We start from the raw sequence: 288,358 nt of genomic DNA on the forward strand, positions 1-288,358 counted from the left end.
CAGGCGTTGCATTAAGCAAGCCTTGATCTTTTTTTATCGTATTAAATTCTCCCAACGACCTCCGAGGTGGGTACTATCACATACTCCACTTTACAGATGAGGAAATAGAGGTAGGAGTTTAAGTAACTTGACCAGGCTCCCATAGCTCATAAAAGTAACAGAACTGAGTTTTTTCCCTTTGTACTGAAATTGTGCGTTCATCCTAAAATATCAGCAATTTGCCCACATGATCAGCTATCCTGGAAATTGTTATTTTCAAATCTAACAATGAACCACAGAATGATAGAAGTGGAAGAGCTTTTGAGAAAAATTAGCCCAGGCCAGAGAAGAGGAGAAAGGAGGAGGGAGGCTGAGCATACAGGCTGCAAATCCTACCCCTCCCTGCTCCTTCTGCTCCTAAAATAGAAAAACAGAAAAGAAGATTGGACAGTCACTGGATCAGAGAATTCAGCATCTCCTTCCTAACTGCCTGTGATTTTATTACCCAAGATAGCAAGAAGGATCTATTTCCTGGAGCAAATAGAAGCTAAGATCCCTCTGCCAGTAGATGTGATTTTGAAAGTAGGAAAGGACAGGGAGTGTCCAGGTTCCTTTCTACAGCTGCGGGCCTCCTCCGAGAGCCCTCCTTCCAGACGCTGTGAGGCTGAGGGCTGCAAACCCTGCGCTTGATCGCTTCTGGATTGGCTCCCCAGTAAGACAGCCCTGTCCTTCAACAAACCCTCGCCTCCAGTCTGCGTTCCTAATTGGCATCTTCTGGTGACTTCATTTTTCACTCTTGGCTAAATGTGGGCCTCTGATGATTTATTCTCTCCTGAGTGTTGACAGGCTCAAGAAGTTGTGTGGGGCGCCTGCCAGGAACTCGGGGTAGCAAAGCATGACTCACCACTCTGAGGTCAGTTTGGGGTGGGAGGAAAGGGAACCAGCTGACAATACTCAGCCTTCTACCTTCTTCTGTAAGGCAGCTACACTCCTGGAGATGCAAGGACCCCCACAGCATACTGGGACAGAGACAGGACAGGCAGCCCACAGGTCTGTCACATCTCAAGGCTTCTTCTCTGTTTTGTTTCCCACCCCCAGTGCCAAATGCTAAGCTGCCTTTCAGAGAGAGCTCCAAAAGAGAGATACGAACCAGCCCTCCTTGAATCCACCCAATCATATGTTCACAAAATATTAGTACTGAAAAAGAAAAGGGGGAGGGGGTTAGAGATCATTTAACTCAATTTTCTTATTTTACGGTAAAGAATTAGAGACCCAGAGAGGTTGAGCAACTTGACTAAAGTCACAAAGTGAGTTAGAGATACAGCCGGGACTAGAACCTGGGTCTTTTGTCTGTCAAGCCTGTGTGCTATCTACTTACCATTATATCATGGAAATTAAACTCAGATCCTGAATAAGTGGAGGCTGACTCCTTTTTCCGTGAACAAGGGCAAGAAGCACTAAGCTTTAAGCAGGGATGACTTTGCTGGAATTTCGGTCTTGCCCTTGGTTCCTCTCTCACACGGGGCTCTCTCTTTGGCAGACTACCTTTTCCTGGAGTCCTCGAGGTGCCCAACTGAGTATTTCATCTCCCAGGAATGATGTATCATTTGCAGGAAGGTGCAAACTGAGGGTGATCTGCAGACTCTTTCTTGGCTTAGCCAAGGGCAAGTTGCCCTTATAGGAGTTTATTGCATTTCATCTGGCAGCTAAATGAAGGCTTTTCTCTTTCTCTCTATTAACCTTCTGGGTAAATAAGTGGTTAGCTCAGAGGAGACTTGAACTAACTCATGGAATCAGTAAATGAAAAGGGGCCACAGAATTCCTCTAGTCTGTACCTGCTATACTCAGTCCAGGAACACCCTTCATAGCACCCAGATGAACACCACCCTCAGGTTGAACAGTTCTTCCTCCCTCACTCACAACCCCTCTGCTACTGGTCAGACCCAAGGAGTAGAGATGACCTTCTAGTACTGACTGGTGCCAGCCGCTCCGAGATGCCATTTTTGCCCTTTCTGTTGATACAGAACAAGCATTTTATTTTCTCTAGACAGTGGCTGTGTCTTTGCTCATGACTTTAGGGACAAGCCACGAGAGACACAATCATTCTTGAGCCCCCCAAAATTAAGTTTCCATTTGGTGAGCTAGGTAAGGTTCTTATTCAATTTTCTTTTCCCATTCAATTTCCATGAGTTAAGAAGGGGGGAGGGGGCTTGCCCACCTATCCTAGAGAAATCGAGTAAGAAGAAAAGATAAGTGCCAATCCTGTTCATTTGCTTCTTGCTATGATTCTGATGAAAGGTCTCCGAGGAGAGGTTGGACTTGTCCAAGAGGTACAGCGGCACCCGTGCTCTGCGATCATCCTCGTCCTCGTCCCCTTACCATTAGAGTAGACCAGGATATTCATAAAAAAAAAAAAATATCGTGGTTCTTCTAAACTCATCATTTGCCACTTGCTTCCTCTTGGAAACCACATGTGAATTTCATCCAATCCCCCCCCCCCAAAAAAAAATAATCACTCGCTATATGCCAGGCGTAATTCCAGGGACTGTAATGGTGAATGAAACAAAGTTCCTGACCCCATGAAGCATTTATGTTCTAGAAAAAAAGGCGACCATAAACTCATAGTTAAACATTATACGATACCCTCAGGCACTGTCATACACTAGGAAGAAAAACAGAGCAGTGTAAGGGACAAAAAGCGGCAGAGTGGCTACTTTGGGGAAGGGGATGAGAGAAGAAGGCCTGGGAGGTGACATTCAAGCAGAGACAGCAGTGGAGGAACGGGTCCCTCCCTGACAATATCTGAGTGAAATGTTCTACGACGAAAGAATTGCAAGAAATTCCTGCTCCGTGTGCAACTGGGATCAGTTGGAATGAGTTACAATGACTTCTCATAAATGAAACAATTTTTCCCAATTATAGTCAATATGCAATATTACATCATTTTCAGGTGTACAACATAGTGATTAGACATTTATATAACTTACAAAGTGGTCACCCTGATAGGTCTAATACTTAAAAGAAAATATTTTCAAGCCAAATTTTGCCAATAACTGAAAAAAAAATTCAATGACTTGGAAAATTTAATATCATGACATTACTTGCATATAGAAGTGTTCAGCATTCATAACCTGGTTTCCAGTAGGTGGGACCACTGGTGGATGAATGAAGTGATCGAACAATCTTACCTTTGTGAAGAACTCGCTCAAATGTTACCCTTTTCAATGACCACAGCCCCACAGGGTAGATATCATAATTCACAACAATGTTACAGATGGGAAAGGGAGGCTGCAAGAAGGGAAGTATCTAGAGTATGGCAGAGCCAAGACTAATGGAATCCGGTGTCCTGACTCTGGTCCTGACCCAGGATGTTGGCATGCAGAAGTGCCCTGTTTCTAAAGGAAGGTGTCAGGACGTTTTTCACTGAAACACATGGTATGGAGAAAAGCACGAGAACACTTGGATTTGTAAATTTAACTTCACATCAGCACAATAGCTGATATCAAGGATTGATATCTCTGTGGCAGTGTGGCAGCGAATTACTCAACTCCCCTTCAAGAGGACCTGCCAAGGGGAGCAGAGTTCCACTAACAGCCTCAGTTAGTGCCCTGTGGACGCACTTCTCTGTTGATGTCAAGGCCACACTCCCCCCAGGCTGAGCACAGTGGTTGGGGTCCAGTGCTGACCCAACCTGCTCGACACAAACTGCCTCCAATAGGCAGCCTCTGAGCTCCGGCACTCCTGCTGTCTTTTTCTACCCAATTCTTCCTTCCCTCTCTGTTGTCACAGGTGTCAGACCTGCATTATCGTCCGAAGACATTCCCTACCATCTCCTGCCACCTCCTCCTTTCTCCTTCACAGACATCGCTCCCAATAAATCTCTTGTGTGTTCAAGCTCAATTTGGCATCTGCTTCCCAAAGGGTCCACACTGACATAATTTCTAATCTAAATAGTTTTATTTTCTTCTTTATTGAAGGACTACATTATTGGTTTATTATTTATTTATTGTTCTGGACTTGAAAAACCAAAAGGAAAAGAACGTTTTTCTCTCAGCTACTTGTGTTAGACTTTTAGCCTCATTACCGGTCCACTTAAACGAAACCATATAGGAAAATTCTAGAATTTTACTGGAATTAACTGAGGTGAGGTTTTGGTCGGAGTTCTGGCAACAGCCTTTTATCTTAGCAGTCTGAAATTTGTTTTCACAGGTCCTTGGCTGCTTTGTTGCCGAGTGTTTTTGCCAAGCTCAGAACTAATCAGAGATGTCAGTGCATATTCAAAAGTATCTAAGTGGTTAGGGACGTTCGCTGGGAGTGCTGAAGGCAGGTACAGGGGTCTGAATCAGCGCTGTCCAACAGCAACATGTGAGCCACATACGTAAAGTAAAAATTTTTAGCAGTGACATTTAAAAAAGGGGAAAAGAGTAAAATTAACTTTAATAATATGTTTTATTTAACTTAATACATACAAAATATTATCATATCAACATGTAATCATACATAAACATTATTGATGAACTAGTTGACACTTTTTTTTTCACACTGTGTTTAGACAACTCACATTTCAAAAGCTCAATAGCCACATATGGCTAGTGGCTAGCATATTGGACAGTGCAGGTCTAGGAACTCCACAGTCTGAGAAATAATATTTGGATATGGAGCAGCTGACAAGCTGTTTTTCTTAGAGGTTATCTAAACTGTTTATAGATCCTCACCCCGCCCGCCATTGTGGAATTTGTCAAATCATCTCCCAGGGGGATTCTTATTCAGGACTTTGTTTGTTTGTTTGTTTGTTTGCTAGGAAATAAAAAATACTCATTTTGAAACAAAATATTCCTGGGATTGAGTTCTCAGGCATGTATGAGATGCTAGCTCCCACAATTATTTTAAATAAATCTTTGTAGCTAGAAAATCAAGTACACAAAAAATGAGGTTATTTTATTCCCCAAACATGTCTGATTTTAGCAGCTGTTCTTGTTATGTGACTGATTTCTTTCTGCCCCCGAAAGTCCCCAAAGTAACCATCTCCCATCTCACCTTGCAATTTACACCCCCAGCAGAGACCACCATTCATGTCGTTTACTACTATAAGAATGCACTATCATACTCTAATTTTTTAAAACTATAATTATAATTAGGAATTATAATTTAATACCTACTTTACAGGAGGCAAATATTATGTAAATATTTGCCTATGCATTCACTCACTTTATTTTCAGCCTTATATTATTATCTCCATTTTACAGTTTAAAGAAATTAAGTTTCAGAAAGCTAAGCAACTTGCTCAATGCCACATTGCTAATTATTCTACATCCCTTTAAAAGTTGGCATTGTAAATTGGTTCAATCTTTTCTGAGATTAACTTGGCAACATTTAAAAAGTTATAAAATATTATAACTTACCCTTTTATATATGTCCATGCCCTTTTATACAATTTATTACTAATTATAATTTCACAAGTATCACTGTAATTCATGTTGTCTGCATAAAATATTCAAATAAACACAAGCCAAGGTATATTAGATACAAATTTAAAAAATTGAACTGACACCAACTAGATGCATAAAGTGTTTATGTATTGACTACAGTAAGATCTTACGTGATTTAATGAAATGTCCTACCAAACAATAAAGTGCATTTAACAGAAAAATATTTTACACAGCTAAAGCTTTTAATTTAGATTAGATGAATTTAAATTGGATTAATAATTCTGTTCCTCAGTCACCCTAGCCACATTTCAAGAGTTGGGTAGCTACATGCGACTAGTATTAGACATTGATGCCCTAGTGGAAGGTAGGGAGAGGGTCCAGATAGCTGGACTTCTTCGGAGCTGCCTCGTGTTTCTTTGAGTTCATGACTCTGGAGAGGAGGAAAAGCGTTAGGGGTGAGGCTCCTGGCTGCCCCTTAACTTCGACCAAGGTGGCTCCACTTTTATCCGCTTTACTTATTGAATCTTCATATAAGATTTGGTTGGAAGAAAGTGTTCTTGTGTTTGTTTTTCTTTAAGGCATTTGGTCTTCTATTCTTTTGCTTCTCCAAGTGGTGGATCTAGCATTAGCATCATGAGAGCTGGTGGGAAATTCAGGTTCTCAAGCCCCACTCCAGGTGATTCACGTGCACAGTAAAATTAAGAAACAGTGGGCAGCATGAATTTGTCAGCCCCATGAAACCCTTTCCCTGTGAATCACACACACACACACACACACACACACACACACACACACGCACACTCGGTGTGTTTAAATGAGAAATTAGTCCAACGTGGAACCACAGCCAAACTCTGGCATTTAAGAAATAAGCGCCAGTCAGGGGATGCAGCCCTTAGTGTTTCCTTTTAGCAGGTTCAACCCTTGCAAAGCTCCTGTGCTCTGAGTGACAGCCCCAGAACATCCCTCCCACTCCCGTGTGGCTGTGCCTGCTGGAGCCCCAGGAGTCTGTCACTGGAGGAGCCTCTTCCTTGACATGAGAGGCATGCTTTCTAGTTAACAAAATGAGCCCCGGAGCCAAAATGAGTGAATTTTCTCCACATCCACCACTTTCCGCTCTGTGACTTTGAGAAAGCTTCTTAATTTCTTAGTGCCTCAGTTGCCTCATACAAAAAATGGGGATAATAATAGAACAAACAGCAAGGGCTGTTTTATTTTATTTATTTATTTATCTATCTATTTATTTATTTATTTATTTATTTATTTATTTATTTATTTATTTTAGGCGAGGCAACCCTTGGTTGACCTCACAGATTGCAAGGACTTGTCAGCTTACAATCCCTTATTGTTTGTTGTTTATGCCTACAGCACCTGCCTTCCTAGGTGGTCTCCCATCCAAGCACTAACCAGGCCCAACCCTGCTTAGCTTCCGAGATCAGATGGGACAAATGCTGTTTTAATGCTTAAATTGATTACTATGGGTAAAACATTTAGAATACTGTGCGGCACATTGTAAGTGCTCTATACAAGCAATATAAAATCAATCAACCTCTTCATGTTTTTTTTTTTTCATTTTTTAATATAAAGAGAGTGAAAATAAACCATTTTCCTTAAACAATTTTCTATCTCTGGGCAAGTGGAGGTTTTATCTGCTATATGAAGTCTATAAGAGGTGTTCAAAATATGTTTGTTGAATGTCTAAGTGCATGAATAAACAGATAATGGATTGGAATAAGAGGTCGGAATGTCCACCTGAGCTCAGAATTCCCGCATTCTCCTCCAGGTACCGGAATCCGCAGTCGTTCCTATGAACCACAGCTTCATTTCCTTATCTGTCTTCCCCTCCTGGATGTTCACCCCAGAGCATTCCAAGAATCATTTGAGTGTAACCTCTCAGTAAATGCTTTTCATAATTAGATTCAAAACCTACAGTCAGCAAAACTGTTAGCATGAGTAAAAAAAAAAAATCTTATTTGTATTTAGTATTTATATAAAGACAGGATTTGGAATACAGAGAGAGTCGAAAATACAAATTTTAAAAAATGTAAAATATAAGGCTGTAGATGTTTTGCTGGAGACTTACTTCCACTTTATTAAAAGAGCATTCATTATTCCTTTTCTTTATTCTTCTGTCAGTGGCTCTGGTCGAATTAGCTTTCAGTTTCCTCTCATGGATCCGTGATGGCCAAGAGGAGGGGACTCCCTCTTCCATATAATGTCTCAGTTCTCTAAAAGCATGCACCTCGCCTCGTCCCAGGAATTTGATGTCAGATGTGATTTGGAGCAGGGATGGGGGGGAATGTTCTCTATCTCATATATACAATCCATTCTGAACCACACTCTGGGACAAATTCTCCATAGAAAGAAGGTAGTGGTCCCTGACCCTTCTCTCCATATTTCCTAAGAAAAATGCAAAGTAGGTGTTCTCTCACAGATGAGGTGGGGGCATAGCTGAGAACAATGGAGAGACTGAACAAGAGAGACCGAGAAGGGCTAGAACTTTGTAATTCTGTTTGCTGGAAGCACGACCACCTCTAACAGAATAAAAGGTGCCCACGGCCATGTCTGTGGTCCACCTAGGAAGAGTGGAAAGGCTTCCTAGAGCTAACATCTGAGAACAGGTACCATCTATCTAGACTGGAGTGGCCACTGGCAGAGAGCTAGGCTCACGCCAGGAAGAGTCTTGGAGCTTCCAGAGAATGTGACATGAGATACACTGGCCCTAGAGCAAGGATGACTTCCCAATCCATCTTTTTGACTGTGACCTACTGGGCAGTAAGCAACTGTGAGACACAAGTGCCAGAAAAAGTGCTTTTCTCATCTCAAGGTCCTCTGGTACAAGTCACAAAGTAGGTGCCCTGAATGCTTTTGAGTAAATTAATTCATTGGTGTGTGAAAATCCTCAAAGCAGGAATCCAAGCGCTTGAAGAACTTGAACGCCCAAGTAAACCTGGGGTCTCAGGAGCAAAAGCCGGTCACAGGAGAAGGTGGGCTGACCCTTGAAGTGAGATTTAAAGGAAAGGCACCCAGAAACTGTGTCTTCTACAAAGGGTCACAGCAGAAACATAGAGGGAAATGAAGGAGGGTTAAGGACAACCCCAAGGCCATTGTGTGAGGAGGGAGCCTTCCTGCAGTGTGTAAGATGAGCCAGAGGGCAAGGAAGGAGCAGTGAGAGGAGAGGGGCTGGGCCATAAGTCCTTGCAAAGCTGCTGGTGCCGTGTTTCCTGTTAACTAAAATGCTGCGGCAGAAGAGATCTGGGCTGTCCCCTGGGAGGTATAGTGCAAAATTAACCCACAAGACAATTGAGGGTCCTGCTCGACCTGCCCCACTGGGTAGACAAGATCCTTCACACTCATGGGCTTCCTCTCACTCTAGGGTTGTATTCTTGAGATTTCTACATTGTGGTTTCCCCACGTGCCCAGGTTCTCATCCAGGCCTCCTACACTCTGTAAATTCACTTTTCTTGCTGCACCTTACTGACTACTACTGCTAGCTGCCTCCTTCCCCCATTCCCTGAGCTATGTCCTCGGTGGAGAAAGGAAGCCAGAAGATTAGCCATATCACCGCCCCCCCCCGCCCCCCACCCCCGGGTGGAGGAGTTTCCTGGCTCTGCCCCTCACCACCGATAACAGAAAACAGTGACAATTCAACATATTCCTGAGGAAAAGAATCAGGAAGACAGTTATCTTCTATATTAAACTCTGTGATGATACCATGAACTCTATGATAAACCTAATGCTGGTGAACATGGCCAAGAAAAGGCCAGAGAAATGCTAGGTGCAGCTTCAGTAAATTCTATATATATATAATGGTAGGAAAAATACTTCGTGCTGACAGGAGACAGTTCCTATTGGAATCAATGACAAGCTCTGTGTCATCCACTCTTTAAATCAAGCCAAGGTCTGCCGTCTGTTGGAGGCTCTAAAACACAAGTGACATAATGGACCATGATGAGTCAAGAAGAGGATGGCTGAGTTGTTTTCAAACAAGATCAACTTTGCTAGATGATTCAGGCTCAAGAAGCAGGTGTTAAAAGGAAAGCAACTGACATTGTCAAAGGAGAGTATAACTCCCAGCATTTTTTCTTTTCTTTAAACATTTTCCTGTTTTTATTTTGTGTAAAAATGGTATCCCTACAGTCAGGGATACTCCTCCCCACCCCAATTTTTTCCTGGGTATGTATTTAATTCTTCATAAAAAGTATACTTTTTAAAGATTACTTTCGATCTTATTTTTAAATTCAGTGATATTTCTGTTTTTTAATAAAATTTATTAGGGGTGGCATTGATTAATAAAACTATATAGGTTTCAAGTATACAATTCTGTATATTGCATTGTGTGTTCACCACTCAAAGTCAAATCTCCTTTTGTCACTATATATTTGACCCCCTTTACCCTTATCTAACTTTCTCCCATCCACTCTTTCCCTCTGGTAACCACTAAATCGTTGTTTGTCTGAGTTTTTTTTTTGTTTGTCTTGTTTGTTGCTTTCAGTTTTATACCCCACATGAGTGAAATCAAATGGTTCTCAACATTTTCCATCTGACTTACTTCACTTAGCATGATATTCTCCAGATCAATCCATGTTGTAGAAAATGGCAGTATTTTATCTTTTCTTATGGCTGAGTAATATTGCATTCTATATACATACCACATCTTCTTTATCCAATCATCTATTGAAGGACACTTTGTTTGTTTCTGTCGTGGCTACAATGAATAATGCTGCAATAAACATCAGGGTACATGTATCTTTGCAGGTAAATGTTCCCAAAATTTTCAGATACATGCCCAGAAAAGAGATTGCTAGGTCCTAATGGTAATTCTATTCTTAATTTTTTGAGCAAACTCCATATATAGTGACTGCTCCAATTTACATTCCCAACAGCGATGCATGAAGGTTCCTTTTCCCCCACACCCTCACCACTGGTTATTGCTTGTCTTGTTGATAACGGCCATTCGAACATGTATGAGTTGGTATTTCACTGTGGCTTTGATTGCATTGGGTTACCTTTCTAATGCTGATGAGTTGGGCTTTTTGAAAGAATGAGAACTTTCTCACAAAGGGGAAGAGAAGTCAACGTCATGTGTCCATGCCAGGCTCTACTCCTAACAAAACCCCCAACTGCTGCTGATCTACCAGAACTCCAGGGCCAAAGTTTGAAGTGATGGATCCTTTTGTTTTGGTGAAGAGAATAAAATGTTTTCACTTTTTCTTTTTAATTTTTCCATATTAATTTGTAATCAATAAGTGCTATGCTCTTTGGAATAACTGAAGCAAGTGTTGATACACATCCTTCTTTAAACATATATGGTAAGTGGGTTTGTTTCCTTAAAAAATAAGATTATCTACGCATATTACTTTGTATCTTACATTTTTCATTTACCAATATATCATGAACACTCTCCAACTCAATGCATACAGATTGAATTCATTTAAATAGCTGCATAATGTGTCCATGATAGTTCACAGTGTGAACGGGCATACTTTGTTTCCAATTAAATGAATCTTAAATTTTTCTTTTGTTTGTTTGACTTTTGTTTTGTCCACAACACACATTACTGTATTGGACATCTTTGTAGATATATCCTTACAAATGGATCTTTTATTTCTGAAGAAAACATGTACAAAATGGGATGTGTTATTTTAAAAATAAATATTACTAAATTACTTTCCAAAATTAGAAATCTACCTGTCCAAAGGCAAAATATGAAAATGTCGGTCTTCTCACATCTTCACCAGTTATCTCTTTTATTGTAACTTTTGCTCTTTTCTAAAGAATACACATTCAGGGAAAAATAAGAGGGCAGGTTACCTCTTGACCTCATTCCCCATCACATCAGATTCCCATGTCATTATGCATTTGTCCAAACCTATAGAATGTACGGCACCAAGAGTGAACCCTAATGTAAACTATGGACATTGGGTGATTATGATGTGTCAGTATAAGAAATGTACCATTCTAGTGGGGGATGTTGATAACGGAAGAGGCTATACATGTGTTGGGGTGCTAGAAGTACATGGGAAACCTCTATATCTCCCCTTTGATCTTGCTGTGAACCTAAAACTACTCTAAAAAAAAAAAAAAGAGTCTTTTAAAAAGAGCAATTTGTGTGTATATTTTTGGTGGATACTGCGATACAGCCCCCAGATCGTTCTTTAGAAATAAAGGACCGCTTCCTTCAGCGGCTGGAAGTAGCACAGAAGACAGATGTCAGCGGTCAAATGATCAGGAATTGCCTCAGCTGAATGAAGAGTCACTTCTCCAAGGTCATGTCATATTTCTTACTGATATAGAGGTATAAATACCCAGCTCTCTTGTCTCCACTGGAGACGGTTTTGAAGGATCATTCATCTTAGAACTGCCTGAAGGGTCACTGTTGCTTGCTTCCCCTGAGGCTCCATCACAGCTGGACTTCTCCCTCTGCTGAATCCTGCTTCCTTCCAAGGGCATTCCTAGTAAATTTCCTCCGTGCTGGTCTCTGTCTCAGAGTTTGTTTCCCAGAGAACCCAGACAGGACCAACCATTTTAAAAGAAAGAAATTCACACACAATATTCATTCAGAGTTTCTCATGGAATTCAAAACATAATTTTTTTTTTATTCTAGCATACTGATTTCCCTATTTGATGCCTCCCACAGATGAGGAACCCACATATTTGTTAAACATTAATTATATCTTCCCTAGGATTGTGTCGCTTATTATTACTGTAAAAGAAAGTTGGAAGAAGTAGTTAATTCACCAGAGCTCTTTGCAGTTCTTGCCCATCATAAATTAAAAATTGGTTATCATTTTGTTCTTTTCATTGGCATTTCATCAACTTGTGAGATTGAGAATGTTCTCAGGTGTTTATTAGCCAGGTTGTTTCTACTTCTATGAGTTGTCTATTCATATACTTTTGCCCAGTTTTTTTTGTTTGTTTGTTTCTCCTGTATTTTTCATAATAATTTGTAATACATTTCTGAATATATGTTAGTTCGGCTTGTTTTATGGTGACTTTGATCACTTTTAAAGGTAACACTTTAAGTGTTGGTTTTGAAGGGGTTATTTTAGTTTTGATTTTTAAAACTCCATATACACAAAAGCATATAAGGAATGCTGTCTTAGTCCATTTGGGCTGCTGTAACAAACATACTACTGACTAGGTGGCTTATAAGCAACAGAAATTTATTTATCACAGTTCTGGAAGGGAAGTCCAAGATCAAGGGGCCAGCAGATTCGGTGTCTGGTGAGGGCCTGCTTCCTGCTTCCTGCTTCCTGCTTCCTAGACACCTGTTTTTTGCTATATCCTAATATGGCCATAGAGGCAAGGGATCTCTCTGGGGTCCCTTCTATAAGGGCACTAATCCCATTCATGCATCATCCCAAAGGCCTCATCTCCAAAACCTGTCATCTTGAGGATTAGTTTGGAACATATGAATCAGGCGGGGCAGTGGGTAGACACAGTCAGCCTAGAGCAGTAATAATCACTTAAAATTTTTTCACTTAGAAATATAAATTTGAAAATTTTCACTTTCCCTTGCATTTTTTATGCCAAATTTTCATAATTGAGATAATCTTACATCAAAATTCATATATAGCTTTGAATTCTTATTTTTTCATGTAATGTTATATCCTAAACATTTCCCAGGTCTTTAAAAGCCTTAACAAACATCATTTCAATGGCTGCCTCATACTTTATCAAATGGATAAGCCATTATTTAATGTAATGCTTTCAAAAGTGTTAGACATGTGGATCATTTCCAATTTCTCACTATTACAAATAATACTATGATAAGCTTTCCATGCAGAAATATCTGTTTGGATTTCAGATTATTTTCTAAATACATTCTCAAGAGTGGAATTGACTTAAAGGTAAAAATGTTTAAAGGCTCTTGTTGTATATCTCAGTTTGTTTTTGAGGGGTCATTTGCAAAGCAATGTTTTACATCTGAAGAGAAACACAGCAGTCCCCTCTTATCTGTGGGGGATATGTCCCAAGACCCCTAGAGGATGCCTGAAACCATAGATAGTACCAAGCCCCATGAATACTATGTTTTCTTCTATACATACACACCTAGGATAAAGTTTAATTTATAAATTAGGAACAGTAAGAGATTAACAACAATAACTAATAATAAAATAGGACAGTTATAACAATATACTGTAATACAAGTTGTATGAATGTGGTCTCTCTCAAAATATCTTATTGCACTGTACTCACCTTTTTACTGAAAGGAAGCATTTTATGGTTTCTCTTTGGCATATCCAAATTGCTAGCATCACTACTGTTGCGATTTGGGGCCATTGTAATAAAATAAGAGTTAGTTGAACACAGGCACTGCGATAACCCAGATAGCTACTAAGTGACTAACGAGGGGGGAAGGGAGAAACTGTATACAGCATCAATATGCCAGACAAAGGGATGATTCACGGCCCAGGTGGGAGGAAGCAGGATAGTGAGAAATTTCATCATGCTAATCAGAATGGTGCACAATTTAAAACTTACGAATTGCTTATTTCTGGAATTTTCCATTTAATATTTTCAGACCTAACTGAAACTGCAGAAAGCGAAACTGGGAATGAGGAAAGAGTGACTACGGTACTGCAGTGAAAACATCACACTCAAACTTAGCTCAACCATTAACAGTTCCAGACAATTCTCAGGGTATAGCATTCAATTAAGCAAACATTTATTACACCTACTGCTTACAAGTGACTCTTTCAGGCACTAGAGGGATGTGGATAACATTGACCAGGATCCTGCTGTCAAACAGCAAAGGACCTGGGAGAAAGATGGATAATAATTGATTAACTATAACACAAGAAGAAGTGAAACAAATCTTCAACAAATTGGAAGTCAGCACGTGTGGGGGAGTGGTAAAACAATGCTGTGGGTAAGATAAATTGTTGTATTTGGATGTTTATGGTCTCATAAACATCTTAGAGGGCATGGGGGCCTTTTGTCTAATCAATACTGAAAGTATGTCAATGCCCAGTCTAGGATTTGGAATGTGGTTTTAGGATTTTACACAACGACATAGGTTTATAGTTTTTACAGCTTTGCTTTTATGATCTGCTGTTGGCCGTCACTACTGCTTCCTTGATTCGAGGTCCCCGGCATGCAGCCTCCATATTTTTCCTGCAGAATTTCATCGCATAGTAGTAGCCTACTCTGCACAATGGGATTAAAGACTGTGCTGCATCTTCAAGGGAAAGACTGTATCACTCAATGCTGCAGGTTATGTCCTGCTCACCTCAGGAGGCTCTGGCAGGTGGAGAGAGACCCACAAGGCTGGCTTCCACCAGAGCGTGCTTTTTCTGCTGCTCAAACCGAAGGGACCCCAGACACCACAACCCACCCCAAATCACCTAAACGGTACGGTGAGATGGCCCTGGAGTCAGAATTTCTGAATCCAAACTTTGCTTTTCCACTTAGCAGCCATCGAAACTAAACAACCTGTGTAAACCTCTCATCTTTCTTTCCTCAACCAGAAAACAGAGCCAAGAATGATCACGAGGTGAAAAAAAGATAATGGATATGAAAGCACTTAAAAAGAGGTAATTGTCTTTGAAACATCAGCATTTATTATGTTTTTAAAGTTCTGAATGAAAGCTTTTGTAGTCCCTGCTCTCTGAACAAATATTGATGTCTATTGGAATGGGGAGCAAGGGGTAGTAGTACATTGATTTAGTCGTTGTTAATTTTAAAGTGCATGCCTTAAAGTGATGTGACAGAAGAGCTCTCTTTCTGGCTTTGTTACATCACTAGAGAGGCGACTTTGGCTGGTTAAGAACACATCTGTGTGTGGCTCGCGTTTTGAAAGTTAAGAGGGGACTCTCAGAGAAGGCTGAGTGAGAAAGATTCTTCAGGGTTTACAAGTGACCCCATAACCATGCAGACATCTGAGCCCTCAGGAATTACCTTGCCCTTCATCATCTACAGAAGGGGCCCTTGGGAAGCAGACTCAAATACAACGAGGAGAAGTTCAGTCGGGCTCCTGCACAAATGAAGCTCAAGATATTCTAGCAGAGATTTTCAGAGAAGTGCTTCTCCTTTATGAGCCTATGAAGAAACCTGCAGAACTGGTGTTTATCCCACTTCTGTTGGATGGAGAAGATATACTACTCCTTGAAAGCCTACTGGCAAAGTGAAGGAAGCCTTACCCTGGGTGTTCAGTTAGGCACACCTACAGGCCAACTCATCTTCATTCAGAGATGTTCAGGGAAGAGAGAGAACTGACTAGACCAAGCTCTCCAACATATCTCTTTGGCCCTGGCCAGCCAGCCATGTAACAGCCCCTGGAGAGCAAGACTGAGGCAGCCTTCCCCATCCACCCCCAAATTTGCATACTCACTGGTGCCCCGTATGGATAGGCAGTCCCTGTGCCAGGCTGGCAAGGGGCTGCATGAAGCTGTTTTCTGTGCATACCTGCAAGGACCCTCTCCTGCCCTCAGCAGTGTCCCAAGGCACCCGCTTCTTCAGGAGCGAAGCCCAGCTCCTCATGCCTGAGGTCTTGCACGAACCCTCACCAGCCACTGGGCAGCGTCACCCCAGCTCGCTGTCTCCTCAGGTTTCCATCTCATTGCTCTTCTCTAAGGATCCTCTTTCTGCACTCTGCTCTGAGATCACTGTGCCTGCCTCTGCTTGAAAGATGGTCCAGGAAATTCCCAGGACACCCTAAATATAGTTCAGTTCCTGTTCTGTGAATCTTCAACCCCCGTCAAAAACATGTGTAGCCTTGCCTGTACTCCTCGCCCAGGAGCAATGGTATTTTCAGAGGGACTGCAGAATGGGGAGGGTCAATGCAAGCCGAAAGGACAGGCCTGCTGAAAGAAATGCTTGCTAGGTGGAAAATAATAATCATAAGAATAAAAGCTATCATTTTCTGAGTCATTTTCCTATTTACTTGTGTGTCCATGTCCATCATCTCTTCGATTCCTCAATATTACTCAGTGAAGAAGATAAGCAAGTGCGTTGGCTCCACTTTACAGACAAGAAATGAAAAGCTGAGAGCAGTTGAGTAAGCAGCCACAGCAGAACCCCAAGTTCGGGTGTGGTTGATATTTGAGGCCTCTTCAGCTTTAGCAATGAAGAGCGAATGCTGGTGGGAGCAGGGGGATCTCATTAGTATTGATATTCATATCTGCATTCGTATTAGTTTCCACACTCATGTTGGAGTCCGTATTGGTACTGGTGTCAGACCCACGGGGACACATGGTGGGTGCAACTAACAGCTAGAAATTCTGGGGCTTTCATGTCTTGCCTTCTATTCTTCAAAAAGACTGGAGATTATCTTGGACAGTAATGGTAAGTATAAAGGTTCTTGAGTTCTGTTTAACCTGGGACAGGAATGAGATGACAATACACCCTCCCAGGGTTCGTGAGAGGAGAAATTACACAAGTAAAGTTTTAAGCACAGTCCCCAGATCCTACACATGAGGTAAGGGCTACAGCTAGGAAATTATGCTGGAAATGAGGACAGAAGGTCAAATTCTGATTGACCTTACAGTTATAATAAGGGATTCACCTAAAAAATGAGTCGCCACTGAGGTTCCGGGGGCTCTTTTAAGTCCCAGGACCAAGAGCCAGGATTCTTTCTCTTGCCTGATACATCACACATCACACACACACACCACATACACACACACCACACACACTCTGCACAAAGCCTCTGACAGTCGTCCATACATGGCTCTGTTGCTTTGAGCACTCTCACAGAGCAGAACCAAGCTTGTTAACTTTGTGAATCTGAGGGTTGTTCCACAGACGTCAGCCTCAGGATAACTGATATAGTTATGTTATTGACGGAGATTCTACACCACCTCAACACTTCTTTGTGACAGGAAACCGAAGCCTCGGGCTTTCCAAAGCATCAACGAGCTTGCTGTTTATGGCACCTTGGGCCCTGTTACCCACAAAAGGCTTCTGCACCTTAGGCTGTGACCACAAGCCTTTTGTGGGTAACAGGGCCCAAGGTGCCTGAGTCACCTTCAGAATCAAATACCCTTCAAAGAAGGGCCAGCACCTCATGCCCAATCCTTTAATCTCACAGCAGAGTCACACGGTGGGCGACGCAGTATGGGATTTCACCTCTCTGGAAATTTCCACCACAGGAGGCAATACAAAGCCACAGGGTTTCCTCTTTTCATGTTATTTCATGAGATAAAAGAAAGCACCCAGCCTGGCAGCCAGAGTCTGAAAAAATGCACATTCCCCTACATTCGCATTCCTTTGATCTATAAAGACAGCAGAGAAAGGCATGCTGAACTAGACAGTGGGAACCACGTCCTTTCCAGTTCATCATCTTCCTTCCTGCTGTGGGGGCAGCGATTCTCACACCTGCCTGGAAACCAGGTAAACCTCTGGGCCAGTGAAATGTACAGTGAAATGTTTGAAGGATCAAGGTCAGGTATCAGAGCTAAACCTTTAATATCAGAAATGCAAGCTTCTTGTGCTTGTAGTTCACACCATGGGAAAGAATGCTAGACCTTTCCAACTGAAAGATACCTGAGAGCTCATCTACCTTCATCACTCCACAGATGAGGAAATTTAGGGATCCGTTTCTCCAAGCCTGATCCTCTGAGCAACTACAGCACAATCACCTGTAAGCAGATTCCTCAGGTCCTTCCCTAGATTTGCTGATTCAACATTTGCAGTGGAAAAGCCTAGGCACTTGCATTTTAAACAAACTCTCCAGGAGATCATATACCCGATAATGTTCTAGAAGTACAACTGATTCATACTGCTCTGAGATCATAACAATAATTAATAATAATAATAATGACAACTACTACAACACTGAGGAGAGGTAAATCTGGGTAGCCCCAGAGACTCATTTCTTCCTCACTTAGGAGCTTAGTAAGAGCTGGCTCAGCAGGTCTAAGCGAAAGAAGAGGGAACTCTCTGTCCCTAGCCACAGTGCCCCCGAGGTTCCCCCTTCCTAACAAGGCCATTCACTCAACCAGGAAGCCCACTGACCCACAGATGTCCCCTGCTCTTCTCTCCCTATAATGAGGCAAGGTCATTCTATTGGAGATCTTTGCACAGTATGAACAGTCCTGCTAGGTCCAGCTCAGACATGCCTCTTGTTTTATTGATTCCACAAACATTTTTTGAAGAGCTCTGTGCCAGGCACTGTGCTAGGTACCAGTGTTACAATGATGAAAAAAGTAGGCATGGCACCCAAATGTGGGTCTCCACATAGGAGTCTGAGAATTGCTCCTCTCTCCCGAAGATTAAGGATTGAGAAAAGCCTTTGGATTTGGCCAGAAGAATTCCTTCTCCCAGACAGAAGGTGAAAAAGGAAAGAGCTTCTCTCCAGAGCGGCCTTGAAGAGGACACCAGAGACTGTGTCCTTAAGACAGCCCTCCAAGTGCGTCTCTTGACCTTCTGTGTCATGTCAGCTTCACATGGGAAATTGCACACGGAATGGCTGATGCTTTGGATGTTCATACGTGCTCACTTTCCTGCCGACCTGCCAGCCACAGAGCAGCCATCTTGAGACACAGACCATTTCTTGTCTCACATCTTCTCCAGAGTTTAGGGCAGGTCCACCCGGAACTGCACACCTGTATCAAGCCCATAACAAAGTACCGCTAACTGGATGACTTAAACAATGGAAAGTTATTGTCTCACAGTTCTGGAAGTCAGAGACGCAAGATCAAGAGGTCGGTAGGGTTGGTTCCTGCTGAGGGCTCTTTCATGCCTCGCCCCTCAGCTTCTGGTGGTTTGTTGACTATATTGTTTCTTGCCTTATAGATGCATCACCCCAATCTCTGCCTCAATCTTCACATGGCATTCCTTCTGTGTGTGTGTGTGTGTGTGTGTGTGTGTGTGTGTGTGTGTGTCTGTCTGTCTGTCTGCCTGTCTATCTGCCTCTGTGTCCAAATTTTTGCTATGTATAAGAACACCAGTCATTTTGGATTGGGGACCACCCTAATGATGTCATTTTAGCTTGATTACCTCTATAAAGACTCTATTTCCAGATAAAGCCATATTCTGAGGTACTGGAGGTTAGGACTTCAACACATTCTGGGGCGGGGCGTGGGGGGTGGGAGGACACGATTCAATCCATAACAGTACCACTTTCCATCCAATCACTCAGCCTCATTTGATTTCTAAGTCTAATTCATTCTACACAGGCTTCCTGTCAATCCAGTGTAATCTAGAACTAGGTGTACCCAGCACTTTCAGTGCTCTTAAAGGTTTTATCTCCAAGAGCCCTCTCTGTCTCTCTCCTCTCTAACCTCAAGAAGGTAAATGACCTTGACATTGACCTTCCCCTGTCTCAAAATAGGGACTGTTTTGAGACAGGTCATAGCCCTAGCTCCCTTTCCCAGGTCTCTGATTCAGGCCATCTGTCCAAAGAACACGGTGCCTGATACAAGCACTCTTGCCACATGCCTTAGGCAGAAGCTTCCACACCTGGCCCTTCCATTTCCTCTTTTACACATCATCATCTCATAAATGGAGAAAGTATCTCTTTGTGAAATTGCCTCTCTCCTGCAGTTTAAGTTGGAAGAGCGTTTACTGATTTCACCCTGGAGAATCATAAACATGTCGGAGCGTATGTTAACAGTTACTCCATAACACCATTCATTTTTAGTATCTGAAATTACAAAGTGTTCCCCCCAGAATTCACCTCCAGTGGTTAACAGACCAATGGGCTCAGTTCTCCTTGTCTCAGGCCTCAGAGGGACAATGTGATTGGTTCTGGTTTGTCCCCTTCAAAAAAACAGCATCTCTTGATGTGAAAAGCAAAGGAAACAGGCACCAGGAATAAGCTATGTTGCAAAACTTCTATACATGTCCAAAAGGTGGAATAGTCAATGACTATAAAAGAATGACAATCATTAGATTCAGTTTAAACCAACAGTTCCTAAATATGAGCCTGAGATGCATTTAAAACAGATACCCGAAGCTCCATCCACTGCCCCCACCCCTTCCACAGCTGGGTTTGGGAAGATCTTATTATGGAACCAGGACGAATACTGCCATATTCCACATGTGTTTCTGAGGCCTCCCTGCCTAACTCCCAACTCTGACGCTCTCCAATGGTCCCACTGGATGGTGCAATCACCCCCAGACTCTGGAGTAAAAGGAAAGGAAGGAAGGGCAGGGAAGAGGTAAGACTCCTCACCTTGGCCAGCCAGGCCAGCTGAAGGTACTGAAGTCAAAAGCCAATCACGCTCAGGTAGGGGGTCTCAATCATGTCAAGGGATTGCCATCACCAAAGCTATAGCCCAGTGGCCCTTCTGTCTATGTTGGCTGGAGCAGGCAAGTCATCCTCCAGAAGCCAGACCTGAGTCCACCACACCTCTGCCCAGGTCAATAAACTTGCCATAAATGAAGGAGCCTACAGTGCAGGCCCACACCCAGCCCTCCTGGCCCCAAGGTATTGAGACGTTTCATAAATCTGGGCCCACATCATACATAGCAGGAGGGTGTTAATTGTTTTAAGGAGAGGAGGCTGACCCAGTAGAAACCATTGCTTGTCAGTTACTGGGAACAGATACTCTGAGATGAACCAACTCTGCCCAAACTGCAGAGTGGAGGCTGACATTTCTCTCTTGGGAAATAAGACTGTATGAAGGAAGCTCCCTGAGGTGTCCCTACTAGGACCTTGTCAGGATCCTTGGGAGGACACCTCTGTCCACCTCACCTCCCCTGCCCAGGATCAAACAGGTGAGTGCACTGGGGGTTTTGCAAAGCATCCATACCCACAAGCCCCTCTCTAGATATGTGCGATATTAATTGCTGCTACTACTGCCCTTATTCTTTTTCCACTTACGTGTGAATAGTGGAAGAAAAGTTGACGTCAGTGTTGGCAAAAGTTGACACCAGTGCTGGCTGCCTATTTGCTGTGATTTCACTCAATTGTCCAGCAAATACCAACGGTCATACATAGGCTGGGCCAGCCTCCATACCTATCAAACCCACCGACCCCTCCCTTGTCCCCAGGACTTGTGAATTTCACAATTAGAAGAGACCCTGTGTTATGATGTCAATATTGTATCTCTGGAAGAGAAGGCACAGGGTGTCTATTAGTCACTTACACACAAAGTTCAAGTGTGTCGTTGCCAGGTTAGCTTTCTCCTGGCATAAAAGCAACACCTTTAACTTTTCAGAGCTTGTTTATATTGTCCAAACAATTTCTTGTGTTGTCTTCATAACAGCCCTAACTTAAGCATGGAAAACAAATATCATTTCCATTCTCAACAACAACGACAACAACAAAAACTTAAAGCGTTTCTCATGTTTAAGAGAATCTGACACTTTTTATTTTGATTTTTAGCTGAAAAGGCTAAGAGAATTTTAAGTTAATAAAGGGCTGTGGTATATTCAAGGGAACTTGATTTACTATAATTACACATTTATTGGACACAAGAGTAATCTAAATACTTTAGAGGGTTTTGCTTATTAATGTTGTAAGGATACCGTGCCAGGCATTTGAAGCGTTCAAAAAGTAAACATATTAAGTTTATAAATGCAGTTAAAGATGTTTAAGAGAGTATAATTAAGTTTGTAAATGGGACTAATTTTAATTTGTGGCCATGAGTTAAATAAAAATCAATGAACAAGTGAAAGTGTGCGTTTTTATTTTTTTTACAAGAATTATTAGATGTATAAATAAAAAGATTTGAAAGTTGACTTTACTGGCATAAAGAAAACTAGCCTTTTACATTTGAACTTGGATGTCTAACTAGGCATCTCACACTAGTCCCAAATGAAGCTGCTTATCTCTGTAGTCTCCCCATTTCAATAAATGTCAACTCTATTTTTCCAGTTACATCAGCCAAAAAAAAAAAAAAAACTCAAAAAACAAAAAATCTTAATCACCTTTAATGCTTCTCTTTCACTCATACTAATCCAAGAGAAAATCATAATGCCTTTACCTTTGAAAGACATTCAGAGTCCAACCATGTCTTAGGGCCTCCCCTGCTATACCCTGGCCCGAACCATTATCCTCTCTGTCCTAAATTATTGCAAACACTCCAACCTGTCACCTCACCCTCCTCTAATCTATTCTCAACTCAGCAGCCAGGGAGGTTCTGTTAAAAGTCAGGTCATGTCACTCCTCTCGAAACCCTCAGAGCAAAAACCAGTCTTCACAGCAGTCTACAGGACCCAGTACAGACAGGCTTCCTGTCTCCAACTTAACTTCGCCTCACCGTAGCTTCTTCTCGCCCACTCAGCTCCACCCTCGCCCACCTCTTGGCCTTGGTTGAATAGTTTAACTTGAATAGAGTAAATATTCATTTAAGACATAACAACCCTTCTCCCCTACCCTCCCCCCAAAAAATGTACAATTTTGTAGCGATTGTCTCAATACATTTTTAGAATCAAACAGAGTCTGATCCACCCATAATGACAGTTAAACAGGAAGGGGCATCAGAAATAATCATAAAAAGAACCAACCGCATTAATAAAACTGGGAAGAAGGTATGGAGGGAGAGATCTAAGAAGTGAAATATGGGGCAGCTGTGCCCCTACCAAAGCCTGAGCCTCAGCTCCACTCAGCTGTATCTTGTGCTTGGAGAATAGCAATCTTTAGAAATATCAGCCAGTTCCCTAGAACAGTCATGTGCATCTCTCTAGGGAAAGAATCCATTGGTTTTACCAGCTTCTCAAAAGGGTAAACATTTGAGGATCCTCATTCTAGAACCAGCCATTTATAAATACTTTTACCTGGATCTTGCTCAGGATTGGTGAGCATTTGTCAGACACAAAAGAAACTCATTTCCTGGTCCAGAGGAAGAGAGTAACTAATAAACGTTAAGGGGAAAAGACAGCTCTCCCCCAGCCCTATCCCTTGGCATTTGCCCTTAGTTTCTTAACAAACAGGACTGTAAGACCAAATACCTGGTGTATCAGGAAATGAGCTGTTTCTTCCTAGCCTATCTCATTCTGCTGACTCTGAAACTCAAGGGGAACATCCCTGGTTGCTCACAAAGATTTTTCACTCAGTCACATCATACATGACAGGGGCTTGTTGTTATTTATTATTTTTATAAACCTGTGTAACAACAAGTATCAAATATTAAACCTTTAGATCTCTATTTTCCTGGCATTGTCACTGCTGCTGCTGTTTCTAAGTGCCAAATACACAGATCTCCAAACATCTAAATGCTGTTCCTCCAGGTATAACCACCCTTCATGTTTAAATAAGGCTTCCATCTAGAATTGTCTTTTGTTCTTGAGATGCCAAGTCTGAGAGATCTGAGAGCAAGTGAAATAAAGATATTGAGTTCTTTGCAAAGACCATAAAGAAGATAAAGAATCAGGATGTGGCTGAAAGTGGCTGCTCATCTCTGCCTCCTCCACTCAGGAGAGAGGGGCCCTGGCTACCCCAGGAAACAGCCTGCTCCACCATTTTCTGCTGCAAATCTCTGCAAACATTTTTACTCAAATTTATCAGCTCTTCCTCTGGTTCTCCTCCTTCTTATAAGTAGTTTTAAAAACAAACCAAAATAAACAAGCAACAAAATTCACACATACTAAAGATCTACACAGTCCAAGGAAGGGGAAGGGACATCTATCCCCCAGTCCCATGCTGAGCTCTGGTGTCAGAGCAGTCTACCACACCACTGTTTCTCGCCACTATTTGGTGAACATGGTCCTTGGAGCCTGGAGGAGGAGCCCACGGTCCCACCAAGATGGGCTTAGCCAGGAAGGAGGCTCAGGTTCCCAGGTCACAGCACTGAGTGAATGCTCAGCAATTTCAACCCCAGGCACACTGATGTTCCAAGGAATCAGTTGCCTTGTCCACAATAGCAGAGATTCTTGCTGCTTTCCTAACTCACTTCCTGCTTTTTCCCCCCTAGGAATCACACTTCTTTGCAATCTGGGAATCTCAAAGGATCTTATCACAACCTTTCTCCCCAAATAGGTTTTCTCCGAATAGTACCACCAGCCCACCTCTTAAAAATGGATTGTAACAATAGCCTCAGGGGGCGGGGGGTCTATCTTAACTCAGACTGCCATAACAAAATGCCATAGACTGGATGCCTTAAATAACAGACATTTATTTCTCACAGTTCTGGAGGCTGAGAAGTCCAAGATCAAGGTGCCAGATGATTCGAGTCTTGATGAAGGCCCTCTTTTGGCTTGCAGATGACCACATTCTTGCTATGTGCTCATATACACACCCACAGAGAGAGAGAGAGAGAGAGAGAGAGAGAGAGAGAGCACTATTCTCTCTTCCTCTTTTTATAAGGGCACTAATTCCATCAGGGGAGCCCCACCCCCATGACTTCATATGAACTTAATCACTTCCCAAAGGCCCCACCTCCAAATAACTTCACAATAGGGGACACAAGCACTCAGTGCATAACAGGGTCTGAGATGAAAAAAGTCCGATTATCTCCCCTTACAGAAGGAGCTTCTTCAAAACTAAAGATTTATTTTCCTCTAAATCTGACATGATTGATTTGCAGGAACTTCTCTCCGTGGAGCAAATAAATGGTAAACATACACACAACATGAGTTAAATTTTCAACAGGATGAACTACTTGCTGCACATCTTGATAAGCTACATAGTGATCTGGCCCAGGGGCCTAGTTTTTCTCATTATCTCAGATGACTCTCTCCAGCCATGGTAGAGATGTGTGGTAGAGGATTCTACACAAAGGGAAATATGTGCAAACTCTGCTTGTGTTTTTACAAAGGTTGAATTCCAGTGTTGAAAGGGATTTTAATATCCCTGTATCCACCATCCCCCACAATGCTCTACTGTCCTCTATAGCTCTGCCAATGGATATTCAGCTTATTGTAAACACCTCCAGTCCCAGACTCCTCACTGCTTCCTAGATAGGATCTCGCTTGCTTGTTTATTTGCTTGCTTGTTTCTGAAAATACACACATATTTTTAGAAGGTTATAAGAATAGAGTAATAGACAAAGCCTGGGCTTTGGTGTTAAACAGACCTAAAAATCCCAGCTCTGCCATTTTCTGTCTGAATCAAGGGAAATGTTTTAACATCTTTGAGCTTTAATGTTGTGATATATTAAAAAGAAGGGAAGGGCAATAATACCTACTTCATAGGTTCTGCTGTGAATGTATTAGATAACAAAGTGCCTGGTATAAAGTCGGGATCAATTAATGTTAGTTCCTCTCTCACTTCCTCTCACCTTCCCTTGTAGTCTTTCATTCATTTCCTGGAATAGGAATATCTCGAAGGATGATTTGAGTTAATACAGAAGCACTGTAGCCAACATACCATTGATAAAAGCATCGCAAAATGCCATAAAGGAGTCATTGTATTGAAAAGAGAGATCCTTGGTTGGCAAGTAGACTCATAAATTCATGATACTAATTAAAGTCCTCACTTGATTGCAAATTCTTCAAGGGCATGACTCTTGTCTTATGTCCCCCCCAAAGAATCTACCATAGGTCCTTGAGTATGGTAGAAACTCAAGAATATTTCTGAATTGAATCATGTTGTCTTTTTATAAATTTTGTTTCAGAAATTTACATAGATCATGGCAAAAATACAAATATTTAGCTGTCTGTTATTTTTTTGATTATCTATTCCTACGTGGGGATGTAAAGACTCATTCTTGCATTTAAAGAGTCAAAAATAAAATTTATGTTCTCCAAGATTGGCCATTACCCTGAGGGCAATTGCATTAATAACTAAGCATTAAATACTAATCAAACTTCTGTGAAATTTAGTTATTTTCATTGTATGCATGATTGAACTACCTTTCTATTTTTAGGAGACTGGAGTATTTGAAAAGTTTACTCTTAGTTACCCTTATATTCCTAGTGCCTAACACAGTGACTCACAATATTTCATTGGTGAACAGACAGATAGAGGGAACTATTCATTCCTGAGTTTCTATTCTACTTCAAGTATGTTTTCTGAAAAACATAATAAATGCAGAATTTATTATTATACTTAACGATCTAGTATATCCATTATTTATTTAAAATAATTTAAATATCTAATTAATTTAGGTTTAATTACTGAATTCTGTATGGTTCATTGAATTATTATGTAAGGTGTGGTCGGAACATGAGTTACTCTAAAGTCATAGAGATAAGTCACCTTTTGTGAATGAATTAGTACAAATCAACAGATAGCGATGAGCTTAATCACTGGAGAAAAAAAAAACTCTTCCCAAAAGATAGTTTGTAAATGTGCTGCTGTTTCAAACTTAGTTATAAATCCAATAAAAGTAATTAAATTGTGATCTTAGTTAATTCGAAAGAAAGGACGTGTTAGAAGAGAGGTGGTCAGAAAGCAGTCTTCTTGTACAGCTGTCGGCACTCTGTATTATCTTCATATCTGTGCATGCTGCCCCCTCCCCATTAAACTTTAAGCTCCAAGAGAGCAGGGACCTTTGTTTCACACTATGGCATCCCCAGCCCCTAGCATAGAGCCTGGCACACTGTGCTCATTAGAGTTGCCAACAGCACCTAGATGTTCCCCTCTGGTCCCCTCTAGATTCCAAACCACTGGGGAATAGCCCACTTAGGAATCATCTTTCTTAATGATAGAGCTGAAAATTCAAAACAATACTCCTGCGATAAAATCCTGGAATAGGGAGAGTTTGGTCTCCAGGACAGAATTTCATTGCATGGAGGAGGCAGTGAGGCTAAGAATGTGAAATAAATACCTGTTGCTTGCAGGGAATCAAGGCCTCTTCTGTCAAAAACAATGGAAAGTCTGAGCTTTTACCCTACTCACAAGCTAAGGAGCTCTCTTGTAACTGTTTCTTGGATGCTAGCAAGAAGATATGAGTCTCCTGGATCAGAAACAAAGGACTTTATTACTCACAGCAAATGCAATAGTCAGAGTGTCAGCATGATTTTCACACCAGTTTCCATGTCCTTCCCCCAGGTCCCACAAGGGCAGTGCATATGGCTGTAGATGGGCCCTGCACATGCAGAGGGCTGTGTTACAGGAAATAAAGTTTGAGCTGAGGTGATTCACCACTTTTATCACAAGCAGAGGCAAGCCAGGGAGAGATGCTAGCTCCTTTCTCAAGGCCGCTCACTGCAAATGCAGCCCTGAGTAATGACCTGGATGAAGAGCAGCCAGAGTCTTGCATTCATGGCACACCTTAAAAAAACATGGAGAGATGCTCAAGGCCCACAGCAGATTGCCTTTCCCAACACCAATAAAACCAGGTCCCCATTCCCATGGAAGGGGAAGAGGAGGGTGAGGAGAATAGAGATGTTATTCCAACACGTCTTTCTCCTGGGGAATAGAACAGTTGGTCCCCTTATGTGAACACTACTCACCTTTTGCTTACTTAACCCACTGGTTTAACAAGAAGGTCAACAGTTTTGCCTTGTGGCTGCCCCTCGGGGGAGAGGAGAGCAGCAGTTTATCAGATAATCCTGCTCCCACATTTACCAGGTTGTGTCCCAATCCACAATTGTTCCTTTGTATTACCCCCTTTTAGAACAAATTGTGGGCAGTTCAGATTGTTCCCACTATGATGGCTAGTTTTACGTCATCTCGACAAGGCTACGACACCCACTTATTTAATCAAACACTAATCTAGGTGTTGCTGCAAAGATATTTTGTAGATGTAGTTAGCAACCACAGTCAGTTGACTTTAAGTAAAGGAGATTGCCCCCATAATGTGTGTGTGTTGGGTTTCAATGTCCAATCAGTTGAAAGGCCTAAAAAAGCAAAACTGAGGTTTCCCTGAGGAATGAGAATTCTCTCTTAAGCCGGAAATGTTAACTCTTGCTTGAGAGTTTTCAGCCTCCTACTTTACAAGTTTCAGACTTGCCAGCCCTCACAATTGTGTGAGCAAATTCCTTGAGATATATCCAACTGGTTCTATTTCTCTAGAGAACCCCGACTGATATACCAACATACCAGAAATAGGTCAGAAAAACATAATAATTAAATAAACCTGTAGCGCTGCTGCATCTTTGCTCAACAAACGACGTTGACATTGCCTGCTTAGGGCCTCAAGTTTCTGGACACCTGGGAGAACACAGCCCTCAGCAGTCCAGGCACTATGAGGTAATAGGCTGGCATCTTTGCTGTATGGTCCATATTTTCTAAACGAAAATATTAGAGCACATGGCCTGACAGATATAAGTGTACTTATAGAAAGAAATGGAGAGACTATTTGAAACTAGGTCTGTTTCCAAAAATCTGGGACATACAATTGCTGTAGTTATATATCATACAGGTTTGCTTCACCCCAAACAGTTCCTCTGTTCCAGATAAAGTCTAAATATACCCCCACAAAGCCCAAATTTTGGACACTGCAAGGTTGTGGATCTCTCAATTATTCAACAAGTATTCACTGAATACGTAGCAGGCCAGCCCCTATCTTGGCATTTCAGACAAAAGAGAGAGGACGCCAGCACCATTCCTACTCTCTAATAGCTCACGGCCTGCTGGGACAGATGGGCAAGTAAGGAGGTGATTACAAAACCTGACACTCGCATCTGGCAACGCCAGACCTCAGGTACCCCCAAGGCTGCACGACCCCACCCCAGAGGCCCACGCAAGAGGGACCTCCTTCTGTGCCTTTCACCCCTTTTTCTTAAATTCAACAAAGGCTGTCTAAGGGGTCCCAAGTAACTAAATTGTTCTCTCTGCAGCCCAGAGTCATCTCAGCTGCTCACATCCGTAGCTCTCAGTCACCTGAGGAGAAATCATGGGCCAAGCCCCACCCCAGTAATAGTTTCACGGTCAACCTAGTGGCAGGCCTCATAGTCACCAGTGGTTGTCCGGGCCTCTGGATTCAGGATCCCCTTTCTCACACGCTGCTTTTGAGAAAGACTGTACTAAGAAACATTACTCCCATATTCAGCTCTCCTAACTGGCTTCTCCCAACTGGCTAATGGCTCTGGAATGTAGGCTGCTGCTTTCTCAAACCCCGGGACAGTGCCTGGTTCAGCCTAAATGCCCAGTGCCCTGTGTTGAAGGGAGGAGGGGAAGAAGGGAAAAAATGAGTGAAAGAAGACTTTACAGATGAGAAAATCCAGTGGCAAAGTAAAAGAAAGCATCAGCCTGCTGAAGGAGGAATCCTAGTTTTGAATACAATCACCTCTGAACTTTTAGTGTGACCTTGGGCAAATGACTAAACCTTACTGACCTTCAGTTTCCTCATCTGTAACAATTAGATCATAACCGTGTTTACCTGATAGAGGTAACATGAGATGTCACAGAGCACTCAGCAGAGTATCTGGCAGACAATTAACATTCCACCTCTATTAATTTTACAGTTATTATAATTACTATATCACCTCACTTGACCTTTGAAATGAAGGGTTAAACCACATGACCCCTAACTCCCTTCAAGTCCAACAGTTCTATGATGGAGTAAGGCAGAAATCAACTCACATTGTCTCCTCTTCACAAGTGACAAGGGAAGAGGAGAGCAGAGGTGCTGGAGCCCAGCTCTGAATTGTGTCTCAGGCACCCAGGTCAGCTCCAGCATCCTATTTGATGCTATCACTAAACCCAGCTGAAAGGCTTCCATTCCTGGTTCTGCCCTCCCCAATTTGACTTGCATCTGGCCTCTTGTTGCAAGATTATTAAATCTTACTGCTCAGCGCACACTGTATTGCTATTGATTGTCACACCGTATCTCAGATTAGCTTTCATGCATTATATATGCAACCATGTACAGCTTGCTAAAACAATCATACACAGTCACCTCTCGACTCTCTGCAGGCTTTCGAATATTTTCAAAACTGTGAATTTCTTAGAGAATTAAACAAAATTTTCCTGAACAATCAGCAACTTTCATTGGACAACTGACATTGAATAACTAAGGAAAGGAACCTCAAATTTCTGTCTGCAAAGAATATAAATTACTAATGATCTATTTCAGTGACTCCCAATGTGTGAATCACTTCAGTAATACAACTATTTGGGGAAAGATTGAAAGATTGTGTCTCTTAATCTTACTCTCCCGGAATTCTGTTATTAAATATGTCCAGGGCAATAATGAATTATGGATTCATTTGAAGAATCATTTAATTTCTCAAAACTATCAGGACTCAAATAGAATTTATAAGTGGAATTGGACAGATTTGTTGCTCACTAGTTAGTCAGTAGAGCTGAGGCATACGGCTGGGTGATTTTTCTCTCATTAAAGAATCTTTCAGTACTTGAAAAGTAATAATTTCTTAAGAATTGCACTTATCTGGGACAAGCAGGATAGAACACTATGATTTTTCTTATTTCATATCCGTATGCTTCTTATTTTCCAATGAAAAAAATCTTCCACCCTTTCTAATAAAGGTTTTTTCAATTTCTCCCTGCCCCTCCCCAAAGAATAAAATCACAAGTTTAGCTAAAAATTAGATTGCCATATAGTTCACAAGTTAGTACTTAATTGTCCCCATATTACTCCTGACTGTTAGTCCTGACTCCTAAGTAGACTGAGAGATCCTTAGTACCAGAAACACCAGCAGAAGCTTTTCCAGCAGAGTTCTCCCACATGCCTAGAACAGTGGTTTTCAATCGGCAATTTTGCCTTCCAGGGTACACTTGGCAATGTCTGGTCACATTTTGATTGTCACAACTAGGCTTTGGCAGATGCTACTGACATCAATACAGGTGAGAATTATCTCACCTGTTTTAGTCAGTGTTCTCCAGAGAAAGAGACCCATAAATACATAACATATATTTTACTATTATTTTATAATATTTATAATAATATAGTATATTAAAACTATATAATAATTATTATATATAAAGAGTTGTTTCTTACTCTTGGGAGGCTGGCAAGTCCAAAATCTTCAGAGTCAATGTCCTAGGGGAAGTCCGAAGGCCGGGGGGTTGCTACACAACCAGGAAGAGCTGATTAGGTCCCCTCGCACAAGAGAATCCTCTCTTACTCAGGGAAGGGTAAGCCTTTTGTGCTAGGCCAGGCCTTCAACTAATTGAATAAGGCCCAACCATATTAGAGAGAAGAATCTGCTTTACTCAAAGTTCACCAGTTTAAATAGTAATCTCATCCAAAAACACTCTCACAGAAATACCCAGAAACATGTTTGACCAAATTATCTACGCACTCTGTGGCTCGATCAAGTTGACACGTAAAATTAACCATCATACCAGAATGCCAGTAGTGACGTGGTTGAGAAATTCTGATCTATAATTATTCCAGACACATAATGAATACTCAAAATTGTTTGCTGGTGGAATGAATACAACTGGCTTGTGTTCACATTAAGACACAGGAGAGCTCAAAGTAGAGTGTAGTGGTCAGGGAAATCATGGAGGAGATGGGCTAGGTAGAAAAGTACAAGTATAGATGATACTTAAGTGGGCAGAGAGGAGAACAGGAGACATTCTAGAATGGGAGAAGCCACATGAGAGCGGTCTGAGAGGACTAAAACCCTAAATAAACACTTGAGATCATGGGGATCTTCATAAAACATATCCTAATATCGAACTTGAGTGAACGATGTGGTTGTGGTTTTAAAACAATTGAAATTATGCGTTTTGAGGAAGAAGAGTAGGGAAAAAAATTATCTTTAGCACCATTTATATTTACATAAATAGCACCACTAAGTTATATTAACACATTTTACAGATGAAAGAACTGAGACATGGAGACATTAACCATAAAGTTTGGGAATTTTTGCTTAATGATATGGTAAAATTGCTTACTTATGTCTTTTGACAGGAGTTGGGTGTTATTAGAAGACAGCACCATTAATGTGTGGAGTCACGCGGTATTTATAACATGGAGCCAAAGCGTGTGGGCTCAGACTGGCTTCACCACTTTTAGTAGCGCGTGACCTTGGGCAAGGGGCTGAACTTGTGAATATTAAATTAGCTCAGCTCATAAATGTAAAGCAGCCAGAACAGGGCCAGTCACGTAGAATGTGCTAAGTCATGCTGGCTGTTCTTATTATCATTGTTCTTTTTAATGACAGCTCCTTAACCCCAGCCTACAAGGTTCTGCTGGATTTTCAGCCTAACAAGAAGCCTCAAGTCATCTGATAGTAGCAAAACTGAGGAGGCATTAGTAAGTCCTTTTCGGGACTTTCCCAATTCTTTTCAACAGGATACTTTCACAAATCTTTCAAAACTAAGTGATTTGAATGGCACTATTTGAGTCAAAAACATTTCCTTCTACGGCCTTCTTTTTAAGCCTGTACTTTGGACAACCAAGCAGTAGAACAAGCATGCACAGCCTGCTCCTTTGAGTAGCCAGCTGAGAAATTATTCCCCTAGAAGTAGGTGTGCGGGGAGGGGATTAAAGGCAAGTGCACCAAGACAAACTGGAGTTTCTGAGAGCACAGCCTCCGGCTGCGGGCAGCAGGGTTGCCCACCCATCCCCAGTGGTCAACACCTTTCCATGCAACTTTTGTGTCGTTTTCAAAAGGGGGAGAGAGGCTTTATCTATTAAAGTTATCTCCCTGGCTTTTAATGGCTCCTCAAGATAGAAGAGAGTCACTGAGCCGGTGAGGAGGTTGGAGTCTGTGCCCATGAAAAGGACTGGGCAGACTGAATCTAGAGAAGAGACATTAACGGGGACCATGGTAGCTGCTGCCTTCAAAGAGCCAAAGGGCCAACAGCATGAACGGTAATGAAATATATTATGTGTAGGAGCCAATTGTAAGGAGCATGTTTCAGTGCAATGTACTGAATATCTTTCTACTACTTAGAATAGTCTAAAGATGCAATTCACTGTCAATGGGTAGTGAGCTCCCTATCAACAGTTATGCAAGCAGAGGCTGAATAATCATTTTGTGTGAGTGCAGTAATGACATCATACTTTCAAGTGATTTCCAATTATATAGTTCCTAAATTTAAAACTTACTTTGCTTATTTGGATGTGAAGTTTAGATCTTGCTTATTTTCTTTACCTTCCTCAAGCTTGATTCTATACCGATGATAGAAAAGGGTTTCTATCTCCAAGGCCAGTTCTAGTTCCTTGTTCCTGGCTGCCTAGAACACTGTGTTAAGGGGATTTCCAAGGCTGTGCAGTATGATAGATTGGTAACATCTTGTTAGGGACAAAGAAAAGAAACAAAGGAGTCCATTTTTCATTCCTGTTGTTATCTCAGCAGTTACATAATAAGGGTAATATTTTTTCAGTATTTTAAACATAACTTTCCTCCTCAAGAAGCACAAACTTTCCCTTCCCACATTTCATTTCCATCACGGTGGTTAGGACATGAGGTACTTCGCCTGAGGGAAGGGGTAGTAGGATGAATGAAACTTTGACATCGCTATTGCTCTACTATGTCATATTTTTCTTCTTTTCTATGACATGGATGAGCAAAGAGTCGATGTAGTAAAAAAAAAAAAAAAAGAAGAAAGATATGACGCAGAGCAATTTCTGACAGACAGGAAGGAAAATAGAGGCCTTCCGGGAAGGAGGTGGTGAGTTGCGGAAAGGATGAAGCTGAGAACAAGCACATTCCTGAGACCCCTGTACCTGTGAGCTTTAGCTCAGGGCAGGAGTAGAACAGAGAGAAACTGTGGGGAGTAGAAGAGGGAGGAGCTGAATTCGGAGCAGAACCCACCTCACTTCCTATTTGGAATTCCGGGGGAAACCACCTCATGCTACATCTATGCCACCATGGGGCAGCCACAGCAGGTAGAAATGACATGTGGGGTGTTTAGGAAGAGAGAGATCCAGACTCAGTGTCCCTGAACAGCTCTGCTCACACATGGTGTAGGCAGAAGTTCCCACCTGCACTTGTCAAGGGATGGAGAAGCACTCAGCGCCAGGAGCAAGGGGCCCATCTTGGGCGACCACTGCAAGAGGTCAAATGGCCAAAAGGAGGATATGGCTGATACTTAGGGTATCTAGAGAACCAGTAAGGTCTGAGATGGGGCCAAGTCAGCAAGGGAGGATCCCACACCCCGAAGGTGCCAAGAGAGCAATCCCCAAGTTACACCATCATAGAGGTGTCAGCAGCAGATGCACAAGAACCAAGGCAGGGGCTAGAAAGAGTCCAGCTGGAGGTCTGAGGGAGCTGGTAGAGAAGCACAGCGCTCAGACGAGGAGCTTCTCCCTGCCCGCTGTGAGGATGGGGAAGCTTCCCTGGCTCAAAGGCATTGGGGAATGGGGAAGGGAGGGAACTTCTCTCCTGGTTTGCTTCTGGGCCCATTTGAGTCGATGCATGCCTTGAATGTTTGGAATGGTTTGTGGAGATATAGCAGTGACCATATTTCCTTTTCCAATATGTTTTCCAAAGTAAAACACCAGATATTCATGATTCAATCCATGTCCAGCATTCTGAGTGATCAAGAGCCCCTGGTATTTTAAGCTTTGGGGCAATTCATAGCTATCATGTCTAAATTGTTCTGCTTGTTCTAAATTTGCCCTGCATGTGTACATTTTAAGAACAGTTCTTTTGCTGATAAACCCCCATTTTCAAATGCAAATGTGTTTTGAAATGTATCTGTTCAATCACTTCTCCCTCAAAATCATACCATAGCTGAATTACTCCAAAGGAATCTATAGTGAAGTAAGGAACATTTTCGAGCATAATCCTGTGGTGCTTTTCATCTAAAAAGGTGACTAACAGCTTGCATAAGCTTATAACCAGACTTAAAGCTTAAAATCCCTGTTGAGTTTGCAAAGGGCATTGAGACAGTGAGCCAAACCTGGGAAACATAAATGTCTCTGCATGCTGACTTCCTACCAGTGACAAAACTAGTCTGATTTAAAATTGCTGTTACTCATTTCAGCTCCACAACCTCTATTTTCCTGACAGTGATTTGAAAACACACTCTTTCCTCCGTTAAGAAAAATAGAAATGGCTCCTATCTAACAAATGTTAATTAGGTCATGCAATGTGGCAAAAAGAGATTTGAAGTGAGATGAAACCCATGGACCACCACCTGAGATCAAATGGGTAATTACAAACACACATTTGGAAAAATAAATGAAATCTAGTCTCAGGGCCTGGAGCTCACTGGCAATGTGACCTTTGGGGAAGCCACTCTCCTCTCCAGGTTCATTTTCATTGGCCTCAATGATTTCCTAAGACTCCTTCTAGCTCCACAGTCTCATATTTTAAATCAGACACTAATTACGTGCTCAGTAAAGTGTAATATACTTAACCTGAAGGATGGCATACTGACAAAGATAGTTAAGAAGATGACAAGGCAGCATAGAAACTACTCATTACATAATATGGAATACAAATGTTGTTTATACTATCTAAAATTATGTAAGGTTCTGTGCACATTTGAACAGAAGCTGGGAAGTAAGGGGGAACAAAAAAAACAGAATGAGATCATGGGTATGTGAAGTTTCCTTATATTTTGATTTCCATCAGTTTGCTGTTTGATGTTTTAAAACCATAACCTTTAGGGAAGCACTGTTTCGTGTTCTATGGAAGGACTGTTTGCCTGGTAGTTTGCTGTCATTTATTTTCTCAGCTTCCAAGGTGATGGTAGCCAGGTTGACTTCTTTTCTATTTATGGACTGCATCGCCATAGCTCAATATTGTTTCCAAAGCGGTCGCACACCTGTGGAGCTGGGCCCCACCCTCTCAGCCCAAACCTACACCCACAGACTCTGCTTGCACTTTTCCCTCCATGCTGGCTGAGCGAGAGCAGGTATTGGATGTCAGGTCCAATCAGAGCACCTTAGGCAGACAGAGACCTTGGAGTTGGCTCCATCCTTCCAGTGAATCTACTTGGGGTGTCGACCTAGCCTTTCACGGCCTACCCTTGATCCACAACCAAAGGCCCCAGCAGCCACCTTGGACAATATTCTCTGCTCCCGTCATGGCAACATTTGATTGAACCAGTGCTGAGCACCTGATCCAAGATGGCTAATCAGAAGCTCTTTCTCAAAAATTTGAAATCGGGACTAAGAAAGAGTCAGTCTCTCTGGAGATGGTTAAATCCGGAACACATCAGTTTGGGTGCTGGGGAATAGACATTTCTGATCACCCATGTGAACTGTAAAAGCAGAGAAAGCTCATATCAGATGTGGGATATCAATGAGGAGAGAATGAGTTTGGATGTCTTCTTGCTTTCTGTTTCAGGCCCTTCCTCAGGGAGGCTGCAGCCTGCCCTGGGTTCTGTGAAACAGCTTGAATCCTTAAATGAAGTTCCCTTTCAGCTTAAGCTAAGGCAGGTTGATTTCTGTTAATTGCAATAAAAAATGTCCTAATACAGTCCGCCTCCCTCAGTTTATCAATGGGAACTTCTAAGCATGTCATGTAAGTCCCCATGTGACCTGGCATTGCCAAGGGTCCCGGCTTGTCACCCACTGGCATCCCAGCCATGCTGAATCTCAAGCTATTAGTGCCCACACACCTTCCTGTCTCTCGTCTCTCTGGGCTTTGCTGGCTGCTCTGCCTGAAATGCCAATTAGCCCATTGAGCTCCCACTCCAACATGAAAAACATAGGCAGGTAAAAGAACCTGACTGCAGGGATCTGCTTACTTCCTGCCTTTACTTTCAGCCTTGAATATGATTAAAGCTCTCAGACACAGTGCCGCCTGGGATTCTGGGAACTGCTCTTTCTAACCCATGCTAGCCAGAACAGACTCTGAGCTTTCAGAGAGCAGCCCCTCACAGGGAAGCCAAGGGAGATGAGTTTCACTGCTGCAGCCGGGGATGATGATGTTCTCATTAGGTTTTGCCACATTCTTTATTTATAAGGATTTTCTGGGCATCCAGGTTAAAGGCTGGTAGTGTCTTACATCCCCGTGCTTAATGAGGAATCAACACCATGGCGAAAAAAGTAGATCTGGGGAGTTTTTTGTATTAAAGGGCAAAGAAAGTGAAAGAAAAGAGTTTATCTGAATATGCCTGGGGAGAGGAATCTCTCTCCCAAAAGATTTTCTGAATAGCAACAAATGTGCCCATGTCCATTCTAGCAAGTAGAAAGGAATGGCAAACAATGATTGTTAACGTTTTATAGTGTATACACAGTATCTTCCAAAAGTTATCTAGGGTAGGTAGTATTATTGTCCCTGATTTACAGATCAGCAAACTGAGGTACAGAGGTTAAACAAACTTGCTGAAGTGACACAGGGACGAAGTGAGCCTCTAGATACAAAGCTAGTTGCCTGGCTCCAGTGACTGTCCTCTAAGTCAGAGGTTCTCAGAATGTGCTCCCTGGATCAGCAGCACCAGCATCACTTAGTAAGAGCTGGTCGGCTTGGATCCCAGTCCAGACCTACTAAATCAGACCCTGGTGTCAGGGCCCAGCGCTCTGAGTGTTAACAAACCCTCCAGAAGGTTCCAGTTCAAACCCTCACTATTTAACGTGTCTCAGTCCAGCTGTGGTCACCAGCAGCACCCACGAGCTGATAAGAGAAGCAAACTCTCAGGCCCCACCCAAGATCTAGTGAATCTGCATTTTAACATCTCCAGGTGATTTGTTCGAACATTAACGTTTAAGAATTAAAAAGCACAACTCTTCACTGTGAGGGGCATTCGGCATTTAATAAAGCATCATTTTAATCTTGTTTGAAGTCCAGAAAATGAGTGTGCAGTTGGGGAAGACTACCCAAGGAGGAAAGACACTGAGTTTGTTAAAAATTTCTTTGTGAGTGGGCGATACTTTTCCTTTTTCCTCTTCCACTTCATCTTGTGAGGAGATAATTTAGTGTGAGAGCTTTTTTGTTGTTTGTTCTTTATATTTACATGAAAAGCCCTTTCTTAAGTTATTTAAATTGATCTTATTTTGAAGCACTCTTTTTATTAAGCTGAGGCAGTATCTACACGGATGCATACACAAGCACTCCTCTAAAGCCCAACGGGACCTGTAGTGCGTTTTCACTGAGGGTGAGTTGCGCAACTCTGAGCTGAGGAGGTAAACTACCAAGGCTTTCACTGACCTTCAAGGGAAGTCAGAGGTGACAGTCATTCAATTCCCGCTTCTTCCTAACAGCACCTGCAATTTATCATGCTTGAGAAGACTTGACCCGCTCCCAGCCTCAGGGCACACACTGCTTGGTCTAATACATTAGTCATGGTTCCATTTTCCTAACCTGTGACTGGTTTAGAAATAGGCATGCGAACATAATTCTAACCACTGAGATAGAAGAAATGAGGGTAAATATTTCCTCAGTCTTAACAAAAAAAACACAAGGACTACTTACTTCACACCCATTAAAATAATGACTATCAAAAGAGAGAGAGAGAGAGAAAAAAAACAAGTGTTGCCAAGGATATGGAGAAACCAGAACCTTTGTACACTGCCAATGAGAATGTCACTGTGGAAAACTGTTTGGTAGTTCCTCAAAAACTTAAAAGTAGAATTAAAATATAATCCAGCAATTCCACTTCTAGACACAGAGCTAAAAGAATTGAAAGCAGAATCTCAGAGATATTTGCATGGCCATGTTTATAGCAACATTATTCACAACAAACAAAAGATGGGAGCAGTCCAAATGCCCATTGTTGGATGAACAAAATGTATATACAATGGAATATTATTCAGCCTTAAAAAAGGAAGGAAATTCTGACATATGCTATGACATGGGTGAATCTTAAGGACATTATGCTAAATGAAATATGCCAGTCACAAAAAGACAAATACTGTGTAATTCCACTTACATAGAGGTACATGAAGTAATCAAATTTATAGAGATAAAAAGTAGAAAGGTGGCCGCCAGGGGCTGGGGTGATGGGGAAATGAGAGTTGTTATTTAATGAATATGAAGTTTCATTTGTACAAGACGAAAATAATTCTAGAGACCCGTTTGTACTACAATATGAATATCCTTAACACTACTGAATTGTATGCTTAAAATGATTAGTATGGTAAATTTTATGTGATTTGTGTTTTATTACAATTAAAAATTATTTTTAAAAAAGAGAGAGACACACACACAAAGAAGAGACCATCTCCTATTCTGCCTCTGGATATTATCAGGTCTTCCTATGGTACCTAGAATAACAGCCAAAATTTTGGGACCCTATGAGAGAAAAAAGATGGGAAGAATACAAATCTTTGGTGATGACTCTGAGTCACTGCATTAAGAAGTCCTGATCAGCCTTATCTCCTGAATTCTTATAATGTGAAATAATGTTTCTTATTATTTAAGCTACATCGAGTTGGATTTTCTGTTACTTACAGCCAAAAGCATCCTAACAGAGACAGGGTTCCAAGTACCTGACAAGATTCAAGCAGCTAGTGTGACTCAAGAAAACAAAAAGACTTGGCTTTGAAGGCTTCAATTATGCTACCACAGCAGTGAAATTGTCTGGTGATGGTTAGACAGGATGTCTCCATGCCCTAATTGCTCGTAATAATCACAGTTGTTTTTTTTTATTTTCCAGATATTTTCATACAATATATGTTTTTATAAATAATTACTACATTATCATAACCCTTGGATGGTTATCTCATATTAGACTACAATGCAATCCTTAAAATGATGCTGGAGGGTTTATTATTATCATGAAAAGTTTCTTACCTGTGTATTAAGTGGGGGTATGCACAAGTTACAAAGTGGCGTGATTCAATTTCTTATGTATTAACTCCAACTAGTTATAGGCAGACAGATAAGAGATAGCTGAACGAATATAAATGTACAAATATATGTGAAGCAAGAACAGGAGAGCAAACAAAATATTAACTGATTATATCTTGGAGGTGGGGGCTATAGCTATGTTTTATTTTCTTCTTTTTCTTACATATTTTTCTAAATTTTCTTCAATGAACCCACTGTATTCTATTATAATGAAAACATGTCTTTTTAAAACCCCTTATGTAGTATTTTAATTCACTTTACTCATGGGTATATAATTTTTCTCAAAGAGTTGAGAGTTTAATTCCATGTCTAGCTTTTTTATTTTAACCATTTAGAGGGATGTCTCCACAATGTATGACAGAGGCTCCTGCCCCTAAAATGGTATCTACTGATAATAATTAACAATGTTGATGACATGAGTTTATTATTCCAGACTCCATTATTGTCCTGTGGTATCCTTCAGTAATAATAGTCAAGGGCTGTAGCGCACTTCGCCCCTCACTAAATGACCCTGTTTTTCTGTGTTTTGAGTTCTTGGACCTACTTTGAATAGCTTCAGGGTCTTCGGGCATTCCTCCTCATCCGTCGGTGTCTGTCTGTTACATGCCCACTCCTCCCTTCTAATATGCAGCTTCCAACATACTGAATTCTTGGAGATCAGATGGACTCTATGGTTATTACTGGGTGAAAAGTAGGAGTCAGTATTTTCTGAGTGAAGGCTCAAGGAAGTTTTCTGATGAGAGAGGCCCAGAGCTTTCATGCCCAGGTTTCCTTGCATCTCATGGGCGCACAGCCTTTTTTGGCGTGCCTCCTGGTTTCTGTGTGTATTCTAAATTGGTGAAGATGCTAGAGAGCTGCATAAGTGAAGTGGGAGTGTTTCTGATAACGAATAGGTACTCAATTAAGAAATAGCATGACTGATTCTCTGGACATCTCGCTCCAAAAGAAGGAGGCTACAGATGGCCAGGACAGAGCCAGCTGGGGTCCCGTCTACCCCCACCAAAGTGAGGTTATTTAGGTTCACCACCTGGTTATTAGATTCGCCAGATGGCAAGCCTGGGTAACTGCTCAGAAAAAGAGTCACTAGCCAATCCATTACCCCAGCACAGTCGCCACCGTGAACTTAACATAGGATGCACATACTAATACATAATATGGGTAATGAGGCATCACAGAGCCATCACAAAGGCAACCATCTGCACTTGTGTGGGGCGGCCATGGGCACAGTGGCCATGGGAAAAACCCAACTGAGTTTTGTGCTTCAGGGATGAGAACAAGGCGTAAGATGGGGGTGGGAGAGGCAGGAAGCAGGGTGTGTGCCTACACGTGCTGCTGTCCATAATATTAAAATATTGTGCTTCCATCTCTGGGACATTTCTGACTTCTGCTCAGCCTCATCTAGTTCTCAGGTTTTCTTTGTTATTGTTTTCAATTTTGATGAAAAAGCCATAATATTTACACCAATGCGAGAAAAATAGAATGGTGACTACAGGTGGATTTCAATACTTTGACAGTTCTAGTCCAACTCTGCCGGTGACAGAGATGGCTTTCCTTGAGGAAATGCTATGTCTGGGTGGATGGGGTTGGGGGAGGGTTCATGCCCTCTAGGTCTCCTCTAGAACAGGCTCGTGACAGAAAATGCCAACTCGTTCCACTGGGGCTGACACACATAAGACCTGGTTGCCACAGACAGGGAGGCCCAGAAAGAAGAGCTGGTGGACTGTGCCACGGCTGGAGTCAGGCATTGTAAGTTCCGCAGGGATAGGGCCGGTTTTTGTCACAGGTAGTAAATTTTTCCCTTTGCTTTTTTCTCATTATCCTCAGGGCCTACCTAGCATGGTGCTGCCCAAATCAAGCAGTCAGTTTTAGGCTTGTGGGAGTCAATTAACTAATTCTGTAAATATTTACTAGCTGCAGGCACTAGGGGAAACTGGGTAAATAGCACATGGAATTTCTGTCATTCCTTACAACGGCATATGACTGTACAATTATCTCAAAATAAAAAGTTTAATAAAAGATTAATTCAGAAAAACTTAAATATGTCTAAAAGAGAATGATTAAACAGGAACAAAGTAAGAGGTCCAGAAATGTTTAAAAAAAAAAAAAGGCAAATATTCGACAGATTGTCATGCGGAAAAGGGCATAAGCGTGCTGCAGGGTCCAAGGACAGACTTAGTATGGGTAAATAGAAGTTAAGACTGAGGATGAGACTTCACGGTAGGGTGGATGAGGTGAGAAACCAGAGGCATCCAGCAAAACTGCTGCGTCCTGAGGCAGGGAACTCCCAAACTGGTAGGATTCAGATCCCGATGGCCATCCTTAGGCATCTTCTGGGTTTCTTTCCAACTCTAGGAATGTCTGAGATGTTGACCTATTCTCAAAGCCAGTTTCTGTATGGCTCATTTTTTCTTCCAAACTGGCCTGGGACTGTAAATCGAGACTATCTATATCTTTAATCCATCTCTTCAGAAGCTCAGTACTTTTCTTGACTAAATTTCTGAGCCATCAGTTGGGGAAGGGCGAGGCCCTTGCGACCCACTCAGAGAGCTGTCATCACTCCTGCTGCTGTCTAAAGAATGTCCTCCTCAAGTCCATGCCCATAACTTTCATCATTGCCACAGGAAGGAGAGGTGGCAGCTTTAGAGTGACAACAGAGAGCCTAGAAAACTCCCCATCCATGCTTCGCACCAAACACGCAGAAATAAACCAAAAATGCAAAGGGAAATTCAGTGTACATTACATGTTTATAGTATCGTCTATATTATTGTCATGTTCATTTTAGATCATCAAAGATGAACAACAATCCCGTGAGGCCAGAAGCACCAGGTCTCCCTTGACAAGATGAGGATACCAAGGCACAAAGGGTTCCTGTGTCACAGAAAGAGTAAGAGATAGAGCAGGTCTTAACTCTCATCTCGTGACTCTAGTGCCCATTCTTTATACTCAACTTCACCGCTTCCAACTCATGATTTGCTTCCTTAGCATCCAGATGTTCTTCTTTGCCTCTCCTCACCTTGGCTGCACCCTCTCATCATTGACCTCACACGCTCCCATCCTACATTCATCCGTGTTACCATCTACCTCTTGATACTTAAATATTATGTTCAACTTCTCCATTATTCATTAAGTCATCCAACTTCAGTGTCTTCAGGCTCACTAGTCTGACACTTTTTAGCTCCTGGGCACCTGATCTTCTCTTCTGTCCTACTCCAATATAATTCCTTCTGGAGAGTAACCTGAAACAAGTCTTTTTCAGATGCCAACCAGGCCTCAGTGGTGTTCCTGCATGTTCCACATATTTTATGGCATGGGACACAGCAAGACCAAAACTAGGGAGAGCTTAGTGTCAGAGAATTAGTGGCAGGCAACAGTCCCAGGGGTCTAGCTGGGAGAGGCCAAAAGTCAATGAGATCCCAGAGTGGATGCATGAAACGTGAACGATGGATGAGGACTTGGGGAAGTAGACGATATTACAGGGGGCAAGCCTGAAGGAAGCAAATAGTTTCCTGGTTCGTCTGGCATAGAGAAGTTTTTGAATAATCAGGTGAGACTGTACGCTTTTGCTCTACAGTGACTTAAAGGCACCACCTGTCACCTGCCGGATGACTGATTCAGCAGCCTGGGAGTTCACAGGGGGCCAGCCTGCCTTGGACACAGCCCTGTTGATTGGAGCCAAAGCATCTCACACAACAGTAATAGGTTAAAGCCACCAGATGTCTTCATACCCTAAATCATAGAAAAGTCGGATCAGACAGGAATAATTGACAGTGGTCCTGATCAAAACAGACACCTTATCTCAGCATATTTAGTGGAAAATACATGGAAAACAAAAGCTGAATTTCCTAGCCAGGCTGCAGTACCCAATACATCACTGCCAAGAAGAAAGTATTCAATAAAATCCTCCTTAAAGTTGTGTCTGGAGTGGGTGCTCTATGGAACAATTAGTCAGACAGCAGCCCAACCCCTAAGCTCATGGTACATTGCCAACAAACCTGATGTGGACAACAAGCACAACACATTAACCAAACAAATATTTATTGTGCATACTTACTATGTATCAGACACCAAGCTAGGCTCTGACATTACACCAGAGCTGCCCTTTAAAATTTCTAAAGGAAGTTTACATGCATAATCAGATCTGATCTTCATAAAACCAAGTAACATGAGGTATTATCACCACTTTGAAGATGAGTAAACTGAGGCTTACCAAGGTTAGATGAATGGTCCAAGGTCATACTACTAGTACTTAGTACATAGCATTGATTCATGACCATGTAAACTTTTCTCCCCTGGGAAAGAATTTCAAGAAATACTAGTCTTTCATGTTCCTAACACCTAAGACCCTTTCCTACCCCTGCTAAAAGGCTGGTTCTCAATCTCTACACTCATTTAAACTCAGATGTCTCTAAATTTTTTCTTTAGGAAGGGTAATGTATCAGTAAGGATATGTTTGGCTTCGAGCAACAGAAAACCCAACTAAGAGTGAGTTAATCAATAAAGACACTTAATTGACAAAGGTAAAGGGAAATATAGTCAATAATATTGTGATAAGTTTGCACGGTGACAGTTGATTGCTAGACTTAGCATGGTGGTCACATGGTAAGGTATATAAATCTCAAATCACTATATTGTACACGTGAAACCAATATAATACAGTATACCAACTATACTTAATTTTTTTTAAGTATTTAATATAGCTAGATTTCTCATGCCAACTTTTTAACTGGTTTGTTCTATCATGCCAAAGGAAAGGACAAGTATTTAGGGGAAGAGGAGGCCCATCTTTCAAAGTTTACACAGAGCAGGTACTAACACTGTCCATGGTATTTAAATGAGCCTTTGCAAGGCTTTTCATGTCTTTCTAAAGAGAAATCACAAGCCCTCTCCTATACAGAGATGCCTCATTACCAGCTCTTTCAATGCATTGTTTTCTGTTCCACTGCCTTAAAGCCAACTCGGACTGCCTGTGTTTTTTTATTATTATTATTATTTCAATTAGATTTCTCTGCTTTATGACATATTTTTGGATTTAACATCTTTTTTCCACTCCACCAAGAAGTCCAAAATCCCAAATCAGATGTCTCCAAGGAGCTTATATATGTTTGCACAAACACAGAAGAGCCTTAGGAACTACAAATTATCAACCAAGAATGGCTCAAAGCCTTTCAGAATTCTGTACTTTTATTGAGGCTTGTGTTTGTTTACCTTTTACTTTAAGTGCTTTCAAGCCCATTCTCTTGAAGTACCTTGCCTTACCAGGAGCCCTGCCAGTTTGTTCTTCTTGCCTCCTTCATTCAGAAGAACCATCAATCATTTTCTGAAACAAAGCATCTTCTGTGCAGAATCAAAACCACCACATCACAGCAATGGCAAAAGAATGCAGTGAGCATTGTTGTTTGTACACTGGCCTTCATCTCTTTGAGAAGTTCCTCTCTTTGAAATGAATGAGGCAGACAAGAGTGGTGGCTTCAAAAGCAACTATCCTTTGGGCTTTTCTTGTCGGAAGTTCTGTGCAGCGCTATTACTAGAAAGTAAAGAGAAGAAAAAGGCAAAGCTGAAGCAGACTGCAGGTTTTCTATACAAGAGACTCACATCTGGACACTGGACACTTGCCTTTACTTTGTAGATTTGGGTTTGCAAGGTTAACGTGAAAGAGGCTGTTTATTTTCATCCGGCATAAAAGTACATAAACTTCTATTGCCAAGAGCCCAGGCCAGAAGTATGCTGTTTCCTCTTAAGAATGTTATTGCTGGTAGGAGTAGAGCCGCCATCACTACTGTCGCCATGGTTATGGCTTCTGGACCAGGAGGCTGGCTGAACCTTGGCCCAGCTCTTCCACCCGGCTACCATCTCCTCTGCAGCAAGAGGCCTCCTTATTCCCTGAACCATCTTGTGTTTGGCTAAAATGTTGGAGAGCATGTTGTTTTCCATGGTACTTCACGTCTCTTCTGCAGATTCTTAATGACCCTACTGTTGATTAGGGCCTAAGTCTTGGACTAGTGGAAAAATTAAAACAACGTTCAGGACTCATAGAGATGCTCAGCCTAGTAATTGGCTTGAGGATCGTTATCTTCACCTTTTGTCTGCAGAGGATTTGCAATGATGGCTTGAGAGTTCAGAGCCAAATATCTGGCCCATGACTGGGGAGTGAAAATCAAAGTACAATATGTAGTTGATGTGTTACCTCATTCATAAATTCATCTTTTTTTCCACCCTATCTTCCCTACTTACATTTCTCTCTAATATGTCTTGTATATTTTAATATGTCTTTGCATATGTTTGTATCTTTAAAAAGTGCTTTAAATCTTTTTGAAGCAAGGATGAATAGAAAGTATAAGTGTGTTCCTTAGAAATCCATTGCATTTTTGTTATTAGGATGGAAGGAAAAAGCACAAAGGCCTTTCGGTCTAGGAAGGAAAAACTACATAATGCAAAGCACCTAGAACACACTCTGTGTAAAAATCAAATGGAAAAATGTAAATGTATGTTTGCTGTTGAAAAAAAAATATGTAAATGGTGCTCACTTCAGCAGCACATATATTAAAACTGGAGCTAGACAGAGATTAGCATGGTCCCTGTTAAAAGATGACACACATTCATAGAGCATTCCGTATTTTTAGATCTTGGTCAAAGGGTACAGATTCCCAGCTATAAGATAAGTAGGATTTGGGGATCTAACATATGGCACAGTAACCATAATTGGCAATACTGTATTATGTACATGAAAGTTTTAAGAGAGTAGATCATAAATGTTATCACCACACATGCACGTGCGCGCGCGCGCACACACGCACACACACACACACACAAATGTTTATGTGAAGGGATGAAGATGTTAACTAATCTTATTGTGGTAATCATTTTGTAATATATACGTGTATCTAAATCATCACATTGTACGCCTTAAACTTACTTCCATTATATGTCAATAATATCTCAATAATACGGAAGGAAATTGCCTCAGCTACAGAGAAACATATGTACGTATGATTGGATTCAAGAAAACTTAACCTATGGCACAAGAGAGGAATAAGAACATGGCACTCCTAAACTCAGGGGCCTGCTACATGAAATCACTCACACAGGACATCTGGGCAGTTCCTTCAGAAGCCTGGGGTGAGTGATGTGGACATGCCACACCATAAGGTCAGTGCTTGAAATTCCAGTTTCTTGCACGCAGTAAAAGTTCTACAAATACATGCTGAATAAATGGAAAGGATAAGTTTTTAAAAATTGTACCTATGTGCTAAATAAATTCACAGATAATCTTCAAATTAACCCAGGTAGAAATGATTTAACAGCACCCAGAAAAGTGGATGCCATAGAGGGCTTTAGTCCTTTTCACCCTTTTGACAGCACTGCAGAGTAGATGTTTTAATCTACCTTTTTTTCAGATGACTTTAAGAAAGGTTAAGTAATTGGTGCAAGACTGCATAAGTAGACAGTGAAAGATCCAGGATTTAAGCCCAGAGCTGTCTGATTCTAAAACAGACTATTTCCTTTTTCTCCTCCAATATTTCCCAAGCTTTTCTAATGTTAAGAACTCATATCTCAAGTCCCATCCCAGAACCACTGTATCTGAGTCTCCAAGGGAGGAACTTAGAAGCATATGTTTAACAAGAGACAAAATGATAATTATTATTAGAGAAGTTTAAGAAAACTGTTTTATTGCATTAGGTAGTAAAAGGACTCATATCTCCCTCTGAGTGATCATACAGTAGCCATCAGAAATTTGAAGCCATCAATTAAAAATAAATCATAGCATTATAGAATTTGTCAGATTATAATATTACCAAATATTTATTGTTCAGATCGGTAATATAGCATTCTCTGGATCCTAAATACAAAGACCATTTTGGAAAATTAAATATGGGCTCTAGTGCAAATCTCAGACTTTTTAGCTTTCCTCCCTGTCTCTCCTTGGTCCTCTGGAGCAGAAGTGATTAAGAATTCCTTTTCAATTCCTAGCAGCTTTAACTGAGCAGAGGTTCCAGGTGTGCAAGGGCTGGAGAACTGCTGGAGGGAGACCCACAGGCTGAGAATCAGTCCTCATGTCCGGCTGCCCACCAGATGGCTTTCCTTAGATGAGCAAGTTACACGACCCAGGAAGTAGAAAATCCATCATTGCTTGGTTTGTTTTTCTTAGTTTCAGCCTTTAAACGCCTGCTGAGAAAAGCCGAGGCCAACTAGCCTGCAGCTTCAATACCCATCATGAGAGCAAACAACTTATTTGTACAACCTCAACACTTAATTAACGAAATGGGAAGCAAGGCAGTGATTCCTGACATGGCTGAATTTAAGTCAAGCTGTGAAACTCCACAGTGCAGCCAGAAGTAGAGACGGATCAGTTGAACTGAAACCTGAGAGGCGTTGGACCACTGCTTCTCAGTAATTTTGTTGTAAATTATTCCCATTATATCAGAAAGAAATATGAGATACGGTTAGAGAATAGAGCTGATTACCCCCATTTGGAGCATAGATCTTCATTTTAAGAAATTTGCTTCATCTACTATTGCCAAGAAACTTTCTTTGAATTAATGTATCTGGGCATGATGTCTAGAATAGCAAAAAATGAGTTATATTTTACAAATAATACCTTAATATGCTTCTATTCTCAAGTGTTCTTGATCTCATTTAATCTTTGCAACAACTCAGTGAGGTTGGTACTCTTATTAACACAATTTTACAGATGAGAAAACTGATAACTTTCTCACAGAGAGTCCACAACTGAGAGCTCATCTCATATCACTACGCTGTCAGCATCCTAAAGGAGTCCATATTTTTGGCCATTCATTTCTCAAAAGGCAGATTCTCATATTGGATTAAAACATAAGATCCCACAATATATTTGTTGCTTAAAAATAGGCACCTATAATTAAAAAAAATGCAGAAATGCTAAAAATAGGAAAGCTTTATTAAGGAAACTCATACAAAATCAGTTGGTAAATTGGTAAAGTTAATATCATATAAAGAGATTTTGAAGCCAAACAAGGTGGAGGGAGGGTGCAAAGGGACTCTTGATTATAATGGAAGACATAAAATCGACAGTGAAGACATGGATTACCAAAGTTAGAAATGCAAACAGAAATAGAATAAATTTGAAAACAAACAATTGTTATGGGAGATGTTAACCCATTATCAGGCTAAGACAAAAATTAGACAATCTTAAAAATGAAATAGACAAATTTTAAAAGATGAAAATTTAGAAGGCACTGAAGAAATGACAAAAATAGATATAAATTTGAAAAATAACATACAGGTTATGAAAACTACACAATTAAGACATTCTAACCAGTAGATACATATTGAACTCAGTAATAACACAGATTACATATTTTTTTCAATTTATAGGGCATTGGTGCATATATATTGGCTCTCAAATTCGGCCCCAAAAATGAAACAAGAGGAAAATTATATAAATATATTTTCTCACCACAAGGCAATGAAACCAAATGTTAATGATATAAGGAAAAACAATGAAAGGAGCTTTGAACAAAACAGTGATCTAATCTACAGGCTCGGAGGCAGACAGTCCAGGGTTTGGATTATAATTCCATTCTTTACTGCTCTGTGACTTCAGCTATTTATGGAACCTCTCTGAACCTTGGATTCTTCATCTAAAAATGTAACTGTACTTTGCAAAGTTGTTATGAATATAAGCTATAAAGCATGTAAGATAACACAATACCAAGATTTAAAAGAAGGTTAAAACCAAACATCATACAATATGATGCCATATTTTTAAGGTATTCTAGTTCTATTTAACTAGAAAAAAAAGTCCAGATTTTTGTTGATTGAAATCAAAAGTCTAGAAAATATACATCCAAATACTAGCAGTGGTTATCTCTATGTCCTGAGCTTTCTGGTGATTTTCATTATTCCCCTTTATTTTTCTACTATACATATATAATAAGTATACAATTAAACAATAATAAATATGAAAATAAATATGAATTTCTTTAGAACATAGTACAAGAAGAAAATAAATATTAATTTATTTAGAGCTGTATAGGTGGTGGTTTCTGTAAACAAGTAGCCATTTCGGTTGTTGCCACTGTCATCATCGTTATTGTAAATTCTAAAATACTCTCAATATCACTCTGTATATATATATACACACACATATATAGACAGTATATATACCATATATTTAAAGTAAAATATACAATTAAATTAATTTTAAATTTAAACATAAATTAATTCTACATTTAAATGTATATTATATAAATTCATTTATCTAAATAGAAATAAATACATATTGAGATAACTGACATTTTGATTATGGATTATAGATTAGACAATCATATGGTATCCATATGAAATCTCCAATTTCCTTACCTATTAAATAAATGTCCTGGGTTTTGTAACAGAAATTGTTTATCTCAGGAAAAAGACATTGAAATATTTAGGTAGGTAAGTAGGTATGTACATCTGCAACTTATTCTCAAGTAGTTCAGAAAAAAATCACATGTATAGCAAAATGAATAATAAAGTAATCAAGAGAAAATATGAACAAATAGTGAACCTGGGAAAAGGGTGTATAGGAGTTCTTCATACTAATCTTTTAATATTTTTGTAAGATTAAAATCATATAAAAATAAACATGTACAACAACAAGAAACAAATAAATGGGTGATACTTTCTAACGATAGCAACAAAAATTCTCCTAAGAACAGGGCTAAGAAGGAAATTAAGAACATGATAATAATTTTGGGTATTATAAAATTGAAAACATCACCTATCAAAAGTGAGGGGGATGTGAACAAATCAAGGCTGAAAGCAAAACTGTAGATGCATTTTAGAAATACGAAATAAGTGAACTAAGCACTTGATTTAAAATCTTATAAAAAGAAGACTCGACATAAGGGAAAATAGAAAGAAAATAATAAAATGATGGGCAGAAATAAATAAACTAGAAAACATAAAATCAGTGGACATATGTAAACATAAATACTCATTCTCTGAAAAGATTATAAACTAGATTAAACCCCTTGGGTATACAATAAAAATTTTTTTAAGTAAAAATCAACAAAATTTAAAATGAGACTGGTGACTTAAGAATTGACAGAAAGAATTTTAAAATATAAATGATTGCAATGCACAATTTATGATAATCAATTCAAAATATCTAGCCAAATGGACAATGCAAAATATAAAATATAAAACTGGCAAAACAAGATGTAGAAACCATGAAAATAATAATGAAGGAAAAGGAAATTGAGAAAGTGTTAAAGAACTACTTTCACATCCACCAAAAGAAATATGGCTTAAACAACTTTACAATATTTCTACATATTCAAGAATTAAATTTTTCCATATTATGTAATCAATTCCAAATCATGGAAAAACAAGACCTGATACGCAATTTATTCTAGGAAATAAGTATCATACTCATCCACAAATTTGTGAAAAATACCACACATATACAAACACAAACACACACAGAGACACACATAAACACATGTCACAGGATGAGAATTCTAAGATAAGTGCCAATTCCAGTAAAACTGGTTTGAAAAGATTACAACCAGGCTCAGGCACATAGTAGATTTTCCGAAAATAGTTGTTGGATAAGTGGATAAATGAATATACGGGTATGTGAATGAAGAAAGTAATGCAGTCAATTAGCAATGTCTACTAAAGGCATGAGAGGCAGGAACGGCTTATGCGTACTATCTATTTGCTGACTTTTATTAATCACTCCATTCATGTGAGGTCCAATAAACATAGAAAAATTATTCAAAACTAAGAAAAGTTATTTAAAACTAAGTTATTTCTTTGGGTCTTCATTTCCTCATGAGGGCTCCTGTGTCATGTAAAACATACCAGTTTGTATGTTTTTCTCCTCTTAGCCTGAGTTATATCAGATTAATTCTCAGGCCCAGCCAAAAGGGCCCTAAGAGGGTAAAAGTAAAATTTTGCCTTCTCTACAGGATTGTTCCTGACTAAAAAGTGATGAACCTGACTGCATGAAAATTTAAAACTCTGTTCAACAGAAAGCACCGAAGGCAATGTGAAAAGACAAAATGTAAACCAGAAGGGATATTGGCAACACATATAACCACAGGGAATTAAATTAGTAAGAAAACACTAATGAAGTAGTAGAAAGATGGACAAAAGATATGAACAGGCAATTCATAGCAGAGAAAATTTGAATGATCAATGGCACATATAAAAAGACGCTCGACCTGACCAGTAATTAGAGAAACGAAAATTAACACAATGTGATACCATTTTACATTCATCAAACAGGTGAGCATGAAATAATCTGACATTATCAAGTGTTGGTAATGATGCAGAAGAATTAGGGAAACAGTCACATTTTGATAATGATGTGTTCATTGGTGTAGCCATTTTGAAGAATAAATTGTCAACATCATGCAACGCTGAAGAGACCTGTACCTTTCAATTCAGCAATTTTACTTCTAAGAGTAAATTCTCGAAGCTCTCATTTGTGGACAATGTAAGTCCATTGTGACATTGTTTGTCTTAGCAAAAAACAAACAAACAAAAATAAACCACACATATATCCATCAACAGGACAAATTGTGCTACGTTCACACAAAGGGACCATGGATAGTAGTTTTATCAACAGAGATATATCTCAAAAATACAAGTCTGAGTCAAAAAATAATTTGCAGATAATAAGTAGAGTCAAAATTTGCAAATATACAATATAATGCTATATATATTATAGCTACATACATATAACGCAAACATATACCTAGGTACCAAACTCAGGATGGGGTTACCTCTGAGGAGGGAAAAAATGAGATTAAATTGGGGAAAAGTACACAGGCATACAGATATTTTATTTAAAAAAAATAGGAAGCATATAAGGCAAAATGTTAGGATTTGATGAATCTGAGTAGCAGTGTGGTTTTCATAAGCATTCATTATGCTGTGTGTTTGAAATAATTTAATAATTTTTAAATGAGACTCTCAGTTTTAAAATATATAAAAAATACAAAAATACATAAACTAGTACATAAAATATATAACTATCATTCATAGGTAATTCATAAAGAAAATATCCAATAAAAATGGGAGAGGTAAATTCAACTTCAACTCACCAGGAAAAAATAAAATAAAACATACATACACCATTTTGACTTATCAATTGAACATGAAATTGCAAAAATGTTAATAGTTAATGTTAACAAGAAGGAAGGGTAGGGTGAGAGGGTAGGGTACATCCATCCACTGTTGATGGGAGCTTAAAATGATATTAATTTACTTAATTTGGCAGTGTATGTGAAAAGGCAGAATGTATTTTTGAATATATTTATAACCTTTGCCTCAGCAATTCTGCTTTAAGAAATTTAAGCAAAGGAAGTGATCAGAAATATAGGCCAAGATTTATGCTTATTTATGTTTATAGCAGCATTATTCATAATAGTGATATCTTAGATCCATCAAAGTTAATAGAAAAACAATAATGAATTAAGTCAATGATGGTATACCTATAAATGTAATACTGTATTGTCATTTCAAATAACATTTTAAAATAATGTTTAATGCCACTGAAATATGTTATTAATGTGTCGTTAAGATGAATTTGTAAAAAGTTTGTACGATATGCTTGCAGTGAATTTTTTAAAATAAATAATATATAGACAAGAAAAATAATTTGGAGGTATCCACATCAAAATATCAATAGTGGTTATCTCTGGATGGTGAAGTGATAGACCTTCTTCATCATATTTTTAAAATTTTAATTAAATTTATTGGTGTAATGTTGGTTAATAATGTGAGGATTTTTCTCTATTTTTATTTTTCAATAATAAAGTTATTGATTTTGTAATGGAAAAAGTTATTAAAAATAAAACATTCACCAAAATAAGCTTTGGTTGATTAAAGATTTAAATATAAAATTTAATTATGGAAGAACTTGCAGAAAATTGAAGACAATGTTTATCGTTTCTCTGGGGGGAATTTTAACTCTTTCAGTTTTGAAGCAATTTAAATGATTGCACAATAAAAATTAGCATTACTAAAGATTTTTTTAAAGCAGGAGAATAATTATATCAAACATTACAAAGGATTAAGATCTATCATAAATAGCTAATTCAAATTTGTAAAATAAGTATCAAGATTCTAAAAGATAAATAAGTAAAAGATAGGACCTTTCCCATAAGGGAAATACAATTAGTAGACAAACAGTAGGAAATGTTGATTCTCTCTAGATATCAAAGAAATGTAAATGAAAGCTGTCTAAAGATGACAATTTACATACTCTAAAAGAACAAAAAAAAATGTTGACTGCTAATATTGGATGCTGGTAATGCTGCCCAGAAATTGATTTATACATTCATTTACAACCACATCATATCACCCCTTAAAAATGTTACCATTAAGAATTTATTCTTAAAAAATAATTTGACACAAAAGCAGAATGGTTCCTCCTCATTTCCTTGACTTCTAAATGTTGGAACTCCCAGAGCACAGCCCTTTGGCACCTTCTCTTTTCCATGCAGATGCACTGTTTGGAAGATCTCACCTGTACACCCGACCACTCTCCTCATGAGTCTCCAGCGAGAAAGCAGACCACAGCAGAGATTTTTCTGTGGTCAGGGGTGAGGATGGAGGTGAGGTGGATCTTGAGGGCAATTCAATAGCTCTGTACTCAGTCGAAGGGACAATGAAGACAAGAGGGGACAGCATGGAAGGTCAGAGAGGTGACTAAAGTGAACTTCATCATAAAATGAATCGCTTAGTAACATCTCAGAATTTATGTACCAGGGAGTACCGGTGAGGACCCCAGGAATTCCCGAATTGCAGTAGCCCTCAGCTCACCGGCAGGACACCAGAACTCAGCTGCCTTCGACCCCCACCTCCAAATCTAATGAATTATTTTCGCAAGGCTGTCCTCTCATGTTTCAGCCCCCTCCTTGAATCCTGTAAACTACTTACCTCCCTCCATGCCCTGCAGAAAGCCAGACCTTCCCCTCTGCCGGTGGTCACCCAGAACCCTGTAGTGACAAGGCACATCTTGCTCTGAGGTAAGTGAGCAAAATTGCTAGGACCCCCAAATCTCACAGACTTCTTTGTTCCACATTCATCTGCATGATGTCCCAGTCTGGGGCCTCTACTTCATGTGTGTCCTTTTAGTGCTTAAAGATGTTTATGTATTGACCATACTTCATTCTCATTCACATTCTCATCCTTCATTCTCTCTTCAACCTCATGAGGTGGGTTTCATTATTCGCCAAAGCAGAGCTACGCTCAAAGCCATTACCTTCTGCCCTCAAATCCGTGTTTTTCTTCCATGTGGCTCCAAGTCTGGCCAAGATGGGGTCTCACTACACACGTGAACAGCCGAACATTCCTTCCTTGTTTATATATTGTCTGTGAAAAACAGACAAGAGAAGTTATTTTTTTATCAACAGCTAAGACAAACAGCTTTGCTCTAGAGCTGATATGATAGCAGAAAGAGTCCCGGGAGGCAGGGAGCCCTCTGTAAATCTGATTGTGTTCTCTTCCCAGTTCCAAAATCCCAATTACACACCAGCTGACCTCTGCGATCTAATCACTGCTGTCTCCTTAGGCATTAAAAAGACGATTCACTCTCCCAAGAGTCCTCCATGTAGCCTGACAGTCAGATTAGGTGATTGGAGTGGAATTGTGGAGTGAAAAATGTCTCTCTCCAGGGTATCACTCCAGTGGCCATAAATTTAAAGGAAGCCTAGACATGGCGGTATTTTCATCCTCCACTCCCTGAACTTTGCCCAGAGATAAATAAAGCTCCTTCCCTAGCCTGGCTCAAGCAGAGCAAACACTTGTACCTTCCCTGTAGAATGCACACAGGCTACTAAAGGAAAGGAAAGAGAACCTGTGGGATCCACCTGAATAATCTGAGCTTTTCAGGGCTGAGACATGGGGAATGATGGGGTCAAATCCATGCAGGCCTCCTGACCATGGGACAGGCAGGAGTTCTTCTTTGGGGCTGAAGGGAGATCTCCCCACCCCTCCTCCACCAGTCCCAAAGGGAAAAAACAAAGTTCTCAAAGGCAGGTTTGCACCAACTACCCTGGACAGGGTTGTGTGGACAGTTTCTTCTGGTGCTCAGTACACACTGACCACCCCCTACAGGGGCATACAGACTCTCTGGCCCTTGGATATGGCCCCCAGGGTCTGCGGAGTGTCAGACTGAGGACAGACTCAGCACCAAGTTCACAGTCCTGACACTAGCGATCACTTCTCCAGGCCATCCCCCCATAAGGACCTTCTCTGAGAGCCTTTCCCACCCTAGACCCTGACCATTAACCTGATAAAAAGAACCAAGTTTTAAATTTCAATTCAGGGTGAGCTGGCTCAGGACGGGTTATGGGAATTACTCAGAAAGCAAGGAAGTAAATATTGAAGGGGGGGGGGTATTTTTTAAATAGAAAAGAATATATAACAATTTATATAGTTAATTGCAGAATCAAGAACAGGAAACATAGATCCTATCTATACTTTTAAAATTTTTCCGAAACCTTATCGTAGGAGAGGAAAACTTTTACTTTTCTCCTTTCCAGTTTTTTTGGCTGGACAAATAATTAAATTGACAAAAGACAGATTAACAGGAGAAAAACGAATTTAATTTTGTATGTACAGGAACCCCACAAAGAAGACATGAGAGGTTTCAAGACGGTTAGGCAACTGAGGCTCACATGCCATCCTGAATAAGGAGAAGTGGGTAGGTGTCTGGGATTTCAGAGGGCGAGAAAAACAATTCACAGGAAGATGAGAAGAGCAAATGTTTGGTAAACAAATGTTTGCCATGCATGTAGATAAGTCTTTTTGATGTAAAAAGTCATCTCTGGTAATAACTCTCTACCTTGTACAGGTGTTCTATCTAAATTCTTTTAGGCCATTAAGGGGGAGATAAAAGACTCTTCTTGAGTCCATTGGGCCTTGATTGTCTTCAGCTCCAAATCATCCACATGCCAAGTGGCACATGCTGGTGCAGCCTGCCCTGAACCCCAGCACTATGAATAGCTCTCCTATTCTTTAATATAGTCAGTTAAATGGGTAGCGAAAGGGAAAGAAAAGGAATGTATAAGAATAGGAGAAATAAAAAGCACAACAAAAGACTACAATCAATAAAAATAATGATGGCTGACATGTATTATGCTGGGCACTATGCACAGTTCATGGATTTTCTCATTTAGTCTTTCCTCAAACCCTATGGGGGTATTCACATCTGTTTCAGAGTAGGGAAACTGAGGCACAAAGATTTTAAATAGTTTGTCCACTAATAGGGCCAAGAGAGAAGCCAGCCTGGAAATCCAGTTCTCTCTTATCACAAAGCCTCCACTTAGGAGACAAAGATACAAAAAGAGACAGCCCTTCTTGAGAAGGAACTTTATCCTGTTATCTTCTAAATTCTGTAGCTAAGTACTTTTCTTTATCATTTCTTAACAATAGGAATTACAGGGAAAAATTTTGTACTTCAATGGAAAACTAGCATTGTCTACACACAGCACAGCCTCCCGGGTAATCTGATTCTAGTGTCTGATTCTAGTGTCCGTTGCCCTTGAGGTATTTTACAACTCTATACACTGTGGGGAACAATAGCAAGGCAAAATGCAAATTCTATTCTGTCCTGTCCTGTAGGTTTGATTGACTTCCCTCCCACACTGTGAAAGTATTTTTGCTTCCATTTACACATTCTTTTCTACATTTCTTTATTCATATAATTTGGGGAGGTTTTTGGCTTCTCCTTGGAACTGATTATAATGCCCTTAACAGCTTCCTCATTATTGAGTTAAATAAAATACCATTTTTATATGAGAACGAAGTCACGATTTTACCTTTTTAGATAAATTATCTCCTGACAGAATTATCAAAGCATATGAAAGCATCTCATGGTTGCTTTCTGGGGACCTTAGGTATGACCTAACCCAAAGGGTTTCAAGAGTAACTAGATGACTGATTACGGTGTGTAAATTAGGTCTTTCACGGCATAGTTTCGCCCTGACAATTTCCTGTCAAATACTCCATTTGGTTCATGACAAAGCTTCATGGTCTAAGGCTCCAGTTCCCTTATCTTGGCTGGTCTTTTTTACTGTTGACTGGGGGGAGATTACTCTGTATATAAGTGATATAATTCTATCCCATCCTGACATCTCCATGACATCTATCTCCTGCTCTGTCTTACAGACTATTTCAGGCTATCTTCATTAAATAGCTAAGAAAGGGCTTAAGAATATTTGTTTTGAAAATAATCATCATCATCACATGATCCATGTTGTTATCTGCGGTGCAAGAGCACAATACAATTGCTTTTTTTTTAACCTTAAACAATGAAGATCTCACCGCCTCCGTTGGCACAGCTACTTTTCTTTGGGTGGACTTGGGAATTAGTCAAACATAATTCAAATCCCATTCTGCTACTTACTGGAATGTAGATTTGTGTGACTCGGTAACCTCTCTAAGCCTCAGTTTTCTTCTTTGTACACAGGGAATAATCATATCTGACTCAGAGGATCGTTCCTGAGGTTTGATGAAATCACATAGAGTCTGGCATTTGGGGAGCTGGCCCCTGAACTGTTAACTCCTGACTTCTAGGCTTGCCTAGCAATCAACCAGTAACCATGTCAGCAAGACATCCTGTCGTTGGAAAAACAGTGAGCCATCAGCAGCACTTGAAGCAGATCTTTGGGGACTGTTCCTGATTTCTTGCAGCCAAGGACTTCATTTGCTCACCCCAGAAAGCTTTTGTGAGATGAGGGTGTGATATAGTGCAAATACCAGCTGCTGCAGAGAGACTTGGGCCATTTTGATCTTAGCAATGCCACAGCCTTGACAGATACCCAGGATTTGTTAAAACAAAAAAATCAAATGAGCTCTGATTGTGCCAAGAGTTCTTATAGGTGCATTCCATGTGACAATTTTTAACCTCACGATTTCATTTTACAGATGAGGAAACTGAGGTAGAGAAAGGTTACACAATTCACCCAAGTTCATACAGTGGGTCAGAGGCAGAGCGATACAAAGGTCAATCTGCAAAAGTTAATCAATGAGGAGTGATGATCTAAGATGAATAAATATCTGCTTGAAATACTTGAAACACTTCATTCTTTTAGTCTAAAACACCATCTGCAAATCTCGTTTTCACCTTTCATTTGTTTACTGTTTCAAAAAAAAAAAAAAACTAGGTAGGGAAAGGGTTAAATTCCAGGCTAACTCATTTCCAAATGAGGACTTGTTCCAAGTCAACTCACATCAAGGAAGTGTCCCCACTTGTTTAGCCATACTCCCATATGGTACAAGAATGTCCACACAGATTGATCTGTGACTCAACCCAAAGCTTGGTCATTCTCCCAATGGCACCCTGCCCCGAGCAGGAATAATAGAAGGTCATCGTTTTCTAATGACATGATCCTGAAAACTTCAAAAATTTCATCTTGGTGGTGGAAGAGGGTTGAGGTGTAGGAAAGAAAGTCCAGCGCAGCCCCAGGAAAGCCAGATGTGCAGAGATGAAGGGCTCGGGGCTAGAAAAACTGAGTCTAGGTATGGCCCTGATTTCCCCTCTCACAACCCTTTGTGCTTTTTGGTTTTTGGTTTTCGTTTTTGTCTCAGTTATTTATTTCTGAAATCTCAGCTATAAAATTACAAAACTAAGAATACCAATCCAAAAGTTATTGTTTAGATCACTCTTAGAACTCCAGCCTGAGGCTGCCATTCTCAAGTAACCTCAGTTTCTGAAGTCGAAAGCAAACCAATCTGATTCTGAATGTAAAACCTTGTTTCTCTCATCAGTGAACTTCACCTCGATCCCCTGGCTCCTGTCTTCCTGGGACTTGCTCTCTTTATCTCTGTAAAATATGTATTTCTTTTCTCCTGATTAACTTTCTTATCACCATTACATTTAAGGAAAAGGTCACATTCAGGTCTTCCAGTCCCAGTCTCATGAAGCTTCTATTTCTTCGAGAAGCTCTTCAAATTAAAAGAGAACAAAAACTGGACAATTTTTAAGACTCTAATTATAAAACCATTATTATCGTAGACCGAGGATTGTAGGCAGGAGAAACCACTGGGCTGTACTGCCATGGGCAGTGCTGATAACTACTGGTGGCTCCAGGTTACGCGGGGATCAGACCTGCCTCCTTTTCAGCTCTACCATTAGAATATATATATATATATATATATATTTTCACACACACACACGTATATATATACATATATACACATATATATGTAAATATATGTGTGTGTGTGTGTGTGTGTGTGTGTATCAAGTTCAGACCACGAATGTCTGGACTATTGAACTTCTGCTACAAACCAGCCACTTGGCTGGGCATCTACATACAAATCTCTAATACTCAGACATACCTGTGTTTATAGAAGTGTGACTCTCAGTCCATAAGCTCTGCCATGCAAGAAATATCTTTATATTCTGTAATCCACTTGAGTTACAACTCCAAACTCTTAGTTTTCAGGACCTTCTCGATTCCTTCCCTCTATCCCACACCCCCAGTTACGCCATAGTTCCGGATCAAACACAATACCCAGGCCTAGGGTTGGGGTAAGCCTCGGTCCTCTGTCATCAGTCCACATAGGTGGCCACTGAAAAGCTTGTCCTCCCCATCTACATGACCTGTCGGCACTGGCGTCTCACTGCTGCTCCTACCCCATGCCAGGCAGGGGGGCATCATTTGTCTACCTGTTGACACACACGCAGCCGTTTCCTCTGTGGGTTCTCACCGCCTTCTCGCAGAGTTCCTGGGAAGCAAGAGACTGCTCCCTCTGTCGTCATGGACAAGCCTGCCCTTCCCTCACCCACTTGCAAAGCCCAAGAGACTCTTCGTAGTGATGGGAAGGTGTGAGTGCTCCTTTTCCCTTCACATCCCCTTAAAGCATTTTTAGCCCTTTGCTTGCCTTTGTTGGTTAAATTCACTTGCTCTAGGTTCTAAGTTTTGAAAAGAAAAAAAATTGTAGACCTTCCTCTACTTTACCCTTCTCAAGTGGGAGGGAGAGATGTTAGGGGGGAAAATAATATTAAGTTGATATCTTGAAATATTGTTTCTGACTCATGTTATCCCATTTTACAGGTGAAGAGATGGACCTCATTAAAGTTAAGTAACGTTTTGCACAGCTAGCAGATAGCAGACCCAAGATCCTGGAGGCACTCGGATGCACTAGTGTCTTGGCGAGTTGACCTGAAGAACGAAGTGAGGAATGGGAGTGTTTCCTTACAGTACCCAGAAAACAAGAGATGAGGTGGGCCCAGGGCACAGGAGCCCAAGGTGCACAGTTAACTGATTTTAGTTTCCGGATTTCTGGAAAATAAATAAAGTTGAAGCTCCAGAGATCCTGCTTAACTGTGCAGGGTAGGACAGAGCCAGTCAGGGAGTCAGGGCAGAAGCCTCTGCTCAGAAACCGTGCATCTCAGTGAATGGCCCCCAAGCTGCAGCCATAGGACAGCACAGTGTCAGGCTTTGACCTAGGATCAATTTGTTCAAAACTGTTTGTGGCTTCAGAAGATCCTATCTATCAGTTTCATCTGAGCAATGACCACGAAGTTATCTAACTGCCTGCTCAGAATGGTTCTCCATGTCTCAGAGCATAAAAGCCAAAGTCCTTATAATGACGTCTCCCTAATCGCTGGTATCCTTGCTATTCTTGGAACACACCGCACATGTTCCTACCTCAGAGCCTTTGCACTGGCCACACTCACCATTCTGGCTGCCTGAGCTCTCCTTCCCAAGAAATCCACAGGGGCAGCTCACTCAAAGCTTTGCTCAAAGTTCAACTTTCCAACAAGGCTCACCTTGATCATTCTATTTAAAATCACTACCTCCTCCCCTCTTTAACTCTGCTCTACTTTTCTTTTTCCACAGTTCTCATGGCATACTACCAATCTACATATATCTCTTATTTATTATGTCTGTTGTCTATTACCTGACTTCCTCACCCTCAATGGAACATAAACGTCACAAGAACTAGAATCTTGATCTAGTTTTATTCACTTATATATCCCAAATGCCTAGAACAGTATCTGGCATAAAGCAGGTATAAAAAAAAAAAAGTTGAACAAATGAATAAAGTTTAAATAAAACTAGAGACTCGAGGATTATTATAAGAGTTATACATAGTGGCATTTCCCCTGCCAGATCTTGCCAAGCGGCCTTCTCAGTCCTCTACACACTTGGAGCATTAATTAACACAGAGGAGTAAAATTATATTTATTCTAGGATCATCTCTCCATGGGGTCCTAGCAAAGGCATGCAGTTTTGCATCTTCACTCTTTCTTACAGTGAAGTTAGAAGTTTTCTGCCCCTTTCAGTTTTAGAAACATTGCCCCACCACGCTGACCACAGGCACCAGCAATTTTGCTAAACTCGACAGAAAACAGATCCTCCGGGAGCTCTCCACATAGCAGAGCCCTTTGCTTTTTCTTTGGGCTTAAGCTGCAATTTAAAATATCACTGCCGTGAACCTGCAGCCCCTCTGCAGCGCTGTCAAAGGGGAACTTAAGCAACCGTGTGGAAGTCACCTACCCTGACCTTTGACAGAATTTTCAAACACAACACATTAACTTTAAATTGATTAATTTGGAACTATGACCTTGGCCTAAGAAGGTAAGAGTACATGACAAGATGTTTTACTTTCAAAATGTATCAGGATAAAAAACACTTTTGTAAATCAACCTTTTTTGTATTAGATATACTTAGATTTGGCATTGGGGGTAGTAAGGAAAGTCTGAACACTAGATAACATGTTTAAAGGTTAATTATTAATGGGCAGGCTTTCCTAACATAGTATCAATAAGCAATCCGGTCTCTCTGGCTTCAGAAATTAGCAAGAAGACCTCGGACCTTTGGGTGAGACTTGAGAAATGGGAAGTCCCCTGCGTGTCTCCATTTTCTTGGTTTTGAGCATCTTTATCCAATCAAGTGCCCATGGACAAAGCCTGGGACTAGGTAAGAGCCTGCTTTTTCTCCAGGGTTGGGTATGGATTTTTTCCTTCTTTAAATGTATGTCACAAAGAGTCCGAGTGTTCTTAACTGTGTGGGTCAGAGCTTGCTTCGCAGTGTACTGGGTGCTCTGTTAGTGGCATCTCAGGTCACAGGGACATGTAGACATTTATAACAGGAAACCAGTTTGCAAGTCTTCTAAAAGCACTTGTAGCTGGTGTTGAAGTCTCTCATATATCTCGTTCAGAAATAGTTGTGCTAAGACTTCTTCAGTGGAGAATAATCTGAAAGCGTTTCCAATCTTTCTGAGCGTTAATTTGGCAACTAATTTGCATCAGCTTGCAATGAAATGCTCCGTCTCGCTGAAGTTGTCTAATTGCTTGCTCTCTCAGAAGAGACAGGAATGTGTAGAGTCCTGTTCCCAGTCGGGTCTAAAGCAGAGACATCATTGCACGTTCCCTAGACTTTATCGTTTCTGCCAGAGTTTTACTCTGAATCTGAGAAATCTGACAGCGGTGATGCTTTTTCAGTCTGTAAATTCACAAACTAGATTGATGGCCAAAGAGATCCAAATGCTTGACCAGGTAGATGGATTCCAGGCTCCTGGCTAAACAGTGCACAGGATCAATAATTGATGGATATGAAGTGAACTGAACGATTTGATCAAATAAGACTGCCATATGGGACTTTCTTTTTATGCTGGTTACTGATCAGAAGCTAGTAATTCTAAGATAGAGGCTCAGATTTTTCTTTCCTCAAAGGCTATGCTTGGAAGGAGCTCCAAAAACTTTGAGAATCAGGAATTTACTAACCAGGATGTAACCTGAAAATTCCAGAACCCTTTTTTCTCCTGAAGAAAAAGGGCCATCCTTTGCATATAATTATTATTTTGTATCCTAGGTCAGTTAATAACTTATTGGTAGTATTAATTATTACCATCCACCGAGTATTTCATGTGCCAACCACTATTCTAATTATTTTGCAAAATTACATCAACTCATTTACAAAGTCATACCCCAAAATGATCATAACTTAGAGCCATACAGGCAAAATTGCAGACGATTTGTATTCGTTGGGTTCACAATACAGTCATTTTGCTGAAGGGCCTGCCCTGAACTGTGGTTCAAAATGTTGTTTTGTTTGTTTATTTTTTATCGAAGTATAACATATATATGGGAAGGTGCCTGTATAATAAGTGCTTAATCAATTTTTGCCATCTTAACCTGCATCCTAGAAGCCTCCATTGTGCACCCCTGGAGACTTAACATCAATTCTTTTGCTGTCTTGGAACTTCTTGTTAATGGAAGCATACAGTATGTACTCTTTTGCTTCTGGCTTCTTTCACCATCTTTTGTCAGCGACATTTGTCCCTGTGTCCACATTTGCTGGTGACTCATTTACTCTGGCTGCTGTTGCATTCCTTGTGTGAAAAATCTATCGTCCGTTTATGCATTTTGCTGTTCATTGGCCCAGACTGGTTTTCAGTGGAGTCTTAGGGGCTGGAAATCATTAGCTGGGGCAGAGGTCAAAGGGTGAGACAGCACCTCTTGCCCCCACTGTGGCTGCTGGGTACCATCCTGGTGTCTCTCAACAAACCCCGTGCTGGTCAGCCACTGCCTTCCCAGGTCCTGGTTTTTCCAAAAGCTGAGGGAAATGGCCACAGTTAGCAGGAGGATTCCTCAGTAAAAAGGATCAGGGTCAGGAGGCCTCTTGTTCCTTTAAGAGCAAAATCTCTTAGCAGAATTCTTTCTGCCAGAAATGAGTCCGATCTGTGTGCATGAGGCTGTGCAAATCCTCCCGGGCACTGCCAGGAAGCAAGCATCCCTCGTGGAGACCTTGTCTGATGAGGATCTATATTGGTGGTTCTCCACTGGGGACAAAACTGCTCCCCACCCCCACCCATCGCCCCCAGAGACTTTGGGCAACGTCCAGAGATATTTTTGGTTGTCACAGCTGTGGGGAGAGCGCTATTGGCATGTAGTGGTTAGAGGCCAGGGATGCCGCTGAGCATCCTGCCATGTACGCAACAACCTCCACAACAATGCATTATCCAGGGCAAAACATCTACAGTGCTGTGGTTGAGAAACTCTGGTCCGTAGCATGCTTCAGCCACCCCTAGTCAAGGGCCAGGAAGAATTCCCTCAAGGACCCTTCCTCCTTAACCCCACCCCGCCCAGCCCACATCTCTTCGTCGTTATTGATGACACTACTAACGGACCTGCTGATGGACTGTGCACCCAGTATGTGGCAGAGCTGCACAGACTTTCTCTCCCACCCTTACCCTGTGACTGAGTAAGCTAGCAGTTAAGCGACTTGCGGAGGTGCCATGGCTGTTCAGGGAAGAGCGGGGAGAGACACCTCGAGGGTAATGTGACTGAGGCTACAGGCCTCTCTCCGCTGTGCTCACTCCTAGTGATGTGACACCCAGCGGTCCCTAGAATAACATTCCAATCAGTTCCTCTCTCGGGAGGCAGATTCAGGCCATGGTTCCTGCCTGTCAGCACCGAGAAGAACAGGATATGGTGAGCCTCCTGAAGCCCCAGGACACAGAGCAACCATCACCCTCATCCCCAGACCTCGCTGTACAGGCCCCTCCCCACCCCCCCCAAACACTGGTGTTGCCATCAGGACCAATACTGCTTCTAATGGAAGCTGCTGCTCAGACCCCAGCAGCTCCCACCCTGTAGGTATCCACCACCTCCACAGCCTACAAGTGCCTGTGCCTTCCCCCCAATTCCAGTCAGAGCTTCCGAATCCTAGAAGCAGCTGAATCCCATTCATTCGGTCACTCATTTGTTTAACGACTGTGCACAAACATCTGCCATATAGACGGCAGTGCAAGTAGGACCGTGGTCCTCAAACTCTCTGGTCTCAGGACACCATTACACTCAAAATTATTTAGAATCCCCCACCCCAATTTTTTTTTGTATGGAATACAGCTATCAATATTTACCATATTAGAGACTAAAACTGACAGATTTTAGTGCTTTTTAAAAATAACGAATTCATCACATGTTAACATGTGGAACATGATATGAAGAATAACATATTTTCCAAAAAACAACAACAAAAGTGAGATATTATTTTACGAAGAAACTTTGCTAATTTCTTTAATGTCTGGCTTAATGGAAGAAAGCTGGATTCTTTCACCTGTTTCTGTATTCAATCTGTTGCGATACGTTGCTTTGTTTGAAGAAAGTCAGCCTCACATGTAGGAAAAGAGAAGACATCCTCAGAGATGCCTCTGGGGCCGCGGTCCACGCTCAGGACCGCTGAGTCCCTGCAGGAGACACTGCACGTCAGTGGACTGCAGAGCTGGGCCCTGCCCTCCTAAGGGCTCAGTGTCAAATCAAGGGTTGAGAGGTGAAAGCCATCTGCCCTGAAAGCTGGCAATAAGGCGGCCGTCATCTGTAGAGAATGTAAATACAAGAATATCCCTACTACAAGATGGCCTTCCTTTCCTTATCACATTCTAAATAATGTTAGTGATAAAAAAAAATAAGTAAATAAAGCTCTTTTCTCAAGAAATAGGTTTTTGGTCAGTATTGTAAACAACTGGTGTGGTTACTATCAAGCTTTATTAAAACATATATAAACTTCAAATAATCATATTTTTATTATTCTTTAATAAATATTATGTTTTATTATTCTTTAATAAATATTACATTAATTTAGAGAACTCCCAGTTATGCAGTCGGCCCCTGACTCTCACAGGTTCATTGACATTTGCTCACTGCAAGGGGCGGGGGCGGGGCGGTTTGTAATGATTCAGAGTCCTTTCAACTCGCTTTGGTCATTTCATGTCTCCAACTCTAGGGTCCTTAACGCATGTTCCTACATTTAAACGAATTCAAAGTAAAAAAAATGATACATAGTGATTGTAAAGGCAAAGAAACAGAACCTGAGAACTTCAATTCTGTTGTCCTATGTGACCACTTAGAGTTTTTGTGTTTAAAATTTTCAATGGTAAAACGTATTTTACAATGAAATGTAAGGTATAATATTTTGTTTGGTAAGTAAAAATTTTGGTCCTTAAGGAAGTACTTTTAATGCCTTTGAGTATCTTTAATGTTGAAATGTATTCTCTTTAAAATTGTTTATTTCTCTAAAACTGAAGAACAAATCAAGAAAATAGTGATTATTACTGATTTTGCATGAATATTACTGAAAATAATTTTGTCTTACAGAACAGAGGGGTATTAAAGTGATCCATTCTGGATTGCAAATACATGAAGCACACCACTGAGTCTAATAAAGGGAATGAGACATGTGTATAAAAATTCTCAAATGGAACATGGAATGTGATGAGCAGTCCAGTGGACTGAGAGTGTGTGTCCCCCCAAACCAAAGTCCATGTTGAACTTCTAAGTCCAGTATAATGGTGTTAGGAGGTGGCACCTCTGGGAGGTGAACTCAGTCGTGAGGATGGAGCCCTCGTGAATGGGATTAGCACCCTCATAAGAGGAACCCCAGAGAGCTTGCTCTCCTTCCACCATGAAAGGAAGCAAAAAAGAGTTTACTTCCACATGTGGCTACAGGGATGGCTTTTGGGAGAAAGCAGCATTTGAGCAGGGTCTTACAGGATGCAATCTAGACAAAAGAGAATGAGGCTTTTCTCATGCATGAGCAAGGGTATGGAGCCGATAAGGTGCACATGTTTTTCAAGCCAAAACACTTTCCAAAAATAGGCCTTCTGGGAAGAAGAAATTAAAAAGAAAAAAAAAATCCACAGGATAGTGTTAACAGCAACATGGGTCACAACTGCAACAAGCTGAAAACACTTTGAATGCCCAACAATAAGCCATCAAGGATGGAGAGTCCAGTTATTACTAAGTCTGTCTTTAAACAAATATTGTTTCAAATACCCACTACTAAAACTTCCAAGAATTTTGGGGGGCGATAATGATGGGATTCAGAAGTAAAAGCCTTAATTCTGGTGTTTCGACACTCATAGTTAAATGCTGGAGATCTTAACCCAGCACAGGGATGGGTTTCAGAGAGTCTGGATGCCTCCTTGATGACACCCAAGGCTGTGTGTTATGTGCAATTTGAGTGAGAGGGAGGTGAAAAATTTTAGCAAATTCTCTGAGGGACCCGTGACCTTTAAAAAGTTAAATAACAACTGGGCTTGTAGCTTTAGAAATAAGTATGAGGAAATTTTACATGTGATAAGGTGGGGAAAAAACAGTACTAAATAACTTGCATATTGAATCATGACTGAACTATATACCTGTATATTGCTAGGAATGCGAAGTATATTTAAAGATACATAAAGAGCTTTAAGGCCACGGACTATGCTTTTTGTTAAATATTTAAATGTGAAACAGTGGTGGTTCCACGGAATAGTGGTTAGCACGTCTGCTTTATACGCAGAAGGTCCTGGGTTCTTGCCCTAGTGGAGCCAAGGTTCATACCTTGGATGTGCCAGGCCCCAGGTGCACCAGGCCCCGGGTGCACTAGGCCCTGGGTGTGCGCCAGGCCCTAGGTGTGCACCGTGAGTGCATGGGAGGAGACACCCCGCCTTCGGAGATCCAGTTCCTAAGGGGAGATGGCAACATCAGCAGGTCAGAGGTGGAAGTGTGTGTGTGTGGGGGGGGGCAGTTAAATAAACAAACAAACAAATAAAAGTAAAACAAAAAAATTAAATTTAAATTTAAAAAGGCCCTGATTATCTGCAATTAGGTTGGTCCTAGATTTGCTTTCCCTTGGGGATCACTAAGAAAGGGACCTTGCACCGTCCCTTAAGACCTGCCACCTCCACCCATCCACATAGACTCAGCCAGGCCTAGAATTACTCCCCCAATAGGGCGGGCAAATTCCTGACAGGTCTCCACCTTTTCAGGGAACATCATTCATGAGTAATATTGGAGGTGGCATCCAGATATAGAACTCTTTTACCTGGGAGTGTCCATGAAACTGGACTCAGCAGAAAGCCAACTCCAGTGAAGTTTTATCTGCCCTCTGCTAGACTTCCTGGTCCTAGGGCTGAGATGGCCTAAAGCCCTCCTGAAGGTCTTGTACCTGGAGAGGACAAGCCTGAAGTGAGAGACAGCAGCCCGACTTTCTACCTGCTTGCCTTTCACAAGGGATCCAGGACTTGAATCCTTACTGTTTAATTCTAGTCCAGGTCAATAGTCGATTTTTCAGAGCAATTGAGATGGCTGCTTGTTGAAAGAACTGACCCGAACACATGAATCATGGAGTGACCCAGCCAAAAGTCAACTGTCCAATACCAAATTCCCCACTAACACCTTCTCTCTGCCCTGTTTTCCATACCAGCTGCCACAATGCTGCAAAGCATGCTGGGTCCTCACACTGGGAGATGGGGAGGAGAGGAAGGGTTGGGTCAGAGGCTGGCCTGGCTTTAGGCCTGGTTCACAGGACAGGGAAGAGCAGTCTGTTACAGTCTCCAAGGGAATGTAACTACCCTGACGGCACCCGGTGGTGCCCCTGACATCCGTGGGGTCCAGGCAAGGCAGGAGGCACAACAATTATCATAACCAGAAAGGTGGGAGTATGCTAGTTCCAAGGAGGGTATCCCTTTTAGAGTGGGGCATGGCCCAGCTGAGGTTTAGGGTTTACCTTAATAAGGGAAGAGGCTGTCCAGATTGGCAGGCAGGACATCTGGACCCCTGCCAGATTTCAGCTCCAGTATGAAAACTGGAACAATGGGTCAAAGCCCAGCTAGTCATGCGGGGAGTGGGGTTGCCATGGTAAAGTGGTGAGCAGGTGCCTAGGGCTCACACTCAGGCACCCAGCTTAGGGCAAAGAGACAAACTCCAGTTATTTCCGCACTAGAGGATTTAGGGTGTCCTGTCATGCTTCTGAAGCGAAGGTGTAATTCTTAGACATAGCCACAAGGTAGCGCACTGATGTCCTAGCTGCTTCAGAGTTTCAGGAAAGGATTTCAGGTTTGGAGAATTAGGGTTTCCGGATGACTCTGGAAAATTCAAAGTTCTTGGCTAACCTCCCTTTTCTCTCTATTCATGACTGTATTTCCAGAAACCCCCATAGTTTCCACAGTGGTATCGAGGGTGTGGGGGAAGGGGAGAAATAAAGAAAAGATGATCAAATGCATCGAAGGAGAGACCTCCTTGTCTGTCCATAGCATTTTCACCTCCACATATACAAGTTCACATTCAGGGGCCTGGTGGAATGCTGTGGGGCCATTAAAAATAGTTCTTATGAAGATTTAAAGGTGGCAACAATGAATAGTGTTTATGTTCCAGTGCCCAGTGGGACGAAAGCTGTGTACCTAATCATGTGGGTCCTGTGATTACAATTCTGAAAATATGTATATTTGAAAGGAAAATACTAGAAGAAAATGTACAAAAATGTTGATATTTCAGTTGAGTTTATATCTAAATTTTTATCTCCTCCAAATTTTATGTAGTATTATAGAATGTATAGAGTATATTTATTCTAATGATTTAAATCATTAAAAAATTGATTTACTAAAAAATGATAAAGCGAAGGGATTTGACTAGATCAGAGGTTCTCGAACTTTAGTGTGCCTCAGAAGCTTGTAAAATAAGATTTTATTAAGTCTTATTTACTTCTAAAATAAATAAATTTTAATGAACTTATTAAATAAATAAATACATCTTATTAAAATAAGACTTCTGGGCCGGGTCTGCAGAGTTTTTAATTCAGTGGGCCTGGGGCGGATCCAGGAATTTGCATTTCTAATAAGTTCACAAGTGCTGCTGGAGACCTGAGGACTACACCTTGAGAAGGACTAGAGAAACAAAACTAGACAGTTAATGACAAAACCTTAACTGGACTTGAACCCAGGTCTCCTGACTTCCAGGCTTAAGGCTCTGTGCATAGAAACAATGCTGGCCTCCAGGTAAAACCTGCCTTCATTACTAAATCCTCTGGTTGGGGAGGGGGAGGAATATTTACATTTTTGGTCCTGGGTGTTGACTTTCCTCAGGGGTAGCTACATCCCAAATAATATAAAATCCCAAGATATTTGTGACACTTTATTTCTCCAAAACAAAATACCTTCATTCTGAAAAGAAAGTGATTCTCGAAATGAAAAAAGATTCCCAAACTGAGACTTACTTGTAATTGGAGAAAAAATACTTGTTGCAATAACTAATTAACCATGCGCACTGAACCACTCCCTGGCAGGCCTGAAAATAGGATCAAGAAAATTCTTTTCATATGAGCTGGGCATTACCAAAAGCTGGGCAGAGCCTGATTCTCAGTTGACGAGGATTGGCCTTTCTACGATTGCAAAAAACTTTCCAGTGACATGTGTTTCCACTTCCTTGTCCCAAGAGAAACCAAGAGTGCAAATAATATCCTGCTTTATATCAAAACATAACAAGATCAGCAGCAGCAAATTACAGCATTTATTAACCACCTACTGTGTACTAGGCCCCATGATCAGTACACAAATGTATCCCTAATTATACAAAAATGAAAAAGCGTGCCACCATTTATCAAGAAGCTTCCTAACTGACAGGATCTCTGGCCCCCTACAGCCGTGTGTGTGTGTGTGTGTGTGTGTGTGTGTGTGTGTGTGTGTGTGTGTATTACAGATTAGGAGAGGCATAATTTCAACCCAGTGTGGTAAATGCACGATTAGGTGCAAAATATCTCAAGGAGAGAGGTTAGCTGAGAAGCTCCTATAAGGGGGAATAATATTTGAGTTGAGTCTTGAAGGAAAAGAAGTGGAAGGATATCTCAAGCAGGAGGAAAAGCATGAACCCATCTTGGAGGCTTGAAAAACAGATCATGAAATTGGGAACCCCCGAGATATTTGTTGTGGTCCAGGGTGGGGCACAAAAAAAGGAGTAGCTGGAAGTGAGGACCACAAAGGCTAATGATGAGTTTGGCCCTTACTGTGGAGCAGTGTGGCCACCATTGAAGTTGGCTGCCTCTTCTGCTGGGTGGATGGCTTTATCTTCCATCCTGGCTGAAACCCCAGCCTCTCCCTGATCGAAAGCAATGTTATCAACAGCAAAAGGCAGAGGTGGGGCTCAGAAGTCACCAGCTCTGCAGCCTAACCCAGCCACCGCCCACAAACACTCAGATCTTCTTCCCAGACAGGCCCCGGGCATGAGCAAGTCTCTTTGAAGTTTTCTTGTTAATTGCTATTCCTAACACTAAGTCATAAGAGGGATTTACGCAAAAGGAAACTGAGGCATGAACACATAATAGATACTTGAGTAGGAACCTTCCATTTACAAAATACCTTGTTCTAAGTCTGAAAAGAGCTATTTGGACATTTTCATCATACTAGCTTATAGACTTATAGCAATTTCAACTTTAAAAATGCCTTCCTACTTGCATGACATGCTCGCTTCTTATAATAATTGTGGAAAGAATACCGGGCAGGTATTATTATGACCATTTTACAGATATGAAAGCTTACCAACCAAAGACCACTAGGAACACACTTGAAGTCAAATGAAAGTAAGGTTTATTTGGCTCACTGCAGCAAGGAGAACGAACTCTAGAGAAATCCAGGGGCATCCCAGTGCCAAGAGTCGAGAGGGGCTCCTGTCACTCAGGTTTGTGATCAGGCAGGAAGATAAAACTAGGACCAGAGCCAGCCCTGGGACAGGCACAACAGTCACTCCTGTTAGCCCAAAGATGGGACAGTTTAGTCATGTTTTCGGTTTCAGAGAGGCCTCCTCTCTGTCTGGTTGCAAACACGGATGTGGAGAGTCCTCGTGGCACATTATTTCTGCTCCGTGGGGTCTGTTTTGGGTACATCATAGTCTGACTGTTGGCAGGACTGGTTTGTGTTATACTTTGTTTTCATTTTCTCATGCACCAAGAAATTCAGGTAACATCTTTGAAGTCTCCATATCTTGGCATTGGCTGCACAGCCTTGGGTAGCTGCCTTCACTCACTGCGCCTCTGATTTCCCACAACTAGTATGCAGGAGTCCCTTTCAGCACGGACATCCTGGGTGTTGACAGGGCTCATCGAGAGGTCACAGTGCCCTGAGACCTTCAACAGCTGCCTCATATAGTATCAGCTGTTTAAACGTTAACAGGGGAGAGAAATATGAAAGCAAAGTTCTGCCCACTTTAAACCTGAGAGGCTAGCAACACTCAGTTGCCTTGAGCAATTTAAAGGTTCCCAGGCACTAGGACAAAGGCACAAATCTGTTCCTGATTCTGTAAGAATAATACAAGCAGTAAATGACCATTAAACCGTTTCTTTCCCACTGCTGCTTTATACAGGGCCATACACATCAGTTTTTGATTAAGTACTAACAATGAAAACATATATGTGATGCTTTTTGGAAAGGAATGTTTACATTGCTTTGAGTAGAACCATGATCTACGAAATAATGGCAACTGTTCTTTTTAAAAACTTTTAAATGTATCAAATTTTTTGCCTATTTATTTCGCTTGATCCATGCAACCACCTTGTGAGATAAGTATCATTATCCCCATTTTATAAATGGGGAAATTATGGTCCAGAGAGATGAAGTAACTTGCCCGGCTAGTGAGTGACAAGGCGAGATCCACACTCAGGCCTCTCTGACTCCAGGCCTGCCACTCTCTGGCAAGCCGGAGAGTGGGTACCTTGGCCTTCAGAGGTGCCCCACTATAAATGTCCATGCCAGGGGAACCTGGGCCTAGCTACTTCTATCTAGAAGTTTGCACTCACCTTACCCACCATGCGCGATGGCCACCTCCTCGCTGGCCCAGGAGGAAATCCATCCCTGGACAAATTCCTGGTCCCCTCACATCTCAGCCGCATCACATTTTCTGCTTCCAGAAGGTCAAGCTCAGAAACGAAGGGTGAATACAAACCCAGGCAGCCCAGCCCAAAGAAAGGAGCAGCCCCAAGATGTCGAGTTTGAAAATTCTGGGCCAAGCTGAGGAAACCAAGGATACTTCGAAAAGGCTAAAATGTTTTTCTTCACCAAGAATATTCCAAGTACTGGTTGTTTTCACACACTGAACTGAGCTAGATCCTCCATGGCTTCTCTATGGCTTAATGACACCATCAAGACAACACCAAGAAGTCTCCCTTCATGAGACTCTCTCCCACCTGTCACACAGGTCTTGCAGTTATCCCATAACTAGTTCCCCTTGGCGTGTCGTTTGTGCCCAGGCCACCACTTTCATGCCACAGAGAGAGAGGCTCCCGTCACTGAGGTTCGTGATCAGGCCAGGTGACGCTGCAGCAGGAAGACTGGAGACAGGACTCAGAGGGCGGGTGGGGGTCAGGCTACCCACTCACAAGGGACACGTCCACATGGCTGACTCAGGTGGGGAAGTCCACACTGGGAGGAAGGATTTACTCACAGACGTAGCCACACATCAGCTCTGTGCCAGATCTTGTGGTCTGACTCCAACATTATTCAACATTCACCCACCGTATTGGTTTGCTAGGGCTGCCATTAACGAAGGGCCGAGGAGTGGCTCAAACAATAGAAATTTATTTCCTCACAATTCTGGAGGTTGGAAGTCCAAGATGAAGGTGTTGGCAGGGTTGATTTCTTCTGACGTTTCTTTCCCTGGCTTGTAGATGGCCACATTCTCCTCTTCATTTTCATATAATCTTCTTTCTGTGATCGTCTGTGTCCTAACCTTCTCTTCTTATAAGGACACCAGCCATATGGGATTAAGGCTCACCCCAATGACTTCATTTAATTGTAAGTACCTCTTTAAAGACCCTGTCTTCAAAGACAGTCACATTCTGATGTACTGAGGGTTAGGACTCAATACATGAATGGAGGTTGGGGGAAGAGAGGACACAATTCAGCCCAAAATATCTAGCAAAGACTTTCAACACCTGCTCTGACCTGGATCCTGAGCCAGGCACTGGGGACACTATAAACACGAAAGGTATATCATTGTTCTATTTGGGTTTCAACATCTTCCTGGGGGCTTCAGAGTTAGAAAAAGAGACTTATAAATACACACGAGATTAGAAAATGAGTTGTAAGTCTCCATGTCCTGAACCAAGCCCAAACAGGGGGCCTTTGCTGTGGGGGCGCAGGAAACTGTGGACCAACCAAGGGGCACAGGAGCCAGCTGGCAGCTGGAGGGGGAGGGGACTCAGACCCTTTCAACAGCACGATTAAGATTTTCTGGCAGCACAAGCAATGACTGGCAGGACACCAAGAAGGAGCCATTTATTTGGCTCATGTTGCGGGTGAGTGATAAAACGCCCTCTGGCAGGGCGCCCGAAGGAATGATCCTCCTTCCAGGCGGGTGCTCCCTGTGAACCCACACTGCTCTCTCTGGCCTGGAGAAGCGACCTTCCCACATAGGCAGTCATCAGCTAGGCCACTGCCTAGACTCACCCTGGCCTCAGGCAAGGAGAAAGAGCCCAAGGTCAGCTGCCATCCTGTCCTGGGGGCCCTCCCTTCACCTCTCACAGAGCCCTAAAGGAGGAGGGGATAATGACCTGTGACTAAGAATGAGTAGGACCAGACAGGGAAGCAAGGAGGCTCCTCTGTGCATCTGGGTTCTCAGTTCCTGGCACAGGCAGGAAGTACACCACAGACTCCTGCGGGAGGCTCTGGGTGACACAAGAGAACTGGATTTGGAGTCTAAAAACCTGGGTCTCGGTCTCAGCTGTACCACTTACCAGCAGGTGGCCTTGGGCAAATCACTGAGGCCTCTGGACAAATGCCAGTGGATGGAATGACTATTAGAGACCCCATAGGGTTGTCTGAGGCTGGAAGGGGTCATATATGGGGAAGTATTTTGCAATTGTGTGCTGCTGTCCATAAAACAAACTTTTGTAAGCATCTACTATTTACCAAGTCATCCTACTATTATAATACTCACTTGATTCATTGTAAGACTCCTAACATTTTCCCCACTTCTTATTACAAAGTGTTCAAGTATAAAAAAATTGAAAAGATAGTACAATGAATTATCGTATTCCCTCCAGGTAGATTTAATACTTGTTAACATTTTAGTATATTTGCTTTTGCTTTCTCTCTCTCTCTCTCTCTCTCTCTCTCTCTCTCTCTTTCTGCCCACATACACACACACACACACACACACACACACACACACACGCATGTCTATATGTGTACAGAACCATTTGATTTCTCTGTCTCTGTCTCTCTCTATGATATATGAATATATGAATACAGTCATGCACTGCTTAACAATGGGGATGAGTTCTGAGAAATATATCATTAGGCAGTTTTGTCACTGTGGGAACATCACAGAGTGCACTTACACAACCTAGATGATATAGCCTATTACACACCTAGGCTATCTGGTTTAGCCTATTGCTCCTAGGCTTCAAGCCTGTACATGTCACTGCACAAAAAAAAAAAAAAAAAAAAAAAAAAAAAATTAGATTAAATCAAGCACAAAAGAAAATGATGCAATCAAGAGATACAGTAAACAAAGATATATGAGGCTGCTGCTGTTGTAATACAACAAACTGTTAAGCAAACTTTTTTTATAAGTAGAAAGTGTACACTCCAAAAGTATAGTATAGTCATATAGTATAGCATAGTCATTTCTTATCATTGTTAAGTATTATGTACTGTATATAATTGTATGTGCTATCCTTTCATAGGACTGGCAGCTCAGTAGGTCCGTTTACGCCAGCATGACCGCAAACACATGAGTTAACGCATTGCACGGCAAGGTCATGACCGCCGTTGGCTGAAATGTCAATAGGTGGCCCATGACAGTATATGTATCTCATATCTGTCTCTCTTGCTCTCATATATTTATCAGCCCACTGTACCATGCCTTGGAGACCTCTTGTCCATAGTGCTTGCCTCATTGCTCTTTAATTACCAGCCAGCACACTCCCCACTGAACTGTGTGCACCTCAAGGGCAGAGGCCAGTCTCAGTCATCATTTTATCCCCAGGACACGCATAGGCCTGGTATGAAATAGGCACAGGGCAAGTGACTATAGAGTATATGCTTCCTCACCAAAGGGTTAGGCGATTTACACTTTTTGTTAAGTAAACGAGTTTTAAGTCATTTCATCTAGCGGATTCAACATCTTTCCTGGAAATAATGGAATATATCCCAGAGGAATTGGCTCAGGTACTGCCTGAACTCCCCAGCTAAAAACACGGGGACTCTGAGGTCCTTTGGGGCTCCAGATTAGAGGCTATACTCGACATATGTGATGCAGCTACGATCTGCAAGGGAGAAATGCTCTCCAGACCACAGTCTCCTCTGGAAAACAGACACACATATAGCTGCACATAGGAGCTGGAGTCCTAACCCTAACCCTAACCCTAACCCTAACCCTAACCCTAACCCTAACCCTAACCCTAACCCTAATCCGATCCCTAACCCTAACCCTAATCCTATCCCTAACCCTAACCCATGGAACCAGGAAATTACGTCCAGACCAGTGAGAATAGAAGAGGAGATGCATATCACACTTCCGTAGTTTTCTCGCCCATAAATTCCCCATAATGCTCACTACCTTAGGAGTTTTAAGCTTCCTCAGCTTCACAATGCTTCTCAAACTTTAATGTGCATATGCATCACCCAGGGAACTTGGTAAAGTAAATGTTCTGTTTCCGTACATCTGGGACAGGCTCCAAGATCTTGCATTTCTAACAAGCATCCAGGTCATGCCAATGCAGCTGGTCCTCAAACCACTCTTTGAGAAGCAAAGTTCTAAAGAATCCAAAATAACTTCTCATTTACTCAATAAACTAGTAATGAGCACCTACTACTAGACATAAGGCAGCGTGCTAGCACTGGAGGAACAGGGAAATGGGAAGAAATACACAGACGAATGAGACACAATCCTTTGCTTCAAATCCAGCTGGCTATGCCTAATTACTATGTCTAGCATTTTGCTTAAGTAGGCTTAATTCTTACAACAACCTATAACCTATAAAGTGTATACTGCTAATCTTGTTTTACATGTGAGGAAACTGGGGCGTGTACAGCCTAATTATCTTGTCTAAACTAGTAGAAGGATGCGATGAGAACTGAACTGAGGTCTATTTGACTCCGAGGCCTGTGTTTTTCCTCCACAGACTTTTCTAACACTTGGTCTTGATGCACTTCTCATCAAGTCCTCAGACAGGAAGAGCCCTGGAGGCAGACCTAGCGATGGCGGTGGGAGAAGGCAGTGAAGTGGTACCAGGCGGGAGGTTCTAAATACGCACCACAGAGAGGAATTAGGACCTAGCCGGTTGCTCCAGGCTGCCTTCCCTAGGGTCTTCTGTCTGTTTCAGGAAATATATTTTTCTAACATGGTGGCTCATGGTTTGCTGCCCAGGGCTAGCAAACTTCAGCCATGAATTATGGCCCAAACTTTGTCACCAAATGCCTGTGTGACTTTGGATAAATCACTGCCCTCTCCTGAACTCAGAGTTGCAAGCTCTTTAAGACCTTTCCTTTCTAATAAAATATTTCTAAGCTCTCTCCCAGGTTTCCCTGTAAGCCAGAATGAAAGGCTCATAGTTATGTCCCCACTTGGGGGTCCTTCAGTCCCAACTTTTTAACTCAGGGCCAGGAGTGTCTGGAGCTCACCCTGCAGTCTTCCTCCTTTCTGTCCTCACTTCACAGATGTTTACTGGGCACATACTCTGCCCTGGATCCTGTGCTGGGGCTGCAAGGGCAACAAGATGCATCCCCTCCCTCAGGGGGAAGACCCAATGTAGACAGAAGGTGTCGAGCAGAATGGCCCCAGCTCAGGCCCCAGGAATGTGGTGGCGAGCACCTCACTCAGCATGGGAGGGACAGGCAGAGCCACGGGGCAGCTTCCACGAACGCCAGGGCTTCCCAGGAATGTTCCACTTCATTCCCCAACAACCCTAGGAGGTGAGTGCTATTATTGTCTCATTTTAAAGATGAGGAAACTGAGGCTCACAGAGGTCAAGTGACTGGTCCAATGCCACATGGTTAATAAGGGTTAAATGAGACAATGTCTGTAAAAACACTTACAGACATTTATTTATTGCTTGGCCAGCAAGCGATAAATAAATGGTAACTAAAATGCTTTTTAAAATAGGAGTAGGAGCCAGTTATGCTCACTCTCAGATACAACAAATTGATGAGTTGGAGAAAGGCCTCTTGTCTCCCCTGGAGGGCAAAGCCCAGGCTTGGGACTGGCCGCGCGTGATGAGAAGACTGCTGAGGAGAGAAGCAAAAGAACCTTCCTTGAAATGGCTTCACAGGCTCCAAAGTGCCCAGAGCCCATGTGAAGGGCAGTGCACGCTCTGACGGAGGTGGCAGCAGTTAGTCATGGTGGGGGAGGCTCGGGGTGGTGATGACAGCCCCAGGGCCCTTTGTCCTTCCTAGATGACCGCTCACCCCAGGCCTGGCTGCTCTGTGTTTTAGCTGCCACGCTCTCCGTCTGGGTAATGGAGTGTTATAAGTGTGTTGGAGGCCATCAATTAGTGTTTAGCTTCATGTTCATTGGGTTGTATTTCTAAGGATGCTCCACTCGGATCCATGGCAGAGGTAAATCTCACTCCTTTTCATTTGATGGCTTGGAATTAAAATGCTGCCCAACATTTTCTCCCAAAGAAATTGAGATTTATGGATCACTGTCAATATCAACACATGTTGGCCATTATTTGAAAGTCTCGCTCCTCAGAACTGATTGTTATTTACTTCGAAAGATAAATGTGGCTTTATAATCCATGTGGGTTGCTGGGAGGAATGGATTTTTAAGTTCATTTGTTTCTTCCCTTGGAGACTTTTTTATTCCACTTTATTGTTTTCTCTGGTGGTGTCAGCCCTACCCTGCTCCTCTTAGACACTCTCATGCCTCTGAGGCTCCGGGACAGAGACAAGAGGAGCAAGTGTGTCCTCAGTCCAGGTGCCAGTGTCACAATACAAAGAGACTTAGCACCTTAGTAGCAAAATTGCCCCAGCTTATGGGCTAAATCCACTAATACATAATCTGGGGTGACAAGTGGGCACTGTTCTGAACACTTCTGCCTTTTCTGTTGCTGGGCAGGGTGTGGAAACTGAGGCAGGAGCTGAACCATTTAGATCAGCGGTTTCGACAGTGGTTCTCAAACTTGAGCCTGCATCAAAATCGTCACGTTGAGTTCGTTAAAACAGATTTCTGGGCCCCACTCCAGACTTCTTGACTCAGTAGCCCTAAGGTAGAGCCCAGGAATTTGCATTTCTAATTAGATCCCAGGTAATGTTAATACTAATGGCCACCTGAAGAATCTCCTTAGAACGAGAGTAGGAAGTAGTGGCAATGCAGGCTGTGAGTGGGAAGTACTAGAGGCCGTGAGTGGCAGAGACGGGGCTGCTGGCAGTGTTTGGCACTCTAGGAAAAGAATAGCAACATCTAAAGGGGAATTTTTATTAAGTTTTGCTTGGCAGTGTATGATTTAAGTCTTTTTTTTTTTATGAACTCTTTAGTTAGAGGTCGATTTCCATTAATAAGCTGTAAATCTGGATCTGTTTTGGAAATGTACTGAAGTGCTAATGGGTCTGTGACCACCCAGGCCACCCATCCACTAGTGGTCTGCTATATCTAGATTACTAGGAAAGTCATGGTCTAGTTACTGGGATGTTTTGATAACTTTATTGGGTAATAGTTGTAAGAAATTCTGGTTTCGATAACAGTGCCCATGGTGCTGATTCACACACCATTATCCCTAAGAGACTTTCCCTACAGTAGTAGATTTACAGGTGTAACTTGGCCTAGGGTCATGAGGAGGCACAGACTAAAGATCTTGGAACTTTACACTGAACACCAGAAGTTCATTGGAGGCAGATAACGGCTTTTCCTCTGCATTGGGACCTTACATTATAAGTCATAAGGCTGTGATTGCCCCAGGAAATATGCTAGAAAGAGTCATTATGTACCAAAGCTAGGCTGCCCCAAGACCTCCCCATCAAAGTTCCAGCCAGTGCACTGGGCAAGGCATCACTTGGGATTCATTAGTTGGAGGTGAGCATCCCCAAAGCAATCAAAGGCTCTGATTCTCACTGGCCTGGGAAACTGTTATTAAGACAGGTAGTGCAGTGTGGGGATGGAGGAAAATCAACGTATTTGGAGATGTGAAAAAGGTAGATAAGAATATCCAATGATTTTATTAGTTGGGACTTTGGGTCATAAGGACAAAAAAAAAATCCAACTGATATTAACGTAAGCAAAAAGGGGAGTTTATTTACTCAAATAACAGCGATGTCCAAAATAGAGGTGTCAGTTACAGTTGGGTCTATGCCTCTAACAAAGTCATTATGTCTCTCAATTCTCTCTCTCCTTTTTCTCCTCACATTTTCTCTTCCTCTCTCTCCCTCCCTTCATGGTGGCACTTGGGAGTCTCAGATTTCTTTGGTCCTTAGAGCTTAAAATTCCAGAGAAATTATAACACCTTATCACATACCTCTAGCAAACAATCCAGAAAAGACTCTGCTTGGCCAGGTGCTCAGCCCTAAATAGATGGCAATGACTGGGAGGATGGAATCTCCAACTGGCCCAGTTTGGGAATCTTGAGTAGAATCAGCTCTACCCAAACCTGACCAAGCAAGGTCCACATGAAAAGCACATTTCCTCTGAGGAGGAGTTGCAGTCCAGACCACAGAGTCTATGAGGGATGAGGGTGACGAGGGAGGCAAGGATGGCTCCTGCTTCCATAGGGGAAAGCAGAGTGCTTTTTCTGTCCCGGCGCACACATCCTTAACTACACATTGGGCCCCTGCTCAAAGGTGAGCTCGCAGCTACTCTACTTGGGCAGAGCTGGCCTCATGAGCATGAGATAAATCCTGAGTGACCTTATAGACTCAGGACAACGCATTTTCAATTAGTTCTTTAGCATATAGGAACACCAATGCAACTTTCAAGCATTGCTCCCTCCAGAGAAAAAAGATGGGTAAAATAAATAAAATCAGCATTTTTATTGGATTCCTAGGAAGTTTAGGGGCTTATTTATAAGCCTGTGTTAAAGACACACTTCATTGATGCTCTAATTTATATCACAGTGATTCTCAAATTATAGTTTCAAGACTAGCAGCATTAACATCACCTGGGATCTTGCTAGAAATGCAAATTCTCTATCCTACTCCAGACCTACTGAATCAGACACTGGGTGTGGTGCTAAGTGTTTGCTTTAATAGGACCGCTGGGTGCTTCTGATGCAAGCTAAAGTTTGAGAACTAATGTTCTATACATGTACTTGATTCAATTCACCAAGTTCAAACAAACCACCTACTATAAAAACTACGACTTATGGGTTTATCGATCAGTCTGAATGTAGATGCGTATAAATATGAAATGATTTTATGATCATTACTACTTTCAACCATGTACTATCAAGTCACACTTTTCCATCCCTTAATAACATCTTGGGCATATTCCTTAACTTTTGATCAGTTCTATTATTAAAAGTCTTTTTATATTATCTAAATCTAAAGCTGCATCTTGACATCTGATTTGACATACTTCCTTTTCTCCTTCATGAGTAGATTCTGGGAGGAGGTGGGATTTGTGGTATCGAGGAGAGAATCCTCCCTATCACTCCCCTTCTCACTACTGTGGAGTGGGTGGGAGAGCAGGTCTGGTTCTGGAATTGCTCCCCTATGGGAGCTGGTAATGGGGTGCGGATGGGAGACATAGAGATCCTAACTGCTTATCCGCTGTCTGGTCTCACTCTAGGCCCATCTGCCGCTGGTGGCCCTGGCTGCATGCCGGTGCTTTGCACAGGCTTTCTGAATGCTTCTCAATGTGAGACCAGCTCCTCTCTCACTGAGAAAGACAGAGGTAGTAGCCCCCTTTTGGCTTCTCCATGTCTCTCCTTTACAGAGCCTCCGAAACCACTGAGGTCTTTCCCAACCCTGTGAGGGCTGAAGGGAACTGAGGTAAAAGAGGATCCCGCCCCCTTAGACACACTTCCCCCAAGTCCTTTCTACCTCTTGGCTGAGTCTCCGGTCTTCACATTCACACAAACTCCTATGAACACAGGTCACACTCTTCCCAAAACTCCATCACCATATCCCCACCACCAGATGGGGACAAGAGTCTCAACATCTCAGCAAGCTTCCAGCCTAGAGCAACAAGACAATTGCTGCCTCCTGTAGGCACCCACACCCTGCAATCTCCATCAGTGATTTTGATAGATGTCCCCAACTTGACTTCAAAACGAGAGTCACAGTGGGAGAGACAGAGTAAATTTTCCCACGTACTCCCACCTCCTTCCTCCTGCTTGCTCCCCTACGTAACGCAGGGTAGGGTGGTGGCGGTAACTGGGCCTGCTTCCTTGGGACCCCCCTGGGATTGGAGGATTCTGGCCCCATTTGCTTACAACTCTCTTTAGAGAATATGAGCTACTCAACACCTGGTGTTTCCAGCAGAGTCTCTGGTGCCAGTCCTGTTCACTTGTCCTCTTGCACGTGCTTTCCGCAACATGTTTTCACATAGATTATCTCAGTTTACCTCACGATGAAGAATTTAATCTACAAGAAAACAGGCTCAGAGGGGTTAAGTGACAAGCCCAAGGTTACACAGCCTAGTAGTAATGGTGGGAGAGGAACCCGGCCCTGCAGCTCCTGGGCACCTGTTCTCTCCCTGCTGTTTCATGCAGATGCCTCAGGAACTCTTGTCTTACAGAAGCTCAAGGCAACTTAGAGCAACTAGCCAGAAAAGTACCTTGTTTCCAAGGCTACCGAGTAGCTGATAGTGGAGAGTTTAGGGCACAGGATTTCCTTAGAGAACACCCGAACTGGTTCAGATCATGGGTTCTGACCACCGTCTTCTCATGCCAAGGCCACATGATCTCAGAGAACCTTAAGTTGGCATTAGTCAGCCAGCCCCCTTCTGGGAGATGGGGAAGATATGAGTTGGTACTTTCAAAGCAGAAAGCTGGGCATGGAGCTGACAGGGTTGGCTGGCTGACAGACCTTGTGCTCTAGCCCCATAGAATACCCGGCTCAGGTCATATGGGGTCATGGCACCACCATCTGGGCTGCGTACACGGCTCTGCCCAGAATGACTCATTTCTGCACATGATGGGTGGAGGTTCACAGTTACACTCCCCACAGTGGCCAGAGTGCATGGCAATTTTCTAATCAACAGATGGGTTTGCACTCCTGCTGTACACAACAGGCTTCTTTCTTTAAGTTTAAGTAAAGACTTATGACAAGCATGAGACTCTCCCAAGACCTCATTCTGGGCAGAATTTCCCTGAGGGCTGGGGTTCAGTGGGAGACAACCAGATGGGCTGGGATCATATATCCCCACCAAAGATCAAAGCCCTCACCCTTGACAGAGCCAGTTGTTAAATTCAGAAATTTTGCAAATGAATAGTTTACAGCCATTATTTAAAAATTAAATTGTAAAAACTTAACAATTAAATAAAATAATTATGTTAAAACATGGTAGTAAATATTCAAAATTCTTCCATTTTTAATTATTTTACTACATTTTACTATTTTCTGTTTTTAAAGTTATTGACATTATTGGCATTTATGGTGGAAATACTCTATAATGATGAGCTAAAGTACATCTTTTCCCAACTCCCGTTAGTAACATCATTCTGGTAGCTTAATAGCAGCCATGATGATTGTATTTACACATGGAAATAGGTATTTACAAATATATTTTACATAAATATAAAAATAAATAGATAGATAAAATTAATCAGGGTTTAATTTATTGTTTTGTTGACTGCGTGGAGCAAAGATCAGCAGACTTTTTCTATAAAGAGCCAGAAAGTAAATAATTTTCCTTTTGTAGGTCATATAGTCTCTGCTGCAACAACTCAACCCTGCCATTGTAACACAAAAGCAGCTATAGGCAATAGATAAACCAATAGACATGGCCATGTTCCAATAAAACTTTATTTACAGAAGCAGACGGTTTCTTCCAGGATTATTCTTCCAGGATTCAAATATATTATCTAATACAGCAAAGAAGTAGCTCATGACTGAAGTTCCAATATACATATTCATTGTTTCAGTTTTGTCTTACTCATTGATGTAAATGAAAATTTCAACCAACATTCACATCAGAATTATATATGTTTCGTCATTTGCATCTATGGGTTGGCTAAAAATACAAAAGTTCAGCAAAAATTACTGACTGCATTTAGAAGGGTCGTTTGGCTATATAGTTCTTATAATAAAGAGTACTGTATCTTTTATTATAATTTGTAAATTGTGTAATATACATTTTGATATTAATAAAATATATAATACACGCACGCACATTTTTTTCCAGGGAGCCAGTTGTTAAATATTTCCCATCACACCACTAGCTGCCCAGAGGGACATCTACATAGAGACCTAACTGTCCAGAGCAGCACACATTAAGGAGCAGAGGCACAGTCCAGAGCACGGAGCCAGGGATGGAGGGACAATCAGGAGAGCCCTCCAAGGTGTCCTGGAAGGCTTCATGGAGGGCATAGGGCCCTAAAATATCATAGGACTAAAAAGGAATGGAGAGTGGCTGTACTTCAGGCAGGCAAATAGCGTAGGAAAGGTGTGGGGAGTGAAATTGGCCTGACTTGGTCAGGGCTACCAAGAGAAGAAAGTCAGCATTGGGAAGCATGGGAGATGAAGTAGGGGCCAGATGCATTTAATGATGTGGAAACAGGCTATGAGGTTGAGCAGCAGCAACAACAACAACAACAAAGCAGGTTACAAAATCTGTGCATTCGGGTTAAAGATTGAAAAAATACATTAGAAGAAAATGCACTTAAATATAAATAGCTCTGGGTGGTAAGATTACAGCTAATTTTATTTTCATGCTTCTTAATACCTCTCCATGACTTCATATTTTTCTTAAGTGTTCTATATTGATAATTGTGAAAAATGAAAAGATTTTTCTGTATGAAAGGCAAAAAGTAGGCAGTCCCTGCTTTGAGTTAAACCTGAAGCCACCGCCAGGGACAGAGCACCTCTAGCCTGACGCAGCCCAGAGGCTCCTGGAGGGAAGTACTGAGGAGGGGTGCAGTGGAGACAAGGAGGGGATCCCCCTCTCCTGGGAGGATTGCAGGAGCACATGGGTAACCTGTTTTCTCAACTGAAGAAGTATACCTTTTTAAAAGTGCACCTGCTTCTTTTGGAAGGGATTCTAGAGAATATCTATTCTAACTCATTTCTTTTACTAACAAGGAAATAGACACAAAGGAGTTCAAGTGGCATACATACCTCAGGGCACAGAGCAAGGTGGAACGTGGGAACTGGCACCTCAGTTCTCAGCATCCAAGTCCTGTCAAATGAGCCCAAAGGTGTATCACCAGGTGCTGAGCAGCCCCAGGCATCAGAGCATGGACGATTCTCACCCTTCTTGAGCTCACCCATGGAAAGTAGAATTGCTTCTCAGTCACTCTGTTAATCATAGCCCACTGGCTTTTCCAGGACGGAGCTACAGCAGTAGGGCATTTTCCCTGTCTTGCAGCACTCACCTGAAATGTCTTCCTCGGTGCATTGGGCCACTTCCTCCCCACCATGTTGAATGAGACCTTTAAAGCCGGCTTCTCCTTAAAGTCTTTCTACTATAAAGGCCATGTCATGTTGTGATTAGTCACCTTCATTGTTATTATCTTTACTTGTCAAAAACAGCCGGGTAATCTCATTTGATAATCAAAAGTGCTAAAAACTCTGGCTTGGTCATTTTCTCCATATAAATTTGACCAAACTAGATATAAGGTGAGGATTTTCATCTGGCACCTGAACACCTAGTAGCCTCTGTGGTCTACACAATTTCTTTCCTCTCCCTCCTGGTCCCAAGCTCATGTCTTCATCTTACCACTGACGCTTGCTCTTTGGGTATTTTCTGCACGTCTTTCTGTGCATGTGCTATGTTGTTAGTCTTAAATTATATGCTCCTGGAGTACAGGAGACATATCAGTTTATGCTTTTGCTGATCAGAAGCAACTGCAGCTAAAGGATTAAGAAATGCATTTTCATGAGCTTGATAATAACAAAATTAAATGGCAAAAGTTCTTGCTTCTCCAGTAGCTGGAAAGCTTTAAAAAACTAAATAAGCACCTACTTCAGCTTTTTACTACTACAGAGATGGGAAATTCTGGAGAAAAATGTGTGCCCATATATCTCGTACCATGCCTCTTAAAAGAAAAATTAAATTTTAAATAGGGTCATCAGGAAGAGCTTACTAAATGTGATGCTCACAAACTGATCTTTGAAGTTTGGCAATGAACTTCTGCAAGCAAGGTCGGCATATGCTATGGTTACACGAGGTGAGCCTCCCCCACACGTCTCTCTACCTTGTGCAATTACAGCATAACCCAGGGAAATGAAAGAAAACAGGGACAACTGGAATCGTGTTGGTGTACAAGCTATTGTCATTTATAACAGAGACGTTGTCCTCCTCCCCGGTTTTTTTCTTCAAGTCAAGGTATCATTTGGATGATACCTTCCAAAGAAGTCTCATTTGAGCTTTCCCACCTCTAAACCCTCTGTCTTGGATGTCTTCTCAGCTTGTAGACCAGCTTTCCAGCAGAACCAAATAACACTTTTGGTTTCTTTCTCTATGAAAAAAGCTCAGAAACCAAAACGACTTTCTGTGTCCGAACTCTTCCCAGTAGAAACTAGATCATCCTATTAGAATTGCATACTAAGTACCACCCGTCTCTGTCCCAATATCATCCTGTCCCTTATCCTTGGCCCCAGTGTCCCAACAAAATGAGGATAAAGAGGGTTATGGCACCTTCTGAAAAGGGTCCCTGGCCAGCTATGTCTCTGGTCTTCAGAAAATGGTTTAAGTTGTGCATTAAGTCAACCTCAAACCCTGCCACCAATAATACTACTGAAGTTCTTATGTCCATGGCTTTATTATTTTTCTAATGAATATTTAAGAGGAAAACATAATAGATCATAGAACATTGAGAAAGATATAAATCTCCCTTTGTCTATGGAAGCGATACAGTTTAGGAGAGAGAGATAGGAGACTCACTTTGTATTTTTTAGTTGAAGAATGTATTTTCTAGTTCTGCTGGGACAAAAACAACTTTTAGTCATTGAAAGCCAATGACCCAGTGGACATGAGGTGGGGCTGGACTCTCCTAGGACAAGGAGACCGCTGAGAAGTCTAGTCAAAATTTAGTGCTCAAACTTTGACCTTTACCAGTGAGCAGGAAATGACACAAAAGATGTCTTCTTAGGGACACTGCTCTGGATAATGCTCATTGAGGGGGCAAATATTTGCTGGCGAGCACATTTTAGTCCTTTGCTAAGTTTGAATGAAACCATCTTTTCAAAGCTTTTGGAGAACAGCTTCATTGTTTTTTTTTGTTTGTTTGTTTTTTCTTTTTGGGGTCCCTTTTAACAATAAATACATGCATTCATAAATCAAATAAAAGCTAAAACGACATAACAATTCCAAGCTTGATTCAGTTTTTCAGGAAAGCAGCAGTTTCTGGAGGAAGTCCTATGCACGCCTAAAAATGGAAAAAGTAAACAAGATGAGAGTCCACCAGCAAACAGGTGTTTTGTATTCTCTAAAGTCACATAAGAAGATTTTTACATTAAGGAGAAAATGCATAAACATTTCCCCAAACTGGGCTTGGCTCCCAGTGAAGCAGAAAACTAGCCCTGGACTCTGACCACCACCTGCAGCTGCCACAGGAAGGAACCGGATAATCCACACCCCCTTCCCAAGTACATCTGAACGAAAACAGATTCCGGTTCCATTTACCCTTTGTGGAGAAACAGAGTTATCTCGTGGCCTCACAGGCCCTGCACAAGTGTGGAACTTCCTCTGTAGCATGAGGGCCCTGGGAGGCAGGTCCTCTGGGTTCCTCTGAAATCAGAACAATAGTCAGATGTGGGTGTAGCTGGCCCTTACCTGACAAGAACTGATCTCTCCCTTTTTTCTAAGAAAGAAGAATCTCTCTTGGACTTTATCCTGAAAGCTTCCATGCAAGGCTTTGTGGGTCTTGGCCTCTCTGCTTCTAAGCCTATTTCAAAATACCCAAAACCCCTCAGCTCCTGGAGCCTTGGCCCACCAGCAGTCTGGCTGCTTCTGTCTTTAAGGACATTTAAAACGTAGTTCTAAAATAAGGTTTGGACTTGTGCCTACAGTTCTAATTTGCAAGTGAAGCAGTGAGCCAGGGGCTTTTAGGAATTCAGGAGGCAGAGATAGCTCATTGCGAAGGGGATGCTGAGAAGTCAGGGTGACTAGGGGTATCTAAAATGAAAAGGGAAAAATGGCGGGATGGGAGGCAGCATGGCGGATGGTCATGATGGGCTCTTAGACCCACCCAACTAGAGATGAGAGGCTTCAACATTCCTACGCCTTGTTCTGTGTACCAGACATCCTACCGGTTATAATCCCATGTGCCTCCCTCACTCCCACCCTGGGAAAGTCAAGACAGGTACCTTTCTTGGTCAAATGCACCCAGCTGGTAAGGGCCAGGGCTGGGCTGCACACTCAAAGTGACTGACTGTACGGCTCATACTTGTCCATTTCTGCCTTTCTACCATGTCACTCAGGGAGGGTTTGTAGAAGCTCTGGATCAGGAAAATAATAAGACACCAGAATAAGAAGCTGGAGGGAAAAGGGCAGCCTGTTAGAGGGGAAGGGGTCAGAAGCAGGAGTAGGAGGCCCAGGACCCTGTGCTATATAGCTTCGGAGTATGGCTGGTCATTTAGACTCTTTGGCCCTCAGTTTTCTCATCTGTAAGAGGACAATAGGCCAGATTGGTGCTTCTCTGAAACAGAGAGCATCAAGGCTATTGAGCAAAGAAGTGATGAGAACATGACACTAAGGGGGCCCTCTTTGGGGCTGGTCCACAGGTAGATTGTAGGGGAAGAAAGCAAGCCAGCAAGGCCAGCTTCATAGGTATGCAGAACTCCCGGTGTGAGGTAAAGAGGGCAGTGCTCAGCTGCAGAGGTTGAGGTGGTCTATGCTGCAAAGGATAAGTCAAAGCGAGACTCAAGGAACACGTCAAAGGAAAAACTCAGAACTTTCGGAGTTGAACTAGAATAATAACAGTAATAAACGCTGACATTTACCAAGGTCTAGGCCAGTTATCCCACCAAGTGCTCAACTGCACAGTCCTGACAATGACCCGCTGCTATAATCATCATTCCTGACGTGAGGAAACTGAAGCTTAGAGAAGCAAAAGAACTTGGCCCGGGTCACAGAGCTGACAGACAACAGAGGGAGGATTTGAACTCAAGCAATCTTAGTGTAGAGCCTGTGTTCCTAATCCCCACGCAATACTGCCTCCTCCCTACGTGCCACAGGAGAATAACACTCTGCCTTTGACTCACATTGACCTTCTTAAGATGCCTCCTCCTCTCCCTGATCCACATTCCCTTCGAATTCCAGACTTCAGTTCCTCCTTCAAACTTTCACACTGCTCTGTCCCCCCGCTCCACACCTACCTACTGCGGTTTTCCTCAGACTCCAGGCCAGCTCCTTGGAGTCCTGGAATGTGTCCTGCTCACACACCCCTATCCTACCCATCTGGCCTCCACGCCTCACCCAAGGCACAGCCAAATGTCATTCCTCTGCCCCAGCGTCAGGCCCACCGTCCTCTTTGCTTCTATCATGTCTTTATCTGTGTCTTAGATGTATCGCGCTGTGTTTATTATATATCATTGATCTGCTCGTTCATCCTTTCACCTTCCCTATAGGACTATGAGCACTCTGAAGGCAGAAAGAGGCTGGGCTTTAGTCCAACCTGTGCACAGTGCATGGCACGTAGGGGGTGCTAGATAAGTATTGATATGTAAACTAACATGATTGATGGATTGAATGAATCAAAGAACCTAGGCCCAGGAGAGGGGTTCTTCTGGCTCGAATCTCATAAAGGCTTTTTGTATCTTCCTCGAAGAGCTGGTACCACTGCTCCACTTTCTGCCTTGTCTGTAATCTATCCCATCGGTTTAGACATACGCACTCACACTCTCACACACACACATGCGCGCGCGCACACACACACACACTTCTCTGACTGAACCCCAAATCAAAGCCAAAGAAATAAATGTCCCTGCCCTGCTCTGTTCCCACTCAGACAAATTAATTCTAAGCACAGCAGGTGTGAACTGAGGCAGGGCAGGGATGGGCTAGCTGAACAGGAACCAGCACCTCAGAAGTGAGGCTCTGTGGAGCAGAATAATTTCCGGTTTGGCTTTTCTCACCTGCATGGCAGCTCTTGGCCTTCTCCTCTTGTGTGGGAGGGAAACAGCCCTGGCTCAGAGGCCACTCCAGATTATCCCCCCTCCTAGGCAGTCTCAGTGGGAATCCATTGGCTGAGCTCTGGCCTCTGCAGGCCCAGACAGAGGGAGCAAGCCTGCAGGACCCCTTCAAGGACCAGCCCAGCTCTGCTTCTCTGCTGGGCCCTGCCTACTGAGACAGGTCAGCAGGGTTACTCTTGGAACTCATCGACACTTTCACAAGTTCTCGAATCATTCCCATATTGCTAAGTGGCCCCCAGAATGCTGCAGACTCATCCTTGCTTTCAAAGTTATTGTAGGAGAATCCAAGAAGATGATTCCAACTATTCCCTCCTAGCAGGAACCCCGCTAGAGCAGCAAGGGGGACCTCTGGCTGTTACAGAGAGTGGGAGCCAGGGGCCGGTTTCCAGGGATAGATGAGACACACTCGTCTCAGGGAGGCAAAGGGCCTCCCTGCATGGCTGTTTTGTTCTTGTCTTCTGTGGACCACTGGAGTGGGAGGGAAATCATGTGTTATTTACTCCAGGGTCCTGAGTTATTACTCACTCAGAGCAAAGAAGGCTGCCGGGTTTGCAGTCTAGATGCCCATTTCAATGGTTCTGTGATCTTGGAAAGGGCCTCAGCCTCTCTGAACACTCCTCTCTAGCACCCATTCTGCCGCCTTAATAGAGAGAGCTGTGATCACACATATAGTAGACTCTGAACTATAAAGAAGCATGTCAGTGTGACTCGGGGGGGTCACAGAAAGCTCTCTGCTCTCACTAAACGTCAGCAGACAGTTAGGAGAGAGGGATGTGAGCTTGATCCTCACCCCCGACAGTGGATAGTCAGGACCACTCCAAAGAGCTGATTCCTTCTCCGCTGTCTATGAGGTGCTCTAATCATGGAAGACAAACTGTAGAGGGCAGACTCCCACCCTGTGGTTCACCCTGGCCCCCAAGCAGGTGCCACCACTGGGTCATCTCGGACAGGAGCTTGTGGGACCAAGGAAGAAGAGAAGGGAAGTGTCAAGTGTCTTGGGCTGACGCCTCCTCAAAACCAAAACAAACAAAACCAGGTGTCCAGTTGGAGTGCTGTAGTGGCGATCTAATTTTTTAATATGTCTGGTCAGACTGGGTGTCAGTCTGTTCTGTGTGTGAGAGAGAAGAGAGAAGAGTAAGGGAAACTGATAATTATAGTTTCTAACCCAGTGAAAGCATCATAGGTTTCAAATGGGAAAAACATCTTCCCCTCGCCCACCCTACATCCCTTACTTCTTCACTTATTACAATTACACACACACACACACACACACACACACACACACACACACACACACACACACACAATGTCCCAGGAGACTGGCCTTCAGCCCAAGCTCCTTTTCCTTTTCTCCCTAGGTCAGCCGTGTTCTTCCTCTCTCCAGGAAAGAGAAAGGAAAAATCATCAGATCTCCTTCACTCTGCCTTGAGATGGAGCCTGTGTTCATCTTCTCCACTCCTATCTCTCCAGCCCCGCTCCCCCCCCCCCTTTCCCTGAGGGTACTTATCAGCTTTGGGTACTTACCAACTTTTCCATTTTACCATCAGTCCCTTGGAAACCCTCAATTGTTGTGCTCATCTGCGGGGAAAAATCAAATAAAGGTACTGATTATCTTTAAACATTTGATTTCATAGTACTTCTTACATGACTCTCAAATATGAGGTCAATACAAATAAAATCATTTAAATTGCCCGATATTAAACACTTCTAACCCAAAGAGTAAAAAGCTTTTTGAATGATAGTTACATTGATACAAGAGTCACAATGACAGGTTTCAAAGATGAAAGTAATGGATCAGAAAATAGAACAGTAGAAAAAACACAGATGAAAGGCATATAACCCTATTTGAAATCTAAAGCTTTCATTCTGGCAGGGGGGCGGGGAATTGCCAAGAGCACTATTTTGTATTAAAACAGATCATGATGAAAGGAACACACACTTGCCACCTACTTGAGTTTTTATTCCCCCGTGTACGTAACCCTTTCCGTCTTTCAGTACCTTGGCCTTGGTTGTGACTTAGTTTTCCTATGTTGGTGATGCCAGTAACTTTAAGTGTGATAGACCCCTGCGGGTGGGTGGTGCCACCGGAGTGACTGAACTAGGCTCCGAAGAATGTAACTCCCCATCCACATGGTGAGCGGAGCCCAAGTCTAGCCTGCTTTCCCGCACAGCTAGAGCTCAACAGGGCTTTCATGAAAAGAGCACAGAATGACAAACATTTAACTAGTACAAATAAAGCGTTTTATTTAGAGCAAGATTTAAAGACATATGAATATTAAACATCTGAACCACTGTTCTTTAGCAGCTGTTTAACGCAGCCTAAGCCAGCCCTCGAGTTGTCTCAGATTTGAGGAAAATGCAATATTCTAACTCACTTTCAACCTTCTTGGGGTCGGTCCCTCCCAACCTTCATGTTGTCCTAGAACTTTCCGTGGTTTTACCAGGCATCAAAACAGGTGGGGCCTTTCTTCTACTTTGCCTTTAAAGTCCAAATAAAGGAATATCACTATTAGTGGTTTGCACTGAACTAAAGAAAAGCCCTATTATGCAGCTCTATCATTTCTCTCGGTGTTCGGAGTTTCTATATCTTATCCCGCCAGGGACCAGAGGAAGAAGGAGACTCTGTCTCATGTGCCCGACATTTGCCCGTATCACTCCCAACCTTCCTATCAGAAGAGTTAGTTTCCCTCACTTTACTGCCTCCCTAACCTCAGCTCTTTCCCCTCTGTAATAGGATGTGTTTATTGATTATATTTACTTGCAGTTGGTACAGAAGAATGCTGACAGTCTTTACCCTGGTTTCTGACACAGACTCTGCTTTTACACAGTCTTAATGAAGATTTAAGACTTAAAACACACACACACACACACACACACACACACACAAACACTTAAAAAGAATTCTATGAAGTTCCATGTGAACAAAGGGAAGGGTTTCAAAAGTTTCAAATGGGAGATTAAAGTGACCAATTAAATAAAGATTATAGGAAATTACTGACATGCAGAGCTGGGCTGGGCAGAAGAGACAAAGACCAAGTGTCCAACAAAAAGTGGGTTTGAACTGTGAGTCCTTCAGGATCACAGATTAGACTCCCTAGTGGGTGAAATTCAAAAAGAATACAGTAAGCCGAAGGAAGAGGGTGAAGAGCTTGGGTCAGGCATTTATACCTCTAGGAAATCAGCTAGAGCAAGAAGTCTCAGACAAGTCCTGGCAGTCCAAAGACAGGGAAGTTAGCGTCAGAAGGTGCAGTCATCACCAGTAACATACCCAAAGAGAGCTAAAGCTCCCTGTCCTCTGTTGTCCCCTCTACTCCCTGTACTGTGTGAGGTACACATGAAACTAGAGGGAAAATCATAGCCCCTACTATCTGTTCCTTCTAATTAACACGGAGGCGGAGGATTTAGATCTTCTGGTGGATATCTAAAAATCCTTTGATGTTCTGTTGATCCCCATCACCGAAGATTAAATACCAGTTCTAAAATAAGAAGACTTACTCCCTAAACCACCAGATGTTTGAGCTGTCATCATTATGCCTGTTCTAAACTCACTTGTGATTTCATTATGAAGTTCTGTCTGTGTGATTTATTAAGAATCGCTTCTGTAAGATTATTCGGAAAATTTTACTAGTCATGAGGTTATCTATCTACCCACCTCAATGATTTGTCTTTTATGGCAATGTAGTGGGGCATTCTGAAGGAACATTTGGTCAACCTTTTACCTCATCAATTTAAAAAGGTTCTAGAAACCCCCGCACTTTTTAAGGTAGCCTTTATCAGAAATCTAGTTTCATGAAAGGTAGACTAATGTTTTCCACCTTATACAAGTCTCTTAGCTCTCTGGGCTTCAGTTCTCTCAAAATTAATCAATAGACTACATTATCCCTAAGCCTCCTTTAAGTTCTAAGAATCTAGAGTTGTTTTAAATACTCTATTAACTATCTTGACCAAATTAGTGTCACAGGTGAGAAACAGACTACAAAAACTGAAATTCTTCTCTGGTTTATAGCCATTAGGTCAGAGCCAACCATTTTATATATTGTTTGAGTTTACTTATTGCTAAACACATAATGACCTTGTCTACATTGAAAGTCATCTTTTATTTTTCCTCCCCTTTTCACATGGCTCCTTTCCATCATCACCATCAGCTGAGTATTTTACCTCCTGGAATTCATAGGGATTTTTTTTTCTCTTTCCATATCATATAAAAAACTTATATGGTAGTTATTGCAATTACTAAGTAAAGTCACTTTTCACGTTTTTTCATTTAGAAAATCACCCCAACTTTAGTGCATGCCTTTATTCTGATAATTAATAATTCCAGTTTTCAAAGGATTTTTCAGACATCCATTGCCTCATCTGACTCCTCACAACAGTCCCATTTTTACCAGTCATTTATTACATAACATTTCTACCCATGTGTAAGAGTTGTAACAACTTTTCTTCCTAATAAACTTTAGCACGAAATTTCATCAAATTCTTTCTGATGGCAAATTTTTTTTGTTCATTGTATTTTTACCCAAATGCTTGCTTACCTCAGAAAAGAAATCTGTAGACCAATGAAGCAGGAATCCAACTTACAGAGGGCATTGGAACTAAGAGCTGAAATGGCCTTCAGGGATCGTCTGTCCTACCTGCCCGTGAACATGGGACCTTGTTCTCAAAGATCAAATGTATTCACCTCTCAGGGGCTTCCTTGTTTGAGGTACAGAACCTTTGATTATGGACTCTTATCTCTATAAGCTCCCTTCAGTTGCTCCTAAGCTCACACTTTCTGACTTGCATATCTCAGGTCCCATTTGGTAGCTTGTCCTTGTTCCCTCTCATGAGCATATTTTTTTCTTGCTTCGAAGCTGCGCTTTCCCCCAAGATGGCTGCTTTGACTTAATGAATCAGAGCAACATTTGTGATCTGCTGCCAAGTTTTCTGGGAGGAAGTTTCCTGGGCTTCTGTCAGGCTGTTAAAGAGCCTTCTGGTCTTCTGCTGACCGTTTGCTCTGCTCCTTTTTTCTCCTAATTAATGCCTACATCCTATCAAGAATGGTCTGTTTTCAGAGTAACTGGGTAATTGATGTGTTTTGTTGTGTTTTCTCTTGGAACCCTCCTGATCTTCCCAGACTTGAATTAATTGAGGTTTGCTTACTGTCGCAAAGTGATCCGCCACCAGGTATCCTTTACATCAAATCATACTCACCGCTTAGAAAAACCACAGCTAGAGTTTGTTTGACCAGTCACAGGGTTTCCCACTGAGGGCCAGGGAAAGCTCAGCAGTGGAGCCTGTAGACTAAGCATAATACGTCCTACTTCATAGAAGTGTTGAAAAAAATAATCGAAATAATGCATGGAAAATGCTCGGTATCTAGTAAGTACCCAATGAGAGTTATTAGCAATTATTTCACTCAACCTTAGGGGATAGGCAGAGAAACTCATCTTATTCCAGATTACGGATGAAGGCACTGGGTTCAGAGAGGTCACATGGCTCACACAATGCCACACACACATGCGCAAGACACAGCAAAGCTAGAACCAGAATCCATGTCCTCTGTCTCTTAGAGTCTAGCTCTTTCCTCTTCCCTAGCAACACCTCTCAGAACCAAGACCTGTGTCTCCTATGGCAGTGGCTTCCAAAGTGTGGTGCCTAGACCCACAGCATCAGCATTACCTGGGAACTTGTCACACATGTCAGTTTTTGAGTCCCAGACCAATGAATCAGGAGCTCTGGGGATAGGGCCCAGTGATCCAGATTTTTACCAAGACTCCCAGGAAACTGATGCAAGCTCAAGTTTGAGAAACACTGCTCTATGGTATAATCATTTGTCTCTTGTTCTCACTCCTGAGATGGGTGATCTGCAGATTCCAGGGTGATCCCCAGTGTGAGTTTACCCTTCCAGCCCTGTGACATTATCCTCACTGGGAATTTGTCATTGATATCTACTGATACTATTGAATTGTGGAGTGGTTCTCACCCTTGGATGCACATTAGGATCATCTAAGAAACTTAAAAAATAACACAAAGGCCCACCCCAGACCAGTTAGCATTCAGTTGTAAAGACAGCCTGGATTGAGAACCACGGAACTACAGAGCTGCCATGTAGAGTCTCAATGGAACTCTACCAGGCCAGGAGTGTTTTTACCGTATTAAGGTTAGTGTGCTTTATAATCTACTTGCCATAAATTGATTTCTTGCCTTCCTTTGACACTTGGGTCCTCTGCCTGGTCAAGTCCTCCATCACCCACTTATTCACACAGCAGCTAGCATTCGTATAGGGTATTTACTTTATACGTCTCGGCTTTGCTGCCCCTGTCCACACCCAGGGCTATCCTGCACCATCTGAAAAGGTAAAGCTTTTATTTTTTTTTCTAATAACTTAGAAGGGATAAGGGAAAATAGTTTTATGAGCATGTTGGAGTGTTAAGCTCCCTCTCTGGTCCACTAGTGTCACAACTATACATAAAATACTGGTCACCAAAGAAAGAGCATAGTGTTAGCCTTTTGATTTTTTTCGAGGGACAGGAGAATCTGATGGGCTCAAGGCCATAGTGAGGTCTTCTGCTCCATTCCCTCTCAGGTGAAATCGGTAGCTTCCAAAAAGGGATACCCCAACTTGCCCACCTGACTCAGGTAAGGAGGCTGGAAGCTGGGGCTGTCTCACTCACCACAGGACTGGCCACCGTGTTCACAGTCCAGAGCAGAGGCTGCTCCCAGCCTTTTCAGGCCTCCATCAGTAGATGTGATCCTGCCCTCTGGTACAAACATGGGCTGTAGATTCTAGTTACTAAGAAATAGGGCTCTGGGGAAGAAGTGATCCCTCCTCAGCACCTCCTGAAAAGAACAGAGGAGTTGGTGGGCACTGAACCCTGAACAGACCAAGAACTTCTCTCTATGCAGGGGCAGAGCCAGGTTCTGTGTGGTCTGAAGCTTCATATAGTTGAGGATGAGGAGAGAAGGCTTACTTTAAGGAAAAGAATACAGAATTACAAATGTGAAACTAAATAGAAAGTACAAAAGGGGCCTTACAGGTGAGAAGCTAAGTTTTAATTTCATTTGCTACACAGTAAATTCACCTCCACCTAGAATTTATCTTTTTAAAACTATTTTGGAATTTTTTAAAAAATCAGTTACCCCCAGTAAACATCCTTCTCAATACTGGATGACTTTCCATCATCCTCATTATCTTTATGTAATATGTTCTTTGAATTTAAAAAAAACTCTATAAATGGGAAAATCTTTTTTACAAAAGAGGGTATTTCACAAACACAAAGACCAGCTTTTAATTTACTTGCTGAGTAACTTTTTAAAACTTTTAAAATAAAATACATGCTTACAGAATGTTTCTTTTCCTATTAAGAAAGAAATACTTGCTGAATACAGAATTTAAAAAAAAACAAAAATGCAGAAAGAACCAATTTAACCCTGTCAGGCAAAGCCAAAACTTTAGATCTTTCCAAACACCTTCCAAATATGAGTAGATAAAGGTGGAGACTTGTCCATTTGGAGATTGGTCCATTTGTCTGCCTACCTTTCAAATGGGCTTCCATAAAGAAAATTGGAAAGAATTGCAGCATGGTAACATTTTGTGGGGGAAATTATAAGCCTTTGAAATTTACAGAAGCCTCCAGATGTACGCAGTGATCTAAGAATCTAAGCCGAAGATGGCAAGTGGCTTTCGGCTCAAGTAACAATCCCATTCCATCAGGGAGGACTGCTGTAGGGAGGACTGCAAGATGACACCAGGCTCATGTAGAGGAAGAATGTGACCCATTAGCCATGTCTATCATGGGCACGGAGGGAGGAGGGACAGTCTGAGTGCCGCACACATGTCACAGTGATACAGGAGAGGGATGAATAGCGAATGAAGAATTGTCTAAATGAACCATCTAGAGTCCATGCTCCAAAAACATGAATCAATTGAATAAATTAATTAAACCAAAGAGAAGTGAATGACTATCCAATCCTCCCCGTGTAGAGAGACTTAGTAAGGGCAGGTACCTGAAAGTCCTCCTCCCACCTTCCCCCTCACCCAATTATAGCTGTCCTCGTTGGCAGTGCTCCCCTGGCCAGTCCAACCACGTGCCATTTCCCTCTTGAGAATATCCTCTGGGCCCCAGTCCTTCTGGCTCTTGCTGTCTTCCCGCTAAAGCTCCCTGGAGTAGTGCCCCATCGTGTCCTTTTTCTCGTTACCTTTCTCTATGTCTGCACAGTGTCCCTGCACAGGCTGCAAGCGTTCCATACTTAACAAATGTAAGCAAGCTCGTAGGAGTCCTGCAAGCGTTGGGCCACACTCCTCGCCCCTCACACATTTACTGGGAGCTCACTCTGCCCTTTGCATTCGGAAGTGAAGAAGAAGATCTGGCCCAGTCCCTCAAGGGCCTCATCGTCTGCGAGGGGAATAAAGCACATACACAATCATAATTAAGTAAGAAATTATAAAATTATAAATGCTATAAATTTAAAATGCAGTTATAGTTAAATTATTATCATTATTTAAATTAAAAATAATGAGAGCAACTAAGTTTCAGGTATAGTACTAAACATTTTGCTTACATACTGTATTTCTTATACTCTTTACAATGACCCTGTTAGTTTACTAATATTATTCATTTTACAAATAAAAAAAAAACTGAGGCTTAGAGCATTTAAATCATTCACTTAGTCAATGAAGAAGACTTGATTCAAACCCAAGTATGTCTGTCTATATGATTAGTAAGAGAAGAGAGTGATTTCAATCTGAGTTTAACTAATAGATAGGTGTGTGTCGTTGGTAACTTTGAAACCACCACCACCACCCTCCGACATTGGCAGAGGGGAGCTGGATAGCAGGGGAGGGGCAGGACAGCAGCCAGAGGAATATCCACTGATGCCCCAACTGCTCACACCTGTCACCTCAACCAAAGATCCCCCTCACCCAGCCCAGCCCAGCCCCAAGCTCTGGGTATCAGCTCAGAACAGAGAAGGCTGCTGGGAGCATGAGGTTCCTGCATTTCCTGCACTCAGGCTGCTAGGGTGCGTTTTATGTGACCAGAGAGAGGCGGGGAAAACTGACGAGAAATCAGAGATCTGCCAGAGAGCCACAGGAAATGCTTTTGTCTAAAAATATGTCATTTCTAAAAGGAAAACAGTCATTAGAGGGTGTGAGAAGCCCCCGTGGTGAGGAAAGCAAAACAGTAAGACTCACTGGGAGGCCAGTGGAACAACAGAGAAGCCCATTACCCACCCACTTCCTGTATGATTAGCAAGACTTTTGGAGGATGAAAGGCAAGCAAACAAAATGACAACCCACAGACAGAACTCCAGGGGACAGCATCCAAAGATGCAGCCGGGAGGTAGGAGGAGAAGAAACTGTTCCAGTTAATAATATTTCTCTCACGTCGCGGCTAGTTCAGCTACAGATTTGGCTAAAATCTCCTGTGTACTTACTATATACCAGGCACAGTGAGGGGCTTTGTGTGCATCAACTCCTGCAATCCTTTTAACAACACTGAGAAAATGAACATGAGTCTTAGAAGTGAAGTGACCTGTCCAAGGTCACAGAGCTGGTTAAGGGACAAAGGCAGGGCTCCATCCCAGGTCCCCTGACCCCAAATGTCTCACTCTTTTCAGTGTACCAAGCTGCCTCTGATAAGATCAAGTGTCCTGACCATCCTCAAACTGTATGAGTTAGGACCGATCACTCCAGTTTTTCTGGTGGATTACAGCAGATTTACATTCTTTCTTCTATTGAAGAGACTCTGGTTAAGGAAATTCCCCATCTTTTTTTTTTTTTTTTTTTTTTTTTTAATGATTCATTGTCAGCTCGAACATGGTGCAGCCACCCCAGATCCATCTACTCACCCAGGAATGGTACTCTTGGAGTGAAAAGGCAACATCTAGGCCACTTGATCCAAAGTCCTTCTACATCAGTGGTGAAGGGCCTATCCTTCCTCCGCTGAAAGTTCCAGGGATTGGAGTAGGGAATATGGGGACCTTGGGTGAAGGGAGAGACGGGACAGTTCCTTCAGGGGCATCCTGACCATTAGCAAGTTGTAAAGAGTGCTTTACATCATTTCTCACTCTGCCTGCCTCCACTCTTCTCGTGAGTTATTTGTCACCATTTTGTAGAAAAGAAAACAAAGTCTCCCTTATATTGAGTCCAGCTCTAACTCCTTTGACTGTCATTTACATGTCAGAGTAGACCGGTTCCTCTTGATTTCTTCTGTGTGCCAAGTAGTTATGGGCTAAACATCATAATGTAAACTGGAGTCAATCCTCTCCTTCATGCAGTTGGATAAACTGAGACCTAAATAGTTATAGTGACTCACAAGAGCTAAGATGCCAGGGTCCGTCCATCCGCAGGTCTGGGCCCCATTCTGCTGGCTGCACACCAAGTGGCTCGGTGCCCTTGGTTCTGTGGAAGGAGCACGGAGTTTGCAGTTGGACTCTCAGAAGCGCCAGTTCTGCCAGGTGCTAGCTTTGTGACATATCGGCCAAGCCTTTTAATCTCTCCGAGCCTCAGTGTCCTCACCTACAAAACAAGGTTGAAACCGCCTTCCTCACAAGGCTGTGGGCAGAATCAGATGGATGAAATCAGGTGTTTGGGGAGCTATAAAATGTTCTACAATTGCTGCCTGTTAGCAGTCAGCTCAGAGGAAAGTTCGTTTAGCCTTGAATTCTGTAGCCTTTCCCTGTCTGTTGGACTGCACTACACCCAGAGTTCCTCCTGCATCCCAGCAACAATCAGGCTCATTCCATCTAAACTGCACCAATGAAGAGCGCCTTGTCTCAAAAGAGCCGGTTCTGCACGACCACGGTGTCATGCTGAGTGTTTGCTGAGCTCCAAGAAGGAGTTCCCCCCGCACCTCGCCCCTGCCCCTTTACGTTTTCTTTTTAAAGGTATTTTCCCTTCAACTGTAGTCCACAGGTGTTGAGTGATGAAGCCAGCAGGTTGTCTGTAGAGTTTCTTCCATGGAGGAAAGGGGCTTGGCCATCTCCTCCCCTTGTAAACAAAATCTGCCTTACCTTTCTCTGCCGAGGTATATCTTTGGTTGGGGTAAGGTGCTTCTGAGGCTCCATGAGCCCCGTTATAGCTGAGGAAAGAAATGAAAGAAGGTGAGACAACTGTCGTGGCTCATCCACAATGGATCAGGATCCTGAGGACTTACCTAGAAAGGGCAGTGAAAGCAGAGATGGGAATGGGGCCTGCAGATATTTTATGGGCCAAAGAGCTTTTGAAATCTAATAATTTGAGGGGGAACTATTCACTAGGTCATATTAAATGACACAAAATTCCACCCAGAAAAAAATTAAAGAATTCAAATACCATTGCTAATGCTTCTCCCTTTAAGCCTGTGGAAGATGTGTTTCCACTTACCCTGACTGCCCCTGTTGGAAGCTCCCACAGTTTCGAGATGGATGACATGAAAGTTAGAAAATTGCCTAGCTACATAGTGATAGTATTTCAATTTTAGGATCAAATACTTCATCTCCAGGGGAGCCAAGCCTCAAGCAACTGATTTTCACTATATCACTTTCCCTTGACCTATGAGGACTAGCCCAATTCTTAGGGAAAATTTGAATCACAAGACAGTCTGCAGGGGTCAACAAGTCCCTCCATGACCCGATCCACCTCCCTTCTCTCACTTTGCTTCCCCCGCTCCAATCAGAGGGACCTGCACCCTGCACTCACCCCATACCTACCTGCCCAGATTCTGGCTTTCAGCTCCTGCCTCCAAAATTTCCACCGCCTCCCCACAGCTCACTGTACCCAAGCCTGGCCTAGCCCAAACCATCTCTGAAAACCACCACCACCACCCCCTGCCTTGACACCAAGTTAAAAGTAATAATTGAACCTCAAGAAGAAATTGTTGTTGTTATAACTTGCATCTCTTGAGCTGAGTGCCAGGCAATTTATAAGCTCTCATTCATTTACTCCTCTAACAGCCCCATCATATAGGTGTTACTGTGATTTATCCCCATCTCACAGATAAGAAAACCAGGACTTTGGGAGGTTATACATGTTGTCCAAGGTCGTCATCTAGCTGGTACGCATAGGAGCCAAGAGTTAAACTCAGGGTCTGGTTCTAAGCATACGACATGCTATCTCTCCTAAGGACACTGCTTTCATGCCCGGACCACTTCCCATCTTGCTCTGCTAGAATTACCATGCACTTATTTTGTAACTTTTACACAATTATATTTCAGTAGGCAGAGACATACCTCCAACAACGGTGAGCTTTCAAGAATGAATGAATGAATGAATGAATGGAAAAATGTACATCACATTAAAGAGTTAAGGCAACTTTTATAAATGTTAAAAGATTTTATTTAATGAATCTTTATCATCATGTCAATAAAGATTCATTAAGCACCAACCACGTGGCCCACATTCTGATGGGCCCTGGCCCCAGAGTTGAAGCCAAGGTCCACTGGAGTCGCAAATATTCCATGAATTCTCACTGTCCAACCTACAAGACCCAGTTGTCTATTGAGGACTGATTTTCAGTCTCCTAGTGGCTTCTCTGCTCATTATCGCTTGGCAAACAACGTGATTTATACATGAGACACACACATTAAGATGCAATGTAGTTATTCCAGCTGTCATAACTACTAAATTGAATTGAATGGCAATCCACTGATAGTTCAACCTCTGCAGAAAAAAAGAAATCAGCCTGAAAATAATCAATTCAATGTTACTTTAGAGATATTGCCAGAAACCAGTGTACACACAGTAGGAAAGGTGAAGTCATGACTGTCATTTATTAACGCGTGGAGTTTTGGTGTTTGGCACCGAGATGAAGGCCACTGAAATGTGAAGCTAATTTGTCCAAACAGAATTTCTAATAAATACCTTTGATTGTTCCTTTGTCTCTGTCCTTTTCTAAAGATAGGCAATTAGCAGCGTTTGCAATATTACAAGCAAATGAAATTGGGTCTCTGCCCAATCTGCCTACAAAGGACTTCTACAGCAATAAAAATAATCAATTGAATTCTTCATTTTTTTGCTGGGTCCATGTGATTTCCTTAATAATGTCAATGCAGATTATAATTTACAGAAAAAAAATAAATATCGCTTGCACGAGGCGTGAAATTTCAGACCACAGAAATGCCCTCTTTTCTTACAGATTTATTTTGTTACAAGGGTATGCAGCTTGGACAACTAAAATAGATCTCAGGTCTGGTGCCCAATTTCTCTTTCATAGAATGACCTATATTTTGTCTCCCAAATGTGTCTTCTGCATTTCTCTTTTTGTACCTTTGCTCTCCATCAGTTAGCAAGGGAAAGCACCACAACTGGGATCAGAAGACAAATGTCAAATATTCAGTTTAGTCACTCACTAGATAGGTGACCTTGGGCAAGTCATTTAACCTCCATGGGCCTCAGTTTGCTAATTTGTAAAACGAGGCATACACATATGAAAGTGCCTAAAATCTGAGTTCTCATGCTCCTAGGACAGTGTTTGGCCCTCAGTAGGTATGCAAGACATGTTGCTTGAGCAAATGAATGATTGTCTCACACAGTATCTGGCATGTGGTCAGTGCAAATTAATTGTTGTTTAAAAATTTAGAATCTGTCCCCTGCCTCTAACACCCACCTTCTTCCTCTTTAGAAGTACAGTTGCTGGCAAAATCCTACCCATTCTTCAAAGCAACATCAAATTCTGTTTTCTCTGAAAAGCCTTCCTAAAACCACACCAGCTAAAAAAATGAGCTCACTCCCCACTAACTGTTAACACATTTGTTGTCCACGAGCTTCACGTAGAATTTGAGCTCGCAGCCTCGTGATGTTGCTTTTTTTTCTCTCTCATAAGGGATTTCTCAGGTGCCCACAAGCCTCTTGAGGACAGTTCCAGAGTCTTTAATTTCTGGAACTCTCTATAGCTCCTGGTAAAGCGCATGGCACACAATGGATGCTTCATAAATATCCACGGACTGACTGATGAAGGGAAAGCCCAGTCACCATGGAGAGGGTCAAATGCCTACGGAGTTTTTAGATTCCTGACCCTGCCCTATAGAGGCCCCAATCCTTACAGCTCTCAACTGAACATGTTGTGTCTCTAAAGATTTCTCTTCCATAGAACGTTTGCTACACTTTGCAGAAACCTTTCCTGTTTGTGAGGAACAGGTATCCTCCTGCCTTGTGATGGAAGAGTAATTGTACAACCTCTTCAGGAGACAGTATGGCACTCTCGACAACTTTTGACTGCACATACAATTTTTAAAAATTAAAGACACACAAATATCCAATGAGCCAGCAATCGTACTTCTAAATGTTTACCTTACAGATTGACCTGCACGTGTATGGAAAGACATATGAAGAATATTCTCTGTTGGGTTATCTATAGTAGCAAAGACTAGGAATAATTTAAATGTCTAGTCAGGGAACCAAATAAATAAATCATGGGACATGGGCATAGAAGAATACTATGTAGCAATTTAAATGAATGAGTTAGACCTGTATATATTGATGTGGAGTAGCATCCAAGATACATTAAGCGATACAGTATGTATGGCCTAATCTAACTTTTGTCAAAATAGGACATGTACACATGTATGCTGTATGTGCAAAAAGTGTCTTTAGAAAAATAGCAATGGCTGATGGCAGAGGGTCGGTGGCAGGTGGGCCTGGGGGCTAGAGGCAGGAGAGACTTGTCACTCCGCTTTGTAGTCTCATTTGTAGACTAAATTCTTTAGCAAATACATGCTTTATCATCCCCCTCCTTTCCTTTTAAAATTTTATTTATTTTTAATAAGGTAATACGTTTGCATGTACACACTTATAAAAGGCACAAAATGGTAAAAAAAAAAAAAAAAAAAAATGTCCCCCCAGCACAGACCCCGGACTCCTGATGTCTGCCCCAGAGGCAATTAATTGTAGTCTTTTCTTCTGTCCCCTTTTAGAGACAGTCTACACACTGCAGGTATGCTCTTTAAAATGATCAGAATTAAGTCAGGCGGGGGGCAGCTACCATTGGGCTTATCTCCTCTCTCCAGTTCATGCTCTATCCCACTTTACCTCACATAGTCAAGTCATCTTTTGCACAGTCTTGTCTACTTATGGGGAGTCCTAGGAAGAGCTTCCTCAGGCTTTAGAGTCAGGCAGACCCTGAGTCTTCCATAAGTTACCTACCCTCTCCAGGCCTCATTGCTTTATCTGTAAAATTGGCAAGTAACACCTACCTCTTAGGTTGTAAGAAACATTTCAGGAAAGGCAGGTGGTTACTTAGCTGAATTTCCTCTCCAACCCACTGACTGATAAGTGCATCCCATGTTTCTGAGGCAACATTCTATGGCAAACATCTATAGCAAGTGGAAAAGTTTGTGGTGTGTGCTATGCTAATGGTCAACATCATTCCCTCACCCCTAGTTTAGGGACTTTTGAAAGGATTTAGGGTGAGAAATCAGGAAACTTATTTTTGAGACCTGATTCTACCACTAAGTGGGTCTCCTTGAGTGACCCGCTTCTCTTCGGAGCCTTGCACAGACTGAGCGGATGGTTTCTCAGACCGCGGCCAGCTTTATAACCTTAAGTTGGGTCGCGTTAGGGAAGTCCTTCACTCTGTGGGATGACAGCTGGGTAGGTCTCTAGGAGGTCAGGGTGATTTCCAACCTCCACAATGATCTCCGTATTTATAAAACGATGTGGGTATAGAACAAGCACTTACTAAATGCTTCAAAGCTAACCAACTCTATTCTTCAAAAAAGGAGCAAATATTTTTACATTATCTTTCATTCATTTTTATCATTACTAAAACAAAATGCAAATCATATGGACTATATAGAAGTTCGGATATAACGCTCCCTCTGTCCAATGCCAGGTTACTAAAAATTAAGAAGTGACCATTGGTAACAAAAGTTTTGCAGACCATGAAGTGGCAGTTGGGGAGATCTATTCTAGGATTCCTTCCAAATCAAGCGGGCTCTTAATTGACAAGTAAGCAACTGACACATTGGCACTGCGGTTTAGAGAGATCCCTGTGATCCGGAAGATAGAAGAGGATTTTGCACCTATCAAAGTTTCCCCAGAAACGCCACACACACACACACACACACACACACACACACACACACACACACCACTAGGGTCGTAGATGGGGGAGGGAGGGGTCTCAGGTGTCACAATAGAAGAGGGTAACCTGCGTCCCTTCACTGTGTCTCTTTCGCTGCCATATACTCTTCGGCATTCAGACTCCATTCCCAAAAATAAACCACAGATATAAAGCAGAAAGATTGTTCTCCATCTATTTTTTAAGTAAATTTGGGGAGATAAAGAGCACAGCTGCCTCCAATAATACCATGCTCATTGAGTAAAAATATCTCTTAGCAAGTTGTCCTAAATCAATTTTGTGTAATGAGTCCCCTTTTTTTCCTACTCGGTATTGGTAATTTAATATTGCTGCAAAAAGTGCTATTAAAGGTGGAAAACCGAGTATTTTCTAATTTATTCTCTGAAAGATTTATCTGTTAATCAAATATCTTAATTCCCTCCATACTTAAAAAGGGCATTTTTAAGTGACATTTCCAGCCATTGCAGATCGCTCTTTGAGTCTTATTGTCTGTTTTAAAATTTATGTCCCACATGGGTTCTCTTCTTGAGAACAGAGCTGTCGGAGTAAATTTCTATGGAAATTTTGGGTGAATCTACCAGGAGTCTTGCGTCTACCTGAGGGGGCAGGCCACTAAAACCCTGGAGGAGCACCCCTCTGACCCTGTCTTTTGCTTGCCATTCCGACAGGTGTGGGCAGTTACGCATGCAGGCCTGCCTCTGGTACCTGGTTCTGTCCCTGGCATTTCTTCATCATGCATTATTCCTCTCCAGATCTGTTGATCATCCACAGTGCACTGGGCACCTTACTGGGCATCGACATACAGAGCAATGCCTAAGCTCTAGTCCCTACCCTTAAAAGGACCTTACAATTAAGGGGAAAGAAAGACAAACACATCTAATTACATGCAATATGATAGATGCTGCTTCTGAGGTGTGAGCAAAATGTTCAGGAGCAGTTCATTTTATTTATGTAACAAATGCTCATAGAGGTCTTCCTATGGGCCAGGCATGATGCTAGTAAGAGCTTTTCCTTTACTAACTCATACAACTCACTAAGATGGATACTCTTATCGCTTTTTACTGACAGGGAAACTGAGGCACAGGGTGGCTTGCCCAAGGTCACAGAGCCAGTAAGAGTCAGCACCATTCTGAGCCCAGGAAATCCGGCTCCCAGGCTCATGCCCCTTCCATGGAGTGACATTGCCTCTCAAAACACCTTCTCCCCCTAATTCAAAGGAAATTACTTAAAATCAGCTGCAAATGGAGTCCACAGACTGAGAATGCTACAGAGTGCGGGGAGGAAGTGACATTTACACTATAACCTGAGTGGCGTACAGGAGTTACTTGGACTAACAGGGAAGAAGCGGGTTTCGAGTCAAGGTTCTGGGTGGGGAAAGAGTGAGATGTGTTCTAGGAACTGAGGAAAGCCACCGTGGCAGGAAAGAGGGAAGTAGCTCAAGGGGCAGCTGAAAAGCCGGCAGGGACCATATCATTCAGCACCCTCCTTATAGGCCAAGGGTTGTCTTGTAGCTGGGTTCTCTCAGAATAACAGGAATCTCTCACAGGGTGCAGAGTAGGGGAATGACAGCTTCAGCTTTGCATCCTCCAATGATCACTCTGGCCGCTGATGTCTAGAATGGACCAGAAGGGGGCAAGAGTGGAAACGAGGAGACCCATGGGGAGGCAGTAGCCAGGAGAGAGCTGATGGCCCCTTAGATGGGGTGGAGGTGGGTAAAACTGGTTTAAAAGAGACTTAACCTCCATCCCTCTGCCTGGCTCCTTCTTTCCCTCCCTTTTATGTGCCTACACAGGTCCAACTCTTTGGATCAGTCTCACTTTGAGCATCCCTTCCACATCTCCTTAAGCTAGATGTAGGGTGATCAGTTGTTCGGTTTGCCCAGACTGAAGGATTTCCTGGTTTGTGGAAATTTTGGTATTAAATGAGGCAGGCCCACATAAACCGGGATGATTAGTCACCCTACTCAGGCAACTGGATTGCCTCAGCTTTCTGCAAGCCCAGATATCCAAGCTATATTCATTGGTTCTCTCCTATGTCTCCTCCTCTAAAGTCAATGCGACTCCTCAAGGTAAGGTCCTGTGCCTTGTACATCCCATCCCTTGTATACCTGGGCATTGTGTGCAGTCAGTGCCATGGAATGAATGTATGACATTCATTCCAGCCTCAGAGGGAGCGTGGTAAAGGATGGCTCCCACCACCCAGCAGTCAGAGACCAAATTCCATGGCCTGAGAAAGACGGAGCTCTGGCCCATAGAAGACAAAGTACTTGTTTTGCTTTTCGTTTGTTTCACCTGCAGGCTGGAAGCTTGGGGGATAATTTAGTGGCATCCCTTCCAAGATGCCTTTAACTTGAAATAATTCAACTATAGGTGATTGGCAAACAAACAACCAGTGAGCAAGCACAAGAGAGAAGGAAAGAGCGACATGTGATAAACCAAAGGGTGGTTCCGCTCGCCAGGACACTTGGTGAGCACGCGTCTGAATTAGGTATGAAATGAAAGATGAGGCTCACTTCCCTCCTGCAGGTGCCGCGTCATGAGAGCATCCGAGTGTGATGCCGGCATGCAAAGACACGTACGATCCACACGACCGGGCCCCTAACTTAAGGAAATGCCTTCGTCTGATGACCAACTGGGAAACATATGGCAGAATCCCACACTTTACGAGTGATGAAGAGATGTTCAAGGTAGTTCTGACTGCACACACATGCTGACTTTAGGACCCTCATGAGTGAGACTCTGGGGCTTAGCATCAAACACCCCTGGGTCTGAGTCCCAGTTGTAATACTTAGCAGTTAAATGACCTGAAGTTGGTAAATGACTTAACCTGAAGAACTTCAGGTCTCCCCTTGCATAAATGGGGCTGACAGTAATAGCTGCATCTCACAGGCTTGCAGTGAGGATGAAATGAAGAAGATGTGTACACACCACTTCGCACAGTGCTTGGGACCTAGTAGGTGCTTGATAAACAGTGCCTATTACTTTTAACAGTAGTCAGAATATCGCTTTTATTTGGCACCTAAAACCTTCTAAAAATGGAAAAGCCATAAAGTCAATCTGGGCATTCCCCCATGTTCCTGAAGTAAAATACAGTCCCTTAAAATTAGCTTCCAGACAATTTGTCATTTAAAGCTAACCGCATTTTTATTTCTCAGTTATTAGTCTTATTATTTCCTACCTGATGGTTCTTGTTCTAGAACAGTTTGGCCCAAACAGACTAATTATAGCATTTCCAGAGTACATACGGTCATTCAGAAACAGCTTTCTCAGGAGCTAGGACTGAAAAACATGGGCAATTAGCAGATTTCACAGGATTTTCTTTCCCCCACCACACCCCCAGTACCGCTAACACTTTAACTTGATCACAACAATTATTTTAGAAAAATTCAGTTGAGGTATTTGTGGGGTTTGAGGTAACCTTTTGTCTACCATGGATATGTCATGGATATGTTGTCGGGAGCATTGTGAGGGGGTGGCAGGGAGGCTAGGAGGTCAGGAAAACCAAGTTCTGCCCCCAAGTCATGGTGCAACCTGGGTCAGGGTGCTCCAAAACTCTGGGCCTCAGTTTTCTTCTCAGTAAACTAAGAACATTAGGCTACTTGATCCCTAAGGGAATCGAGTCAAACATCCCTGGGGTTGAGTCCCAGCTATATTACTTAATAACTCAGAAATTGGATAGTCCTCAGAGACAGGTGCCCAAAGCTGGGTTTGCCATTGAGTTACACGTCGTTATAGTATGCTTTGGTTTTCTTATCTCTGCCATGCATCCACAGCTATTTTTCAAGTCCCTATGAGGTGGTGGGCACTGTTCTAGGGACTCACAACAGTTGCTCTCATATTCATCTTATCAGCACCCTGTAAGAATGTCTTTGTTTTTGATTAGGCTCCTTTTAGTTCCTTTGCCTTCCTGTTTCTGTCTGAAATCATCAGGGGTTGCCTGTCTGACCTGCCCTATCCTCTGCAATATGTCCGAGGAGTGAAGCCCAGGCTTCGGGTCTTTGGCACAAAGGGACCAGGTCTTAAGAGAGGGAGAAGTTTCAAGACAGAAAAAAATCCTGGGATTTTTTTTGGGCCTCTTATTATTCAGTGAGTCTACAGATGAGCAAGCCTCTTCCCTTTAAGAATTTTTTGGCCATACCTGGGGATCCCCTCTGTGAGAGCCCTAGGACATCATCTTCTGTCAACCGAGGTGTGAATTCCTCATTACATCTTTCCGGAGGGAGGAAAACAAGATTTAGAGGTCCCAGTTCAATCACTTGAGAAAGAGATTTAACCTTGACTTGTGGTTTTTTGTCATTTACAAAATGCACGTGGTGCTGATGGCTGCTTGATAAAGCCAAGTGTGCTTTTGAAAGTGCACTGTAGACTCTAACAACAATAAGTGTGGTCCATCTAGGCCTTCTTCCACTTCATAACAATAGAGAGCTGACCCTACAAATAAGCTGAAGAGATGGCCATCTCCAGAGAATTTGAAGGACATGAGAAAATTTCACCTGCGCAAAAATATCTTCCCCGTGGCCTGAAATTCAACTATTTGTGATTCCTTCGAGCACTTTATTAAAGAGTTTTGCCAATTGTGACCTACCTGCTTCAATTATGAGAAAAGCCATAATTGTATTCACTGGAACCTTACCCCATGTAGGCCCTTTGTAATACTTGATTTTTTTTTTTTTTACTCAAACCAGTATGCACTAAAGGGATTATTACTCAATATATTTTTTTAATGGGAAACTGAGCCTCAGAAAGTTTAAGAAACATGCTAATGGCCCACGTGAGTAACGGGCTCAGGACTTAAACATGAGTGGAGTTGGGAAGGCCCGAGGTAAAACACAAGGGACCGCTGACAGGGGAAGAAGGCCTGCAGGAGACATGTGCCAGCACCAGCAATGCTCAGCCCACTTTACTAGCCCAGTGCCCCCACGTGCCTAGGTCACCTCTGCGAAGAGACCTAGAATCCCCGCCAGGAAAGAAATAAAGGATGTTGATGCTGCTTACTTTCTGAAACAGCATATCTCCTTCAGCTAATCTGGAAATATTATTTACAGGCCTCTGGAATGACCCTTTGTAGCTGAGTGGGTGGATAGGCATCATGAATATTTGGCACTGCTGCTCCTCCGAGAGGAGAGCCGGCACCACTCATTGGATAATTACTCTGTTGTCTTCTCACCTCTGGGGGGTGGGGGGGATGCAAGATGCCCTTTTTCCAAATCTGGCCCTTCATGCCAGCAACACTGTATTTTTAGAAGCTGTTTTTCCCTGATAGTTTCACAACCTTTAATCTGTCATTCTCCAGATGAATATAAATTAAAACACAACAATAAACTATGGAGAAATATTTTCTCCCATCCTAATCTCCAGTTCTCTGAACCCAGGGCCAGGAGTGGGTGGAGTCCCTGATTTGTCTCCAAAGCAACGGGGAGAGGAAGGCAGCCAGGAGAAGCCGTACCTAGTCGCTTCCGGCTCTGATGAATGGCTGCCAACCAGTTATTAAGGAGGGGAAAGGGACTTTCAAAAACTTCAGGTCTCTGAGAACCCGGAACTGGGAAGCGTAGAGGCTTATAATTACACCCAGGTGGAAGCCTGACCGCAGCTCACCTGCTAAGGAAAGAGTGATCCTGTTAACTAGTCAGGAAGGAATGGAGTTCACAGGGGATTAGATTTCTAGATTGTAGTCTCAAAGTCATTCTCAAATTTATCCCTTAAAATCTGGAGGTGAAGGAACAAAAGCACCCTTTAAGAACCTATAAAGGGAGCCCCGTAGGAAGGGAGGACTGCCTACTCCTTAGCTCCTGACAGCATGGCCACAACAGGACAGACATCCGTCTCCCCGACCCCGCCCCGATAGCCCAAGAAAGCCCCAAAGCTGGAAGTTTAGAAGCTGGCAGTTCAAGAGATGACAAATACAAGGGAGGAATAATAGTGGCACAGTGCAGCAAGGCACTGCCATAGAGTGCCTGGAGCATCGGGGTTTGAGCCAGACAGTCACAGGTTCTAATCCTGACTCTACCTCTTCCTAGCTATGTCACTTGGACAGTCACTCAACTTCTCTGAGCCTTAGTTTCCTCACCTGTAAAGTGGGAATAATTATACTACTACCTCGGTTGAGGTTTAAGTGACAAGATGAACGTGAAGTGCCTGGCAAACTCCCTGGAACATTAGAGGTGCCGGGGTTAGTTTAGTCTGTTCCTCTCCACCTCACCTCACACACTAAGATGCAAATTCCTGATGGATTTCGAAGTGAGACTTCTACTAAATACTGGTTATAGTTTGTAACCAGCCATCAGGCAGCCACAACTCACAGTCATGCCCCCTTTGCCCCATCGTTCAGTGTGTGGCATGACTTCACAAATGAGAATCAGAGATCCAGGTTTTAATGGGACTTTGCCATTGCCTGACAAGGGACACACAGCACTGTCCCCCCTCCTCCTCCTGGGACTGACCACACTGTCATCACAAGAAGGCTGGGGCACCATAGGACTCTTTATTCCAGTGAGAGTTCAGTGGCACCGGAAACGCTGCCAGCCACGTGATTCCAGGTTGATTCTTCTGGGGATCTGAGACTGGGAGGCCCCTCTGCCCACACGCTCACACATGACCTGGAACCGGGAGCCCACTCTCCGTAGCTGCATTTTTGACCGAGTTGGATACCTCGACACGGTCCCAGCAGGCAACAGAGCACCCATTGTTCAGCTTTCCCAGTCCCAGAGAGGGACTGTGCCTGCCAAGTTCGGAGGTACCACCCAGATTCTGGCAGCAGAGAGAGGCTCCTCAACCCCTCACCCACATGGCCTAGGGCCCACTTGGCCCTCAGCTCCTGCAAGATTCACCAGTCTGTCTACTCAGCTATTTGAGAAAGGCAGGTAGCGGGGTCAGGCCAGTGGATGAAACTTAAACTGTGTTCTCTGTTCATGACCAGAGAGACTTTCTAAGCATTATTATTATGTATCTGTAATATATTAATATTACTATAATTAACCAATATTGCTAGAATTAATATTACTATTATATATCCATAATAGAAACATGTACTGTAGCTGTGATAGCTAACCTTTATTCTTACTACATAGAAAGTCCATGTTAACCATGATCTTATCCTAAACTTCTCACAAACATATGAAGTAGGAACTATCATTCCATCCCATTTTAGAGAGGAGGATGACCCAGAGAGGCCAAATTACTTGCCCAAGACCACACAGTCCATAAGAGGTCAAATTCTTGCTCGGGCAGTCTGACCTCAGTCCTAGGCCACTCAGCTCTGTAAATGCAGGCGCCCAAACTCGCGAGCTAGTTGTGCTGGTGGCAGAGTTCCACAGACCAACTCTAAGGGCCTCGGAAATGTTCTCTGCCCCACAGTGTCACTGCACCCCGTCTTCACTTTCTGCCTAAAATTCCTCTATCTGTGTGTTCCTTTGTTTTAAAGCTTTTTCTCTTTCTTAAATGAAAGTATCTCTTTGGACAGGATCAAAATCCACAATCAGATACCTTCATAGGACTTTATTTACGAGGACTTCTCCTCCAAGAGAGAGGAGCCCTTAGCAATCAGCAAAATCTCATCGAAGTTTGTTTTCCCCCATGTGCCTCTCATTTCTCATGCTTTTCCATTCTCCTGGTGATCCATACTTTCATCCCGTCACAAAGAAAATGGATTTAAATAATAAACTCATACTAAGGATGCTTCCCATCCCCCATGCCGTGGTATACCCCACATCCTCATCAGACCTGAAGCACCTCCCCCAACCTCATCAGAGACTTTTTAGGAAAATAAACTTCACAGCCTCAGTTTGCACTTATATAAAAGGAGGCTTAGGAAGCGCACATGAATAGCAAAGCAAGGAGGCCCTCCTCGCCGGCTGGCCGCTATCTCCCCTGGCGCTTCACCACAGCCTGCGCACTGTCTGCTCGCTTGGACTAGCATGAGGGGTTGTAGGATCCAGCACATCACTTTGATCTGCTCGACTTTAATCTAGCTAAAATTATGTCACAAATTTGGGGTATCGTGAGGAACTAAGGAAAACAGACCAACGATAAAAACTCCGTATATATTTGACCCATATTTGAGTCTTCCCAATACACATACATTAAGCTGTGTGGTCCTCAATTTTTGTAACTATAGGGCCACAAATAAATGGCTCACTATAAAAGTAAAAAGATAATTTTTTTAAAAAATGCTTCTTAAGTAGTGACTTCATGTCCCAGGGGCATCTTTGTTAGAAGGCTTGAGAAGGTGGTCGTGGTGAATCCAAAAGGATGAACCACCTGTGGTGGAATTTTGTTCCTAGAACAACCCAGGGGAGAAGATGTTTTGAGATCTGGGTGAAGGGGCTCTGGAGGAGGTCATCTGACCTCTTAGGACAGAGGGTATATGTGTTGCCAATTAACAAATTACCTCCAAAATCTAGCAGCTTAAAACAACAAACACTAACGCACAGTTACTGGTAGCGGTTTAGTTGGATGGTTCTAACTCAGGGTCTTTTATGAGGTTGCAAGTCAGTGGGGGCTGTCATCACCTCAAGACTCGACTGGGGCGCAAGGGTTATGGGCAGGCCTCAGTTCCTTGCTGGCCATTTGGCAGAAGTATCCGTTCCCTGCCATGGGGCCCTCTCCATAGAGCTGCTCATGATGTGGCACTGGCATCCCCCAAAACAAGAGTTCAGAGAAAGAAAGAGAGAATCCAAGACAGAGGACCCAGGCTTTTACAATCTAATCCCAGCAGCGAGATATCATCACTCCTGCTGTATGTTATTAGCCACACAGACCAACCCTGGTACTATGTGGGAGGGGGCCACACAACAGTGTCCATACTAGGAAATGGGGACCTATGAAGCCTTCTCGAAGGCCAGCTACCCCAGCAGGATACAGAGCATGGCAAGGTCCACAGGTGCAGGTGTCTAGATCGCTGCCATACTCCTTTGGGCAGGTCAGTTAACCTCCCTCAGCCTCAGTTCGTACTTATATAAAATGAGGGGAATAGAGTCACCAGGAATCAATGATGTCCGTGAAAGCATATTGAACAAAGTGAAGTGTTCTGTAAGGCAGCATGTACTTCAATTGTTATTAGCGGTAGCTGTGGCACACAGTTCTGGAGACTCCTACTCTGTTGAGCTCTAGGGCCTGATCCACATGTATAAATGAGAAACAGCGTGCGTTTCAGATTGCCAATACCCAAAGTCAGATAATGAAGTGTCACAAAATACAGCTTGGGTAGAACCTATTCAATGATCTGTTAGGACTGATTTATAACTAGCCTTTCACCTGAATGCAAACAAGGAGCCTGAAGTTCTTGCTTGTTCTTACATGGAAATGATCTGTTCTTTTTATTTAAAAGTCCTCCCTCATCTCATTTACTTAGCAGCCCTGGTTTTTCTATTTAATAGACAAGATGAAAGTAAGCATCAGCTTCTCACTCTCTGCCTTTATAGGACACCACCCAGTTCTGATGTCCTCGACTCTGACTTAGGCCCATCCAGCCATCCTCCCGTCCCCTACTCCTTGCCCTTCCCTAAGAGCTCTCAAGACAAGATTTTGTTTAAGTCTAGGCATGTAGGACACCGAGAACTTTCTCACTAGGAAACGCTTCTTTCTAGAACTCCCACAGTGCTGGTCAGACATGATAGGAGTCTGGATAGGAGTCAAAAAATTCGAGTGCTGACTCCGCTCTGATCCTTATCTATGGTATGTGGCCTTGGGCAGGTCACTTCACTGCTATGAGCATTTTAGATCTGATTATCTAAGAGGATCATTCTTCCTGTTATTCGCTGAGCACTTCTGAGCCTGTTATCTTCCCCTGCCCTACAGCCCCCTACCAAAAACAGAGTACGTGAAACCTTCTAAAGTATTCCTCATGGTCCTGTTTCTCTCCTTAAGGATCTTTCTTTCCTTCTGAACTAGCAGGACTCACCCGTGTGTGTCACACACTGGGTCTGGAACCATCACAACTTTGTGCTGGTAATTCAGCCTCATCTTTACAACAACCATAGCTAACCCTTACTGAGCATTCACTGTGCACCAGGCACTGTTCTACCTCATTGAAACTTCACAACAGCCATGAAGTCATAACTATCATCATCTCCCTTGTACAGATGAGGAAACTAATGCTCAGAAAGGGTAAGCAACTTAATGAAAGTCACCCAGCTTATGCGAGACAGAGCCAGGATCCAAACACAGGTCGTCTGGGATCAGCTTTCTTGAGATTGACTTCTTTCTCTACAGAGAATATAAACTTCTTAATCACAGGCCCTATTCATCTACAGTTGAACACCTTGTCTTATTCACCCTTGGATCCAGTGCCCAAGAAAGTACTGGGCATGAAGTAAAAGCTCACCAAATAAGAGAGGGCGGGAAGGGCAGGGGAGGGAGGGAGAAGAGGAGAAAGGAAGGAAGAGAGAGTATGACAGAAAAAAATATCAGGCTTCCTTTGTGGACAAAGGAAGTCAAATGCTATAAATCAAGACTTCTGTTCATAAAATAAGACTATCGACTGTTTGAAATCAATTTTTGCATCTTTCCAGAGAGAAGGCTAACTCTGAATACCTTAATTATCCTTCAGCAATAATTTGGGCCAATATTAACCAAGTGCATTAAGGAGAGAACCTAGCCCTGCTACAGAAATGTCCTCCTATTAAAATAAGTCCTGACTGATGGATGTGATAGAGCCAGTGAGGTACAAATGGCCTTTTTATAAATAACAGGTTCCTTAGAGGTGTCCATTGGGAAAATTGCAGTCCTTACAGCTGCCACTGGAGAAGACATAACAGACAGCTCTCATTCCAAGGGAGCCAAGCTACAGAGAAGGGCTAGCCAGTGGGCTGTAAATCCAAATATCCAAGTGCTGTTCATGCTTCAGCTCCCGACCAATGACAAATGGCTCCCTGTCAGAGTTGGCAGGTGATGCACCACTCCCCCTACCCCGCCTGCCACAGCGGGGCAGTCTGTCAGCAGCTGCTAACTCTCTGTAGTGGAGGAGGAAGGGGGCGATCTGCCCATGGTTACTGGGCAAAGAGGGAGCCTCTGAGCCCAGAGACCTTGGGAAATTCAGCTTCTGTCTTTTGTGGAAAATAAGTCTCTATGGCCAACTAGAGGAGAGGAGTGCTCCTCTGTGTTCTCATCGAGGTAGGGTGAGCACCAAAAAAATACCTAGAAACCATCGAATAGAAACGTCCTTGTATGTTGCTCATAAATCTCCCCAGCACCCATGTCACTGGAGTCATCCCCTTCTCTATAGGTGTGCCTGTTCCCAAACCCAAATGACACTTCCCACAGGATGCCCTCCCCAGGCTCCTCGTCAGGGCGACGCCCTCCCCACTCCAGGCTCCAACTGCACAAGTGCCTCCATCACAGGAGCTGGCACGCCCCACCCCCTTCACACCCCTGGCTGGCATGGCAGTAGCTCAGCCCTGCCTGGCCGCAGTCTTTATTCCGCCACTACTTGCAGTACTGTCACTACCCACTGGGTCCTCCACTGTGTTGGCCTGCCATACAGCTGATGGATCTCAGGTTTGAAGACCCCTCACCCACGCAAGCCCCTTACAAAGCCTTTTAGCCAATTGAGTGCTCATGATTTTGTATTCCTTTCCTATAGAGGACCCCAAATTGTATCTGCGATTCAGGGCCCATAGAACGTGGCTCTTCCTGCATGCCTTTCACATAACAGGTGCTTAAGTAAAGATTAACAAGAATGGATCCTGATTATGATTACAATTAACTAGGAATCAGTGTGTAACAGGACAGGGAAGAGTTATGTTTCCCTCAGGCAGGCTTTAATAATTCTTCTGTCATTGAATCAAAAAGAACCAATGATGTCTTCTATCAGCTAATTCTATGGTTCTCAAAGTCCACATCTTGTTACTCAGCTGTGCCCTTGTTTTATACACTACATGCATATTGACTTTAAATAAAACAAAAAAATAAGATCTTTTTGTCACCTCCCCCAGAACCACTTTTCACCCCGTTGGGGGCAATGTCACCCTATTGAGAATGTGTGGACTCAATGTGGTTCTCAAAGTATGGTCCTCAAACTAGGAGCAGCAGCAGCTGGAAACTTGGCGGCAATGTAAATTCTCAGGCCTGCCTGCGACCTACTGAACCAGACACTCTGGGGGCGGGCCTAACAGGCTGTGTTTTAACAAGCCTTCTGGGGGATTTCGGTCTCCTGCATCTCTCTGGCTAAATTCCATTTCTCATTTAGGCCCCAACTTTGCCTGCCCGACCCACGAACCACTGCAGCCACCCAGGCCCCAAAGCTGCTTTTCTGTTGGACAGACTGAATTATCATAACTGCACAGTCCTGGCCTGAGCAAGGATGGGTAACAGATATGTTCCAGGTCAACTGTGTTCTGGGGTGATTAGGATGTGACTAAAGGTCTTCTAGGCAGCAGCCCTTCTCAGCTGAGGTGATGTCAGGGTGATGGGTCAGGGAGATCTGATTCAGTACCAGACATGCAGAAGTAGGATCTAGCTGGAGCAGGGAGAGGAGAATATTGTGGAGGCATGGTGATTAGACCTCAGGGTCAGGACAGGCAGCCATGTCTGCTTTCTAACCAAAACTCGGGGATTCCCTAGATCCCCCAATAGTCAAGAAGAGTGAAAAGAGCATGATTTGGGGTATCAGTTCTCCCTCATGCAAACTGTGGCAAGTTTCTTCCTATGTTAAATGGGGATGATGATGCCTGCTTCACAAGTTGTGGTGATGGCTGAGTAAAATGTAAGCACTAGGGACATGGTGTTGGCGATGCTTGGGTGGGGGACTATTTCTAGTCTCTTCACGATTGTGTTTGCTCTCCTCTGAACATGCTCTGGCTTCTTCGTGACACTTTTAGATTAAATGTCTGCAACCAGATGTGATGACCCATTATCACTTAACCAACACAGAATTGAAGAGTACAGTCACCTCCCTTTTCCAAAACATACACTTTTGACTGTGCAGTCTACAATCACACAAGGGTTGGGAGAAGACACTGTACAGTATTTACTCCTGCTGAAAATTAGAATCAAACCTGTGGGTCTTCCCACATCTGCTGCTAAGCCACAGCTCACTGTCCTTTTTTGGAGTAGTTGGGCCTAGGTACCAAGTATAACCAACCTGCTGTTCAATTTTATCTTTAACTTCAATTTCTCTCTCTTTCTCCGACTCCTGTGAAATTTATTTTGGATTTTGTTTCTGATATCACTTCTACCTTCTTGACATCAGAAAACTGATGAATTTATACCCTATATTTTTATGCAAATCAAGGATAAGATTGCTAAGACAAAGACAAGGACCGACGCACAGGAACCCTCCCTTCGAGGACCCACCAGTTCATTCAGTAGTACTTTGGGCACATTGGTCCAGGTAGTTATCCATCAACCCAACCATTCTGGCAGCCAGCCCCATCTTTCCACAAGGATTTTGAGTAACCGTATCAGATATGTCACTCAGGACCTTCAGTCTTTTTCCATCCTTCACCCCTCAGTTAGCCTCTGATTCCCGTGGATTCCACCTCAAAATGCCTCCTCTAGATCTCCCTCCTTTATGTCTCTTCAACCACGCACTCATCAGGGCCTTTATTATCTCCCCCTAGACCACTGCAGTAGCTTCCTAATTGGTATTTTCACCTTTATACCCAGACTCTTTCTGGAAAAGACTGGAGGCAGCTCAGCATATGTATATTCGAGTACGTCTACCTTGTCCCAGTGTAATCATTACCAGGAGGCCATTCTTACTATTTTTTGTCTAAAGTTTTTACATTTTTTTCAATTCTACACTCTAGTATCTCTTTGGTGACAGAAAGTGACAGATCTTCTCCCAAAATGACAAAGAATTCAGAAATATTTTCAATTTATTTTTAACATCTGTGTCTGTGAACAAAGAAATCATTGCTGGTGACAGGGGGTGGGGAGGTAGAAAGAAGGGACCTTAATTAGCTTCAGCTTTTATAGGAACTTTCGCTCATGGTGGTTGAACTGAGATGTGACATCTGATTGTGTCTAATCACAAGAAGAAAGTGTACACTAAATTGCCATGAATATATTACCAGTTTTTACAATACCAGTTTTAAAACTCTCCGCAGAGCCATTTTCCTCATGACAAAATTACCCTACCATGATTTTTTAGAATAAGCAAACCCAAAACTTCTTTCTTAGCTTAAATCAATTCATCGGGCTCCAACACTGTATTCTGAGTACAGACATCAGTGCAACTTGCAGCCTCTGGATCTCTAACCTTCGGAAAATTTCTGTAACCTGGATAGGTAGGGAAACTTAAGGATGAAATGACAAACCAGACATGTGTTATATCTCTTGGTGTTAGGTGTGGCAGTAAAATCCCAGCTCAGCCACCCTCCCACATAAACTAGAATTTAATGGGACCCTTGAGATGTGTGGGCCAAGAGAGAGGCAGTAGCTGAAGGTGCTCGAGGCTGGACCTCAAGCCTGGCTAGGAAACTGAAAGACAAGGCCGGTGAGGGGGAAACTTGCCTGGACCTTAGTGACTGTGCAGCTCCTGGCATGCAGCAAGCAGGGGCCGATGCTCCACAATACCTTCTCATTCTTTCTCTGCTGTTCCTCCAGTGCCCCAACCCAGACAGAAACCACCAGCCTTTCCCTCCTCAGAAGCCCCACAATACTGTTTGCACCTCTCCTGTAGTGTTTCTGCACTCCTACACTGCCCTCTGTGCACAGGACCCACCCTCCCTACCAGAATGTGTGCACCTGGGTGATAGGCTTGCGACTTACTCATCTAAGTATCCTCAACAGTACCTGGCACATAGTAGGTACAAAGTATGCATTCCGCTAAAAGAAAGACATGTTTGTGGTGCATCGCTACCCAGTTTGTAAACTTTGTGTTCAGTTCCATGTAAATTCCTCCCTCTTTTGCAGAAGCGTTATCATTCTGCTTGTCATCGCTCTTGCTCTGAGGTTGCAAATGTCAAAGTAGTTAGCCCAAGTCACTAATGTGTGGGCACGAGGGCATATATTCCAAAATCAGAAGTAAACGTTCTAAAAGTAAGACTTTCAATGCTGAAGAGAGGGCATAAAATGAGTAGGGCATATTCATTCATCCACTGCATATTCAATAAGCAACTTTAGGGGTGTTCCCATGTACCAGACAGCATATTGGGCTTAGGGGACATAAAGATGAATAAGACACAGTCACCATCACCCCAAGAAATGCTCAGCCTGTAGATCTCTCCTAATCTTTCAAAAAGCATTTAATGAGCCATAAGGTGCTGAAACACTTCACTTGGCCTTTCTTTTTTCTTTTAAACAAACATTTCCATTATATGTGCCAAGCATCATTGAAGGTGGTATATAAACATTATAAATCATTTATATAGACAGTTTATAAACATTAACTAGTATCTTTATAACAACTCTGTGAGGTACAATTAATTATCTATTAATACATATAGATAATCTCTTTTAATCCTCATAATTGAATAGTCCCATGATAAAAGTAAGGGAACTGAGGTTCAGAAAAGTTAACTAATGTGCTCAGAGTCACATAGCCTGTTAAGTGGTAGAATCAGGACTTTTTTCCCCCCTGAGATAAGAGAACTCAGTGTGTTCCTTAAACCCTGGTCAGAATCTGTCACAGAATTTGCCTGCTGTCCATTTAGAAGCTGGAGGAGGAAGGCAGAGGCCAAGCTCACAGACCAGAAGGAGTCAGGAGAGGTGGTTTGTGTTAGGGCTTTAGGGGCAGCCCAGGGCCCGACAGACACCAAGGATGTTTGGCAGGACACCAGGAAGCGAGGGCTTTGTTTGTATGGGTAGAGTCTCACATCTGGTCCTGTCTCACAACATCACTCTATCTGCCATTCAAACCAGCACCACCTCGTGTGTTTCCTGTCACCAGTGTGTCAGGCTTCCAATCCACCTGCTTAGCCCAGAGCCAGGTGATGAACAGGGCCCAGCTTTGAGGTGCCCACCAAAGGCAGAGGGCAGAGGCCTTAGTGGCAATGCAGCGCCTGGAATGACAGTACAGCTCTGCCCAAGCTGCTATCAACGCATGTATCCATGAGGCCCCTCACCTGCCAGGGACCAAGCGCAAAGCAAGCACCTGAGAGCAAGTTACCTGAGCAGGGAGAGCAGAAGCAGAAGCCATGGCAAAGCTGCGTGTCGGACAGCTTTTCTCCAGCCTGTGACTCTCCAGGCACTAGGACCCATACCATGGGGAAAACCCAGGATAGACTTCACACATAACATGCTACATACACAGCACATCTCTCTCTCTCTCTCTCTCTCTCTCTCTCTCTCTCTCTCTCTCTCTCTCTCTCTCTCTCTCTCTCTCTCTCACACACACACACACACACACACACACACACACACACTTCCCTAGTCCTGTTTCCTTAGGTGAGCATTTTTATGAGAAAACCAGACTATAAAAACATGATCTGTTTCTAGATCTGACCAGACATAATTTTCAAGTGGAAAGAAGAAAAGAAATTCTCAGAAAACCCCATTTACTACAGGGCTCCATACCCCAGTTAGAAATCTTCGTCAGACAGAGTGCAGGACCACGTGGTATCCTAGCTGAAGTGACTGAGCTCCATCCAAACTCAGCTGAAAATCCAGGCCCCAGCATAAACATCTCCTTTGTAGTGGGGTCATTCCAGCTCCTTGGGGGCAGTGACCTCTCAGAGCACAGGAAAATAAATATGGCGTTGTCAGAAACTCCGGGGCAGAAGTGATGAGAGCTGTCCCTTCTAAATTTTTCTTTTTTATATCGCATGGCCACCTTTGGATCTTTCAGAAAAGAGATGGCTTCTGAATCTCAAGCAGGCAATTCTTCAAGCCAAAGCTGCACAGAAATTCTAATTTTATCCATTTCTATCTCTAGAGGTCAACACTCCCCCCACCTCATTCATGTGTAGAAGGGGCCTGTCAGGTGGTCAGAGATAGCATTCAACAGGCAAAGGCACATCAGAGCCTGGTCTAAGGACTGCACTCTTCTGTCCATCGTCCAGAGGCCCTGGACGGCCTGGTCTCCTCATCACTTTGATCAACTCATTTTCTAGTTTTTTGGTTAAGAACAAATTCGGATTTCTCTTCCTCTTTTTCTCTTCCCAGCAATCTCAGATATGTCACAAAAAAAGGGGAGGAGACATTTCTACCATCATCATCAACAACAAGACGAAAATAACACACCACCATCAAATACCAGTGTTCTCGCCACCAGCAGGCAACACACCAACGGACCTCTAGACTCTGTCCAGCGCACGCACATCCAGACGGCCCCAGTATCAGCACTGCGGAGCTAGGCAAGCTGTGCTCTGGTTTATATGGCCTGTTGTGCTTCTGGTAGCAAAGAAATGATCCCCCAGTTCTTATGGTTGTGGCACTGAGGACATGAGGCACAGCCAGAGGAAGACTAGAACTCACAGGTCAATTATTTTCAGTCGTATCAGACTTCAAATCCTGAGTCACGTAGAAACTGGGGTAAACTCTAGGGCAAAGCGAATACAAATTCCCTGGATCCTGGGCATTGGAGATCCCCACTTTTCTGGGCCATGTGAAACTCAATGTGACAGCACCAAAAGAGGCCAACAGTCCATAAGGAGGCAGGAACCGAAGGTGGTAGAGAGTCCAGAAAGCTATCCAGTGCTGGCTAGAGGTGGGGCTGGCAGGGAGCAGACACGGGCCCACGTAGTTACAGGAGCCTCTGCTACATTTGTTCCCAGCCCCACTACTCACTAGCCATGTGGCCTCAGGCAAGTTATATCATCCCCAAGCCTCAGTTTCCTCATCTTTAAAAGATGAAATAATGAAAGCTTGATGGACTTCATAGCGTTGTTGTAAGGATTAAATGATTTAATATACAAAAAAAAAAAACTGTTTAGAACAGGACTCACATAGCTTAATAGTTACTTTTATTGGACAGTTGGCCCAGTGAGTTGTGATTTCTTTGAGGTGGAATAAACATTTTACGAATATGAAAACCGTTCAGATGATCTAACCTGCTGCTGTTAGACTATTCCTCTCTTCATTATACCAAGATCCATTTCCTTCATGCTCCACCCAGCCCCACACCAGCCTTCCTCTTCTTTGGCTAAATATCCCTCGGGTAACATGGTTTTCAGTCCCCTCACCCTTAAGTCACTCTCTTTGGAAAAAGCTTAAATTACTAAATATGCATCTCTAAAACCAGTTCCCACCCACGCCAACATTCCAAGGCCAAAACCATCATCTCCAACACTGACCATCTTCTTCCATTCCCGAGACTTCGGATTGCATTCTCAGGGCTGCAGACCACCGGCCAGTTCTGGGGGAACCAGCACTACGTAGGCCCTTGAGCTTCCTACTCACAGGAAAACAGTCGTTGCCTCCTTTGGCCGGCCCTCCCAGGCCTCTGGTGGAGGAACCCAACTGCTTGGAATCTCCTCGTTACCCAGCCAACCTGGAAGGGCTTCCTTAGAGGGGACAGCCCCTGCCTTGACCACAGTCTGCCTCCCTTGACCTTGTCCTCATGAGGTGCACCCTGTCAAGGTTGTGCTTAGACCCATCTGTAGAGACTATCTGCCCTGTTCTAGTCTCACACAAACACCTTTGTGGGACTCCTCCTCTCCCAGCACCTGTGCCTTACAACTGGGCTCTCTTTAGCCCAGGAGAGTAAAGACCATCCTAGACAATGACAGCCACACTGCCATGCATCGCTGAGAACAAGGGCATCATTTTGCTGCTTCCATTGATCTGTAAAACCACAGCTATGCTGGAGCCCAGAAATAGGAACCACACCCAGCCTGCTTTGGACTGGCATGTTGACATCAGTTTTTCTGCCACTGCTGGCAGGGCCCGCTTCCACGAATGACAGTTGATCGGCTGTTCCAGTGACGGTCACTGCTAAAGGGTCTGGGCCCTCCAGCAGCATAGGGGCTGAGGAGAAGGCACAGCAAAGGCGGCCCAAGCACCTGTGCCCATTCTCCCTTCATTCCCAGTCAGCTCTGCCCACAGTTCTAAACCCAGACCTCTAGCTTCTGAGAAACCCATATGGGCATCAATATTTTCTTTCTCCAGATGATAACAACTACCGAGAGGTCCCTGCAATAAAGCACTAGTGTTCTCCCTGGAGACAAAGGCTCAGATTGTGCTCTGCTCAAAGCTGGCTCTGTTTTCCCCACTCCCAAGTCCTGCTGGCTCCCTCCACCCCCCCACCCCCTGCCTAGGGAAGAGGCTACAGGTATGCAGAGCCAACCTGGCAAACATCAGCACGTTTACCTGCACTGATCAGCTCAGAAATGAGATTAGTTTTCACAATGGCTAGGCTGTCTGGAATTGCTTCTTTCTCTTATCCACTCAGGTATCTTTCTAACTAAAAGAGAAAAATATGTCTTTCTTTTTTCTCTCTCTCAAAAAAAAAAAAAATGAAATAAATATGAGCCAAAGGGACTTAACTTAGCTCATTATCAAGCATATAAATGGAATGCGATCATTCATTTGCATGCAGCTCATGTGATATGCCTATGTTTAAATTACTTCTTTGAATCAGGGCTTCCCTGTCTCCCCTCAAAATTATGGGTACTTGCCTTACTTGGATAACCAAAAGAGTTCACTAAAGTGGTCCACCCCACTTTAAAAAAAAAGCAGTCCTTAGGACAAATTTCAGCCTCTTGAATTTTGGAATGCAGAAAGGGCAATTTGCCAGTAACTATAAAATCCAGTGATAGCATGTCTAAGTTTGGAAACTGACAAGTGTTATACAAAAAGTGTTTCAAAATATGGTAATGAGAATTCTATCAATGGGCATCTACCATTATATCTACCAGTCAAATTTTAATCCTTGTAATTGGTATTGCCAATTAAATAAATTCAGAACAAAAAAAGTTTTTAAAAATAGCAGAAGCTATTTATATACCATTTTATTTCCATAAATCTTCAATCAGTTTCATAGTTAACAAAAATGTGCAAGTACACAATTATATTAATTCCTCCATTCATTTGATACATATTTATTAAGTACCTTCTTTATGCCAACATTGTGTAGGTGCTAGGCACACGGTGGCAGAAAAAAGTGACAAGGACTCGGCTCCTTGGTAGAGAAACAGGTATTTTATTTCATCAATTCTAAGGCATACATTTCTTCATGTTTAAAACATCCAAGAAATTGGAATATATCTTATAAATGCTTTGGGCCAGGTCATGTTGTGAGTTTGTTCAGAAGAGCTCATATACTTCAACTGAGTTATATGCGTGGCCAAGACTACATGGGTCAAGCTTAATTGCCAGTAAAAGTGTTTTCAAAAACACTTGCATGCAATCTATGATTTGCATGCAAAAAGGCATGGAGATGGTGGTAAGGCATGAAGTTGATATTAATCAGTGGAGAAATGACTGACATCCCATAATTTCTTACAAAAAACCAAACAAGATTTTATGAAAAGATAATCACAATATATGAAGTCACGTTTCACTATGGCATGTACAAAGGGTTGCCCGTCATCACATTCTAAGCAAAGCAACTGACAGAGGAGAAACGGCTAAACCCTTAAAATAGATAAAAGAAATCTCAAAGCAATGAGAGACTGCTGTGACCAATTTCTGCTTGGCACAGGACTATCATTAAGGCATCACATCACAGTTTAATTTGTAGCTTTCTTTTTTCCTTTTTAGTGATATATAAAACAACAGTGTATCATACTAGCCATGGCATGTTGGAGTCAACAAAACAATGTAACAAGCAAGGGAGTGAAACATAAAATCATTACAGGTCCTGGAAATGTTAAGAAACAATAAACTATAATAGGAACAACAAAACAACCTAATTTATATAGAAGGGTCAAAAAAGGCCTTCCTGAGGAAGTGAATTCGAAGAGAAGCCGGCCCTTCAAAGAACATGCCAGCAAAAGGCCCTGGGATGGGAAAGAGCATCTGCGTTGAAGAGGACTTTATCACTGGCGATAAAGTCTTTGCCTGCTTCGATGTCATGGCAGTATCATAAGGCCACAAGCCTGTCCAACACATAGCTTATCTGACACATAGCAAACATTATAATAAAAATAATTTGAAAATTAAAAAAAAGAAACATTTAGCACAGCTCATCCTGATGAGTACGTGGAGTCCAATACAGTCTAATTACTCTGGTGAAACGAAGCCCATTGGCAGCACTGCCCACAAAGAAATTCAATAGTAAGTAAGCATAGGGGAAATGAATACCCAATTCAGATAAGGCAAACTCCACTTCTCTGCCCTCTCTGGTCTGAGCGTTTTATTCTCCTGCGCCCTTATTTTTGTGTCCCTTACAACCATACATTTTGCAGAAATGCCATAAATTTCTTCAAACCAATGGATGGTTTAGGTCAGGAGACTTACAAGAGTTAAGAAGTAAATTAACCTAAATTCACCTGTATCCTGATAAACTACTTAATTTCCTATGATAAACTGGCCTTCTCTGTTGGTTTACTTGTATTCAGACACCTAGCTTGCTCCTCTAGGACTATACTGCCCTCAGGCTGGCCTGAGTTCAAGTCCTTATTCTCCCACTAACTGGCCATGAGCAAGTCTTTGAGCCTCTGCACTTTCATCTGTTAAAGTGGGGTGCTAACACCTCTCATTCAGTCCTCTCCTGGGGGTATTGAATGGAATTACTTTGCCAAGTGCCTGGCCGTCACTGGCCCCAAATGAATGGACGCTTCATTCTATCTTTGTCATCTAACCTAGGCCTGCCTCTGTGAAATAGCACAGACGTGCTGTATGGAAGACAGGCGGGTTCACTTTGGCTCACAACCTTCTACAGCTTCCTAACCAGAGGCCTTGCTGGCACCTTTAATTTTCCTTCCAGCCAAATAACCAGCCGCCAAGCAGCACAATGATGTGCCCACAGTGTACAAGTACTAACCCAAGCTGTGAGAGACATTTGGGGAGCAAAGCAGGAGCCTCCCTTTGAACCATCATCACACATTCCCTCCGCAGGCCCAGCCCACGCCTTATCTATAGCTTGGGCAGGCTTTTCATAGCAGAGGGAACAGCTTTCATAAGAAAGATTGTCTTTTCCAGCAGTGTTCTCATAGAGAAGGATAAAATTCTCACATATTTCCCTGAATCTCCTCACTGTCCTAACTGTAGAAAATTACATTAACTTCTTTAATCTACAACTGTACAAAATAATAGAAAACTGAACCCTTCATATGCGAGGCACTGTGCTAAGGATTTTACAAACTTCTTATGTAATATAAAGCACTATTATAGGTCTGTGAGCACTAACTTTGTCTAGCTTGTTTCTTGTTCTATTCCTAGCATCTAGCTTAACATGGAGTAAGTTCTAGAAAGAAAGAAGAAAGAAGAAAGAAAGAAAGAAAGAAAGAAAGAAAGAAAGAAAGAAAGAAAGAAAGAAAGAAAGAAAGAGATTGGAAGGGAGAGGAAGGGAGGAAGAAAGAGAAAGAGAAAAGAATATATATATTAGAACGAATCAAGGCATTGTTGGAGGTGACATTAATAAAATGCTTGGCATGTGGGTGGCACTCAATAAACTGTAGCTTTTCTCATTATTTTTCTGTGTTCCAACTTGACCCTGCTTCAGCAAGAAATCTGGACACATCCGAGAGAATACAAGGATCCTATTCACTTTGGCATTATCACTCACTTCATGGATGAGGAATTTGAGGCTCTGAGGAGATTACATAATTTGGCAACATTCATAAGGCCACTGGATGATGAGACCTGGGACCATGTCTCCTTTACTAGAAACCTCAAAGTCTGCAGAAATGACTATGCTAAGGGCATCTGCGGGATGAATAGAAATCCTCATTTATATCCAGTTTCCGATAACCTGTACCAGGCAGGTTCAAACTCAGAGGCTGTCCTGAAACTCAGCCAGAACTTGGTTTAGGTTTTTTAGTTTGTTTATTTTACTTTTTAAGAGAGAAAAGTCTATCCAAGTCAGAGGCAGAGACAGATGTGAAAAACACGAACGGAGTCTTTGACTGAGGTGAGATGTCGGGAAGAAAGTTGAGTGACCTGAGGAAGCCGAGTCAGCCAGACTACTTGGAAAAGGCACAGGGATCCAAGGCCACAGGAGACTTCTCTAGATCTAACAGTCTTTTAAGAAGGCAGATGGAGCCTCGAGCCTTTCCCACGCCAGCTTCAAATGGCCTAGTCACGGAGTTGAAGTCTTAGCAGATGCACGTGACCTAGAGTCAGTTACCAAACATGAGCTACAAGATGAGGGCAGAGATGAAAGGTTAAATCATACCCGTTGCCCCATTTCCGTCCTCAAGGTGCTTGCAGTCATCCTAAGGAAGTGAGACAGCCATCAAAGAGGGCCTATCTCAGTGAAGCTCACTCCACAAACATGGTCCAGACCCCAGTACAAACGTTCAGACTTTCACCTCCATTAAACTAAGCAAAACAGCAAACAAAAACACCTACCAAAAAAAAAGTACATAGAAAAGGAAACATGGAGGAACACAGAAAAGCATGCATAAATAAATAAATAAATAAATAATGAATAAATACATAAATACATAAATACGTAAATAATTACCCAAACTAATTTCTTTCATCTCAGAGGACACCTGACCTTTCTGAGGCACCCTGTCACTGAAGAAGTCAATTTTTCGCAACCCCCGGGCCCCAAATTCCACTCCACACAGTCTGGAATCAAAAAGTTTATTTAATGGAAGCTTAGCAGATTCAGATTTCTCTAAAATTCCACATCCTTTTCTGCCAAGAGGCTGTTTTGAAAGATGACACTCCCTTGATGTGTATTTGCAGCCTGCCCCATTAATGAGGCTCCACTCAGAAAACATTTTTAGATCAACCCTGTTCCAGGCACTTGCTTCCAAGGACAAACTAGAAGAAACTTTGTACCAGCTCAAACCTTTCTGAGCTCTTTGATGATCAGAAAAGAGGGAAAATATTAGAACGAATATGATTAATCCAAATATTCTCAACAACCTTCAAAGCAGACTGCTCCTCTGGGCTCGGAAGCACAGCTCAGGCAGAGCCAGCCAGCCCCTTTGACCCTAATTCTCATTAGCCAGGCCAACCTCTTATAAATAAACAGATCTCAGAACAATGGGGGGAAGTCAAAGGTGAGGAAAGGAAAGGGAAGGGGAAGCAGGTAAATGAAAGAAGAGGAGGGGGGATTGGAAACGAGTTGCAATCAGCAGATCCTCATTTTATTTAAGAAAAAAAAAAAGGGTAAAGTGCTTAAATGGCACGGCCCACTACGAAAAGCCCCATCAGTTCACTCCTGTGCAACTGAGAAGTCTGGAGAGACCCCGAAGCAGCAGCATCTGCATCCTGTCTCCACTCACAAATGGTCGAGTCCTGTCCTCACCCAATGCAACTGCCTTTCTCTCGGGTGGGCGTGGTGGGATGAGCCTTTCCGTTTCCAAACCTCAGAGCCTTTTGCTGTCAAATAAACAAACACCTCAGCCTTTGCCAACTTCACCCAGCCGGAAAGTCGTAATGCTGAATTAGTAGCATTTCAATCACTCTGTGACAAGCTGGTGACAGGCTGGAATAGGATGAGTGGAGCAATCAGATGTAGCAGGAAAGAGGCATGAGGAGGGAATAATCACAGAATGGTACAGTAATAATAATCATCATAATGGCCCCCATTTACATAAAATTTGTAATTGCCAAGATCACAAAATGAGCAAGAGCACCTGTTCCTAGTCAGACAGACCTGGGACAGAATTCCAGCTCCTCCGCTTTCAATTTGTGTGACCCTGAGGAACTTGCTGGGCCTTTCTGAGCCTTGGTGTTCTACCTATTAAAGGTGGATAATGATCTCCACTTGATAAGATTGTTTTTAGGTTTGAATGAAATAACATCTGTAAGGCATTTGTACACTAGAAATAACACTAGTAGAGGTAGTGTTGGTATTATTAGTATTTTCTATTATCTAAACTAGTATTATATACTATTTCATTTTACCTTTACCTCCTTTAGGAAAGTTTTAATCCTATTTGGTTGAAAGTAAAACAGTGATTCAGAAAGGTTAAATATTTTTCCCAGTAAATGTAAGACATGAACGGGAAACGAGGACTGTGTATTACTTTCCTATTGTTTCTGTAACAAATTACTACACATTTAATGACTTAAAACAACACAAATTGTTACCTGATAGTTCTGCAAGTCAAACGTCCTAAAATCAAGGCATTAGTAGGCTTTGTTTCTTCTGGAGACTCTGAAGAGAGAATCCATTTCCTTGCCTTTTCCAGTTTCTAGAGGCTGCCCACCTTCCTTGGCTCATGGCCCCTTCCTATGTAATGTCTTCAAAGCCAACAACGTAGATCTTCCTATCTCACTCTCTGACTCTGTCTTATAAGAACATTGGACCCATCCGAATAATCCAGGAAAATCTTCCCATCTCAAAATCCTTAACTTTATCACATCTGCAAAATCCTTTTTTGCCATATAAGGTAACAAACATATTCACAGGTCCTGGGGATTAGGATGTGGACAGTTTAGGGTGGGGGTGGGTGTCATTTTTCAGCTGACCACAGACTGTTCTATAAAATGTAACTATTTGGGTTTGAGTCTGTTTTTGTTGGCTTGTTTTTGTTTAGGTTTTGCTTTAAACTCTCTCATTTATTTATTCAGCAAAAACTTTGTGCAGGGCACATGTATAATTTATAACCTGCTTCTCTCTAGATATAACCACATCAGAATCAAGCTTCATTAATGAGAAATAAATATCTGCACATAGGTATCCTTAAAGTCCAAAAACCAGACTTTAAAAAGTGGAAGAGACCTTGGGAAATCATGAGCCAATTCTCTTATTTTATAAATGGGCAAACTATGACCTGGAGGGGTACTATGACATCCTTCATGTCAGAGAGAGAGCTTGAGAGAAACAATGAGGGCCTGAATTAGAACTGGAAGAAGAAAAGCAAACAGAGGTATTTTGAAGACAAAATCAGTGGGATTTAGTAACTAGCTGGAGACGGGGTTAAATAGATGGAGGATTCGGGCTGCCTGAAGTTCATAGCTTGGGGGTGTCATTGACTGAGCTGGGGATATAGAGCAGAAGGAGCACTTTTTTCTAGGGAAAATAATGTATTTTAATGTGTTCTGGAATTTGAACCCCTTTTTGCAGGATCGGCATAGCATCATTGTGGAATTTCCATTCCTTTTTCTTTTCTCTCTTGGTAATCTCTCACGAGTGTGAGCGTTGGGCTGTATCTTCAGCTGACCATCACGTGTCAGTGCTCTTTTAAAAAAATGAATAAACTTTATTTTTAGAGCACTATTATGTTTCAGCAAAACTAAGCAGAAAGTACAGAGAGTACCTATGTACTTTCTGTCCCCACAAATGCATAACCTCCCCCACTATCAATATCCTCCCCCAGAATGGTACATTTGCCATTATTAATGATCCTACATCAACACATCATCATCATACAAAGTCCATGCTTTACATTAGGATTCAGTCTTGGTGTCGTACATTCTCTGAGTTTTGACAAATGTATGATGACATGTATCCACCATTATAGTATCATACAGAGTAGTTTCACTGTCCTTAAATTCTTCTGTGCTCTGCCTACTCATCCTTCCCTGCCCCCAGCCCATGGCAACCACTGATCCTTTCACTGTCTCCAAAGTTTTGCCTTGGGTGTTTTTTCTTTCCCACTGTTCCCGAGCTAGGCCTTGGGGATGACATTTGTGTCCTAACTCCTACCAACTTACATTTGATCCAAAAGCAAAGGGATTGACTGTACACCTCTGTTTGAACTTTAAAGATGTTATTTCCTCTATGGCCATGCCATCCTGAACAAGCCTGATCCTGTCTGATCTTGGAAGCTAAACAGGGTCAGGCCTTGTTAGTACTTGGATGGGAGACCACGTAGGAAGACCAGGTGCTGCAAGCGTAAAAAAAAAAAATTTTTTTAAGGGATTGTAAGATAACAAGGTCCTTGCAATCTGTGAAGTCAACCAATGGTTGCCTTGCCAAAAAAAAAAAAAAAAAGAAGAAGAAGAAAAAGAAGATGTTGCTTCACGATCTGCTTGCACAGTTTCCAGGGAGATATCTGTTAAACACTTATCTGTGTTTTTTTTGTATGTAATGTTGTTTTTAACTCTGGCAGCTTTTAAAATTTTCTCTTTATCACTGGTTTTAAGCAATTTGATTATGCTATGTCTTAGTGTAGTTTTTCCCTGTCTCTTATCCTTGGGGTTCATCAAGCTTCTTGGATCTTTTTTCTCCTTTGGAATGCACAATTACACAAATATGAGGCCGCTTAAAATTACCCATACCTCTCTAATGCTCTGTTCATTTATTTTCAGTCTTTTTTCTCTGTGTGTTTTATTTTGGATAGTTTCTATTGCTAATCTATTCTTCTGCAATGTCTAATCTGTTGTTAATCCCACACAATGTATCGTTCATCTCAGACATTTTTTAGTCTCTAGAAGTTTAATTTTGATTTTTTAGTATCTTCCTTATTGCTTACATTTTCTTCTACCTTTTTGAACATATGGAATATAGTTATAACAACTGTTTTGATATCCTTGTCTACTAATTTTATCATCTGTAACTTTCTAGATTGGTTTCAATTGATTGATTTTCTTTTTCATTATGGTTGTATTTTCCTGCTTCTTTGCATGCCTGATAATTTTCAATTAGATATAAGATGGTATGAATTTTACTTTGCTGCTGGGTAGTCTTGCATTATCTTAAATATTCTTTAGCTTTATTCTAAGATGCAGTTAAATTACTTGAGAACAGTTTGATCCTTTTGAAGCTTGCTTTAAAACTTTGTTAGGTGGGACCAGGGTATCCTTTAGTCTAAGGCTAATGTGTCCCACTCCTGAGGTGATAACCTTTTGCATATTCTAGCCAATGTCTTGTGTTTACAAGACATTTTCACTCTATAGGAGGGAACACAAACTCCTCCCAGCCCTATATGAGTGCCAAGGGATTTGTTCCCCTTGCTCTTTTCTGGTCATTCTTACCCTGGCCTCCTATAGCTTCCTCACATGCCTGTGTTCACCTTTATCAGCTGAAGACTCTAGGGGACCCTCTGCAGATATCTAGAGTTCTCTCTCTCTAGCATTCTCCTCGGTAAGCTCAAGCTGCCTTAGAGCTGACTCCCAGCTCTGTCTCCCCCTCCACTGCAGGAGGCCAGTTGGCTAAAAGCTCTTCAGGTTGCAAACTGGGCAATGGTAGAGCTCTCCTCATTATTTCCCCTCTCTCAAGGTCACTGTCTTATGCTACTTATTGCCCAGTGTTTTAAAATTGTCATTTCATGTATTTTGTCAGGTTGTTTAAGGTGAGAAGATCAATCTAAATATTTTTATTCTATCTTGGCTGAAAGTAGAACTCTGCTATATGTTTTTGAATACTAGAATTTGGGGTCTTTTGCTTGAAAGAAATCAACCCACCTGTATTAAGATTCCGAACAACACTGCTTATATTATTAATAATTACACTATGTCAAAATATCCATGTCCCACACTATTCATTACCACACTAAGTCTCCCTTCAGCACCATATTCGAATAAGAACTGTTGACTATCTTACCTCATTCTCTTATTTACTCACAAAGCAAAGTCTCCATGGTTTTAATAAATACCTAACATATTTTTGGCATAAGTTTTGCACAGCACCAGACCTCTTACCTTTTGCTCACAGGGACTTGTGCCCCTCTCTGCGTGACATAGCACAGCACACTAAACTGAACAATATTCCATCAGTGAGCCTTATCATAACATTCCATATCCTCACCCAGGAGGGCCTATAGCCCTCAGCCTCTCATGTGACAGAATCAAGTCCAAGATTCAGCATTAAAAATATCTTGCTTTTATGAAGCGAACCCCTTTGGAGGTCTCACAAGAATTTAAACGAGAATTTCTGGACTGCGAGTTCCAGTGTCGAGAATTACAGCCTTAGAGAATGGCAGGGCTGTTTGAAGCCCTGCCCACAGTGGCAGGAAACACCCTTTGTATGTGAGCTCCTTTCCCACACAAATGTGAGACTGAGGCTATGACCCTGGAAATTGAACACAGGGAAACAGAAACCCCGCTGAAAATATTCTTGCATTGACATTAGACACAAAAACACCCATATAAGCTTGATTTGCCATCACAGTCAAATAGAATAATAGCATGTAAGCATTTCAAAGTGATTCCATTGACATTCTCGTTTGATCCTGACAATAAGCCTGTAAGTCGGAGAAGCAGGTAGCACAGTTCCCAGCAAAAGATGAGGGAAGAGAACCTCATAGAGGTAAAGCGATTTGGACAAGATCAGATGGCTGGGCTGGTGACAAAGTAGATCCTTGAACTTCCAGGGGTCTTCTAACTCTAGATCGAGAGCTCTTGCCGTTCCGCCTACTTCTTCTCGTCCTGTACCAAAAAAAGGAACAGATTCCATGTTGACCCTAGACCAGGGCTTCTCAACAGGGATACCATTGACATTTTGGGCTGGATAATTCTTTGGAGTGTTGAGGTTGCTGTCCTGTACATTGTAGGATGTTTAGCAGCATCCATGGCCTCCACCCACAAGATGCCAGTATCACCTCTCCCCCAGTCTTGACAACCAAAAATGTCTCTAAATGCTACCATATTGTCAAATGCCCCCAGCAGGGGAAGGTGAATGGTGCAGGGGATGGGGTGCCCCTCAGTTGAAAAACCACTGCCCTAAATGATGCCCAAGAATGAGGAGGTGACAAAACTTGTTCTATAAAAGGAGAAATACAAAGGCAAAAGAGGAACTTGTGCTTATGCCAGTGAGACTGAGAACTGGACAATACCTGGGAGTTATCTACAAGTTTCTCTTCTTAACCATCCCTCGAACTGAACCTTTTGTGTTCTCACTCCACCCTTTCAGGCTCAGCCAACTCTGCATAACCCAAACCACTTTCCAAGGAGACATTTTCAGAAGGTAACATAGAGCTAGTTAACCTGATGAGAGGCAATATGGCATAGTTTTTAAGATGCAGTCTGTACATGTAGCAACATAGAAGAACCTCATATACTGTCGAGTGAGAGAAGCCCGGCGCAAAAGTGCACGTGCTGTACGAGTCCATTTACATGAAGTTCAAGAACAGGTGGAACCAACGTCTAGTGATGGAGATGAGAATAGTGCTTATGTTTTTGGTGGCATCGCCTGGAGACAGGTTGGAGAGCACCATGTGGTATCTACACTGGTTGTAAACATATGTAGAAACTGTTGGAGCTCTACGTTTAAAATTTGTGCACCTTCCTGTGCATGAATTATACTTTATATAAATGAATAAGTTTCGTCATCTTAAAAAGAAAAAATGTCAGCTCTGGAACCAAACTGCCCGAGTTTAAGGACATCTCTGGCTACCTCAGAGTGTTTTATGAGAAGCTAGTGGATAGCACAGGACATAAGAAGGGCACAGTAAATATCAGCATCATTATAATTAAATAAACCACACTTCCAACCAGCCAGGCAAAGTGAAGGATTGAAAGAGGTGCTTTTGAACCCCTCCATTGTCCCCTCCAGGCCACCCTGTCACTGCACTGAACACAGAGTGTTACATGTGGTAGAGACATGAGAACTCACCCTAGCCCCCACCTCTGTAGGTACTCTGACCCCAGCAATCCCAACAGGCCAAGTCTCTACTATTCTCTCTCTTAAATTCTCACAGGAGTCTTGCTGAGAAGATGTTCCTATTTGCAGAGTGCTTCATCAATAGGCTGAATATTTACAGGACACAGCAGTTGTGATTAAACAGTTCATTTCACTGGAGACTGGGGTACTGTACTGTGTCTCTTCATGAGTTATTCTTGGCAGAAGCAGCTCTTGCTCTTAGCACACATTTCTTTACATTTCAAGGCCGAGCAGAAGAACTGCAGTGAAACAGATGAAATGAGGAGCAGATGGGATTTCTCCGTATCTTTCCCCTAACCTTCTCTCGGTGGATTTACTACAGTGGTGTTTTCGCTGCTATTTGTTCCTCACCAGCTTTTATTCTTCTCTTTAGAAACGGGCTGAGTCAGAAGGAAATAAATGCAAAAATGTGTCAAACGAGGATTTGATGGTGCATCAAGAAACCCAGGTTCTAGATCCAGTTTCCAGATGTAATTGATTAACATGTGTTTTAAGTTGTCTGAATCCCAGTTTTTATTTTGTTTTGTTTTAATCTGTTAAATGAGTAATTAGTCTAGATTTGTGGTTTTTGAACATATGTCAGCAATTGAAGCCCTCCAACAAACAGAATCTCAAGCAGAAAATGTTAAAACCTGAAAGTACTGTTGTTTGGGTTGAAATGAAGGTAGGTGTCCAGGAACCTGCCCTCTCCACTTCTGCATCCCCCTACCCCTACGGAAGCCCCCTAAGTACCTCTGCAGAGCTCTGGGGCTTCAAGTCCTAGGAGGACAACTTGAAGACCATTGTATTTGCCTATTAAAAAAAAATCATTTTCCAGCCAGCTAAAATATTCTCTAAAGTGTCTCCGTTTCTATTTATTCCATAAATTTTAATCAACAGACCCTCTGGGCTTTAAGAAAACCCATAAGTAAAATGTTACAATGACATATATCTACATGGGAAAGACTAGCAGGAAATACACAAAAAAAAGTTAAGAGAGTGGTCATCTCGGGTGATGGGAATGCCACAACGATGATTGCAGCAGGGTGTTGTGTGGTTCTCACTTTCCTATGACGAACATCTGAGAAGATCCTTGCGTCTCTCAAAGTGTCCAGGCCTGTGTCTCACACATAAGGTCGTGCCTTCCCTGGAGCGGCTAGCACCAACCAGCTTTTGAGACGCCGACACACACAGACGAGGGTGAGTGCAGCTCCACAGGATATAGGCGTGGTGGAAAACTGTCCTGAACAGGATTTCCTCAAGTGTGTCCCATGAGATATCAGTCCCAGAAATGCCTGGCCACAAATAGAAATGGGGGGTAGGTGCAGCCTACGCTGAAGTAACTGAGTCTGAGGACACTGCATGTCATTTGCCCCTACTAGAGATTAAATGCACAGTATGTACTGTCTTAAAATCCCTGGCCATCGAGAAGCCTGATTCATGTTGCTTAATACAACATTTTCCAAATTTATTTGACCACGAAACTCTTCTCTTTTCATAACCCCTCTTACTATCTCGACAAACAGTTTAGGATCGGAAAAGCCTTCACAAAGGCAATTTTTAAAAACTGAATGATAAGACTTGAAATAAGTGAGGAATTACAGAAGAGAAAGGGAAGGAAACTGATTTGGGGTCTGGAGGACTTTGAGACAGGACAAAACAAAGGAGCACCCATAATTCCAAAGAATGTCTAGAACTTTCTTCGTATCTGTTAGTGCTTTTTCCCCCCAGCTCAGTCTTAGGAGGAAGAGGTAGGGATTCTGTGCTGGGGATCCAATAGTTCATGACCACCTGGAAGGGGACCGTGGGTATTAAAAGTGACACTGTGTGAGTTCCTTCCCTTTGCCTGTTTCCTCCTCTCAATATTGGCTCATTTTGGTAACTCTTTCCCTAGGAAGAGCAGGAAAAAAAAATGATCCTATTAATCCAATTCAGCAAATAACCCACCTCTGTGCCAGCCTTGTGCCAGATGCTAGGACCACGTGGATGCGTAAGCCACCTTCAGCTTAGAGCCTAGTGGTAAAATCAGCAAGGACACAAAGAGCCCTTTTCTCAGACGTGCACAGGGGCCGGGGAGCACTCAGAGGGGCCCCTAGTCTGACCAGTTGTTGGAAGTTTCCTGAAGCCTCAATCCCAAAACACACATTCTCGTTCCTTCCAGGTCGAAGGCTGAGGTATAGGAAGGGGAGAAAGAACGACTGGCAGAGGGAACCGCAAGAGAGCATAATGTTTGGCGGGATGGGGAGGGTGTGGACGGAGAAGAGTGGAAAAGATCCTGCCCAGAAGCAGCAGAGCTGGTTACGTCTACAGTGAGTTGCAGCTGCCGATGGGGAGGAAAGGAAGAAAAAGGAGGGAAGAGTGGGAGATGACTGGGGGGGTGGGGGATGCGGGGCCACTGAGTGAATGCCTGGAAGAGAGATGTGGGAGCAGATTAAGGAAGTTGGTAAATCTGGTTGCAAGAAGGAAAAGGAAAGAAATGTTAAGTCCTTGACAAGTTCAACAGGTTATATAAGAAGTCCAGGCATTTATGATGATAGTGATGATGATGATTATGATGATGTTGACAATGAGGTGACTGAAATTTCTCTCCTCCCTCTTTTTCTTCTGGCTGTGAGATTGTGGCAGTCATTGTATCTTCTCTAGAGAGCACCTGGGGGCATCCGTGACTCGCCTAAGACTGGCCCTACCCCAGCCCCTGTGGGTGATTGCACCCTCCTTCTTCTGGTAGATCATGGTCCAGAGAGGCCGTACCTCAGCTCCCCCATCCCCAGTTTCTAAGTAGCCTGGGGTGAGCCATCTCCCTGAAGAAGCAGAGAGCCAGTAACACTACATACAGAACAAGGCCATGGTGAAAACAGAATACCAAGGCACCTTCCTCTTAGGATGCATCATCTTCAGGGTAGATGTTGAATTCTAGTAACATTCCCTGGGGTGTTTTCAAATCCAGACACGTTGGAGCCTTGTTCCAGCCTCACTCTGGGCCAAGGCCTGGGCTCACCTCCAGCCTCTGATGGTTCTGGCTGCTGCCCCTGCTCAGATCGGCAGGCAGCACTTAACAGGCCAGTCTTGCAGCCCCAGCGCTGCAGGCGGTGAGCTCTGCTAACTCTAACCTCAGGCCCCACTTGCCCACTTCTGTTTGGATATGCTCCTGCTCCTTCCCGCTGGCCTCTCTGAATGCCTTTTCCCTCTGCCAAGACCTCAGGCACTGGTACACCCCAGCCCTGTCTTCACTGATCTCGTCGTTGTTTATCACGTGCAGAGCCCACCTCGTTGCCACCCACATCTGGGAGCATGAGCAGGAGCTGCCTGTTTTAAAGACTTTCTGATTTTCTCCAAAGTTCAATTTCTTCCAAAGAGCCTGGCACTTCTTTGCTGCCAGTGTGAACTGTGAGTTCCCAGAGATGTCAATGGCACTTTTCAACATTTGTCATTTTTGACACATTTAAAATATCTTCGCTCCCAACACTCAGTGAGTACCAGCCCAGATGGACTGGCTGGGAAAGCATCAGTCTCTGAAAGGCCTCTGAGAGGCCCTGGGCAGAAGATTCCTGACTGAGAAACATGTGATTTCTTTCATCTCCTCCACCCCTTCCGAAGCTAAGCCAGACAAGTGGGCACCTTTGGGTCCCAGCACACTCCTTGCTGCCCAGTTTCCAAGCTCTCGGGCACTTCCTTTGTAGAATTCCTTGCGCCTGGCTCTCTATGGCTCCAAGCACTTTTACATTCCCCAGACCCAGTTCTGCCTGAGAGAAAGCTGCCTACTTGGGAAGTTCCCTGTGGGGGTCGCTTTTACTCTTTTAGGTCACCGAGGACCCCATGGGAAGGAGCTTAACTCCCTGACATATTCAACAACTGAAGCTAAGGGCCTCTGGGTCTAAGGTCAGTGAAGGCATATATAGATGGCTTTACTCTTGAGCTCTTAACTCTGTTCTGTTTATCTACGTGTCTTTTTATATGCCGATACCATACTGTTTTGATTACTATAGCTTTGTGATATAGTTCAAAGTAAGGGAATGTGATGCCTGCAGCTTTGTTCTTTCTCAAGTTTCCTTCGGCTATTCAGGGTCTTTTGTGATTCCATACAAATTTTAGGATTGTTTTTCTATTTCTGTGAAAAATGCCATTGGAATTGTGATAGGAATTTCATTGAACAATGAGTTTTTTTTTCTTTATTCCTTTTTCAGATAGTTCATTGATAGTGTAGAAATGCAGCTAAATTTTGTATGTTGATTTTGTAGCCTTGAACTTAACTGAATCCATTTGTTGGCTCTAATAGTTCTTTTTGGTGAAGTCTATGATTTTCTACATAAAAAAATCATGTCATCAGCAAACAGAAACAATTTAACTTCGTCTGTTCCAATTTGGATGCCTTTTTTTTTCCCCTTGCCTATTTGCTCTGCTTAGGATTTCCAGTACTATGTTGAACAAGAGTGGTGAGAGTGGGCATCCTTGTCTTGTTTCTTCTCTTAGAGAAAGAGCGTTCAGGCTTTCACCATTGACTATGATGTCAGTTGTGGGTGGTAATACAGCACCATTATTAGGCCGAGGTATGTTTCTTCTATATCCAATCTGTGGAGAGCATTTATCATGAAAAGATGCCAAATTTTAAATGCCTTTTGTGTCTATTGAGGTGATCATATGATTTTTGCCTTTTTTTCTATCAACGTGATGTATCAATTGATTTGCATACATTGAGCCATCCTTGCATCCCAGGGATAAATCCCACTTGATCATAGTGTATGATCCTTTTAACATGCTGTTGAATTTGGTTTGCTAATATTCTTTTGAGAATCTTTGCCTGTATTCATTAGGGATATCCAAAGCTTATATCCTCAATCACTAGGCAAGTTATTCTCAGAATGATCTGCCACCTTGGGATAATGCAGACTCTCAAGCTTCCCCAGACCTACTGATTCTGCTGCTCTGGGGATTCTGCCCAGTAGTCTGAATCTTAAGCACATGGATATGTGAGAATCACTGCCCTCAATTATAGAACATTAGGTAAAACATAAAGGATCCTGAAAGGGAAATATTTATTTAGCAGTGGTTTAAGGGCAGAACCCTAGCTGGGTGTGTTTTGCAGTCAGAGTTTTGTTTCTCTTTGATCTGCAATCTGGTTTGGCTCCAGGAGCTGCCTAATTTGAATGACATGGCTGGAGCATGACAGTTGGTAGAAGCAGAGACCCAGCCTAGTAGTCTCCAGAGCTGCTACATAAGGTCGATAGACTTCTACTGCCCAAAACAGCCTGGGCAAATGGGAGAGGGGAGGCTGAAATCTTCACTCCAAAGAGAGCCCTCCTTTTCTTGGCACAAAGGCATAATGCTCTTGCCAAGATGTGTAATGCGCTGCCTCAAGGAGGTATACAGAATTCACAGAAAGGTGCTAACTAGGCTCACAAAGACCTTGGTAGATAAGTACCAAAACGTATCTGGAAGAACTTTTGTTGGATCAAGACATAAGATGGAAGAGATCTTAGGTAAGTTTAAAAAGGGAAGAGAAGTGAAGTATTGACTGCTAAGCTCTGTGTCAGACATTTCACCAAGTTTCATCCAGTTTTTACAATGACCCTATGAGATAGTCATATTTACAATTTAAGAGAGGGGAACTGAGGGTCACAAAGGTTAAGTGAGCTGCCAAAGATACACAGCTAACTGATAGAGTTATTGATTAATAAGCGATAAATCAATACAGAGCCAACTAGCTCTAAAGCCAGTGCCCCTTCCAGAACTCTATCCTGCTTCTACCATTGCTTCCATGGTGCCCCAGAAATTGTTGGGTTATGTGTCATGGTCTGAGGGGGCAGGCAGCAGTCTACAGTGCCTCCAGACACAGGCAGTGAAGGGAGGACATGGGTCCAAAAGAATATCTTAAGAAACAAAGATAAAAGAACACACCCAGAGCAGTTTTGTAGCCTCAGAACCTGGATGTATGGAGAGTGATATAAAGAAAGGGGATTCTAGTCCTGGTTTGACATTTTTAGCCAGCTGTTGGCCTTGGACCAGACACTGAACCCCTATTTATTTCATCATCAGGAAATGAACATATAGAGAATGGGAACAGCTGTGCTGCAGACCCCAGGACCTCAGAAGTCTCAAGGGAGATGAGAGGCACCCTTGAAGAGTCTCAGGAAGTAGGCTATAACTTTGACCTCAAGCTCTATGAGTTTTGAGGTGACATATTGATCACACATGGGCTCCTCTTCCTCCCACATTCCATAGTTCTTCCCTCCCCTCAGGACCAGCCTTTGCTTTGTAATCCCCGAGACTATGTGGGAAACTGATGACACTGCTCGCCAGTGGGGTACTCCAGCTGCCTTCACTCCAGCCACCCTGCCTCTCCTATCGTTTAGCCATCGAAACACTTACCAAGCTGTGTAACAATTGTCTCTTTACTCACCTCTACCATATGACCATGAACTTATTGAAAGCACAATGTGTCTTATTTACTATTGTATCCACAATACTAAGCATAATCCCTGCCACAGAGGAGGTGCTCCCTAAATGTGTGGTGGAATAAACGAATAAGTATATGACTGAATGGGATCATGATAGGCCCTCAGTCTCTAAGATGTAAGATCTAAGAGGGCCTATTGACCTGTCCCCTCTGCTCCAAGCTGAAACACAGGGAAGCCCCAGGGACACTCAGGGGTTGCTGAGTCAGGACTATTTCTTCATCAGAGGTCCCCCAAAGCCCTGCCCTAGAGAACATATCTCACATGTTCAGCTCACATTCTCCACCCACGGTTTACTTTTGCCTTAAAGAGTAACCTTGGGCTGTTAGACCAAGTTAATGCTGAATACTTTCCTCATACTGCAAGTGTATATCTTTGCAAAGCATCGAGCTCAGATTCCAGCACAAGAGAGGGGAGCATTCCCATGGGAACAGAGCCAGGAGACCCCAGGTCACCGCCTCTCTCTAACTTTTTTTTTTTTTTTTTTGCCTAAGCAACTCCAGCCTCAAAAACACTTCTTTCTGGCATCTTTTATTTACTGAAAATTAGAGACAGAAAGAACAGTTTTAGGACATATATGTCTCAGAACCGGAGGGACCCTGGAATGGTTTTCTTGGTTTTCCAGAGGCCCAGCTGGTTTGGAAGGAAAGCAGGTTCTAGACCCCCGGTCCAGCTTGTTCAGTGAGCAGAGGACGTCTCACTGTACCACCATCAGGACCTCAGAGTCGACTGGTCCAAACTCTTCATTTTCCAAATGAGGAAACTGAGGCCTACAAACTTGAATGACTTGCTCAAGGTCAACCAGAATCAGTTAACAAGAAACTAGGACCTCATGGAGATCTGCCAATACACAGTCACACATAGTTCACCAATAGCTAAATATGAGTGAAATAGTTCTGAGTTTTTAAAGCCACAGTTTTTAAAGCTGCCTACTGCATGTAATATGCCTCCACTTCAGACTCTGAGCTCTCTTCTACGTCACCACATATATGTAGTTCAACACAGCCACACTCTAGTCCACGGGAGTGCAATTGTGATAAGACTGATTTCAATGACCTGATGGTTAGCCAGCATCCTGTGGGGTGCTGAAGGCCTGGTAAAGGAGGTTTATGGGTCTGTCCCAGTGTGTGACTTCAACTCCCTGGACTGCAAAGGAGCCCCTCTTGGCACGAGACTCACAATTCAACTACTTCTTGTGACCGTGGTCAAGACACTTACCCTCTCCGAGACCCAGTTTCCTTTTAGAATAACCTACTTGTAAGAGTATTGTGAAGAATGAATAAATTAAGGAATTCTGAGTTACTAGCAAAAAGTAAGTGGTAGCCACATAAACAGCTCTTCAACCTGCCTTACCATTTCCACCTGCTCCCAGCACCCCATTACCACGTTTAATGAGAACTTTTGGGTATTATGGGTTCTCTGGATTGGTAATAACTGTGGCTGACACCCTGTGGAGGACTTATTTGTAAGACTGCTTCACCTCCGAGATTGCTTCACCTCCCACATCAGCAAAACAATCTCACCATTTATTATTATTTTTTTCCCTCTTTAATTCCTTCCCCTCCTCCCCCCACTTCCACCCCTGACCTTTGGATGTTGCCATTTCCCCTTAAGAACTTGGTCTCTGAAGGCGGGGCATCTCCTCCCACATGCTCGCTCATGTTGGGCACCTGGGGCCTGACGCTCCGGGGTATAATCCGTGACTCTACCTGGAATGTGAACCCAGGACCTTCTGCATGTAAAGCAGATGTGCTAACCACTACTCTATGGAGCCACCCCAAGTCTCACCATTTAACCAAGTAATTCCATACCAGGTAATTTATCCCAATGGAAATAATTCTCTGAAAGGAAATGCTTGCTGCCTGAAGTTCATTGTAGCTCTGTTTATGAAGGTGAAAAACTGGAAATATAGTGCTTGTCCCAGAGAGGGAAATGGATACATAAATTACAAAATGTTCCCTTAGTGGAATATTACTCAGCTTTTAAAAATGATGAGTATGAACACTGTAGGAATAGGGAGAGATGTTTATTATATAATGTAAAATAAAAAAAAGCAAAAAGCAGTTATATCTGTACAGTCACATGAAAAATATATTTTCGTCTGGTTACAGAAATGAAACATGAGAAAATAAAAAGCCAACCCATTAAGATGATGGGAATGCAAGTATATTTTTTAATGTTTTGTTTTCTGCTGCTACTCTGCTTTTTTTCCACCAAATACACTTTTTTAAAGAATAAGGAAGAAAACCTAATACTTGCTCCAGAAACAATTTCACTGAAGGCAAGTTTCATTTGTGGAAAAATGCCTGGTACAGAGTAGGTACACAGGAAGTGTTGGCAGGAAGAAGAATGAATGAATGAGTAGTCCTAGAAATTCTGAAGTCAGTGTTGCCCATGTACAAATCACGGGCCTGACACAGCAGCCAGCGTCAGAGCTATGGCAACATTCATCTCATAGGTTCATTCCATCCTGAGCAGAGGACATGGCCTAGAGGGTACTCATGAAATTATGGAAGTCCAGGGGACTCCTCTCACTTGTCCCAGGTCTGGGAATATTTTCAATAGTTCAGGTTAACAAAGGGAAATCACACACATGTGCACGCATGCACACATACACACATTTTGTGTTAGCAATTTACATCATGAATGTGAAGATATTTCACTAATAACTCTGTGAGGGGCATATTAATACTTGCAGCTGCTGTCTGATGCACTTCTGTCCTCAGCTCCAGCCAATACATGGGAGGCGCTCAACAAACATTGAACTAATAGGAGCATCCAGCCCAGGCATCATGGGAAGAAGACAGGTCCTGATACCTGCAGAATCCTTGATTCTCTTCTATGCCAGCTCATTGCCTGCAGTCACTCACATAATGATGTCCTTACCCAAAAGAAAATGAAATAATTTGTTCTTGTATGAAATATTAGGAATCCTCAAACCTGAGGGTTGCCTTAAGACTAGAGAAATCATTACTGCAAGGAATCTAATATTAGAAATGTAATGGCTGCACCTGACTTCTTCTGACTAATTTGGAGAAAGCTTTGCTGCCGCAGGATCTTGCCGCCATGCAGAGGGAAGCCCAAGCCTCCCCAGCCCATCAACTCACTTTCCAAGTGACAGGGGTGACTCTCACAAAGGGTTTGACCACTTACCTTAGTAAATATTCTCTCTCTCGAAACCACTGCCTCATCTCCAGATTCTTATCATTGCTGTGTCTTTATCTCTTCTAAAGACATATATATAATTAGTATGTATTAATTCTACAAATAAAATATAAAATAGTTAAGAGTCTATTACAATACCACATCTTTAAAAAAGAGAGAGAGAAAAAAGAAAGGATGAGGTCCTAGACTAGGCCATCGGCAGGAAGCAGAGAAGATAATCCCGAGTCTGAGGCCTCAATATTTGATGATCCTAGTGGGTTACCAAGGGGACAGAGAGGGCATTCTAGGACAGCTCCAAGCTTTCTAGCTTGAAAAACAGCATGGACAAATGATAGTGTTACAAACCACAATAGGAAATGCAGAAAGAAGGAAGAAGAATGGATTGGGAGGAAAGAGAACAATCCATTTTGGCCTCACTGGGTTTGCAGTGCCAAACGTTTCCCCAGATAGAGATGCCCAGTCGAGCTGGCTCTGTGCAGGGCTAATGCCTGGGAGAGAGGTTTCAGTAAAGGTACAGGTGTGAGCGACAGCAGTGAGCCCTTGAAGCCATGACTCAGCTGAGGATGTTCCAGTATTCTGTGTGTTCTGTGAAGAGGACAGTCAGACTGTCATGAAGGCTCATAAACTCGGGCTCTACTCTTCACACCCAAAATGTTGTCTGAAGTGGCCTCTGCCTCCCTCCCTCAGCCATGGGACTGCTGCTAGATTTTAGTGAAGAGCCTTGCAGAGACTCTCTGTACTTCAATGCTATTTGGTGCTGTGGCCGCTGCTTCCATTAAAGATTTCAGACAGCTCTCAGAGTCAACCACATAAAACTCACTACTATGTAAGGATTATATTCAAGATAATGGCTACTTCCAGTGACCTCTTTTTATAACCCATAAAAAAAACGATCTCAGGCTTCAAGACAAGGAAAGTGCGAGCAAGTAAAACCCATGAATCAATCCTCTGTCTGCTCTTGTTTCCTTTTTCGATTTGGCCAATAGGAAGCTCAGAACAAAATCTATGGCCCATCTCCAGCAGCCTTATGGGATCACATAGCGTACATGTTAGGATGGGTACTAGTCTATTAACATTTCTGTCTTTGTTGTTTCACTGCCTTTATTTTCTCTTTGTCCCTATTTCCTCCACCACCTATTTTTGTGACCAACTTAAAGTCAAAAATTTTTTCCATGTCGCGCTCATCCATTGATTCTGTTTCTACCTACTGGAGTCAAACAAAAGAATTCTTGGCCCTCTTCCCTACAGCATCCAGGTCCTCCAAGCACCAGACCCTCACTTTCTTCAACAATTTCTCCTAGATATGAGCTCCTAAAGAATCTTTCATTCTTCTAGACTCAATTGATAGTGTCTAGACTCATCTTCTCTTGGCATCTTCCCTAAAACCCCTGCTCAGGGCATCCCTCCACTGTAGCACTCAGAGTGGCTAGCTCTCATGTTACCTCTCCTGCTGCCCTGGGGACTCCTAAAAAAACAGAGTGCATGCCCTATTCACCTCCAACTATACCCTACCTGGGCCCAGGGCAGAGCGCAATACGATAATATGTACATAATAAGTATTTGTCGAGGAAATGAATGAATACATGAATTTATGTACACAACTTCCTAAAAGAACATGCTAAAAGAAAGCCATGCCCCAAGGAAGAAAAAGTGGAACACAATTCGATTCAGTTGTTCATGGGCCTCGCCATCTGACAACTCTTTTTCTATAAGACTTGCCTAAACAGCCTTGAAACCCCAGGCACAGAGACCAAAACTTATTCTCCCAGCTAAATCTAGAGTAAATACACATAAGACAGAATTGGTCCTGTGAGGGCAACTGGGATATATTTTCACAGAAAGGATCTCACAGATCAAAAATGCAAGATGCTGGCTCCTACGAGACTCTAATGCCTGGCGATCTGAGGTGGAGCTGGGGTGGTGATGCTAGTGTTGGGGAGCAGCTGTACTTATTTTAACAACACAGCTCATGATGTGCCAGGCACTGTTCTGAGCTCTTCACAGATACCATCTTATTTAATCCTTGTAATGACTTCATGGGATAGGTATTATTTCTATTCTCATTTTATTTTCGTACAGTCATCTTAGCATTCCAGTTGGCTATCCTAAAGTGAAGGAATATGTAGCTATTCGGTCCCAAATAAAAGAAAATTAGTTACCTTCAGCTCCAATGCATAAATGGCTGACAAACACATTAGCCTGTGATCTGAGACCTGGATCCCACAGATACCACATTACGCACTAAGCATTTATTGAACACCTACTAGCACTGCCTTCCCTGAGTTCACAGACTGGTGGAGGAAACACCACACACCTGAAAAAATAAGTTACCAAACCACAGGGCAAGGACATCAGGATCAGGGACCCAATACAGAACCGGCAGCAAAAGGAAGTAACTCTCTCCGGATAGATGAGAAGACTTCCTGGAGAGGCCGATGTCTGAGTTCCCTTTTAATGGATGGGCCGGAGTTCACTAGGGAGCAGCAGAGATGGAGGACGAAGAGTGTAAAGATGCAGGGGCTGTGAAAAGGCATCTGGGGAACTGTTGGCAGTCTGGGGTAGCGGGAGAATGTATAGAGGTAAGGAGCTGGAGAATCAGGGTGGTAGCCTTGGCTGCAATACCGAGTCACTAACAGGTCTAGTAGTCACTTCTGTTCTAGAAAGACTCTTTGAACAACAGTATGTGGGAGGATGGCGAGGCCGAACAGAAGCATGTCAACAAACCAAGCACTTGGACTAGGGCACTGGGGTCTAGGAGTATTTGAGAACCTGCAGCTGTAGACTGATTAGAAGGCAGGTATAGAAATGCAAGGTGACACCTCAGCTTCTGACTTAGACGACAAGAGGGCAGTGCACACCACACAGTGAGGGACATGGACCAGGAGCCGAAGACAAGCTCAGAAGGCCCTAAGCCTCAGAAGGGCCAAACTGGGTAGCAGAAATCTTTTTCATTGTCTCAGAGAAGTTATTCAGATTTTTGCTCACATCTCCTTTTAATAAAATATGACACATTTCATTCTGTCATCATAGTGAAAAATCATTGCCCTTTACTGGAAATTAATAACCTTTCAAATTAATAACCTTTGGGTAAGAAAATTGGCTTCATTAATACCTCCCCTTGCACTTTGTAGGTTCATCATCTCTCAGTCCTGCTATCCCCTGAAACCAAGAGCCCAAGACTTATTATTTGAGAAGCCTGAATGACTTTATGCTCAGAAAGAATGATTAGGGTCCTCAGTAATCAGGATGAATTTAAATGTTTGGGACAAATCTTTAGGTTGTCCTGAAAATGCTTGAGTGTCCTTGTGTACACCCCTCAGCCACAGGGAAGCCCACCTTCTGCTGGAAGGGAGGGTGATTAGCCTGATTCCTAATCTTGGCAGAAAAGATGTCACTTCTCTGGGGGTGCCACAACCCCAGGAATGTGGCACCTCCTCAGGCTTCATCCAGCCCCTGAGCAGAGGTATGTGTCTTTGGCCAACACTATGGCCTGAATAGCTGTTGGGTTGCCTTGCAGAGCTGGGTAACAGCCCACCCCCACCCCAAAGTGGCTCAGGGTCAGGGTGAGTCCCCCCAAAAGAGAGGCTAACAAGAGAAGGTGAAATATTAAAAGCAATCTTTCTCTTCCTACCCCATCCTCACGTAGTTTTAAAAAAATTCCAAATAGATATTCATTTATCCTCTTCTGCTGAAAAGCTCTTTGGCAGCAGCCTATCATCTAGAACAGTGGTCCCCAACCTTTTTGGTACCAGGGACCAGTGCCGCTATGAGAATCTAATCCCTGATGATCAGAGGTGGAGCTGAGGTGGTGATGTTAGTGCTAGGGAGCAGCTGCAGATACAGATGAAGCTTTCCTGGTTTGCTCTGTGCTCACCTCCTGCTGTGCAGCCCAGTTCCTCACAGGCCACCAGTACCAGTCCACAGCCCAGGGGTTGGGGACCCCTGATCTAGAGTATAAGGTCCAGATTCCTCAACATCCCAGGCCCCCCCCCCCACCACCACTCTCTCTCTGGTTGCCCAGCTTTGCCCAGACTCCTGCTTCCTTATGCCCACAAGGTCCCATGCCCCTACTCAGTTGTTACCTCAACTTGGAAAGCTCTACTCCCTCCCACCACCCACCCACTACCCATATATATGCAAGAGCCCTCATTCATTCTTCAAAGCCAGCATGAGCATCACTATCTCAGAAAAGTCCTCCCTGAAAGCCACCTCTCCATCAAGCAGAATCCACAACTCCTTTGGTGATCCTCTTCACCCCAATCCAACCTGGTCTGTCAGGCTACGTGATATAATCTGTCTGCAAGTGAGAACAGATTGAGTTACGTGAGAGAATGCACCTAACTAAAATACTTTATTCACTGTTTCCCTAGCATAGGGATGTAGGGGATTGGAGTCACAGAGACACTGGTTCAAATCCTGACTCTACCACTTACTTATTCGTAGTGTGATTTTGGATGAAATTCTTATCTTCTTTGAACCTCCATCCCAACTGCCTGCCCCATATTCCTGCTGTCCTAGAGTCACTCCAGTCCTTGACTGGCTGGTCCTATAGTCACCAAGATAGCAAGATAGCAAGACAGAGGATCTGGCCCTCTCTGCCTCTGTGTTGGGTCCTCCTAGATCACCCTCCATTCTCCAGGAAAGATATGGCTATTTCCTGGAAATGTTCTTTAGGATTCTTCTAAACTGCGGCTCATGACTATATCCATCACCTCGCAGGAACCCCATCGGCTGGTGCTCTTTGAAAACTTTGGGTTGTCCCAGGGCTGACAGAGGTGGAACAGATGCCAGGCTAAACATCATCCCCAATCTTATATTCCAGAGACATTTGGAAGATCTCAAGCTGTTGAAATAAAGAAGACATTTCAGGACACAAAGACCAGATTCCTGCTGTTCGAAGGGGAAAATGATCAGGGCTGTGAGATTCAGCTCCATCACCCCGACACGTTACAACAGTGCGGCTTCAACTCTTCTCTGCCACTGGTGATGATAATCCACGGGTGGTCGGTAGGAAATTCGGACACACCTTTTTTCTCTCTGTTTTTAGACTTTCTCGTTTTCTCCTTAGTGTATTCAATTTTAATAAAAAGATAGGGAGCCAGTGATAATGACTTCATACATAATATTTGTAGAGCACATTTTCCAAGTGCTTCTCCACACATTATTTCATTGATTGTCTTGATTCCATGAGTAAGCAAGGGGAGGAAAGTATAATTATCTCCATGCTTCAGATAATAAAATGTGACTCAAAGAGGTCACATAGCAAATGAGGGTCCATAGAGATTGTAGTCAAAGCAGGTGACATTGTATATTTCACAAGAAGAATTAGAAGTCAGAAGACAGTCTCACAATGAAATGTGTCTGTCAGGGTTAAATTCAGCTGGTTAAATAACAGAAATCCAATTGGCAATGGTTCGAATAAGAAAGAAGTTTGTTTCCATTTCACGTAATAGTTCAGAGATACGCAGTCCAAAACTAGTTAAAGGGCTTTAGTCAATGAAGCCCTCAAGGACCCAGCTAATTTCCAGCTCACTACTCTGCCATCCTTTGATGTGGACCCTCATCCTCATAGTCCAAGATGGCAGCTAGAGCGCCAGCCATCACATCTTTATTTCAGGTAGCACGATGTAGTAAAGGGTGTACACAAAGGAGTCGAAGAGCAAAGTTTCCAAAAACAGCTTTATTGACATATAATTCACATACCACACAATTCATCTATTTAAAGTATTCAATTCAAAGGCTTTTGGTATAAAATAGTGGGGTTTTTTTAGGTTAGCCTCCCAGAAGCATCTACGAAATGCTATTAATTACATCCATACCTAATTGGAAAGGTGGCTGAGACATGTAGCCTCTTAGGGAAAGTGTAGCCTTTCAGTGACACTGAAAATATTATTACTTATAGAAGAAAGGGAGAGAGAATACTGTGGGCAATAATTGAAGTCAAACTAAATGAGGACTTGTCTCCAAGAGAAAATTCTGACTCCTTGGTTATCAGACCACACACAGTTTGAAGCTTAGTTCACAACATGAAACCTTTAAAGTTTGGGGGATCTATTTCATGACTCGGAAAACTTTCCCTGCCATCTAGTCGGAAACATTCTTTAAACCCCAGTCTATTCTACCCTAGAATGAAAAGTGGGCCCTTGAGCTAGGCCCTTTATATTGTACATCAGCCTATTTAATCTTCACTCTCCCTGCCTCCCCCTCACGCTCCCTAATTCCCACTTTAAGCTCCAGTAACACCCATGTGCTTATAGCTCCTTCTGCATGCCATGTGATTTCTCTCCTCTTGGCCTTGGCTCAGGCTGTGCCTTCTGCCTAGAGTATCTTTTCCCTTCTTCTCCTGTGGGACATTATTCATTATATATTAGATGCTCCAAAAATATTTGTTAACCGAATTAGTGACTGAGTAGATATCTTGTTTACGAATTCAACATGAAGATAGCAGGGTCCTCTTACTAAGATCTTTTTACCAGAATGAGCTCTTTGTTCTCGAAATCCAGTCCAGACTGGAATACATCTACTATTACTAGTAAATAATAATAACAGCAAAAAATAAAATAATAAAAAATTAAAAAACAATAACAACAGCTGCAATAACTGACATTTACTGAGTGTTTACTATGCTTCAGGCACTGTTCTAAGTGCTTCGCATATATAACCTGATTTCATTTTCACAACAATCCTGGAAGGAGGGCACTACTATGATCGTATTTGCCAGATGAGGAAACTGGGCCACAGGAATGTTAAGTAACTTGCCCAAGATCGCTGAGCTAATAACTGAGAGAGTGTGGATTTGAACCGAAGATACTACATCCACATAGAAGGCACTGGGTAAACATTTACTAAGTGAATGCACCTTACCCCAGGTGACATGCCAGGTCATCAGCGGTTGCTTTCCAGCTTCACCTGTGTAGTCTAGTATTCAGTCACTTCTGTCAATGACTTTTCTCTTCTTGCCAGACGTACCACACTCTCATGTGCTCTTCCTTCTGCCTGGGTTGTCCTGGACCTCACCACCACCACCACATTCACCTGCCCACCCTTATTCTTCTGAGAGAGGTCCTATTTATTCTTTAAGACACAGTGCAAATGTCTTTGCTCTGTGAACCCATCAGAAGTTCCCTGCAAATTGGTTCTCAAACAAGGCACATACATATACCAATTCCCCATAAACATTTCTTGAGCTCTTGGTAGGTTCTGTCTCCTAGTCCTAGTCCCTCTAAGGCAAGCAGAACGCAGTGGGTGAGAGACATTGGGGTGGGATTCAGAGGTACAGCAGAGCAGGCCTTCCGGAGGAGCTAGTGTGGGAGCCGGCCCTCAAAGGAGGGGTCAGCTTTTGGCACCTAATTTTCACAGACTTTTCCATTGTTTTAAGGATTAGAAAGTTCTAAAAATAGGAAAACGTTAAGAGAATAGTTCTCAGTTGGAGGCGGGGGGATTGTAGCCCCTGGGGAACATCTGGCAAAGTCAGGAGACATTTTTGGTTTTCGGGACTTGGCTGGGGAGTGGGGGAGGGGGTGGCGTGCTGCTGCCAGCATACCATGGATGGAGGCTAGAGACTGCTAAACATCCTACACAGCACAGAACAGCCCCACAACAAAAAAGCTTCTGTCCCCAAATGTCAATAGTGCTGAGGTTGGGAAATCCCTCATAAAGCCCTTTCTTTTGGAGAGAAGGCTCCCGCATTAGCCAAGAGTTGGAGAAGAAAAAGAGGTGAATAAGGAGAAAGAGGAAATTAGCGCAATGCATCCTCCGCCCCCTCCTGGTGAGGCTTACTACTCTGTGGGACCACCCTCTCAGGTCGATGGCTTGCTAGAAAACTGGATCTGGCAGATGGTGGCCGCACTGAAGTCTCAGCTGGCCCAGCCAGTGAATGTGGGGCTAGCAAACTGGATCACCCTGGCCCAAAACCACTACACCATTGCTGTCCGCAATACTCGCCTTGTGGGTCAGGAGGTCGCGGCTCTTCTCCGGTGGCTGGAGGTAAGACTTGCCCTGACCTCCCTTCCTCACCCTTCCTCTAAGACCAACTGAATTAAGCTGGTCTCCAATAGCAACCCAGACAGAAAAACCACTTCTGCTAAGCTCACAGGAATGAGAAGGCCAGGATGGAGACCAGGCCCCAAGGCTCTCTCAGCTGCCTCACTTGAGCCTCTGTTTTATAGAATCATCATCTTCTTCCCCCATCCCACCCACTATTCCTTTTATGCTCACCTCCTTGGATGTGCTAAGCGATCTAAACACACCCTGTGAACCAACCAAACCCCACACGAATGAATTGGATGGCTTCTACAGGGCATTCATGTACAGTGCAAAACAGGCAGGCAGGAGCCAGCATCACCAGGCAGGGTCCCAGGTCGCTGAGGCTGAAAGGAGAGAGGACAGAGTCTGCAAGGTGAGAAACCAGTTTGGGTCTGAAGTGTAAATTAAGCACTTCATTTGCAATTGGGTGCAAAGAACAGGGTGGGAGCCTGAGCGAGCCGGACCCACAAAAGGCTCTTACTTGGCAGCTCTTCTCCTGCAACCATCTCACCGCTGTCTTCCAGGAATCTGTTCAATTTTCTCGAAGCAATGTTCATCTAATTGGGTACAGCCTGGGTGCACACGTCTCAGGATTCGCTGGCAGTTACGTCGGCGGAAAGCACAAGATTGGGAGAATTACAGGTAACCGTGCCTCATAACCCTCAACTGTAATCTCCATGACTGCCCCGGGGGCACGGAGCAAGGACCTGCTTGTCCAACGGTCTCATAATTAACACTTCCCCACTTCCTTCACTTCGTGGTACTCTAGGGAGGATGTGCAGCACTATTTCAAACGTGAGTGCTGTCATAGACTGCTGTTCCAAGATAATTCAGAAATCACAGCCTCCATTCCTATTGCCTTTCCTCAGATGAATGCCTCCCATCGTCAGGCCAAATAGGACTGAAAAGGTAGATTTTCTATGCACTTTTATAGCAGGAAAGAGTTTATTTTTCAACCAATAGTTTAAAAAGTCTAATGTGAGCACGTTAAAGAATCACGGCCCTAAATTTGCTGTAACATCAGCCACGTTTGTGCCTCAGTTTCCATGTCTGTCTTACTCTGGGACCCATTTGGATTGAGAACCTCATCCTAAGCTTTACACCATCTTAGGAATGGCCCTAGATATCCAGGAAGAACTGAAGGCATGCAGGACCTTTCCGCCAAGGGTCCCTGACACAAGCTTCCTCCCCCATGCTGCCCTGGAGTTACAGTAGAAAAAACACACTTGACCAGATGGTTCTCCAGCCGAGTCCCCAAGACCCACTGATTCTTACAATGGCCCAGGCATGGACCTTGTCGGTGCAGTGTCCCCAGGGCCCCTCAGCTTTTCGTCCCACTGTTTTCATCCTGTAGCTCTAGGCCGCCATGACACTGGCTCCATGGCCTCCTGTGCTTATGGGCCTTTATGTGTACTATTCTCTTTGTCTGGAATATCTTACTGCCATCATCCACCGAGCCCCAGTCTCCCTATAAAACTCCTCCTATTTGTCCTTCAAGACTGGTTAGGCTAAGACAATATTTCACAGGCTAAAATAATTCGAAAGAAGTTTAAGGTGAATAGCATTGCTATGCTCTTTTATTTTATCAAGTAAGAACATTTTTGGTGACTACTATCTACTAACTACATTACTTCATAAAAGAAGAGATTAATTTTAAGATGGAAAAAGATAGGGATAATGGAAGACATTTAAATTCAGTAAATTTCTCATTATGAGAATTCATTTCCTTGTTCTTATTTTTTTCTCATCTTGCTGGTGACTGGGGAAGCCTGATCCACAGACCAGTAATTGCATACCCACCCCAGTGATCTGACCCTCAATAGCCCGAGGGTGAGCAGGCCTTCCACAGAAGGCTGTTAAGGCCCATCATCGAAATTCCAGGGCTAGAAGGCTGAGTCAGAATTGCAGAGGTGGTGGCAGGCCCAGGACCCTCTGGCTCGTGTACTGGGTCATATTAGGCATTATTAGCAGGCCCACACACGTCAGAGGTAGCAGGATGGCTAATTACTCTGTCGTCATCTTGTAGTCAGCCCGATGAAGGAAGGAATATAAATCACACCAAGACATCCTTCATTTATAACTATGGCTGAGGACTAGAGAACAGGTACTCTCATGGTCCCTCGTCAATTCCTTAGCCCCCAACAGGGATGAAAGCCAAGGCTGATGTGGAACATCAAAGCACCCTCCAGAGAAGGTAAAGGAAGAAAGAAAAAACCTCGAGTACATAAATACTCCCCAACTACAATCAACCAGGAGCTGCTACTTGTCTCATGCAAACACATCTGTCACTTGAGGACCAGAGCTTTGAGGAGTCCTATTTGCTCACAATATTTTCACCAGGGAACAGTGATGTCCCAAGTCTGTTCTGGACATTCCAATGAAAAGACATTAGTGTAGGAGAAAAGCCAGCTTGTTTAGGGAAATTATTGACGACATGCAGGCAAATAAATTCCTTCTTTGATGAGTAGGTTAGAACTACTTACAATAAGCACTGTGGGTTTTTTGTATGCAAACAGATGCTCTTGAAACTAGCTTGAGAGGTTCTTAAAATTGATTTGCTTAAATAAATCAAGCATTCCCTTGTAACCTTATTTCTAATACTGGATAGTTCCTGCAAACCTCTTTTCCCCTTAGATAACAGCCTGTGTCCAATTTTCAGCACCATGGTTTTTACTGCAAAAAGGTTATGGCACGATTTTCTAGAGAAAGAGTATGACCTAAGATTTTCTTCTTCCTGCTAGCTCATGAATGTGTAATAACATCAAAAAGCTAAAAAAAGCATTTTTCCTCCCCTTCCTCTGTTCACACCTAACACTTGCCCTTGCTTTCCTGTTAGGGCTGGATGCCGCGGGCCCTCTGTTTGAAGGAAGTCCCCCCAGTGACCGTCTTTCACCAGATGATGCCAACTTTGTGGATGCCATTCACACATTTACTCGGGGGCACATGGGCCTCAGCGTGGGCATCAAAGAGCCCATAGCACATTATGACTTCTACCCCAATGGGGGCTCCTTCCAGCCTGGCTGCCACTTCCTAGAGCTCTACAGACATATTACCAAGCACGGCCTAAATGGTGAGGAACAAGAATAGCCGCTGGCCTGCACCGGCCTGCACTTCCCACGCTTGCATGGGGCCTCTGGATCCAGTGAAATCTACCACCTCTGTGGATTCTGGGAAGAGTTTGGCAAGGATGGGGGCCCAGCGTGGATGGTCACCAAGTCCACTCAGAGAGAGGGCTTGTGGGAGTGGATAAGGGCTGGTGTTTCCCCAGCGGCCCCCTCCTCTTATCAGACAGAGGTCCTTGGAGCCTGAGCTCTGAGTAGGAGCTGAGGGCACCACCAGGAATCACCACCTCTATTCCTCCTCACCCAGTGCATTCATGCAAAGTCTCTCCCAGGGTAAGTAGCCTTTCTAAAAGTTGACTCCCGATACCTGAGCTTATTCCTCCTTCTCCAGAAGCTTCCTCATTTGGGCAGCTTCCACTGTTCTGGGTCATATGAGGATCCACTTAATAGATCATGGCTTCTTGATCCTTGGTCACGTAAGAATGGAAGTAACTCTTCCGCCCCTATGAGGTTTAGTCAGCTGATCCTCCAGGACAGTACTGAAATTCCAATTCGAAGTTCAACTCTAAATATGTCCTTGTGACTTCCTTTACCTCGGGGCAAAAACTGAATGCGGCATTATCTGGGTTGTGATCCCACTTCTCTCTCAAATCTTAAAGCCAAAACATTATTAACACTGTACATCTATAACACGCACAGGATTAAAGAACAAAAATGGCAGCAAAAACCATACGTTCCACAGGCATTTCAAATTTCTCATTACTATAAAAAATCATCTTGATTAAAACATGCCAACTCACTGTAAGCCAAGTGGAGACCCCCCCCCCCGTGCCACCTTCAAACCCCAATCACCCAAAACCAAGCTGAGAACACACTCCCTTGAGATTACATCACCACCTGCACCTCTCCGTATCAGAACGACCTTCCCACTCGACATTATCTCATTTTGGCTGGACTCCCAGCCTTCCACCCTCCCAGGCCCGGAGAGGGAACGTCCCCTTATCTTTCTTTACATCTCCCTGGAGTCATCACCCCTCTCATCACCAGTAGTTCCTGGCTGACTGTTCATCCAGTCCTCCTCCCAGATCTACAGACTCCCAAAGCTCAACACAGGCCTCTAGGATGGTGTTTGGTAACCAGCTGCCTAGTTAAGGCATCTCTGACCAATGAGTGGAATTTGCTCTTTTATGTTAAACTTCAAGGTGATGACCAAGTATGTTTATGTAGTTAGCCCAAATTTGGTGTGGTTTGTCTGTTTCCTTTACCTTTATGTTGAAAAGTAACCCTATTTTAGGGTTGTTCTCACAACTGTACCTGAACAGAAGGTAACCTGGTAACTGCTTTATCATCCTAACCAACTAGGTGAGACTAGGTGAGCTCAAGTAACTTAGTGAATATCTTTGGAGTTCCATTTTCTAGCTTGTAACAGAGGCTTCAAGGACTGTGTGAAGATAAAGGGAGTGGATGAGTAAAGGCACTTCTGCATTTTTAACTATCCGAGAAAGAAATATTTCTAAAAAAAATTGCACTATCCTGCTTTCTTAAATAATTTATTATTTTCTTAGTGGCTTGGGTTCCTTTTAAAATGCCTACTGTAGCACACTGATCACAGGGTTCTGCCACACCAAGTGACTGAGAAGGGGACACTCTTTCTGTCGGTTTTGGTCCATTGTTACATGCACCCACCCCTCCTTCCTAACGTGCTGCTACTCTGCACTGAGAAACAAGGTGATCCTTTGCGTTGAAGTTACTTTAGATTAAAGGGTGATAACCACCTCCTTGCCCTCTGTTCCAGCCATCACCCAGACCATCAAATGCTCCCACGAGCGGTCAGTGCACCTCTTCATCGACTCCTTGCTGCACGCCGGCATGCAGAGCACAGCCTACCTGTGCAGCGACATGAACAGCTTCAGCCAGGGCCTGTGCCTGAGCTGCAAGAAGGGCCACTGCAACACGCTGGGCTACCACATCCGCCAGGAGTGGCACGGCAAGAAGAGCAGGAAGCTCTTCCTGATGACAAGAGCCCAGTCTCCCTTCAAAGGTGAGAGAGTACAGGTGGCCTGGAGCCTTCAGAAGGAAGGATGCAGCCACCCGTCTGAAGGTTCAGAAGTTCCCTGCAGTCTTTCTCTGCAGTGTCTTCAGGTTCTGCTACTTTAGTGTTTCTGAAACGGCACAGATTCCAGACAGCAATGTTGACACAACCTCTCTTTTCCCAAGAATGTGGCCAACTTGCTGCCAAGTGCTAGAAGGGAAGCCTTAATACTTTCTGGAATTACCCTTGGTTTGGCCTCTCTTCATCCATTTTCATGGTCCCCTATAAGGTATGACCCAGAAGGTCCGGAACAGTTACCTCGACCACCCAGGTCTTGTTACGGGGACCTGGAGGCATCTCCAAACCCAGCTGGAACCCAGTGCTTTCACCTCTGCTCATGACCCCTATGACAAAGCAACCCCCGGCTACATTTGCAGCTCCTATTTCCTCTAAAGTTTGAATCAGCTGATCTCACAGGATATCATGGTCCTGTTCAGTCCTTCTCAAGGTAAAGTTCAGCTTCCAGTGTTTCCCAGTCAGATCCTTTACCTCAGGCAGAAACCAAGCCCCTGCTACTCTCTGGGTTGAACAGGAGGTCAGAAAAAGGCCTGTGGCCACGTCTTGGGCTGAAGCCAGCAGAGAAATACTCTACTGAAGCCTAAATCCTCCTGGAGGGAACAAGGCAACATCTGTTGCCATTAACATTTCTGCCTAATCCTTAAAACAGCTCGTGAGTGATTTAGCTTCTTACGCTTCTTACGATTTCATAGCACGTGCTGTTTGCCAGCACCAGGAGGAGCCCGGTGTTGTGCTGTTTGATTATTACCGTGCAAATATTTGTATCTGCAGAAGGTGACTGCATTGTCACCATCGCTACACATTTGCACAGCATTTTATACAAAACATCAGGTGCAGCCATTGATTCGCTGTGGTTCCCACAACAGCCAAACAAAGTCCGCAGGGCTGGTTACTCCCCCATTTTAAGAGGAGGAGGGCAAACCTGGGGTGGAGTGACCTACCCTGAAGGGTTGCATCCGGCACCCAGCGTGGTGTTTCTTTTACTATCACACTCCCAAGTTCAGTCTCCCAGGTGACTTATTTTTTTAGGCGCAGGGTTCCTCTGTTTATCTGAACTTTTGCTCTCCAGCCACATTTCCTTTCCGTGAGCCAAGACGGCTCAGGAATGACAGAAATCCACTGTGGGTGGCTAATAGCTTCTGAGAGCACTTGGAGTGAGCGAACTGAGGGCCTGGAATGTCCCCTTCGCTCTCTGTGCCTTAAGGATAGAGGAACCAGTAATGTCTGGGAGCAGGTGGGGGTGTTTGGAAGGCTTCTTGCTTAAGAGAGCTCCCTTGCCACAGGCGTGGGTTAGACACTCTCCCTCTTGGGTCCTCTTTTAAGTGGTAAAGCCGCCTGGAGTGATTAAGCCTCTCAGATAATCACATTTCACTGGATCTACTTTAATCCTATAATGTTAGCATTTCGAGAGACTGCTCGACCCCTCCAGTTTCACAGATGGAGAAACCGAGGCCCAGACTGGGAAAATCACATGCCCAGGGCCACAAAGTGAATTCTTGGTAGAGGCAACCTTTAGACCCAGACCTCCAAACAACTAGTTGAGTGATCGTTTTTTTTTTTTTTTTTTCCATCTCAGTAACCTGCCCCTAGTCCGTTTGTGGGGGTGAAGGAGGGGAAAGAGATGAGGATGAGGGGTTCTCTTCTCGAGATCAGCTGGGAAGACGGAAGGTCATTTTTCGCCTTCCAGGGCTGTGTCATGCATCTGAAGTGAGGGGCTCAGTCCAGCCCCAGGGTATCTGCTGGGGGCTTGGAGATGGGGAAGGGAAGCGAGCATTAAGAAAAGGAAGAGGGTGAAGAAAGAGCAGTAGGTACAAGCCAGGCTGAGTTCGTCCCTGCCAAGGACCCTGGGCGCCCGGCTACCCTGTGCTGATCACGTGATCTACTTTCCTGTCATGGAGACCAAAGCATCGCGTCAGGGCAGCATTACTCACCCTGTGGCTACCGAAATCAATGTTCTCATTCATTCATTTCTTTGCCTAGCCAACTAGGCAGAGTCCTTACCTCAGGGGACGTGGTGAAGAACAACCCCCTGCCATGCGGTACGTGCTAACTACTGTCTCAGGAAGATAGGCCATGAGTCCCTCGGAAACAACACTTAGGTCTCTTTATTGCCAACTACCCATCTTACTCCAGGGACAACAGATGAGAATGGGGCCCATGGGGTTGGTGATATGGAGGCAGGACTACAAGGCAGGACAGCCTGGAACCTGACAGACTATAAACCTCCAGCCCCTGGCAGAGGTTCCAGTGAGGCTCTGTGGCCCGCACTGCACCCTTCCCTCCTCGGGAACCTCCAAATTCTCCCCAGTTCTGCCTCAGTCCTTGCAGTGGGCAAAGTTCTAATCCAGCCACTGGTGGGGAGAAGCAGCTCTGTGGTCACACCAAGCTGCCTTAGGAATGGCTGGGAATTACACTCAGGTGAGACTCTATCTATCTGGAAGTGGCTGCTCATGGGATGCTGCACTCTGTAGAATGCGATGTCATCCAGTGTGGTAGCCACTAACCATGTGTGGCTATTTAAATTACTTAAGTTAAATAAAACCAACAATTTGATTCCTCAGTCACACTAGCTACCTCTCAAGTACTCAGATACGTGGCTGCTGTATCAGAGAGCACAGAAATGAATCTCCATCACCGCAGAAAGTTCTGTGGACGGTGCCAGCATGAAGTCCTTAATCTAGGTCACCCTAACTGTACCCTTCTCCACCCACCATGGTGACGATCATCTCTGATTTAAGCCCCCGGAGCCTGTTTCACTGGCCACCTCCAGCATTTGATGAATACGTATCGATTCGTAAAAGAATAGACTTGCTCACCCCTGGTTACAGAGAACCCACAATCCATATTTTTCAAGGACATCTAATTGTACTATATATTCTAGTGCAGGGTCTAGCTGGGCAAGATAAACATTGCCTCCCAGCTGTAGTTTCACAGAAGATGACTAGCTTGGCGCTCATTCCTCTGGCTCCAAGATATGTTGACAAAGCCATCAAAGGATCTATTTTCTACAATCGTCTGCCAGAGCTCCGGTAAACACTGGGGGAGCACAGCCGTAGCAGAGGAGAATTGGGAAACAGTCACCGAGTGAAACGAGGCAATTTATCGCCCACTTCCATTCTCGTTCTCTCAGGAGGAACTTTTACCAGTTTGGGAGCCAGTTTTTTAAGGGAGAGGGGAGTGAAATGAATCTGTATTGGGAAAGTTCTGCTTAGCAAGGACTTATCTAATTAATCCTGGTAGCAGTCAGATGAGGTAAGTGGGTGGAGGGGAGGAAGGTGTCCCTTATGGGGACTTACTCTGACCAGGCACCATGCTGAACGTGCTGCACAAATTATCGCATTTATCATTTAATCCTCACAAAAACCCAAAGAGAGAGACAGAGACAGGTGGTGGGGTGGCGGTGGTGGGGATTAATTAATTGTTCAATAAAGAAATCGAGAGTCATAGAAGTTAAATCTTCCCAACGTCATCTGTTTGTGAGTAGCAAATGCAGCGTTTGGCCACAGGTCTCTCTGATTCCATGGCCCTTACTCTTTTCACTCTACAGGGCCTCCTGAGAGTAGGACCAAGGGCAGTCCCCTGCCCCTGACACACACGCACACACTCTTTCTCCCTGCACACCGGGCCTCATCCGGCCGGTGGGAACCTGCTTCTGTTGCTGCTCCCGCTGATGAGAGCGCTCTTTTCTTCTGGCTGGTGAGATAACCAGCCAGACTGTGACCCGGGGAGTCTGTATATCTTTAGCTTTTCTCAGCTACTTCTTTGGAAGGTTTTCACTCATTTCCGGGGAGAGTTCCAGGAGAAGTAGTAAGTATAGGAGAGAGGGAGGACAGGCTTGGGATGGCAATCAGATGTGTCTAGAATTTGGCTTTGCTGCCATCCACACATGTGACCTTGACCTAGTGATAAAACCTATGTGAGCTACAAAGCGATTATGTGTGGATGAGCATGGGAGTGAACCACTAAAACTGGCACCTATGGGTGGGGCTCAGAACCATGCCTGGTCACTCCAGCATGTGGGAAGGGAACAGGTGTCACTGGGTTAGTACTTTCTGGAAGCCTGGCACTTTCCGTCACAACAACCGTGTGAGAGAGCTCTTAATACCCATTTTAAAAATGAGGAAACCGAGCTTCGCAGAAGCTGTAAGTGCTCACGACCATGTGGTGGGAGGCGGCAGAGCCAGACTCCAACCTAGGGCTCCCGTTCCTCGATTGAGGGCTCTTATTGCCATCCCACAAGACGTACCTACAGCACAAACAGTGGGCGACAGGCCACCAGTCAGCCCGACACTGCTTACCGCTCACACACACCTCTGCTCACCCATGTACACACACATACACACGCTCCTTACCCCTCGCATACTCACACACACTCTTCTTACCCTCTCCCGCCCCCACCCCCCCCACACACACACACTCCCCATCTCCACCCCCAGCAGAAAGGGCAAGCATCCAATCTTGTGATATCGGACATAAGTTAAATGGGTTGGTACTGTCAAGCCCAAATGCGGTCGGTCACCAACCTAAGCACATGCGCGCACACATACATACGCTAGGAAAACCACTCATTCTGTTTCTTCCTCCCTTGAGCCTACTCTGAGTTAATTCAACAAACCCCCCTGCCAGCACTGGCTGCCTCGGGTGGTGGCCTTCTGCACAATAGTGTCTGTGAGCCTCTCAACCCCATGATGTTCAGCCTCCCTCTTGAATGAGAGGAGTTTCAGATCTAGGAGCGAGCCCTCGGTGCTACAGGGAAACATAAGAGATCTCATCCCTACCATCTCCACAAGAGAAAATCGATACACTGGCAAAAAAGGCTTCTTTGATGTTTGCAACGATAGTCGTAATATCTCCCAAGGCCAATATCTAATGATTCGGAATCATTTTTTTCCATGAGACAAAAAAAAAAAAAAGAAAAAGAAGAAGAAAAAATGTTCTCTCTTCATAAATTCCACAACCCGATACTCACAGTGGCTGCCTTGTGAAAATAAATTTTAAGTTGTTTTCTTTTTTAAACGGTACCAGTGGGGTACACGCTAGATTAAAATCTAGGATTTTTAGGGTACCTGAACCCCGGGAGGACTCTGGTGAGGAGAATCTTCAGAGGCCTCACGTCCCTGCTGTAGGTGGTTTGCCTGATCACATTCAGGGGTAATGGACTATTTCATGCATTTCATCTTTAAGACCTGAAATAATTTCTCCTGACTGAACTGAGGAATGTGTTGTGCTGGCCTGTTTGCAGTCACAGGATCAAAAACATTTTCCCTAAGTCATTTTTGTAAAATCCTTATTAAACATGTCATAAGTTAAAGTGAGCAAAATTAGTCACGCTTTTTTTCTTAATCTTTATAAGAGCATCATCATCCCGGAAGGAGGGTGGGGGTTAATAAGCAAATTGTCTTTATTTTTCTAAAAAAAAACATTTAGAAAAATTCAAAATAAGAACAAATAATTAGTTGTCAGTATCAAAGTCCCTTTCCTGTTTAAAAAAATTAATTTCAAGATTTCTCTAAAAAACTGACTTTCCTAGGACAGGTAATATGGGATGCCTTGCGCTATCAACGTGCTGTGCATTCTGCAGAAAAGACATAAGGGCATCCTGATTCGCTCATCTCTGTTTCCCCCATGGTCCATGGTCTTTTATGAGCTCACTCAGGCTGCTCACGGCCTACACATCTTTGGAGGGTCTGACTCCCTGCACAGGTCCCGCCCCAGGGAGACACTGCAAAGGGACAGATAATGCTCATTCACAGGATGTGAAAGCTAGAGGGACCTCTGCGGTCAACCAGGCCAACCTGGGTTTTACACAAGCACCCTCCCCCAGATTTGGGGAACCATGGCATCTAAGACCTGGAAATCGATCTCCTCCAACTCACAATTTAAGAGCTAAGGAAGACAAAAGCCCATCTCCAGGGCAGAGACAGGAAACATTTATCCCTGCTCAAGGGTTAGACATTCAGGGTACAGGTGGGAGGAATCTGCAGCGGTGATAGCCCAGATGGATGTTCATGGGTGGAAGCCGGCAGGTACTTTGTCTTAGTGGCTTCATTTGAGCAGGTTTTGAAGGCAGTGTTTCTTCGGGGGCTGAGTGTCTATCATTTGGGTTCAAAGGGCAGAGTCAGCTTACCGAACCAGAACCCCAGCAGACAGTGGGAAGAAGGGTCTTTAGGAATCAGACAGACATCTAGGTTCAAATTCTGCTCTACTTCTCACTATCTAGGTGACCTTGGACTCTGCTCTAAATCTCTTGCTTCCTTATCTGTAACTCTCCAGGATCACTGACACCCTATCTGTCTAGGTCTCAGCAGAAAACAGGACTCCACTGGCTTTGGTCAGCAGAAAAATGTAGATGGGGCTCCTTACAGAGGGCAGGTGGTATTAAGGAAACAAATGTAGGGTATCAATGCACGCTGAAACTAACAACAGACCATAATGAGTGAGGGAAGGGAATAGCCCAGGAGAATGGGCATTGTGGAGGAGGGGCCGCTGACAGCAGTTAATCATGGGATGCAGTTGCTGTGTGGTCAGGCTCCAGAGATCAATCACAACCAGAAACCATCTGGCAAGGCAGCCTGAGAGGTGTAGGCTGTGGGGTCACACCCTGCCGTTCAGAGCTGGGCAGACTGGATAGCAGGGTAGGTATAGAAAACAGAGCCTAACCAGCATGTTGTCCCTATTTCGTCTTGTTATGAGGACAAAAATAACGGAAGTAAAACACTTAGTACGCAGTCTGATGCATAGTAGGATCTCAACGAAAGAAGGCTATTTTCTCATTAGTCCTATTCACAAGTATGGTCTTTATTGTAGGATGTGTCCTGCCTTGTTTTCACACAAAGAACCCCTAAGCAGTCCTTAGATGCCTGGTGCGTGCTGTGACCTGTAGAGATACAAGCATCAATAGGACCCCAAGACTGTCCTCAGGAAGATCGGACGTTGACATTGGTGCCCAGGGCGACGAGAGTCACAGAAGTGACCGTGCTTCCCAGCTGCGAGCTCCTCCAAGGCCAGGACCGAAATCTCTGAAAGTTTAATACTTCTGAAAGCTTTTCTTTCTCCAAGGAGATTCTAATTAGAATACATGCTTATCGTAGAAAATGTGGAACTTGCAGAAAAGCATAGAGAAGAGAATAAAAATTATCTCTCTCCACTCTCCGGAGATAAGCACTCCTAATGTTTTCTGTGAGTGCCCCTCCTTGAATGCATTCTATTTTACAGTTAGTCTCGTATTACATAGACAATTTCATAGCCTGGTTGTTGTTTGGTGTTTTTTTTTTTTTCCCCCCACTTCTTTTATAAACTTTGAAGTCATTCCAAAAGTATCTTTTAATGAGTTCATAAGAGTAAAGCATGTGGTTGGGAAGATGAGCTCGGAATCAGCAGACTAACATCTAAGTGCAGCTTCACTGGGGCTTTGCCTCATGGCAGTGGACAAGTTACTTAAAGTCAGCTTCTCCAATTGGAAAATGATGAGGGAGGGAGAATAAAGTAGGCATCTTACAAAGCTGTAAAGAGAAATATTTATTTATGTGCAACTATTAGCTCAAGGCCTGGGACATAGTAAATAGCTCAATGGTAGTTATCATAATTGTCATTATTAGTCCATAGTCATTTCTCTTTTTGTGAATTAGGGTGTTTCTGATTTATTTTTCATTAAATAATTCTGTTATGAAATTTTTAAACTTAAATCTCTTTCCTCACTTCAACTTTAGGGTATATAAAGCCCTTGGTCTCAGGCATAAACATTTTAAAAGTTCAAGTTCTAGAGGCAGGTGGCCTGGGCTTACACCCCAGCCATGCTACTTACTAGCTGTCTAGTCCTGGAAAAGTGACTTAACCTCTCTGTGTTTCGGTTACCCCTTCCCTAAAAGATCATGATGTAAGGATCAAATGAGATAATAGATACAAAATGTTCGGCACAGTTAAACAAAATAAATATTAGCCAATATTGTTATCATGCATACCACCATTTACGCTCTATTACTTTTTTTAGCCCTGACAGCTTTTAGCACTGGGCTAAGCACCAGTACACTTCCAATTAATATATATTAAGCTGCGTTAAAACTGGTTGTTATGATTATTCTTTGGGTACTCGGGAAGATGCCCACCTCCTTGTTAAGAGGTTACCCTGGGTTCACTGCTCCCACACCCCCCCCCATGCCTGTGGCCTGTGTCTTCGAATGGACCTTTCCTTTTTGCCTCAGTTCAACTTACAACAGTGTCCGTTTGTTACAGAGTTCCCTTGACAGACCCTGAATAGTATAAGACTTCTCAAGAGGCTTCTGGAGTGATAGCCCAGAGTCCCTGTCTCCACCGCTGCCACCCAAGGGTTTAGGGACCCTTCCTTGGGCCGCAGCCCTTATATTATTTCTCACCCGCAGCTTTATAGTCCTGAGAGCATCAAACTAGTTTATTCCGGGCTGGAGGATTTAAGGACCTATTATGTACAGGGCACTGGAGCAAATCCACCACAAAATCCAGATGGGAAGATCGGTTTATGCCAAAGGGTAGGATCGTGTAAATAGCCCAGAAACCCAGCAACACAGGCACGCCCTGCAGCTGGAGTATTGGCAACACATCATTAGCTACAGCTGCTAGGTTTGTGTGTAGCTACCAACCTCCGGTGGAAATGCACCATTTGTAAGTTGGTAGATTGATTCATGAAGATGATGAATTTCACATGCGGGGTACATGGGATGGATGATCATGTGGCGAGCTTCATCATCTATGCTTTCCACTAGGAATTCTCATATAACAAAGCTTTCAATTCAGGCCTTAAATTATCAGAGGTGATTTCCATCTGGCTAAATGTTAATACATATCCTGATACTCCTAAGGTCATTCATCCCACAAATGTTTATTAAGTACCTACTATGCACAAGGCACACTGTATCAGGACTGACAGATTAATTATTATCTAGAACAAAAAAAAAAAGTCAAATACACAGCAAGCATACCATAAATTCCCTATCCTTTGCCCAAGGCAGACACCAATCTTCTCAAGAGCCTGGATATGGTCTCAGAACCTGTCTCAACATAGGGCTCTAAGCAGTCCTATCAATCACTTTGACATGCCTTATTAAACCTGTTTGAAATCTTGGAGCTAAAACACTAGAAGTACTTTGAAAAAATGGAGACAGCAAGAAAAAGAAGTCCAAGCAGCCAGTCACCAGCCATTTTGAATGAGGTGGGGGAATTTTTAAAACAATCCCACAACTGGTTGGTGTGACAACACAGGCCGATAGTAAACAATTTTCTTTTATTAATGTAAACTGTATTTAGGTAAAAAATAAAATAAAATAAATTTTCCTCTTTCAAACAACCCAGTAGAAGGACATTCTGGACATTCAATAAGATAGAAAACTTGAAGGCCCAAGGACTAGAACTAGAGTTATCTCGTTTCCATTGGAAAATGTACTTTTTGAGATACCCCACTCCCACCCACCACCTCCCCACTGAGCTAGTGTCCAGGAACTGCCCCAGAATACAGAGATGTGGTCATTAGGGTGTATTTCTAAGCTGGAGCTCTGCCCCACCCCAAGACTGACCCTATCAAACAGAGGCAAAAGTGAAAAAGGGCAGCGTGTCCTCCTGCCTTTATCAGGTGCCAAAAGACACATATCCTTTGACTTATGAAAGGGGACCCCTACCAGGTACAAGGAACAGTCCAACAAGATTGCATCCAAGAATGGGTGAAGACGCCGGATGTACTAGCTTCCTATTCTGCCTTCTTTTGTTGGATGATACTTATTGTTATTATTTTACAAACACAATTTATAAGTCTTCTGTAAAGATTCAGGAAATACAGAGAAGGAAAAAAAAGAAACAAAAAAGTATTCCTAATCCCAGCCCCTAAGGGAAAAAAATTGAGGTCTCTATCCATCCAGACATTTCCTTCTGCATTTTTAAATGTTTAAAATATAAGATTTTTCATTTTAAAAATTCTTGCTTAAATTCTCTTTCTCTCATTCTCTCCTCTCCTTCCCCACCACCCCTAGTTTATCATTACCAGTTCAAGATGCAGTTCTTCAACCAAATTGAGAAACCAGTAGAAACAACTTTTACCATGTCACTCCTTGGAACGAAAGAGGAAATGCAGAAAATTCCCATCACTCTGTGAGTATGAGGAGTAGCCCCGTCTATGGTGATGACAAGCTTAATTTTCTTAATTTTTTCAAAAGTTAGGCCAGACACAACTCCTTCTTCTCAGCCCATTATGACTGCTCCAAACGCCCTGGCAGATGGGCTCTCCACCCAAGCCCAGCACCTTGTCACCATGCCTCCTCAGCCTCACCCAGTCCCACCAATCGCTTTATGTGTGTGCTACCTATGTATGTGATGGGCCCGCCGCAATGTGAGTTCAGGACAGAGGGAAGCCAGAGCCGGCCCAGTCCATGTTCACAGTGCAAAAGTAGATCTGAGCAGGGAGGAGTGGTGAGGGCCAAAGCAGGTGTCCACGGGAAGGCCCTGAGTGCCTTTCCAGTGAGTTCTGAAAAGTAGCCCAGAAATAAAACTGGTATCATTCAACTTGGCACAAATTTCCCATCCCAATTGGCCTGCACTGCCAGCCCTTCCCATCTGTCCTCCCTGTTACACACCTGCTCACAACACAAGCAGTGACCTCACGCCTCCTTCAGAGGCACCCCAATTTCACTGGTCAGAAAGGGCCCATTAGTTGCTTTTCTTCAGCATCTCGACTCTCAGCATGGGCTTTTCTTGGAAAGTGACACTAGCCCTCCACTAACTCCAGGGACAGTCCTCAGCTTCCAAAAATTGTCCCCAAGCTTTGATCTCTATTCATCAAACAGAAGCAGTCACTGAGTAAGCGTCTGTTGGTGCTCTGCACTAGAGGTAGAGAGTAAACAATTGTGCTCCTAGCCTAGTGGGGTGGGGACACTCGTAAACAATTCTCTACAACAGGGGTCCCCAAAGTCCGGGCTGTAGACTGGTACCAGTCCATGGCCTGTTAGGAACTGGGCCACACAGCAAAAAGTAAGCAGCAGGCAAGCAAGCAAAGCTTCATCTCTATTTGCAGCCGCTCCCCAGCACTAGCATCGCCTCAAATCATCAGGCATTAGATTCTTTCTCATAGAAGCACCGGTCCCTGGTGCCAAAAAGTTTGGAGACTTCTGCTCTAAAACATCCTGCAGGAAGTGCTATAATGGGCCACTCAAGGGAACCCTCCATTCATCTGTCTCACCCTAAAACCAATGTTACCTGTACATTCTCCCAAATCTCTCCCCAGGAAATTGTTTTAAATAGTGGAAAGGGCATCTAGGTGTTCTGTCAATGTTGGACATTTTTAATGTCATGGAGTTTAGTGAGTAAACCTAGTAATGATATCCATGAATATGCATTAAATCTTGCTCTAAATTGGTGTATCCTTTTAATATGTGGTTTTGTATTACTGTTATGCTCTGTGGTCTTAATAGAAGTTTCCATTTAGATGTGGAGGAAAAAAGCATCACTAGGAAAAGAAGAGTGTGGTTTGGCTCTACGAAGTTAATCAAACCTACAGATAGCTGTGCAGAGGCCATTGCCAAAGCCTCACTGTCTCTGCAGGAACAGTTTCCCTAATTTGTTAACCTAGAATCTAGGAAGCCTGAGCTAAACGGAGTTAACTAGAATTTTTATTGTGGAACTCTTGGAGCATTTTTAATATGCTAACTCAGAAAATCATATGATTTTTCGAATATTACTGGTCTGTAAAATCTTTCTTCTCCTGGAGTATTTACTGCTATCTCTACTAATAATCCGTCCAACCTCAGTTTGAGAAATATAGCAGAAAAAACTATCCCAAGTCACTTGGGCAAACCTAACACATCCTGAATGTGTCTACGCATCACTTTGCTATTACAAATAAACTGACTATGTCTGGTTTCCTTTGTGTCTTCAAAGGGGCGAAGGAATTATTAGTAATAAAACCTATTCCTTTCTTATCACATTGGATATGGATATTGGTGAGCTGGTCATGATCACATTAAAGCAGGAAAACAGCGCGGTGTGGACCAATGTCTGGAACACGGTTCAAACCATCATCCCATGGGGGAGAGAGCCCCTCAATTCAGGCCTTGTTCTAAAGAACATCAGAGTCAAAGCAGGAGAAGTACAGCAAAGGTGAGCGCTCGTTTAACCTCCTCCTAACATCTGTATCTATACATGCCAGCACTTTCACAATTTAACACTTGCATTTATCTTATGAAATGAGCACTGTTAGGTCCTAATGATGGAGTACAGACACCAGAAAGGTGAAATGACCATCCTGACTTCACCCAGCCATAGACAAAAGGACCTGCACTCAGGTCTTCTGAGTCCCAGTCTAGCCTCTTCCCACTGCCCGTGGTTAATAACTTCCTGCCTCTGGAGTTTGAGAACCACCTCACTGGCCCAATGCTTCTCAAATCCCGCATGTGAATGAATCGCCAGGTGATATCGGTTCTACTGGTCCAAGGACCACACTTTGAGTGGCAGTGACCCAGATGTGACATTTCTTTTTTGTTGTTTACCCAGAAAAATGCTATTAACAGATCACAGTCTCAAAATCTCACTCTGTGGTGGCACCTTTCAAACTTTGGCGTGTCAAAGAGTCACTGAGAAGCTTATTAAGTATGCAGAATTCCCGGCCCCACCTACAGAGCTTCTGATTCATTGTGGTCTGTAAAGAGACCCAGGACATACATTTGTTAATAAGAAATTCTGATATCGACCAATGGATTACCCTTAGGAAATGCTGCTCTGTGTGTTTTAACCTCTCCTTTGGCCTTAAGGTCTCCAGGGACAAGAAGGAGTTAGGGAAGGGGTAGAGAATGAAGGAGAGAAAGGACAGTCCAGCTGCTGATTCAGTCCTCTCAGCCAGGGAAAGAGATGCCCAACGTACTTTGCCACGGCAACCATACTTGTCTGCAGTTCTGCAGGTCTCCATGAAGGGAGAATTCTCTCTCCTACAGAGCCTTCCCCATCTCTTCTCTCCTGTGTTCAGGTCATGTGTCTCTCTTCTCCCGCTTTCCTTTGTTGGGAAGCCCATTTCTCTCTTTGGCTTGTCCCCAGTAGGGACGGAAAACAGTAGGCCTCTCAGCTCTGAACTACACTCCTCTTTCACCTCTCAGGTTTCACTGCCAGGAGGGGGCCTCAGGCAAATTTATGCCCCCACCCCCATCCCTTCTTAAGACTGTCTCTTCCTGGGATACAAAATCCTGGCAATTACGAAAAGCATACTCTGGAGTCTGCCAACAGATATTATCCACATGATCAATTTGAGAAAATTAAACTGCTTCTCTCCTCTTGCACACGTAGCCATTCGTGTGTGACTTTTTGGCCCTTGAGATCAGCTCTACTTCCGAGCACCGCCCTTCCCCGCATTCTCTCAGCTAGAGGGTAATCCCTCAGTTATAGTGTCTGTTCACCTTGACAATTCTATGTGACTTGACCTGAAAGGTGGTATAAATGGCAATGCAACCATCCTCACTAGTGCTTACTCACACAGCTCTCAAGAAGGAAAGAGGAGAAGGGTGGGAAAGGCACTTACTGAGCTCCACAGCATAGTGGGCATTGAACTAAGTGCTCTAGAGCATGAATCTCATCTGATCTTCCCAATGACCCTGTGAAACGAGCAGTACTGGCTGTGTGGATTTGGAAGCTAAGGTTCACAGAAGTTCCTCAGCTTGTGGACATTGCTAGTAATTGTCCAAGCCCAGATCTGAGTTGGGTTTGTCTGAGTCATTGTCCATTTGTTGCCTGTGCACTGCTTCCAACAGCTCCTTACTCCATCGTTTTCAGCCCTATTAATCCGAATTTCCTCAGTGCAATCTAGCAGAGTGGTGGCGCTGGACATTAATATATATGCACATCAACCCTTCCTTATGGCTATAGGATGTACATGCTGAAAAGAGAGGAAGGACGATGGGCTTGTAGTTTTTTTTTTTTTAAGTCGTAACTGCTCAGTGCTTCCTACCTGTCTTCACAGTATCAGATACCATTAGGGGATACCCAAAAAAATCTGAATTGTGGTTCTTGGCATAAAGAACTCTAGGACCTAATTAGAAAAACAAGATGCTTTAATTTTACTAATAATATAATCCATCCCAGAACTTCTCAAGACTTAATGTACGTGTAAATCACCTGGGAACTGTGTTAAAATGCAGTTCTACTTCAGTACGTCTGGGATGGAGCATGAGATTCTGTATTTCTAACAAGCTCCCTGTTGCTACTGATGCTGCTGGTCCATGGACCACACTTTGACAAGCATGAATCTAGTACTGCATGGCCTAGGAAGTCTAAGAAGAAAGATATGCAATCAGGCTGGTGCCGTTGAGTCTGTACTGTAACAGGCTTTGGGGAGGCCAGGAGACATTCCCAGAGAGCTAGGCAGAGAGCAAAGAAGAATCTAGACAGGACCTGGTGGCCTCTACATCAGCCAGCCCTAAACTCTAATTTTGGCCTCACTGCTTACCACCTGTATAGAATAAATAGGTAGAATAACTCAGAATAACTGCACCTTTTTGAGACTCAGTTCTTTAGTAATAAATGGGAATTATAGTATATATCTCATGAGACTAATAACAATTACCAATTTTTAATTACCTTCTACAAACCAAAATCCCAGAGCCAGGATGCAAACACTTAGACCTGTACTCATAATCTCTCTGCTGACTATAAGGAACAAAAAATCTGGTTAAGTCATGGGTCCTGTAACTCCACGGGAGGGATACAATGAGAGGGGATTTTTTTTTTTTCTCTGCAAGGCACAAAGTAAGGAATGAGAGGGTCTGTTGTGGGATAAAGAGAAAAGGCAGAAAATATTAGCCTCACAGCAAGATATTAAAAAGCAATTGGCTAAATGCAATGAGATGTTCAATTTCCACAGTAATCATATAAATGCAAAACAAAAATCAATGGCATTATCTCCAGTCACCCATTGGTTTGGCAGGAATTAAAAGACAGATAACATCTAGAGTTGGTAAAGGTGTGGAGAATCGGGCGTTCTCATATACTAGTAGTGGGAGTGTGAATTCCAGAGCTTCTGCAGGGACATTTCATTCAACAACTAATATTTAGTGAGTATCTATCTACCTTCTGCCAGTCACTCTTGTGGGCACTAGATACACAACAGTGAAAAGAAGAGAAAAGGCCTTGGTCTCATGGAGTTTACATCATCAAAATTTTGCATGTGCATAGTACGTATGGCCTGGAATATAATATGACCCAGAATTTAACTTTTAGGTGTCTGCCTTAAAGAAATACTAAAAATGTTCGCAACATATATATATGCACAAAATGTTTGTAGCAGTACTATTTGTAAATAGTAAACCATTGGGAAAATCTCAATATCCATCAACAGAAAAATAGCTAAATGCATTGTGTTATATTCATACAGTGGAATGCCATGCAGCAGATGAAAAAAAATTAAATTGATATGTACTCATATGACAAGTCTCCAAGTACATTATTTGGTGACAAAGAAAACATTCAGAAAAATATTTTAAAAAATTTTTATATTCACATATGAACATCAACAGATGTGTAAATGCATAAAAATAGATCTGGAAAGACAGAAAACAAACCACGAATGCACGGAGGGAGGCAGCATTGGTGAAGGGGAATGGAGAAGAGGATCTTTAATATTTTACTTTATTTGTTGACTATTTCAATTTTTCAAGAATGCATTTATAAATCACTCAAACACTTTAAATTCAGCTTTATCGAAGTGTATTTAACAAATAAAATTATAAGATATTGAAAGCATTTATGATTTGATATAATGATTATGAAAGAATTCCCCCTTATCTAGTTAATGCAGTCATCAGTTCACATATTTATTTTTTTTGCCGTTATTAAGAACATTTAAGTTTACTCTCTCAGCAAATTTTATTTATACAACACAGTGATACCAACTACAGCTACCAAGTTTTACATTAGAACCTTAGCCCTCATTAGTCTTATAGCTGAAAGTTTGTACCCTTTTACCAACTTCCCCCTATTTCCTCCTCTCCCCAGGCCCTAGGAACCACTTTTCTATGCTTTTTCTATGAGTTTGACTTTTTTTTTTTTTTTTTAGATTTCATATGTAAGTATTTGTCTTTGTCTGGCTTATACACTATTTTAATTTAAAAAGTTTGTTTGAGTAAAGACTTGAGTAATTCAAAACAAAACAAAACAAAAAAACCATAAACTAGAATTCACTGTGATACAGTTAATTTTTTTCTAATAGATGCAATTGAAGTTAGTAACACAAAACAGCACCTCAGACCAAGCTACTGGTGAAATCAGTCTGTCAACTGGTCTCCAAGAGAGACCCAAAACGAATGTGATGACCTCTTTGTCTGGATAGTATCTGCACCAATAAGAGGAAAGGACGGGGCTTACATGACAGCCAGACAGAGGCTGGTGACAATGGCCTCATGTCCAAGGACATTTAAGTCCAAAGAAAGAAGGCTGAGGAGTGAAGCCTGCCTGTGAGGAACAGTTGAAGGAGCTGCAAATACTTGCCCTAGAGTCAGGGTGATGTAGTAAAAAGAACAACAGTTACTCTCAAATCTTTGATTAGTGGTTAGAACAAAGGAAAACTGCCTCTAGAACTTTTAGTTTTTATAGAACTAAAATCATCCCAGAGCAAGGCTCCAGGAAGCCTTCCATTGATTGCTTTCACTGACTTAGGTTTTGCTTTTCTCTGAAGTTATGAAAATATTTGCAACATAAGAATCTAATTTAAAAAATATATGTATAGCATGTGTCACATCAATCGGGTATTTGACAAAGGGTAAAACACTTCAATAAGCTCCATCCAAAACTTAATGCTGTGTTTGCTTTATGTTTTCTATTCAGAATAATATTTTGCTCAGAAAACATGGATGACCCACAACTTCACCCAACCCAGGAGAAAATCTTTGTGAGATGTGACAGAAACTCTAAAAGACTGAAGCAAAAAACCTAATGAGCTTTAATAGAGACCCAATGTAAAAAACAAATGATCTCATTCCTTATTTGGAATACTTGCCTTATTTGGCAACCAAAGTTATATAAAGAATTTTGCATAAAGTTTAAATAAAGTTTAGATTTCAAGGGGAAGTGTGTTTCACTCTTATAAACTAAGCTTTTACAAACCATATTATGTAACTTTATGCAAATATTAGTATAACCAAAAATTTCCCAATTTTATTTCTGATTAAATGCAATATACACAAATTAGTGTGAGTCATTTTAGGTCTGTTGTTATAATTTAAAATATCTTTCTCAATTAAGTAAATTTCCCATATTTCTTTGCTAGTTAATTCTAATCAGTTTTTGAACCATGCTGGAAAGGTACTTCTTTATTACAAAACTAAGTGCTTCAATAAAGTGAAATTCCAATTAATCACTAGCTCTGTGTCCCAATTTTCCTCTTTTACTAATGCTTATAACAAAATCTAATGGAAAAATTGGTAATTACAAAATAGTTACGGGGATGTGAAGTACAGCATAGGGAATAAAGCCAATAATATTGTAATAATAACCATGTAGAGTGCCAGGTGAGCGCTAAATTAATCAGGGAGATCGCATAGTAAATTATATAAATGTCTAACCACTATGCTATCCACCTGAAACTAAGATAAAATAATATTAATTATCAACTCTAATTGCAATTTTTAAATTTTTTAATAAATAAATAACTTCTTTAAAAGCTAATTTAAAAACTTGGAATATCTCAAACAGTTAAGATATCCAATCTCAAACTATCCGATAATTATTAATAAATAATCATTAATTCTAATGTCGTTTGATCAGCAAATTCCATCCCAGAGCATGTGAAGGAAATACTAAGTGTGGTAATCACTTGGATATGCATTTCAGGTAATTCAGAGAGACGGAGCACACTATGCACATTTCACAGCCTAACCTGACATTTGCATAGGCTCGGCCCCCCAGAGCTCATAATACACATGCTCTTCATCAAAGCAAGATAAGTCAGAGCTGGTGAAAACAAAAATCCCGAAGAAATATCTGCCTCTGGCTAAATCAACTTAAGATTATTCACTTTTATTTCCGTTGGGAAGACCCACACAACTAAGGAATACGGGGGAAGGGGAGGAAGAAGAGTTGGCTCAATGTGGCATTGGGTCCTGAATGTTAATGTTGCCTGCAAAAGTATCCGATCAAACATCTAGAAATGATAGATATTAAAATGAACAATATTTCCCATTATGGCTAACATGCTAAGATTTACAATAAAATCATGTTTGCATTAAGCTGGCATGTTTTGTCATTAACTATCCAGAATGCATTTAAAATACAGTAGTATTATCTTTGGCTTCACTTTCCCAGTTTCGGTTACCCTCAGTTAACCGCAGTCCCAAATATTAAATGGAAAGTATCAGAAATAAACAATTCTAGGTTTTAAACTGGGAGCTGTTCTGAGCAGTATGATGAAATCTCACATTGTCTCACTCCATCCCACTCTGGAGATGAGTCATCCCCTTGTCCAGCATATCTGTGCCATACACACTCCATTCCCATTTTTCGCTTAGTAGCCATCTTGGTTATCAGATTGACAGTAATGGTATCATAGTGTTTGTGTTCAAGTCACCCTTATTTTATTTAATAATGGCCCCAAAGCACAAGAGTAGTGATGCTGGTAATTCAAATATGCCAAAGAGAAGCCATAAAGTGCTTCCTTTCAGTGAAAAGGTTTGCACACATAGGGGAAAAAAACATGTCTATAGAGTTCAGTCCTATCCATGATCTCAGACATCCACTGGGGGGTTTGGGACATATTCCCTGCATATAAGGGGGACTACTGTATCAGTTTTTGAAAATGTTCTTTGGCATATACTCTAGAGAGTCCATACATATGTATATCAGGAGACATCTAAGGAAATATTCCTATCGGCCTTGAAATCATCACAAGCAGAACTCCGCTCAAATGTCCATCAGCACAATGAATAAATGAGCCGTATTTCCATTTCTTACTAATGGAATAGTAAACAGCAGCAAAAAAGGTGAGCCAAGCTACATACACAAGAACAAGGCTGACTCTAGAGTGAGGCAAGGAGTCATCTAGGGTATGAAATGTAAAGAGGCACCCATGGATTTGTGCATTTGCACAAAGACACACAAAAATATATATAGTGTGATACAAGCAACTATATCATTAGGGATGGATAAACAGGCGGTAAAGTTATAAGTAAAAGCGATAAAATCCTAGCACAACAGTGACGCTGTGTAACTCTACGAAGGAGGAAGTACACACCAGAGTTTCCAGGTGCTAGCAAGATTGTGCCCACTCCAGGTGGCCATTGCACAGGCGCTCATTTTATAACCATTTTAAATTGTACATATACGATATATTTTATGCACTCATTTTTGGTACAAGTGTCACATTTCGCAATACAAAAAAAAGTAATAAAAATAAAGGACAGAGTTAAAACCAACATTTTTCTACTATAGTGTGATACGTTTTGATATTAATACAGTTTCACATGAAATATAAATAGAAATTATTTCATCTTTAGTAGGAAAACTTGAAGTGACATAGTACGTCATAACATTTTGGGCTGAGAATTCAATAAGCAACCAACATGACAAATGGTTAACTGGGACGTTTGAAACTCCTCTTGGCACGGATTATTTTCACTTGGGAAGATGTGTTCATCGACATCACATTTTCTGAAGTACATCTTAGTAGAGAAGTCAAATAGGGAAACTGAATAATGCAGCCACATCTGTTCATTGCACATGCAAAATGCTGGCTCGTACGCTGATTATACGCACCTCTCGCCAAAGAATGTGTATTTATGAGCCCACTCAGGAAAGATAACACTGGCATCTTGCCTTTCAGGCAAAAGCCTGTTTCTGCTGTTACTTCTAAGAGAGCACAAGGAAAGAAACAGAGTGTTATTGCACTGCAGCTGGGCTCTTTGAGGTGCATGAAGTCGAAGAGAAGGAAACAAGCTATCCATTCAACACTAAAATAAATGCTCTCCTCCACAGCAAAGCTGACTGCCCTCAGTGTTCACCTTGACACTGTTGCTGCAAATATTGTGAAAGCTTTGTTGCAGTTACACATCTCTGGGATGGCAAAGCAAAAAGCCGAACTGTCCAGTGCAATGCCCACTCTCCCACAGAGCCTGGATGAGAGGAAAGTCAGATGGATGGAAAATAAAGAGACAATCGAGAGGTCGCCAGATGGAAGGGGATTGGGTGTGGGGGGAATGGGTGGAAAAGGTGAAGAGATTAAGAAGTACAAATTGGCAGTTATAAAAACAGTCATGGAGATAGAAAGTACAGCATGGAGAGTATAGTAGTTGGTAACATTGTAATAACCATGTATGATGCCAGGTAGGTACTAGACTTACCTGGGTGATCACTTCTGAGGCATATAAATATCTAATCACTATATCGAACACCTGAAACTAATATTATACATTAACTGTAAATGAAAAATAAATTTTAAAAAAATTTTAAAGAGGCAAGCAAGAGGAAGGCTAAAGAAGTCAATCCCAAAAGTTGCCATCTTCCTGCTAACCTAACCTTACAATACCTACTTCTCCATGGATCCCAGTGGTCTGTGCATGATGAATGTCCCCTGACGCCTCATCCCTCCCATCTCTGCCTCTTCTTATGCCTCCTCCCTTTTCCTCTCTCCACCAGTATTTTCTCCTTGCCTAACTAAATCTTATTTATCTATCCAAGCCCAGTTACTTTCCCCAGTAATTTCCTAGCTTAGCCTAATCCATGGGATCTTTCTCTCCTCTGAATGCCTAGTCGTGACATGAATGATGCTCTTGACTGCTTACTTGGCCCTCGGTTGTTTGTGCCCTGCTGATTTTCCTTCTCCTCTCAGTCTCCTCTCCGCTCCCTGCCCTCTACTCAAGGGTGGCACTTGGCAGAATCCTGGCTTCCTTCTCTACGCCCTGGTTCTCTCTCTTAGGCACTCTCACCCACTCTTATGGCTTTACTCATAACCCATATAGGCCAAGGCCAACCATTCCCACATTAGAGCTCCCCCTTTACTGTCTCACAAGCTCAGAATGTTAAAAACAGAACCCACTATGTCCTCCCCGCATCCCCAAACCTGTTCCTCCCTATGCCCCCTGTTCCGAAGGCCATTGAATAATGTCACCACCTCTCAATTGCTGATGTCAGACACTGGGGGGTAGTAATCCATAATGTTTCCTCGCCTTTGGTCCCTCACAATCTATCACCAAATCCTTTGAATTCTACCTCTATTTCCTAACCGTATCTATGTCTTTCCACCTCTGCTGCCATCATCCTATCCCAAGCCACCACTTTCTCTTCTTACCTGGACGTTTGGAACAATTTCTCAACTCTTTCTGCTGTGTTGGCTCTTCTCTTCAATCCATTCTCATTGCAGCAGCCAGAGTGATCTTGGGGGGAAAAAAAAGTCAGATCATATTTTCCCATTTAAAGCCCCTCAGATGCCTTCCGAATGCTCCTTGAAAGGAAGTCCAAAATAATGGTCCTGACCTCCAGGCCTCCAGTCAAGTCTCCCACTACTTCTCCGTCATCCACTACATCATTTATTGTTCACCTGTTCCCAGATCAGCCTGCACGTCAGAACGGCCTTGAAAGCAAAACTGCCCAGGTCTCAGCTCCACATCTAGAGTCTGATTTGTTTGGTCTGGGGCAAGGCCTGGGTTTTGAGACTTAACTACTCTCCAGATGATTCTAATGTGAATGACATTTGAGAACCACGGATATAGACACAACGAGCCATTTTTCAGTTCCTTCAAAAGTGCAAAGCTCTCTCCTGCCTCTGGGCCTTCACCCTTCCCGGTACTTACATCCCCACCTCTTCTCCTGGCTTCTTTACATGCTTCCAGCTCCAGTTTAGGCGTTGTTGCCTCAGGGGTAACTTACCAAGAATTACCCCAGCTCACACAAGCTTATATTAGCTCTTCCTGCCATGCATACTCTTAACATCTTTTCATTCTTCTGGTAAAATGTCTGCAACCATGCCATGCGGAGCCATAAACAAAATGAAAAACTAGTAACACTAATCCTATCTTTATATACAATTTTGACATCGTAGAATTTTGCATTAATTTTGATTTTTAAAAAATACTGCATTCAAATATTATTTAGCTTGATAATTGAGTTTTTGGAGCCCCCTTAAATTGTGTACCCAAGGTGAATGTCTCAGTCACCTCGTCTTACAGCTTGGCAATTGTGGCATCGCTTATTTAATGCCTGTTTCCCCCACTGGTTTTGACCTCTGTGAAGTTAGGGAGAGTTTCTAGATGTTCACTGCTTTATGCTAAGCACCCAGCCCACTGTGGCAGAGTTGGTATATGGTAAATATGTGTTGAATTAACAAGTGAAAGTCATCTTTTTATAAGTGTGTCCTGTTTTTCCAATTAAAGGATTAGCTCCAACTACTGTATCTGCTCGAGATAGAGTTCACTGTCTCCTCATTCCGTTCAGGTTGGTGTGGAGGTTGACTTCCCTTCCCACTTCAAGGACATCCTCCTCATCTCTTCCCACCAACTAGCTCCTTCTTGTCCAAGCTCTGCTTCAGTCAGTTCGTTAAAAGCTCTTGCGTTCCGTGACCAAAGTTTTACTTTTAAAATAGGCCAATTACAAAAAGGATTTCCTAGAGGCTCAGAGCTACCTTCATGCCAAAGAAGCTAGAGTTGGGAGTGACCATAAGGGTCACTGAGAGTGGGGCTTCTCAAACTGTATCGTGCAAAGGGACCTTGTCAAATGCAATTTCGACTCAGTCGGTCTGCAGTGGGGACTGAGATCTGCATTTCCAGCAAGCTCGCAGGCGATGCCTTTGCTGACACCATTGCTGCTGGTCCCAGGCCGCACTGGGAGCAGCACGAATGTAGATCTGTGTTTTCCAACCTGCATGACGATATGCATCTCCCCGGGGGCACTAACAAAAACACCGCTCCCCAGACCCCCCCCCCCCCCGGAAACTCTAATCCAATGGGTCAAGGACAGATGCCAGAGATTTTTATTTTTCTCAAGAACTCTGGGTAATTCTTCTCATCAGAAAATTTGGGACGACATTGATTTAGTTCAAAACCTTCTTATGAGAGAACGGCAAACCTGTGGCTGATCGCTTCCCGTGAAGGGAGCCCTTACAGAGAGGAAATTTGCCTGGCCGTAATTTCCGCTCCTTGGTTTCTTCCCTGGAGGCCACAGAGACCAAATTAACGCTTCAAATATTAGAAGATAGCTGTATGAAACTGTGAGCTCCTGGAAGGCAGAAACTGTAATGTGTTCTGTTTGCGTGGTTTTGTTTGTATGGTCGTTTGTTTTAAATTTCTCATTTTTAAGATGTTTTACAAAAGCATAAAAGCAACATTTGAAATGATGCAAAGTTGTATGAAGAGAAAGCTAATCATCTCCCTGCATCTACCCCTTACCCATTTCAGTGAGTTAGGGCACAGAATAGTCACAGCCTGTTATGTTATTCCTTCAAACATCCACAAGCATTTGTACACACTCAGGGCTTTGCTGTTTTTAACAAAGTAGAATCTAGTATATAGATTACTTGGCAACTTACTTTTATTTTTTATTTTTCAGTTAATGATATATTGCTAGTATCTCTATAAGTCAGAATAGATTTGGATCTTTCCCCTAATTTCTACGTAAGTGGAATGCTGGAGAGACTAGGGCAATATTTTTCCTATTCTCACTTGGGCAGATGCCCTGTGCCCTGACCCACGCTAGAGGTGTGATTAGAATTTTTCTATGGTCATATACCTTGACATATATACCCATTCTCATATAGAGAAGAGCTGACACTTTTACAAAAATGTAATTATATTATACATTCCTTTTCAGCAAACTGATTTTCTTATTTGACAGTACCTCCAGAAATCTAAGTCAGATTAGTTGAGCTCATTAGTTTTGATGATTGCATAATATTCTATATTGTAGATGTGCCTTAATTTATTTGATTAGTCTCATACTGATGTGTCTTCACTTTGCTTCCAGCTTTTTGCCCCTCTGAATAATGCTACATGTAATATCCTTATATATATCCTACATATACTCAATAATAAGAAATATTTCTAGCAGTGGAATTGCTGGGCCAAATGCATATAAATGTAATAGATGTTGCCATATTGCTTTCCTAAAATGCTGCAACTGTTTGCAGTTCCACTAGTAATGCACGAGAGGCTATTCTCTTTCAACCTCCTTCCAGGCAGAAATATTTATTGCTCATTTTAATTTTTGTCAGTCTGATGAGTGTAGATGATATCATTGTTACTCTACATTTCCCTACCTACTTTAAGAATTGAGAATCTTTCCATATGTTTATTGATTTGCTTTACTGTAAATTAATTGTCCAAATCCCACTTTCTGTTAGAATGCTTGTATTTTTCTTGTCAGTTTGTAAGAACTCTGTATTTTATGAAATTTATGAACTCTTTCTCTTTCAGCTTTTTGCAAATATTTTTCCAAATCCACTCTTCTATTGATTTTAATTATAGTAATTTTTGCCATAAAACAGTAACAAAATCTAACATTTCTTCACAAAATAAGTATTTCCTGACTTAGTTATAGTTTCTCTTATTGTTGCATTGTAATTTGTAAAAAAATGAAAATTATTTTCTGAGACTTGTTTTTCTTTCTTAAAGGCTTTAATCAATCTGAAATTTATTTTTGTATATGATGGAAGATACGACGTCAATTTTATTTTCTTCTATGTGGATAAAAGTGGAGCTAACATTTATTAAATAAATTAATTTTCGATGTTGAATTGAGATCCCACTTTTATCATAAATTTAAAATACATACTGGGAACTATTTCTTAATGCTCTATTTTGGTACATTAATCTCCTTGTTTATTTCTATTATAATCAAACTTAATTGAGTTCAAAGTCTTTAATTTATTTGCTTACAGGGGCTTTATTTAGAGTATATTCTCAGATATCTAGTCTTTCATATGGAATGAATTTAAGTTAATTTAAGTTAATTTTTTCCAATTCCCCTAAAATCTCTGTTAATATTAAAATTAGGAATCAAACGAAATATAAAAATTAGTACAAGGTGAACTGACCATTTTATTACATGAGGTCTTCTCATCCAGGAACATTGTATGTTTTCCATTTGTTCAAATTTTGTTTCCTGTCCTTCAATAAGATTTTATAGATTTTATTTTTTATTTTCATTTATTCCTAAGTAGTTTAATTTTTTGCCATTATTGAGAATGGAATCATTCATTCCATTTCTATGTGATAGGGCTTATTAATAATATGTAGAACAGTTTTTGGTTTTTGTTTTTTTATTCTATATTTGTCCACTTCTCAAATTATTAACTATTTGGCTTTGTTTTGTTTTGCTTTTTTTTACTCAAATCTACCTCATGGTGCACAATCACTTCATCACCAAAACAACAATCTATACTAATTATTTCATTTTTTCACCGTTCTGGGTTTTCCAGAAACTCCAAAACAATGTTAACTTCTTAGAATGTTTTTAGTGGGCACTACTGTTTCATTCTTGATATTAATTAAAAGTTTTACTGTTTTGCCTTTATAGTACCTTTTTTTTTAGTTTTGGTAAGTAAACTTTATTGTACTCAAGTAGTTTTGCTCAATGTTTTTCTTCTAATTTTATTAGAGATGGTTGCTGAAACTTAGAAAGTGCCTTAGTAATATATGGTTTTTCTTCTTTAGTTTATTCATAAAATAAATTATGGTGATAGATTCCCTGATACTGACTCACACTTGTACTCTTGGAATAAATCCTCCTTGGTTACGATGTATTTTTTCATAACAATGCTGGACTTTAATTGCTAAAAGTTTTTTTAGAATTTTGCCTTTATTTTTATAAGTGAAACTGATCTACACCTTGTTTTGGTGTTACCATTTTCACACTTTGATATTCTATAGCTTTCATCTATGGCCTTGAATAGTTTGGATAATATCGTGATGATCTTTTTATTTTTTAATTAGAGAGAAACTCAGCTATGAAACCATCTGGTCCTTGTGCTTTTGCATGTAATATTCTTAGGTTTTCTGCTTTTACTTGTTTATTGCATGTAATATTTATTCAAATTATTTTTGTGAAATATCTTGAAGCCAGAGAGGTACAAAGTTATACATGATCACAGTAATGAGTAAGTAAAAGCATAACATTAAAGCACAGGAAAAATCACAAACTAAACTCTGAAATTCTAATAATTCTTCCTAAGATAATTAAAGCAAAGCACACATTTTTCATGGAAAATAAGATTAAGCCACAGAAATGCTGTGCAGTGCTCTGTCAGACATTAAATTTAGAAATAATACACAAAAGGAACAAAAGGGAAACCAATAGACTTCAAAGTTAAATAGTTTAGTTAATTGTCAAGAGAAACTATGTTAGAGAATGATAGTATTTCTCTCAATTCCTGGAGATAATCTCCTTAAGAATATGTTTAAATACTATCCTTTCAGAAAGTACATTTGGAGTAATTTTACCTGGAAGGTTAGAGGATTTGTTCATTGCATGGTTGATGCTCTCTGAACAGCACACATGTTTGTTTTCTACCTTATACTCTGAAATTCTAAATGAAATAAGATGTATAGTGTATCTTATTACTATTTGCATTTTTTAATAATGACATACAGTGACATATGTATGTAGGCCTATAAAGTAGGCCCATTAATTTAGGAACATAAAATAAGGTAAAGGTTCAAATGCACTTTTTAAAAAAAGTTTCTAAAAAGAAACATTTAATGAATTACAATAAGCTATTTCTGTAAGAACTCTTCTAGCTCTACTCTCTCCTTGGCTGCAATAAACTTAGTAAAATTAAAAGATCACAATAACAAGTATACATTACATCTGAGTTATCATGAGTTTAGCTCATTTTTAAAAAGATAAATACTACAGAACAATGCTTTTTTTTTCTCCCTAAGAAGGAGATTTTTACTTTTATAGTCAGAGCCAGAACTAGAGTGAGGCAAGCAAGGCACATAGGTCATGAAATCTAAGGAAGCAAGATCGTGCAAGTGCCAGCCCCTCGCTGTGCTTCCTTAAGAGAGAAGTGCTTAGGCTGCCAGGGTTGGCACTTACACAACCTTGTCTTCTTGAATTTTGTGCCCTAAGCATCTCACTTGCCTCTTGTAGTGTCAACTCTGTTTGTATTCATTCCTTCTTCATATTTTCTTTGCTTTATTTTGTTTTCCATAAGAAAAAAATTGGAGTACTTTTATTTTGAGTTATTCTTATTTAATAATAATGGTATTTAGTTTGTAAATTTCCTTCTGAATACAGATTTTGGTGTAAAGTATTCCCTTTTTCACTGCTTTCTAAATAGTTTGCAGTTATAGCTTTATATTCTTCTTTGCTTTAAAGTTATCCAGGAAGTATTCCTTAATTTATAAATATACAATTCTGAACACTATTTCTAATTCTATTGAATGTGGCTAAAAAAAAGTCTCTCATTTCTAAATTTAGTAAGGCTTTCTTTGTGATCAAGCACACTATCAATTTTTATAATGTTCTATTCGATATGTGAAAAATTCTATTTTAAGAGACTTAAGATGACCTATCTATTAAATTGACTATGTTGATTGTACTATTTATTTCTTCTATGTTCTTATTTTTTGTATATTAAATCTGATTCTGAAAAAATGTTTTGAAGTCTGTAATATTATAAATTTGTCTTTGCATTAACATTGTTTGGTAATGTTAATTCTTCATATTTGCCTTATATGGTTTCACAGTAGATTCTTCTTATAGTGCCTTTAACTTTAAATTCTTTCTTATCTGCTCTTAATTTTGCTATTCCTATTTTCTTTTTTTCATTATGTTTGCTTGGTATCTTTGTCAATACCTTTATCATCAACTTACATTTATAATTTGTTTTTATAAAAATTTTTTTCAGATATTTTTCTTCTAGATAGTGTGTAGCTGGTTTATATTTTTAGCTCAATCTAAGTGTCTCTTTTAATGTGAAAATCAAGTCTATTCACATTTAGCATAATGATTGGACTCCTATTGCCTTATTTTATTTATTTGTTACCTTATTTTACTTATTACTTTTTCTTTTTCCTTGTATTTATTTTTGTGGATTAATCGAATTGCCATTTTCCCTCCTTTCCATCTTGTTATTATGACTTCTCTTGTGGAGCTACTTCCTATATTTATTTTTGTAGCTCATAATCAGATAAAATTTTCTTTACCATTATACGAAAGCCAGACATATATTTCTCCCATCAAAACTCTCTATTCTTCCACTGCTTCCACTCCAAACTTTAGAATACTTTCACTTCCCACACAAGTTCTACAGCCACTCCCCATGAGACCTTTGGAATACTTCCCTTCTTTCAACCCACCAGATTTGCTGAGATTTGCTTATTACTTTTAGTCCCAGACTGTTTTTAGAAGAGTTGTCAAGGCAGATGGTGATGTGATCAATTCGGGAAAAGAATAGACTTTTGCAGAGTGGAGGACCCAGCCACACTTTACAGTCAGAGGGATGAGCTACTCTGGGCTTTGAGCATCCAGGTGCTGGTAGTACATTCTGATTTGGGTCTGCCTTGGTCAATTTCCAAACAGTCCTTTTCTCTCAGTTGTCTGAAGTTTTCTGTGTTGTAGCTTCCAGCTTTGCAGATAAGCAGTCTTATGCTAAGGGGATTCTTTCTCCTTTAGGAATAACTTGTTCTTCTCTGAAAACTTTTAAGATTTTTCTCCATTTTTGTAGCTCAGAGATACAGTAACCCTCAGTCTTTTTTATCATCAATTCTTCCTAGAACTCTGAGATGCAAGGCTGTCTTTAGCTCAGCAACTTTTCTTATATTATCAATTGCTTCTTCTGTCACACCTCCCACCTCCTTCTCCATTTCTATCCATTTTCTGATTTATGTCTCTTTCTATTTTTGCCATGTGCTTTGATGTGTATCATTCTCTTGTTTTCTGGGACACTGATTCACATATCAAAGGTGACCACTTTCTCCTTCAACTCATCCCTTGAAATTTTCCCATCAAACTCTTCTTTTTTTGGTCTCAGAAAATCAATTTGTGTGAATGTGCTGTACTTAAATCTTTTTCTTTTTTTAGCTTTTTGTTTTGTTTTGTATTTCATGTTTTTTGTTTTTTGTTTTCGGTTCAAGTTATCCATGCCAGCAGTTACTTCTGTACTGAGGATTCTTGCAATTCTTCTCCCTGAGCTACATTAGGAATCTTCTTTTCCTTTGTTTGCTCACAGGGGCTCTGTTTCAATCAATGGGGTATCTTAAGTGGCAACATTCTCAAAGCAGTACAAGGAACAGGGCACAACCTCCCCTGGCCAAAGCTCGGCAACAAATAGTTTGCCAGTGCTCTGGTGATGCACAAGGAGGAAGTCCTTCCTGGGCTCCTCACCTCTCCAACTCAGGGGTGGTGGCAACTCAACCCATCTGTTCAGCTCCTCAGAATTGAGGGCAACCAGGTACACTCACAAAGACCTTCCCCCTGGCCCGCCCATTAGCGCTACTTGTTACGGTCCTCAGACACAAACACTGTCATAATCCAGCACTCTGTCAGGATCCTACCAGAGCTGGAACCTCACCCACATCCCAGGCCTTGTCTGCCTCCTGGGGGTCCCCGCAGCTGCTCTTCTCAGGAGAGGCAGATGGGTGAAATTGCAAGTAAAAAATAGGCAAGATGTGTTCAAGCTGCTATCTTTCTAGAAGCCCCTGTTCTTCATGTCTCAGAACTTCTTGTTTATTTTTGCATTCCAAAGTGCTCAACAAATACGATTGGATAAACGCCAACACCCTTATCTCAAACCTTCTCTTGTGTAGGTTCTATTAATTATGATGCTTTTGGAAGCTAGCTCAAACTGGTTTAAATTAAAAATCGTTTTCTAATCTTATACCAAAAAGAGTGGGCTTCAGGGATAGTTGATCCAGCAACTCAGGAATGTCACTAAGATGAAGTGTTTTCTTTGCTCCACTGTCCTTGATGTTGGCTTCATCCTCCGGCTAAGAGCAAGTTGGCTGTTGTGTTTCCAGGCAGCACACTTAGACAGGACAACATGCAGAGAAAGAAAAGTATAAACCCCTCCATCTCTTATTGGCCAGATCAGGTTACATGCCCACTCCTAAGCTCAGCAGGGGTAATGGGATAACCAAACATCAATCCCTAACCACAGGGCTGTTTGAGAAAACACGTTAAAAACAGGGAACACCTGCTCACAAGCTAAATGTTCTTAGTTCAGTAAGCAGTCTTTCACATGAAAACAAGAACGGCTGGCATTTGAGTGCTAACCATATGCAAGGTGCCTTACAAACATTCTCATTTAATCTTCATCACAGTCCCCTGATGTGGCTAATATTATTATCCTTGTCGAAGTACCTAGAGTTAACTTTTACAAGGTCACGTAGTTAATGAACCATCATTTCCTTCCTTATAGAGTCTATATGTCTGTGAATGCAGCCTTCCGTTGCAGTCAGCAAAGGAAACCTCCTTTACATATTAATTCCCTTGGACCCCATGTGAGAGCTGTAATTAGGTCTCTACTATAAGACACTGTCTTTCATATTATGGATCCTAGTAACTAGCTAAGAGTGTAAATCATTCATGGCGGACCACTAGCTGTGCTCTCCCTGAAGCCGCTGGGGCTGTGTAGAGGCATTTGGCTTTGCCTTGGAGTTTCAACTTTATTATATAACAAGCTCAAGAATGTTCTTATATTATAAAACAATCCTCGAATCTTATTATAGAACAGCTGAGCCCTACACATTAAATGCTCTTGGCTTGCACATTCATTTGTATATTCCCTCAGAAGTTAACAAGAACCTGGGAAGTCAAACAAGTATTTCATATTCCAGTCTACATGTGAAACTCTTGCACCAGGGGCCCTGCAGAGTGTGTGTGTCTGTGTGTGTAACTGTTTTCCCATTATAAAAGCAATTCATGCTCACAGAACACATCAGAAGAAAAAAACCTGAGTTCTACTCCCTATCTCTCCCTCTCCTACCACCCAAGATAACCGCTGTTAAAACTGTGTGGTTTATTTCTCCAGACTCTTTTAGCAATGCATTTATTTTTATTTTTTGTTTTATTATGAAAATATTCAAATATACATAAAAGTAGAAATAGGATAATGAAGTCCAATGTTCCTATTGCCCAACTTCAACAATCAACATTGACAATGCATTTTAACATATTCGACATCACAATGTATTTAGTGATTTTTGAAATTATTTATTATAAGAATAATCCAAGTTCATAAAAATTCAAGCAGTACGGAAAGATAAAATGTAAAAATATACTTCCTCTCCCCAAACCCTCAATTCCAATGCTTAGAAATAAATCTTTAATGTATCAATCTAGACATTTTTATAAATTATATATTACAAACAAAAAAAAATTTCACACACAAGAAATCAGACCAAATGTATTTACTACTTGCTTTTCCACTTACTATATCTTCAAGCTCCTGTAGAAGTAAACACCTGGAAGTGGCCTGTATTCACCCACAAAAAGCATATTTACTTAACTCAAGAATGCAGGAAGGATGCTAGCTAGCTGATTTGGAAGATACATAAATTGTCTCTAAAGCCAGAGATTTAGAAGTGGTTTGCATACACACCAAGGTGTGTGCAAGAGGACCCATTGCAAAGTAGGAAGAAATATTATAACTCCCATTAATTTTTAGGTCATCATCCCTTAAAGGTTTTGCATATTTTAAAACAAACATAGTAATAGTGTTATAATTCGTATGTGTGATTTATAAAAACATGTTTCCATATTAAGAGTGTGGTACTCAAGATTTTTAAGTATGGGGTACAGGATCAACAAACCAAAACCACTGTTCCCAGCAGCTGTTTTAATGAGTATCCACAGAAAGCAGAGCTGCTTGTAAGAGTGAAGGAGGTTAACAACCTTTCCCGAATCTCTGCTACTCATCATCTGTCCGTGCTGTGTTATAATAGACATGAAATTCCAAGCCCAGTGAGAGAGAATTCCTTAAGTAAGGAGAAACTGTTCCCGGCTAGGGACTCCAGAAAGGTACCCACCATCTAAATAGCAATTCCCAGAATATTTCTGCGGAATCCAGACTCTCTAGGGACAGAAAGAACAGAAGAGTTACCCAGTTTGCAAGCGCTGCTCACTGTACGACCCTTTTGGAGATCACAATCAGTGCTACTATAATAGAGGCTCTAAGAAGTATCTGATTTGAAAAAACATCAGTAAACGAAAATAAAAGCAAAACCTGTTTGATTTTAATGCATTTCCATCTGACTCTGGAATCCATACCCACTCCCAACTATTTTTCCCGAATTATTGTTTAAAAATCTATGGAACTACAATTTTGTGGAGAAATGTATCAAGTTTGGTGTAGGAAAATACCATCTACAATACAAAATGTTTAACTTCCACTTTTTGTTATGAAATAGTCAAATAAAAATACCATAGATAATTAGTCAGCTAAGGAAAACACTCGTCCATACACACGAAGCAGCTAGGACCTCCACATTTAATTTTTAATTTCAGTTTTCTGAACCGCTTCTTCTGCCAGAAGTTATAATTTGTTACTCACATGCACAAAAGCTAAGCTGTGCTTTTCCCATTTGTGCAAAATGTGCTGGGTACATTTTACATTCTATAAATACAAGTGCATATTAGATTCTGAAAAAAATTTTCTCCCTGGGGTGAGGTGAGGAGGTTGTACTGCCAGGGGATTTAGAATCAGAGATGTACAAAGTTAAAAGTATGGGTGTTGGTGATGTGTTCTAGTAAGATTAACTTTTGTGCTTATCTTGTGAAATTAGCTTAATTGCCTGTTTACAAAACACATACCCTTTATTAAAACACTTTTATTGAACTTACCATAATCCAGTTCAAAGGAATAAAGATGAATAAAGCACATTCGTGTAGAAAACCAACAAGGGTGGGGCAATCCACACACTGGCACGAAAGTATGACAGCACAAGAATTGTCAAGGAACCGTCCTGCAGTTATATCCGTTTCTAAAAGCTTTTGACAGTAAGTTTGGACTAGAGCAAGACTTTCGTTAGAGCAAGTTTGTTAGAGCAAACGTTTACGAAGACTCTAAATCTCAGCTCATGCATCTCTCTTTTGGGAAGTCTTGCCTCACATATGGCACCTCCTCTGAGCTTCTAGGCATCCTGTATTTGTACATTTTACAGCACAAATCCCTCTGCATTATAATTGTTGGACTCTTTCCACGAGAGCATGGATTGCAGTCACGGGGTGCTGTGAGGACATAATGCAGTTAGGTTGATACATAAATGAAAATTGAAGTAGCCACTGAATGTAGACGATTCTTTCAAGAGCTTGCTTAGATGAAGCAGGCTTACGTTGCAATGTGGTATGTGCTATGACAGAAAGATGTATAGAATGCTAAAGAGCAGTAGATCAGATGGACACCTCACTCAGCATTGATAAGTTAGATGTTCTGATCCCAAGTATACGGTTGTCATGATACAGTGGTGAAGGTCAGAAAAGACAAGAGCCTATCACAACTCCCAACTGTTGGGCCAACATCCTTAAGAACAATAACTAAGCATAACATGTGGCAAAGTAGAAGCCAGTTCTTCAGTAAATGAACACAATGCTAAGCAAAAATGGAATCATTTTTAATAAATACATAAAGGAATCTGAATGGCCAGATTTACAAATAATAAAACCAGAAGCAAATGTAACCATTAAAAATTATTAAAAACCCTAAGTGATCTATTTAACCCACTTTCATCCTTCAGGTTTTGGCTCAAGCATGACTTTCTTGGGGAAGCATTCCTTGACCTTCCTGACTAGGGCCCACTTCCTCAGTCCCATCCCTGCATGGTCTGCATGGATCACCAAAGGCCTCCCCATCATAGCACTTATCATGGTTGGAATTTCACATGTATTCACATGATTGTTTAATATGTGTCCCATACCAGACCATAAGCTTCCCGATGGCAGAGACATTGTTCAGTTCACTACTGTATCCCTACTATCTAGCAGAGGTGCTGACAAAATCAAGTGCTTGAGAAATATCTGTCCAATAGCTGAGTGACAGGTCCATGTGCATAAATAAGCATATGCATACTATAGAAGCCAAAGAATTCCAAACATCCTGTGATAAGATTTCAAGAGAGAAGGGAAAAAAATGGTTAACAGGACAAATCACTTAATCAGAGGTACTACTAATAGGGACTTATGAAAACTAGCTAAAACTAAGTACAATCGCAAAACTAAATAATGAAAAATTAATCTCAACAGATCGACATCTTAATTTATAAAAACTGATCTTTTGTGTTTAGAAATATAAAGGCTAACTCCCATGCCAAAAAGGCAGAAGAAAAAAGAATATATACAGTTGGAATGAAGAATAAATTGCTTAATTTGTTCGATATTAACAAATAGCCTTCACTTTTCCAGAATGTTTTTCTAAAATTCATGCAAAGGAAGCGCTTGTTATATAAGACAATCTATGTTACATCAAATTATTCTAATTTTTTTTTACACTGAGAACATACAATTCCAGGATATCTTTTTAAAGTTCATCCCCACCGCTGGAGATCATTATCATTTTAATAAGAAAGAATAGAATCTAGTTTACTGTACTGAGCTACTTAACATTTATTCTAACATGGGACACACGGGTTAAGTGTGGATAACCTGATCATACTCCCTGACATGTTTTAACAGAGAATAAACATTTCCCTTAAATGGAAAGCAAACCCCACAAAAACTAGAGAGCAAGGAGGAATCTAAAGGTCTGCTTGTTAAGGCTGCTGAAAGACTGATAGCCTCAAGCATTCACCCTAGCAGCTGAAATCAATTAATCATTCATTATAACTGGAGCAGAATATAATTATGTTAGCTTGACTGGCTAAAGTTTAATTCCACTAAAAAAAAATCATTATTAAAAATCATTACAAACATAGGCCATGATCATAAATTATTGCTAAAACAACAATAAATGTTTCTATATGAATTCGATTCACATTTCTTAAAAAAACCTTTACAAAAAATTTCTACTATAAACACAGAGAGAGGAAAGAGTATAATGACTCTCCAAGTACCCATCTTCAACAATTATCAACTCATGGTCAATCTTGTTACAACTATGTCCTCACACACTACCCAACACCAACTCCTTTTTTAGGCAAATCCCAAATCTCATATCATTTCATTTTTAAGTATTTCAATTTGCATCTCTGAAAGGGCTCCTTTTAAAAATGTAAACACCTAAAAATTGCACCTAAAAATAATTGTAAAAATCCTTAAAATCATCAAATATCCAGTTAGTTTTCCTATTTTCTGAATGGTTTCATTTTTTATTGTTTGTTCAAATCAGGATGCAAATAAAGTCCATAAATTGTATTGGTAAATATATACCTAAGTCTTTTAATCCTTTTTTTCCCTTGCAATTCAGTTGTTGAAGAAAGAGGGTTATTTTCCTGTTGTTTTGCAGTCTGGATTTTGTTGATTGAATCTCTCCTGTTATCATTTAACGGGTTTGTTTCCTGCATTTCTAGTAAAGAGGTGTTAGATGCAGAGACTTGATCAGGATGAGACTTTTGGCAGGAATGCTTCTTAAGAGGAATGCGTATTTCCATCAGGAGGCACAAAATATTTGACTGCTATCTCTTTGTGAAGTTAGCAGTAACTGAGCCTGGATCCATTAATCATCGGAGGGTGAATTGGCAACAGCTTATCAGATAGAATATTTAAGAGCATATTCCAAAAGTAACTACGATTTCATAAACCATCTTACTAACCCATGAAGTAAAACATAGTATGAGCTTCAATTTCTTGCAGATATTATCCTTACTGATGTTAAAACTATCTCAGCTTTGGCCAGTGGGAACTTCAGGGCTCCTCCTGAAGCTTTTTTGACAGACCTGTAACAGCTTCCTTGCTTTCTGGTACCATAGTGTTTTCTAGGTTCTTCTTGTACATTTATTTTCCTGGACCTGGAATTAGCCATTTATCCAAGGAAGTCTGGTTTCTTTGAAGAGAATGGCATTTATAGACCACAATCAGGGCAGTATATCTGACTTTCATTTGAATTATGTCCAAAGCGAATCAAATCAATTAAGCGGTCTTTTACTATTGTTTCTAATAAATTCATGCAGCTGCATACATGTGAATTTTTAAGCACAGGCTCTCAGATTTAAAAGAAAACGTTTCTATAATATGCTAGTGATGGAAGTATTCTTATATATTAATGGGAAGAGTAAATTTGGTACATCTATCTAGAAGACAACATCACAATTTTTATCAATGACCTTTAAAAAAAACCTTTAACCCAATCATTCCACCTTTAGAAATTTATTTTATTATTAGGCTTACTTAGGATTTTCCTTGTAGAATTATTTCAAATAATGAACAATATGAAAACCCAAATGTCCAAATAATAGGGAACAGGTTAATTATTAAAGTGTACAATACATCAATAGAATGAAATATATACAGTCATTAAAATGATGTCGGTACAATATCAATGTACTGTTAAATAAGAAAGATGGGTTACAAAAGTATGCACATTATGCCTTTAGCCACACACAAAGAATAAAGTCTTGAAGGCTTTATTCTTTATTGCAAAATTTTAACAGTGCAAACTGGGTCGTTTTCGGGTTTCCACTGCTGGTGTAGCATTTGGCTTCCCTGGGTCTGTCTGCCAAGTCGACACTACTCTTCTCTTTGCTCTCCAGTCTCCGCCATTTTGTTCTTGTTATCTTCTAATATTCCTTGTCCTTGTTGGATTATGCTCTTTTCTTTCCCCAATTGATGTTAGTGGAAATTTTAGGAAAGAGCACAGACTAATAAATATTTTGCTTGACCCTTCATTTTCCCCTATCATGCCATTGCTTCTTATAGGAGAAAACAGACACTCCGAAGAGCCATCAATTATAAAATATATGAATTTCTACTAAAAATAATGCGCACACACACACACACACACACATATATATATATATATATATATATATATATATATATATATCTCCAAGACGCACAAACAACAGAGCAATATAAACACAAGGGCTCACTTGTAGCCTGACAATATAAAAGCTGGCTATAGAAACGATAAAGGCAAAATTAACCAAGTAATAAATGGAAAAATAGATTCAAATGGAAGTTGTTTTTAATCAAGAACATAAAACCAGAAATGCTGAAACTGAAGCTAAGCTCTGTTTAGTTGGGGCAAGTTGATACTGTCCAGTTACTTAGAAGTCAAAAATACTTTTCTGGAAACTATAATTTCTTGCACATTTAGTGACTTCTCTAAAGATGAACTATCCCTGGCAGCTGCTTTAAAATTATACCCAACTTGGGTCTCTAGTTTGGGGAGACCATGACCCTTTAAATCTGGATAACGAACATTTCCTCTTATAACCCTCAAGACGGTCTGTCTGGTTTTGTAATGCATTTACTACACTGACTCTTTTAAATTTTCACTTAGAAATACTGAACAAGAAATTAAAAGTCTTCTCAAGCACAAGGACCCACAATTGCACAGCTGCCAAGGACACTAATCCCACCTTTGGAGAAATAATAATCATTAGGTATTAAAATGTACAGACCGTAGGAAAAGATATAAGGACTTACGAGTAGTTTGCTCAATTTGAAGAAATCTTCCATTTTCACTAGTCTGTGAATATGACAAACATGAAGTACACAAAGCACAAAGTGGTAAAGATACCTCAGAAAACAAGACTGTCAGATGAAGTTGTCTTTCCCTTAAAGAAGTCCTTCCCCAAACTGTATGATATTGCCTGACACTAAGGGGATCACTAAGTCCAGAAACTGCGATAATTTATTTTACTGCTGATTATGTTTGTGAGTTGTTGACTGAATTTAGAAAACTGAAAAAACTTCTAAACAAAATTTAAGAACTCAATTGTAAGAATAACAAATTTGTGATCATCTGAATTATTGATGGTTTCATGAATAAAATTCAACATAATATACATTTTTATGTTTCTAAATTAAAGTATGGTATGTTAACTCATTTAACAAATACTACTTACTTATAGCTGGCCTCAATTTCCTAAAAATTTGGGGCTGATTATTTTGTGCAGGGTGCCCTTCTGGGCTTATAATTCTTTGTCTAGATAAAACTTAAAATGTCACTTCTCTCTTTATGTGCTATGAATTTGACGAAGCGGGAAAACGAGGCTCAAAATTTTAAAATATACTAATCATTAAACTAGACTTTCAAAATAAATAAGATACTTAGCATTCAAAGCTTTTCAAAACGCATATACACAGGTCTTTGAATGACGTTTTAACATCATTTCGCTAAAACATCGATGAGATGCTGCAGGAACTTATTAACTTCTGTCTGTATCACTGAGCCTATGGTAAAATTGGTTTCAAGTCACAGAAACCTACAGACCTCGTTAAGGGAAGACTTACTGTAAATAATACCAGTTTCCAAAATTATTCAGCTCTTCCACCAAGACAAACACTTTTAAACACATTGAATAGTGACTGGAAATAATGTAAAGCAGCTGAGATCAGTTAAGTGTTTTTAAAACATTTGTTGAGTGTACATACTCGAGATTTCTAAATTTTTTACATGGTCTTTTAACTAGGAATAGATATCTGTATTTGCATGGGAAGAGATAATTGTCTTTCTGCTTAACAATCTCTTTCATTGTAAGGAAAAGTTGCCTGTAGGAGCTTTTTTCTTTTGGTAGTTTTCAATGTTCAAAGAGTATGGAACCTTCGAGTTGATTTCATCAAGTCTATTTATTAATGCATTTCAAGTTTCAAAAAACCTTACATCTTTGCACAATACTTTATTTTTTGCAATTTTTAGTAAAAATTTCCAAAGTGAACAAAAAGATACTGTATAAAACACAGTGGACATTAAACTGACAGTAGTATTAGATCTCATTTGTCTTGATCCTTTTGTTTTACCACATCTTGATTTGCCGTGGAGAGTTCAGTGCACGTATCTCTTTTCAGAAAACATTTAACTTAGACTCAAAATAAAATAGGGCAGTGTGTACCTGCCAAAACCCTACCACAGGATAACATTACAAGCAAAAAATGTACATGTTCCAAAGTCTACCACACTCAAGAAGTTACTAAGAACTCTTGCAGAATAAAAGTCACCATTTTAGAAATGCAAACCCACTTCCAACCTTTGCAAAGTCCAAAAACAAAGGCATTTAAATGATTTAAAAGCAATTACATACATATCTACCTACTTGTTTGTTTAGAATTATTTATAGTCTATCTGGGGTTTCATGTACAAAATTTGTCTCTAAATCATGTACAAAAAGCTGTATTTTGAAAAAAGTCACCACGTACTGTACAAGTTTACAAGGAAGAGATCCCATTATTTTCTCTAGCATTTTTGGCCTTGCTGGCTTGCGTCACATTATGAGAATGATTGTGTAAACCTTATACTCTTAAGAAAAAAAAGGAAAAAAAGAAGCCAAAACACAGATTTTTTTCAACTTTCCCTAAATTTGCCTCCTATGTGAAGCCAGGAAAATCATAGCTGTTTACATCTAATTTAAGTGATGTAGCTGGAAAACAAGTAATAAATATGTCACAAGCTTAAAATGTTCTTGTAATGCCCCCTTCCATTCCTGCATAGCAATAAGCCTGTTAATACATTAAATGCTTTTGCTTTCTTTCTTTAAAAAGCCAATTATTTACATCTGTTTACAAAATAAATTTGGAATGGGACATTGTGCTGTTTCAACTCCATTGTTGTTCAAATATTTCAGGGAAAAAAAGGTCAGAAGGCCTATCCTACAATTTTAACTACAAGTAGAGCAAATCACTCTTTAGTGGTTAACAATGATCAGTGATGATATGCTGAAAAAAATGTTCAAATATTTTGATAAAATAAAGACACAGCTTTTCTTTTCCATATCACACAAAAACCAAAAACGTAATTAGCATACTTTAGATATATGAAAAAAACAAATAAGAGGTTACAAATAAAACGAATCATTTCATTGACATAATTTCTACCAAAGCATGGATAAAATTTCACCTATCAATTCAAAAATGGAATTGAGTTAGAAAGTCTAAAATAAGTAAGCAGAAATCAGACACTTACATAAAGAACTAACTCTGAAGTAGTATGCTGCATATGTCCAGTTTGCACAACACTTGTGTTCTTCAGCGAAGTCACTCATGTGCTCTTAGCAGCCATATGATAAAGACAAAATGAATATCAGAACCAATTCCATCGTAAGAAAAAGGTAAATTGATTCTCATTTCAAAACTGCCTGTGTAAAGCATTACAGAATCCTGGACCACTGAATACCACCATTCTCTGTTATCCTGAGTATGTCAATTAAACAGTAATTTTTCATTAAGAGCAGAAAAATTTTATAATACAAAGGAACATCCATATTGCAATTTCTGTTTACAATTGCACACAGAAGTACAGTGTACGTAAGAAATACATGTCTGCATATAACAAGGTATGTACATTGGCAAGTGATGTCTCCAATGCTGAGGTGGTTGAGCCTCCTAGCCTTGATTGGCAGTTGAAAAAAATATATATATATTTCAATTTGTGATAAAAGTTTATCCAGAGCCAAGTTTGCCTGCAAGTGAAGAAAATGCAGCAACGAAGAACAGGGAACATGGGGCACATAATAATATCCTAAGACTTTGTGCCATTAGGTTAAAAATATCTGTCCATAAGAAAACTGGGTTCCTTTCCACCCCCCACCCCCAAATTGGAATTTTCAGGCTTTAAAATTTAATTAATTCCACCTGGTCTGAGGACATGATCTCTTGCCATTTTTTTTTTCTTCTGTTAGTTGTAAGGGTTTAGTTTGGGGATGATTTAATAGGTGTCTCTTTGGAGTGAAGTTTTCCCATTGTAGGCACTAGGAAGAACCAAGGCAAAAGCTGCAGTTAACGTCTCATGTGTCCCATTTGATAACTCTCCCGGGGCCTCTGACGTTGGGGTTGCTGAATGGGCTGCGGAGGTCTCCTCCTCTTTAAAGTGCCTGTGAGTCACAAACAATAGTAAAAAAATTTACCGTGGGCTTTTTAATCTTTTAAAATGAAGCTGCCATTTCAATAAGAAAGGTTCTAGATCAGTAGTATCCAACAGAAATATAATATGAGCCATTAATACAATTTAAAATTTTCAGTAGCCATAATAAAAAACTTAAAAAAAATAATTTTAATATTTCTTATTTCACTTAATCCAATATAGCCAAAATATTATCATTTCAAGATGTAAGAGATATAATAAATTGTTAATGAAATATTTCATTCTTTTTATATACTAAATCTTCCAAGTCTGATATGTATTTTATATTTATAACACATTTCAAGTGCTCAACAGTCATAACTTATTAAGCTAATATGAATTCTAAGGACAGAACACACAGTGAAGAAATTACTGTGTCTTTGAGCAAATGAGTTAACCTCACTGAAACTCGAATGCTCTGTCCATAAAACAAATAATAACTAACTCATATAGCCTGTTGTGAGGATTATATGATAATTCACATGTAAAAGTGAATTAATACTTTTTTGTGAGGGTTCAATAAATGGCAGCTAGGTTTTTGTTTTTTCGGTTTTTTTTTTTAAGTTTTTAAAGGTAGAATTTGCTTAAAGTGAAATCAAGTAAGAGAATTGTTTCATTGAATGAGACCATAATTGGTAACATATGTAAAAAGTGTCATGTGGCCCTTGGAAAGCCCTAAGAAACTGACATAAGTTCCAGGGGCTAACATTATAAATTTAAGAAAAGCAATGACATAAAAATTGAATTTCTTCTGGTTCCCGCCAAGATACCATCCCCGCATGAATACTGAGTTCTTTTGCCCCACGATAGGTAAACACAGGGAAACAACTAAGGGAAAATAGAGAAAATTGTAAGAAACCCCAAATCTTAATCTGCTTTATGTAGGGTAGTAGATTTGGCCGAAGGCAAGAAGCTTCTTGAGAAGTCTGAGGGAGGTAGGAGAGGGAACTGCTGTCATCTAGCTCTGGTTCTCCTCTGCCATTGCTTTGGGACAGACAATGTTCTCCCCACACCTACAGTGAACAGAGTGCTGCTGGACCAGGAGTCCTGAGGGCGGCACAGAATCCACAAATACCTTAGGGAGGGTGAGGGAGAAATAGATGGGGACTAAATAACCTGGGACAGTTGCTTTCTACCCTTTTCTTCTCCAAATCCCTGGAGCTCATCTAAAGAGGCTCTCTTCCCAATTCTGTTTCTCTCTGAGAGGAAAAGTGTGGAGCCCTAGCCCTGGGAGTTGTTTTCAGAGATGAAGAATGGCTATTTGGTGACTGAAGCCCCCACCCTAAGACTCTCCCACAGACTGCATTTCCTTACAAAGTTTCTTCCCTAGGGAAAATGAGATTATGTGTCCGAAAATATTTGAAGGGCACAAACATTAAAAACAACAGAAGCACAGCTATTAGAATAGAAAAACCAATCATTTAAAACTAGCCTAACTACTGTAATAAAAAAAAATGGAAGATTTTAGAATTAGGGGGTGGGGGCAGGGAGAAAACAGGTACCAAACAAAAACAAAACTTTCTAGGTCTAAATATTTTTAGATATTCAGGATAAATTAACATTAAATTGGCAGCCATTGGCAGCCATTAGCAGCCATTAGCTAGATTAGATTAAAACATACACACACACACACACACACACACACACTTAAAAAGCAACTAAATAATTCATCTAGTAATCCCATTCGCAAAGAGAAAGTACTATAAAATAAGTTACTAAAGACTCATTTATAGTTCAGTTCTACCTGCTAAACAGTTCTAGTTATAAAATACCTTGCTCAAATTGTCTTACCTGGAAGAGGTTTAGGAGGAGGCAACTTTGGATTACTACTTGGAGTATGAACACTGCATATCTTAATAAATCCAGCCATTAACATGATCAGGGCAATTCCCATAAGTAATACTGCCCACCAATTAGCCTAGAAATAAACAGATTTTTCTATTGAAAAAAACTATTAAATATTTTAGGATATTTCATATTATATAAAATACAATACAGAATAGATTACATTTTAATTTTTAAAGAACATTTGGTGGTTGAGAGTTGTATAGATATCATATATAAGAGCATACGTATTAATTTCTTTATAAAAATGTATAAAGGAGAAAACAAAAATTACCCATAATTTTGCTTTCTAGAGAAAACCACTCGATCTTATTTTCCTTTCAGAATCTTTTCTATGTACCTATATTTGTCATCCACACGAATAACATGCAAAACTGGGGTCATCCTACATGTAGTTTACATTGTATTTTCCCACGTTATTAAATACTTATTGGTTTGAATATTTCCTACCCTTTTTTTGGCCTATTATTCTTATAGACGATGTTCTGTTTACTTTTAAACTCTCCATTGGCTTAGAAGGTATTATTACCTACTTTAAATTCTCTTAGTGAACAGATTTTAAAAGTACTCTTTATATTTTTTTCTAATCATCAAAGTTAAGACTAAAATTCTATCTTTTTTGAGGTTCCATTTTCCTCTTATTCTATTTCATTTGGAATCTAAATTATAGAAAAATTACTTTCTGCGCTTAACAAATTCTATTTTACAATTCAAAATATTCAAATTTTGTTTTAAGACAGGACCTACTAATAAACATCATACAAAATAGTTAAAACTTTTAAAACAGTGAGAACTTTTAAAACAATGAGACACAAATTATTATGATACATATGTATTTATTGCTAATTATTGCCAATAAAATTCCCATTTAAGATCTTCTATGACCTAGGGTCTTACAACAGTTTACAACTTCTATTACGTTTTCTTAATCCAGCTGTGATAATGTAATTAAAATAATAAACTAAAATTAAAATGCATGTTGTGGCAGAATGCCCCAAAGCTACTTTTTCAATATGTGCAAAAAGTCCTTCATATATATATATATATATATATAAATTTGCTTAATTTTGAAGGAATCTCAGACTCATGAGTTGCAAATATAATACAAAGAACTTTTTAAGATTTGGAACCATCTGAAAGTAAGTTGCTAGCATGATGCCCTGTTACACCTGAACATTTTAGCACATGGTTTCTACAACATAAGTATGTTTCCTAGATAACTACAACACAGTCATCAAAATCAGAATATTAGCACTGATATATTACTACCTCAGATCTCACTCAAGTTTTGTCATTTGTCCCAGTATCCAATTCACAATTATGTGTTGCATTTAGCTGTCATGTTGCCTTAGTCTCTGCAATATGAATAAATTCCAGTCTTTCCTTGGTTTATATAACTTTGACACTTTTGAAGATTACAGGCCAGTTATTTTGTGTCAGAATGTCCCTCAATTTGGGTTTCTCAGATGTTTCCTTATGATTAAATTCAGGTCATCCATCTTTGGTAAGCATATCACAGAAGTGATGCTGTGTTCTCACTGAATCCTATCAGGTGACACACGCTTTTGATCTTGTCAATGATGATGTTAACTGGATCATTTCATTAAGGTGCTATCTGCCAAACATCACCATAAGACAGCCTTCTCTTTTGTAGTCAATGAGCATTTTGTAGTAGCATAATTTGTAATTGTGTAAATATCCTGTTTTTCACCAACCTTTTAATTTATTCATTTATCTACTCCCTCATGGTTTCCTACTTTACTCACTGGGTTATAATCCATTACTATCATTATTGTATCTTTTGGACATGCCCCCACCATTCTTTGAGCCCTTTACCTTCTGACACAAAGTTAAGGTCTAGGTTCACCTTGTTCTTTCCTGGCCCCAGTCCTGGAATCAGTCATTTCTCTACAGAGCCTGGTTCCTTTTAGAACTGATCCTCCTATGTAGACATCCACCTCACCACACTTACACTCCAACATTCCAAGTCAGTTGCCCCTCCATGGGGCACCCTTCTCACTCTGCTTGGGCACTAACACTCCATACTGGTCTTCCACTCCCAAACCCTCCCCACGCTGGTCAGGCTCCAACACCCTGCTCTGTGTCACTACGGTTCCCACCACAGTTTCTACCTTGCTTGGCCTCATTTAATGGTTTCAGAAACAAACCATTCAAGAAAAGGCAGAGAAGGTGTAACACAATTCAACCTTACTGCTGAAAGATTTGGTTTTTAAAGAGAAGCTACAATCTGAATTATATGAGGTCTATTTTTAAATGCTGGCAACTCATTCGAATTTTCTAAAAACAATATATAGACCATACATGACATGTTTACAGAGCTGAATCTGGCTTGGAAACCACAAGTTTAAAATCTACTTTTCAGAAGGCACTTCTTGTATCCTACTGAGATTGCCAGGCTCTTCTAAAATTTTCTTTTGGTTTCTATAAAAAAATAATTTTCAAGAGAAAATTCCTTCCTATGAGTCTTTAGTTCTTCCTTTTCACTTGTCATATAAATTTTCTATAGTCTCCTATTGATTTTGTTTTATTCATCCTCAAATAATAAACACACTATTTATCAAAAGGCAGAATTTAAGGCCTGCCCTCAGTCTGTCAACTCAAGTGCTGGTTGATTTTTCTTTTAATTTCTGCTTACTGTCACATGAAGAACTATGTGCACAGCTCTATCCTGTTCCCAGTAGCCAGGGGGGACCTTTTAATATGTCACCTAATGGAGCAGGACCTTTTTCTACCTCCATTGTCTGGATTTCTGCCACTCTGACTTAGTGAAGTGTGTGTATGTGTGTGTGTGTGTGTGATCTCCAAAATCAACAGTTTGTACTGCTATACATGTTCTTCTTGCTCTATGCCTGTGGTTCTCAACCTTAGCTGCATGTTAGAATCACCTGGAAAGTTTTTAAAACTCAGATATCCAGACCAAATCCCAGACCCAAATTGGGTAGGGGCAGGGTCCTAACATTAGTAATTTTGTTAAATCTGGCCAGATCATTCTATTACATTGCCCAAACTAAAAGCTACTGGTTCCTACCAGGGGTCAGCAAACTTTTTCAATAAGGAACCAAACAATAAATATTTTAAGCTTTGTAGGCATATCATCTCTGTTACAACTACTCATTTCTGCCATTGTAGTGCAAAAGCAGCCATAGATAACACGCAAACAAATGTGTATGGCTGTATTCCAGTAAAACATTACAGTTGGCCCTCTATATCCACGGCTTTCCCATCTGTGGATTCAACCAATTGCAAATCAAAAATTGCTATTTTTGATCTACAGTTTGGAATCCGCAGGTGCAGAAGGCCAAATGTATGCACTGTTCTATGTCATTCTGAATAAAAGACTTGAGCATCTGCAAATTTTGTTACCTGGGGTGGGGGAGAGGGGGAGTCCTAGAACCAATCTCCTATGGAAATTGAGAGACAACTGTATTTTCTAAAACAGGAACAGATCAGATTTGACCCAGGGGCTATAGTTTGTCAACCCCTGTCCTATGCTCACATACAGTACATTAGTTTGGGAGACGATATCTAAATGGATACCAAACAACACTAGCTCTTCAGTTCTCACTCCCTATTACTTGCCCGAGAGTTTTGGGAGAAGCTGAGAGTTATCTGGCTGTAGAAAGAGGAGTCACATGACTGGGAAGAATTGCTCAAATAATCAGCATTCGCATGGTAAAGAAATGGTTCTCAATTCTAAGAATAATCTGGTATGCCTATTAAAACAGATTCTCAGACCACAATCCTACAAATTTCAATTCAGTTTTCTGGTTGGTGGAGGGCTCAAGCAACTACATTTTCAACAAGCACACCAAAAATTAGGCTGCAGATCAGTGCTTCATAGTCAGTGTAGACACGCTGGCACTGTGGTATGGGACCATTTTGAGCAATGCAGGAAGTTTAGCATTCCTGGCCCTCATCCATCGAATGCTAGCAGAGCCTCTCAGTTACTATGACAACTACTATACATTTCCAAATACCCTCTGGGGATGCAGTATCACCTCAAATGTGATTCAATCCAAAGACACAAAGGGTAAAGGGTCTTCCTACTACTTTCAGGCTGATTGGGCTAGTTTTGTTATGGGAGATGCACTTTTATTCCTAATATTCATTATATTCCCTAACACATTTCTTTCATTACAATATTCCCTGCTCGAAACCATCTTCTGCCTAGAATTGACTATGTCACTCCTCTATGAAAAATCCTTCTTCAAAATCTTCCCACCAAAGATCTCCAAGAAAAACCATTAAATGGGAGATAGAAAATATTTAAAACTTTGCCACACGATAAAATGCAGCAAAGTATATATATATGATTCCACTTATTTTTTTAAAATATATATTCTTGTAATGGTATAAGTAGTTTTTGAAGAATACAAGAAACTTATCTTAAGAAGATTGGGCTCTAGAGGAAAAGGAAGGCATACTTTTCAATATATAACTCTGTCATTAAACAAACAAACAAACAAACAAAAGATAACCACACTTTTCAAAAGGAAAAAAGCAGAATTTTGCTTAATTAAAAAATTCAAACTTCTGTGACTTTATCAGGTGTTCCTTCTTCATAAAACATCAACCTGTACCTTCTACTTCTACTAGTCCTTAAGAACTGAGCTCTGGCATCACCTTCTTAAAGGGACCTTCCCCAAACAGGTTCTATTTTCTATGAAAACACCAGACAGAACTGAAACCATGTTTCTATGTGCCAAACGTGACTGCAAGCTCCTTGAATTTATATCCTACAAACTCAGTACCTAATCCATGAAAAAAGTATTTGTTGAACCATTTATTATAGGTGAGTCATTACTCCAAATACTGACTTTTTGAAACACTTCTAACAGTTCATTTATTATTTCTAGATTGCCCACACATACAAATAATATGACAAGGCTCTTACAACAGAGTCAGGGCATAAAACAATTTGTGATTTTGATACCTCTGATGCTAGTTTTTCAGTATCTAAATAGTCTTAAAAAGATGCAAGTAATATGTCAGTAAGAGAAGCGGACTTTGCGGAAAACAAAGGTCAAAAGGACCTAGTCTCACTTGAGATCAACAGATATTTACTAAAATGTGACACCCAGATCCTTCTAGCAGTGTTCCTGGTCTTCCTTCAAGTTTTTCCAGGTAACTACATATCTCAAAAGCCCAAGCTTGAAGTGTTTTAGTGACAGCGATAGCAGCTTTTCAGAGTTTAGTGAATGGGGAAAGGAAACACTGCAGTAGATAGAAGATAGCAAAATAAAATGAAACAAAACAATGGTGTATTTGAGAGTGTTAGTAAATACGGCCGCCTTTGGTAAAAGGAATTTTTTAACACTTCCTTTAAAAGAGAATCAGAGAGTAGGTTAAATGCTAAATCATGTTTTCTCTTTTACATATACTATAAAATTAGGAGAAAGCCTACCAAAAGAAAAGATCGCAATTTGTCCACATGTTAAGAGTAGGAAAGAAAAGGAGAGCTATCATTCATTCAACAAACATTTAATGAGTATAAATTATGCACCAAGCTCTTGCCTTTCATAGATACAAGAGTGTTAAGTGAAACTTAACAGATAAAGGGAAGACATTTAAAAGTTTTTTTTAAAAAAAAAACAGCCTTGAAGTTAATAAACACTAAACAAAGTTTGAGAAAATAATTCTGCATAAGAAACAGACAGATGTTGTTCAATACAGTGATTTATATGGTCAAAAGAACACAATGTAGAAAAAAAAATTAAAATGACGAAAGGTCGAAATTTTCCAATCTAATTTATTGTGTACTAATTTTAATAGTTTTTTAAATAATCTAAATAAACAAAAAGGACCTATAGGATAACAAAATGATAAATCCGGTATCATTCCCCCTGCCAAAATAAAAAATCCCTAGGAGAATAGAGGGGCAAACATGTACTCAAGTCTCTTCAGACATAAAATAATCTAGTTTTTAAAGAGCCCCATAAAAAGTTAATGATGTAACCCTTTCAGTGAATATTCCAGTGTTTAACAATTCTCCCTCTCAGCGAATGCACTCTAGATTTCCTATTGGTCACAAGACCACATGGAGCCCACCGTTCCTTATGGTTATACTAATTATGTGATCCTGCAAGACTAGACTAACTACAGTCTAGTCTTTGATTAAATGTTCTAACCTTCAACACCCCACGTGCCACCTTTCACACCAATCTGCCAAGCAGAAAGCAACTGGGTACTAATCTTTTAGTTACTTAAGCTCAGCCTGTGCTAGCATGATAAAATTCCACTGACAGAAATCTGAAAACATTACAGCCTCAAAGTTAACATGCACAATTTTTATTCTTTTCCATATACATAACATTTAAGAAATCTGCTTCATTAACTAGCAATAGTATACTGAATCCTTACTATATGCTAAGCACTGTGACAACACTGCATCTTTGTCGTTCAAGTTTTATAAGTAATATCTACGTGGCCTATTCTACTAGACAATGATGGACTTTAGAGATCCATATCTTTCATCTTCCATTTTCAACATATTAGAATGACCAAGTAGAAAATTTCGGTTATAAGTCTTTTAAAATGGAGCCATTAATTGCAGAGACGGGGGGTGGGGGGAACAGTTCACAAATTTAGCATGCACCATCACCTACTGACTCAGTGGGTCCAGAGTGGCGTTTGATACTTTGCTTTTCTATCAAGTTCCCCGGTGATGCTGATGCTGCTAGTCAGGGGACTATATACTTTGAGATTCACTACTCTAGATCAAGGGTTGGGGTAAACATTTCCTAAAAAGGACAGATAAATATTTTAGGTTTTGTGGGGCTATGCAGTCTCTGTTGCAACTACTGAAAATGCAAACGCAGCCATACACAATTTGTAACTAAACAGGTGTGGCCATGTTCCAATAAATCATTCTTTTTGGACACTGAGATCCGAATTTCATATAATTTTCAAAAGAATACTATTTTAATAGCTTTTGTTTCTTTTTCAATTAAAAATGTCAAACCATTCTTAGGTTGTGATACAAAACAGGCAGTGGACTAGATCTGGCTCAGTAGCAATAGCTTACCAACTCCTGTTCTAGGTGAATGGCTGGTTCTCAATCCTAGCTCCTCAGAAATAGTTGAGGAACTTTTAAAACACCAGATATTTAAGCCCCACCCCAAGGGATTCTGAATTAATGGGTCTAAGCCCAAAGGTGATTCTCATGTACACCCAGGAGTGAGAACTGCACTTAATCAAGAGCAGTAGTTCTGAGGATAGTTAGGGTTTAATAAGCCTTACATGAGTAAAGATTTCCAGGATCAGGAAAGTGTGGAAATGAAGTTATAAATATTTTTTATTGCAAGATTTCCCACAATTTTCCCACAAATCTCTAATAGGGGACTATAGTATGCAATGTTTTCCAGATGCGTTTGACTGCTAAACCCCTGGATCTAATGTTCAGTGAAGCACTTGGGAAACACTGCTCTAATTCTTTTATAAGGAATATCAGGTACTTAATACTTAGGTTCATAAAATTACAGCAAACTATGAGAGTAGAAATTAATTTAAAAATTAGAAATAAAGCTGGTTATTGTCAAAATAAAAATTAAAAAAGACAAACTCCTGTAAATCTGAACAAATGAAAATTTTTACTAGCCACAAAATAACAGGCATTATTTAAAAAGGGATAAGAAAGTACAATGATAAATTTGAAAAACATCAAGATCGAAGAGGTTTTTCTACAACATCAAACCTAACACAAAAGATGAAGAAAATTTGAACACATCAATAACTAAGGAAGAAACCGAAAAAGAATAACCAATGCCCTCAACACCCATTTGAGAAAAGGAGATGATACAGGAACTCAACAGATTTACTGGTGAATGCTCTCAAACATTTCAAGAACTCAATAACTCCCTGATAAAGCCAAAGGATGTTTAGCATTACCTACTGGCCAGATACCTAGTAGGCACTCAGCAAAACAGTAAACATATTTTTGAAAAATATGTTCAAAACACTGTTGTCAAAAACAACTTTTCTCCAGAAAAGGAAATCTTTATCACATCATTTTCATGGTACTAGTACCAGTCAGTAACTCATGCCCTAAAGTATTAAAATTGCTACTGTTCTTCCTACTCTACCCTATGTGATAAGAAAAGATGCAATAGTATACAACAGAAAAGAAACACAAAGTCACCAGGCACCACTGGAAAAAAAAGTCAGTGAAACCATCCCCTCCTTCCTTTTCACAGCTTTTTAAACGAGAGCATCCTAATAAACCTATATCACTAACGAAAAGGATAAATTACTGACATGATGAAAGACAAAAACATGAGGTATCAATGCAGTAAAATAAACTCTACTATGCAAGTGGACTCTGCACAAAATGCAAATGAGACAAATAACTTATAAGGAACTGGATGTTTCTTATCTTACTGTGTGATCTGGTTAATGTCCACGAATGCAGCAAGAACCTAGTAGTACCCTCCTTCAGGCATTATGGACCATGCTATTTGAAAGAATGGCATGTGCATGTCAACAATGATATAAAATAAAAGCATTCTACACTGAAGGCAAACTTGTATAAACCTAAAATGCCTGAGTAATCAGTTCCAGGGCACAAAAAAAGGTTTCCTATTACTAATTCATTATAAGAAGCATTTCGTTAGATCCTCGATCTAAAGTATGAAAAATGGTTTAAAAAGTATTTTAAATAAAAATGTCATTTCTATTAAATATTTTAATAGCAATAAATGAGCTTTTGAAATTCTAGATAAAACTGAGTCAAAATTAGAGATAATGGAGAAAAGTAAAAAAAATACTATTTTCAGATGACATAATATCCTACTTACAAAATCCAAAATATGTGGCACGACATATACTCAGTAGTAGAATATAACTCTGAGTTCCCTATTATCAGATTTCTTTTCTGAACACATCTTCCTCTATAGTGTACAAGTATACCAGGTCTCAGCTTACTCTTAACAGAGATAATAAGAAAAAAGAAAATTGGATCTCGGTTGAAAACAGGAAAATAAAGGGCTAAGAAAGGTAAGTTACTTGAAGTCATAGATTGATAAATGCCAGATGGATTATCTGAATCCTTGCATAATTCCCAAGCCTGTACTCTTTCAACTTCATCATAGTATCAGAAGACATCTTTAGCTTAACAGATGTTTTTTGAATATACCTATTAAGCACCAAGCGCAGGAGTACAAAAATGAGTAACATATCATGTTTTATAGACCTAAGTTAAATCAATTGCCCAATTATTTGGTTTAAAATCTAGGTCTCTGAAATCCAACTTAAATGATCCTCTCACTACACAGTCATTACATATCTAAAAAACAATGTTCTAACATGCAAAGTATATTCTTACTATGTGTAATAAACAGTATTTTAATGCTGGAGATAATTCCAAAATTTTTATTGTAGAATGTTATTACAAGAGTACCAAAAAGGGTGACAACCCACACAGACAACTTTTTTTTGTTTCCAAGGCATCCTCAGTTCTGAACACACTCAAAAGAGGTAACAAAAATTTGGAGAAAGGAGAAAGGGGAAGAGCTGAGTTCTAAGTCAATTTCCAAAGCAAACTCATTCAGTTCAGGTGTAGCACCTTCTCAAATGCATTACTTGCAAGTTTCCTACTGATATTTTAATGTAATCACTTAGACGCATGAATATTTAAATGACTTAAGATAGTCATTCTCAGCAATCTTCTAAGAAAATTTCAGGTAATTTAACATCTGTATAACTTAGAGAAATGTTGGCTTAAAAATAACACAGTTCACTGGATTTATGTTGGATGAACATCCATAATCATTAACAAATCTGCAAAAGGCTCTGTACCTGATCTTACCCTGTTCAACATTTCCTATCACAGACAAGAAGAAGACCCAGAAATTATGCTGAAACATCAGGAAAAACCTTCAGAAAGTCACCAATTTCTCTTTCATCTCCCTGTTCAGCAAAGTAGAACCCACAGCTGGCTACGTCATCTTGAGACAAGGGGGAAGCATAAAAAGCAAGCAGGGCTTTCCAAAACGACTCGAGGAAAAACTCCCTTCAAATGCCATGATCGGATGGGCCAAAGGAGGAAGTAACCCATCCAACATGAACTAGGGAGCAGAGTAAAACCAAATGACTCTCATCACCTATCAACCCATGTATGAACAATACATATGCGGAGATTCTGATCATTTTAGAAAAAAATAACACCTGGGGATATTTGAACTTTAGACAAGTAAAGGAAAGGAAGGGGGGGGTTATTTTCTCATAACATTGATGATCTCTGACCAAGTAAAATTATGATCAAACCATTTTAAAATATGGTTTCTTAATAAATATAAATAAAGACTATACTTACCACAATCCATTCAGCAATGTTTTCATAGAGCTCTGGACTAAAAATTGCTTTTTTAAGTCTAGCTAGAGGACCATCCGCATCTACTAATCTGCAACGCATGAAAACATCACAGTAGCCTCTAAAATCATTGCACGGGGATCCAGGTTGTAGGGTGATGGTTCGACCCATGAATTGCTTGCTCCACTGCACAGACCCTGTACTGGCACAAGTTGATAGGTCCACTGGAAAAGAAGTGCCAAATATAAATTGAAAATCAGAATACCTAGCAGGCCAGTTGGGGAGAAAGAGAAGAAAGGAAGAAACTGCCTAAAATCATTATCATAACATATTATATAGACTTTAATTAGTTAAGCTAGATAACACCATTGGTAATTCACCTTAAATGTTATGATATAAACAACCAGGAACTCTTGACTTAGGGCCCACAATGTCTTTAAAACCTTTCAACATGTGTTTATATTCATTACTGCCATAAAGCTGGCAGTTTTTTGTCTAGTTTATCATTTTAAAAACACTGTAGGGACCATAATACTAGAAACACGATGCTATGCTACATTTAAAATTTTTCTCAAGGGGATCAGTTTAACTGGAAATTATCTGTCCAAACAGTGCATCAAAGTTTAACACTCAAAATTTAAGAGAAAGTAAGGTTTTTGAAACAGATTTTATATTCTTATATTTTAAAAGCCTTACTCTTCTTCATACAGCAGACATGGCATAATTCCTTATCATCTTTGCCATCAGAACTGGCACAAGTACACTCCTCCAAGCCGTATTTTTCACAGATAGAACCTGCACATTGCTGAAAAGAAAAAAAAGACCAATTATTTAATCCATATATAGTCAAACCTATTGTTCACAGTAATAGACAGATAAAAGCCTTCAATGCTAAAATAATTAAGTAAAAATACAAGTTGGAAAAAGAAAGCATAGATTAGTATCAGCAATGGCTCAAATAAACACATTTGAAAAAGAGTAAGTGCAAATAAGATAGTCGATCTTTTAAAGAAATGGCAACTTTAAAAAAATCTTAAAGCAAAAACAGAAACAGAGAGTAGATGAACATTAACTTTATGTTAGTTCTTTTACAAGAAGAACTATAGAGGAAAGTGACTATTTAGCTAAGAAAGCTTTAAAAGCTTCACATTCTTTTATTTAGGCTAGCAAAAAATTTTTTATTTAGGCTATTAAAGAGATACTCATTTATAAAACTTAAAAGCAGTACAAAGTCACATGATCAGTTACGTAACTATTTTTCTCTAAAGAATATCAAACACATGCAGTGGAAAGATGAAAGGCAAGTCAGCAAGTAATTGAATACCACCAACCATATAATACATTCATGTCTTTGTAGGGAAATAGATAGGAATATTATATGGTAATTCAATCTGCCAACCACAGTGCACTAACTGAGATTACTTTAACTATGCAGCTTTAAGTGTCAATTAGTTTGAAAAAGCAGGTTTTACCAAACTAAATTAAAAACTATATACTAAAAAACGAAAAAGACACATATAGACTGAAAGTAAAGGGATGGAAAAAAATATTCATGAAAATGGAAACGAAAAAGAAAAAACAGCTGGGTTAGCAGTGCTTATACCAGACAAAATAGACTTTAAAAAAGAAAGGCTATAACAAGAGACAACAAAGGACCCAGCAATTCTACTTCTGGGTATTTATCCAAAGAAACACAAAGCAGTAATTTGAAAAGACATATGCATCCATATATGCATTGCAGCATTATTTACAATAGCAAGATATGGAAGCAATCTAAGTGTCCCTCAACAGATGAATAGATAAAGAAGTAGTGGTAAACACACAATGGAATGTTACTCAGACATAAAGAATGAAATCTTGCCGTGTGCAACAATATGGATGCAACTAGGGGGGTATTAAGCTACGTGAAATAAGTCAGAGAGACAAATGCCATATGATTTCACTTACATGTGCAATCTAAAAAACAAAATAAATGAACAAACAAAACAGAAACAAGCTTACGGACACAGAGAACATTTTGATGGTTGCCAGATGGAAGAAGGGTTGGGAGAATGGGTGAAAAGGGGGAAGGGATAAGAAAAAAAACCATATAAATCAAATGCTTACTCCATTAATGCACACTTGTGTATGCCTATTACAGTCTGTAAAATTTGGTTTAGGGTCAGATGCTGGGCAGAGAGCTGTAATGCCATTACATATTCCTTCTTTTGCACAGTCTGAATCATCCCGACACTTTTCAGTTTTTGACTTGAATGTACACTGTGCTGTACAACAGGGACCTTGACTTGGACTAGAAGAAACATTAAATGATTAAAGAAAATCACTAGGATATTTCCTATATACATAGATATGGTCTTAATTTTTAAATCATAACTTCATCTTTTAAATGGTAAGTATGTTACTTGTATACAACTTCAAATATTTGAATAAGAGGCTAATAAGTTTCAACATTCTAATAAGTGCAGAAAAGTCATTGTCTTGTTTTAATAAGCAAGACATCTTTATTCTATTTGCCTTTAATGAAAGACTATAATAGAAAATATATTTAGTATTAAGCAAGTTATCAGCATTTTTCATAGTTATATCATACTTAAGTCAATTTATCAATTTTTTCTCACATTTATATCCTAAATCAAACTCGGATACACAGACCAGTCGCTTAAAAAGTACTGCCTAAACAATATTCTATTACTATACTACTGAAGTAATTTGATAAGTGGAAATTATATGACACTAAATGTACGGAATGCTTATTACCTGAATATTTAAAATTAAGATTCTAAAAATATAAACCATAGTCACATCTTTAAAGTTAAGAGCTAAATAATATGTATTTTATTGAGCATCTTTTACATGTCCTTTTTCAACACCCACCACTCAAATTACAAGTGGTTCAACCTGCCAACAATAGTGCACTAACCAATGCTATGGAGAAGAAATAAAAATACCTTCTGGATAAAAATAAAGCAAATAAAGCAAAATAACAAATAAAGACAAAGTTTCAAAATCATACGCATCTCTTAATCTGTTTTAAATTTATCATTACTGCCTTCACACGGCATAACAGAAACATTAACATGACTGGAATTAGCAGGTACCTGCACTGTTTTCCGGGTTTCAACTTGCATTTTTTCCCCTCTGGCTGATTTGCATCATAGCAGCACTCATCTTTACATTGGTCACTATAGCCACAATCACATTCTTCACCTTGCTCTACCATTCCATTTCCACAAATAGGTTGGCCAGATTCTGAGGAAAATAAACAAGACGAAATAAACATTGTATGCACATATTAATTTGATTTAAAATTCACAAACTTTTTAGAGCCTCACAACAAAGGGAGATAGGAAAACTTTGATAAATAAGAAAGCAGAATGAAGTAGGAATCTGGAAATTAAGATACCTAATCCAAATGATCAATCAAGCCAATAACTAGCAATGTGGCCTGGGCAATTTGCTTCCCTTTTTTTGAGTCTCAGTATCTTCATCTGAATAGTGAGGCAATCTGCCCTGACGGTCCTTCTAAAGTCCCTTCTAGAAGTAGTAACATTTTATTTAGGTCATGCCACACTGAGCTTTACTAAACAATGACTGCACTGTTTATATTACACAAACACAAACTATGTTAGTGCTTCCTCAACCAGAAAAAAATTAAAACGTTTTTAGGTGAAAATTTTCAAATGTACAAGGAGTAGTAAAAGAGTAAGTACAATGAACAACCATGTAGCAATCACTTAGCTTTAACAACTATCAACAATATACTGTTAAAAACTATACCTAACATATTCATTTGTTCTTGTAAATACTTCAGGATGAATCTAAGAGATAAGAAGTCTCTTCTTTTTTAAATGTAATTATTATTACATCTAACAAAATCAATCATATGATTAACAGCATCTAATAGCCAATCCATGTTTCGTTTTATCTCAACCACCTTTTTACAATGGGTTTATTTGAACCAAGTTCCACAAAACATTCCCCAAAACCCTCTCTCCATGGTTGCTTTTGGTTGACAGGTGTCTTAAGTTCTTTTAATATATAACAGATTGCCTCCTCTCTTATTTTTACATGATTTATTTGTTAAAGAAGTCAGATCATTTTTGTCCTTTGGAATTTCGTACATTCTATCTGGCTAATTGTATCCTAGTCAATAAGTAATTTTTTTTAATGTGCATTAGTTTTGCTCCTCAGCTAGACCAAGCTCCTTAAGAGAAACGTATTATTTACATTTTTTTGTATTCTTACAGAGTCTATCAGTGTTGAGTCAAATCTTGGTTCACTAAGGTTAGACTGAAAATTAAAAAATTTAAGAAAAAAATTTAAGTTCTTTTTTAAGTTCTTCGATTTCATCAATGTGCTTTAATATTAGAACAGGAATGCTACTCTTAGTAAGATCATAAAATCACAGAGCTTCAGCATCTGCAGGGAAATGATAAGAATCAAATATTTTCATTTTATAGAAAAAGAAAACTAATTTACAGGGAGCTTTTGACTTGCTGGAAACCGTATGCCACAGTATGGGCAAAACACAGGTCTCCTAGGTCTAAAATCTCATGCTCTCTTCTTTCTACACTAAATCAAAGTGGAAAACAGTTTAGTACAGGCTTCAAATTGAGAACTGAATAAGTGGAAGAGAACACATCTCAAACACAGGAACTCAACACAAGGGATATCTAAATCACTAGCTTTATATTTAGAAAGTTCATTCTTATCTTTAACTACATCAAATATTAAAGGAAATTTTAGAAGCAATTGACATTCCATCCTTCTTTCATTTTATACCATTTCTTTTGTTCCCTAAAACTAGATGCGTACACATACATATAGAAAATAATGATTTTTTCTAAAGTCTAGCAATAATCATTTTATAATCTATATGATGTAATTAAAAAGGAAAATGATAAAATCAGAAAACCTTTGATGCAATATTTACTACAAATTAATTTATATCTCATATAGAAATATTACTTTACATCAGCCAATTGCTAACAGCTCAAACACATAGAAAAGGTCTTGTTTAAATGCAAAAATTATAATAGGTAAATATTTCATTATAATTTTATAACCAAGTTTCCTTCCCATAATATACTCACTTTTTAAAGTCAACTTCAACCAGAAAGTTGTGAAAACCCAGTATACAAATGAAGAATATATGTAGCACTTCTACATTAAGAAGCTTTAGAAAAACTACCACTAATAATAACAAAAATGACATCAATGTAATTTTAATTTACCCTTTAAAAAAAAAAAAGGAGGAAGCTTTAAAGAGAAAGCCATTCAATAAAAGCAAAATTGATAATTTGGACTCATCAAAATTCAGCTTCTGGGAAAGACTCTGGGAAGAGGATAAAAAGACAAACTGCAGACTGAGAGAAAATATTTGCAGACTAGTACCTGACAAATGCCTAATATGTGGACTATATAAAGAACTATCAGTACTCAACGGGAAAAAAAAAAAAATCCAGTTAGAAATGGCCAAAAACCATGGACATCTCACCAAATAAGCAAGCATGTGAAAAGATGTTCAACATCATTAGTCGTCAGAAAAATAAAATTAAAACCATAATATCATAATATACCTATCAGAATGGATAAAAATAAAAATATCAAAAATACCAAAAGCTAGCAAGAATTCAGAGAAATCACTTATACAATGTTTGTGGGAATGTAAAATAGTACAATCACTCTAGAAAACAGTTTGGCAGTTTCACTTAAATAAAATAAGCAATTACTATATAATCCACCGATTAAATTTGAGGGCATTTATCACAGAGAAGTACAATTTAGGTTAAAATTAAAAAAAAAAATCCCTATACATCAATGTTTCTAATTGCTTTATTCATAACAGCGAAAAATGGAAACTAGACCAGATGTCCTTTTAACAGGTGAATGGTTAAATAAACTGTGGTACATACATACCATGGAATATTACTCAGCAATAAAAAGGAACAATGATTGATACAGGAAACAATTTGAATGAACTTCCAAGGAATTATGCTGAGTGAAAAAAGCCAATCCCAAAAGGTTACATATATTGTATGATTCCAATTATGTAACATTTCTAAAATGAAAAAATTTTAGAAATGGAGAATGGTTTACTAGGAAAGGTGAGGGTACAGCAGGAAGAAGGTGGGTTTGGTTATAAAAGGGCAACACTGAGGGTTCCTTGTGGTAATAAAACTGTCCTGTATCTTGACTGTGGTTGCAGATACATAAATCTACATATGTGAGAAAATTGTATAGAACTAAACACACACAGAGAGAAACAAGAACAAGAAAAATTGGGGAAATCTGAATAAGATCTGTGAATTGCATCAATGTCAATATCCTGGTTGTGATAATCTACTATATAGTTTTGCAAGATGTTATCATTGGGTGAAGGGTGCATAGAAACCTTTATTTCTTATAACTGCATGTAAATCTAAACTACCTCTCAAAAAATTACAGTGAAAAACATTAGGCCATAATGTTATGTCAATTATACCTGAATTATTTTTAAAATCCAGCTACAAAAAAAAACAAATGGCCATGCTTATCTGGACCTCTTCCTCAATTCTTTCTCCTTGGCTATCATATGTTCAAACCCATCTTTGAGTATTCTTCATGTGCAAGGTGAGCAGACTCGATTTTTACCCTCAAGTAACTTAGAATCTCATGAAATAGAAGAAGAATCCAAAATACAAGGTAGAATAGTTAGAACATTAAATGCCACAAGAGTGGCATAACAGATGAATGGATAAACAAAATGTGTTATATCCATACAATGGAATATTATTCAGCCATAAAAAAGTATGACAACCTGATACATGCCACAACTTGGATGAATATGGAAAATATTATGCTAAGTGAAATAAGCCAGTGTCACACAAGGACAAATATTTTATGATCCCAATTATATGAGGTGCCTATTATAGGCAAATTCATAGAGACAGAAAATAGATTGGAGGTTATCAGGATCTGGGAAGAGAAAGGAAGAAAAGTTATTGCTTAATGGTTAAAGAATTTCTATTTGGAGTGATATAAAAAGGTCTGGAAATGGATAGTGGTGATGATTGCACAAAACTGTGAATGTACTTAATGCTGTGGAATTGAACACTTAAAATTAGTTTATATGCAAATTTTACATTATATATATTTTACTGCAATAAGAAAAAAAAAGAATTTCATACCACCGATATTCATATTGGTCCAGACCTGAAAAGCCTAGGCATTCATCAGTAGGAGAATGGATGACCAAGCAAACTGATATAGTCATGCAATGTAATACTACTCAGCAATGGAACAAAATATGGAACGAAATGGAACAAAATATTAATTGAAAATCTCAAAAGATTATGCTGAGTGAAACCAGCCTTCCACAAAAGGAAACAAACTATATGATTTCATGTATATAAAGTAAAATGAGCAAAATTTATCTGTGGTGAAATAAATCAGAATAGTGGTTGCCTGTCTATGCGTGTGCCGGGAGTACAGATTGATTGGAAAGGAAAATGAAAAAAACTTTCTGGGATGATAGAAATATTCTATATCTTGATAGGTTATACAGGTAAATGTATTTATCAAAGCTCATTCAAACAGTGGATTTAAGATTTATGCGTTTCGCTTATGTAAAAAAATTAAAGAATCACAAACGACACTAAACTCTAATGAAATGTAGGCTGAAGTATTTAAGGGTGAAGGATACTGATGTAATCCACTTCAAACTGCAACAAAAAATATGGACTGAGGGATGGAGAGACATAAATATGTGATAAAGCAAATACAGCAAAGTGTTAATCAAAAAACGTAGGTGGTGGGTACATAAGTGTTCACTACATAATTTTTTCAAGTTTGAAAATATTCATAATAAAATGTTGAGAAAATATACGTACCAACAAAGCAGTTGTTTCTCTTCTTCTCAAGAACTTGGCTTATATTTCTTATACTACAGAGTGAGAATTTATTGTTGTTAAGTTTGTCCCCAGATGTTGCTCTTGCATACATGATGTAATTGCCATTTTCTTTTTGTCCTAAATTCTTAGATTCTCCTGGAGTGCACTCTGTTCCAGAATCATGCTGTCAAACAGAATATAGAGTTACATAAACAGGAAGTAAAATAAGGTTTTCAGGTCATTTGATTAAATATAATTTTATCATCAGAAGAACAATGGAAACTTGTAGATACTCCTTTAGAAAAGACCTTACAATTGTTTTAGACTGAGAAGGAAAACAATTACTCTTTTAACAGTCACTGTCTTAGAAAGGAAAGAAAAATCAGTGAAGTTCTAACCAAAACTTATAGCTTTGTAATTAGGAGGTAGAATGGAGGACAAACTACCATAAAAGTCTCTCAAAAATAAGTTCACCTACTTTTAAAACTAGTAACAGAAATATAAACTACTGAAAAACTACTAAATATTTTTAAAAATACATGCTACATTACATGTTATGGAAGTTCTGAGAAGACAGAGGTGGCGAAAGACAAGAAACAAAAGAGAATGATATGGGGCTAAGTACATACAGGATAGGCATCTATCTAAGAGAGATGACTTATTAACTATTACATAAGAAAGGTAAGTAATGCTGAGTAGGGACACAAACGCAATGATCTATTTTTAAATGAAAATGAAGAAAAAGCCAAGAGGTAAAATCAAAATACTGCTTTGCAGAATAAAACTGATGACATATATGTATATGCACAGAAATAGTTTATGGTGTCAGTACATACTGCTCAAGTATAATATACACACAAAAAAGTACCAAACTACAGCTCCATTAATTTTGTCAAAGTCAATAAACATATGTGACCAGCACTGAGATTAGGAAAGAGAATACTATCAGATCACAGCAAGCCCCCCACCCACTATGGTATATGCATTTAAAAACAAAACAAAGGAAGCTCAATGCTCCTCAAACAACAATTCAGAACATGTCAGAAAGGGTGAAAAACAATGGGTCCTAGAGTAACAGTTCTATTTAACTATTGTTTTGAATACCAAACAATCTTACCCTTCAGAAAGAAAATACCCAAAGGCATTCTGTTTCTTCTCAGAGCCCATCTAAGTCACTTTTATTTTCTACTCCCTAATCTGACACAATTATTAAAAAAATATGTTCTCTGCTATTACCTCTATTCTTCCTGATACCTCTTGCCTTTCTCCTGAATATACATTCAGCATTTAACACCTCTTTACTATTCACCAATATTATCTCGCTTCGTGTTTTCATTCTATAGAATTCAATTTGGTTTCTGGTATGTATGGCACTAGAATTATTCTCAGCATTTGAATTTTAGAAAGAGATAGAAAAAAATCCCAATACTGTATAACTCTTGATATCATCACAGAATATCTTACCATCTTTCAATTCAATAAATGAGTGTGTGTCCAATATTATACAAGGAGAAACTGAAATATAGTATGAAAATAAAAAGATGAGTTAAGCACTGTCCCTATCTCTGAAAGGGCTTACATCCTATTTAAAAGAGATAGCAAATTCTGATATCCCTGCCTAAGTATGACTTTCTGCCCCATGAATCCATTACAGATATCACTAATCAATAATTATTTTACTATCCCAGAGGATATTGTAATGGGTCATTAATAGTCATGGAAGGAGGAAGAGATTATAGACAAGTATGCCAGCTATTTGTCATCCTCAGAAAAGGGAATAAACAAGCATACAAATAAACAAAATATAAAATAGAATATAAAGGCCATCTTGACTATACTCCCCAAAAGCGCTATGCGAGCTCAAATAAAGAGACTGGTTTCACGAAGACACTATAATCTTAGTTTAGAAAACACAAAAAAGCTTTTTAGTTTTATTTTGTTTAATTTATATTCTAGAAAATTTAGAAAATAAAAAATGGATAAAGAAACATTCAATCATATTCCACCAACCACAATACTTACTATTAACATTTCGGCCTACTTCCTATCTGACTTGTATCTAGTAGTATCCTAGTTTAATGCAAAATTTGGACTATACCATGTATACAGTTTTATAAATGGCTTCTTTCAGTTTAACAGTATAGAATGAGCACTGAAAAACTTGATTTTTAAATGACTGCACAGTATTCCATGATACTTTCCTAGTTTGGGACCACTTAGACTGTTTAAAATCTTTTGCTATGATAAATAAAATGGCAATGGATAACCTTTTTAATTTTATTGCAGAAATGCACACAAATCTTTGACAGATTCTACATTTATATTTTAGCTGGATTCCCAGATGTAGAGTTACTGAATTAAAAGGTCAATCATTTTAAGGGTCTTGATACACACTGCCAAACTGCCTGACAAAAAGGCCATATTAATTTACATTACATAACAGCATGGATCAAGATTTCAATTGGCAGAAATGGGAAGGAAATGGCTTCTTGGCAGAAGGAAAGTTTTAAAGGACTATAAAATTACTTAATTTGACAGGAGAGGGGAGATTACATTGGAAATATACATGGACCCAAATTATGGAGAACTCTAAAAGCTAAGATAAAGAAACTGTATCAGCAGTATCATGCATTAGCAGTATTACAAGTAAGCTGTAAACAGAAGTGACATGATCAGTATGGTCAGAACCAAACCTACATCAAGACTGATCTGGTGAAAGTGAGCACATATTAGAATTTTCATACTGAGAGAGAAATTTGTCTATTTTATAATTATAACTTCCCCAACTTCCCCCAAAATGCAATAAATACTTGGAAGGGGATATATAAATATAAGAGAGAGAACATTACCATTGACGTTTTATATATATATATATATATATATATATATATATATATATATATAACAAGAGAAAGACAGGCTTCAGGTAAAGATATCAAGGACTAGCTCAGTAGTTTATGATTCTAGCCAATTTAATTATTAAACTATTTAATAAATATTTACTAAGTACCTACTTTGTATATGAATGGTAGTGTGAACAAGCACAAAGGAATGGGGTGTGATTAAGCACAGAAGAATCATTAAAAGTAGTCTGGTATGACAGAAAAAGATAACAAGGGAGACAAGGAATATGAACCAATTAATCCATTAAGTAAGTGATCTAACATTAATGTACTAAAAACATCTCTCTGGCAAATGGGTACCAAACAGATTAGACAGTAAGCGAAAATGGAATAGACTAGATTCCCGACTCCCGACTGCGTAGTCCACAGACCAGCAGCAACAGCAACACCTGGGAGTTTCTTAGAAATATGGAAACTCGTCCTCACCAAAGACTCACTGAACCGAAATCTGTATTTTAAAATTCCTTAGTAATTTATATGCACATTAAGATTTGAGAGGCCTTGGACTAAAGGATGGAAGAATAGTTAGAAGGGTACTACCATTCCCATGGTAAGGGCTGGAACTAAGAGAACAGGGAGAGGAGAGAGGACATTTCACTGCCATTGAAAATACAAATTAACCATGAACCACAGTTTTCTGCTCATCTCTAAAACTTCCATTACACTTTTAAGAACACATCCCAAAAGTGGTCAAGAGATAGAGAGATTAAAAACATTTTCAATACTTTCTCTAAGAGTACTGATAATAATCTATCAATTTCTGATTAGTGGGATGGCACTTATATTTTACAAACTGGGGGCTAATTAGAGAAGCGCATTTGAGACTTTTAAACTACTACTACTAGTATGTATTTTTCTAAACTCATAAAAATTTCCATTTTTACAAATGATACAAGTAAAACAAATTTACATATTGTTTTCAAATGAAAATTTCCCAAACTTGTTATTTTAATAAAACCTACCAAAATTACAAAGAGTATCTTTCAGTATTTTGCATTTCTATGTGTATTAATCTTTAGGTCACTTGAAAATCAATATAATGGACTGATTATTAAATGACACCAAAGAACTGTTAATTTTGTTAGGTATCATAACTACAGTGTGGTTATTTAAGAAAATGTCTATTTTTTTTGACATACATAGTAAAATATGTAAGGATGAATGAATTTACTTCTAATATCTCACTAAGAAAAAGGAACCAATACAGAAAGGAGATGTGCAACATCTTGATAATCACTGAATCCAAATCAGGGGTCAGGAAACTGCAGCCCACAACTTGCTTTAACACAGCCTAAGCTAAAAATGTTTTTTTCCATGTTTAAAGGATTATAAAACAACAAAGAAAAATATGCAACAGAGACCAAATGTTACCCCCAAAGCCTACAATATTTACTAGTCGGCCCACAGAAGAAGTTTGCTGACCCCTATTCTGGACGTTGGACATATATGAGAGTTTCTTGTATTATTTTTCTCCACTTTTGTGTGTGTTAAAATGTCTTTGTCCTGAAAAATGCTAAAGTATCAATCTCATTCCACAGTAGAGAAAGATGAATCCATTAAACCTCAATAATGCTTTAACAGACATCAAGCAAAAAAAAAAAAAAAAACACTCCACAATTTGCTAACATTCAGCATATGCTTTAAACAATGAAAAGTGATTCTCATTCAACAAGTATCTCAACGAATCATGTACCTGGGACTGTTCTAGGGCCAGGCAATACAGAAGTAAGTGGAACAGACAAAATTCCTTGCCTTTATAGAATTCTGGCATAGCTATGCTTACTTTTCTTATTTTAATCACAAATATTCTATTTTCCTCCCTTTCAATATGGTCAAGTACGTAATTGTTCTGACATAAAAACGAAACATTCATATGAATTTGTTTTCATTATAAACAAACAAAAAATCACTCAAAAGGAAGGTTAATAATTTTTTTTAATCTAATAATTAAGCAATACTTACTGGAGATCCAAAGTTATGTCCAACCTCATGAGCAAAAGTAATGTGAGAGACTTTGGGGGGTACATGAGACCCATAGTTCTGCACAGTAATAATTCCAGTGTTTAAGGACTTCTTCTTACCATCTGAATAAAGCTTACTTTTTTCACATATTCCTCCAGAGCTTCCTAATTCAGAAGAAAAGATGGCTAAATTAGCATCTATTTCCCTCCAGAATAACTTTCTAATACATGCTATAATAAAATGTTTTGAGTTCAAAACACCATTGGTATCCATATATATCAAACACTCAAGTTTCTTTGGTCCAAGATTCAAAAGTCATTTCAAGCAAAAGTTTTAATGGTGCACATAAAGAAACTCCCAGGATTGAGTACAAAGCTCTTATAAAATGTTCCTCTTCATAAACAAAATGTCCCCAAATTTTTGCTCCCATTAATTAAGCAAAACAAATATTTAAGTTTCTGTTAAATTTGAATTTATCAGTATTTACAGAGTCAAAGCCTATACTTTTCACCTTTCAAAAAGAAAACATATTTAAGTTTATAATCACATAAGTTAAATGAAAGCTTTTCAAGTAGATTCTGAGAAAGTCACTTCTATAAATAAACACAGTGATGCATAAGAGAATGTGATGCACTATCCTAAGAGGCAACATACAACATATTTTTTAAAAAGAAAAGAGTTAGTGGGGGGGGGGGGTGGTGAAGGAAATAGAGAAAAGTTGGTCATAGGGCACAAACTTTCAGTTATAAGATGAATGAGGTCTGAGGATCTCATGTACAGCATAGTGACTATAGTTGATAACACTGTATTGTATAAATGAAATTTGCTGAGAGACTAAACTTAAACATTTTCATGAAAAAGGAAGGAGGGAAGAAAAGGGGAGGGAATGGGAGGAGAGGAAAGGGAAGGAAGAAAAAAAGAGAAAAAGGTAAATAAGTGAGGTGATAGATGTGTTAACTCGATGGGAGGAATCCTTTCACAATGCATACAAATATCGAATCATCATGATGCGCATTTTAAATAACTTACAATTTTATTTGGCAATTATATCTCAGAAAAAGAATGTCAATTGGGGGAAAAAAAGGAGGGGGGAAGGAAGAAGAGAGTGTGAAGGAAAGGAGAAAGCAAATGTGGCAAAATGTTAACTGATTAACCTATCAGAAGTTCACTGCTACTCTTGCAACTTTTGGGGAAGTTTGAAATTTTTTTCAGAATAAGGTAAAAAAAAAGTTGAATTATGATTTTCCAATGTCTTAAGAATATTGAAGACTCATATTTTTACTTATACTATACATGTTATTTTGTAGTTAATCTGTTTATTAATAGTTCCTGAACTTTAGAGCCTAATACTCAACCTTTGGTTGACCTCACAGATTGTAAGGACCTTGTCATCTTACAGACAATCCCTTATTTTTTTATTTTTTACACCAACAGCACCTGGTCCTCCTAGGTGGTCTCCCATCAAAGTACTAACCAGGCCCGACCCTGCTTAGCTTCCGAGATCAGACAGGATCAGGCTTGTTCAGGGTAGCATGGCCATAGACTGGAGTAGTAGTATTTTATAACTCCTCTCTCTTAAGAAGAAAATGAATTCCAACAATATTAAACTTCTACTAAGATAGAGACAACATTTCAACTTATTAGAAATGTCTTAGGAGAAAGCTAGAATGCTACAGTATATAATACCTAGTAAAATAACTACCAAACGCATTAAACCTGGAATCAAAAGGTCAAGATTCTAGGTTCTGTTTGATACTGGGGTTGTCAAAGTCTCTGAACTCAAGTTTCCTCATCTGGAGAACAAAGGTATTAACAAGTACACTTCATATGGGTGTTGAAATAATAAAACCAGGGGGTGGCTCCATAGTGGGGGTGTGGAAGTGGGGGGGGGCAGGGTTATTAAAGAGGGGGAAAAGATAATAAGAATAAAATCAAATGTATAAAGTTCCTTATTAAAAAAGTAAAATGTAAGTCAAATATAAAACTCAGTCCAAGTAGTCTGAAGGCAAAGGAAAATGAAGAAGAAAGCTGTCAGGGCAGGACCCTATACTTACAAAAAAAAAAAAAAGGTCAAAGAACAAAAATTCTAAAAGATGAAATTGGGGGAACTGGGGGAGATGGAAGAAACCAGTGACAAAAATACAAGTAATCCACCATTTTCAATCCAGAACTCTGCCTACTGCTGCTTCAGTAAAATGAACAGCACCACGAATGGTGGTCCAAATATTACAAAGAACTAGACATAAAAACTAATCGCCCTCCAAACCCATAACCCCAGTCTAATCATGAGAAAAAACACCAAAAAGCCTGCAACAGAGATGCATCCTACAATATACCTGACCAATACTCCTCTCAACATTGTCAAGATTATCAAAAACAAGAAAAGTCTGAGAAACCATAACAACCAAATGTAATGTGGTATCCAAAATGAGATCCTGGAACAGAAAAAAGATCTTAGGTAAAACCTAAAGGAATCTGTATAAACTATAGACTGAATTAGTTAACAATATTTGTTCATAAATTGTAACAAATGTACATACTTATGTAAGCTGTTCATGATATAGGAAATTGGTATGGAAAGGAGGTACGGGAACTCTAATTACTGTCAGTACAATTTTTTCCATAAATCTAAAAATATCATCTATTAAAAGAAAAGTGGTTGCATCTATAGATGTGAGGATATCTGAAGATTTAGGAAAATCTGACCAAGCTCCTTCAGGAGCATTACATTCTCAATGAACAATAGTCTGGGGTTGAAAATACAAAATGGCAGGCAAGTTTTTAGTTTAAGATCATCCAATCATTTGCCCAGAAAACATTTTGTAAGCAAGCTTCTTTGGAGACAAAATATTAATACAGTGGTTCTCAAATTTTAGCGTATATCAGAATCACATAGAGAGCTTCTTCAAACAAAGATTTTGAGACTCCGCATCTGGAGTTTCTGACTTAGTAGACCTGGGTTGGGGCATGAATTTACATTTATAACACGTTCCCAGATAATGCTAACTAATGCTGCTAGTCCCATGGAGTAAACTTTGAGAACCACTCTACTAATAATGATAATGTGATAAAATCAACCAACTATTCAAGAGGAAAAGAAATTTAAAAGTTATAAAACATGTGAAATATCATAGGAAAGAGTGAGTTGTACAATCTGCTGACAATGCAAGTAACATAAAACAAGAACAGATTATCAATGAGACAAATATCAAAAAATACTACACTATGATATATGCACTCCATGAGATAAATTTGTACCTTAATGACATCATGAAATTGGGTATATTTTAAAATGTGGAAGAAAAAAAAAGAAGCTTTGGAAATTGTAAACAGGATATTCATTGCTGGCTTTTAAAAAAGAGCAAGAAATATAAAAGCAAAAGTATGATACAAATAATGTTAAAATATGCATAACAAATCAGAATAAACTAATAAGAATAGGTATAGAAAAGTGTCTTGCCCTGGATAAAGCAGAAGTTGATTCTTTTAAAGAGATAAAAATGATTATCTATCAGAAGAATTGCTGTTTATATAGCACAAAAGATGATAGACCACTAATCAAACTATATATGGCAAAATTTCTATTCAAAGAGTGTGGGATTTTTTCTATACTCATCTCTCAAGAAATAAATTTTTATTTGTCTAGTAGTGTAATAAGCTACTAAACTTACTACACTTTAGATCACATACCTCCCCCCCGCCACTGCAATGAGAAGGAAATCATCCTATCCCAGACTTATCAATGACAGTAGCTTTCACAGCTAAGCAAAGACCCCAACAGAATATGGGCCCAAGTGGTGAGGCCAACGGAGCTATGGGTACAGGGGCCTCCTGCCTGCCATCTCTTTTCAGGCAACACTTCACTTTTGTTAATATAAAGGCTAGAAAGAAAATAAATAAATAAAGGCAGGCTTTCTTTTCTTTCTACCTGCTGCTCCTGACCAGGGTTTCTCTGCTTTCTAACTCACCGAAGAATGGAAGCAAGAACACAGTTTTCCCTCTTTGACTCTAAAACGTTCTTTAAAAGTTTTTTAAAAATTAATAAGCAACTTTTGTGAGAAAAATTAATATTGTGCTTTGGTTTCAGAAATGAGTACCATTTTTTTCTCATAAAATTATTTATTTCAGCTACTGAATGTACCAAATATCAGGGTATCTCCTAGGTGGTACTCATTTCAAAATAAAAAGCTGCTTCATCTATCTGTCCATTTATTACACCATGCTAATGAATTTTGCCTAACTCAAGTTGCATAGATTAAGATATTGTACTGGCATCACTTTCTCCTTCCTATACTTTGTAAAATTCAATCTGCCCTGAAAAATGCTTTTTGTTACAAATATGAAGACATAGTTAGATAAACTACCTGAAGGTGCTCCAACCCAAGCTAGACCAAGAACACCATCATCAAAATCTCGGTCTGTGAAGACATAGGCCAAACAGTAGTCATCATGATTCTGTTCAGAATTCAATTCCAGAAACTTCTCCACACCAATATTTGGAAAACGGAAGGGATTTGTCGGGTCCTTCTCATCAGTAGTTGTATTGATCTAAAATCCAAAACAACGATTAAAATAAGCAATTAACGTTAGCAGAGCCTTAATGTAAGTTTTAGCTCACCTTCTGAATCCACCTGGACAATATGCTTGGGGCCCATGAAAAATTAGGCTTCAATTAAAGCTCCTACAATTGTTCCCACTAGCCCCCTGCATCCCCGAGCTGATTATAGTAGCCAAAAAAGAAAGAAAAAAGGATAGCAGGGTAAGAGAGTTTAAATTGAAAATGTTAAATCTCTGAGCAAGTTTCACCAGATTCCTGAATATTAAACACGGGATGATAAAACAAGTTCTGCTTTTAAAACTTCGAATAATGCAATTTCTCAAATTTAATCACCTGAGCAAGTCTCTTTTAGTGTTAGTTTCATATATAGTGGCAAGTATAAGAATATAAAATCTTATATTTTAGCTAATTACTCGAACATAAAATGAATATTGAACCCAAGTCTGTCAATTCAGTAGACAAATCATTTTCTTGTTTCTACTTACCTAGAGAGTCTTATGACTCAAACTGAAAGTTAACTTTTTTTCCCTAGATGTGGGCAAGAATTTTATTTTATTTTTTTACTGCCAATTCATTTCTCTTACTATTTTAAGCCGAGTTCCTTCAGACGGCTTCTTTTGACACTTAGCTACCATACTTCTGGGTGCAGGTTCCTCCTTCACAATCTGGTTCTGATATCAAACTTCTATTAAACAAAAGTTTCCATTTATCAGCCCCTGCTTCCTTCCTTTCAGAAACTGATACCTGTCCTTTGAAGTCCTAAAACAATTTGACTTTCCTCAGCTAAGTCAGAGAATTACATACAATACTGTTAATAGAGAATAAAAAGGGGTCTATATGAAAATAAACATTTTTTATAAGGCACACCTTAGTCTTTTGAAACTATCAGGAGTAATGGGAGAATATAACAGTTGATCATATAAGAACTATTGGTCTTTTTAGGATTCACATACTTCAGTAAAACTAAGGGGCATAGAAGCAGAATGGCAAAAACACCACTGAACATAACTGCCTAAGGATAGATTTCAGAGTATCTGGTTTATCCATTAACAATTAACCAACAACAATCAGTTATGGTCATTTAACACACACACACAAAAAAATAAAAAAACAGGCACAATATATATTACAAATAACCCATGCTTAGAGACATGCTATAAATGGCTTTTTCCCACTAAATATAAAAATGAAATTCCTTTATACTTCTGTAATATTGGCTAACAATAAAAATTGCATCAAATTTTAGTTACCTATATTAAAAATAAAATGATTAATATTTAAATATTTGCTAATATAAATTTCAAATTATTTAATGGATCACAATAATTGACAGATGAGATTTAAACTCAAGTTTTAATCTCAGTTAAGGGCCTGAAAACAACCAATTGCCACATTATCCATTAATATAGTACATGCATTTCTTCAAAATGCAAATTATTTTACTCAAAAAAACGCGCTTCACTAAAATTTGTTAAGGTGGTCTCTACTTTTCACTACTTTGCATTGTATTGCTCTGCCTACTAAACAGCAATACATATATCACTTACCACTTTTACTCACTCATTTAAATATTTATATAGCTCAAAATACCAAAAGCAATTGATTATATTTCTTACATTGTATGTCCATAAACCATATTTCATCTTAAAATAATCCAATTTAATATTCCAATATATAATCATAGTAATTCTAAAAGGACCACCTTCAGCTATGTCATTAAATATATTACATAGATTACTAAAATTATAATCTAGTCAACCATATTTTAAGAAAAATAGCACAAATATAAAGAAACCCTATGGTAAATACTTTTGTAAAATGATTTCTTTTAAACTCAGGTTGTTTACTTAGTTTATAAATTCAAATTTTTAAAAGCTATATACATTGAAAGAATTCACATTTAGAAAATTTGAAACAACTTGCCCAGTTTTGTAACTAAAAATTTACTTATTTGCAATTTATAACATTAAAACTAATAATCAGTCACTCTGGATCATTATCTCTTTAAGTCTCATGGTCAAATTAATTTAGAAAAACATGGTTTCCTTTCCTAAAGGACTTCTCAAAACTTGAGATATTAGTGTGCACTGTGAATGTCAAGAAAAGGGTATAGTATTAAAGTGTTTTTCCAACCTCTGATTTTATTTAACCAGTGTATCTATCCTTCCCTCTCCTGGAGCACAAAATGGGACACATACTGAAAAACACTGCATAAGACAAATCTTAAGAAAATGGGGAATAACATCAGGGGAAAAAATGTCAAGTACTTTTTCTGTAGTTATTGAGAGGTTAGGGCTTTCTAACTGCTATATTAATAAGACAGAAAATAGTACTGTCATATCTATTTTGAAGCCCAGATTAAAGTCCTATAGATTTCATTCTTAAATCATAAACTCAGGTATCCATTCTGCGTGCATGCGCATGTATGTATGTGCACAAAAGCCAAGAGTAAAGATAAATGGCATCAGTAAATACAATTTAAACTAATGCATAAAAATGAAGTAAAAAAGCAGGCATTTTTCTTTTTGTAAACATAGTCCTTACTGTTCCGTTTTTTAAATTCTTAATTATTAAAATTTCTTACTCTTATGCGTTTCACCATGAAACTGATGTTACGGATTCCAGAGAAGTCTGTGGTCTGATAAATTGTATCAATCGCTTTAACATGACTGGATATCTATCGATTAAAAAAAAAGAAAAACATTTTAAATGCAATGTCAAAATGTGAAAAAGACTGTGAATTTTCATTTCCCAAATCAAGAATTATTCATGTTCACATTCAAATTTTATAATATTTGCATCATATTAAATGAAAGAATGAAAAAATTAGTGCGCCAGAGCTGAGAGGGAAGATTCTGTGCTTTTTCCAGACTCTTTTCTGGTCTAACCCAACATGCACTCTTACTTCGGTCATGTAAAACTTTGTTTCCTTAATCCATCCTACAATGTGACACCTCCATGCCTAGGGTATTTATCCTTCAGACTCCGCTCAGCTCAAATATCTGTCAAAATTTCCTGATAATATCAGGACACTCAGTCATTCTCTGAATGTGCTGCACTAAAACACATTCTATAAGTTTTGTTGACCACTTATTATACACTAGGCACTGTATTAGGTAGTGGGGATATAATGGTGAACAAAATACAGAAGGTCCCTATAAATTTTCAGGGCCTTACTGGCAGAGAGAGAGTAATAAAAATATAAAAATATGTTCAGATTTTCCTAAAATCTAGGAAGAGAATAACATGGCGATAGAACACAAAAGAATCTTCTGATTGCCTAGATGACTCTCAACTAAACTCTCTGAATTCTAAACTACCCTGTATATAACTTTCCCATCTATATTTACAAAAAGCACTTGCTACCATTTATGTGAAAACATATATATCTTCACATTTTTTTATCTTTATCCATTTACAACTTCCTCAAAAGGTACTCTTTCTTAAACGGTAACTTTATTTTTGACCCCAATCCTTACTAGATCTTCAAGAACATTTTTTTCACATCAATTTTTCTTTCTCTTTTATCTTACATTGCTTTTCTACTGGATCATTTTTCTCTTACAATCAACATCTCATACAATCCTTATCCTCTTTTTACCCCCAAATATTTCGTATTATTTGAAAGTCACCATGTTTTTTTCTATTTTCACATTTCTTGAAACTCTCACTGCTTCTGCCAACCCATTCCTTACTATTCACAATGTTCTCACCCTTACTACTCTATTGTGAGCTTTCATAAAGCTCATCAATACTTCTCATAAGTAGAAATCAATTACCTTTGTAGTCATTCTCTTTTTTGCCAGTATTACTGAGACATAATTAACAAATAAAATTATAAGATATTTAAAGAGTACATCAGGATGATGTGATATATGTCTACGCTGTGAAGGATTCCTGCCATCTAGTTAACATGTTGTCATTCTCTTTGATAGCTCTGCAGCATGACCCTATTAGCTATGCATTTTGTTCTGAAACTGTTTATTCCTTGGCTAATCATTTAATCCTATTTCTTTAACTATTATGTTTTAGCCCATAGCTTCTCTTCCTCATCCTCGTCACTACATACAGCTATTATCTCCCAGTTTCTTAATTTAGATTTCATTCTCTTATATTAAATATGTTTGTACTCTTAAATTCCATGCAGAAAGTTTAAAGCCACTATCTCTCAAGCTTCATTTCTAAATTTTCAACATCCTAAGGGAATGACCACCTGGCTTTAAAACATGTCTAAAATTAAGCTCATCACCACCACCAATATGAGGTCACCATTTATACAAGTGGCATGTCCATCCTCTCAGTCTCAAATCTTGGAGTCACAATGCATTCATCAAACTTACTGGAGAGCTTCAACATGAAGAACATTATACTTTCACAAGGGTTGAGAAGACACAAATGCAAATAATATAACTCAGAAAGCACTAAGTACAGAATAGAAATTAAATCCTTCTTATTAAAAGGATTCTTCTATCCTTCTCTTAAGACCACAAATGAAAATTCAACCCTTTTTTCAAAGCTAAGCTCCCTCCAGTCATCACCTCCTTCACGAAATCATTTTCTTACAACTCTTTTGAATGACACTAAAATATCCTAACTAGTCTTTCACTTATCTATGTACTTATCTTACATATTTTATCAAATTGCAATTGAAAATACATTCTCTTTATTTTTCCAAAATGAGATATGTGCCAACTTTAACTTTTAGATGAAAATATAGGTATGATGATACAATATGAAGAATCTTAAAATAGTAGGAAAATTATAAATACCTGGGCAATCACAGCTTCTCGTGTTCCATAATATTTAAAGAACAGATGATCAGTCTGAATATAAAGCTGACAAGTATTTTTTTCAGCTGAAGTTGTACGTTTTTTCCTCAAAAGTTCTGGACCATTAACAGTATGTTCTTCTTGATGTTTCTACATATCAAAAAGAGTCATTTCTAAACATTAGCATGCTTCACTATTATAATTTTATTTAGTTAAGAATATATATTATAAACAATTTCATATTCTGCTTTATTATATAACACCAAGGCATTGTCCCATGCGATTAAAAATTCTTCATAAATATTCTACTGTATACATGATTTATTACTTATGCAAGCAATTCTTTCACTTTAAAACATTTTTAAAATATACCTTTTAATATATATATTAAAATATACCTTTTAATATAACCATTTGACTATAAAGAAAATTTATAGTACTTTAAAATACTTTGATATCTTCTTCTACCTCACTCCTATAAACCCCATCTATCACCTAACCCTGTCAAATTTGTCTCCTAAATACCTAAGGAACCTGCCTATTATCTCTGGCTCCATCACATTAGCTTAAGCGACCATCGCTTATTACCTAGAGCACTGCAATAAGAGCAATGTAATCTATCCATATCCACTATTGACCTTCAATCTATTCTCCATACTGCAATTTTTTTCAAAATGCATACTTGAAAATATTACCCATATATTTCAATGACTTCCTATTGCTCTAAGGATAAAGCCCTGAATCCTTTATACAAAACACCAAATCAGCATTGCAGAGTCTACTTACCTGTCCAGTTTCTTCCTATCCATATTACTTCCCAGAGAGACCCTACAATAAATACCCAACTCTAGCTCTCTGTGCTACAGCTACTCAGGCCTTCCTTCTAATCCTCCAACACATACTTTGTTTCCTGCCACAGTCTTTGCACATGCTAATGATACCTTTCCTGATCTAGTTAACTTCTGCCTTCAGACTTAGCAAAGGTCAATTTATACATTATACCACCACATAAAGCCATGTACCCATGTCCCTTATATAGAGCAACTTTATAGTTTATCATGTGCATATTTAATTTCTGTCCCCAGCCCGCCACCTATTACTTCAACTACTAAACCTTGAGTTCCAGAAAGAAGATACTATCTCTGTGTTTGCTTTTCACTATATTGCTATCACGTAACACAGGATTTGGCAGGCAAAGTGGACACTCAAAAAGTATTTCTTTGAAGAATCACCACTGCTATTGAATCCAGCACTCAAACATCTGTTTATAACTAAAAGCATTTTAAGTGGGTTTTGATGACACAGTAATAGAGAATTCCAATTAAATCATAGATCTGGTTGTCACTTCCTATCCTTTTTCTACCTGAGGAACTTCCATTAACAATGTATATCTCCTACAGACTACTTCTTCAGCTTTTGTTTGTGTAAAAAAGATCTTTAACTTGCCCTCGTTTTTGAAAGTTATTTTCACAGAACATAAAATCCTAGTTTGATAGTTTTTTCCCCAACACTTAGAAAATGTCATTACCTACATCTTCAGTTTGTACTGTGTAATGAGAAGTCAGCAGTTATTCTTATATTTGTTCTCCTGTATATAAATGTACCTTCTTTCCTATGGCTGATTTCTGATTTTCTCATTTTCAGTGGTTTCCAATAATTTTATTACAATATGCCCTGGTATATTTATCTTTCCCTTTATACTACATGGGTTTCTTTGAGCTTCTTGGATCATAAATTTCAATTTTTCTTCCTATCTCAAAATTTTAAGACATTAACTTCTCAAATATTTTTTCTGTATCCCTCCTATCCTGACTCCAATTACTTTCTCTCTGTGCTTAGATCTGGATTTCTACTGTTTTCTTCTGCATTATTCACATTTATCCATGCTGTTTTCTGCAGTAACTAATTTGCTCTTAAGCCTATCTATTAAATTTTTCAATCCAGAAAATATACTCTTCAGTTCTCTAAGTCATATTTAGTTATTTATTATAATTTCTATTCTATTTTCTGTTTTCTGTTATTCTTTGAACATATTCATAATAGTTGTTTTAAAGTCCTTGTATGCTAATGCCTGTAATTTTTTATTCTGTTCCTACCTGGGTTCCTAATTATGGATCACATTTTTCAACTTCTTGTCATCTAGTATGTTTTTTGAATGCTGGATATTGCAAATGTTAAATTATTGAGTATCTACATTCTGTGTGCTCTTTTAACAAGTATTATTGAGCTTTGTTCTGCCAGGCAGCTGAAAGTCACCTTGACCTCTTTGAAGTTTGGTTTTTCGTCTTAGTAAGGGCAGGTTTCCAGTAGCCTTTCACTCTAGGGTGAAGTTAACCTACTCCTAGCATGGCTTAGGATCTCTATCAAGTATAATTTATGATTGTTGTTTAGTTCATAGATCTTACAATGGTTTTTCTTTCTCTGGTAGTTTTCGCATAGAATCTCATCCTGTGCATGCACAGCTTAGAGTCTGCCCATAAGTTCAGATACCCCAGTTTTCCTGAATTTTGACCTGTCTCTTTTACGCAGCAAGATTTTCTGTATTTCTGTGTACTTGCTCTTCTTGAGATCTCCTTCCTTGTGCCATTACTGAAATTTTGCCTCCGGTCAAAAATTAGAGAAATTACAGAAATGTTTATTTCTCCTCTCTGAAGACTCTCAATCCTGCACTGCCTGTTGTCTGAAGTTTGACAACTGTTTCATATACTTCGCTTAGTTTTCTAATTGCTTGTTTGTTTGTTTGCTTATTTGTTTTTTGCAAGAAAGCTAGTTAGATATCAGTTACACCATCACAGCTGGAAAAGAAAATCTCTACTTACTAAGAGTTTCAAACTTTTCATTTTAGACACTTAATACTTTAATTCATCTGAAGTTTTGTTTTGTTTTAAATATGGTATGAGATAGAGATCCCACTTCAGCTTTTTCCAAATCCACATTTTTTTTCTGCCTCTGTACAATGGTCTCTACTTTTCCGCACTCATTTGAAATTCTAACTCTATTACACAACATTTTCATGTTTGTATGGGTCTGTTTCTGAGCATTCAATTGTACTCCTCTACTTAATTTGTTCATCCCTTCACTAATAGCACATTCAATTACTATGTTTTGATATCCTCTAGAGTAAATCCTTCTTTCCTATTCATCACCTTTAGGTGGGCTCTACTTCTTCTTAGCCTTTACTTTTTCCGTAAAACATTTTAGACCCATCAAGTGCAGTAAATAACCCTGTTGCAATCTGTATTGGAATTATATTGAATCTACAAATCAATATGGGAAAAAACTGATATTATTTATCATTTTCCATTAACATGGTATGTCTCTCCATTTATTTAAAATTAATCTTTAACATTTCTTAAGAGTTTTATTATTTCCTTAAATAGGTCTTATAATTCTTACATTTATTCTTCGATACATGATATTCTTGATACTATCATTAATGATGTCCCCTCTTTCGTCACATTTCTGGTAGTCTGCTGGATATAAAGAAATGTGACTTACTTTTGTATATTAATGTTATACCTAGTCACTGTTAAGCTCTACTATATCTAACAATCTGCAATCTTGCCCTCTATCCACATTGCTGATACCTTAGTATAAGCCACTATTACTTCCTAACTAAATAACTGCAGCAACTTCTCATCAGTCTCCCAATCTCTAACTTTGCACCCCACCCTGGAATTAAAAATTCTTTACAAGTCTTACTATCTTTCTAGCCTTTCTATATCGGCATACCTCAGAGATACTGCATTTTCAGTTCCAGACCACTGCAATAACTGTGTGTGGCAAAAAAGCGGGTCATAATCTTTTTGCTGGTGGAGGGTCTTGCCCTCCATTTGTAAAAATATAACATCTGTGAAGTATAATAAAATGAGGTATGCCAGTATACTGTTTCTCCCGCCTTTCCATCTATTCATGGCTAACCTAACTCTTGCTTATTCTTTTAGTTTATGATTATTGTCCTCAAATACTTCCCAAGCTAGGTTAACAATTCCTCCTAAGTATAGAGTATCGCCCTATAGAGTATCACCATGCTTAATCCTCTTCTATCTGTTACTACTTTCAATTGTTTCTGTCTCCCCAATTAAACTATAAACTTTTTGAAGACAAAACTTCATCTTAATCTCCACATATTACTAGAACTTACCACAGTCTCTGACATTTGACAGATCAATACATAGTTGTTCAATGAATGCAAGAATAAAATCTCACTTAAACTTCAAAGATCCACTTCAAAGAGAATTGTGTATGCCATGTTACAGATCAAGAAATACACAAATCTGTATTTGTGACTTAAGCAGCTCAAGAAACATTACTCTATCCTACTACTTTTAGAAAGGATGTCTAAATTATATGATTTTATCATAAAAATTTTTTAAGCTTGTGTTTTGAATAACTATAACCCTATCACCTAATACTAAGAAAAAGGAGGTTAATAAAAGAACAAAAGAACAATAGTCAAATAGCAAAAACATTACAATTAAAATATCAACAGCACTACAATTTTTATTAGGGTGACTATCTCAGTTTTCTTAGAGACACACAACTTTCATTGTTAAAAACTGGGAAGTCCCTGGCAAACAAGGGAAAGTTGGTCTAATTTTCACACTACTACAAATACTTACATTTATAGAAAAAAAAAAGTTCGAACTGAACATTTTATAAGTTTTACAATAAAACATGTAAGACAGAGTATGTTTTGGACATGAAATGTAATGTTTATTGAGTCATACAGATTTGTATTCAAATCTTAGCACCACATAGCTATTATATGCAAGTTACCTAGCCTCTTTGAGCATTAAAAATATATAAATATTTCCTTGCAGTGGTACAAATTTTTCAGAAATTCTAGAACATACATTTTAATGCAGAAACACATGCCTAAGATCATTTCCATTTCTTAAATGCAAGCTAGTATTAAAATCCTTACCTGTGTTACTTCCTCTACACCAGTCATCTGGTACTTCCTCATCCTTTCAAATACTGAATGATCTGCACAGCCTCCCTGTGGACCATATTTATGGGGATAGTCTAAAACACAAAGAAGAAATATCATTATTATCATATTTAGATATTACAAATTATCTTATAAATTAAAATTTGTCATAATTAATGAAAGCCATAAATGTTTATTAAGCACCTATAGGAAAGAAATTATGCTAGGCATTCTAATTTCAAACCTGGCAGGTTCTTAAGTTCTTTCTCAATAAAACTGTTACTGGTCTCTAGCTCCTTATCATATAGATGATTTGCGAATTCTAAAAAAGGACAATAATCATTGTTTATTGTGGGTTTAACTTTCCCAACCTTTCCCATTGTGGATATATAGAGTGTCTTAATACTGCAATTTTCTTCCTTTTGTAATTTATAACTTTCCCTTCAAACACATTAAATTTCCTATGCTACAAGTGTACAAAACCACCTCAATCTACAGTTAGGCTAATATAATATTTGGCTTGAAATCCTTTAATGAATACCAACTGGCCTCAGAAAAGTGACCTAGAAACATGTTCCATGGCATAAGCAGACAGTTTAAATTTATTCAATATATAATTCAAGCAAATGCTTTATATAACAATAACTATTTTATAAATTTTCTCCCTTTAAAAATTAAACAATGATTAATTTATCTTTAAGTAAATTAGTTCTGTTTCCAAATAGCTATTCAATTTAATTTAGTCATTAAAAGTTTACTTCAGTGTCTCAAAGTTCACATATTTTTCTGTTGTTAATGTCGTGCTCAGTTCTTGACCATATTTTATAGTTCGATTTAGTAACCATAATTAAAAAAATTGTCAAAATACTAAGATGAGTGTGTGGAGAAGCACTAAAAAAATCCTTAAGTAGCTTATAGATGTAATACACTGAATTAGAAACACTGCAGGTAGCTTCTTAAGAAAATTTAGAACCTAAAGTTAATACTAAGGATCTATTTCTTTGGAAATATGAATTAAATACTACAATCCAAATCTATACTGACAAGTAGAAGATACAGGTTATGAACAACGTACCTATACTGATATAACATTTCTGATTTAAACTTTAGTTTTTATCAGGGGTTAAGATTGCAACGGCTGTAAAATTCTAATCAATAAATGTGAAAGAAATGATAGACTTAAAAGTTACCATTTTACAACTCCACATGTATAAGTTAATTTGGGCAAAGATCATCAATAGGTGCTAAAACCAATGAATTAAAGATGTTAGGTAACAGGATATTCATAGTCTCTGAAAGTCTCACCCCACTGATTATTTATAATTGTAATGAAAAAAGGTACCTTTACACCAAAGAGCTATAGTGATTACTACTTAATTTACCAAGTGATCAAATTAAGCATTACTAATAGTAGGACAACCTGATATTACGTGCCTTCTGTTATGATGCAGTTAAGAAACATTCAGCTTCACCTGCGCAATATCCTTGCCAAAATGTTAACTGAATCTAACTACGAATAAACAGACACTGCAAGACTGTGGAACATTCTATAAGTCACTGTCCTAGACATATGAAAAATAAAAAGCAATGTTATTATGTAAAAAAAAAGTTGAGAACTGGAGTTTGGGGAGACTGGTAATTAAGACACAAAAAGAGACAACAAATAGCAAAAAAAAAAAAAAAAATTAGGACAACCGGAGAAATTTTATTATAGACAATAGTAAATGATACATAAAATTAATGTTAATTTTTTAGGGGTGAAACATGTTATTCAGAGATGTGTGCTTAAGTACTCAACAGTGATTGTTTCAAGATGCCTGTAACCTACTTTCGAATGGTTGCCCAAAAAAGTATGGTGGGGAAGGTGTAAAATGTTAAAAAAATGGCAAATCTGGGGGAAGGAGGTATGCGTTCATTGCACAATTCTTTCAATCTTTTTTAAGTTTGAAACTGTCAAAATAAAATTAGAACTAAAAGACTGTATTATCAGTGGAGCAAGTTTAAATGATTCTGAAAAGAAAATTAACACAACTGAAGTGATGAACAAGGGAAAAAACTCATATATAATTTTATTGTTTCAAAGGCTGGCTTCAGAAAGTGAAAATACAGTGCTATACAACATATATTTAATAAGAATCTACCATAAGAACTGAGAAGTTACACAGTGTAACATGCCAAAATTTTCGATTCTCATGATTTAGTAGATTTTGGGTCTTATCACTCCAATGCTTTCTTCTGCTACAATAGTTTTAACCTGAAAATGTCCCAGTGAGCCTTGCCCAGATTCTTAATGGAACCTAACTTGCCTGAACCACCAGCTAAAGACGTTCCTCCATGCCATGAACGTAATATATAGGCATACTCATAGACAAGTGGACACACATTTAAGTTCTTTATTCAGTTAACGGACTTTAGATCTCTTGGAATTTTCCTACTTGTTTTAATTATATAGAGCCAAGTTAATAGTTTGATATAATTTATATATCCATCATTTTGTGCTATTTTACCCAATATTGGGAGAGTCTAGTCTCCAACAACTAAAAAAGTGGCCTGATTCTTTGGCTAGTTTTCCCTTAAATCATGGATAAGAAAATGGCTTATCTATTTCTTACAAGATGAAAATGTGAATAAGGAGGAATCCTTCTGCTGACACTGGCAGCAACTAAGCAGATAAGTAAAAAAATGCTCTCAGAATTCTGATATCCAAAGTATTTCGCCACAGAAAATGGATAAGACTAATTAATATATTTTCAAAAGCTTATTTTAAGGTCTGTTTCAATGTGATAAGCAACTTATGATTCAATTAGTATGTTAAGTTCTTATTTTTCCTTTATGGATCAGTTTGTGCTGTCTTTATTTAGATTTCTCCATAAGACAACACTTAATAATCTATTTTACCATTTACCTTATGCTAATTTAAGTTCAATGATAAACATATATTTAACAACATTTGATGAAATTCTTAGAGTTGAAATTAGACATCTCCCACACACACACAAAAAGAGCTATTTTAAACTACAGTTCTAATTTATCATTAAGTTTCTTAAAATTATCTTAAAAACTTCCATACCCAAAGTGCTCTCTCACAAATATGGACATGAGCACAAATATAAGAGCATTGTTACTGGTGACCCCAGTTCCCCCCCTCCCAAAATAAACTATTTAAATTAGCCTTTAAAAAAAAAAAAAAAAAAAAAAGCTCTGAGATTAAATCATTACAGCCAGTTTGGGGATGAACTTCTCTTAAATGTCTACCATACCTGGTCTCCCCATTCCATGTGCCTCACCACTACCAAATATATATTTTTTAAAAAGGGTACATGGGCTAGGGAATAATCCATTTACAAAAATATACAACCTTTTCCAAAACCCTTCCTAACAGTGTATCAATCACGTAACTAGTAAAAAAAAAAAAAAAAAGTTTTTAAATGCTCAAAGATTTTATTTAAAAAAAAAAATTTTTATTCTTGGCACAGTTCAGCAGTCATTGACCAAACAGGTTTCTCACTATCCTGAGTACAAGTCCAGACTACATTTCTCAGCCTGCCTTCTAAGCTAGGTGTGACATAACCGAGTTCTAGTTGGAGGAATGTGAACTGTAGGAAAGGGCACTGGCCAGTGTCCTCCATGCTCTTTTCCTTTCTGAATGGCTGGTAGAAGATACCTGGGAACAGCAATATAGTATAGCCACAAAATAAAATAGCCTGGATTTCTAATCACTTATTAAAGAAAAGCTCCCTGATAAGAACACTAACATTAAACTGTTACACAGTGAGAAATGAGATTTTAGTGCATCTTGTCACTGAATTTGGGGGCTGTTTGGTACTACGGTAAACACTTTTGTCAAGAATAGAACTTATTTTACATCCACTAGAATTTGGCAAATTTTCTTATCACAGACAATAACAAAATAGTGTTGGTCTAGTGTTTCAGAAATTCTTTAGCATTGTTGGTATTCGTTATTGTTTTCTAAATGTCTTCATTTATAAGTAGTTTTCACGCACCCCAAGATACAACTTTTGCCAAAAAATCAGTCATATAGTTGAGACTGAAACTCACAGTACAGTAAAAATTTCATCTTTTAACTAAAGATAGAAGCTCATAGACTCTATTACACCCAGATTAAATATATTGCACACTTAGAGAAGCGCTATTATTATTTTTCAAAAAGTCTTTCTAAAGAGGACTTAATGCAAAATTTTCATTTTCAGAAAGCAAAAGGCTTTGAGGTTCATTAGCAATCTAGTTATAAGTCCACCACATAAAGAATATGTCAAAACAACATTTTTGTTTCCATGTATAATTTAGATCACCTAAATGTACTTTAAGATATGTCAGTTGAAATGCCTGATTTTATTCATATTTGAGAAATAACAAAGATCATAATCTGATCATGATAGAAATTAGGATTACCTTCAAAGCATACTATGAAATATATTTTGAATCTGCTCCTACACAGGCACAAAAGAGTTACTGCAAAGTATTTCTGAAAGCGAGGATATTACAGCTTCCAAAGTCTGTACATGGTATTTAACTGACTACCTTACTAAATTCAAGAACAGAATAAAAATACTCCTATCTTAAACAACTGTAACATCATTTTCTTTAATGCAATGATAAGGGAAACCAAAGAAGAATATATATGTCTGATTTATATATAATCAGCAATCCCTAGTATATACTATCTCAATAAAATATAAATACTTTCAGATATTGGTAATACTAAGCACACATCAATATATTGGCACTGAAGCTGAGCATTTGAACATGTTAGGGAGGAAAAATTTCTCCTGTACCCTCTAGGCTCTTTTGGTTGGTCTAAAAATTAAATTGACATGAGGCAGATTAACAGAAAAAAATAAATTTAATCCTGTACATACAGGGGTTCCATTAGAATATAAGGCCCAAAGGGCAGCCAGGTAACTGAAAATCCTGAGCTGAGGAGAAAGGGCAAGGGGCCTGGGACTTCAAAGGGAAAAAAAATGATTCACAGGGAAAGGAGAATAAATGTTTCTATCCCATGCAGAGACAAAGGGACACAGAGAGGAATGTAAACAAACAGGTCTTACTAAGTTTCCCTCAGTCCACCACATCTTGCTCATTCATATTCCTTTCAGTTATCATTCATATTCAGTTATCTGTGGTGACAGCTCCCTTCCTGGAGTAAGCCCCTTATCAAATTTCTTTCAAGCAGTGAAGGGCGAATCTGTTTCTTAAAAATAATCAGCCTAAAATAATCCACACATTTGAGGTGGCAAATTTCACTCCCCTCTAAAGATTAAGATTAAGGTAATCAAACAAGTGGTGCCTAATGCGTATCTAATTTACTTGATAAAATATATGAAATTGATATATTTATATACATAAATATATATACACACATATTTGTAACACTGTCTTTATATCAATATCACACACACACACACACACCCCAAGTATGGATTTCTACCATTTCTCCACACAGTCAGAAGTCAAACAAGTAGCAGTGTAAAAGCCACACCACCTACATGGAACTACAATTGTTCCATGACCTTGAAAGGAAGCCTGCAGAAACTTTAGAACCATAATCACTCCCCAGGGTGAAAAGATGGTCTAGATTCAATAAGATTCCCTGTCCCTATCCACGCCCAATAGGTTGCATTTTACTGGAATCAAGAGAGTATCTATGTTTTAGAAAATCACCTCTTCTGGTCCATCGTCTCACAGGGGTCAATGTAGCATTCCTCACCTCTATCAGGATGCCTCCGCCAAGATTCAAGGGAGAACCCCAGAACTCTTCCTGTTCTTGAAAAGACAGTCCCCTGCCCCCAACTTCACTAAAAACTCACAGCTATTTACCACTTTCTGCCTTGGGACAATCAGAACTACTATCATTGTGGCCCAACTTTCATAGACAAGAGACTATACTACCAACTACTCCAACTTACAGGTATTTGCTGCCCCCCAAGTCATGACTTCCCTCTATTTCCTTATTCTTAGCTCCTAACTCATTGTCACTCTCTGACACTACCCCATCATAATTCTCAGTGGTTCCAACATTCATGTTGATGATCCTTCCAATATACTCACACCACCTTTTCTCTGATGGTCTTCTCCTACTTCAACTTCTCACCTCTATGGCCATACTTTTTGAACCTGTCATTACTGATAACTGAAACCCCTTCATAATCTCAACTTCCAAATGATACTTTCCACCACTTATCTTTTCAGAACATTCCCCCTCTGGGCTCCAAAAATTCAACACCACTTTCTATCTATCAATGCCATTACCTTGTTCACTACCTTGTTCTCTTTCTTTTCCCTATTTATCTTAAATCCCATAGTGAATTGTTATAATTACTTCATTGCATTTGCCTTAAACTCCCTTGACACCCACCAACCTCCCAACTCTCATTCAAATCCTATTTAAGTTGACTCTCTACTTACACCCCTGCAGCTGAATGGGGTTGGAGAAAAACTAGTAACAATGACTACTCTAATTCAAAAAACATAATCTGTAACCTCAAGCAGTTCACTTACGCCACTTGGCAATGATATGGTATTTCCAGAGTCCATTCTCAAACCTATTTACCTAGTTAACCACAGGCAGTCCTCACTTTGCCACATCATTCAAGCTGAAACTATGCAAAGTGATCTTAATAATCAATGGGGAAAACTACAATTGTTCCATGACCTTTAAAATTTTTTATCAAAATACTTAAATTCTCTTACATTGTTTATAAATATATAGGGGAATGAAAAATAATAAAACTATTCAGTACACTGTAATTTAAAACATTAGCAATAACAAGAATTAGAATATTTAAAAGAGAAAGTGTTTTATTTCTTTGTAAATTATATTTTATATATCATAAATTAAAGACATATATTCTTTCTGAAAGCTTGATATTTAAGATAAAAGAGATATTTCCAAAGCAAGGAAGCAGTATTTACATATCCATCAAATTGTCAGCACAAAACTCTCCCAATAATTAAAAAAAAAAAAAAAAAAAAAGATCAAGTATAAAATCTTTCTTATATACTTTCAAAAGAGCCTATTTTTCCTGGTCACCACATTAACTATGAAAATAGACAACAACATTTTCCTTTTAAAATTACTGACAATATAATCCCATTTCTAGAAAAAGCCTTTGTTCAACTAATGAATAAGTCCGCATTGAGATGCTAAATCATAGGATGCACTGTAGTTCCCCTGAAAAGGCCAAACAGCATATTCTTTCACAAAGAATGAGTCACTGGTGTAGAATATTCTGCCTATTTAAAACAAAGATCAGTTTTAAATCTATTGCCTTTCATCCAATTTATTTGTATGCCAACTTCTTGCTTCTGTTTTGTTGTAGGAGGTACAAATACAAATAATACATATATTGTGATACTGCCTCAAGCAGGAAATAGCTCTAGTTAATTCACTCCAGGAAGGAGGAATATTTATAGTTCAAATTCTCTGCCCAACAGAACCGTGCATAAAACACCCACTTCTCACTCCATACTAACTAGAGTAGACCGTGCATTCCCACTGCTCCAAGCAAGGCATCACTCCCCCCACATGACTGGCAGATTAGGAATTAGACTGCATAGTCCCAAGGCCTTTCCTATGAGATGACTCTAACAGTCAAAACTTGGTGTAATCACTTCAAAAACATGCTATGAATCATCAATCTAATCAAATAATCCAACTTTGATTATATTAATTGACTACAAAATAGAGTGATTCCACAGATAGATAATGCACAAAATGTTGCTTTGTTAATATCTGGAGGTGGGTGGGGTCCTTGTCCATGAAAATCCTATTTACTCCCAAAGTTGCCAAAACTCAAAATGGATCCACTGAAGGAAGAGTAAACGGAAGAGCAGGCATTATTTTTTTTTAGGAGAAATGATGAGTTTGAAGTTATTAAAAACAAGACAAAAGGCCCAAAATGGTGTCACCTACTAAGCCCCATGTCACCAACGCAAGACCCAGTTACAGATTAAGCTTCTCCCAGAAATGGAATCTTACACCAGTTTACCAGGAATCACCTGGTCAGCACTAGTGCAGTCATCTACCTGATAGACCACTGCCCTCCCCTAAAGGAAAGTGACCTTGACACAAACAAGCACTTTTTGCTAGTATGGCTTCCTTGTTCCTGCTCCTTTCTGCCTATAGGTCTTTCATTTTGTACAGTTCCTCAGAGCTCCTTTCAACCTGCTTGATGGGATGCTGTCTAATTCATGAACTGTTGACTAAAGCCAACAAGAACTTTAAAATTTACTCGATTGAATTTTGTTTTCTAACAGAGAGATGGAAGAATAGGTAGGGAAGACCCCAAACGTTCTTTCCCCTTCTAATTCCAGGGGATAGGAGTCCCTTTCTCCCTAGTACCCATTCCCCATCAGCCTTACCCAGTCTACATTTGGAGAGGGTAAGCAAAGAGCATGAGAAGAGGGGCACAGTATGACTGTCCCTGGGAAGGAGAGGAAGCTGAAGATGTCCCCCTTTTCCAAACATACATTCATAACATTGATCTCCCAGGAAACAGAGGGGGAAGCTGGACCATGAACATCCCTCCCTATCCCTGCTTTTTATTAAGAGTTAGTTTTGGAGGCCAAGCAGATAGATTATGGACATCAGGTTAGGAGAAATGTTGCTCTATTATTCTGATCAATTACAAATAGAATCACTAGACTCTCAAGTGCATTAGGACAGAACCTTTACCCTGTTTATCACTGTACCAACTATACCAGAAAATGTCTTATACAGATCATGCACTCAAATAATGTTAATTAATAAGTTAATAAATCATTATACCTATAAAAATGAGACATGTAATGAAAACTAGTAACACACTGACTTAAAAGTGACCATTATTTCTATTTATTGGATTTAGAACTATATACACCTATACAGAGAAAATAGATGATTCCACACCAAAGATGCCAGTTTATTGTCTTTTCTGAAGTCCCTGAGCTGTAGCAGCTAAAAATGAAATATTGCTGTAGCCAGAGTAATAGCTACCTTTTTCCTATCATCACAGATTCCTATCTGTAGCAGTCAAAAGTCTACCCTATCTTCAAAGTGCAAGTCAAATGCCACCTCCCCCGGGACATCTTCCTAAAGATCTCTAAGGCTTTCTCAGTGTGTACTACTCTCAGTGCTTTGATGACATTTTGGTTACAGCATTTATCATAGCCTGACTCTCTATTATTGACTGAGAATTCTCCTAAAGGTTTTTTTAAAAGTCTTAACCCTTGCTATATATTCCCAAATCAATAAACACTTGCTGAATTTAATTTTTCAGTCAGCAACAAGTTTTCATGCCTCTTTTCAAAGGTCATCTGTTTACCAAAGACCTGTAAACTACTAACCACAATAACCTCCTTTTAGCCTGCATTCTACCTGCAATAACTGTGAACTAACTCCCATTTTAAATTGTCTCTACAGGGAAGTGTGTTCTAAATCTCTAACTACTTTACAATTGACTATAAAATAGGGCATGTTCAAAATTAGGGCCTGTATGCACATGAATTTCCTAAATGTACATCAACGGTATTCTTATTGCAGTAATTTATCCATAAAATAAATAATGGGAGGAAAAATTATTATTTACCACATATAAGCGATACAGGAATAAATGACACAAAGCATACATCCTCAAAAAGCTTACAATCTAGCTGGAGTGTCAGACTAATATTCCATGTAAATATTAACTTGCTAACTGTTTATGTTCCCTGCAATCATCCACAGTTTACTAAATATTGGCTGAATTTAATTTACTCATCTAAAACAGTGGTTTTCTTTCCATGCCTCTTCTCAAAGGTCAATCATATGACCAATTACATGGAAAATGCTGGATTCAAAACATTAGGAGGACTCATCAATGCATAAGCAGCAATAAAAAGAGAACACTCAGAAAATGAGGGGCCAGAAAAGGCTTCTAGGAAATTATATCTGAATTGTATTTTGAAGGATGAGTATGGGTTTGGGGAAGAAAGAATCTATATAAAACTAGCATAAGACATTTATCTTCTTTAATCAATAGTTGCTAATACCAAAAAACTTAGTCATTTTGTTTGTAATAACCCAAAACTGGAAATAATCAAAATGTCCAACAACAGGCAAATGCATAAACAGATTATGTTATATATAATGAAATATTATTCATCAATAAAAAGAAATAAACTAATAAAACATACAAACACATAAATGAATCTCAAAACAACTGTGTTAAGTTAAAGATGTCAGATTTTTAAAAAAGAGTATATGGTGTATAATTGCATTTACATATAATTCTAGAAATTACAAACTAACCTGCAGATTAGAGCCTAAGGAAAGAGGAGTTGGAAAGAAGAGAAAGATTACACTAAGTAGGAGGAAGCTTTTGGGGGTGATAGATATATACACTGTCTTGATTATGGGATAGTTTCACAAATGTACACATATGTCAAAAATTATCAAGTTGTATACTTTACATTTAAGCAGTTGTGTCGCTTTTTCCTCAATACAGCTGTTTTAAAAATATATCAACTAGAGAGATGTGACAACCAAATATAATGTGTGAACCTTGACTGAATCCTATTTGTTTTTTTTAAGGGACACTTTAGTGGAGCAATCAGAGAAATATATCTACAAACTGTATACCAATATATTATAAATCAAGATTAAATTTCTAGATATAGGACTACAAAATTTATACTACCATCTTAAAGAGTCATATGCCAATATATATTGAAATTCGAATGACTGATAACACTACTTCTAGGAATTAATCTTAAGTAAATAATCACACAAATGTTGAGGGGAAAAATTATGCACAATAATGTATACTGAAACAATGTTTAACAGTGAAAAACAGGAATCAATCTAAATGTCCAATTAGTTGATGAATTGGTAAATAATACATTCATCAATGAACAATGGAATATTATGCGGCCATTTTTTAAAAAAGCAGAGCTGTATTTATTGGCATAGAAACAAATCTAAGATATATTATAAATAAAATAATATGTAAGATCTGAAAGACTATTCACCAAAACACTAATGGTGTTGAATATACTCCAGCTTCTACTTAATTCACAGGCAAAATATTTATTTATATTTACATAGTCATTTGATAATCAGTGAATCCAAAAATATCTCCAGCTTTAGAGAAAAAGTAGTTTGGAATTATGAAGTTTTGAAGAGATAAGGGATATTAATGATAAAATGAGGTCTGACACCCTCATTTTACACATGAAGAAAATGAGACTCAGAAAAATTTGCTCACCACTAATTTGTTGTATGATCTTGAGCAAATAAATTAAATCCCGAAATAGTTTTAACTAGTTGATCTACAAGGGCCCATAAAACCATGATTCTAAAACTCTGGTTGCTGAAACCAGTAAAATCCACATCAATAAATTCCTAGTGTAAAGTATGAATATAAATGTAAGATAGTAAGACTGCTTATGCAGACTGTCTAATCTCCATGAACAGAATTTAAAATTTTTATAATCAATCAGATATCACAATGCCTCTTCAGGAGCAGCTCTTCACAGGACCCAAGTCCTGAACCAATGTCCTAGGACACACTCTAAAGATCACTGGTACAAACATCAAGCATTGAATTGTGCTATAACAGATGTAAAAGACTTGAGTTTTAGCCTCACTTATACCTAAGAAATACACATACTCTTAAATGCTATATTTTCTAGTTTTTCTGTAACTTATTACTTATAATAGTTGACCTGAAATGTAAATTTACTCTATTTTTCAGTAGTGAACATGGCTACACTTCAGCAAAATCAATGATACCAAAAATAAAGAAATCTTTGCTTTCTCCTAATTCTTTTTAATCCCCACCATAATTGTCTTCACTGTCATTAAGTCCTGTGACGTTTACCAGCCTTTAAACTAGTCTTTCCTAATAAAATGTAAGCAAAAAAGCACTACGGTGGAAGCCAAGAGATACAGATCCTTGTCATGATATCTTACACAAGTTGCTTAAGATTCTTCAAGCTTCAGTTGCCATAATCTTCAAACTTAGGGTTTTGAAGTAATTCTAGTGCCTTTTACAAAATACTAAAATTACAGATTTTTATTAAATTCAGTACTACATCAACCTTCTGGTTCACTCCAAACAAGTCTCTTTTCCATGAAGTTTGCTGAGTAGGTATGGTGAAAAAAACAATCCCTCCCAGCCCCACCACCACCAAAAAAATGCCCTTATTTGCTAACTAGGTATGATAAAGAAGCAATGCACTCCCCACAAAAGAAAATCTTTATGTTTACAATGCACATTATTGTGAAGTCTTAAATCAAAAATTTTCCAATTCATTCTTCTTACTAAAAAAATCAAATGTCTGCAAACTTTTTCCAAAACCTCAAACATGACAGTATATGGAATACTATAATAATTAAAACTGCATCTTTAAAGCAATATTCAGTGTTTAGGAGGAAAAATAATTTTCCTTCTACCCTTCTAAATTCTTTTGGCTGGATTAATAATCAAATTAACATGAGACAGATTAACAGGAGAAAATGACCAAATTTATTACGTGTGTACATACAGGGGTTCCATAGGAATATGAGACCCGATGACAGGGGGTCGTGGTTTAAGACTTCAAAGGGCAGGAAGGCAATTCACATCTAGATAGAAAAGATGGGACATAGAAAGGATTTTGATCAAAGGCCTTGCTAGGCTCCACCCTAATAAACTTAGCTCATATTAAACAATAGTTATCTATAGTTATAGTGCCTTTCCTGGAGCAGGTCCTTTACCTAAATTCTTTTACCCAGTTAGGGGGAAGGTCAAAGATTCTTTCTAAGTCTTTCATTTTTAAAAAATAACCAACTTAAAATAATCAATATCCTAAAAAGCATATTTGGGGTGGCAAACTCTGCTTCCCCTCACCAAATTGTACAATGAATGAAATTTCTTATTCAATCTCTTTGTAAAAATATTTGAAACACTCCAAAACAAAATCATGTATTGTATCTCCGGAGAAAAAGAATAAAATTTCCAAATATAATTTTACTTCCTCGAATCAGTTTTCAAGCTATTTTACAGTGTAAAAGTTTTTTTATTTTAAAATAATCTTGTATTTCTGAAATGATCATTTGTACAGCTAAAATATTTTATATTTTAAAATAAATATACGTATGCAAATATACATATACATACATAAATATGGCAACCAATGAGAAAAGGTCTTGATCTAAGATTTTCTCAACTTGAGTCTTATTTATATAAATAAAATAGAATAAAGTTTCTGAGTGTATAATATGAAAAGTTATGCATACTTTCTCCAATTCTGCCAAAAAGAACTAAGCTCCTCAACTGTCTCTTTTTATCTGGTTTTTAAAAAATGTGTTCTTAATTAGTATCTTGCATTTCATATTAAATAGTTTTTAAAATAGCTACCATTTCTCATGGCCTTCTCAACTTTTCTGCATTTGTGCCTATAAAGTGTTTAGAGAAATTTATATTTCCCAAGAGATTATCTTGGAAAAAAGGCAAAGAGGTATCAGTGATACCTCTACATTTTTGTATTTCTTTTAAATACTGTCACTGTGCTTAAGAAAGTTCAGTATTTAAGACCAATGGTAAGTAACGCATGTAAATTAAAACATATGCTGTGGGAGTTTTGAAGTTGTGGGCCTTTCTAATCAGTGTTAAGCCATTCTGCTAGAGCAATATCTATCAATCAATCAGGGCACTCCATTCCTCAATCTTTCCAATAGTCTAGCATAATTTTCACAACTCAGTATACATAAACAGATTTTCAAGCTCCAGACTGGACCGTAAGTATAGCTAGAACACTTTCTGAGACAGTCCTCAGAATTTCCTGTTATTTGAGGAATGACATTATCAATCTGTTAATATTTTCCAATTCAATTCTTCTTTTCCTCTTTTTCTTCTTTCTTTTATCCTTCCCTCTCAATAATAATGACACAAAAAGAGCTGGAAGTCTTAGTGACTGTGACAAAACTCATTTATGTCAACAGCTTCAAAAACATAATATGAAACTAATTGATTTTAAAAAGGTTTAGAAGCAATATCCTGATGTTTCCACAAATGAGGCAGCTTCTACATAAATGAGGCCTTCACCTTGAAATGGTTCAAGTTTAATGATCTTGATTTTTCAGAATAAGAAATAAGGGGTTGTTCCACTGAAGTACAAGGGGGGAAAAAAGCAACAGATATAGCCATGACTAACACACGTGCTGAAAACAGGAATGCCCTGCTGCTACAAGGCACAGGCAAATTCAAGCTCTCTGGGCTTTTCTATACCACACAGAAAAATAAATCTGAAACAGAATAAACCCAAATACTCTTCTTCTATGGTTTTATATATTTACTTAAAATATTTTTAAATTTAGAAATGAAATATTTCTATATAAGTAAAGGATGGAAAAATTACTTAGACCTTTACCGTCTCAGGAGGTAGTTCATAAAAAGGTGCAAGGGTGCACTATTTACAACTAATGATTCCAAGCAATCATACCTCAGTCGTTCCTAAAAAAACTGTCCTAAATTTAATTAATCTTAAGATTAACTAATTTAATTAATGTCCTAAATTTATTGCTAAGTTAATAAGATTAACAGCATAGTTTATGGGACAATGTTTTTCCCAGTTTCTTTAAAATAAACTGTGTCAAAGAACAGAGGATTAAGTGGTATTCTTACTTTGTCATAACTGTTTACACTTCTATGTCCTAGGAGAGAGCACTTTTTACTACCTAAGCACAGAATTGAACAAGTGGGAATTTTAAGCTTATAACTAACTACATGTTGTTATTACCATCACATGTAACTGGGTATTAAAGTGCCCAGAGATTTTCATTGAAAATTGTCTCTCTGTTCTGGTACAGCCTCAGAAGTCATTCCCTAAAGTTCTCTAGAATAGCAATATCATTTTCCATGGTGGTTTCATACATTTATGTCTACAATTACAGAAACAGTATCAAGAGGTGGGTAGCCATATTTTCTTCGGAACTCCTACCCCAAGGTTGGAGTGCTTCTACTGTTGTTTTCTTCTTCTGAAAATAATACATGTAGAGCAATATCTGATAAACTCACACATATATTCACTGGTCCAAACACTCATGTAGTATTTTAGTTGTGAAAATAAATACAGATACTTAAGCAAATTATATGAAACAATAATATACATTAAAGAGGCAGCATCTACTTTTTAATTAGTTGTAAAATAAAATACCTATTGCTAAATATATTGAGAGAATTTGGCTTAAAACAGCAATATGTGATTTATGAAGGCTTACAGATTTCAGAAAAGCCCTAGAAATCTGTGGAGTGATGGCAATGAGAATTTAAAGTTTTCTTCCATAAGTAAATTATAAAAGCACATGGTTAAAAACACAAGATCCACCATCAAGTGACAAATTTTCTAAGCCTTAGTTTCTTCATCTATAAAGGGAGGATAATATGTGTGCCTATGACCTCACGGGGTTATTATAAAGATTATATGAAAAAATTCAAGTAAAGAACTTTATATAGTGCCAGGTACACATTAAGCAGTAATAGCTACTCTTGTTACTTCTATGATTACGATTAGAACCTTACATATTCTACACAGAAAGGTTAAAAGGCCAATTAAAAGTAAATTGATCTATCCATCCTCTAGAAAAGGAGTAGGTGAACCTCAGCCTGCTGGACAACTGAGTCCTTCAGTCTGGTGTGCCAGCTAAGGATAGTTTTAATATTTTTAAAGTTGAAAAAATTAAAAGAATATTTTGTGTCATTAAAAATTATATGAAATTCAAATTTAAGTGTATATAATTAATGTTTTATTAGAACATAACCAGGCCCATTCATTTACTTATTTTCTCTTGCTGTTTTTGCACAACAGTGGCAGAACTGAGTAGTTACAATAGCATTCATAGAGCCAACAAAGCCAAAAATATTTACTATCTGACCCTTTACAGAAAAAATTTGTCAACTTTTACTTAGTCTAGAATCTAGAATATAGCAACTATTTAGGTATTCTCTTATCTTGAACCATGGTTACCTTGACCAATTTTCAGATAGTTTGTTCAAAAGTAATTGTCTGAATTTGTAAGCATCAAAAATTCTGTTTAAAGCAATTCTTTCCTATACTCTCATCCTCATATTGTTACTTTTCCACTTACCAGAGAAAAAGTTACAAACAAAATCACCCCAAATATTACTATTTTTAAACTCTAATACCCAATTACTATGTAATAATAAAAAAGAATGTGAAAAGGCCTCCTTATCTCAAACATATATCTACTTGGACAAATAAGAAATAGGAGCTGAAATCAATGGTCAAGTTAAATGCCAAAAGGAATAGAAAACTAAGTCACATCCAATGTCATTGATCCTCCAAGATAACTCACCATCTTTAGAGAAGAAGAAAGTTTGACATGAAGGAATATATTTGGAAATTACTATAAAATTCAAAATGAAAAAACACAATTATATGATGAGGAAGAAATAAAAGTGGGGAAAAAAGAGCAGAATATTCTTAAACTACTGTACATACCAGTAGATAAGAGAAATAAGAGAAAAGATGCAGTAAAAGAAATCATAAAAGGCAGAACAAACACAGTGGAGTTTACATATGGAAAGTATAAAGCAAAGGAAAAAGTTGTATTACAATATGATGGGAAGGAAAAGATGAGTTCAAAATCTCTCAAATTATTCTCTTCTTCTTCCATTCCCAAAAGGTCTTGTTCAATTTTGAGAAACCATTATAGGGAAAGTATTTCAAGATTTCATTAAGAATCTGTGAAAAACCCGCTGCAGACATAAATGATATTTGAAATGTTAAAGGAGCAAAAGAAACAGAAATTACAGTTGGAGAATTTACATGCATCGATAAGGCGGTAAACTGGCAAAAAGATTAAATTACGAAGAAAATTTCAAAGTAACATACAAATCAAATAGATGATAATTTTTTTGGCAGAAAGAAAGGAAGGCAAAGGATTTCATATTCCAATTTGTGAAGGAGGAGTATAGCTTAGAGACTGAGGAGAGTTTGAAATACCAGGAGGAAAAGTTGGAAAAGGAATCAAATAAACATGAGTAAAAATATGGGGAAGTAGCATTAATTTATGATTTAGCAAGTAGCTAAAATCATAAATATAGCCTATCTAGAATAATTACATTATTTTCTACAGTAATCCAGCATCAGAAATAACAAGCATTTGGAGAGATTGAAATAAAGAAACTCTTAGAGCTGATGGAACAAAAAGTCAAAATGGTTTAGGCTTTCTAATATAGTACTAAGAAGGAGAATGAAATTATCGACAATAAATTTCTGGCTGTAGAAAAGAAAATAAAACCAGGATGAAGCTGCCAAGTCAAAAAAAAATAGGGAAAAAATTGAAACTGGTCTAATTATAGTCAAAAATAAAATGTGAGTATTCGAGAAGCATATAAATTTGAGGAATGGTGTTTTATTAAAGTATTCTCATGATGAGATGAATATGGATATATAGACAATGGTAGAATTAAAAGGTGAAGTCTAAATACATTTTATACTCTTAAAATACAGAAAAGAACCTTCCCAACACACCACAGTAGAGGACAAAATCCATAATGATAAACCTGGAGTCTTACCTAGCTGAAGTCAAGTCATTATTTCAAACTTACATTAAAAAAATACTCAAAGGACTTAGAAATTATAAAAATACCTAAAATATTCCTTAATTACTATACAAATATCACACTGAAATATACATAAGAAGACAATGATGCTTTAGTAGGCCACATATGGAAAAGCATTATAGCATTAAATAACTGGTAATATTAGAATATAGGATTTCCAGATCCATCATAGTTGGTTAACTTACAGTTCAAATAGACTGGTTGTACCATATCAACAAAGTAGGACTGGCACAGATTGAAGAGGAAATTTAATTATACTATAGATATGCTCATTACATTGAGACTTTGGTTGTGAAACTATTTTCAAGTCTGATTAATAGATCAGGAAAGAAAACATCTCAGGCTTCATTTCTCTCCACATAGTTTTAACTACTTATATGCCTTTTTGCAAAAGGCTACTTGATAAAGTTAAGTACTTACTAATATCATCTTCATGATAAATGACAGAGTGAAAAGGCAGAGTTCGGTCTTTAATATATCTCTCTGCTGGCTCAACATAAAATGTGCCACCATGAGTCTGGATGAATCCTTCAAATCTTCCATCGATAACAGACCCATGGCTAAAACTTCCTTCTTCACCTATTAATGAAAGCAACAAACTTTTGAAAATCAAACTTGCACGTGAATGTTAAATTCATTCTTCAAGAGTCATTTTTTTTTTTAACTGGGGAAATTAATTTTAACACATTAAGCTGAATTTGAGATGTGAACAGCAACCAGTAGTTAGTTAAAACATACAATTATTAGAAACAACAATGAAAAATAGAATATCTACCTTACTGACGATCATATTCCCAGCACCTAGTAGAGTGCTGGGCATGCATGCAGCAGTCATTCATAAAATAATAAAATAAACACTGATAAAATAAACACTTTCAAAATAGATATTAAAGTATCTTTTGAAATTTTGCTCTAATTACTATAAGAAAAAAGTTGCTTTACCACCTGACATAGTCTGCATGAATGTTCTGGCTTCTTTATCTCCTTTAGGTTTTATAAATATATTTTTGAAATAAGAAAGTGTCGAATATTTCAGAAGCTATTTGAACAAAAGTAGACCAATAATCCTTTTTAAGATACTGAACAAAAATTTGTAATACTGTCCCCTCTTATATTTCTCTAGTGAAAGAAAATAACAGAAAAAAATGGTATTTTTGGTTCTTGATATAGTCACGAAGAAAAGCTGAACACTAAACATCAAACGTTAGAGTTGGAAAGTAGAAGGGGGCCTTAAAAGTTAACTTTACTTGGTAAAATTTTCTCATTAAAATAAAAATCAAGCTTTCCACAATTTCTAAGTTATACATTAAAATTAATTAGTTGACTTTGAATTAATCATGGACTGAAGGTAAGAGCCCAAGACATTGGTATTGCAAATAGTATAGTTTTTATCTGCAAACTCATTTAGTCATGTACTTTTCTTGACTAATGTCTAGCAAAAATAAGGGAAGAGACTGCACATTATTTGCCCAGCAAGATAAATAATAATAATAAAAATAATAGAAAGCTATATTCTAACATTAGAAATCCAGACTGATGAAGAAAAGCTTTCCTCTGGTCACATAATTGTAAGAGTACAAAAAATTTATTAACTAGGTTTAATGTACAGGTGAAATATTTTAAGTATAGAAATGCCTCATTTATCTGGCATAATGACAAAAAACATTTCTTTAAGCACTTAATTTTTCATATTAGGATTCTGAGGAAATATCTAATATGTAGAATTGAAATTGACCTTTTGGTTAACATTGTCAATACTGAGAATCACCTTGAGTATTTGCTAACGTACAGAGTTTTAACACAATGATATTTTGCCCTTCTCTAAAACCTCTGGAAGACTATTTTTTTAGCCTTTTTATGACTTCAATAATTTTCTGTTCTCCCCAGACTACTAAACTGCCAAAAGTAATTTTCTATTGGGTTGTGTCCCCCAACCCTCCAAAACCTGGTGTAGTAAGAGAAATTTATTAGAATTGTGAATAAAAGCAAACAGATTCTAAGGAAGAAGGGCTCTGGGAAGATTTTCCTATCAATAATTTTGTCACATTATTTTTGCTGTTAAGATGGTCTTTACCATTTCCTTTTAGATTTTTTCCTCTTATAAAATACAGCAAATTTACTACTAATTTCTTGCTTGGAAGATTAGAAAATTATAAAAGTCATTAAAATTTTTTTAAATCTAACAGTTTGGAAGTATTGAGAGAGTCAAAAATTCATACCTTTCAAAAGCCAGACCCTGTATAATTCAACATTAAACATACATGTAAAGACAGGTCCAAGAACTACTTCATTTTTCAAAGACCATTATACCAGTGCTTCATGATATACTCAAATCTCCTCAGAATTTATTCCATCTTTTCTGAAATATTTGCCTATGCTTCAACATATATATTTTCCTGTGCAGAAAAATATTAAAGAAAAGGGTTCTTTTAAGGTTCAACTTACCATAAATATGTCCAGTGTAAATATGAGAGGTATCATAATCAAGTACTGTATTTGATGTTTCTACTTTAAATTCATCACTAAAAAGGGAAGTGTCCCTCTTCATTCGTAGGTTGAAATGTCTGCAAAATGGGATGAAAAAAGGAAAAATGAAATTCAAAGAATCCAAATTTTAAATAATTACTTTCTTAGTTAAAAAGTCTAAAAAGTGTGGGCTACTTCACATAATTTGTCTATCTGGAAATATACTGACCAAGATTTTATTATAAAAATTCTGCTCTATAATTCAAACTAGTAGCTGTGACACACTCTAAATTATATACAATTAAATGGTAACTGTCTAAGATATATTTAAAAATAAATGTAAATGGGCTGATTCCTACATGATAAAACAAGATCATTCCAACAGCAACTAAGTTGCTTGGAGATAAAAACAAGCTTCTTGACCCAGCTGCTATTATTCACCACTACTTGTCTTCCCTCTCTAGTAATTCTGTAGCTTTACTATTTGCCCCTTCTTTTCACAACTCAAGTAAGATACACAGGAAAGTGTAATCTCTATTAGATACTTGACATCTTCGGAGAATCATGCTCTTTCTTTTACACATTCACACATAAGCATGCCTGCGCTTTCAATTCCTCTATTTTTCCTTGAGGCCTCTAACTCTTCTAATTATCTTTGGACCTTCCTTAGTTCAATTTGAGAACCCTAAAAGACCATGATATTAGCTGAAATCATACTCATTTTAACTCTACAAAGGAGAAGAGAAAACCAAAACACTAAAGTGAAATTAAATAAAGAGTCTACGGTTTAAAATCAAACTTGGAATCAAATCTTCTTTTATTTTGAACTTCCAGTATCATTTATTTTTCCTAGAATCTGGATACAATTAACTGTAGCAAGAGCTCAATACTATTTAAGTCTCATTTTAAGTTCTTTATAAGCTACCTCAGTATTTGTAAATGTGAGAATTCACATTCAGTAACTGGAAAACTAAAATTTGACATACCAACAAATTTACTCAATATTGATATAACTATACAAAACGTCATATGCAAGATATGGACTTTATTATTACAGAATTTGGCCTTTGTAAACGAGCTTACATATAATGTTAGTCTTTGCTTATCTATCCTAACAGAGTAAGAGCTGTACCAACCGATCCCTCCCATAGCTTTTTACTATGTAAATACATGAGAATCAAATTTTAAGCCTAAACTTTACTAGGCCAGGACTCTTGTCTATAAAATGAAGATAATAAATTCTACCTTGTAGAATTGTTTTAAGGATTAGAGATTATAAGATACAAGTCATTAATACAGCATCTGGCACATAGGATATGTACAATAAATGGTAGCAAATTAGTAACTATCATTACTAAAATCTTAAGTATATTAAGTCTCTTTCATAAATACCATGAAAGTCTGCATATAATTTCTATCAATAAATATGAACCAAAATTTTCAATTAACCAACCACCAAAAGTTAACAGGATGTACAGTAACTAGAACTCTCATACGTTGCTAGTGGAAGTACAAAATAGTACAATCACCTGGTAAAACTAGCAGTCTATCATAAAGTTAAACATATAAAAACACTGTGACCCACAACTCCAGTCCATGAGAAATGAAAACATAAAATATATGTCTAAACAATTGGACACAAATGTTTATAGTAGCTTTATTCATAATAGTCCAAAACTAAAAGTAACCTAAATGTCTATCAAGGAGAGAAAAAGATCACAGCTTATTCATACAATGAATACAATGGGAAACTACTTAGCAATAAAAAGGATCATACCACTAAACATATCACTTTTGCGAAAACGAAAGAGTACACACAGTGTAATTCCAAAAAACTGTAAAACCAGAATAAGAGAAACTTGTCTATAACGCAATGGAAAACAGATGAGTGCTTGCCTGGGACAGAGTGCGACAAAGAGCAAAAAGGAGTATGAAGGAATTTACTGCTACAATGGAAACATTCTATATCTTGATTTGAATGGTGGTTACCCAAATATATACATTTGTCAAACTATACACTTGAAATGAGTATAGTTTATGTAAATTATACTTCAGTAAAACTGATTTAAAACAAAACAAAAAAAAAACCCAAGTCACTTTTCAAGTGAATAGGTTAGGTGTCAATAAAGCATACTCATTAGCTTCAGAAAGTGTGTCTGTCCCTTTTCGAATATTGCCTATTTTAGCTTTCCTTTAATTTCATGTCAGTCTTGGCATCATTTTATTTTGAGGCTGTGCTCATATTCTATTTGCCAAAAACTCTCAGCAGAATACTCCTAGGGCTTCCCAGGTGCTGTGACAAGGCATCCTTAGTAGAGCCTTAAGGTTCCAACTTATTGCAGCAAGTAACCAACAAAGTCAAACACATCTTCTAAATGGAAACTCCACAAAGATTTAAAAAAAAAAAAAAAAAAAGTCTATCCTGAACAAACAGGAATCCTGCCTTAATTCTTGTTACACATTTTATCTTTTCATAAAAATTACTTCTGCCAACTAGTAGACAAGAAATTCTTGATCATATATGCGAGTATAAATACGTTATTTTTAAAGGGTCATAGTATTCTGAAAAATAATTTATCATTATATATACTTTTAATTTACTATATTAATATTACATCTAAAAGAACATCTTTGTTAAACGAACTAAACAATAAATGTCCAAGAGATTAATATATTTATCATTCAAGATTTATTAATTCAGCAAAACTGTTATACCCTAAAACCATTATAAGCAAGAGCATTAGTGTTCTACATGGCAGAAAACAAAAAAGGTAAAAATTTCAGAAAGATATTTAAGTTCAATGTAAGAACAATCTATGCTATACTCTCTACTCCGCCAAAAAAATAGTTTTATATCACTTAAAGTGTCTAAGCAGATAGCAACCCTAGAGGAATGTTGTAATAGAGAATTTAAGAACACTGAGGTAGGCCCTTTCCAATCCCGATACTGATTTCATAACAAGAATATTGCCTCTAATATACAAAACATTATCCTCAGTATTGACTTATATTGTATTAAAGCCTCATTTAAAATCAGTTCTCAATAATCCATGCAGAATCAAGTAGCAGTAAAGACAATAAAACAAAAAATTAAATTTTGATCATACCCCAAAAGTGCACTTTTATTAATAATACTGAAATTAATTTGCATCTAAAATATATATTAACAGATGAGGGAACAAAACAAGAATGAGCCTGGAAGGCAGGTAAATGGTAGAAAGCTAGACTGAATTAGTCTGTCACAATCTATGAAATAGATAAACTATAAATGAATAATCAGAAACAATTCATTCCATTAACTAAGCCACTAGATTCCAATTCCCTAACTTTAATTCCACTACCATCTGTTTGACAGTTCATATCTTCATGCTATTTTAATATTTATATAAATTATAAATCCTTTGCAACATTCCTGTTGTCTAACACATTATAAAATAATAATAAAAATTAGATGACTAACCACATTCAGCTTTCCCAGTTTCTCAATAAGCCCTGAATAAAAAACAATCTCGAAACATAATCTGATTCTTTAATTGTTTTAAACTTTTGGACCAAAGGTCAAAAAAAGTACAGTAAATACTGCCTTATAAAAAATCATTGTATTCTGGGAAAACAGTTAAACAGAATTACAATATGATCCAGCAGTTCTACTTCTAAGTATCTACCCAAAGAAACTGAAATCAGGGACTCAAACAGATACTTTTGTACCAATGTTTATAGCAACATTATTCACAATACCCGAAGATGGAAACAACCCAAATATCCATCAACAAATGGATTAAAAGTTATATATGTATGAGTGGTAAACACATACAATCAATTATTCAGCCTTAGAAAGGAACAAAATAATGACAGGTGCTACCACATGGATGAACCTTTAAAATATTATGGTAAGTATGTCTGACACAAAAGGACAAATACTGTAAGATCCCACTTATATGAGGAACCTAGCATAGGCAAGTTCATAGAGATAGAAAGTAGAATATAGGTTACCAAGGGCTGGTAGAAGGGCAGAATGGGGAGTTATTGTTTAATGGGTACATAGTTTCTATTTGGGATGATGAAAAAGCCCTAGAAATGCATAGTGGTGATAGTTGTATACTGTGAATATACTTAATGTCACTAAATTGTACACTTAAAAATGGCTAAAATAGGGAAAACTGGATACATGCAAAAAAAATTAAAAATAAAACTAGACTTTTTACACCATAAACAAAAATACACTCAAAATGGATTAAAGACTTCAAATGTAAGACCCAAAACCATAAGACTCCTAGACTATAGGCAGTAAACTCTCATACTAGTTTTTTCTGATATGCTGCCTCAGGGAAGGGAAACAAAAAATAAACAAATGGGACTACATCGAACTAAAAAGTTTTTGCACAGCAAAGGAAACCATCGTACTGAATGGGAGAAGATATTCACCAATGATACATCTGATAAGGAGTTAATATCCAAAATTTACAAAGAATTCACAGAACTTAACATCAAAAAAACTAACAATCCAACTAAAAACTGGGCAGAAGACCTGAATAGACATTTTGCCAAAGAGCACATACAGATTGGCCAATAAACATAAGAAAAAATGCTCAATGTCACTAATCATCAAAGAAATGCAAATGAAAGCCACAATAAGATATCACCTCACACCTGTCAGAATGGCCATCATCAATAAATCAACAAACAACAAGTGTTGGTGAGAATGTGGAGAAAAGGGAACCCTCATGCACTATAAGTAGGATTGCAAATTGGTGTAGCCACTATGAAAAACAGTATGGAGGTTCCTCAAAAAACTAAAAATAGAACTACCATATGACCCAGCAATTCCAATTCTGGGTATTTATTCAAAAAAAAAATCCAAAACACTAATTTGAAAAGATATATGTAACCCTATGTTCAATGTAGCATTACTTACAACAGTCAAGATATGGAAGCAACCTAAGTGCCCATCAATAAACAACTGGATAAAAAATTATGGTACATGTATACAATGAAATATTAATGGGCCAAAAGAAAGAATGAAATCTTATCATTTGCAACAATATAAATGAACCTGGAAGGTAATATGCTAAGCAAAATAAATCAGACAGGGAAAGACAAATACCATTTGATCTCACTTATATATGGAATCTAAAGAACAAAATAAACAAAATAGAAACAGATTCACAGATGCAAGGAACAAGATGGCTGCCAGATAAGAGAAGGCTTGGGGGTTGGGGTAAAAAAGGTGAAGGAATTAAGAAGTAAAATTGGTAGTTACAAAACTGTCATGGGGATGTAAAGTAAAACATAAGGCATATAGTCAACAATATGGTAAAAACTATGTATAGTGCTAGATGGGTACTAGACTAGTCAGGGAGATTACTTTGTAAATTATATAAATGACTAACCACTATGCTATACACCTGAAACTAATATCAAATTATATTGAATATCAACTGTAATTGAAAAATCAAAAAAGGGGGAGGAGAGGGGAGGAGGTTCAAATTTCCAGATAAAAAACAAGTAAGTCATGAGGTTGTGATGTACAGCATAGGGAATACAGTCAATAATATTGTGATAGCACTGTATGGTGTCAGATGGCTGCCAGATTTATGGTGGTCCCTTCTTTTGGTATATAAATGGTGAATAAATATGGTGTACACCTGAAACTAACATAATATTGTATGTTAGCTCTGTTCTAATAAAAACCTTTAAAAATGGTTAAAATAGTAACTTTACAGTAGAAATAAACAAATGCAGTTTTTAAATCATTGTATTACAAAAAGCTTAAGTAAAAAATATAATTGTATAGCCAGAGATACCTTTCTTAGTGGTAAAGCCCTAAGAGATTTGGATGACACAGTGAAATTGTGATGATAATGATGAGATTATGTAACATTCTTGAGAAAGTTATATAGGTTTATGATTTTTAGCACTTTCACATATATTGCTCTATTTTATCCTCACAGTAACATTTCAAAAAAGGTATGATAGATATTTTTGTAAAAGGGTATGACTCAAGGTCACAAGACTAGAGTTAAGACTAGAACCCCAGTATTTGGTTGCTGCATATTCATCTTCCATACCACAAATGCGTCTCAAGCATGTGATTAAAAAAGTCAAGCTAACATATGCTGAGTGTTTTAGTGGTCTTAATTATCAGTCTCCACCAACAATTCACCTTTTAAAATCTAAACAAATGCAAATAAGATATAGAAATGAGAATTTAACCTTATTTGACTTGCACTTGAAAACTGTTCTTTACATCACCACCTGAAGAAATTCTCTTTATTAATTCTTGAGTCACTTTCAAAGCTAACGCTAAACTCTGTCTCCTTTTACTGTTTCTTTAAGTAGGTTTCATTCTCTTTTTTTATTATTATAATATGGTACACTATCATCAAAGATAAACTTTAGATTTCCTTCAAGGTGGTAAGAAAATATTTTGTGTAAAGAACACAATTTGCGTTGAGACTGTTTTTCTACCCTTAGATTTACCACTATATTGATTCTAAGGATCAATAGTATTTTGTCTCTCATCTTGAGTATAGTACTTTTATTATAATTCTTTTTGGCTTTAAATCAGTTAATGAATGACAGCAGTTTGAAAAAAAATAGACTAAATTCCAATTTTCCAGCCTCAGTGCTCTAAAGATGCAGTTGTACCATGTGGTAAAAATGCTCATTTCCTTTCTTAGACTTTAGAAAAGCAATTTACATCTAAAGTAAACAAATGATAGTAGTACCAGAACCACCTTTGGTACAGATCAACAAAATAAATTACGTTAGGATATGATTTTTAAGTTCCTGGGAGGTGATAATACCTTCTACATCTTTATATAAAGAGGTGCCTTTCTATAGATAAGAACGGTTGGAATAGTAAGAAAACGAAGTAAAAAGGAGTTGCCTTTTCCCATACAACTATTTTGGCTAATGACAATATGGCTCTGATTCTCAGAAGAAAACAGCAATAGATAAGAGTGTATCCCTTAAACTGCAGTCCTATTTAGACCAAAAGCCTCTACTAATGAAGTACCTCAGTAACACAGGAAAGAAACTTGGGAGCAAAAATCTTGCTTTAAAGTATGTTAGTGTAATCCAGCAGTCCCAGAGACCAGGACTGTCTTCATGAATAGAGGCCTATCATGTCTAAATGGAACAGGTCTATGGTAGGCCTGGAATAGTGATTCCCAGAAACAAAACTGTACTTGATAGGGTATTCCTGATATCTCTAGATGTTCTTTTCCTTCACCTTCCTCTTAATGAAGATGCCTGAGCCTCACATTCAAATTATTTTTTAAGATAAGTTGCTGATATTCATATTAAATATCACTACAAGTCAAATATCTAGTTTACTTCCACTAATAAACTTCTTGAAACACAGACGTCCTTTTTTCAAATTATCTTAAAGAAACCGATATTTTAAAAGGGAGGAAAGGGGATAAAATAGAACATATTGTAAAAGGAGAAAGGGGAGACTCAGACCATGTGCACCCCACTAGACAGTACCTGAGCATCCTCCACAGAAATTCTAGTGCTCAACAGTTCAAAAAACATTAGTTCCAGGCTTAACTAATGGCCCTAAGGTAGATAAAATTACTTCAATAAGCAAAAATATATAAACGAAAATCCTCAAGAGTCCCCAAGGAAGATAAAAGTGAAACTAACCTAAGCTAGAGTGAGTAGGTTTACCCTGTGAAAAAAGACAGTAGATTGTCAGTGTCTTTTCCACACAAAGGAGAGCTAAGAGGAAGAATCTGCCACAATTGCACGGTAACAGAACACATGATCACATGAATTATCCATGATTATAGAATAAGTTAATTTATCTATTGGAGAGAAGAAAAACAGGTTTCTATAAATACTTTCTGATTTTATGTAACTAAACACATAGCAAGCAAAACTACTATATATAACACTGAAACAATGACAAGATTTAACAGTAGAGTACAACTTCAATTATTCATATATTTAATGCAAATCAAATTTATAAAACTATAAAGATCACCTAAATTTTCTAATTTCACAAATCAGAGAACATTAACTTGACCAAAATCACATAAATAAAATCCGAGCTTGAGTCTAAACTAAAGTCTTCAATTAGATAACCAATAATCTCTCTACCATACCAAGATATAGTCCCCTCCTTAGGGAGCTCCAGAATAGCCAAATATAAGACATCTTTCTAGTGAAAGACAAAAATGAATGATTAACTTAAAAAGTGTAATCAATAGTACTGTTATATGTAAAAGAAGAACACATCAATGGAAGGGAATCTAAAAGAAAGCAATGAAAAAAGAAAAACTGGCAGTGTAGATCCAAAGAACATGAGCAGAACCATGAACTTGACTGTACGCTCTTCCTTCATTCCAAAAATATTGACTGAGCACTTACTAGGGCAAACACAGTGCTAAGCCAGGGGAATACAGGCATGAAAAACACAATTCACAGATCACACTGTAGTTTACATATGGTTAGTGAGTAGAGAGGAAGGAAGGTAGGATGGGAGGAAGGAAGGAATTTGGTCTTGTAGTGATGAACACTACTAAGAAAAACAAAGCAGGATAAAATACAGAGTGGTAAGAGGAAAGAAGGATACTAGTTTACAAAGAGTGGTCGGAAAGATTTCTCTGAATAGATGACATTTGATCAAAGATTTGAATGAAGTGAAGGAGCAAGAGCTGTGTGGTAATGGAGTGAAGATGGGGAAGGGTTTCAGGCAGAGGAACTACAAGTTCAAAGGCATGCACTGTGTACTGGAGAAAAATCACTGGGTCTACAGTGGTATAAAGAAGGAGGAGAGAGAGAGCTAAGGTAGAAGAACAGAATCTAGCACACAGAAGAGACTCGAAAACCTCTGTTGAATTAATGAAGATGTGTTCAGGCAGCTAGCACGTTATTCTCTATGTGGTAATCTCTCTCTAAAACTCCTCTATGATTATATCCTTTCAAACTACAGTATTCCCTACGCCCTTTAGGGAGGTAGTGAGTAATGGGAGGGGAACTTGCCCGTCTGCCATACACTCTCATCATTTCAGATCTTTTTTAAAGATAAAACCTATAACCTCTTCCCTAATCTCCTCAATTAGTCCACTCCCATCCACATTTTCCTGCTCCTGCTACTTTTCCACATCCAGGAAGGCTTGAGGATCCAAACTCCTCCTCCAAGTTCCACTCCCAGGCTCCATCCATCCAGCTGTGGCTAATCAAAGTAGTTCTGGTCTCTTTCCCTGTGGATAAGTGAGTACTATTATTCACTTCTTATCCTCAGTCTCCCTCCCACTTAAATTTCATATAAAGCTGAGGTACTGCTGTTCTGCTATAGCAAAGTGTTTGATAGCTTTTTGATTTGTCTTGAGATAATCTCAACTTCCAGAAGAAAAAGAACTTCTACTCTAGACTTGATACTGATACACTACAAATAGATATGAATAGTTATGAAGTCATGGTTGATGATGAAGTGACAAGAATTAGAAAGAAGACACCCACCAACCACCATCTTATCACTTTATAGTTTATTAAAACAAGAAAAGAAAAAAAAAACCAGCATAAAATAAGCAAATGTTTTAATAAAGCAGATTCTTAAATGCTCACAGAAAGTATAGTTAGGTAAAATCTCCTATTTTGGGGACTTTAAACACATACAAATGAAGTTGAATGACCATGTCTCAGAAACATTACTCAATATTAAGATGGACAAAGTGACCTCTAAAGTCTCTGAAAATAAACTTGTGAAAGGCTCACTCAGTTTGACAGGTGAGAGTAAATTATTTGTGAAACTGAAACATAAGATTTTGGGAGTCAGGTATATGGCCAGAACAGCTTTACTATGGGCAAATAAAATCTGTTTGTACATCATATATTAAGGAAAAAATTAGCCAAGCTATACTCAAATGACAACTGGGTCTTTGCAATCAATCACCACACAATTAGCAGCGATGGTTCCTCAAAGATACTGGCCCAATATGTTCTCATAACCAAAATATCATGATTCATTAGAAATTAGAACAAAAATGTTATTTCTTTACCCTTATACGTGACTATCAAGTGTCCAAATCTGGACTACTTAGTGTAATTAGATCCAGCAAGATCAAACAGAACTAGAGAAATTTAAAGGATAAGAAACATGAACTATGAATATTGCTAATATTCGGCATGACAAGAGCAAGAAGCAGCAACTGACCATTCCCCTTCTTGAAACACTCATTTCCTTGAATTCTAGGATACTATGCTCCCAGCCCTTCTACTTTTCTTGCCACTCTGCAATGTTTACACCCCCTTCTGCACCTAACTCTTCAAATGTTGACATTTAGGGCTGTCTCCTAGGCCCTCCTCATGAACTTAACTTCACAGAACATATCCAAAACTGAACTTACGATTTCTTCTCAAATTTACAGCTTTTCCAATATTCCCTACCTCAGTATATGGTCTTGGTTACCTTTTGCCTGCTCAAATCAGAAAAGTCATTCTTGACTCCTTCTCTTTATACCTCCTACATATCAACCAAGTCCGTAAATTCTGCCCTCAAACTATTTCTCAAACCTATTCACTCTCCTTCAGAACTTCTAGTACCACCTTAATCCAGGCTACCACCTCCCATGAGGATTAGTACAACTGCCTCCTAACTAGCAGCCTCAATGCATTCAGTCTTATTCCCTTCCAAACTATTCATTCACAGTCAGACTGGACTTTTCAAAGCTCGTAAAGTTACATGCCTTTAAAAACTTTCCACAGCTAAATAAAAAAATGTCACCATGACTTACATAAACTCTAACAGATCTGGCTCCTGCTTACATCTACAGCCTCATTTAAAACCTTTCTTCCTCACACTTTTAAGCACCAGTCATAATGAAATTCCTTCAACTCTATGAATATGCCATTTCTCATCTCAATATCTCTGCACATGCTGTTTCCTCTATCTAGGATACATTTCTTCCCCTTTTTTGCCTAACCAACTCCTTCCTCCGTCATCCTTCCAGTAGCAGTTTAAACACCATTTCCCAAGAGTGCCATTCCCAGATGTCCGGACAAGATGCATCCTCTTGTACTCCCATAGCAATCTTCTGAACATTCCTTTTTTAACAACAGTCACAGCTGTCATCCCTAATCTAATACTTGTCTTTCTTGTGAGTCCAAAAACTCCACCAACAGCAAGAACCTGTCTTGTTCAGCTACTCTATTCCTGATGACTACTAAGGTGCCTGGAATATATTAAATGCTTAATAAATATGTAAAACAATAAAAGAGTTAAAATAAATTAAAATATAAAATTAGTAAAATACGGCATGTTAAAGCTACTGAAACATCTCTTATAGTTCATATAAAATTAAAGTAAAGGAAATGCACAACATGTGTTCATCTAGAGATTAAAAGTCTATTTAACACACTTTATGGTTTACAGTTTCTTAAAAAAAAAAAAAAAAACAATGAATACTGCTATATAATGCAACTACTTGTACCATACCATCATATTTTTATATTCATGTGAGTTTTTATATGCTAGACTTTGTGTTTATATTTGTCAGTTCAGTATTATTCTCCCAGTACAGACTGTTTTGGAACTTAACTAGAGAAGAGTAATTATAATTTAAGATTTCAGAGATACATGCAAATTAACAACTTAATTTTATCCCTATGTACAGTATCAAAAATATCTGTCAACCCAAAGAAGAGAAGGCTCCAAAAAATCAGAGAAGAGGTTATGATACAATCAAGTACGGAATCTCAGTACTCAGACGCTATTTCAAAAAAAAACTTTATATATAATTATGAACAAGTTTTTAAACATATTTATCTGTTTAAAAATATATTACTATACAAGATTTCACTGATGCTTAATAAAACAATATAAACAAGAATATTATAAAATTGATAAGTGAAACATATCCATTCGATACAGTTCTAGGATTTTCAGATATCATGAAATAGAATATTTAAATAACCTTTAGTCATAAAAAAAATTCTTGCTATACTTTTTAAAAAATAGTTCAACAACTTACATGAAGCTTAATCACTTGAAGAAAAAAAAAAAGTGGCTATGAATCCTAATTAAACCTTAGCTAGTGCTCATCTCATAAAAGACCCAACTGCAACATGCAACATTTTAGTATGAAATATAACTTATAATTGGGGAAAATGATGGATGGGCTTTCTACTAAGTATTTACCTAATTTCTGACATTTACTGTCTAGGTCACCAATTCTAGAAACTCTGACATTAAATATGTTATCAGATACAGACTGTTTTAGATCGACATTTAGAAGAATCGATGTAACCAAAGAACTAAAAATAGTTGGAAAAACTTTTACACTCTTCTATTCCATTTTCAAAACAGGGGAGAGGAAGCTTGGTTTAAGGATTTTTTTTTTTCTTTTTTAATAATTCCATCTCTTCCACATAATACCTAATTAATACTTAAAAATATATAAAATTTAAAAATCTCATGTTAATATCATATCTAAGAAGCTAAGCTCAGCAAACATCAACTCTCAATTTAGATTCTTAAATACAAAATTAACATGAACAAAATATGGCTCTTACTTGTTGTTATAATTCAGTAATTGAAGTAGCCAGTGTCCCTTCAAATTTTTTTAAAACATATTTGTAGGCTTTTAATTTCTGTGTAAAGACGAATTAGGCAAAAATAAAGAATATCACATCTTAGAAAATATACAGCTGAGGCAAAGAGCAATGTGAAATATATTTAATAATATATGCTAAAGGACACTGTACCTGACATAAACTAGGTACTAAATAAATACTATTTTCCTTCAGGAATTTTTGCTCAAAATTTATTGAAAGAGATTTCAATACCAAATCAGTATTTTTCAAAATTTTGTTTTTCCACATCCATAACAATGGCATTTTTACACAATTCAATTTATTCTGCTGCTCCTCTTTGTGAGCTGGCATCCATTTGTGCTTCCTAGACTCTTACTTCTGTTTCTCAAATTGTGCTGGCCTGTCTATGAAGTTAATTGTATCCTAAGTTTCTGCTACCCCACCCATGATATGACAAAGATAAAGCTTAAGACATTTCCAGACTAATCCAACTACAGTCAGATCAATCAGACGACATATCTATGCCTTCTACAGGTTATGTGGGCCACATTCTTGATACCATCATATTTTAGGAAAAGGGAGAACTTGAGTTCAAACCGCAAAGAAAACTTTAATCAAATGTCTGATCGTTTCTTTTAAACAATTTTTTCTAAAAAGGCTATAGGAAGAATTATCCTGTAAAAATTAGGAAAAAAACAACATGTAAGTTCTCCAAAACATCATATTGTACTTTAAGAAAAAATTGTGGTATCTTCTATACTATATATAGATCACATATTCGGTAGAAACAATTTTTGATTAACTGATTTTATATCCAAATAATTAGACACAAAGGCAGGAAAAAAAGTTTATTACTGTCTAGATAGCGTTTTGATTTTTTTTAAGTTTAGTTACTTGGGTGTTACTATTTGCAGAATTTTAAAGCCAGAAGGGGCCTAAACATTATCTTGCCCAAAAGTCAAGGTTTTACTAATGGGGAAACTGAGGCTCAGAAGGAATCTCTAGGTAACTAATGTCAAGTCAGAAGGAAACTCTGTTCAGCCTGTGAATTATCACAGTACTTTCTCTACCCAGTTTCTGACTGTTTCAATATCTGTATTTTTCTTCCTATAAAATCACAAGTTTCTTTACTAAGTGGGTTCCCACTCAAATGCAAAGTTGGTAGTTGTGAACACCAAATCTATAAAAGGTAGTAAAGTTAGCAAAATGGTGAGAAGTTCAGAAAATAAAAACAAGATGACTGCCCAAGAGTACTTAATTTGGAAAACAAAATATGAAGGAAAAAGTTTAAAATTGTATATACACACAAGAAAAAACATAATTCAATATAAGAGTATATACATATTTCCTACTAAAAAGATAAACTGTATTATATATCAGGATTCTCAGATATTCTTTCTACTTATTTTTTAAAAAATACAACTATGAAACAGTATTTCAGAAAATTTACAGAAGTTCTATTAGGAAGGAGGAATAGTGGGATGATCTTTTCTGCTTCTCTTTAACAACAGTTGCCAACAAAAGGCATAAATTAAAATATATATACATTAAAATTTCAGTATGAACTTCACTACTCTACAATCTTGCAATAAAGTTTTTCTCCTGCTGTCCTAACACTCTTGGATAAATCCAAGAGATATTTATCTTAAACTTTCATTTAGATCAATAAAGGACCATAGTGATATTCCATCCTATTATATAGAACCAAGACTTAGACAATATAAAATTTGCAGTTTCTGAAAGTCACATAAGCAAAATTCCTAATGAAATTGTTATTGGTAGTATACAAGCCTAAAACACATGACACCTGAGCCAGAAATGGCAGAATACGACATGTTATTTACTAGTATCAAAGAAGAGTAAGGGAAAGGAATCACAACAGTCCCTGGTATATCACATATTTTCACGTGAACAAAAGAACTGAGAAAGAATAAATTTTCCACAATTATTTTTAAAATCCTGCATCCTATAATATGATAAATCTGCCTACTACTTACTGATTAAGAACAATTGCTAAAGAGGATGAGATATTCCGAACTATATAATACTTAAGCTGAAAATCGATTTCCTACTATTTTAGTGTACATTATCCATCAAACCAAATATGCCATAAGCAACTCTTTTTGTTTAGGGCCAGATCTAAACAAAAGTATCAGTTATACTCCCCCTGTCAGCCCTCTATGCTTATAAATGTTGTATTCCCTTCGTAATGTTTCATTCATTCACTCATTCAATATAACTTAAATGACCACCATAAATGTAAAAAAGGTGAATACAACTCAAGTTCACTAAGAACAGAAGACATATGCATGTAAACAAAGTTATGATAAAATTAATAAATGCCACAATAGACATACTTATTGCAAAGTAAGTAGAGAAGAAAAGTAATGCTCTCAGGGCAATGCTCTCAGTAATAACTCAAGCATTCTATTTATCAGAATTTATCCAAATGAAGTAATTTCTAAAATTGAGAAAACGTTCTTAATTTCTCAGCAAAGCTAAGTATTTTTTTACCCTAGTATTTATTATCAAAATATTTCAATATTCTAATGAATATAACTAAAGTATGTTTCAAAATACCTATCTTTCCTCAATAACTATAGCACTGCCTCACACGATACTTTTATCTTCAAACAACTTTAAATTGTATTTCAAGAGCAATAGTTTTTCATGGAATTCTTAAGAATAGACTTTGGGCTAAAGAATTCTGACATTTCTTCATGTGACATTAACATCTGTAAACCTGGGATGTGATACACCCTTTCGTCTTAAGGAAATCTGGAAGTCAGCCTGAAGCTTAGGCATGAAACAGCACAAAAGATGACTTTATTACTGAAATGTGTGTGCAGGTGTGCAGGCGTGCATGCACATACACACAAACACATACATACACACCACAGAGGCTGTGCTAGCACCCAGAAATACAAGTCATAATTGTCTAAATAAGCAGAACCCTTTTCAAGTATATTACTCTTTGCACAGTATTTACTGAATTCTGTAATTTATTCAAGTATACTGATCTGATTCTAGGGGACTAATCTGCACTATATGATCAGGAGTAACAAATCGCTACTTGATATTTTTTAAAAGATTAAAATTATATTAGAAGTCTAGCCACAATATACAAGATTAGTATATATTCTATAAGTTGGGCTACAGCTAACCATAGCTCAAAGTCTTGCTCAAAACTATATTCATAAAGCTCAGTCTTCCAATCAACACATGCTGCTTTATCATAATCACTTTTCATTTGTATTACAAATTGTTATTAACCAAAGAACCAAAATTTGCGCACAGATGCAAATCCTGTTTAGGAGGGGTTGCAATGTACCAAAACTAACTTTTTGCATATGGTGAAGGAAAAGGAGAGTCTTAGCAAGAAGTGTGTAATCATATCACCCAAGTCATTTTGCAGGTCTATTCCAAAGAAAGGGATGTTGGAAGGTTGTTACAAGGATTATGTTTAAGGGCACAAATTCTGAGACAGTGTGAATACACAAGTATAAGAACTGAGACAAAATAAAAAATGTGAATTTGGATCTATTCTAGAAAATGTAATATATATGTGTGTATATATGAGCCTATGTGATGTGTGTGTATGTATAGTTAATTAAACATATTTGTTGAAAGTACCTAAGATGATCACTTACACAGAGCATGAGATCTCCAGATTCCAAGCCCTTTGCTTAGGGCCTCAGAAGTAAGTTCTCCATCCTTTGAACAGCTATAGCATTTTATCAGTAAAGCATGATATCATTATTTTCCTCTTATACAACGATTTATGTACAACTTGCTGCTCCTTTAGATCTATGGTTGATTTATGTTTGTATCACCAACAGCCTAAACTAGGTAACTTTCACCTAGCACTCAATAAATATTTTTGGATAACTAAATAACAGCATGCACTCACTCACACACTTGCTCTTTCCATCTCATTGACTCACACACACAGGTAAAAAAAAAAAAAAAAAAAAAAAAGGAAGGTTTTGCTACATGTTCAATATGAATTATGTGATAGATCTAACAAAAATCTAATGATGTAATAGAAACATGGTACTCAACCGAAGGTAGCTAGAATCTGAATTTTTCCTTTTGGCTGTCACACCATATTTGGAATGTAGTGTTAAATTTATTTTAAGATGGTCGCTAAAACCTTACGGAGACTTACTGATAGCATATTATTTCATGGTACTAATAAAGAATGGGTAATTATAAATTATCTCAAGTTAAGGGTCACTAAAAATTTTATCCATAAAAGAGACCATGAATGAATCTTTTTTCCCTCCTTCAAACCAAAGTATGAGATTTTATAACTTAAGTATGTACTTTTTTCTAAAATGGTCATTACTTTATAATATGGAAAATAAGTTAAGTAATACATTTATTTCCGTGTACAAATTATTTCATAGCATTTCTTATTATCTGATTTTTCATCCATTCAAATCTTTCTTAAGCATCTGCACTGCACGTACAAATAACGGACATAGTAAATAACAGCCAGGTTGCCTGCCTGTGAAAAATAAAAACAGAGTAATAGAAAAATAAACAAGAAACACACACATGAAAAGAGAGAATGAATATAATGCCAATGATACAGATAAGTAACTTATAAGTTCAGAGGAAGATGCAGATAAAGCTTCAAAGTAGTAGAACTCGAATTGCACTTTAAAAGATGATGAGAATTTATTTAGGATAAATGACACAGAGAATAAACTATACACAGTTTAATTGGCAATCAGAAGGTCATTCTGGGTGAAACACAATGTTAGGAAGTGAAGTAAAGTTAAATAATAGACTAGAATTAATTTATAGAGACTCTTGAAAGCCAAGTTAAGAAATATGGCTAACAATCATTAATTGAAGACTAGAGCAATAAGCTGACAGAAAAAAGGAAGCATTCAAGGAAGAGCCCTCTTGTAGTAGTACATAGGATAGCTTTAATGATAAATGGCATGGAAGCTGGGAAATCTATTAGGAGGTGAATAATAAATCAGGATTGCTCCAGTAGAAAAAGTACGAAAGGAAGAGATTTACTAATTACAACAGACAAGTTAGAGTGTCTGACGAAGAATAAGATTTTTGTATCTAAATAATACCTGTAACAGACAGAAAGATAAAAATATAGGGTTTGAGTCAGCCAGGTCTGAGTCAAATTTGTGCTATATTATTTTAAAGACATCCATTTCTTTGAGCCTTAGTTTCCTTGAATATTAAAAGATACGTAACTTGTTTGGGTGTTGAGAGATTAAATTAATAAATGCACACAAAGCATCTATGTACCTGGAACACAACAGGCACTAAATAAATGTGATTTCTACCTCTGTCCCCTGGCTCCTTGTTCTTTATCCCTTAACAATTCTGAGAATTGAGCAGTGTAGTAGGCAATCTATATACAAGTTGTCATTTCAGAGCTGAAAAAATTGAGTTAATGAGATATTAAATGACTTATTCAATGGTAAACAAGCTACCTTCGCTGTTAGTATCAGAAGACAGATACACTGCCCGTAAAACATAAAAAAGTAGTGAAAAACTATAAATAAAATCTTCTTTAAAGACATTTCCTCTAATACAATAGAGGATCTGATTCATAAATTTAAAAATATTTAAATGATTGTCTCCTTAACAATATAAAAAGGCCAATCCATTTTTTAAAAAAATATTTTTTAATGTAGATACCAAATTCCAATGTAAGCTGAATTTCTAAATGGGAACTTTTCCATTTAAAGAAGGAAAATTAAGGGTATAAATTTCTTATTTTAACTTCGATTGACTAGAGGAGAACTTCAAAAACAGTCAGCAATAAATTTACTTACCTTCCATGAGCATGGAAATCTAGTCGTAAAAACTGGTCCTCATGTGAGACTGCTCTTTTGGCACGCTGGTGTTTTTGGTGAAATGAATCCACATCATAAGATAATCCTTCATAATGTCTAATGTATTTAGTTAAAGGATTTCCATACTGACCTATGAAAAATAAAGTTTGAATTAGTATCATCTTGAAGGCCCATTCTAGTTCTAATATGATTCTATTTATATTCCAATATCTACAAATATATGTGAAAATTTTCTAACTGACTTTAATACTTTATTTTCACATATATTTTTTTAAAAATTTACTAGTAATAGGAATTTCAACCATACACAAAAGTTTGGATGTTAGCCACAGATTTGTCATAGATGTCTTTTATCAGGCTAAGGATGTTCTCTTCTACTCATACTTGCTGATGGAAACTATCAGAAACAACTGTTGGCTTTTGTCACCTGATCTTTCAATATCTATGAAGATGATGATATTGTGTTTTTTTTTTAGTTTATTAATACAGCATATTAAATTGACTAATTTTCTAACGTTAAACCAATCTTTCATTACTGAAATAAATCCCACTTGGTCATGGTGTATTTATTCTTTTATAATACTGTTGGATTCAATTTGCTCTAATTTAAAATTTTTATTTATATTCATGAGAGACATTGGTCTGTAGTTTTCTTTTCTTGTACTTACTGTCTTTTGTCCAGTTTTGATATCAGGGTAAAAAATGAGTTCAAAAGTTATTACCTCTTCTTCAATTTTCTGGACAAATTTATGTAGAATTGGTATTATTTCCTCAAGTGTTCGGTAGAATTCACCAGTAAAGCAATCTTGGCCTTTTCTTTGTGAAAAGGTTATAAACTACAATTTCTACTTCAATACAGATTTATATGTATTATATATATGCTATATAACAACTATAATTTCAATTTCAATAAAGTTGCAGAGCTATCCAGGTTATCTACTTAATTGAGTCAGCTTTGGTAGGAATTTGTCCATTTTACCCAAGTTGTTGAAGTTAGGTAAATAAAGCTGTTCATATTATTCCCTTATGATGTTTTTTGTATCTTTTGAATCTGTAGTGAAACTACCTCTCTCATTGGGAATCCACATATTCTCTCTCTTGTTCCTGATCAGGAACATAGCCAGAGATTTATTGATTTTGATGCTCTTCTCAAAAGAACCAACTTTGATTTCCTTTTCATTTTCCTTCATTATTCATTTTCCGTTTTGTTGATTTTCACTTTGGTCTTCATTATATCTTCTGCTTACTTTGAGTTTAATTGCTTTTCTTTCTTTAGTTTCATAAGATGAGGTCATTGATTCAAGACATTTCTTTTCTAATCCAGGTTTTTAGTGCTATAAATGTCTCAATACTTATCTCACAGATTCTGCTGATTTACTATTTTACTGTGTTCAATATACTTTTTTCCCCCTTTGATTTCTTCTATGACCCATGTGCTATTTAGAAGTCTGTTTGTTAGTTTCCAAATACTGAGGATTTTTCAGTTAGCTTTCTGTCAATGACTTCTAATTCAATTCCACTAAGTCAGAATATATATTTGTATGACATCAATCCTTTTCAACACACTGAGACTATTTGATGATGCAGAATATAGTCTATCTTTGCAAATATTTCTTGTGCACTTGAAAAGAATGTGTATTCTGCTGTTAATAGGTGAGTGTTCTAGAAATGTCAACCTCTGTTCTTATGGAGTTAACAAAGTCAAGTTGGTTAATTCGAGTCTTCTCTATCCTGATTTTATATCTACCTATTCTATTATTGAGAGAAGGGTATTGAAATCTTTTATGATTGGGACTTTGCTATTTCTTCTTGTTCTTTGTTTCACTGATTTTTGAAGCTGTTGTTATATGTATAAATGTTAATAATTATTATGCCTTTTGGATTCACTCCTTTATCATTATCAAATGATCTTTATTCTTTGTAACATTCTATGTTCTAAAATCTACTTTGTCTGATATTAACATAGTCATTCTTTTTTTTACCTGCATGGTATATTTTTTTCCATCCTTCTAGTTATGACATATTTGTGTCTTTATATTTAAAGTGACTTCATTGTAAGCAGTAAATAGTTGGATCTTCCTTTTTCACACAATCTGATAATCTCTGTCTTTTAACTGGGTATTTAGATCATTACATTCAAAGTGGATATTAAAGTGGTTAGGTCTAACTCTATCACCTTGCTACTTACTGCTCTTTGTCTCATCTGTTCTTTGTTCCCTTTTTCTTCTTTTGGACACTTTTTTAAGATTCCATTTTATCTCCTCATTGGCTTATTAGTGAAACTCTGGTTTTTTTAGTGGTTGCTTCAGGGCTTATAGTGTATACTTTTAACTTATCCTGGCCTACCATCAAGTGGTATTATAACACTTAAGGTGTAAGAACTTCACAGTAGTTTACTTACATTTTTCTCTTCCTACCCTTTAGGCTATTGCCATCATATATTTTACTTACGTGTATTTTATAAACCCAATACATTATCACTGTTTTGTTTTAAAATGACGATTATTTTTTAATATTTCATTTTTCAATTATAAGCTGGCATACAATATTAGTTTCAGGTGTACAACATAGTGATTACAGATTCATAACATGATCACGCTGGATAAATCCAGTACCTAATAACAGCATTGTTATTATAATATTATTAACTATATTCCCTATGCTAGACTTTATACCCTCATGACTATTTTGTAACTATCAATTTGTGCTTCTTAATCCCTTCCCCTTTTTCACCCATCCTCCCAAGCCTCCACCCATCTGGTAACCATCAAAATGTTCTCTGTATCTATGAGCTTCTATTTTGTTTATTTTTTAAATTTTGCTCTTTAGAGTCCACATATAAGTGAAATCATAATGCAGTTGTCTTTCTCTGACTTACTCCACTCAGCACAATAACCTCTAGGTCCATCCATGTTGTTGCAGATCGCCGTATCTGGACTATTGTAAATAATGCTACAATGAACATATGGATTCATATGTCCCTATAAAGTTGTTTTGGATTTCTTTGGATAAATACCCAGAAGTGGAATTACTGGGTCCTTCCTTGTCTCTTGTTAATAGCCTTTGTTTTGGTCTATTTTGCCTGGTATGAGGATTGATACTCCAGCTTTGTCTGTTTCCATTTTCATGAAATATTTTTTTCCATCTCTTTACTTTCACTCTGTGTATCTTTCAATCTGAAGTGAGTCACCTGTAGGCAGCATATTTAAGGGTCTTGTTTTCTTATCCATTCAACTACCTTATCTTTTGATTGGCACACTTAATCCATTTATATCTAAAGTAACTGTAAGTAGATATGTACTTACTGCCATTTTATTACTCATATTTTTTATCTTTTTTTTTCCTTCTTCTTAAGTCCCTCTAAAATTTCTTGTAACATTGGTTTGGTGTTGAACTCCTTTAGCTTTTCCTTGTCTGGAAAGCTCTTTATCTGTCCTTTGATCCTAAATGATAGCTTTACTGGACAAAGTAATCTTGGTTGTAGGTCCTTGCCTTTCATCATTTTGAATATATCTTGCCAATCTCTTCTGACCTGCAAAGTTTCTGTTACAAAATCAGCTGACACTCTTATGGGTCTCCCTTGTAGGTAACTAACTGCTTTCTTCTTGCTGCTTTTAATATTCTTTGTCTTTAACCCTCGGCATTTTAATTATGATGTGTCTTAGTGTGGGCCTATTTGGGTTCATCTTGTTTGGGACTCTCGGTGCTTCCTGGGCTTGTATGTCCATTTCCTTTGCCAGAATAAAGAACTTTACCAACATTATTTCTTCAAAAACCTTTGCAATTCCTTGCCCTCTCTCTTCTTCCTCTGGTACCCCTATAATGTGAATATTGGTACAGTTAATGTTGACCCAGAGGTCCCTTAGATTATCTACATTGTTTCGGATTCTTTTTTTCTTGTTGCTGTTCTAACTGGGTGTTTTCTGCTACCTTATCTTCTAAATCTGATGCAATCCTCTGCTTCCTCTAATGTACTGTTGATTCCTCCTAACGTATTCTTCATTTCAGTTCTTGTAGTCATTTCTGATTCATTCTTTATGTTTTCTATTTCTGTTTTTATGTTTTCTTTGTTAAAGTTCTGAGTTCACCTACTCTTCCACTAAGTTCACTGAGCCTCCTTATAAGCAGTGTTTTGAACTCTGCATCTAGTAGACTACTTGTCTCATTTTGTTTAGTTTTTTCTGGAGCTTCTTCTGTTCTTTCCCTTAGAACATGCTTCTTTGTCTCCCCATTTTGGCTGTCTCCCTGTGTCTGTTTCTATGTATCGGGGTAGGGCTGCCATGTTCTTCCAGTCTTAGTAGAGTAGCCTTATGTAGTAGGTGTCCTGTGGGGCCCAGGCGCACAGTCTCCCTAGTCACCAGAGCTGAGTACTGCAGGTGTGTCCCTTATATGGGTTGTGTGTGACCCTCCTGCTGTAGCTGAGCCTTGGTTGCTGTTTGCACATCAATGGAAAGCATTGACCCTCAGGTTGATTGGTTGTGAGGACTGGCTGGTAACTACTGTGTTGAAGTTATTACACAGGGTATGACCCTACAAAGCAGGATTCACTTTAGCACGTCTCTGGTGCCTGCCCAGTCTGCCCTTTGAGTATGTCGTCTTCTGTTGTTGCTCTGGGAGGTGGTCAGGCTCTGTACAAGCTGGCCACCCAGCATGCCTTCACTGGGACCTCCAGGGAGGCGCCTTGCTGCAGGCCAAATTCAGCCACAGCCTGTGTCCCGCTCTGGGTCACCTGGCAGGAGTCACCAAGCAATCCACAGATGGCCTCCACCCATGCTGGGCTTGGAGGTGCCTCAATAGGCAAAGCCATGAACTGAGGCTGCCTGCCACTAGCACCAGCCTTGGGGCTGCTCAGCAAGTAGTACAAGATGCACAGAAGCCAGATGCTGCTTGTCTGAATTTTGCGAACCTTTAAGAGATTTTAGCAAAGTCCACAGCATCAGCCAAGACAGGCCATTATAACGGAAAAGCCACTCGAAGTGGTTTAGGTGGGCTGGCAAGTTGAGAGTGGCAGGGTTGCAAGGAATCGCCAGGTTGGGGAGACCAGCATCAGCCAGGTTGATGGAGATGCAGATATTATGACACCTGTATCTGCACGGTAGGTGGGGAAAGGGCCCAAGAAATAGTGGCCTCCACCAGCACTTCTGTCTGGAAGGAAGCTGCCCCTCTAGCCCTCACCCTGAAACCAGATAATTCAGTTCTTCCCCATATGCCCCTGGTGCCCTATGAGCTACTGCCCTGGCACCAGAGCCCAGAGAGTGTGAGTCCACCTGCAACTCCATGCACAGGTCTTCCACAGCCCTGTGCCCTACTCAGCCAAAATCTCCACTATTTTCACATCCAGATTTTGTAGGGACTCCTCTTTCCAGCACTGGAACCCCAAGCTGGAGAGCCCAACATGGAGTTGGGACACCTCACTTCCCCTGGAGGCCCCCAGAGCCAAGATATCCCTCACAATTTTCAAATGCCACTTGCAGACCAGTTTGTTCCACATCTCTACTTCATCTACCAGGCTGGAGGTGGCCCCTTCTGTATGTCCTCATTTATAGGACTTCTAGTCAGCTAGACTTTAGCAGATTTTCAACGATAGCTGTTCTGCAGATTAGTTGCAATTTTGATGTGGTTGTGAGAGGAGGCAAACACAGCACTTACCTACTTTGTCATCTTGACCAGAAATCTGAAACTGACAATTATCTTTTAAAGAGATAAAATTACACACACACACACACACACACACACACACACACACACACACACACACAATCTTCTCTATCTTTCCCAGGGCTCTTCATTCCTTTGTATGGATCCATATATCCATTCTACTCGAATGACTTCCTCTACCATTTCTTCTCCTGGTGAAGAACTCTTCTAGCATTTATATGTCTGCATGTCTCTATTTTGTCTTCATTTTTGAAAGACATTTTACTGGGCAAAGAATTACAGGCTGACAGGTTTGTATTTTTTGCTTTAAACACTTTTAAAATGTTGTTTGACCATCTTTTCATTTGTATTCCTTCTGACAAGAAATCTGTCATCCCTATCTTTAGTTCTCTAACTATAATGTCTTTTCCTTTCCCAGTAGCTTTTAAGATTTTCCTCTTTATTATTGACTGTGAGCAATTTGATTGTGATGTGGTTTGGTTTCTTCATATTTCTTGAAGTTTAGTTTCAGCAAACTTATTGGATTTATACATTTATAGTTTTTCAAAAAAACTTTGTATTCTCTTCACCTTACCCCCTCCCCCCATCCCCACCAAGGACTCCCATTATAAGTATATTAGGTCACTCAAACATTTCCTACAGCCCCACTGATGGTCTTTTCATAGTTATTGAAATTTCTTTTTTCCATGTCATATGAATAGTTTTTATTACTATGTCTTCTAGTTCACTAATATTCTACAATGTCTTATCTATTTTTTATGTCATTCAGTGTACTCTCCATGGAAACTGTAGTTTTCAACTCTAGGAGTTAGATTTGTATGTTTCATATCTTCTAAGTCTCTACTTTTTAAACATAACACAGTTATAACTCTTAATGTTCTTATCTACAAATTCTAATACCTGTGTCAGTTTTGGATAGGTTCAAACTGATTGTTTATTCTCATTATGGATTGTGTTTTCCTGCTTTATTCCTGTATGACTCATAATCTTTCACTGCGTGGGTGCCAGACATTGTGAATTTCACCTTGTTGGGTTCTAGCCATTTTTTGTATTCTTAAAAACATTCTTAAGCTTTATTACCAAAGTAAAATTACCTGGAAACAGTTTAATCTTTTGGGGTCATGCATCCATGAACGCTCAGTGTATTCCCCACTACTGAGGCAAGACCAATTTGAGTACTGCACCCAATGCTCCACAAATTATGAGACTTTTCCAGTCTGGCCACTGAGAAAAGGCACCATTTCCTATACTACGTGAACGAAAGGCACTGTTTCTTCCCTTGGCCTCAGAGAGTTTCCTCATATGTACACTGCAGAACACTCCAGGCAAACCCTCAGCAGATCTCAGGGATTCTCTCTATGCAGCATTCTTCACTCTGATATTCTATCTGGAAACTCTAGCTGCTTTGCTTTCCCTCAACCCTCCTCCATGCCATCTCCTCAACTCAGATAGTTCGTTGGTCTCCACCTAGGTTCCTTCTAATATGCACTGCAGATGAAAATTCTCCCAAAGCAGAAAGGGGGAGTAATCACAGGCCTCGTCTCATTTGTTTCTCCTCTCTCAAGGACCATAGTCCTTCAGCTCTGTAAGTGACACTTAAGTCACTTAAGTCAAATCATCTGGGTTTAAGTTCTGGAGACTGCACAAAAGGTAACTACACTTAACACTACTGAACTTTATACTTAGAAATGGTTAAGGTAGTAAATTTTACGGGAAGCTTTTTTTTTTTTTTTTATGGATGGATAAAATGTAACTTATCTGAGGGAGGAATCCCTAGTGACTTTCTGTAGATGATTAACTTACATAATCAAAAGAGGAAAACTAAACTTTATCTCAATGTTTAACCCTGATGGACTAATAAAGTCTGGAAGGAAGAGCTGCTGGTAGGGGTTGTGGAAAGGAGGTGAAGGTTTGGCATGGAGGAGAGTGGGGACCAGGCAAGGATGACTTGGTATGAGATCCACTGAGTTTGAGGCAATGGAAGGAGAGCCAAGCAGAACAAAGGAGACTTGTTAAGGGGGGCAGCAGGGGAGGACATAGCTTTAGAAATTTCATACACAGAGACCATAGCAGAGATTCTATGAATGCATCGGTCCTCAAAGGAGAGACATTAAAGTGGGAGAAGAAGAATGAAGTCAGGTCCCTGTGGATATTCATAGTTAAGAGACTAATAAGGAACAGTAAGGGGGTGGTGAAGGGAGAAGCCTGTGGCCTCCTGGAACCAAGGGAGGAGGATGTTTTAAGAAAGTCAATAACATCCAATCTTATGGAGCTATGGTAAGCATTTTTTAACTAGAATAAAAAAATTATCTGGGTTTGAATCCCATCACCTTCATTTATTAGCTTGTTTCCCTAATCAAATGGCAAATTCAGCTTCAGTTTCCAATCCTTAAAATGGAAATAAGCAGAATAACTCTCTCCAAAGGCTGTTACAAGGATTAAATGTTTTAAACTGTATGTGTCAATTAGCAAAGTGCCTACCATACATCATGGTATGGTAGGCATCATCAATGTCATCATCATCTCTTTCCTTTCCTCCTCCTCCTCCTTTTCCTCCTTGCCTTTCTGATCTATATACAAAATGAGGCAATAAATTCAGGAGTAAAGACAGAATTGGGTTTGAATTCTGACATTTCCTAGCCACAAACACGTGAGCTGGGTAATTATTTAAACTTCTTAAAATCTCAGGGTTTTCTTAATCTGTAAAATAAAAACAATGGCTACATTAAATGCATGAAAACTGCTCAGCACAAAGGCCTACATGAAAGGATCATTCAATTTAAACTATTATTGAGTCACTTCACCGTATTCTTGAATGCTGTTCTCAAGAGAGGTGACAAAAATGCAGTCTAAAACTAGAATCCAAAATTAATTTTGCAACTAGCAAAGAAAATACAATGAAGCCAGATAATAATAAAGCCTGTTGGTGTGGAACTTTTAAAAATCAAGACTAAATAATGGAATCAAATATTATACTAATGCCTTGTCCATATTCTTTAAAAATATCTTTAAGTTTATACTTGGGTTTAAAAAAAATCCCACACAAGAGAAAATAGAAAGAAGAAATCAAGAATGGGGAATTTGTAGTATGAGAATTTTGGGTAGTTTCTTTTTGAAGATGAAATGAAGGATTTCCATTGGAAAACTGAACTATTTCTTTTAAGTGGACTGAATAGCCACAGCATAAACTTGACTTTGCAAAGTTACTGCTTCCATTGCTTTTTCAGAATCAAAAAGTCAGCTTTTTAAGAAACAGTTCAGATAAAGTATTCTGCCACTACTGATAACTTAAAACAATAACTACTGCTGTTCCAGTGAAGCACATGTGATACAAGCGCAATTGTTGGCTAGGTGGAACATAACTGGGAGAGTTATTGAACAAAGCCATCTTTCTAGGTCCCACATACAAAGGAATTTTATAAAGCAACATAATGTTTACTTTTACTGGCAAAGGACCTGAGTAATGACTTTCTGAATCTTTATAACTGAGATAGGACATGATTCATGGGGTTTAATTGGGAAAGTTGAAAATGCTACCCAGGGACATATAGCTATCAAGTCTACTCTATATTCTATGTAAGACCTATGTTTCTGTGTTAACTATACCTAAATTATCAGTATTTACCATATGACCTCAGTAATGTAAAAAAAAAAAAAAAATCAATAAAGTTAAGATAACTAAACCTGTATTACATAATTTCTCTTCCCCAATAATTAATAAAATGAAGGGGGAACCATGAAAACAAAACAAACACACAAACAAAAAACTATAAAATACAGTTCACTCTTCCACATTAAAAAAAAAAAAAATCAAGAACTAAAACCAAATTCAAAAAGAACATAACCAGTGTGTGATGGAGCTGGCTGATACAGGCTCAGGAGTGCCGATTCTAGTCCTAACTCTGTGTTCAATGACATTATGTTGGTAGTCTGAAATCAGCCATGAAGGGAGTATTTACACCACTGACATCAGAAAACGCTACAAATCAGAGGATTTTTTTTCTTGTTTTCGAGACAGCTAATGTCCTAATACAACACTGGGCATAACCTAATGGTATAATCTTTCAAATAGGCAGCCAAAG

At 39.4% G+C, this 288,358-nt stretch overlaps 2 protein-coding genes, 1 non-coding gene and 1 pseudogene across 3 annotated transcripts in view; 2 read left to right on the forward strand and 2 right to left on the reverse strand.

The window, feature by feature from the left end:
• The first annotated feature begins 46,307 nt into the window (after positions 1 to 46,307).
• LOC118601085 lies at positions 46,308 to 46,409 on the forward strand. The gene has a single exon (XR_004950186.1). It is a non-coding gene; the product is annotated as a U6 spliceosomal RNA (small nuclear RNA).
• Positions 46,410 to 62,273: 15,864 nt separating this feature from the next.
• On the forward strand, positions 62,274 to 177,229 carry LIPC (lipase C, hepatic type). The gene is made up of 10 exons (XM_016160434.2): positions 62,274 to 62,362; positions 62,577 to 62,704; positions 151,718 to 151,902; positions 154,699 to 154,881; positions 155,445 to 155,562; positions 157,757 to 157,990; positions 159,778 to 160,023; positions 170,088 to 170,205; positions 171,988 to 172,206; positions 176,911 to 177,229. The coding sequence occupies exons 2-10, from the start codon at positions 62,620 to 62,622 to the stop codon at positions 177,017 to 177,019; spliced, it is 1,497 nt and encodes a 498-aa protein (XP_016015920.1). The 5' UTR covers positions 62,274 to 62,362; positions 62,577 to 62,619; the 3' UTR covers positions 177,020 to 177,229.
• Positions 177,230 to 198,713: 21,484 nt separating this feature from the next.
• Positions 198,714 to 288,358, reverse strand: part of ADAM10 (ADAM metallopeptidase domain 10) — a 110,466-nt gene continuing 20,821 nt past the window's right edge. The window contains exons 2-16 of the mRNA XM_036218396.1: positions 278,598 to 278,748; positions 260,221 to 260,339; positions 258,196 to 258,354; positions 240,161 to 240,261; positions 235,234 to 235,383; positions 233,049 to 233,141; positions 230,271 to 230,454; positions 225,907 to 226,070; positions 221,042 to 221,225; positions 216,269 to 216,419; positions 215,277 to 215,460; positions 213,867 to 213,975; positions 213,174 to 213,394; positions 202,790 to 202,916; positions 198,714 to 200,969 (exon numbers count right to left, since the gene is read on the reverse strand). Of these exons, the coding sequence (XP_036074289.1) occupies positions 200,875 to 200,969; positions 202,790 to 202,916; positions 213,174 to 213,394; positions 213,867 to 213,975; positions 215,277 to 215,460; positions 216,269 to 216,419; positions 221,042 to 221,225; positions 225,907 to 226,070; positions 230,271 to 230,454; positions 233,049 to 233,141; positions 235,234 to 235,383; positions 240,161 to 240,261; positions 258,196 to 258,354; positions 260,221 to 260,339; positions 278,598 to 278,748 (2,192 nt within the window). The 3' untranslated portion in view covers positions 198,714 to 200,874. The remainder of the gene's footprint in view (positions 200,970 to 202,789; positions 202,917 to 213,173; positions 213,395 to 213,866; positions 213,976 to 215,276; positions 215,461 to 216,268; positions 216,420 to 221,041; positions 221,226 to 225,906; positions 226,071 to 230,270; positions 230,455 to 233,048; positions 233,142 to 235,233; positions 235,384 to 240,160; positions 240,262 to 258,195; positions 258,355 to 260,220; positions 260,340 to 278,597; positions 278,749 to 288,358) is intronic.
• LOC118601240 lies at positions 227,332 to 227,450 on the reverse strand (annotated as a pseudogene).

The sequence above is a fragment of the Rousettus aegyptiacus genome, unplaced genomic scaffold (assembly GCF_014176215.1).
Source record: "Rousettus aegyptiacus isolate mRouAeg1 unplaced genomic scaffold, mRouAeg1.p scaffold_m13_p_3, whole genome shotgun sequence".
Classification (NCBI taxonomy): domain Eukaryota; kingdom Metazoa; phylum Chordata; class Mammalia; order Chiroptera; family Pteropodidae; genus Rousettus; species Rousettus aegyptiacus.

What these genes read in the sequence shown, in the direction of transcription:
- LIPC (XM_016160434.2), top strand. Translation starts at nt 62,620, where the DNA reads ATGGGAAGTCCCCTGCGTGTCTCCATTTTCTTGGTTTTGAGCATCTTT. An exon ending in TGGACAAAGCCTGGGACTAG is followed by an intron (nt 62,705 to 151,717) that starts GTAAGAGCCTGC and finishes CTTATATTCCAG; the next exon opens with AGACATTTGGAAGATCTCAA. An exon ending in TACCAAGCACGGCCTAAATG is followed by an intron (nt 157,991 to 159,777) that starts GTGAGGAACAAG and finishes CCTCTGTTCCAG; the next exon opens with CCATCACCCAGACCATCAAA.